The following is a 275,689-nucleotide window of genomic DNA, read 5'->3' as shown; positions in this document are numbered from 1 at the left end:
GCTTCAGTCTGTCAGTATGTAATATACTTACATGTTTCTACTTAAACTTGTGATATACCATAAAAAATTCTCCCTATATCGTACTTTTATATTGAATATTTTTTTACTTTTGAAATTTATAAACCATTTATAAACCATCAATTTTATTAAAAAATGATTTACCCCCTGCCGCTCACAGGTGGACCACTGATATCTAATTCAGTAATTTTAGCGTAGTTAATCACATCGTTACTGCAATTGCAGAATTAAACTAAAGCTCACATAAACCATATCAGGCATAATGAAAATTAAGTTATACAACTATTTTTTGGAAACAGAACGTAAAACTGACAAATAACACGCAAAACTATAAAAACGAGGCAATGTTTACAACCCTGCCTGAACATCTGTCTGAGCAGCTGCAGAAACTGCAATTATTTCTTATTGGGTATGGTTAGGAGTTAATGTAACAAACAAGGAAATCGATGCTCCAGGAAATCCTAATGTTAAGTAGCTAATAAGTACAGGTAATAGGCTATTGTTCAGTTGTTACACACTAAATATTGTATTTCATATGGTTTTAAGAATAGACACTAAAATAGACTTGAAAAAAGCCAAAAAAACGCCAAAAAGCCAAACGGAAATTCTGACGCCAAACGCGTTTGAAAAAAGCCAAAAATGGCAAATTTGGCGTTAAAAAAGTCAATATGGCAACCCTGTCTGGTAAAGCCAGCTTTTGTCAACAACTACGAAGTTATTAATTCAGTACGGTACGTAGTTGCCCATTTGCCGGAATTGCATAGTTACTTACCCCTTATGGTTCCAAATAGTTCATGCACCTCCATTTAGATTTTTTTTAATCAGTCAGGATATATACTCATTGGTGTAACATCTTATTGCGCATTCACTTTTATTTGCGTATTGAATCAAAGGGTTAACAAGTTCACCTAACATTCCACTCATACCGGTATATTGTATAATCTGATCTCTCAAGTATTTGGAGCCACGAATGCTTGTAAGTTTCTGACTAAACCCCTTTATTAGTTGGTTTATATACCAAATTCAGTAAAACATTTTTTACATAAATCATGAGATATTGGATTTAGTAGCTTTCCCATTCTAAATCATATAGACTGCTTTATTTATTCTTAACGAAAATTAATAAATCTCCTCTCTTTCTTCAAAACTTTCAACTATTCGTCTAATCTCAATTTCCTATTATTTATTCACAGGACAACTATAGCAGAAGGGGAGGTGTGATTCCAAAAAATATAATTAGAGTACTCATTAAATGTTTGCAATAGAATAACAACCTATGGAGGCATGCAAAGACATTTGACCCTCCGGTAGAGTTGTATGTATGGCCCCCACATCCTGAAGGGCTTGAGGAAAATAACTACAAATTCCAAAGCGTAAGATTGCATAAGCGATCTAATTTGTAAAAAGGCACAAAACATGCCAGACATACTTAAAACAGCTTTGGAAAATGGTTCTTTGGTTCATCAACTTTTGGTAGTACTATAGAAGATATTCAGGAAAGGTATAATCATGATTCATGATAAAATACTGTTATATATATTTTAGACAACTTCAATCTAGACAAGGGATGTCAAACTCGCGGCCCCAGAGAACTTCCACTGCGGCCCTCGAACGCTTAACAATAATTGTAATAGTATTTTGGAAGTTTTTTTTTATCTAGTGAAAGTGAAATTGATTATTTACACAGAAAACAATTTACTGAAAGTAGTTTTGGAAAATTAATTTATTTTTGTTCACATTTTGGCCCAATTAAAAATACACATTAAGCTAGCAAAAGAATACTTGAATAAAACATTTGAGTGATTAAATTAAACGCAAAGTACATGAAGAAGGTGGCATTTTCGAAGAAAATTGGAGTTTTAATTTAATAAAATTTGTCATATTTTCATCAATACAATAAAAAAACACAATAAGCTAAGCAGTCAATATGACAAATTCAAAGACCAACTTCGAACAGAAAATTTCCATGTGTTTGTATATTAATATAAATATACAACGTTTTAGTTACTAAAAATCAATATCAATAATAATTCAAGCAATCCTATGCCACGCAATGTGGCGCGAAATGTCTTGTCGAAAAAATCTGTCATTTGTTTTTTTACTGATCTATACATGAAATGATGAAAGTAACTTTTTTGCATTACTGGAATTAATTAAACATTCGCAAAGATCCAGATTGACCCATAATCACGTGACCTCGTTAGTTAGAGTTAAGTACTATAAAATCATTTCAGCCTGGCCTTAATATGCTGTGACACAAAAAAGATGCCAAACGTCAGGACAAATGCAATTAAAAAAACATTGAGTTTATACTGTAGTATTATTGTTAATTTTAGGTCCATATATTCAGATTAAGTCATTTTTAGTGTATGTATTATTCTTTTCTTATCCAAAGCTTGTTCAAAAATGATTTTGATGGTTGTACATAGAATTTTATGATTTTTTAAAATAAATACAGTAACTTGCAATAATAGTGGAATGCAAATATTAATATGTAATTGCATTTAAAATAATAAAACTTAATCCAACTGTTTAGTTGCATCACAATATATGTCACAAACTAAAACTATCTTAAAAATATCTTTCCAGTATACATTATCAAAAACTGTTTGACACCACTTATCTATTCCAGACGATTCAAGCATAGCTTTGGGAAATAATATCACTTCAATTAAATTGAAAAAAATCTCGCTGTATCAAATACAAAATCGTTGCTATCATAAAGGTAAACCAATTCAGCCACTCGAAATATATTGGCCTTCACAAAGCAATGGAGGCAAAATTGAGAGTTCATGAGCTATGAACTTTTGTTCTTTTCTTTGTCTTGAACTTTTCATACTCCACAGCCCCTATTAATTTTTTTAAATATTAATTACCATGTGATGGTCATACATATCTTTAACTTGTATTTTCTGTCATGATGTATTATCTCAATGTGTTAAACTATTAAGTAGTGTGCATATTTTGCTTCCAGATGACATAAATATATTGTCTTGTTTATTACCTCAGCTTGGAGTATTGACAAGGAAAAGGTGCCAGTAAATTACGTAAAATTTTTTTTAATTAACTCTTTGTTATAATCAGATTTCACAATTAATAGGAATTATAAACAGCCAACAATTAATGAGAATTATATGCGAAATCCCTCAGAATAAATTTGTCTTCTAAAATCGGAGGAAGGCAAAACATATATAGGTAGTTCCCATCCACACAAGTCTTTCAAGAAGACTTTCTCGAGCCAAACTAAATGAGCATCGTCAGGTGATCAGTAAGGCTGCAAGTTGAATTCAGCCTTGCAACCTCCTGCATAGAAGATAATATTAATTAGTGGGCTATGAGCTAAATTCCTAAATTTAAACAAACCTATCTACGAGGCATTAACAAAAACAATATTGTATCGTTATTAATTAAATAAAATATTTATGGCTGCCATACTGCTTGACCGGGACATCTAAGTCTACCGAGAGAGACGCCGGGACAGTTTGTCGAAACCTGAGCTAAACAGGGACGTATGGTAAGCCTGCGTGATGCACCATCATAAATCTATTTAATTTCAGTAGCTCTTGAAATCCCACCGGTCGATGTTAACTTTGCTTGGAGATGAGTCTCCCTCAATTATGAGCGAGTGACATTGTTTGATCAGATTCTCTTGAAAAACTTACCTTCGTATCTTCCGGAAAATGAATTAACTTTCTGTTTCTCGACGAAATCATTCGTGTGTCTAATAAATTCACCTACTAAAGCAAGTTCGATAGGTGCAAACTTTGTGTTATGGAATTGTATCACAGCACCGTTAAGGGAAGTAAAAACAGTTTTGCTGTTTTGTATGACACCCTCTTTAAATGAAATTTCAATGTTTAAGCGCAAACATAAAAATTACTAAATTTGAACTTTGTCATTATCTGCAAAATGTTCCACACATATCATTCCACTATCACGTTTGTAATCTTCTAATCTTGTCAATAAATTGCTCTTTACAGCTTGTCTGCCATTCCAGCTTTCCAAGTGAGAAATACTTCTTAGATATAGAGAATATTTTCTTTCGTTACAGGTGCAAAAAGGCAGGTACTACACGTAAAGAAGACGCCGAGTAGCAAAAGCAAGCGAAAAACGGTCGCGAAAGGCGACGAGAAATATGTGCATTGGAGCGTATCATGAAATACAATCTTTCGCCTGTAGTCTTATGGAGTGACGTCGGAGTTGCCTATCATGTTGGCTAATGTCATTGATATCACTGAACTGACATGTAAACACTTTAATCAACTCGTTCACGCGTGTAACCTTTTTTCCGTCGCGCTCTTCAAGCGCGTTGTCCTATAATAGTATTCATTCCTTGTTTAGTTGTCTTAAGAGTCTGTCGTTGTTCACCTTTAATATTATTTGTCACGAAGGACTTGTGTGTTGTATTCGGGGTGAAGGACTGTAGCAGAATCCAATAATATACATCCTTACTGGCGTGGTGGCAGCGATACGGAGAGAATCCATTTCCTTCGATATTCGTACTTCACCTATCCCGAAACGGGCGAAACCATAATGGCGTCAGAAAAAGTACCAAAACAATGGTGCTTGATGAAGAAAGAAACGATGAATGCTTTCAAAAGTTGGCGCCAAAACTTGTCATACACTTTGTTGCTGGACAGTAAATTTTCCTCATTCGTCAAGCCGGAATACAACTAAGAGAAGAAAGGATGCTTGCCGAAGAAAGAAACAATAAATGCTTTCGAAGGTCGACACCAAAACTCGTTCATCCCTATGAGAGATTTTGAAAACGACGGGAAATCTGTTCCAGCACAATCAAGACAACCAGCGATTCAAAATCTTAAGTCGCTGGGGCTGATGCTCAGAAAAATTGCTAATTACTGTCCTATCATTGCTCGAAACACAAATGTGATCCATTTGACTTGCCTGAAAATATTTTGGCAATCAATGTATGTAGGTACGCATGCAGTTTTTATTTCAGTTTACTGGAGCTTATTTTCTCGACCTAGCTAATAATAAACTTGAACATGATGAAATACTAGAAAATTTATTTCAACGACTGACAGCGTTTTTAATGATAATATACTAAAATGAACAGGCAATGTGTCTCATCAGTGATTGAATACTTACGACAGGATTTCCACTACAATTGAAAATGCGATTGTGTTCCAATGGCTTCGTCTAATGATCTAATCAATGATGATTTGCCACATCTTGTCAAACAGAAGTTTGGCACAGAGTTGAGATCGCGTAATCTCGCCTCTATAAAGTCGGAGATCTCTCTTGCCTTGTGTTCACTGTTAAACGAGCAGAGAAGTTGTGGAGATGAGTCCAGAGTCCTACGTTCCATTGAGTCTCGATACCCTAAGACATAGGTTCTCAAAGTGCTCCGTACGGAGCCCCAGGGCTCCGCAAGAGAAACCCAGGGGCTCCGCGAGCTATTCGATTACTTTTTAAAATACTGACTAATTTCGTAACTGTTCAAAGAAGCAATAACAGCTTTGATAATATATGACAACAGTATAGCCTCGAAATATGGCAAAGAGGCGGAATTAAAAAATGACATTGTTTACAAGCAGGAGCGCAGCAAGGATTCTTAAGAGGGAGGTGGTTCAAAATTGGAATCGGAAATTTCCGCGCAACATTTTTTGCGATTAAAAAAACGGATAACGAGATTTCTGTTGCGTAAAATATTCAATCCATGACCATGTCCACATATTCAATCGTTACTCACGTTTGATTCGAGATTACTATTAGGATTACTAAAATGAAAGCATACTATTCTAAAATAACATAAAATACGTGATAAACTGCCAACTATAAATAAATTGGAGTCGTATTTTTGCGATCTTGGAATTTGTCAAACTTGATTCGTTCTTTCGCACTTAAGATTATTTTTAAGCAAGATATCGCCGTTTAAAAAATCGCAATGTCTGGGCAAAATACGAACAATTGAAATTTATTTTATTGCATTCGGCTCCGTTGGTAGTTTCAGAATGAAAAAGGGTACATCGCGGATCGCGCGCACAATTGATTGCGTGCGGCTCCGTCGGTAGTTTCAAAATGGGAAAAAAAGGTACATCGCGCGTACAATTGACTGTGTTTCGATTTCGCAGTTACTACTACGATGAAAACCTAACATAACACCAAATTTTGTGATTTACAATGTCTATAGAAGCGTTTTCAATCTGAGGCGAGTCTGCTGAAACCAAACGTGTGATCTTCCATTTTAAGTTTTAGTTTTAATATTTTAGAATGCCGCTTTTCAATCAAGAAATGTGAGTTGCGGATTTACCTCTTTATTAATTAATATTTTTAGCATTTCATCGTCGATGACTATAATATGGTAACATATTTTTCACATTCAACTGATGATTCCCCACGAGAACAAAAAAGCAATTAACGTCGTCATTGTGTAACAATACATGTATATGCCGATCGACCCCTAATTTATTAGTATGTTTGTCAAGTGTCAAATTTACAGCTTTAGTATATATATATAATTTATGCTTAAAATTTAGTTTTATTTATGACTTGCATCAACCCTATTAAAAAAGGTTCAGCATTTAAATTGGGTAAAGTACTTTTAACTTGCTCAGGAATATTAATCTGAAAGTAACAATTTTAACATTTATTTTGGGGCTCCGTGAATAATAGTCAACCTTTTCAAGGGCTCCGCAACACCAAAAGTTTGAGAACCCCTGCCCTAAGAAGTTGAACCAATACGAAGATACTCGTGGGACGAAAAGCTGATGTCTGTTATGTCGCACCGAAGCACGCCATTTTCTAAGTAACTGTCCATTTCTACCAGAAGCTGACCGACGAAATCTAAAGAATAATAGAGAACGACCACAATGATGAAAGTTCAAATGATGAAGGTATGCCCACTTTAAATCCTTCATTAACTCGCTGCGTGTAGTGGCAAAACGGTGTCTTTATTATGATACGAACATTCGAAATTATAAAGTGAGCATTGATCCGGGTGCTCAGTTCAATTCGTCAATAGCCAAATCGCTTAAAGCCGATATATATATATGACAAAGTCGTCAAGGAGCTGTACAGACCGATGAGAAATCACCCGTTGGTGATTCGCAAACCTCAGCAGTCGCTTGTACCTGATGTTGATATGACATTGCGAAACATCGCACGCTAGAAGTACATCGTATTGATAGGTTTAACAAACACGTTTTCTCGAAAAAATGTACTGCATACTAGGAGATATTCTTTTGCGGATAACGTCTGCAAGATTGCTAACGACTTATGTTGGGAAGGAAATTCCGTTAATGAATTTTTACCAAAGTTACTCGGACGTTTGAAAAGCACTGGAAGGTTGTGGCATTTCATTATCCGCAAAAATACGCAGCATAAACTAAAATCTGGTACATGACTTTGTGAATATACAGGTAATAGCGCCATAACCACGGCCAGATCTGCCGTGAAGTGGTAAGAACTTAGCCTCCAAATGTCACTGCCCCAATGCATAAATATATATACGCCTGAACAGACGCAAGAAATCGTGAGATTTGACTATTATATTTGTCCGATTCGTATTACGAACAGTGCACCCGCAGTGACAATGGCGCAATGGGAACAATGACAGAGCCGAATCCGGGTCCGGTTTTCGCAATCTCAAACCAGGGTTTTATTTTAGGAATAGGATAGGACACACGTAGGATTGGGACCCCGGGGAATCCTGGGATTTGGACTGTTTTTTTCAATCCCGATCTCGCAATTAATTATTTCCTAAATCCCGGGATTTTAAGGCTTTGTTATCCACATATAGATATTCTCGCAAATGGTAGGTTATACCATTTTATTTAATACCTATATGAAAAAAAACACCCACGCTTACAGTTTGAGTCAGTCAGACTAAGTGGGAAATTTTCTCAAATTGTACCAAGGAAATATTATTTGACTAGTAGAATTGTCATTGTTGCCGACTTATTTAACCATAACTCAAAATAGCATTCAGGATTCACGCGATGACTTTGCATGGTTTTTATTCACTATTTAAACAACCACAATACAAAAGTAAAATCAAGAAGATCAACTATCGGCTCAGTGGCGTAGCAAGACTCTCGTGACGATTATTTCATATCCCGAACACAAAAACGGTCATCTTTTCCGGATAGTCGAATAAGCGTTTCGACGCATATAGTAAATGCTTTGATTATTGCCATCAAATTATGCTTGGCGTTGCCAGAAATTCATAACGTGAAAAGATGCGTCCAGCGGATACGTCTTTAAACCTATTTAGTGCTTTTAGCGATAATGATTATTAATTATGGATACAATGGAATACAGTTTGTTTGCCACTTTCATTTCTCTCGTAACTAAGTGCCGACAAAAACACGATTGAATGATTTTGGCGATGGGAGAAACATATTGAATTGTAACAAATATGAATTAGATCGTGAAAAAATGATAATAAGGGCGTAACGTGGAACGGGGGAGGACGAGCAAAACTGAGGCGCGTGATCGGCGGTGCGTTTGAAGACCACGTATTACCCGTGCGACCGCGCAACTTTTACAACGAGATAGCGATCAGAGACCGCCGACTTATCGATTTAGCAGCGTATATCCTTCGCTCTGATTCAATAGCGATACCCCGTGTCCCATTACTAATCAATTAATAACTCGCTAATTATACGACATAATTCATCCAAAATCGATAGACTTCTGGTCCAAGATATGATAAATGCACATGCAAAATTTCGAGCAGATTCAACCTCGCTTTCGTCAAGACCAACACCACCGACTCGGTCATGAAATATACTATTAGATATGAAAAAAACAGGGTCAAGAATTTTGGGTAAAGGCCTGGGCTTCTTTTTTTCGGAATTAGGGAACTGTAAAAGATTTGATACTACTTTGTTTTGGCTTTCGTGTCCATATATTTGCTCTCTTGTATATCGAAAAAATAATCATAATGCATTAATACTGCTAATGGGGATGGGGAAACGAATTGAAAACAATAGCAGACATTGCAAGTTACCTTTTTTATATTTCCAAAGGACTCTTTCATTGAAAAACATAAGCTGCTTGGCATTGCTGTTTACTTTGATAATATAACTGTTGTCGATGGTGACAAAAGGATCATAATGCTGAACTGAACGCTCTTCTCAAAGCTCCTAAATCGGAAAACTTTATTCAAATAAAATCTATGACAACACAGTAAGAAATTTATTTATTAGGACATCGTGTTTCACCTGGACTTAACACTGAACGACCTAAACCTTTATTAAATCTTCCCATTCCCAGAAATAACTGACTTATGGCCGGCAAGCGTTATTAGTGACGTTGCTTCTTGATCCGTCAGATAGGCCATTGATGCGAGGCCACCACCTGGGGGCAGAAAATATTCGGTGATCTTCCTGTCGGTGATGCGAAGTTGAGCGTCCGTTTGGCCGCCGACAAAGCCTAGTGTTTTGATTCCATCAAAAAATCTTTACACTTTAGCGTACGATCAATCGCCTTTTAAACCATAGGTTCTCAAAGTGCTCCGTACGGAGCCCCAGGGCTCCGCAAGAGAAACCCAGGGGCTCCGCGAGCTATTCGATTACTTTTTAAAATACTGACTAGTTTCGTAACTGTTCAAAGAAGCAATAACAGCTTTGATAATATATGACAACAGTATAGCCTCGAAATATGGCAAAGAGGCGGAATTAAAAAATGACATTATTTATAAGCAGGAGCGCAGCAAGGATTCTTAAGAGGGAGGTGGTTCAAAATTGGAATCGGAAATTTCCGCGCAACATTTTTTGCGATTAAAAAAACGGATAACGAGATTTCTGTTGCGTAAAATATTCAATCCATGTCCATGTCCACATATTCAATCGTTACTCACGTTTGATTCGAGATTACTATTAGGATTACTAAAATGAAAGCATACTATTCTAAAATAACATAAAATACGTGATAAACTGCCAACTATAAATAAATTGGAGTCGTATTTTTGCGATCTTGGAATTTGTCAAACTTGATTTGTTCTTTCGCACTTAAGATTATTTTTAAGCAAGATATCGCCGTTTAAAAAATCGCAATGTCTGGGCAAAATACGAACAATTGAAATTTATTTTATTGCATTCGGCTCCGTTGGTAGTTTCAGAATGAAAAAGGGTACATCGCGGATCGCGCGCACAATTGATTGCGTGCGGCTCCGTCGGTAGTTTCAAAATGGGAAAAAAAGGTACATCGCGCGTACAATTGACTGTGTTTCGATTTCGCAGTTACTACTACGATGAAAACATAACATAACACCAAATTTTGTGATTTACAATGTCTATAAAAGCGTTTTCAATCTGAGGCGAGTCTGCTGAAACCAAACGTGTGATCTTCCATTTTAAGTTTTAGTTTTAATATTTTAGAATGCCGCTTTTCAATCAAGAAATGTGAGTTGCGGAGATACCTCTTTATTAATTATTATTTTTAGCATTTCATCGTCAATGACTATAATATGGTAACATATTTTTCACATTCAACTGATGATTCCCCACGCGAAAGCAATTAACGTCGTCATTGTGTAACAATACATGTATATGCCGATCGACCCCTAATTTATTAGTATGTTTGTCAAGTGTCAAATTTACAGCTTTAGTATATATATATATAATTTATGCTTAAAATTTAGTTTTATTTATGACTTTCATCAACCCTATTAAAAAAGGTTCAGCATTTAAATTGGGTAAAGTACTTTTAACCTGCTCAGGAATATTAATCTGAAAGTAACAATTTTAACATTTATTTTGGGGCTCCGTGAATAATAGCCAACCTTTTCAAGGGCTCCGCAACACCAAAAGTTTGAGAACCCCTGTCTAAACAGTTGCCGTGAGGAATGGCTCGCTTGACTCCACCATTTGGAAACCAGCTGATATTATATTTGAGCACGGCCGTTTGAGCATCATTCGATTTGGCGCCAGTAGAGTAATAAGGTTATATAGAGAAATTTATAAATTAAAAATACTATTATTAAAATTTATGAATACCAAATAGGCCCTAAACTCAGTGGTTCAGCCAGTTCGCATCGGTTCTATAGAACCGTCTCAGGGAATTTTATGAGATCAGCAAACCGGTTAGGATTACTGGTTGCCCTCAATGACTTTTTGTAACAGAATCTGGTAAAAAATATGACTTTTGTGATGAAACTGGCTGACAAAAAAATTGAATCCCACCACCGCCTAAACTTCGCTGCTGTAATGAAAGCCTTCATTCGGGAGTCGAGACTAACACCACGTAAGCTAGATGAGACACATTTTGATACCAAGACAGCTGAGTACGAAGTCATCACTGTCATTTTTGGCGTTACAGATCGACAGCTACGATTTCATGCGAGTACATTTTGTTTTCACGAAAGCCTTATTTGCTTTAAAGGTAGAAGCGCTAAAAGCACCACATATATATTTGGAGGAATATTCGTAAAGAACCAAATACTCTGTCTCTATCAGTCTTTCGTCCCTCTATTCAAACATGACAATCGATTTGCCCTTACGAATTGGAGTCACGTTTTGACATTTATGCCATCGTTGATCACGTTTCGATCCCAGTACAACCAACATGACAGAGCCGAGCTGTCGGTTGCATATCAACGCATGCACGGAGCTTGCAGTCTGATTCTGGCAACAGCAGCGACGGATGTATTAGGTCATTAACAGTAGGTCTTCACATGTGATGGAATGTACTCTTACGCTGTGCGTGGGTTCCAGAAATCAGCGGCCCCATTTTTTTCCCTCCGATATGTTAGCTAATTGTCTCATGATCGAATTGGTGGAGAAGAATGAACTAACGACATTCGCCCCACGCAATGCAACAACAATACACAAGTGATGTCCATTTTAATTTAATGGAAAAGTATTAAAACATGCAACTAATGTTGTCAAATATGCAGATTTCTGCTTGAAGGTAGCTAAAATTTACATAAAATAAAAAATGAAAATATATACAACAAATTAAGTGATACAGCACGATTGTTACTTCATAATAAATTTCAGAACAAAATTAACTCTTTCGGAATTCGACTTGAGGCGTGTGGGTCATCGATCATGATAGCAAACATGGCCAGATAAATATTTTTGTATTATCCTTGTCGGAGAAAGAAAACGGAAAACAGCATATCAGAGCATATAAACACAGTTATTGCAATCTGCAAACAATAAAGTACTTCTGTAACCCTGTTTCACGCGCACTCTAGTCTCAATTAAAAAACTATAAAAACTGCAGAATCGACACATGTTCAGCGCGAGTCTATAATTCTTTGATTTTGAAACTTATACTTTTGGTTTATTATTGTACAATTTTCATTTGTATTTACAACAATAAAAATTAAAATACAGTACAAAGTGGGGATGTACAATATGGGCGAGGGTATTTTATCAAATTACGCAATATATATTTTTATTGCGTTGTAATGTGTTGACTTAGTTTTTCCGCATTACATATATCATAGTTTGAAGCACAGCTAATCTGCATTGTTGTTTTGAAATTAGAAACCGTGCGACTTAAACGATATCTAATATCTTTATGTTTTATTTTGTATCAGTGTCAATTTCATGTCAATATACAAAATTTTACTCAACATGCGCCACGAATAACACAATCATCTTTTTGATCGTACTTGAATAAATAATGTTTCATCGTGAACCTGAAGACAGTACAGTCTATCCTGCCACCCTGTATTTGATTCTATTTTCACCAGTTTCATCTGGGATTCGCATAATAAGATATAATATATCTTGCAATACATTATTCCTTAATTTCTGCAACTGTTGAATAAGATGGCGGACTTTCACACGCTGATGTTCCAGGATACATGTCGATTGAACAATGCTGATAATTCGTTTCTGAGGTATCCTTATTTGTTTTGCTGTTGGATACGTCTAGACAAAATGAAATTTAATGTAAAAGGACACAATCAGTACATTGATGCTAATCATTTAAATAAGGCTAGGAGAGGCACAAATAGCACAAAACACCCGATAACAACTTATTGTTCTATTTTTAAACAAAATTCTTGTATTGTATGAGTATTGTATATATATATAATTCAATTCGGATACATATCACTCTCACGCTTTCCAATGTTCGTTACTTTTTATGAAGACTTATCTTTTATTTCAAGTAAAAAGATTTTCTTAATAATACATCTTGGCAATTCATCAGAAATTTCTAGATTCACATTTCAATTCAAATTAATATAAATATTGCTGATTCATGTAACAGATGCGTGCTTGATGGAAAGTAATGTCAAATTTCGATTTAAATGCGAAAAATATTCTACAAGGTTTGTTGTTTTTTTGTGTTCAAATTTTATACATTTAATGTTGCACAAACATCGCCAGTGTATAAAGGTTGGCAACCATTGTTTTAGTGCACTTCTTTCATCTTCGAGTTGATTTTGTAACACACATTCGAATATATCCCATTTTGATCTATTGAATAAAATACCTACCTGATATAATTATTTCATGTTCGTGAGGTCCCACAGTCTCTTTTCTGCGCGTAATATCAAACTTATCAGCACACTTTTGTTCACTTTTCGAGCCTATTATTTTTCTTTTGAGTTTATCTTCAATTTCTGTACCAAATTTCATAGCCGATAAGGCCTGAAAATGTTCAAAATGCCAAGATTAGAATCCTTTTATATATAACTCAATAGCCCAACAATAACCCTAGAATGAATGGGGTTGCGTTTTGCATTCAAGTATGGTATTCGTGGTAAAGCTCGTGGTAAATTGTTTCAGAAGGTTTTATTTAGGTTTTAACGGAGACTTAAAATTGTTGTCTAAAAAAATCGCTAAATCTTGGGTGCACAAACCGGGGCACAACAATCCTGCATTTCACATAGCCTGGTGTTTTTGATATACAGCAATTTATATTTTTAACTGTTGGAAAACAAGAAATTGAATTAAAAAAAATAATGAAAAATCTGAATTTTAGTTTTAAGATCTTACTTGGGAATCAACGTCGGTATATTCCACGGCAGCGACCAAAGGATGTTGATTTTCCTGCGCTTTACTCATCTTCATTTCTTCGAATGTTTCAGGAAGTTCATCCAGCCTAGAAACTCCACGTTTCAGCATCAAATCTCCATTTCTTTCGAATATTTTAAGCATGTCTAGGTAGTCCTAAAATTATATTACAGTAGGTTAACACAACTACTAATAACGTTAAACAATAAAAGGAAAACTTTCTAAAATTAAAAGAATATTACATACATTTTCCGATTCACTTTGTAACAGATCACTTAATTCTTCTGCCAAGCTTGTGAAAGTAGGCCTTTCCTCTGGATTGTTAATCCAGCATGATAGCATTGTGCTGTAACTGAAAAATAAAACAGAGGCCTATTATTAACTTCTGTGTGATATAATAAATAATTACAATGTGAAATTTTATATGCCTGTATCTTATACTGTTTCAAATATGAAGTTCAAATGATCTTTTAAAACTTGGTGGGCGTTTCTTAAAGTATTAAGGAAGATTGATAGCGCTGTGTATTGAATTTTATACAAATCTAAGTATTCTAAGATATCTTGAGAGCATCCAGCATGATAGCATTGTGCTGTAACTGAAAAATAAAACAGAGGCCTATTATTAACTTCTGTGTGATATAATAAATAATTACAATGTGAAATTTTATATGCCTGTATTTTATACTGTTTCAAATATGAAGTTCAAATGATCTTTTAAAACTTGGTGGGCGTTTCTTAAAGTATTAAGGAAGATTGATAGCGCTGTGTATTGAATTTTATACAAATCTAAGTATTCTAAGATATCTTGAGAGAAAACCCTAAAGTTTTGAGGTAACCTAACAGAAAATATTCAGTTGGTCTTCTTTTGCACATCAAAAAATATTTTATTTGTGACTTACACTTGATCAGGAGAATACTCTGGTTTCTTCATTCTGACGCCGTCTTTGAGTTTGTTACAAAAATCTCCGTCCATTTGAATTCCGGGATATGGAGAACTACCCAATGAAAATATTTCCCACAACAAAACGCCGAAGGACCATCTGAAGCAACAAATATGCAACCAATTAGGTTTTGCATCCTAATTAATATTGGGGTTGACGAAAAATCTAAAATCTAAAAACCAATGTGTAAATAAAATAAAACTTAGCCAATATATTGTCAACATGACTTTCTATGTTGAGATTATATTCAATTTTAACATAGTTTCACAAAATTTATGGTGTTTGATGATGATTTAAATTGCCCATTCTAGTTCTTACATATATTTGTTCTAGTTAGTTTAGTATTCTGGGCGTCAGAATTCCTTAGCGAAGTATTTGAACCAAGATGGCGGACACCGGAACGTAGTATGTGTACCAGGTTAGGGTTAGACCCTAGTCCCCAAACTCGTAATAGAACTAAAATAAGAAAAATTGGAATAAAATTATCACCTAACCCTAACATGGTACACATACTACGTTCCGGTGTCCGCCATTCTGGTTCACATACTCCAGGAGTACCCATTTAACTGATGTTAATGGGTTTGCGCTCAATGCCTTGCACGCTTTACTTCTAGTTACAATACTTACACGTCACTTTTTGTCGAATAAATTTCATCAAATATTGATTCCAAAGCCATCCACTTCCACGGAAGTCTCGCCTCTCCACTTCGAACGTAGTCTGGGTGTTTGTAAACGTCTCTCGCAAGTCCAAAATCACAAATTTTCACGACTTGATAGTCAGTAAGAAGGACATTCCTAGCAGCCAAATCTCTATGGATGCACTACAAAATGAATAAAATGTTCTAATAACAATTGTAAAACTATTGAATGCTACAACCGGTGTGGAACAATTTAGGATAACTACTAACCCCATAAAATCCTGTTCATTCCAAGTATTTATTGAATGATATTTTCATTTCCACATATACCTAATTTAATATATCTCGCAAAATAATCGGAAATTAATTCAAATTGTTAAAGATCGGTAACTTCGCAGACAGTGTTAGCTTCAAATCAAGTGCTCACAGTTACAATTTGACTAATACATAATTTGCTATTGCGTAACACTTTCGCGATATGCTCAAAGGAACCGTGACCTTTTTGATGACAAACGGGAAGTTTGCCGCCAGTGAGACGGATTGTACAATTTTTATTGTCGACAAGTGGTTCAACGGTATTCAACGCATATTCGTTTCATGGTTGAATATTGGCTGATCCGATGTGTGCTCATAGATGAACTTTTATATTAAACAGCTCGCAAGATATTATATGCTTCATCAGCAGATGTTGTATTCTATTTTAATTTATAAGTCATGTACATTGTTTGCCTTATGTACAGTATGTACAGAACTTTCAATTGTTTTTTAATATTTTTTTTGTGATTTCAAACGTACTTTTACCTTATCTTTTTTGCAAAAGTAGTAGTAGATGTGTTGTTATACAGGTTTCAATATTTTCGCCTTCAAATTAGAAAAACACACTCACCAACTTAGAAGAGAGAAACTCCATTCCCCTGGCAACCTGCACACTGTATGACAGCAAATCAGAGAGATTTAAAGATTTCTTCTCGGTAGGATTTTCTACGTCATCATCGCGGTTGTTCTTTTTGATGCTTGACCTTCCGCTACCAACGCTATCGCTGTCATCAAAAATTTCAGTGAGTTGTGCATCAATACCTAAGGTTAATCGATTTTGCAATGACCTAGCAAGTTACCTCGAAGAAAGTCCTGTTTTCGTTCTGATTAATAGTTCATCATCATCTCTAGATAATATTGTGTCAGAAGCGCTTATAGTCGAAGTTGTGCTATTCCTATTGCTAGCTTGGTCCCATTTTAAACCGCTTCTAAGATGGAAAATAGCTAAAATTATTCAACTTTATTCGTTATTTAAAACCACTAGTACTCGATGAAAATTAAATAAATGCAGTTCATGTAAACTCTGCTCGATTCTTGTTGAAACAAATATCAGTTTATCACCTTGCTTCGCTCCCACAATCTACGAATGCACTTTCTTCAGATACGGACGCCATATCAGTAACGTCACCTTCATCTGTCAAAGATCGTTTTCTGTCAAGCAAATCAACGTCTGCGTCTAAGTGTTTAGAGATTTTCTTCTGTGAATGTTTGGTGTAGTAATCTCGCATTCTTCGCAAGTAATTTGACAAGTTGCCAAATCGACAATATTCCACAACTATCATCAAGGGGCCTAAAATTCAAACATCCAGTTAAACTATACTGAAAAAAATATTTGAATATATTTCCTATCTGTATATATATTTATATTTTTAGTGATAAACTTTATAAGACTAATTGTTGTTATCTTGAAGCAAGTTCAATCTAATTACCATCTTTAGTGGTGCATGCTCCAAACAAGTTGACGATATTCAAATGCGGTCCTATATGGATTAGTATCTTCAACTCCGACATCAATGCAGTGTATTCACCGGTGCGTGATCCAGCTGAAAAAACATTGTTGAAAATTATGATGAGAAATGTATATGTAGTTTTTTTATCATAAATTTGACAACCAAATTTTCGAAATTTTTTCGACAGCAGTAAAGGGTTAAAATGTACCGATAAACACCAAAAAACACAAGAACTTGGATTAGATATTTAATCCAGATATTCTTTTTCCACCTCGTCACTTATTTAATATTGTTTTAGCAATTAATGCCTTATATTAAAAAACATTTTCATGGTTTTAACAAAGCGACTCATATATGTGATTCATGATTTCATGAGTGAGTAATAGTTTATCGATATAACAGACAATCGATATAACAAACGAATGGCTTTGGTGGCAACGCGAAAATATGAAATTCAGTTTATCAATCTACATTTAGTTTTATATCGGTGATGATAATAAACTAATACACTCTCAAAACATGATTTCAGAATCATCATTTCTGTTTGTTAATTTTTCTTTTATTTTTCTAAATTTAAAAAGATGAAAGATGTAAAAGCAATTCCCACGACCAAGCGGCACCATTTATTCCGGTTGGTCACAATTACCTCAGTCTTCCAAGAAGACTATTTATGGAATCAATTATGGGAGCAATTTAACTACGTATTGCTTACGAAAACGAGAAATTTGAAGCACCAGACAGTAAGGGGCCAGTTGTAAAATACTTTTAATCGAATTGCCAGATTAAGGAGCCATAACGCTGTTACACGATGTACTCATTGCTAATTAATTCTGACATTTTTATATCATATCAGATGGGCAATTCGTGAGTGGATCGTTTGGCAAACTTAGCATGTGCAGATTTAAGCCAAAATAACAAAACCATTATCAATGATTGGTGAATTGTTTTTTTAAACATTTTTCGAGTAATAGAAAATTGTTATTATTTCTCTTACTTTTGAGCATTTTCACTGCAACAGTTTTACATGAAGAAGTTTTATCTACATCAAAGGCTGTAGCTTGAACCACTCGTCCGAATGCTCCCCGTCCAATTGTTTTTCCAAATTTCAATCTATCTCTTGGTATTTCCCATTTTTTGGAATCGTATGAAAGTCGCTCTGCTTGTTCTTGCATCGTCATTTCGTTGGGATCCAATATAGGCACTAAGTATTTTTGAGATAGTTCCATCCTTTTCTTAATCTAATCAAAGGTGAATTAGTTAATTTAAATAATTGAACAGAATACTTAAAATTAATAATACCGCACGTCCAAAATAAGATTTCATTCTGATTATGTTTCACTCGTATGAAATGACATACTACGGCCTCTTCAGAGGGTTTATTTCGAAAATATAGTAACCCCGTGCATAGAATAACTTAGGTGTCTTGTTCCAGTTGAAGATCCCTTGATCTTTCTATTTCCGTACACAATACTAATGATCTCATAGCGTCTCACAGTGGTCGCTTGCAATAATTATAATATACATTTTATTTTCGAATTCGGAACCTTGCTTAGAGCTGATTTCATATGCGAAATCTTTTCTTAGACTTTACGCGACTGCGTATTTTATTGTGATGGTTATATCTAATGCACGTACGAAATGATTTTGTAAAACTGTATTTTCATTTATTTACCTCTTTAAATTTTTTTATCTTCGTGAACAGTTTCACCGTCAAGCAAATTAGAAGTAATACTAATAAAGATATTCCAATTCCAAATCCCGTGGCAAATCCGATGCTCGGATCTAAAAAGTTATAGTATTTTAACATATGTGCATTACATTAAGAACTGTTTTAGCAAATAGTTTGATACGAGATAAATAATACAGACTTTTAAAGATTTTATCAAGCAGATAAAATTCATATTTTTTGAATTTCAAACATGGTCTTTTCTACGTCTTAAATGATATTTACCTTTTACTCGTACTTGGATGCTTCTGTATGATTCACCTAAGTCGTTTGTCGCCGTGCACGTGTAGTTTCCAGCGTCATCTGATGTCACACGCAATAGTGAGTATATTCCAGTGACATTTTCTGTAATCAGTGAAATTATTTTGCATATTTGGACTTATTTGTGTTGCGCATCTTACAATTTTTGAAAAGATATGAGGTTGAATTGAACAATAATTGACGACAAGCTGAAGCGTGTTTGTGTTTTACAATTATCGCTATTATTTTAGAACAGTAGTTCTCACACTTTTTGAGTCGCGTCCCCTTTCCAGAATTCGTCAAGTCTCGCGCCCCACCTCAAAAATAACTAACAATAAGCTACAAATAACGGATAGTAAGGCGAAAGTATGTTTTATTCAAAAAACACGTGGATGAAACGTAAATAATGGAATAAATGAGTTATGAAATTTAAATATCCGAAATAAGGCGGGCAAGATCTAATTCGATTCACGACCCCCAAAAAATTGTCCATACCGCCATTGTAGGGCGCGACCCACCGTTTGAGAATCACTGTTTTGGAAGATCTTTAAATCTGATATGTTTGACTCACGTATCTCGGTACTTCCATGATACCATCGAATTAATGGTTTCGGACTTCCTTTTGCTCTGCAGATCAACTTTGCGCTCTGACCTGTTTTTAACTCAATTGATTTTTTAAAAAAGTTTTCAATCGTTGGTTTTGAAGGATCTGTAACGCAAAAATGTTTACAATATTTAGTAAAAAAGATAGAATAAGATATGAAGATAGAATTAGATAAGAAAAGCTTAACTCTATGCTCATATACAAACTTTTATACAAAACAAGTGATAAATTGGTAACTTCACACCTTTAAGTCATACCGAAGAAAATTGGCATAGCTTTATTCAACCCTAGTATCTGCTGGGAACCTTGCGCGTGTAATCCACGTATAATTGTTTAGTATTCGCTGCAATGTGTGTCAAATGAACTACATTCTCCCAACTGATACTAATTTATTTCTGATACATACTTAATATCTTAAGTTTTTATTTGAATATAAATTTCTAATTCTTTTGATTGAATTTTTTGATGTGTAATTGAAACGCTTTCTGCTGTATTTTATATTTTACGCTTGATGGTTGTAATACAACAATTATAAATAAATGGAAATAAAAATGCATTGATATCTGTCTTACCTACTACTGACATATAAAATGTTACATTCTCTTTCGCGAATTCGTTCTCCAGTATGAGTTTATATTTTCCTGCGGTTTCATAGCTCGTATTATTAACTTTTAAACTAATTTTAAAAGTGGTATCGTCTGCCGATTGTGATATTTCAATTTCATTATCTTTTGCTAATATTGTTGTATCGTTGTGTAACCACTGAAATGCTGGACTCGGAAACGCAGCCACCTAGAAAATAATACAATAACAAAGTTGTCGGCTACTACGTACCATAATAATACAAACAGGAAACAGTTTTCAAATAGGTGATCAAATGTAGCGCGTTGCGTATAAGAACACGCAGCAGATTTGAACAAAAATGAAAAAAGCATTAGCATTATTGACTTATGGTAATGAATACCATTATTCTTGTATGAAATTACGTTACTTATTCTTTTAAATATACTTCATGTTGAGCAACTAAAATATAAATGCAATTCAAGAAAACCATTTGCCAAAAATAAAATTTACGGGTTAAAATGTTGTTTCAAAAATAATTAAAATGTGAATGTTGTTCCTATTTTCGTCTCTCATCACCTGCATTCAATTGACAAATTGCGACATTTAATTTGAAACAATAAAAAGTGATTGGATTTATTTTCACTTTCAAATTGAATTTTGGTATTGAAACGTAGAAAAAAAAAATTACATCTATCTTGCTTGCTATTGTATCTTTAGGCAACTTTGTTAAGAAGAACATTCAAAACAAAGAATATGACGCCATCTTTTTGCAACGCAAAATACCTTATCGATAGATTTTATTCAAGTCGTCTTCCTACTCTAAGAATTATTTCTAAACAAGTTGTTATCATACCTCGTAGGAAACTTTTGTCGAATATCCTCTTATTGCTTCAATAACGTTTTTGCTCTGATTGCTTGGCACATTCGGGATGAACTCGGGTTGACTGACTATGAACAAGTACTGTGCATCTGAAATCAATAAATCTAATGAATTGAACTGGTCAGTGGTCATATAATTTTTTAACAACTCTTTGATATCATAGACTGGGACTAGTTTGAACATGTTTTTTTGTAAAGCTCAAACATTGTATTACATGTAAGAAGATTTAGATTGCACACAAATTTCTAGAATTTAATAAAGTTTAATATTTGAAACCAAAACATAGCAATATTTGATGTATATTTTTTTAATTTCATGAATCAATTTCTAAATTATTAAATGCTCTAGTTGAAAAACTAGTCAGTTAAATGCGTTTTTACATTATTTATATTTTCATTGACGGATCAATTGTTGAATTATTGCAATTTTAATTAATTGAAAATGCATAGAGGATAACTCGATTCTGTGGGTTATTCATACATTTCTAGAATATTGTTTGATGCAATTCATAATTATTTCATATTTTCAAGAACTTACCCATCACTTGCACTTCAACGGTTTCAGTTTTATTCTTTGTTTTTGACTGAACGGAACAATAGTAAATTCCAGAATCTCGAAGTTCCGCCTTTTTTATTTCTATTTGGCTCCACCAAAAACTGTAACCGATGTTAGGTTGTGATCGATCATATTGATTGAAGAATCGTCCCTCACCCATTTTTCCGTAAGTGGGCCGTAGTTCCTGTAGATAAATTTACATTTTATGATGTATGTAACTATTTAATATATATATAAATATTTATATTCATGCTGCAGTTTATATTTACATTTCCAATTATTCCAGAATAACACAAAAAATTACCGCATTAACTCTACAACCAATGTGTACGGTACGGCAGAAAAACAGCACACAGCATGGAACTTAACCATCAAATCGGTTAAACTTTTTACCTTGGAGTACCACGAGTATTTATTCGATTGCGTTCCGAGTTTTATATTAGAAACAATCTTGTAAGCTAAAACATACTTCAAAATTCTTAAATCCTTATTTTCAGCATAATTTTATAAGAAGTCAAGATGTAATATTAATATTAATATTTTAAATTTAATATTTTTTTTCTAAAGTTGAATATATGCCAGCATTTTTCAACCAAAGTTTATCGTTCACCTAGTTTTGACAGCTAACATTAAATTCATAATATATATATTCATAGAGTTGGCGTGATAAAGAATAATTGTAATTAGGTTGTTGCTAATAAATGATAAAAAGTCATCAAGTGCAGTATTTGCATTGGTTTGTTATCATCGGAAAAATGTGCTTTCTATTCGTTTTCTTTCAAGGGTTTACTTCGTTTAACTATCAATACGATGACATTTGCATTTAGCAGTACACTAACAAACTGAGAGGACGTTACTCAGTAAGATATAAAATGGGCAGAAAATGTAACAAACTCAAACCATAGTCTACTTCTATTCATAGAATATTTTGTAACGAAACAAGTCATTTAACTATACGAAGTGTATTGGTTGCTTGTAAAATTCTGTCTATATAAATATTATGTAATTTCAAATCACGCAAGCTAAAATGCAAAACCTACTACTTTTCCTTTGGAAGGGTATGTCCATAAAAAGTTAACTCTCGCTCCAATTTCACACTCAACTTCACATTGAATCAAAACTGTCGAGTTAATCGTCACTCTCTTATTTGGTATAACGTACATTTTCACGTTTTTGAATGTGTGAAGAGCTGAAATAAAAAAATGTTGTAGTTGAATAATGAATTCTGAAAAACAAATCAGATCGAAAAGTATAAAAGTATATGGAGTCAAAAAATAAGCTGTATGAGATAACTTTCACTTTTTTTAGCAGAAAATAAAGGTAATAAAACTGCGTTGGATACAAATTCAAAAATGATATTAATATAACGTATGAATTAAAATGGCTCACTCATTTAAAATGTAATATGTAGAAACGCGTATTAAGTTAACTCAACTGGTTTCATAGCTCTGCGTATATAATGCAAGAAAAGAAGAAAATTAAGTTGAGCTTGTTTTGAATGCGTATGCGTTTCAAAATTACGATTCAACCTTAAGGGAATATGTCACATAACTTGCTCAACACCAGGAACAAATCATATACCGTCATTAATAATATGAATGAACTGCACACGACCCAATTATATATACTTACGGGGGTTACGGCGTTCTATACCGATCATCATGCTGCGTGAAGTTTCAACGGCGTTGTGTCTGGCAACGCATTTCCACATTCCAGCATCTAAATAAGTTGTGTTATACACAACGTAGCCGACTGCTGGATCGTATGTTATCTGAAAATATTTCGGTATTTTGGTTTGGTAGTTGAAGCGTCGATACAAAAAAGTTTGGTGGTTTTTGGATGGGGGATTCCAAATCAGAGTATGTATACTGATGTGTGTATATCTATATTGTTCCATATTTCAATGATCATTCCGATTTCCAGTATTTAAATGGATTTTTTTGTAGCAAAATCTTACCCCGAAAAAGCTGACGTAAATCACATTTTTGTTCAGTTTTGAAAATTAAATAAAAATAGTGATTGTAATTATCTAAATCCTGAAAGCAAATTATTCTTAAATTATTTATTTGTCCAGTAGGTTTTGTTCTTTATAATTTTTAGAAAATGTTCTGGGGCTAAAATTGGATTGAAACAAGCAAACGTGGATAACTACCAGAGCAGTGAATAAAAAATGTTAAAGACAGTTGCAAAAGTTGAAATTACAAAATTTTAATTGTTGTATGTATTCTGCTGTGGTATATATAGATAAAACAAAGCTATCTTCTTAATTTAAAAAAAAGTATATAATACATATGAGATTTATGTTTAAAATATTATGTGTGAATGCATGAATTTTAAAGTATTATATCAAGGTTAAAAAAACCCATATAATTCCTAATTAGGGTAAATTTAAGCTAACTCAATAGTAACAGTTCAACTCAGCCAGGTCTGTTGAATTTTATGCAATTATAATCAAAGTTTATACAATTCGTGAGCTGTCGTCCCACATAACCCCCACTGAAGTACAAAAAACTCACTCGGGATGGAAGATCAATAGAAGAAGGTATTCTCATCAAATGTACTTCATCTGCTGCCTTTGTCGTCATTCTACACGGAAGCGCCATATTCGAACCATTGAGCACTTTAATATAACCGGGCGTGTTTGTCAACAAATTCTTGCCATCTGATACGGATACATAGAAAGAGAAATGAATTATTGGACGATCATTTGCTATTAAAATAACTATTACGATCTAAACGCGGAGAATCGAAGCAATCGAAAATACTGTTCAACTTATTGAATGAATCTTAACACACTCTGCAATGTACAAACAATTTCTTAGTTGTTTTACAGTTTCATCGCATTTACCCTTTACATATTTTTAAGCTTTTAGTCAGTTATTACATGTATTTAACAATCATATCTTCGAGTTACGATTGCCTGCTGTCAGAGTTTTCTATTGATATACGTTATATATGTATATATAAAAATGTAGTATATATATATCACTTCCCTTAATATTAATTATATAAGTGAAGGGCAGGTTATGACTTATCATAATATAAAACTAGTATAGAATTTAATATGTTGCATACCGAACAGAAAATTCCGGTAATAAAATATAGCTTATTTAAATTGGCTCGGTGCTTTTAATATATGAATACTAGTGAGAAACTGCAGTATAAAATCGTTTAACAACTGAATATTTTTTTTTTATTATTCTGATGTTTACGTATATTTTCACTACACTCCTTCCGTCTACTCTATTATAGCAGTACAAAATTGTGACACGTATATCACCAAGACAACGTCAATCTGACGATATTATATATTTGCCCATTTGATACATTGATTAAAAATGATCAAGAAAATTTACCAAAATTTGCATAACTCACCATAAACAAAAACATATAGTTTTTTTATTATCATATCTTCCGATACGAAATAGTTTAACCAACTGACGTCATCTGTGGCAAGCGGTTCTTCGACTATTCCCGCATCATCGGATGGATATTGGCATTGATAGAGGCCACTATCGTCTATTTCTGATTCACTGATAGAAATATCATTCCGCCATTCGAATCCATTATCGGTTTTGATTTTCATTGGACCAGTCATGTTTCGTCTACTAGTATTAAAAACGTTGGATGGAAATCTCCATACAGGTCCATTTATTATAAGTTTCCCGTCCAACGTGTGAGAAGGCGAACGGCATGATACTTTGAAAGTTTTGCCCTCGTTGATTACTTTTTCTTTAAATCCAGCGCCGCCTGTTTTGAAAACATTTTCTGATGATAAATTTATCGATATGTGAATAACAATTGCGTAAAATGCATGAAAAGAGAAAGACCTACTACCACAGTATACAAAATCGGGATGCTAAAATGTGCTCAAGTATATTTTTCCAAATATTGAAGTAAAACGAATGGTATTCAATAAGTTGAAAGAGTATGTCATTTTTCAAGCTTCCTATTATTTTCATCATGGTGAATATTTGGCAGTGAATAGAAACGCTGTAAACTAAAACTAGAAACTTATAACACACTAGAAAAGGTATATACTATTACTAAAACATAAACAGGTCAATCCACTCACCATTGATTATTGCAAAAAATAATAATATCCGAGGTATAAATCGGCGTATTTCCTTGAATATTTTCATGGTATAAAATTATCCAATTTTAACTGTTGTAGCCTGAACCCAGAATCATCTACACGTCAACCACTATGAGTGACTCTTTTCGGCTGATAATATTAACACTCAGAGACTTTTATTATCAATAAAGACTATCATCAAAAATACAAAGAGAACTTGTAGAAAATAATATGAACAGGCATAAACAACTTCTTAACTAGTAATGAGGCCATACAAAATCCATAATCTGTTATCAGTTTGACATCGACTTTTCGTACTCCTAAAATAGACGGAATTATCAAAGGCTGTCACAGAATGATATATTCCATCCTCTATTCTGTTTTTACTCGGGCCAGCGGAACCATTAGTCGAAAGTGGACAAACATATCCCATTAATACGACATTCCTGCTTCCAATCAAACTAAAAGTACATATCACAACATAGCTATAGACACTTTGGTACTTGTTTTTTCCTCCTTTTTATATCATTTCTTTCATTATTAAATAAATACCATAGTTCGCTCATAACGTTTAGATTGTATAAGTAGTATAAATATAAGCACAACAAGGAGTTGCTGCCTAAATCAAAGATTCAAATAAAGTTACTATGATCACACGGAGGATAAAAATGAACAGGGATTAGGAAAGATATTATTACCGGATAAAACACAGTTCACACTGACAGGCTATTTTTGACCAATTATCAAATACATCATTCCTAATACCCGCATATTCGTTGTATCTCAGCATAAGACATCTTTACGGATTGCTATGTTAACTACATAATCCTTTACTCTATTGCGGTTGTTAGAATACTTTTCTCAATTTTGAAATGTTACTCAAGCTGCGGACCTTTTCTGACTAAAATGTCTCTGCTCATATTCAACGCGCCTTTCTCATTTGAAAGGAAGTTGTTCGCTCTGTATATGGAGCCGACTGTTTCCTTGTGATGAAATTACCATGGAAGAGATAGCGATTTTATACATCCATCTCACTACTTGTATGCGTCGCAACGCCTTTTTCAGTCCGCCGATCATCTATTGTGTGCCAGCACAATGTAATAAACAAACATACTAGATCCAAAAGCTCCGTTCACTTATATAATTCCTTTTCAGTTTGTTCTTATCGTAAACAATATGTTCAATATGTTACAAACGAGGCAAATGTTTTCAGGTAACTATTTGTACACAGTAGATATATATGGCAACAAATAGCGCTGAATATATTAACAAAAAAGTATTTAGGCTACTATTTTTTTTTTACATAGGTTAAGCTAAGCATTGCGTGCGACTATAAATCGCAATGGCAGGATTGAGGAGCCTTTGCGGCCACTAACATTGCTAAATCTAATATTTCTATCTGATTTTATCTAACATCTAATAATTCAATCTGATTTTGTTTAAGTGTATATTAAGTCCAAATTTACAACAGTGAATCCAATTTTTCTTTGCCCTAAAGACACACTGCGGTACGATAAACAAACGCGTTTTCTGTCGTGGAATACTGGCGCACCGTTTCCCATCTGAGCAATTGCATCCGCTCATATTGGTCGTTTTGGCACCGATGTTTCCGTGGGAAAATGGACCGTATTGTACTAGCAATGACGCGTACAGTTTCATTTTTTAACTTACATATAACTGATAAAATATATGAAATATGTCATAATTGATGCAATGAAACCACATAACGTCTGCTGTCTTTCTAAATTTATTTATGATATTATCATTGGCAAACAATAACAATCAATAGAAAATTTCATAATAAATCACTAAATAATTGAGAATAACATTCTGTATATACATATATAAAATTCATGTTTTAAAACAATCACATTCAACAAAAAACAATCTCAGAAAACAATGCATGGAGAATAAGTATTTCCGTCCATTTAAAAATGGACGTTGTATTCTTACCCTGTTTACAAACTCAAATGAAAAGAGTGGTCGACGGACTACATGTCCATGTCTAATTGAGAATTAGAATCGTTTTGCGCTTTATATCTCGCATACCCGCCTTTTCTCCGCATACTGCAACATTTCGCCAACAATATGAGCAACAGCATACAAACAATAGTCAATACAATAGCAAGCGCCAATTGTCCTTGACTGTAACAGTAACCATGCTCGTATACGTAAAAGTCGTCGTCTACTTCGTGATCATCTGTAAAGTAGAAATAGTGCTAACTGATATAGCTTTAACGTCGATGTTACGTTGAAAATATTGGCTCAATACAGTGTATCGAAGGAAATTTCACTTCATTATTATATTATGTCTGGCAAATGGTCAGTTATGCATAAAAGCACCCCCGGCGATGACTTTCGAGCAATATAGGGGGGACATAAGCGATATAACTTCCGGTCGACATTACGTGACGTGAATCATTTCGGGTCATTCAGGTCGAAGTAACAACATTGGAAACTAAACGGCACAAAGATCTAAATTAACAACAATATGAATTTTTCAACATTACTTTGATGATGATAAAAAAAAAATGATAAAAATGATATGATAAAAAAAATTTTTTTCGACAAAAATCTCAATTTGAGGCGCTGAGCGGACAATTAATGTAAACAATCAAAACCACGCGGGAGAGAAGTATCAATTAGGTGTATCGTAAACCATTAGTACGTGAACGACTACTTATTTTTTGTATTTTAAAGCAATAAATGAATCACACCGCATTATTTTTAATGGACACGTTCAAATTTTACAATAGATAACGGATTTCAATTTTATGCAGTCTAGCGCAGATTGGAACAAATAGAATTCATTTATTGAACGACAGTTTGATTTTTTTCCAATTTCTTGTTCACATCTGCGTCTTGCGATTTATTTAAACACTGCAAAGGCTGTCAAATATTTCCCACTTTTTTCTATGCCCCTACCATTGTAATCTTTGACTGTTGAATCACAAGTGAAGTCGATAGGTCTTAATTTATCGGATACTTTCCCATGTATTCGTAGCGGTGTCATACAAGAAAATCTGATTTCAGTCATTGGATTTGTGTCCTCCAGCTGAAAAATTGGACGAAACTTGGAATAATAATTTTTTTTTATCATTTTTAGGGGTCTAAACTTTATTGCATTATCCGTAAGTAAAGTTTTACCATGAATATACACACTGATTAACAATTTCCTCGTTGCAAATTATAACAACTACACATTAAATCACTTGGAAAATATACGAGACAACACGAAACCCAACACGAAACTCATCTCTAATAAAACCTGAGATGGTTTCTCACTACAGTTTGCTATATTATACCATACCTTATTTTCATCATGCTTAGTGTGCATTTTTATTATAACAAATATGAAATGTAATGATAACGGTAGATATCATTAAAAATAGGATAAACTACGTAATTGGCTGTGAGAAAATATAAAGAAAAATGGGTACTCCTGTAGTATGTTAACCAAGATGGCGGACACCGGAACGTAGTATTTGTACCAGGTTAGGGTTAGGCCATAATTTCAGATACAAATACTACAAGAGTCACTTGGCTAGTTCCTGAACTCGTAATAGAACTAAAATAAAAAAAATTGGAATAAAATTATGGCCTAACCCTAACCTGGTACACATACTAAGTTCCGGTGTCCGCCATTTTGGTTCGCATAGTACAGGAGTACCGAAAAATGTACGTATTCTCCATTTTTCGCTCATAGAAACATCCTTCACGGCAAGATTGAAACTTCTATAAAATTGTTAGCAACAATACATTCAACACTCACCCTCTCGATCCATTCTTTAAACCATTTCATTTTACAATCACAGTTTATTCGATTTATCCAAAGTTCAATATGAATTCTATCTTTATCTAGATCATCAAAAATTCCTTTCGGAAGGGTACGGATATTGTTTTCCGATAAATCAAGGTATCTCAACTTCTTACAATTTCTGTAGAAATAGCCATAAAACATAGAATTAGCAATATCAATTTTTGTGTTATTAGCGACATAAAACAAATGCATGCTTTCGTAAATTTTCGTTTGATAATTTGATAACGATATACCTGAAAGCGTCAGCCTCTAAGTTGCTTATGAGGTTGTTATCAAGAGTCAGTCTGAAGAGAAGATCCATATTTGCGAATGAGTTGTTTGGAATTGTAGTAATAAGGTTATCGCTCAACTCCAAGTAGGTAAGGTTCTGGAACTTTAAAATGTCGAATAGAGTATTTACAACCAAGTCTTTACATGTTTTGTTTATTCTCTTCATTAAGCAGGGTTGTATTGTAAGATTTTTGTACCATAATCTAATTTCATCCGCATTGTAGGAAAATTAAATTCAACAGCAAAATTGACTAAGTAGTTAGTGCATAAAAACTCTGTTATTCCATGTTTATAGGATTCCTAGCTGGTGTGGCGCACTTCCGATTTTGTGCAGTTTGAGTAGTTTATAATAGATGCATTAATAAGTGTTATAGTAACAATAAAGAATTATATAATATTGATAATACCACAGTAAATAGAAAGCAAAATACCATCCCAAGAAAGACAAAATTCTTTCCTGGTTGAGAAACGTTTGCTTATCCAATTTTAACTTTTAATACGTAAAAAGATTTATGAGAATAACAAATAATGATAAAATTTTATTGGCCAAGTTGATATTAAGCAAATAATTCTATGTGAAAAGTTTTATGGAATAGTTTCTACAAACATTAAAGGGTTTCCTACCTTTGAGGGAAAATCAGGTATTTTTTTAAGGCTCATGTTACGAAGGGATAAAGAGTACAAATCAAGTCCTTGAAGGCATTTTGGATCGAAATTTCTTATAGGATTCGGTCCAATATAAAGTCTGTTGATGCGTCTATAGATGGAATAAAATGAATCTTTTAGATTATAATTAGACGAACATTATTCAACCGGTGTAACAATGACACATGAGATCGAGATAGAACGAAGTGTAAAACTAGATAGCGATCGGAGACCGCCGACTTATCGATCTTCGCTCTGACTCAATAGCGACACAGCGTGTCCCATCACTAATTAATTATGAATTCGATAATTATATATATATTGTCATATCATGTTTCCTCAAGAATAAGACAGAGTATTATTTCAATTTTCTGTCAAAAAATAACGCTAGGGTATGGGGCACTTTATGGGGATGTAAGTTTTATAATCTTTTATCAAAAATAAAATCACAAAGTAGAGAATTACGAGTTTTCCAAATATTGAAAATATGAAAACCGGTATCCACTTACTTATAAATAACAGAATTTAAAAAAAAAAAATGCTAAGCATAGATTATTCAGAAATGACCATATCATCATCCTTTAGAATGTCCTGTAAGTTTAGATTAGTCAATTGAAACGTGTAGAAGCGATTTCTTATTATCGGCTATGTCAAACAAGTTTGCGCTGTCGACTAATTGGGAGGGCTTAGAATATAATTATTTTTAAAATTCCGGCTAGATCATATTTCCAGGCTAAGTCTTGTTTTCGGGGAAACAAGATATAATATGAGTCATCTTATGAGATCAGTAAAAGGCAAGTCTAAAATGGAATTTGTTTACTTACCTGTTGTTCTGAAACATTCCGGCTGGCATGGAATTTATTTTATTATTATACATTCGAAGGAGATTCAAATTTGGAAAGCAGTGTAACTGTTCTGCCCCAAACGATGTCAAATTGTTATGATGGATAGAAATAGATGTCATATTTTCGAATCGGAAACGGGGGTCTTTATCTGGAACAATCTTGTTCAAAGAACAACCTGAAACAGATGGAACAGAAATTTTGAAATATGTTTGTACATTAATATGTGTTGCACTTCAATTTTCAAAGTGGACAAAACATACCTTCTAAGTCAAGAGTTTCCAATGATTTATATTTCTTGAGATCCGCTATTTTCAATGTTCTTAATTTGTTCTCTGCCATTGTGAGAGTCTTTACATCAAGTCTGATATCTTCTGGTATTGCTGTGAGTCCCGCATTGCTGCAGTCTACATGCGGGAAAACAATCCTTCCAAGCCACCATAATCTATTCAATGAAATTATATAATGAATTTATTACAACAAATATGTATAACATGATTATCACGCAGGACTTCACGTTGGGGTCACGCAATACTATCCTTGATCTACGCCTTTGCGGAAGTGGATCCATATACATTTGAGTTAGTGTGCAGCAAGACTCTTGAATTAAATAGTGTATATAACAGCTTATAACACCGCAAAGTTTTCTGCATTATTGTGTCGCGACCCGGCTCATTTATATGTTCATATGTTATTATTCTGCTCATAATCTTGATCTCTTTTGAGATTTTATACTTTCAAGTTCCACTGGCTCAAGATTACTTTGGTTCGGAGACGTTGGTGCAAAGCCCACACCTTGTATGAAATCATTTTCGGATCGAAGTGTCGAATATTTTCTAAACTTAATAAAGAACGTTGTTAAAAATTATTCACTGTTATTAGCCCTCAATACATATTTGTCTTCCCAGATGTTAGGTTGTTGCGACTAAGAAAAGTTGGAAGATCTGAATTTTTTTATACCCCTGCAACAAGATAGCCAACTCATATTAGCTTCCCTATCAGAAGGTAATTATGAGAAGAAAACATATAAAATGAAAATATTGCGAGACAAACCTTCTTGATTTTTTGCTTTTGCTCGATGAACTACTCGGAAGTTTGGGATGGTACTGAACCCCTTTTTCATCAAAACATTTGCATTGTTTAGGACAAATAGAGTCTTTAGTTGACTTTGTTGGAACTGGTTCTGGCGTTGACACAGGTGGTTGCGGTTGTGTACATTCTTTTAAAAAATAAAAATATTGTTTTGTATAAACATGCCGATTGAAATATTAAAAACATTTTGATTTTACCCTGATTTGCATCCCAGTCTTCGTCATCAGACAGGCAGCTGAAGTCACTGGCTTTAATGTCATAAGCTTTCTTTCCGTGATTTCGTTTTGGTTGCAAACATTTGTATCTTATGTCTTGAAATGGGAGCTGGAAGTAGAAAATTTGCTGTTTTCATAAGAGAGGATCACAACCTTCTGGTGTAACGATAAAATTCAATTAAAACTAGAGCTGCGTGCAGCTTTAACAGGCTTCCCGCGTAAAAAAAAACTGAAGACGCGTTTTGCTCACTGGAGCGTGAAAGCGTGGTCAGTCATGCATAAAATTTGCAATTTATGATGGGGGTCTCATTATCTGCATGTGATGTAAATTTCAAGTCTCTAAGTAGTGTCGTTCTCGAGAAGAAGATGAAAATGTAAAATCCTATATTGCTCACTGGAGCGTATCGCCGAGGTCACTCATGCGTATCCTTGACATATCGTATCCGGAACATGTCCATTAATCATTGTTATGAATTTCAACCCAATAGCATGTATCAATTTTGAGAAATCGCAAAAAAACTAAAGACGCGTTTTTCTCACTGGAGCGTGAAAGCGTGGTCAGTCATGCATAAAATTTGCATTTTATTGCTAGCTGAGAACTTCTGCACATTTGAGGTGAATTTCAAGTTTGTAGGACCAATTTGAAAAAAAAATAATAAAAATAAATAATAACTAGAGCTGCGTGCAGCTTTAACAGGCTTCCCGCGTAAAAAAAACTGAAGACGCGTTTTGTTCACTGGAGCGTGAAAGCGTGGTCAGTCATGCATAAAATTTGCAGTTTACGATGGGGGACTTATTATCTGCATGTGATGTAAATTTCAAGTCTCTAAGTAGTGTCGTTCTCGAGAAGAAGATTAAAATGTGAAATCCTATATTGCTCACTGGAGCGTATCGCCGAGGTCACTCATGCGTATCCTTGACATGTCGTATCCGGAACATTTCCATTAATCATTGTTATGAATTTCAACCCAATAGCATGTATCAATTTTGAGAAATCGCAAAAAAACTGAAAACGCGTTTTGCTCACTGGAGCGTGAAAGCGTGGTCAGTCATGCATAAAATTTGCAATTTATGATGGGGGACTTATTATCTGCATGTGATGTAAATTTCAAGTCTCTAAGTAGTGTCGTTCTCGAGAAGAAGATGAAAATGTAAAATCCTATATTGCTCATTGGAGCGTATCGCCGAGGTCACTCATGCGTATCCTTGACTCATCGTATCCGCAACATGTCCATTAATCATTGTTATGAATTTCAACCCAATACCATGTATCAATTTCGAGAAATCGCAAAAAAACGAAATACGCGTTTTGCTCATTGGAGCGTGAAAGCGTGGTCAGTCATGCAGAAAATTTGCATTTTATTGCAAGTTGAGAACTTCTGCACATTTGAGGTGAATTTCAAGTTTGTAGGACCAATTTGAAAAAAAAATAATAATAATAATAAAAACTAGAACTGCTTGCAGCTTTAACAGGCTTCCCGCGTAAAAAAAAACTGAAGACGCGTTTTGCTCACTGTAGCGTGAAAGCGTGGTCAGTCATGCATATAATTTGCAATTTATGATGGGGGACTTATTATCTGCATGTGATGTAAATTTCAAGTCTCTAAGTAGTGTCGTTCTCGAGAAGAAGATGAAAATGTAGAATCCTATATTGCTCACTGGAGCGTATCGCCGAGGTCACTCATGCGTATCCTTGACATATCGTATCCGGAACATGTCCATTAATCATTGTTATGAATTTCAACCCAATACCATGTATCAATTTCGAGAAATCGCAAAAAAACTGAATACGCGTTTTGCTCATTGGAGCGTGAAAGCGTGGTCAGTCATGCATAAAATTTGCATTTTATTGCTAGTTGAGAACTTCTGCACATTTGAGGTGAATTTCAAGTTTGTAGGACCAATTTGAAAAAAAAATAATAATAATAACTAGAGCTGCGTGCAGCTTTAACAGGCTTCCCGCGTAAAAAAAACTGAAGACGCGTTTTGCTCACTGGAGCGTGAAAGCGTGGTCAGTCATGCATAAAATTTGCAAATTATGATGGGGGACTTATTATCTGCATGTGATGTAAATTTCAAGTCTCTAAGTAGTGTCGTTCTCGAGAAGAAGAAGAAAATGTAAAATGCTATATTGCTCACTGGAGCGTATCGCCGAGGTCACTTATGCGTATCCTTGACATATCGTATTCGGAACATGTCCATTAATCATTGTTATGAATTTCAACTCAATAGCATGTATCAATTTTGAGAAATCGCAAAAAAACTGAAGACGCGTTTTGCTCACTGGAGCGTGAAAGCGTGGTCAGTCAAGCATAAAATTTGCAAATTATGATGGGGGACTTATCGTCTGCATGTGATGTAAATTTCAAGTCTCTAAGTAGTGTCGTTCTCGAGAAGAAGTTGAAAATGTAAAATCCTATATTGCTCACTGGAGCGTATCGCCGAGGTTACTCATTCGTATCCTTGACATATTGTATCCGGAACATGTCCATTATTCATTGTTATGAATTTCAACCCAATACCATGTATCAATTTTGAGAAATCGCAAAAAAACTGAATACGCGTTTTGCTCACTGAAGCGTGAAAGCATGGTCAATCATGCATAAATGTTGTATTTTATTGCTAACTGAGAATTTCTGCACATTTGAGATGAATTTCAAGTTTGTATGACCAATTTGAAAAAATAATAATAATAATAATAATAACTAGAGCTGCGTGCAGCTTTAACAGGCTTCCCGCGTAAAAAAAGCTGAAGACGCGTTTCGCTCACTGGAGCGTGAAAGCGTGGTCAGTCATGCATAAAATTTGCAGTTTATGATGGGGGACTCATTATCTGCATGTGATGTAAATTTCAAGTCTCTAAGTAGTGTCGTTCTCGAGAAGGAGATGAAAATGTAAAATCCTATATTGCTCACTGGAGCGTATCGCCGAGGTCACTCATGCGTATCCTTGATATGTCGTATCCGGAACATTTCCATTAATCATTGTTATGAATTTCAACCCAATAGCATGTATCAATTTTGAGAAATCGCAAAAAAACTGAAAACGTGTTTTGGTCACTGGAGCGTGAAAGCGTGGTCAGTCATGCATAAAATTTGCAATTTATGACGGGGGACTTATTATCTGCCTGTGATGTAAATTTCAAGTCTCTGAGTAGTGTCGTTCTCGAGAAGAAGATGAAAATGTAAAATCCTATATTGCTCACTGGAGCGTATCGCCGAGGTCACTCATGCGTATCCTTGACATATCGTATCCGGAACATGTTCATTAATCATTGTTATGAATTTCAACCCAATAGCATGTATCAATTTTGAGAAATCGCAAAAAAACCGAAGACGCGTTTTGCTCACTGGAGCGTGAAAGCGTTGTCAGTAATGCATAAAATTTGCATTTTATTGCTAGCTGAGAACTTCTGCACATTTGAGGTGAATTTCAAGTCTGTAGGACCAATTTGAAAAAAAAATAATAAAAATAAATAATAATAATAATAAATAAATAATAATAATAATAATAATAAAACACAGGAATACAATAGGTTCCCTGCTGACAAGCAGCGGGAAGCCTAATATTAATAAATAAATAATAATAATAAAACACAGGAATACAATGGGTTCCCTGCTGACAAGCAGCGGGAAGCCTGATAATAATAAATAAATAATAATAATAAAACACGGGAATACAATAGGTTCCCTGCTGACAAGCAGCGGGAAGCCTAATAAATAAATAATAATAATAAAACACAGGAATACAATAGGTTCCCTGCTGACAAGCAGCGGGAAGCCTAATAATAATAATAATAATAAAACACAGGAATACAATAGGTTCCCTGCTGACAAGCAGCGGGAAGCCTAATAAATAAATAAATAAATAATAATAATAATAATAAATAAATAATAATAAAACACAGGAATACAATAGGTTCCCTGCTGACAAGCAGCGGGAAGCCTAAATATGTTTTAAAATATGAAAATAAAACAAGCTTTCAGTAGGAATACATTCTATTTCGAGTCGAATGCCTATATTTCATTAGCCAAATGAATATTCTATGATTTTTTGTGTATTATTTATTTCATACTTACAACAAACTTAAAACGCTTAACACGATATATGCGTCATATTTTGCCATCATATATCTAACTCTATATCAATTACCATTACCTGGGAGTAACGTTTTTCTCTACTTCAATCACTCTCGAATGTGCATTATTACTTTGAAAGTTTGATTATAAAGATTTAACGCAAATCGCAATAAGACCTATTTTTATCCAATTGTGTAAAATTTCGTTGACCATCAATTTCAAGTGCAGTTTTAAGTATTTTGTGGTGTCTGAAGCTGCCGCAAAACCATGGCGGGATTTCCAAACCACGACCGCTATGGTCAAACCTTTTTGAAGCTGCCACAAACCAATGGCGTTAGGCGGGTACCACGGCAGCAAATTGGAAACAAATGGCGGGTAAAATTTTGCTGCCGTAACCAAGGCTTTCTCGACTGTAATGACAGGGCTACCCTTGATTGTGACAAACTTTGGGTAAATTGGAACATTTCCTTATGGATACAGTTCTGATAGATTTGGGTTTTAGGTTTAAGTAGATATAATTCCGCATGATAAACTAAAATCTGGTACATGACTTTGCGAATATACCGGTAATACTGATTACTGAATAGCACCATAAAACCAGGGCAATATACGCCGCGGTTCGTTCGTGGCAGGAACTGCAATGAAGTGGTAAGAACTGCGCGTCATCAATTTTGAGTTATAAGAAGTTTTGTTTCTGTTGTAAATCGTTTCATTACAACATACTCACATTGTCTGACCATAACTTCAACCATCGTAAGCTGCAATCACATCGTATTGGATTTTCATACATTTCAACACTGACTTGTTCTTCATCATGTAGAGAGTCGAACACACCAGGAGGCAAAGTCTCCAGTAAATTATCCGACAAATCTAACAGTCGTAGCTTTTCAGCACCTACAAGTTTGCGATGGATAAAAATATTTTTTCTTCACAAAGCATATATCTTAAAATTTGTGAATGTTAAAATCTTACAAAACACATTACGGTTCTCATTGTCAACGCAGAAATTGACAACGGGCGAGATGTCGAGATGTTTTCAATCTTGTTCTATTCATTATTTATGGACAATCAATATGATCAACACCATGCTGTTTTCATTACAGCATTAAATTCGTGATGTTTTTTGTAGTTTATATTGTTTACTAATCACATGCCCTTGGTATAGGAAAATACACTGTTTTTGATCATTTTATTATTGAAGTGTTAACATGAACAGTTTATCATACCTGTGAATGCCCTTTTATCCAATCGCATAATTTTGTTTCCAGCTAACTCAAGCCAGCGAAGTCCACTCGCTCTTTTGAAGCTGTTTGCTTGAACATTTGATATTTTGTTATTCGCCAGTGACAAATACATGAGTCCTAAAATAGAATAAGCGATGAAATACTTGGAATATGCATATTATATACTGTCAGAAATATTCCAATTTCGATCATAATACTAATATTGAGAAGCAAATATATCACAGATATTTTGCGTATTTAAATAATATTCATGAAATACTATGTAAGTAAAAGTTATACCGACTAACTTGGCATGTCAGCAACGAATCCCGGAACCTCCTCCAAGCCAGCAAATTGCAGTGAAATGGCATAAATAGTTTTTGTGAGGTTTGCCCAAGCTTTAGATGATATAGATTCAAGAGGATTTGATCCCAGTGAAATTGCCTAAGATGAAAATTTATTTTTATTTTCTCTATATGGAAACATTATCATAATCAAAATGTCACTGTTATGCTTAAGCAACGACCCATGCCATAGCACTAGGGCGAATGAATGTGGATATGAATCCCCCGAATACATAGTTGTTCTGTTTATATAACCAGGAAAAATTTGGGAGATGAGATTTTTTCTCGGATATACTACTATTCGTTTACTTACTCCCTTGAAACATTGAGCACTAAACCATATATGCTATTATATGAAATATCCAATAACATTCTACGGTCATCATGGTGTTTTAAATGAAGCTTTTTTGATTTAAATATTTCTCTTTCACTACTTGTCTGGTTTAGAATAGTCTCACTAAATGAAATGCCCTGATCAGAATTATCAAGAATGTAACAGTCTGCCTATTTTAGAAATAATGAGAATGTTTTAATATCTTTTATATTTCTTTTCCCTCTACTCACGTTTATTTGTTGGGAATGTGCAAAATCTGCATCGCCAATTTTTGCAATCTTGTTTCCACCCAAATCCAATACATTAAGTTTGGGAAAGCTTCTCAATGCATCCGTCGGTATCTTTAACAAATTGTTGGCCCTCAAAAGTCAAGAATAATCGTGAAATTACTGTTTTCCGACATAAATTAGAACTATGTGAATTTTATATTAGGCGCATTCATTCGATGATAGGTAATTTGTACTTGTAGTCCGTTTTTCATAAATATCGATGAGAACTGAGAATACCTCATGAGGTATTTTCAAGGCAAGAATTGATTGGGAACACACCTTGGGTAGGTTTTATGCCAAAGCGTTCAATAAAGCACTTTACTGGTTGTAAATGGTAAACAAGTTGTAAACTGGTTGTAAAAAAAATGTAAGTAGAAGTATTGGAAGAAACATTTTTGTTTATTTTAGTTTGAGAAGACCACTCAAGTGGCTATGATAAAAGTCTTTATTTAGTGTCTTATTTTCTATACTATATATTTTTACATCAAATTTTGCTTAGCGATCGATCAACAAGACTTTATAGGTTTTTTGAAGACTTCGCAAGAACCAAATTTGGTCGCTTTCGGACTTCTCAAAAATGCAGGAATAAATATTTGCACCATCAGCATAACGGTAAGTCATTGATGATTGTTAGAAGCGAGGTAGACCAACGAATTGATTCGTGAGAAACTCAAAAAGCCCGGGAACGCTTGCCATCATCAGAACAATGTTGATTTTGCAATCAAATTACATACAAAAGTTTTTGTAAAATTCAAAGTAATTTTTTTAAATAGCAGCATCAATTCACGTCAACAATGGAAGAAAGTGAATTGTGCGAATTGAAATTCTTGCATTTCAACATACGACTGATTAATTTATTGTACAAAACTACACTGTATTACAACTAGGCTTAAACTAATGTCGTTTCATATTCTGCCTACAGCAAATACGATTGGTTCACGATATTTGACTTTCCTCATTGTAACTAAACTCACTTGTGTTGTAATGGTTCGTATTAGAGCCTTTAATGACGCCGTTGTAAAATTTGTCATCAGGTTATTCAAGTAAGTATTAAGTGGATAAAGTGTATCTTTAACACAAAACAGATTTTCAAGATTCCCAATAAATATAATTGAATTTCTGCTACTACAATTTGACGCACTTTATCTTCCTCGTAGGGATTAGTTTTGAGATCCTTTTCGTAGCAACTTATCAACTCTGTACAATTTATATTAAGAAGTACTTACGATAAATACAAGTGACGAACACTTTTCACTGACGTTGGTGGATTGACCTTTGACATTTCAATTATTTCCAATTGATTATGGCGTATATCTAACTTTACCAATTTGGTAAATCTCGCCAAATCGTCCACACTAAATGACCGTAGCTTGTTGTGAGCGAAACTCATGCTAGCAGTGTCGCTAGGAAATCTGCTCATATTGAATACTTCCCTGTTCAAATCTGAACAATTCACGAATGGAAACGGCATAGCAAAGTGGATTAGCCTGTGTAAAAAATATTATGTGGTTTAATTTACAACGTAATCTAATGTGATAATACGCAGTAACGTTGCAGCCAATTCACTAAATGACAAATATATATGTTTATTATCGGAAGCTTTGATTGTGTTGGAAGATACAAACGCAAAACAATTCAAGCATAGAATTCCTTACATTGGATCAGCCTCCGTAGAATTCATCACAATACATCCATTCGGAAGTTTTGTTGATGTAACATTATTTCCCGTTGCGCCATCAGCATACACAAGCACTGAGGCCAAGAATATCAAAATAATGAAAAGAAAATTATCCATATGTGTACAGCAAGTGAATCTAAAACAAAAGCAATGATGTAAAATAAAGACCAAATAAAAAGATTATCTTAGAGCAGGGTCATCCAACCCGTGGCCCGCGGAAGCATTTCGAGTGGCCCGCGCTAATTTTCAGAATTTTATATAAAAATTGAGTAAAAATTTTTTTTCGAGTGAAGTAGTAGGCCTATACAAAGATGTGATACAAACGATTTGTTTGTTTCCCTGAAATGCGCTCTGCCAGCCCTTCCAAACGAGCCATGAGTGCCATTTTGAATCGAAACCAACTGAGAGGAGATATCGATACATAAACATGCCATAGTCGCTTACAAACTTGGTCTTTTACTACTCTATATAATGTCATCACACAACAATCGAAGCCATTCTCAGATGGAGAATTCGTTAATAAGGAATGTATATTTGTATTGTTCGGATTGCCATTATTTTACGTCCGGAAATAAAAAAGATGTTTGCAAAAATAGCCTGTCAAGACAGACCATAAGTCGTCGTGTTGAAGAGCTTGGGAATTCTATTGCGGGAATTTTAATTGCAATAGCAGGAAATTTTTTATCTTATTTCTTGACGGCCGACGAAAGCACCGCCATCAAGTTTACTGCTCAGTTGGCGACTTGCGATCTTCCCGCGGGTAGTTAATGATGATATGAAATTACTGTGGAGCTCGCAGCCATTGTCCCTGTTAAGGGTACGACTAGAGGCATTGGTTTGTTAAAGGCTGTGATAAAAATGATCAAGCGTCTTGGCTTGTCTTTGGCAAAACTTTCGGGAAGAACCACTGATGGCGCCCCATCAATGATTGGGAAACAACAGTTTTATAATTAGGAAAGTTTGATGTGAGGTACTGTTTTTTTTTAATAAGCATTAGTCAGTGGCGCACAACTAGATCAAAACTACCATGTCAAGTGGCCCGCGCAATTATTAATGAACTACATGTGGCCCTTCGGCCAAAAAGGTTGGCCGACCCTGTCTTAGAGTATAAGTAAATGAAAAGTAACAAAGTAATTGGCATGAAATGATTATTCTATGCAAACCAGAGCAGTCAATTGCGCTGTTCATGTTGACAATAATGTAACAGAACAGATGTAGGCTACTTACTTGTGAAAGTATTTTTACAAATGAATACCGTGTAGTTTGTTAACGATAGAAAAGATGCACAAACTGAATAGTAGAAATGAAGAAATTTATATCAAATATGTTTTCAATATGTTGTAATCATTTCGTTAAATTAATGGCGGAAATATCGTCAATATGCCAAGCTATAGGTAAAATAGGTGTGCGAAAGCACTGTGTTGTATTATGGAATTATGTAATATACCCGTAGTTTGTAAACAAAAATATGTATTCGGCAAACTAAGAAATTTTATTGACTCCGAGTATTTGAGTCGCCTATAGCCGTTGTCGGTATTTAGAAAGCAATTGAATCCAATATTTCAGAAGTGCAGAAGATAATTTATGAATTTATTTCAAAAAATGTTTTTCATGCCGGGAGATGACGTAATGAATATAATATATTTTATTACGATATTTTTAAATAACATACGCACTAGAATGACTAGATCACAACGCCGTTTGATATAAATATAATGAAAAACGATCCATATGTACGCTTCGTGTTCAAAAATCTTGCTCGGAACTGACATGTCAAGGAGACCATAGTTCCAAAGACAATACAAAACCAAATTATTACGATGTACGAATAAAATAGTTCGAACAGATACACATACAGATCGGCGGATGATTCTATTAGACAAAAGAAAGAAAAACTGAACCCACTAAAAATAGTACGTTGATGCACTTCGTTGTATATGAAAATAAAAGTATGAAATCCACATATATGATCAAAAATGTTTTTGTATATTGGAAGGCAACTGAAGATCGTTCGCGATTTTACATACCCGCAAAACTTTTTATCGCTCTTGGGGTTAGAACCAACGTATAAGCGATAATTGGCAAATGTCGTCCTGCTATAGCTCTTACTCGAGGTTTGTGTACATATGACGGTTGCTAAATAAATATTGGTTATACTCCATGTCACATTATTTTCTATTCTTCACTGCTAATATTTTTAGGCCAGGGTCCGTGTTTGCAGTTCGTGAATCAGTGTAATTCGACCCGGGAATCAACACAATGACGAAGCATGTGACAATATATTCTAACTAATATTGATAACTTACTTATGCATTTAAATAATTTAGTGACTGTTATTATAGATAGAAAATTGATTCAGTTGTTAAGTGCAATTATTAAAAAATATCCAAGCCAATGATCTTACATATCCATTTGTGACCAGAAATTGCTTTGGTGAAATCAATAAGGTTGGTAACGTGATATACAAATACAGCCAAAAATATGAATAAACAGTCAAATCATATGCATATAGCGCCAATGCCATATTCATATAGATATACGGCCAATTCAATATAATATATAGTCAACTCAATATACATATAAATATACAGTAATTCAAGTGACGTGCACACGAAAATCAACGTCATATCGTGACGCTAATAACCGAATTGCGTAAGTCATTTTTAGCAGTTTTGAGAAAAACGTAAAAAACTTCCTAATGATATTGTTATGCCATTGAGAGTCAATAATTTGCCATGGTTCAATTTTTTGATCGTAGCCGGATTTAAGTTAATTTGTATGACGCAATTAAGTGACGTCATAATGGCGCACTGTGACTTAGGCAGAAATGTGTCTATGACTTGGGGACATACGCAATTTTGCAACCTTACTATATGCACCAGTCCTGAAAACCAAACATTCCAAAAACGAATGTAATTCGCAGTATCTGCAATGTCTAATCCCTAAAATAGCTAATCAGTTCCAATTACATTATTTTTTATGTTTAAAAATGTATATTTCATCAATATAACACGTTCTGCATACCCACCGAAATAAGACTAAGATTAAATATAAAGAATAAAACGGCAATGCACCCAATATAAAAGCCAACCAAGGTGAATTGGACTCGGACAGTGAATATCACAAGTGCACGTCTTCTTATACTGTAGTATAAATTCAAATTAATACGCGCTAACTAAGCTAGAATCCGAGATGCAAAAACTCGAAAATACTTCGCCGAGGTTATTTTGCCATTGTGACGTCACAATAGTCCGGCGGTAACAATGATAATTCATTATGACGAAACAATTGCACAAATCTACATGTCATACTAAATCTCCATTATTATGGGTTTCGGAGTTCTTAAAATAAAATCTGAGTTAACAGACAGGTGCGCAGCATTACATAAATACCTATTTTATAAATACCTTAAAATCGCCAAAAATGACTTACGCAATTCGGTTATTAGCGTGACGATATGTATATGTAGCCAACTCATATACATCACGACGCATAGTTTGGAAACTCTGCAAAAATGCATAAAAATCCTTGCATGTATCAGGGTTTCAACATTTCGTCCGTGAGAACGGATAACTAATGGAGATCGTAGTGACTAGTAATAATCTAATATTGAAAGTGTAATTCAGAGGTTCTTCAAAAAATTGAGCGTTTATTGCTACAAAAATACTAAACGTCGTTGCATCTATTGCGGTGATTAACTTTTCAGTACTATTCGACACAGTCATCCATATGTTTTTATCCTACCTCATACTTCCACTTCTCGATTTCTAACCTGATGCAGAGTGTAATGCATATATCAAATACGTACAAGTCTTACTCTTACACAATTCATTGATGAGAAAGGTGCTTGAACGATTCGCTAATGATTAACTACAGTGCTGACACAACCTACTTTTTGAGCGAAATTGTTTGGCAAATAAAAACTTACAGTGATTCACTAACGGTCTGTTTCACACGTAAGTGCAAATCGCATTAGTGGGGTTTAACAAAGTTATTGCCATTGTTATCCATAAATCCGTTATCCGCTGTTAATCGGCAAATTATTTGATGACAGGAAGTTTGCTTTCAGGGGTTTAAAATAGTCAAAAATACTCAATGTGATATTTGTCTTAAATATATATATTTCATTACCTTATTAGTAATAAATTTGTTGACACTTAGTTACATATTTATGTGAGACCTGTTTATCGATGCAAAACTTCATTCATCAGATGAAATAGTTTCGTTGATCTGGTTATACCAACGTGACTCACTAAAATAATTTTGGCACACCAAACTCGCATAGTAAACGAGTGAAAAGAATCCTTTTCATAAACGTTTCAATATTTTTAGCATTTCTTAAGGTCGCAACCAAATTTTCCATTTCGTTATTAAGAAACTACCTGCAGACAAAAATTCTTATTTCAAAACATTCGAAACAGAAAACAGCGCCACATATTATTATTGCTAACCACCAGTTCCAAACATCGCCTTTTCAGAACTATCAACATCTTTCTTGAAGGGACATTGGACGGATGAAAAGAGCGTGTTGATAAAGCGCTTTGACTGTTACGCAAAAATGCAATGTCTACCAATTTCGGTTGTAAACTTAGGAAATTAAAGTTCAAGTTTCAAATCACCCAATGGACGTTAATAGATAGGGATCAATAAGAGTTGGCAACCTTTCCATCAGTAAATTGCATGATATCAGTGATTTTACATCGTTTGTAATTGACTTAAATAAAGAGTCATCAAGAACATTGCGACGAATTTGGCTCCGTGTACCAGATAGGTCTCACCTGTCACATTTTTGGCATCGAATCAAGACGCAAGTTAATACAGAGCCATGCATACTTTCGGCCTTGTATGTCGTCGCAGCGATTCCTGCAGCATGGGATATATACAGGGTTGCCATACCGTGCTTATTTCTAAGATTTGTGCATGGATGACACGATCATGTCTTGCGTACAAAGCTTCCGTTGAAAGGAGGAACGATGTCTTTTTATTATAGAGGACTTGCACGGGTCACGTGACTTTGTTTACTGGACGGCAATAAATTAAAAACGTCCATTTGGCTCCTGTCAGTTGCAAGTCGGATTATACGTTTCCGCTTTGTTTGGCTGTTGAAAATGGTTATTTCGTATTGTTCCGCTGGCTGTACGTATAGTATAAACAACGAAATGGATATTCAGTTATATTCCACCGTTTTCAAAAGATCCGGAACGTCGCGCAATGTGGATATCATCTATTGGCAGGACTGCTTGGTGTCAAGTCCAGAAGCCATCTCACATGTGTTTCACTGTTTGCGGACAGCACTTCGTTGATGGTGAGTCATAATGTGCCGTTATCATTTTTTTTAAATATTCATAAGCTCCCTCATTTCAATGGAAAGCAGATGACAAACTACTGTTATTGGTAGGCTTAGGCGTAGGCCTACTTGCAGACTTGACTCGTGTAAGGTATTAATCAATAATTGCCATTAGGTATTGTTTCCCTAGTTAGCAGGTAATCTATTAGTAAGTGTGAAAAGTTGAATAGATAACTAAAGTTTAACGCCAGTGCTTAACGCCCAAAAATAACTAGAATTCAATTGAATTCTCCATCTAAGAATACGATCGCCACCGAATCTCTGATTCCCCTGGGAGTTTCACAGGTTCCAATCCCATGCGGGCGTAGTTATGTGCGAAGCGATTGCAGCTCTCCTGCCACTGAGGGTGGTTCACACGACCGCTGGTCGATTACGACATCCCCCACCATCAAGTCCATGCTTCTAAAACAAATAACTGGCTAACTATTCCCGACATAGAATGGTAATTGTACGATGTTGTCCCTTGCAATCTGTCCCCAACCACAGATAAATCCTAAAAACTACCCACATTGGTAGGCATAGTTGCGTTTTAAATTGAAAGAAATCTTCATTAATGGTCAGAAGGTGTTGTCTGATTGTTTTATTAGTTAGCAGGTGATTTATCACTGATCTGATACACGAACTTGGCACTGTCAAATGATGATTAGTGTTTAATTTATTTTCAGGAAAAAGGGAAGATAACCCATTATCAGCTGCTTATATGTCCCATCGATATTTGAATTTTCGCCATCTCCAGAGAGGAAGAGAATAGTTAGAAAAAAGGGGATTTTGAAGAAAGGCAAAAGGCAGGACCATTTCAACAAATTCTGTTAATTTGTATGCGTTGCAATATTACTTTGCAGTTGTTAGCATAAACATTCAATGTGTCTTTCGACTAGACCTACCACACTTTAAAAGAAGCCGCCTACACCCCTTTTCACTAGAACCATAATACTGTAAAATATTTGATAAAAAATTACCCCCGAGGCATCATATCTTCCCTTTAAAAGGGCTGTGGAGGCAGATACATTTTTTACTCTAAATTATGGAATGTTACTTCCAGGTTATCTTATCCTTGCTTATAGATATCTTGAGGTCAGTGACTCCAACTGACTCATGCATGCCACACTGAAAATTCTCTTGTGTACCGATAAAATTAGGCTGTTGGAGCCTTCAGACCTTGAAAACAGTCAAATCTGAGCACGATGGATTCATGTGAAACACGTAATATGCATTTATAGGCAAAAATATCCCATCCTGAGCAGCACCGATCCACAACCTCCTGCCTATGGAATCAAAACATTAGACAAATTAGTGTACTGTGCGCATTCACAAATCTTTGCGAATCAAGTGTGCCTTTTGACTAAAGAAAATTTAGCATTGAAATGGTCAATCTCAATATCAACCTAGTATCTGCAAATAAAACCAATTGTTTTTTGAAAAAACATTTTTGATGTGCTTTATTTTTCAAATATAATTTATAATTACTGTAAAGTGTGTGATACATTTGGTACCATGAATACCATTTGCAAATTAGCTTGGGTCACACCCCTCTCAAATAAAAGTTTAGACTCTTATGTCATCTCATAATATTCTTTAAACAAAGGGTTGCGGCTAGCCGGCTACCCATCAGAATTTTCTTTCAGATCACAAAGTCGCAATATTACGCCTCGCTAAGTTTCATTGGCAACTGTATTTGGTTATAGTATCGGTGTCCAACTTTAGACTGAAACCTTCACTATCAGACCCACCAAAACAAAACAAAAAATTCTTGAATGGGTCGTATTGAAGTTGCTTTCGTTCAAGCACAATAGACACTTTATCTCCACCAATCCACAGTAATCACAAGTAACTTTGTCATTACGATAAGCATCAATAAATGGATACTGAGGATGTATTATCAAGTCACGCAAGCTGAGGTCTTGTGCCACTGTGGTCTTGTTGCAACTTATACTTTGCCATCCATCTATTCCATGGTCGCACCCATATCTGTAAGATAATGGGTAAAGAGTTTTCATAAAATCTAACGATCAAGGAGTGTGAAATATATGTCCGTATCCCACCACAGCCACTAGTCGTAAATGAATTTGATTCCGGGTAGCATATCTTTTTTACCAATGACAATAAAAAGACATTTTGGATCAGTTGTACAAGCACCATTAGGATAGGATTTATATGGGGGGAGCCAGTTATTTGTTTTCAGAAGCATGGACTTGGATGGTGGGGAATTGTCGTAACCTATCGGCGGTCATGTGAACCACCCTCGGTGGGAGTAGAGCTGCAATCCCCTCGCACATAACTATCCCCGCATGGGATTGAAACCTGTGAAACTACCAGGGTGATCAGAGATGCGGTGGTGAGCGTATTTCTAGATGGCGTATTCAATTGAATTCTGGTTATTTTTTGCATGACCACTGATGTTAAATTTTAGTTATCTATTCAACCTTTCACACTTGGCAATAGATTACCTGCTAATTAGGGAAACAATAACTTATAGCAATTGATTATTAATTCCGTACTGTCTTACACAAGTCAAGTCTGCAACTGCAAGTAGGCCCACGCCTAGGCCTACTAATAACAGTAGTTTGTCATCTGCTTTCCATTGAAATGAGGGAGCTTGTGAATATTTAAAGAATTTGATAACGACACACTATCACTCACCATCAACGAAGTGCTGTCCGCAAACAGTGAAACACAAGTGAGATGGCTTCTGGACTTGAAACCAAGCAATTCTGCCAATAGGCAATACCGTAGATGATATCCACATTGCGCGACGTTCCGGATCTTTTGAAATCAGTGGAATACAACTGAAGATCCATTTCGCTGTCTATACTATACGTACAGCCAACGGAACAATACGAAATAATCATTTTCAACAGCCAAACAAAACGGAAATGTATAATCCGACTTGCAACTGACAGGAGCCAAAAGGACGTTTTTGTTTTATTGCCGTCCAGTAACAAAGTCACGTGACCCGTGCAAGTTCTCTATAAGCAACGCGTTCTCACGCTTCGCTAGGGTATTATTGTGACGTAACAATTAACTACGTTCCACTTCACGCCTCATTCAGCGGGAACTGTTTCTGTGAATGATAGGTTTTGTGGTATATCCAGACGAACTGTAACGCAGTTACAATAGGCCTTGCTTACCTTAAAAAAAGACAATGAGTAAGCGTAAGCATGAGTTTCGTTACGAATATGAGAAGGAATTTGCTAATGTCAAACAAAGCCGAAAGGGTATAAGCTATGCTCACTGCTGCTATTGCAACAGCGATATCAACCTAGAGGTCATGGGGAAAACATCAATTAGTGCCCACAATACTACAACAAAACACAAGAATTTTGCAAGAAGGATTGCAGGAAATCAAAGTATGAAAACCTTTTTTACAAGCAAAACTTTTCCGACAAAAATAGACTACGAGGTGGCGGCTTCTGAGGGTGTGCAACGGTACAACTTAACCGGAATAACGGTAGGTGCTCGCCACAAATACAGTCTAGTAATACTGTAACAATTAGTTCAGAAGATCCAATGGGCTGCAAAGACACACAAATAGGTTCGAAGTTCACGATGCAAACGAAGAGACTTTATTAAAATAGTGTAAAATCCACGCTTAAAGCAGATAAAATAAGAGCGACAAAATACGGTCCTTACCCAGCGACAGCAAGGAGGAGCGAACGCTGCGAACTGCAGCCAGTTCATATATGCAGTGGTGGTTGGAGTCGAGTAACAGGATCTAACTATAGGCCGAATTATGGATCAGACTCCACACACCAATGCATATGCAATACTAGACAAGAAATATAAATACAATATAAAACAATAAAAAATAGGACAATCCAGTCCCGCCACAATACTCCCCTTTTCATTAGAGAAAATTCAGAAAAATTTACTGTCAAAAAAAAATAAAAACATCCCCTAAGAAAGGTATTAACACAGTAGGAATACAAAACTCGTAAAAAACACAATGTGTATGTCCATCGGCGGGTATTAGCAAAATATGGAACACAGTGGAACGAAATATTAAACAGTAGAAAGCATTCCTGAAAGTATGACAAATATAAAGCATACTATTTACAAAATACACAATAAAAATACAAAAAATTCCCAACTACAAAATTAAATAAACCCTATCTAAAACACCAACTAGTCCTACCTAAATATATACATTATAGCACAATTCCCAATGTAATTCAAAACAAAATGTTACAGAGCATAAATCAAGTATGAAAATCATCCAAGTAGGCGCCTTTTCCTACCAGAACGAGTAACAACCTGATTTTCATCAGACCCCCCTACAGGCAAATCTAAATTAACTTCTGGCTCAACATCAACAGGAATAACAACATCCTGCTCATCATCATTAGAAACAGCAATATTGTCTGGGAAATCAGCATTAATAACAGGCACACTGTCGCAATCTTCAACCAAGTATAAACGAAGATGATCAACATGAGCTATTCTACAATTACCAGTGTTAACATTCTTAATACGATAAACAAAATGAGAAAAACAATCTAACACTTCAAAAAGACCTATCCAACCAGTCGAAAGTTTTCTAGTCTTAGGAGGATAGAAATACCACACAAGATCACCAACATTAAAAGATAAAGGCTTAACAGTTGCATTAAAATTACGTTTTTGTCGAACAGCAGATTTACCTAACTGTTCCCGAGCAAATTCAAAAGCTTCAGATGTAGCATTATCAAACCATTCAACAAATTCATCATAACACTTAGGGACATTATGATCAGGAGGTTTACCAAAAAGTAAATCAGTCGGCAATGAAATTTCACGCCCCAACATTAAACGATTTGGAGTAAAACCTGTACTTTCATGTACAGTAGATCTATAAGCCATTAAAAGATAAGGAATGTGTTCATCCCAGTCTGTGCGACTAGAATCCACAAATGCTTTAAGCATTTGCGGCAAGGTCTTATTTATTCTTTCACATAGACCATCCGACTTAGGATGATAAGGAGTCATACGAGTGTTATCAATTTCAAATAAGGAACACATATGCTTAAACAAATGAGATTCAAGATTACCCCTTGGTCACAATGAATAATTCTAGGAGTACAGAATCTACTAAAAAATTCCGTTACCAGTACATCGGCTGTTGTACTGGCCTTTTGTTTAGGCAACGTATAAGCCTCAACCCATTTAGTAAAATAGTCTGTGACCACTAAAAGATGTTCATTGCCCCTTTCAGTTTTAGGTAAAGGACCCACAAAATCGAGACTATTTCGGAGAAGTGGCTCAGTGCAAATCATTTTACACATTTCTGCACGTCGTTTCCCATGAGGGGTTTTGGTAGCAGTGCAAGCTTTACAATAATGACACCAAGAAGATACTTGACTGTGCATTCTAGGCCAATAAAATCGTTCCCTCAATTTTTTATAAGTTCGTTCTTTACCCAAATGTCTACCAGTCCGCAACTCATGGAATTGTCGATACATTTCGCGACGCAAAACTGAAGGCAACACAATTTGAAAAATGGATTTCCCTACAGGCGCGGATGGCAAAAACTCTCGATGAAGCACTCCATCGATGACTCTCAATAATTCCCACTGGCTGCACAGGATTCGAACTTCTCTGGAGAAAAACAAGAGTTATGCAGCTGGAGGTGGTTGATCCAACGTTTCCTTCATTGTCAGTACTTTAGAGATGTTATCGTCCTTCATCTGCATCTCACGCATATCGGTCGATGAATACGAAGCGAGCCATAGAATTACCAGTGGCGGCGCGTCAATAGGGCCAACCGGGGCAATGCCCCGGTTGTTTTTTCGGTATAATAAAAAATATTCGAAAAATACCTCAATATCGGTTGCACAGACTGTCTACACTAGCCATATTCTCCCGACATGGTTCATTTTTCGCTCGCAAAGCCTTCGCCGAACGTCGACGGGGCGACGTCGATTTTGCCCCGGTTGCTCATTGTATATCGTATTCTCTCTTTTATATTCCACTCGCCGCGTTTGTCTCGTTTGTTTTCTGTTTCTTTTACTAAATCATCGGGGCCGATCGGGGCTAGCCCCGAAATTATGACGACACAATGCCGACGTTTCTTACAACAACGTGTTGACATATTCACGCATTCCTTCTCGTTCGTTGGTTGCTTGAAGAGTTGATAGTTTCCTCGCCTTCGTTTTTGTCGCTTGTTTCGCTATTTGAATCAGTTAGAGACCTTTAGTCCATTTGCCTTCGATTTTCCACATTCCTTTTGAGCTCCTCACTTCTTTCCGGCTTCGCATTTCTTAGCCATAGACCTCATAATGAATAAGGTTGATGCACTACTTCGCACTCCGTTTTAGAGGTACAACGTCTTGGGCCTTATCAACCAAAAAATTGATCACTGGAACAATCCCATGACGGAGGAAAGCGTCGGCGTAAATTCTGCGCAGAAACTTGATATAAAAAACACGAATGGTTGTGTTACAGCGAGGACGAATGTGCACTTTTTTGTTTTTATTGCCTACTTTTTGCTACCGCCCGAGACTCACGTTGGTGTAAATTTGGTTTTAGAGATCCCAAACATCTTTCCGAGCGTGCCAGGGATCATCAATCTTCTATGGAGCATCTGGACAATGCAGTAAAATACCGAACATTCGGAAATGTTAATATTGGATGAAGGATGCGCGGTTTCTATTCGTCGGCACAACCAAAACGCCGAGAAAAACCGCCATGTTCTCGGTCGATTGATAGATGTTTTGAAGTTCATTGGTTGTCACGAGCTGTCCCTCCGTGGACACGATGAACGGGCTGGCTCTTCTAATAGAGGGGTATTTTTGGATATGGTGGAATACACCGCATCCCTAGATACAGTATTGAGAGATCATCTTGATGCCGCAACTGTTTCGAAAGGGACATCTAAGAATATCCAAAATGATTTGCTCGACTCAATGTATAAAATTTATTTACAACATTTGGCTCTGGAAATTGAGAATTGCCAGTTCCTTTCGATTCAGTCTAACGAGACAACTGACATCACGTGCGTTTCCCAACTGGCTGTGATTTTTCGGTTTGTGAAAGATGGTAAACCTACCGAGAGATTTCACAGCTTTGTACCAATCGTTGATCGCACGGCTTGCGGGATATAGGCTGTACTGAAAGAAGTGTTACAGCCTTACAACGCGAAGTCAAAATTGATAGCTCAAACTTATGACGGCGCGGCAGTCATAAGTGGGTCGAAACATGGTGTTCAAGTTTATATAAAAGAAGATTTTCCTCATGCGCATTTTTTTACATTGTTATGCACACCAATTTAATCTCGTTATTATAAATATGTGTCTTGATACCCCTCTCGTCCGTATATTTTTTGCCGCCTTCGCCAGATATGTAGCCGCCGTCTCCCAGCTTGTGCACCAACACGTTGGAACTTCCAATCACGCGTGGTGCAGGGCGTGTCCGAAATTAGGTCTGAGCTCATTGAGTGTTTCAATGGCATTCAGAGCTCTCCGGTTTGGGACGAACGCTCTGTAAGGGAGGCGGCAGGTCTAAAGCGTCTGCTAGAAGATGGTGAGTTTTCATTTTTTCTCGCTTTTTTCTCCACAATATTCTATCACGTGGATGTATTATACGGCGCATTGCAGTCAAGGCTAATGGATGGAGCGTCTGTGCAGTCGTGTATTTCAGACTTCTGCGATGCTGTATCTCGTATCCGGGAAACAATAAAATACGACGACACATGGAGTGCTTCTTTACGCCGCGGGCAAACAACGCAGAGTTTGATTTTGTCTGCAAAGGAATGCTGTGACATTCTGGTGAATTAAATAGGCGATCGTCTGCGCACTGAACACCTTGCCGCGTTCTCTTTGATGAACCCCAAAAAATTTTCAAAATTTGCACGTCAATTTCCCATCCATTTGTTGGCTATTGTCTCCAAATTTTACCCCATGATAAACGTGGGTAAATTGGAAAATGAATTGCCAAGTATGTACACCAACTTTGATACTTACAACTTTTTTGAACATCACATCAACTTGCGCGCTCTATGAGTTCCTCATAGATAACACTCTAGTAACTACCTTTGCGGCGTCTGCAAAATTTCTGGACATCATTTTGACGACGCCTATTTCTTCCGCCGACGCAGAGCGAACATTCAGCACGCTGAAGCGTATTAAAACGTATCTCAGAAACACAATGAAGCAAGATAGATTAAAATCCTTGGCTGTTTTATCCATTAACAGAGACGTTATTTCTGAGATGCATGACTTTAATCAGCGCGTTATTGAGCATTTTGCTTCCAAGAAACCGCGGCGTGTTGCATATATGTTCAAGAAGTAGAAGTCTAGCAGCATATATATCTATGAGTGAGCGACGCATGTCCTTATCTTTGCATTAGCTTTCCTTTCTTCATAGTAACGTTTTAAACCTTATTTTAGGTTTTGTCTGCTTTCCCGAAGTTTCTGTTAATATGTCATTGTATTTATCTGGGTAAATATTGCCTTTCCTTTTGAAAGAGGTTTCAAAATAAACTATGTCTATATTTATTAATCCCTTGACTTGGACCGGTTTTAAAGACACTTTCTTATCGTTAAAAATTGTCGCTTTTGCCGATTGGTTGTTACCGATGGAATGGTTTTTATACTCATAAAGTGATGGGAGAACTTACAGCGCTCATCCTGTCCCCGTAGATGGGGGTGACTTGGTCCCGCAGTAGCTTGCCCCGGTTGTCAAAATGACCACGCGCCGCCACTGAGAATTACCATGACTCGGACTCGGACTGCAACTTTGACAGTTTCCAATTCACACGGCTGATCACCATTCCCACAACTAGTGCAGGATTCACGCTCACATCGACGACGAATACGACTCAAACCATCAACATTGCCATGTTTGGAACCAGCACGATGTTCAACTGTAAAATCATAAGTGTCCAGAACTGATATCAAACGAGCTACAATGCCTTCCGGATCTTTAAAATTCAGAAGCCAACGTAATGAGGCATGGTCAGTTCTCAGTTTGAAATGTCGACCCCACAGGAAGTGACGAAAATGTTTGACCCCCCACTGCAACGCAAAAAGTTCTCGATACGTTGCACAATATCTCTTCTGTGCCTTGTTAAGGGTAACGTTGGCATATGCAATGACTTTTTCCTCGCCATTCTGAATTTGACTTAAAACTGCGCCAGCTCCAAAACCAGAACAATCAGTATCTAAAATGAATTCGTCTCCTTCTTCCTGTGGAAATGATAAAACAGGAGCACGTACTAAAAGTTCTTTCAAGCGAAGAAAAGCGACATCACACAGCTTTGTCCATGCAAATTCTACTTTCTTCTTCGTCAGATGAACAAGAGGATGTGCAATGGTAGAGAAATCTTCAACAAATTGTCTGTAATAATTACAAAATCCAAGAAATGACTGCAATTCTTTGACATTAGCAGGCTTGGGCCAATCACGAACAGCAGCAATTTTTCCATCTCTTCAGCTTACACCATATTCAGATATTACATGTCCCAAATATTCCACTTTACGACGAAAAAGTTTACACTTCTCCGGCTTGAATTTAAGTCCAGCAGCACGAATTCTTACAAAAACTTCACGTAAGCTGCTCATGGCCAGATCAAAGTTTTCTCCATAGGACAAAATATCATCCAAGAATGCAAGACAAATTTTCCATAGAATTCCAGCCAAAATTTTGTCTATTAAACGCTGGAAGCAAGATGGCGCATTGGCCAGACCGAAGGCAAGAACACGGAATTGAAAATGATTATTTCCTGGCAAGCTGAATGCTGTTTTTTCCCGATCTTCTGGGTCAAGTTCTACTTGCCACCAATACCCATTCCTCGCCAATTCCAACGATGAAAACCACTTTGCTTTACCCAATGCATCCAAAATATCATCAATTCTTGGCAAACTGTAGGCATCTTTGATGGTTACCAGATTAATTTCCCGAAAATCGATACAAAAACGACAACTTCCGTCTTTCTTGGAAACGAGAACAATAGGCGAATTATAGGGACTCTCACTCGCTTCTATTACACCTCGATCGAGCATGCTCTGCACTTGATTCTCTGCGATTTCTCTTTTCGCCCATCCCATACGTCGCGGTGGAACTTTGATTGGTTCAGATGTTGACGTTTTAATCTTATGTTTGACTACAGAAGTTCGTCCCAGTTTGCCATCAGGACCAGCAAAAACATCCTGAAATTCGACGAGCAAATCACGAAAACTTTGACGTTGTTCAACCGTTAAATCTTCTGGATCGTCGACGAGCTTCTTTAAATGTTCAGGTAGTTCCCTGGTGTCCATGACATCACCAGGCACCACTTGTTCCAGAGAAGAGACAGTCAGAGTTTCTCTTGGGCATAGTAAACCGATCAGCAAATCCGCAGGTATTTCTACCGCTTCCTTGCTAACATTGACCACCATAAGAGGGACTAGAGAGCATGAGGCGTCCACCACTCCGGGAAATAAAAATAAACCTTCTGCCACAGCTATGACGTCACTATTGGGTGACCATGGGCAATTCAAACGACCATAAATCACCATCTCACTCTCTCTGGGAACAGTCACACATTTATCTACAACAATTCTACAACTAGGAACGGACGAAACAGGCTTAGACAGGGAAACAGTTTTACCATCAACCTCCATTTGACCTACAGACATATGCAAAACACAGTCATGCTCTTGGAAATACCAAGCAAACCATAGGGGGCACCAAGATCAGCAACAATCACTCTCTGAACAGCACTCACAGAATCAATACAAATTTTCAAGTCAATCATACCACGAGCTTTCAGACAAGTACCATTAGCAGTTTGAAAACAAACATCACAAGGAGACAAATCACACTCCTTTCCACCAATAGAACAAAAAACTGCGTAATCTATAAGCGTAGCAGCACTACCAGAATCAATAAGAAAACGTACAGTAATGCATTCACATCAACCATAGCATACCAGCTAGTGGTTAATAAAGAACAAATCGAATTATCAAAATCATGGTCCATGCATACATTCGTCATCTTTCCAGTAGCAACTGAGCACCCCCGTGCTACTGATTTCTGTTTAAAGGCATATCATTATTCTTGGGAGCAGGGTGAAACTGGGGAATATTCCCACCGTCACGTGGAGTTTGGCCTTTCCACCCCAGGCAGAATTTGAGCTATTTTCTTGTGAAAAAATTCCTACCGGGCCACTGGCCGGTTGCTGGGAAGGCTGCGAATTCTGTGGAACATAATATCGATCACACTGAGAAGCTATATGACCCCTGCCATGACATCTCTGGCACTGGTTCTCAGGGCAATTCCTACGTATGTGACCCTTGGCACCACAGCCATAACAAGTAATACCCTTCTGACGGAAAAATCGGGGTTGATGACCTTTGTCAAACATGACACGGAAACAGTCAAGCATCTCCCTAATATCATTCCGCAGCTTACTAAAGTCAGATTCACACACACCATCATCACAGTCAGAATTATTCACAACAGCTACCATGGGCTTACTAGCACGATTACAACCAGGTGCACTGTGCGTAGCATCAATAGAATGACAAACATCAGCCACAGTAATTAATTCATCCAAACTCTGAGTTTGCCTGATGGTCAAAGTCTTACACATCTCATAATCAGGAAAACCTGAAATGAAACGCTGCTTAATCAGATTCTCACGAGCAATAACATCCAAAGAAGAATAAGCCTTCCTCGACAATGCACGAAAAGAAGTAGCATATTCCGTTGGCGTCTCAGTGGCCAACTTCTTTCTGTTATTAAACAGAGTAGCAAAGTATGACTCCTTACCCTCTGAATAATAACGTTTTTTCAAGTGATTCACGGCAACACTCAAACTGTGTCTATCTGGAAGGGATAATTCATTCAACAAGGACAAAAGTCAGAATTATTCACAACAGCTACCATGGGCTTACTAGCACGATTACAAACAGGTGCACTGTGCGTAGCATCAATAGAATGACAAACATCAGCCACAGTAATTTATTCATCCAAACTCTGAGTTTGCCTGATGGTCAAAGTCTTACACATCTCGAAATCAGTAAAACCTGAAATGAAACGCTGCTTAATAGATTCTCACGAGCAATAACATCCAAAGAAGAATAAGCCTTCCTCGACAATGCACGAAGAGAAGTAGCATATTCCGTTGGCGTCTCAGTGGCCAACTTCTTCCTGTTATTAAACAGAGTAGCAAAGTATGACTCCTTACCCTCTGGATAATAACGCTTTTTCAGGTGATTCACTGCAACACTCAAACTGTGTCTATCTGGATTCTGGAAGGGATAATTCATTCAACAAGGACAAAGCCTTCCCACGCATACATGCAGCAAAATGAACACCAGCAATTTTATCAGTCCATTCATTATAGGTAGTAATGGATGAAAAATGACACAAATAATCATACAAAGACATACCATCACCAATAAAAGTATCAGGCCGGATATCCACTCTCATACTAATATTCATACCAAAAGGAACTGCCTTGCAATCAGTAACGTTACCATTCACACTTGCATGCATAAGTGTAGACTGGTCAACCACACACTCATCAGCAAAATTCAATTTTTTAATAGTACCGGTACCATTCATCAAACATTCATTATCAGGGCAGTCTGGTTCACCATTCCTATCGACACTCTTAGGCGCCTCAGGGGTTTTTAAAATAGGTTTAGGAATAAATGATGGCACCTCACTCTCAGCCATGACCTCGTCAATGCTCCCCAGACTGCATATCACCCGTTCGAGTACTTCCTTCATGCCAAAATTTCTTTCTTCAAGTTGTATAACACTGGTCTTGACTACTTTCAGTTGAGACAAAGCATCCTGCAGTTGTCTAGCCAGTTCTTTATGCTCAGCTTCCAGTGATTTATTCTTATCTTCAATTTCTTTATTCGCCATTTGTATTTCTTTATTCACCATTTGTATTTCTGTATTCGTGTTTTTAATTTCTTTGTTTTCGGTTTCCATATCGACAATTTTATCCCATATTTTGTTGCGTTCAAGGTCGCAATTCTTTCTTCGGTGTGACATCATGAACTTTTAATCAAAAAATCGTTTGATTTTTCAATCCTGGCGCTTGCTCGTCAATTTGCAACGGTACGACTTAACCGGAATACCGGTAGGTGCTCGCCACTAATACAGTCTAGTAATACTGTAATAATTAGTTCAGAAGATCCAATGTGCTGCAAAGACACACAAATAGGTTCGAAGTTCACGATGCAAACGAAGAGACTTTATCAAAATAGTGTAAAATCCACGCTTAAAGCAGATAAAATAAGAGCGACAAAATACGATCCTTACCCAGCGACAGCAAAAGCAAAGAAGAGCGAACGCTGCGAACTGTAGCCAGTTCACATATATATATGCAGTGGTGGTTGGAGTCGAGTAACAGGATCTAAGTATAGGCCGAATTATGGATCAGACTCCACACGCCAATGCATATGCAATACTAGACAAGAAATATAAATAAAATATAAAACAATAAAAAATCCAGTCCCGCCACAGGTGCTTGGCCATTCCATACTGCAAAACACCAGCAATCATTTCTTTCCAACGATTGCACCACGCAACTAATCAAAACGATCTTTCCTGATTCTGAGATTTGTTAAGAAATTCTCAAGTGCTAGAACAAAGTCTACAGCCATTGTCACAGGAGTTTTTGCTCCATATGCTCATAAAAAAATGTTCTCTGAAATCGGAGATCAGCTCTTTTCAATATCCGTTGATGCTTCTAATCACAACGAAGTGAAACTTTTTCCTTTAGTAATTTGATTTTTTTAGCTCTAGAGTTGGAGTTAGGGTGCGTATTCTCGACCTGCGATCGATGCCCTGTGAGTCCTCTGAACAAATAATGAATTTTATTGTTTCTTCTCTTGAGGAAAATGGCCTTGGGTTGGAAAATGTGACATCCTTCTGTGCTGATGATGCAGTAGTAAACTTTGGGGGTTGCAAAAAACAGGGGAAAAACAACGTTTTCAATCGACTAAAACAGGGGTCACCAAACTACGGCCCGCGGGCCGGATCCGGCCCGCGGCGTCATTTTATCCGGCCCGCAATAACACGCAAAAATGGCTTAATTTTTTTCCAAGGAAGATTTCCCCGAGCATCGTCTTCCTTGTTTATTTCGTAACATTGACCAATCAGCAAGATGCAAAAAAAACGTGACGTAATAAAAAGCCTCTTCGCATCTCAGCTCTGATAACTTTTGTCATCCTGACAGATTTCCAGTCGTGGTTGTAAACAATACTTTGTTTTTGCGACTTTGAATGCTATTCGTTAGTTTTTGATTGTGTTGCAGAAATTTAAGTATGAATCAAATAAGTCAACTATCATTTGCATCCTTAGGAGTTGTAGTTTTAATAGTAGTAATAAAAAATTAGTCTAGAAATAGCTGTGAAAAAATAGGCTAAAATTCTCTACCGGTAAGCAACGTTTTCTGCGAAAGATGCACTTGTATACTAGTGGCGCGTGCTTTCGACGAAACTGTTTACGTTTCTTGTGCTAAAATAAATGTTGAATGTGCATTTTGCGCTAACAGTACTATAATCCTTCGCGTACTGCTCCAATTTCATAAGACACACTAACTTTTGTACTGCTCAAATGCGGATATTCATGTAGTATGTTACAAAAAAAAATTAAAGTTCATCCGATTTAAATAAAAACTGCGCCAGATCTGAGTGAAAATAGAAAACAGTACCAAGTTTATAAAAAACGGTCAAGAAATAACCGAGATATCGGAATTTTAGTACCGCCCGACAGGGCAATTATTTTCATAAGGATTGTATTACTTTTTTGATAAGAACTGTAATAAATATGAAAAAATAACACATGTCAATCACTAATATTGAGACTATTTCGGGATTTTATTCTGGCAACGGTCATTGACACCGCCGAAAGATCGTCGCAAATAAACGCTGGAGTTGTGCATGATAGTTTAATTTGCACTACGTATAAAAGGGGGGAGGCGGAATTTTTAAAAGCGTCGAAAGCTGAGAAATGTATGCGCTAATGAAAAAAATCAAATACCAGCTATGTTGTTTATTTTATCTAAATTATGTCCAAATTTCATGGAATTCCAAGCTACAGCAGGCATTCCGTAGTCGTTTTTAGCAGTAGCAGTATTCCAACACGGCGTAACAGTACTTAGCAGACGTGAAGCGTACATTATTTTGGCGCGAAATAGTCGATTTTGTAACATTCCTAATTCATGACAGCAACGTTTTGATAACAGCTAAACTCAGGATAGTTGTCTAGATATAGAAATCTTGTATATTTGTTTTCCTATGATGTTTTTGATCCATATTCTGCGATATAGATAGAATTAAATATTCAAGTCTTCAGAAATGTAGAATATATTCTGTTAAATAAATTGGATGAATTTCCCAACTTTTGTGAATTTATTTTATTGCATTGACAAAAATATTCATCCGGCCCGTTTCAACCCAGTTTGAGTCATACCCGGCCCGCGGTCAAAAAAGTTTGGTGACCCCTGGACTAAAAGAACGAACACTCTACAAGTCTGATCCCAATTGGCTGTCCGGCACATATTTTGCACAATGCGGCCGACAAGGCTACCGAAAGGCTCCCAGTCGATATTGAAACAATTGTACTTAAAATATGTCCTCTACTCACACGCGATGGACTACATTAGACAATGTGGTGGAAAAGATCATAGATATTTGGGAACCACTCAAACATCATTTTTTGTTATTGAAGTGTCCCCCGCGAGTTTTTGAAGAATTTTTTAAATCAGAACAATCGCTGATTTTTATGACCTTTTTTCACAGCGTTCTGCTAGTTTTCAAGAAGCCACTATTACTATTACAAAAAACAACAGCATTATTTCCTCAATTGGCTGATATAATCGATTCGTTTAGGAACGCAATTTTACAGCGTCGAAGTTCTGAGTTTTATGGGGCAACAACAGCTGAATTGTTAAAAGGGGTTAAGAGGGACCATGCTGAGATGCTTAAATCAAGGTTTCAACAGTTTTACACTATCACTATGGATTACATTGACATGTGGTATCGACAAGACGAGCATCCGGGTAACTTAGACTGGACATTGCTGAGAAATCGGAAAGTGAGATACGAAGAAGTACTAGAAATGGCGAAACAAATTGATCGCCATATAGCGATGGCAGATGAGTTGTTTGACGAGGTAACAGCTCTCAACGCCCTACTGGAAAATATTCCTGATGATGCGTTCAACAAGGATGACCCAGATAAGAAGTGGATGAAGATTTTATCTGAAACCAATTATCTACTGCTCATTTACAAGCTAGTCAGCATCGTATTTTCTATCCCTGTCAGCAATACCTTCGTGGAGCGTTTTTTTTTTTCTTGTATCAGCGCATGGGACCAATGAAAGAAACCGCCTACGCGAACAAGCTGTCAGAGCCCTGATATAAGTGAGGGTAAATTTAGAAGACTTCAGTTGCCCTGAAATGCACAACCTGATTTCCAGTGACTAGAGACTGCTGAAGTAAATTGTTGGTGGCGATAAATATAAATGATTTGATCTTTATTTAGTTCAATAAAGTTAATATTCAAAATTATGTGTTTATGTTATTTAATAATTAAGTTGTTACCCACATTTTGGGTTAGATGGCTGCGCATCTCATCGAATATGCGCAGACACCCTTTGGGTTGTTGTTTCCTGTGCAAGATGTCGAACGCTGGATGTTTATTGTGTGTACCTGCCTACCTTTCTGTAGCTTCTTACCTTTTGGAGGTTGCGTGTGGCTATTATTTCGCGGTTTTCCAAGGCCTTGCGCGATTTCACGGCTGCATGCAACCTTGTTCGAAGCGACTTCTAATAATAAAAATTTGGAGTGCGGGAGAGACTTGTGTATGCTTCCTATATCATTTTCATTCTGCGTTTCTGCCGTTGTCAAGTACCCCCCCCCCTCCCAATAAACTTTAGACAGGCTTATTTTTGGCTCTAGGTCGATGGTAACCCTGGATATATAGCTTACGATGAAAAGTTTTAATGCCGCTTCGAATATTAACATGAGGATAATTTACCTTTTAGCCTCATATACACTCGCGTTCAAAGTGATAACAGTTATACTAAAACGCGCGCAAAAGTCGAACGGCTAGCAGGCTACTCAGTGCGGATTAGGATTGCAGTTTCGTTAGGAACTAGGCTAGACTAGGAAGGAACGGGATTCAGTGTGGATTGACTTTTAAAACATTATAATCATAACAATATAAAAATCAATCACGCGATGTATTTAAATGCTGGATACACGAATACGTCTTCAGAAACTTGTTTTTATCTCTCCAAGAACAGATACAATGCATTAAAATAAGGTATAACGATTCCAAGCAGCGTTTTAATCATATTTATTCAAAGAAAAATTTGTAAATTGCAAATAATTTATAGATATTTCATGCCATTTATGTGTCTGGACAGGCACGATAATGTTGCGAATCCTAGGATAATTCAAAATGCTGAAAATAACTTTTGTATTCGAAATTTTTGACAATCAGGTGCTAAAACACGGCTTTGTACGCATATAAATTACCGACAAGCTTTATGATGCAACGGCATTATTTTATTGGTTCAAAAGAGTTTGGACGAGAATTTTACTATCACAGGATTATGTTTTCTATCACAGCATTAAAGCATTATCATCTTTTTCCGTTGTTCTTTCAGATTTCTGGGTCGTTATTTTCATTCTATGTCTATAAAATTATGTTGCCCAAACGGCATAATAATGACGGAAAAATAATAAACTGGAAAAAAAGCATGTAGGTCTATACCCCAAAATCATTCTGCGGCCCCTTTGGTTCAGGCCTCAACAAAATGAAACCATGTAACAAGACGTTATGGTGAATGGGCAGACCAATTGTATTGATATGTCATGAACGACGTAACAGCAGTCCAGTATACAGGGATACATACAAGTCGTCCAAGATTGGAGGCTATGAAAATTATCATACGATTTGGGAATTTCCTTGCAGCGCATTTAAAACAATCACAACACTCGTTAGCAAAGCTGCCTTGTCAGCTAATTTTGATATTGTCGATGCGAAAAATATACATTCAACGGCTGGCAAGACCGTCATGCTATAATATTTGCATTCAACGCAAACGACCGAATACGTTAGGTTAACTCATAATGCTTTTCTCCCAACCACAATCCAAATGAATACAATTCCTTCTAAAAGTAGAGTGGAAAATTACAATGGTTAGATTTCAATTTATCATGATATGAAATAAATTCTATAGTGGAAGTAAGTTTCAATTTTTATGATTCACAGTACCTGGAATATTAAAAAATATAACAATAAGACAACATTTTTCATCCGCCGTTGAGTTCCTCGACCAAATTTATAATGTTTTTCCTTTTTATTTTTAGTGTGCATGATATCGTTTCACCCTATTCGTGTCAAAATTGATAATTATATTTGCCCCCATCTGACGATGAGGTCGTTTTTTTCATTTTACATGGTGTTTTTCAAACCTACCTAAAATCTATTCTTGTTACTCTATGTCGCTCGCTTACGGCTTGGTTGGAAAGCATAACCCCCAAGCGCTTTTAATCGGCGTGTTTTTGATCATCGTCGGATCTGTCATCAAAAACTTTCAGTAATCTTTATAAAAATTTTCTATTTTTGGACCATGAAAACACAACGTTCATACAGAGTGTGATCATGGAAAATCTTCTTACTTGAACCTAAAACATAGTTTGTTAAAGGGCCTTGTCATCTCAAAAACGTATAAATGAATCTTATTTAGCCCACCAATCCATGAAATCGGACAAATTTAAAAGAGATGATTTTAGAAAAGCTGAAAATCGTCCCCAAAATACACTGAAATTACATAAAAAATTTCATAACCTAAATGAGTGGCGAGATAACGCGCAAAACGAAAGCCATCTTTGTGTGACGTAAATATTTATCATACAGAAACCAGACACCACATTTCCACACACGTGACCGAACAGCTGTTTAGCCACAACTGTTGGATGTCGTTGGTGGGTTACCCAATCCAATGGCCGAATGGAGGTGGGGAAAATATGCTAGGGTACCCTGCCAATGGCACTGTAAGGGTTCAACATGAATTTCAACATTTCATTTGTCGTCGTAGTGAAAATCCTCATCCAGGAGTAATTGACGGCGATATGATTCGGTTCGTTGCAGATTATATCCTCTTAGCCTCATGGCCGATGTTAGCGTTTAGCGATTTTTTTCTCACTGTACGAACAATTCTGCGAGAAATAATACTAATTCTCTTGTCAGATAGGGAGAACTTTTGCCCCTGAAAGTACACTATAGTCGTTCACTTACTGATAGATTAAATCAAATCATGTTTTATTATCAAATTTTCATCCCTGACTTGTTAGTCTGTGTTTTGATCGATTTCAAAGATTGTGTTCCCCACTTCAACAGACTTAATAACATTTACTCCCACCCGTAACCACCACGACGTTGCGCAGGCGAAAGCATTTTGTTTTCACGGGTTTATTAGTCACGTGCATAATTGAATATGGATGGATACTGATATCAAGGTTGGCTGACTAATCAGCATTGACACAGCTTAGCAAAGCTCATTCAACAGTGTCAGGTTCAGTACATAAATCATTATTCTTAGGGTGGTTAAGACAGCAGTATCGTGATGAGATTTAAATCAATAAATGAAAAAGGAAGATGGCGATTACCCTCTATTGAAGAGTAGTCGACTATTGAATTTATCCCATTTTTTCAATTTCAATATATTGGCAAGTTTCAACAATTTTTCATTTGTTATATATCACGTAGTTTCAACCCTAGTTCAATTACGAAACTTGTATACCGATAACCACAATGTATACTTCACGCAACAACCAATCGTTTTGAACAAGAATCTCGAATAAAGTCATAATAGCTAATGTTAATATGATTACAAAACGTTATTGTGTTTACATACTCGATGTTCATTTTTCCTGTGTATTTATATACCTGGCATTTGTAAGATAAAAAATAGGGTCAGCTTAAAAGTTGCTTTTCATCAATGACTTTTATCAAGGTTGAAATGTACGCAATATGTTCTTTTCAGGTAGATGCATTTTACATACAAATATTTTACCTCCAACGAATATGTCAAATTTATTCCAGTTCTAATAGTTTATATTATACTCTAGTTCGTATTATGTAGGCTATATATGTGTTTGTGATAGAGTCTTTCTTGTATTTATTGTTGTCAGGCAAGATTTATAGACGTACTTTACTTACGTATAACGTATTCCCCGTGCTTGTTTACGCGTCTTTGCACTAAATGTTTTATTACGTTTGTTCCGTCTTTAGTAAATAAGTGGTTTTCATTCTCAGGAAAGAGTAGTTAGTATACAATAATATAGAATTAGAAGTAGCAACAAGTATTGGTACGACCAAAGCAGTTTGAAAAATGCCGAATGATTGCGAAAGTGGTATATGACGGGAAAGTAATAGCTGTAAGAATCTGAGCCTCTTGTAGGAAGAAAATGGTAACTTCCGCTTTGTCATCGTTTTTATGCTGGGATTTATACAGCCCTAGTAAACCTAATCTTTCAGAAATATCGCCAATATAAGAGAACTCTTTTTCAAGGATATTTAAATACATTTGATTAGGTTGGGTAAGGTAAGCAACAAATTCATAATTTTACAGATACAAATCCATGCGGTGCAGAGGGGTTTTCAAATGGAAGAAGGTTCCTTTTTGATATCACGTTTTGTGTGCAGTACTATTATGAATGCGTTCACGGTGAGAATGAATTGTTTAGAACAACTTAGTTGGAAAAACGACTTGAATTAAAAATATGTAAGTGTTTTATTCTACTACGATTCTTATTCAGATAACTACATGCAACGTCCATGCGCAGCCGGGAAAAAATTTGACGTGAAATCAACCACGTGCATTTGGGAAAGAAATATCGCCGCACGTCAAGGTAGGATTCATTATTCAATTCAATTAAATTCGTTTATTACTCCAGACCGCTGTGGTCCATATAAAAACAACACAACAAATAAACATAAGCAAAACAAAAATAACGCTATAAATACATAAAATACGTGATATGACAATCAGATTCACAGTAAGTCTCAAAAAGAGTTATAATATAGCAATTTAGGAGACCAAAAGTGAGGTATAGAATCTAAGATAGCCCGTAACGAACAGTATCTGGGAATCAAATAATGATTGTAATAGAATGTTATTGGAGTTCCTGCATCTTGTCATGAACAACCACAGATTTTTTCTATGGAGTGCTTCGAAAGAGGGAATGTTCCCAGATACCATTTTGTGACGGACACTCTCAGATCTAGAGACACAGTGAATTACGCGATAAGCATTATTATATGAAATTTTGACTTTTTTATAATTATAATTATTGAAAAACAACCAGAGCTGGCAGTCATAAATGCTACAACAATACGTCCTAAATAAAAGATTTTTCACAGTAGTGGAACAATTGACAAATTTTTTCAAAATTGTATGGGCTATAAAATAAATTGATTTATACTGACGTTTCAAGTCAAGGTCATCTCTAAGATCACTGGATGAGAAAACACCAAGATATTTAGTGGACGAAACATAAGTCAATACAGAATTACAAAGTTTGATATCAGGCAAATTATTCAGCCTAAACTTTTTATTCTGGATACACATACAAACAGATTTTTTCGAGTTGTACAAGATGTCATGTTCAATAGAGTATTTATCGCATATTCGATAAACGTTGAAGACCTTTGGCTGAAGGTGAAATGCAACACATGTCATCAGCATAAAAAATATGATTGATAATATTGGTATTTGCTACACATCCAATGGTCTCTTGATTCAACTTAACAGAAAGGTCATCCATGAAAACAGCATATAAATATGGACTTAATATACTTAATATACTATAAATATATACTACTTAATATACTATAATATACTTGCTTGGTACCATTATGGACAGAGAAAGGATCTGACACACTGCTACGGTGCTACCCCATCTAACAAACATGGATTGATTACGATACATGTGTACAATCAGCGACAAAAATATTTTGGGGATCCTTCTGTTGATTAATTTACGAAATAGAGTCCAGTGAATAACTTTATCAGAAGCTTTAGTGGCATCCAAAAAAGCTATGAAAACTGGTGATGATTTTTTGGAATAATAAGTAGCTAGCTGCTTTATTGTAAAAATGCACATGTCAGTCCCGTGACCAGGCTTGAAACTAAACTGGTTGTGAGATGTAGTTAAGTAAGACCCAATGTTATTTAAAATGTGTTTTTCAAAAATCTTAGATAAGACAGAGGCCACTGCAATAGGCCTGTAGTTACTTGCACTACAAATGTCACCATTTTTGTTCTTAATTATAGGCTGAATAGAACTTGAAATGGAGGATGCAGGAATATAACTATGGTTCATACATGTGTTAATATACAAACATAAAAGCACTGATAGAATTGGATGAGAATATGCCAAATGTTCCTTGGTTATCCCATCAGGACCAGGTGAACAACCAGATTTAAGTGAAGAAGCAATACTTGTAAGTGCATCGACAGTGATCAAGTAATTACTGAAACCGTTATCAACATCAGAATTCAAAAATCCTAACACAAAATTTTTATCATTTTCATTGGGAACACTATTAAAAATTTATTCAAAATGATTTTTCCACATATTAGTAATTTCATTCTGCCCAGTGGCACCCCCAACACTAGCTGGAAGTGGGCCGTTATTGTCCTCTGAAATGATCCGCTTAGCGCGAGACCAGAATTGCTTGGGATGGTTACACGATAATGATTTGGCAATAGCATCACATTGATTCCTTGTTCGCTCTCTTTTACAAGCTCGAAACAATCGTTTGAAATGCAATTTTGTTCTAACATATGCAACAAAGATACAACCATGGCGAGGATTGTTATGATAAACCCTCTCAAGATATGCTTGTCGAGCAGCAACATAAGAGTCTCGGACCTCACTGTTCCATCCAGGAATAGGCTTAATGTGCTTATGTAACAATCTAACATGCACCATGTGAGACTGTGGACTAGTAAGGGCAGAACAAATATCATGGTTAAATTGATCAATGCTTTCACGGTGAGATTGGCAATTGATATTATGACATCGAATAGCCCCAAAAGGAATTTTTATAGAACTTAGGTTTTCAAAAGTTGAGTCAGAATATTGGTTCAGCTGCGATGATGAAGCTGAGCTCCAGGAAACAAATTGCTTGACTGCATGGTCACTTTTTGTATCATACATGATAGGGATATGTGAAACATTGATGGACACAGATAAAGGTCTGTGATCTGAAATTATAATGTCTTGAATAACATCTATAGATTCAATAGAATTATGCATATTCACACTTGTAATACAATGATCTAACCAACTAGTTGTTGCATGTGCATCACTAATGTAGGTAAAGGAACCAGGCTGTAGAAGTTCCATATCAGATAAAATGAGACCATTTTCTGAACAAAATCTTTCAATAAATGAACAAAAGTATTTGAGTTGCTGGCATTAAAATCACCAATGATAACAATATTAGATATAGAAGAGTTTTCAATGATAGATTGCATTTTACAAAGTAAGGAGACAAACAAGTCTTCGTTTTCACTGCTGCAACATGGCATATAAACATTTAGAAATAAAATAGAGATTTCCTTATTTTAAAAAGAAATTCCCATCAGTCGATCATCTTTTATAGAATCAATTACAGAAATGAATGGATGCAGTGATTCAATGATTCGCATTTTGCTGTTTCAGCTTCATTAGGAAACTGTTCTTTAACAAATTTGAGCAAATCTTCCTGGTTTGTGTCTGCTTTGAAGCGAGAGAGAAAGATGTTGACTGGTCTCAAAACAGGAGTGAATCTTGTATTTATTAATTTTCCCACAGGTGCCGGTTTCTTCTTTTTGCGGAAAGAAGCTGTTTTCCATTGATTATTCATCATTTCCTTCTGGGTTGAAGGCTGAAATGCTCCATGCTGTGGGGGTTGGTGGTCCCTAAATTTGTCAAGCTCCTCAGCTAATTTCCTGGTTGGGGTTTTTGAGGGTGTGGGATCCTCAGAATTTGGTGAATCGCTGTGAAAATCAGCCATCACTATTTCGGCATAAGATGGTGCATTTTTCTTGGACAACATTCCCTCATTCTGCACAGTGGGTGAAAAGCTTGGAGATTGAATCTTATTTGCATCGTGCAAAGAACGCAACTGAAGAACTTCTTCTGATAAGTTTTTAACTTGTTGTTGAAGGGAGCTTAAAATATCATTTAAACTTTCTTTATTTTTTATAAAATCATCCACATCATTTCGGACATTTTTAATTTCCTGGGCTATGACCAAAGAATCAGCATGGTGCAGGTCAACAGGGGCGCCTATGGCAGACGCGACTTTAACAACCGAAGAATCATTTACAACCTCCACTCCAACAGGTAAATTGAATGGAATATGAACTGTCTCGGGGTTGTAAGCGAGCTGCCCATTTTGGGCGCGATCCGATCCAACACTCAAATTTATATAAAACCGAATCCTAGTCCAATATTTTTCATGGCAAGTTCCAAAATAGACTTAAATACCCAAATTAAATGTTAGGTGTTGATATTTTCCGAAGACTTGGAGTTATGTGTTCTGCGGCATACCTAAAATTATTACCATTTTAAAAACTTATCAAACTTTCAGAAGAAATCCCGTTTGAAATTTGGTTGCATGTGTTAAACAGAGGTATAAGAAAGAGGCGTAGAAAAGAAGTATTTAAAATTCAGATTATGTAATTAAAAGAACTTTCATAAATATCGTCAAACTATATTTCTCTTACAAAATCAGAAATTTCAAATATTCAATGTTAGTTGTATGTTCTTTTATCTTCAAGATAGAACATTAAACTTAAGTCATTACTAACCGAGGATTGGCATAGTTACGCAATTTTTAAATGGTTCACGTCACATTTGTTATCGTATTACGTTTGAATCGTAAAGTATGCGTGAGGGGTCTTACGCACATGCGTACATGTCCACAAATGTCATTCATTCTTTGTAACATAAACAACGCGTAACAAATCGAGCAAAGATTATTTCTAAATATTTCCTGAGTAACATTTTATTTTTAATTGAACTTACTCGAATTATCTATGGCCTCAATTGGTGCACCGATATTTCATTTTGAAACTTGATCTCTGAGTAAGCGGTTCAGGTAAATACAGTTGTTTTTCGTGTACCCCGTATAAGTGATTATAGAGGCGGTGCCCTTAGCATAACGGATACTTCACAATGGTTTTGCCACAATTTGTTAATTGTACGTGTCCATGCATTATCAATTAATAACTTTATCAAAGGATAGAGAACCACGAACAAATTACAATGTTTTCAATTGTTGCACTCAGGATTAATCAGAATTAATTTTTCTTCATCTATCTATAAGGTTTCGCGTTTTCAATCGATAAGAAACCTATGATGTTCATTTATTAGGACAGCAAAACAATTTTATTTCATCACTGCTATAGTTTAACTTCTTTACAGTTCAATTAATAAACATTTTTTACAGCTTCAAATCCATGCGGTGCAGGAGGATTCCCGAATGGAAGACGGTTCCTTTTTGATGTCACGTCATGTGTGCAATACTACTTTGAATGTGTTCATGGTAAGTAGGCTGTGAGTTTCTAGAAACAAAATAGATGAAACCTATGTTGAGGCACAATTCTGCTGCATACGTGAGTGAAAGTGTTTTATTTCAATATGAAACAATTATTATTCAGTTATCTACATTCAACGTCAATGCGCAGCCGGGACAAAATTCGACGTGAAATCAACCACGTGCAATTGGGAAAGAAATATCGCCGCGTGTCAAGGTTTTAACTATTGAATCCACGGTAAAATGGCTGACTTAAATTCAAAAGTTCTATAAATCAAACATTACATATAAATTTGTTCCAAAATGTTATTTTTTTTATATATCAAACGATCATATATTACGTTCATCCAACTGCGTTACCGGCATTGCAACTATTCTGGACTGTTCATTCTTGCGTATCCGTTTATTGTATTGCGTCATTAAAATTGCATATGCTACCGACGTATACCGGTACGTTCGGTTGTTCAATCTTTGTACCGCCTCGTGTACCGTTACGTTCGCACTAGTTTTATTTACAAATTAAATGTCCCTTAACAAGTTTATTACGTGGTTAAATTTTCATCGAGATTGTTTAATTTTAAAAAATTCTCCATACTATTTGGGCCGCACTTGAAAAACTTTGCCAACCACTGCTCTAACACGTCCTGATAACTTCTGACCTAATAACTTGAACGTTTCTCGAATTTTTCTTGATTCAAGTCACAAAGTATGGATGATGACTAAAATAGATTTTGATTTAAAAAGAAAACAAACTGACTTTCACTGATTTGACTAAAATTAACTACATTTTATTTGAGAATCGATTTGGACACAAGGATTGATGACTTGGAGATCGCAATGAATGCGGCTGCAACTGAATCATACTGTTTTCCCAATAAGCAACTCAACTGGTTCGAGACACGTCTGGCAGCCTGTGTGAATGATCTGACAATAAAATTCTCTTCTTTTTAGTATTTTATACTTTTATTTTAGATGAGGAACCTACAGTATCTTCTTCAAGTACAACTACCGCAACATCAGATTCAACATCTATCCCAACAAGTAAATTATTTGAAATTCAATCTTTATTAGAGTTGTGAGCAAGCTTATTTTAAGCGCGATCCGATCCGAACCTAAAATTATACCCGAATCCTAACCCAAAACCTTTTATGCCACGTGTGGCGCATCGTGCTAAGCGTTAGGAATACGCCTGCCACCGCATCTCTGATTACCCTTCTTGGGATCGCAGGTTCGAATCCCATGCGGGGATGATCATGTGCGAGAGAATGGCTGGACACCTCGCCGCCGTAGGGTGGTTCACGTAACCGCTGGTCGTTTACGGCTTGCTCCACTATCAAGTCCACGTAACCGCTGGTCGTTTACGGCTTGCTCCACTATCAAGTCCATGCTTCCGAAAAAACAATTAACTGGCTAACTAATCCCATACCCAACCCGGACTGGTAACCGGACGAGAGGCCGTGGTTCGCCATATGATTAAACCGTATTTATCGGCTTTCCTCTCCCCCGGGATAGATATGTAAATCCTATCCTATCCCAAGTTCCAAAGCAAACCTAAATACCCAAATAACATGAATGGTGTTTATCTTTAGCGAAGCTTTGGAATTATTTGTTCTGCAAAAGTGATGAATATCTGAGACAGTATTAAACAAAGTCATTACTAGCCAAAGATTGACATAATCACGCAATTTTTAAATGGTTCACTTCCCATTTGGAATATAATTACTTTTTCATCGTGAAGTATGCTTGAAAACGTAGGCTATATGCGTACATATTCACAATTGTCCACAATCGTGTAATCAAATACGTTTTTAGTAAAAAAAACTGTGCCGACTCATGTTAAATGAGTGGTTACATTTGACTAAAGCACCGGTTCCCAACCAGTGCGCCATGGCCCGCAGAAACATTTCCAGATTGGCCACAAACTTATTGAAAATTGCTAGAGTTGTCAATAAATTTAGTTGAATTAGATGATAGTATCAATAATTGATGCTGCTGTTTTTTACAACAGGGTGGCAATTTTCATTTTAAATATTAAAGTGAAATTGTCTGTTTTTACAGAAATAATAATATGCTTTCTTGTAGTTTTTCCTTTATAGGAAAAAGTTAATGGCCCACATAATTTTTGAAACGAAAATGGGCCAAACAAAAGTGTTTTGGCCATCGTATCTCATTTTGATATAACCACCAAATTATTTATCAAATTAATCTGATTGTATTTTTTTTTTATTAAAATGTACTTCGAATGTTTCAATCGGGTCATATTGCATTGCATTCCTTTTTTTGCGGTACGATATCAATTCAAAAAGTTCAAATCTGCACAGTAATCAAACAAAATTGTTCCTAAATTTCTATTTTTCATTTTGGCATTAAACTCCCTCGCATAATTCATGGCTCTCATTTGGCGCAAATTTTATTTTGAGACTTGATCTCGAAGCAAGTAGTTCAGGTAAAAGCAGATTTTTGTGCACCCGAAAAGGGAATTATCGAGGAAGGTAAAAGCAGCTTTTTTGTGTACCCGGATAAGGATTTATCGAGGTGACGTTCTTAGCATAACAGAGATACATGACATTAGTTTTGTCATACTTTGTTAGGGCCGGGTGACCATTATCAATGGCTGACTTTAACAAATGATCGAAAAACGTGGAAAATTTCCAATTTCTACGAAAGCATTGCACTTTAGCGCAATTTGAAATAATTTCCTCCACCTATCTAATTGATTTCATGTTTCCCATCGGGGAAAGACATGCAATGTACAAAATACATTAAGTCAACAGATTAACTTTATATCATGATCATAGCAGACCAATTTTAGTTCAAAGTTTTTGAATGCAGTTTCACAGTTGAATTATTTGCCATATTTTTACAGCTGCAAATCCATGTGGTGCAGGAGGATCCCCAAATGGAAAAAGATTTCTTTTTGATGACACATCATGTGTGCAGTACTATTATGAATGTGTTCATGGTGAGTCTTTCTAAACAACGTATCTGAAACGCACGTTGACTAAAAATGTTAATGGGATTTGTCGTAAATGTTTCATTCTACTGAAACGATTGATATTCAGATAACTACATGAAACGTCCATGCGCACTCGGGACAAAATTCGACGTTGAATCAACCACGTGCACTTGGGAAAGGGATATCACCGCATGTCAAGGTAGGTCAACTTTTTTTCTTTTTCATATTTTGAGCCCTTTATTTTGCAAATTCATATGACTTTGCGGGATTATTGCAGAGAGGGGTAAATGTATATTTTATTCAGCGACTAAGAAATTCCTTTGCGACACACATCTTACCACCAAAATGCTTTGAAAAACGTTTGTCAAGTGTCCCACTGTACCCCACTTGTGGGGCACATTCGGACAGACCCTGGGGCACAATGGGTCATTCTGTTAAAATTCAAGGAAATATGCCCTTAAAAATAAGCAATCAATCAGCATAATCGTCTAAAGAACAGGGAGACCTCAAATTTGAAGATTTAAGATTTTTAAAATCAATGTTCAACCGAAATATTTCAGATATTCCACCAAAAAATTCGCTTACAAATTAAATTATTTTCTAATCCGAATCTAAATCTGGAAATATTTTTGATTCTCGAATATATTTCATATTGGACCATGGGTCGAAAGATACCATAATGTTACATAAAAATATAACGCATCTATAGGTCTCTAAGCACTTGTTGTATCAAACACTGTCGAATTGTGCAATGTAGGGCATGTCCCACTGAACCCCGGTCCATTGTTCCCCATAATCAACAAATATCTTCAGATCATCTCACGGCGAAATTCGGAAGGCACATCCACTCGCCAACGTTATAAATATTTCACAGTGGACTATAGCTGAAAGATATCAGACGGTGGTTTGTCACGTTGAAAAGGCTAAGTTAGAAAAAAGAAAAAACTGGAACGGTGAAATTTTAGTTTCAACCCCCCAAAACCAATTTCACCTCATAGATTGCGTCGCTCTACCCGTCCGTTATCCGTTTGCGGGGACGTTGTAACTCACCGATGGACGGATTGAAACATCGAACCGCGAACCGGATTCCGAATATAGTATTAGTGTGAGAGCTGATTTTCCACTGTGCACCATGTCCCAACGTGCCCCACCTTCCCCTACTTCAGACTTTGATTTCGCTGTCAGTCAGATTACCATTAATTTCACATTCCTATTCTAGATAAGCAAATTACAGTAACTGTAGCAGATCCACATTCAAGTACAACTACTGCAACATCAGCCCCAACTACAAGTACTACCGTAACAACAAAAGAACCAACATCTCCTCCACCAGGTGAATCTACTGGTATACTAAATAAATCATTTACGAAAAAGATCTCTTTAGGCCGATCGGAGCCCGAAAAACTAGCTTTGATTTCCGACTTGGGCAGCTGATAAACTGCTCCAACATACAACCAAAGCGTTGACATTTCACCCGCGTGGTCGTTTGAGGGCACTTGACACGTGCTTACATGATTTGTTACTAGTATGTTACTGCCACCAAAATAGATTTGGTATTAAAGGTTTTGTTTTGCTTGTATGCAGTAAATTTATGGTTTATTCATACCTCATTTTACAGATTTAGAATCTTGCACTGAAGCTCAACGCCAATACGTCACTATGTTCAGGTGGGTTCTACTGCGTACAATCTTCAGAGAAAATACAGATATTCATGATGATACGATTCATATGTTTCATGAATTTCATAATCTCAATTTTTTTAAATATCAAAAAATTAAACGAGAATTTAATGAAGTTTATTTTTTATCAGTATGAGGAAATTTATTTATTTAATTCATTTTTGACAGAGAATGGCAGCAAGCAATGGATGACTGGTCTACATTAATGGATGAATACGATCCTTGTCCATAATAAATATGTTAATTGTTTTCGTAATTTTAAAAGATTTTTAGAATTTCAAGGCACAAAAATAGGAGCTAATGAATATGATTCAAAAATATCACTAAATATTTGTACAATTTTACTGGAAAGATGAAAAACAAAAAACAACTCAACTTCCCTGAGTGGCCAACGTACGAATATATTTTCTTGTATCACTCACTATATAATAGCATTATTTCTGACAAGACAATCAGTTTAATAGTTGGGCGAAAATCTATTATGGAAGGAAAGACTTGAAAAAAAATTCCGGTCAGTAGGGATCAATAAAATGCTTCCAGATTTTTTTTAAACATGGTTAGAAAAAGGGGATTTACGAAACATTTTAAAGATGTCATTTATGTATCCATGAATCTATTTAACGTTTAAAAATTAACCAAATGCGAGTGTGAAATTATGAGAAATATCAAGATTGAACTTACACTTTAGACCGAATAAAATGTTTCTGAATATTTTATGAGCCACATTTTGTTTGTGCTCTAAAATCTCCCATATAGTAAGGTCTTCGCCTCGTATAAGGTTACAGCGTAACATTTCTTGCATCACACATGTCATGTACAGATTCTGCGAATGCTTTAATTCCGTCCAGAGAAAAATATTCATTTATTGAGTTTTAATTAAGGAACCTTTTGCATCTAAAGCTAATGACATCGTCAGGTTGGCACTATAGAAGGGACTTTTGCAGGACCCAGTCCCAAGACGATGTAATCCAATAAGCACCGGTCACAAATTGATTTTATTAAAGGATACTTAACACGTTTGTGATATATGTAGAGAAATGGGAAGCAGTAGAAATACAGCACGGTAGTGAGAAATTTAGAAATGGGAAGCAGTAAAAAACGTCACGGTAGTCGAAAATTTTCATTCTTTTACAAGCTCAAAGATATGACTTCTTTCATCATATTGATATGACAAAAATAGATCAATCAAATCAATTACTTCAAAATTAAATTTTCAGTTGTTAAAGAGCCAATTTTCACAAGTTTTATAATATTCTAAAAGAACGTATATAACATTCATATATATATATATACTTTTTTGTCTTCTCATTACTTGGCATATACACGATAATTATTTACCGTATTTTCCGGCGAATAAGTCTACCCGGTCAATTTGACGAAGCCCGTTTTCAAGCCTGAAAAAATGGGTTTTTGCATATAACCTGCCAATAATTCGGGGTAGTGAAATCGCATCAACATCGGAATCTCTAATTACCATACAATGTCTTTTGAGCGGTCGCCGCGTTTGCGCATTGGTTAAAATATCCTATATATAATGACGTTTTCCTGTAGGGTAATATTCAATCCATAATAACTACGGTAATTCAAACTGTCTTCAAATTTTAATCTACTTGTGTTCAACTCGCGATTGCGTCAAACATCAAAGAACATTACCTAATACATAATAAAACGACACCAAAAAAATGAAAAATATCATACTCGCTTAATAAGGCGACCTCCCAAAAATCAGGCCAAAAATTTGGGTCTAGAAAAGCGACTTATTCGCCGGGAAATACGGTATATAATGCCAACAAATAGGCCTAGATTGACCATTGGGCAAATTAGGCACGTGTTTGGGGCACCAGGAAAAGAGGTCACCATAGAAAATTTCAAAGCCGAATAATCCGTGGTGTCTCAGTATTTGAGAAAACAATACGAGTGTGCCAGGCGACTCAGTCCTCGAATGTTCGCTTTTTTCTTTATCATCTATCTATGACCTATCATCTTGATCCTCTTTATAGATGTTGGTAGGTTCAAGACTAAGATGTTAGATGAATTATTTGCAAGTGAGATCGTTTTTAGGATAGGATCGGATTAACATATTTATTGCGGAAGAAAGAAATGCCGATAAGACGGCCAATAATCATATGGCGAACCACGGCGTCCTGTCCGGTTACCAGCCCGTGTCGCGTACGCGATTAGTCAGCCAGGTATTTGTTTTCAGATGCATGGACTCGATGACGGAGTAAGTCGTAACCGACCAGCGGCGAGGAGTCCAGCAATCCACTCGCACATATTTAACCCCGCAGTGGATTCGAACCCGCGAACCCACGCAAGGTAATTAGAGGTTTGATGGCGAGCGTATTCCTAACGCTCAGCACGATGTGCCACACCACCGAGTCTATTTGTTATATATTTGCGTATATATATTATTCATACCTAATTTAACGTTTGCTTTTCAGATTTGAGCTACTGCACTGAAGTTCAACGCCAATACGACATCATGTTCAGGTGGGTTCTACTGCGTATTAATCTTTAGACCAAATAACAGATATTCAACATAATACGGTTCACATGCGTCAAAAATTTGATAAACTTTAATTATTTTGAAATATCAGTAAACCATCCAACATATTTTAAATTTTAAGTTATGATTGTATTATTTTACCTGCTTATTTTGTGCTTTTTCTGCTCTTTTATATTTATAAAATTTCAGTGTTACTTATTTTTCTGAATATTCAATTTTTTGATGATAATTCGTTCGAGATAGCTTCATGTTACCACGCTGTTTTATTTTATTTGGAGTATTTGACAGTTAATTTAATTAATTAATTTTTGACAGAGAATGGCGAAAAGCAATGGATGACTGGTCTAGTGGGAAACGTGGTACAAGTGGGATACAAATATATTCATCTGCAGAACTCATTGATACTAATACATTTAACAATTTAATACGTGGGCCAAAATCAAGCGTAAATTTTTCTCTACAACTTTTTTTTTCGGTTAGTTCGGTTATATTCTTTTTGAAATATACTTAAAAAAGGAGATTTTACAAAGAATGTTCATGCTATACATGCGCAGGGCAGAAAAATTTGTGCAAGCTGAACAACAGTTACTCAACAATATTTACAACAGAATATTTAATTGTGTCGACAACATGTTAATCAATTTAACATTCATAAATGAGCAAGATGCGTGTGTAAAATAGAACAAATGTTAGGCTGAAGCTTACACATTCAACCAAACAAAAATCGTTCTGAATCTTTTTGAGCAATTTTTTGCTTTTTTTTGCGATAAATACTTTCAAATATTAATAGGTCAAATATAAATTTTAAAGCAAATGGCCGGTGAAGGGAATCTTGTAAGAAATATTACGCCTGAGTAACTCGTGAAGTGAAAACTGCTTGCAGTTTTACTGCTTATAATATTAATCTTAAACATAAGTAACATCTGGTGACGCAAGTATAATTGAACATGGCCCAAGCAAACCAATTTGTGTCGAATAGTGCAAGGTCCATATCCCTCTCAGTCATTTTGTTCTGCGTGACCGTTGTCGTTAGAGTCATCAACTAAATTATTAAGTAGGCCGGGAATGTCAAAGAAACCATGGATAAGGCCAATGATAAATGCTGCTGAAAAAAGTGACTGGAAGCATCTTTGTACCAATAAACTTTGTAAACATTCAATTCTATTTCATAAAGTGCAATGCATTTCAATCGCGTGTCTCAAACGCTGCCCAATATATGCTGCATGTATATATAAATTGTTATGATATTTACGGCGAAGGTTTCAGGGATTTCAACTGTCGTAATTATTTTATAGAATGTATGCCAGACTTCTATTTGAGATAACCATTCATTCAAATAATGGAAAAAAGCGTCTAATCAAAAATATTTGTTAATGATACAAATTTATCAAAATATTGTCAAAAAGAAGATAATTTATCACATTTATTGCAAAACTATCGATGACTTTACAAACTAGTATACATGAAATAAGAAAAATTACAAGAAAGTATATATGTGTATTATTAGATTAATTAAATTATAAAAAAAAGCTCCTACATTTCACAATATCTCACATGATGTGACAGCCCCTGATTTTTGGATGGCTTCGAAGAGACAACAGATTCTTAAGTAACCCCATAAAAGTACCACCATACAGTACGGGCAACCCTAAAATGCGGGAAACGGGAACGACGGGAACTACGGGAAATGCACTAAAATGCGGGAACTGAGGGAACGACGGGAAATTGCAAAAACTAAAATGCGGGAACTACGGGAATGACGGGAACTACGGGAAATTTCACTAAAAAGCGGGAAATTTCACAAAAAGCGGGAATGACGGGAAATCGCTTTAAGGTACGGGAAATATTCATTTTGGGGTATGTTTAGGGGAAATTGTTCTAGAAAACGAAAGCAATGGTTAATATACGCTTGGGGGTGTAGGTACGTGAAAATTTATCTAAAATGCGGGAACGACAGCAAATCGCGTTAAAGTACGGGAAATACTCATTTCAGAGTATGTTTAGAAGAAATTGCACTAGAAAATGGAAGCAACGGGAAATATACGCTTGAGTTGTTTGGATACGGAAATTTCACTAAAAGATTCTAATAATATTCGGATTCGGATAATATGTATTCGGATAATATGTATGTTAGTACAATTACCCCGTACATGCACACTCAAGTATAAACGGCACTCCGGAAGTATGTGCAACAAGATGATGCACAACCTGAACTCTAACCTGGTACGGGCAACCCTAAAATGCGGGAAACGGGAACGACGGGAACTACGGGAAATGCACTAAAATGCGGGAACTGAGGGAACGACGGGAAATTGCAAAAACTAAAATGCGGGAACTACGGGAATGACGGGAACTACGGGAAATTTCACTAAAAAGCGGGAAATTTCACAAAAAGCGGGAATGACGGGAAATCGCTTTAAGGTACGGGAAATATTCATTTTGGGGTATGTTTAGGGGAAATTGTTCTAGAAAACGAAAGCAATGGTTAATATACGCTTGGGGGTGTAGGTACGTGAAAATTTATCTAAAATGCGGGAACGACAGCAAATCGCGTTAAAGTACGGGAAATACTCATTTCAGAGTATGTTTAGAAGAAATTGCACTAGAAAATGGAAGCAACGGGAAATATACGCTTGAGTTGTTTGGATACGGAAATTTCACTAAAAGATTCTAATAATATTCGGATTCGGATAATATGTATTCGGATAATATGTATGTTAGTACAATTACCCCGTACATGCACACTCAAGTATAAACGGCACTCCGGAAGTATGTGCAACAAGATGATGCACAACCTGAACTCTAACCTGGTATACATACTATGTTCAGGTTGTGCGTCATCTTGTTGCACATACTTCGGGAGCGCGTATAAACTTGCCGTTGCTTTTGCTATTCAATGCAAAATTACCCCACACATACTCTAAAATACATATTTCCCATACCCTAAAGCAAATTCCCGTCATTCCCGTCTTTTGTGAAATTTCCCGTAGTTCCCGCAATTTCAAATTGACAAATTCCCGTCGTTCCCGCAGTTCCCGTTTTTTAGTGCATTTCCCGTCGTTCCCGTTTCCCGCATTTTAGGGCCCTAATGACGGGAAAATTTACTAATAAGCGGGAGAATGTTACGAAATGCGGGAAAGTGGGGAAATTGCTCTCAGATAGGGAAAATATGCATTTTAGAGTGTATGTAGGGGAAATTTCACTAAATAGCGGGGAATTTCCCACAAAGTGGGAATGACGGGAAATAGCTCTAAGATTGGGGAAATGGGCATTTTATTGTGTATGTACGGGAAATTGTACTAGAAGGCGAGAGCAACGGGAAACATACACTTGAATGTGTAGGTACAAGAAATTGTATTGAAAAGCGGAAATTACGGAAAATATTACTCATGAGTAGGAACTATGTGATATTTTGGGAAATTTTACTGAAAATCAAGTGGGTATAAGGGAAATTCTCTAAATAAGCGGCGATGACGGGAACAACGGTAATTGATGGCGATGACGGCAATGAAAAGCGAACGTATTGACAAATGACGGGGAGAGTCGGAAGAGTAAGAGCATCGCGTAAAAAATAAATAATATGTATTTAGCTGTTTTATATAGAAAATTACAACAAAATATGTAAGTATTGAAAATGGCGGGAAGAGCGGAAAATTGCGGAAAAGGCGGGAAGAGTAAGAATATCTCGGGAATGCGGAAAATAGGTATTTAGGTGTTTTATATAGAAAATTGCAACAAAATACGTAAGTCTTGAAAATGGTGGGAAGAGCGGAAAATTGCGGAAAATACGGGAAGAGTGAGAATATGGCGGGAATGCGGAAAATAAGTATTCAGGTGTTTTATATAGAAAAGAGCGAAAAATACGTAAGTATTGAAAATAGCGGGAAGAGCGGAAAAATGCGGGGAGAATAAGAATATCGCGGGAATGCGGAAAATAAGTATTTAGGTGTTTTATATAGAAAATTGAAACAAAATACGTAAGTATTGAAAATGGCGGAAAAGGCGGGAAGACTAAGAATATCTGGGGAATGCGGAAAATAAGTATTTAGGTGTTTTATATAGAAAATTGCAACAAAATACGTAAGTATTGAAAATGGTGGGAAGAACGGAAAAGGCGGGAAGATTGAGAAAATCGCTGTAAAACAGGAAGTTTATATTTAGGTGTTTTTATACAGGACATTACAATGAAATGCGAGATTCGGGAAGAACAAGAAATCTATGTACAGCATAAGATTCCTGCGGAAGTCGTTTTTATTTCCACAACAGCAAGAAAAGCATCTTATAAAGTTAATTCATATGTAGCCTGCTAAGACATGGCAGGCTGCGCTTTCGAAATTGTCCAAGCTATGTAGCGCGCGTTTCATCTATCACGATTAATAAGTATAAGTTTATTTCGAGTCCATAAATAAATAAAAACCGATTATGATATCAGGAGAGCAAACAAAATCTTAGATAAGGTTGAAAACGCACAGAATATAAGATGGAGGGTTTTGCCAAGAAGAAGTGGTACGTGTTCACTCACCTAAAATATTTCACACACGCTCACACACACAACCATACAGAAGTTATAAAGTAAGAAGAACATGATAAATTACATACTGGTAGTTAAAAAATATATATGAATAAATGAAAAATCACTGGCCACACCATATTAATAAATTTATATTGTTTTCCACGGCCGAATTGATCGATTCTATAAATAGGAGTGAACAGCAAAGATGAATTTTTATGAGAAATATATCGCCAAGCTGATTATTGTACACTTTTGTGGACATAACGATCGTTTCAATATTATATTATTATTTTTCTTTTGCTTGGTCATGATAAAATCGCTTTTCTCTTCGAATACTTGACTAATTGTTTTGAAATTTTCAGTGGTTAAAGATTAATTTTATCGCCAGAAGGCTATCACTTTTACTTATTTCAAAAATTTCTGTGGACTTCAAGAGATTCGTTTTTTATGTGTCAGAATAAAAAATAGCGACACCTTGTGACGTGTCCATATATTTGAGCACAGCTCTCTTGTTATATTTAATTTAGGGTAGGGCGATAGAGTAAAGGAATATATTGGTTACCGAGGTAAGGTTTTTTTAATTTTTAGATATTGACTTCTGCAAGGATAACGGAATTAGGATTGTTACTTAACAGGATCATTTCTTCATTAAGTTATTATGACGCAATTGATGTCAATTCAAATTTATCGTGGATGAGACATCAGCGAATTTTGTTGATGTAGACACCATTTATATTCAATAAGCTAGCCAATGAATTGATCATCACGAAACGACCTGAAAAACGGAAAATAAATCTGCGAGTAATAGAATATTCAAGGGTTACATATTAGGAAACAACACTACCCTACCTACCTACACTTTTGATGAGAAGAAATTATTATTTTGAGTAGATATTGATCATTAGTTATTTATCTTTAAAACGCTAGTTGAAAGACATGAGTTGAATTCTGGTTGGGATACAGGGTAAATTTCTCGCAAACCATGCAAAAACTCTCAAACCACACTAACCATTTGCATGTTTCGTGAACTTTAACCACTTCTAATAGTCATATTTTACTGTGAACTTATCAGCGTAAACTTGGAGGGAGCTGACTCCGATGACTGCATGATCGTATCACTCCTTCCAGTCTATACCGAAAAAAGTGTATTTTTTCTTTAGCCATTATTTATTGTAATAAATGTTTTTTCTGGTGCGCGAAATAAAATCTCTCTCTCTCTGTTGGCCTTCACGTTCATTTCACAGCAGAACCTTAACCTAGAATAAAATTTTGTATACACACAAGACAAATCATAGAATACCACAACAAATTAAAACCAAGGGGATAATCCAATATATCTCTACTGGTCGCCTAATTACAATAGGAGGTACAGGAGCTAAACTATACCGTCTACAACCCTCATAAGGTATTACACCGCCCAAATAGAAACAAAGACCATGCATGTGTGATGTTAAAAGTTGGTTCATCGGTTGATTCGTTTGAAAAAGGGATTATTGATAGCAAGCCGGGGAACGTCCGGTTTTCAGTAAATCGTTCAAGAATATAGCACATTGACGTTGACAAAGTCGTAAGAATTTATGTCTCACTGCAAATGTCGCCAAATTGCATTTCAAAAAATGTTGAAAGTTTTGGGAAGGGCCCATGGAATTTAGTTTCATCACATATAGTTGCATCATTGATTTAAGTGTATTTCACTATCTGTTGTTCGGAACAATTCAATTCGATCGTACAACTTTACACTATATGAAAATTTTGCATTACAATCCATTGCGTTCCTATTTGATCTCTGTGGGTATTCGGTTAATTCCACTAAAATACCTTTAAAGAGAATCAGAAGCAAGATTCAGATTATAGGGAGCATTAAACCTATACTTGCATAAGACAATATTGGGCAACACCCTTCACACAAATAAAACAGCACTGTAATGATGCTAAGTTAACAGGAAATATCAATTCACTGAATAACAAAAATATACAAGTAACACTCGTAATAAATTACGTAAAACAATGGAAGACGGTTTAGATCGCCAGCTAAAAAACAGCTAAATACATATTATTTATTTTTTACGCGATGCTCTTACTCTTCCGACTCTCCCCGTCATTTGTCAATACGTTCGCTTTTCATTGCCGTCATCGCCATCAATTACCGTTGTTCCCGTCATCGCCGCTTATTTAGAGAATTTCCCTTATACCCACTTGATTTTCAGTAAAATTTCCCAAAATATCACATAGTTCCTACTCATGAGTAATATTTTCCGTAATTTCCGCTTTTTAATACAATTTCTTGTACCTACACATTCAAGTGTATATTTCCCGTTGATCTCGCCTTCTAGTACAATTTACCGTACATACACAATAAAATGCCCATTTCCCCCATCTTAGAGCAATTTCCCGTCATTCCCACTTTGTGTGAAATTCCCCGCTATTAAGTGAAATTTCCCCTACCGACACTCTAAAATGCATATTTTCCCTATCTGAGAGCAATTTTCCCTCTTTCCCGCATTTCGTAACATTCTCCCGCTTATTAGTAAATTTCCCCGTTTCCCGCATTTTAGGGCCCTGAATGTATAGGCCCTAATATGTATTTTAGAGTATGTGTGGGCTAAATTTTCACTCAAGGACGAAAGCAACGGCAAGTTTATACAGTGCTCCCAAGTATGTTCATCAAGATGGCGCACAACCTGAACCAAGTATGTGTACCAGGTTAAAGCTCAGGTTGTGCGCCATTTTGTTGCAAATACTTCCGAAGTGCCGTTTATTCTTAAGTGTGCATGTACGTAGTAATCGTACTATAATACATATTTCCTTTATCTTCGAGCGATTTTCCGTCATTCCCGCTTTTTGTAACATACTTTTCCCGTCATTCCCGCTTCCCGCATTTTAGGGCCCTAAAATGCGGGAACTGCGGGAACGACGGGAAATGCACTAAAAAGCGGGAACTGCGGGAACGACGGGAATTTGTCAATTTGAAATTGCGGGAACTACGGGAAATTTCACAAAAGACGGGAATGACGGGAATTTGCTTTAGGGTATGGGAAATGTGTATTTTAGAGTATGTGTGGGGTAAATATGCATTGAATAGCAAAAGCAAAGGCAAGTTTATAGGGCGCTCCCAAAGTATGTGCAACAAGATGACGCACAACCTGAACATTGTATGTATACCAGGTTAGAGTTCAAGTTGTGCGTCATCTTGTTGCACATACTTCCGGAGTGCCGTTTATACTTGAGTGTGCATGTACGGGGTAATTGTACTAACATACATATTATCCAAATACATATTATCCGAATCCGAATATTATTAGAATCTTTTAGTGAAATTTCCGTATCCACACAACCCTTCCATTTTCCATTTTCTAGTGCAATTTCTTCAAAACATACTCTGAAATGAGTATTTCCCGTACTTTAACGCGATTTGCCGTCGTTCCCGCATTTTAGATAAATTTTCACGTACATACACCCCCAAGCGTATATACACCATTGCTTTCGCTTTCTAGAACAATTTCCCCTAAACATACTCCAAAATAAATATTTCCCGTACCTTAAAGCGATTTCCCGTCATTCCCGCTTTTTGTGAAATTTCCCGCTTTTTAGTGAAATTTCCCGTAGTTCCCGTCATTCCCGTAGTTCCCGCATTTTAGTTTTTGCAATTTCCCGTCGTTCCCGCAGTTCCCGCATTTTAGTGCATTTCCCGTAGTTCCCGTCTTTCCCGTTTCCCGCATTTTAGGGTTGCCCATACAGTACGCTACATCGTAAAAGAATAATACAGTATTCGAGATCTATTATACTAATATACAGATTGGACATTTGCATAGTTCTCCCAACAAATATTCAGCGATCATACCATGATATGTTCACTGTATCACGGTGAATCAGAGAATGGCATACCAATGAAGTAATCATATATTTGTCGCTTTATGGTACTCGAGCGGGAAATTCCAAGCAAATTTAAATTAAGAAAAATAAACTGAAGTAACAAGTCTGGCTTCTATCATTAGTTTTGATGCTGACATATTGTTATATGTACATGGCCTTATCTCACAAAAACAGCCATCGAAAAAAGTCACATAAAAAAGAAAAACTACAATGACAAGATAGCTACGATATATACAGTATAAGTGGTGATAAAGACCAGACTGGTATGTTAATTCAATTTATTCTATTATTTTTAATTTACTTTAAATTTCCTCTCTGAGTTTGAACGGTAACTTTTCCTGTACGCACAACGCCAAAGAGATAATTATGTCACCAGCCTGTCATCTACTGAATATTCGACTTCGACATATCCCATTACGCCCTCTGAAGATTTGTTGAGAGAATTTGCCTGCTGAATCTTGCTTGGGATAATAGTATTGAAATAAAGTCATTTCGAGAAATACCAACATTCGGCATAATCTACAATATATATATATAAATATTTCTGCTACAATAACGCAAATAATCTTCGCTCGACTACAGAAATCGTAGCGAATTTGATATTGACTTGCGCACATTACATTATGAAATTTTGATTTTGTTTGAAGGATTGTATTGTGTTAAATTGCCTACAACTGTTTAGAGTGAGAAAAGTTCAGATTGAAATTTGCCGTACTGAATGACATTTGGACAGTTGGATAAATTTTTTTCCATATTTTTCGTCATTTATTTTTGGTGAAAGAAGTCCTTATATCTTCGAAAGTATAAAAAAATAAAACTTTGCCGTGTCAAATTTTTGTTTTTACTGCTTTGCATTTTCTTCTGTTTATATCACAAACGTGTTAAATAACCTTTGATTGAATCATTTTATGATATATAGTTGCTTTTTGGATTACATAGTCTTCAAGATGTTGGTTGTGAGATTTTTATTTTGTACTTGTCTGTTTGTTTGATACCGCTTGATTGTGTATTATTGTTCTCAGTGCTTTGATCTAGCCCACTTATATAAGTTGTTGCTTAGTTTTAACTATCTGTTGATAATGACATGTTGTGCAGCTACAAAAAGTCGAACTTGCTTTTAGATTTTGTATGCATACCAGTGTCTGAGACATTGTTATTAACCAGACATTGCAACAGTATCAAGCGAGCGACCTGCAAATGTCCCTTTTAGATGCGTCTGATGATGTCAGTAGCTTTAGAGGTGTCATGGATTTTATTATCTGTGTGGTTTAGTTTGTTTTTATATTTGCCTATTTGTTTCGAGGACCCTTAATTTGGATGTACTTCATCCGGGTCCGGTTACTGTGAGACTCCGACCACCATCGACTCCTCAGAAAAAAGAGCTTCCCGCCTCTTCTCCGGTCGCCGCGCTGTGGCCGGACGTGTTTTTCCTGTTTTATGCTGTTTTAACTGTGAAGTTGGCTCATAATAAACCACAAATCTGGAATCTGAGTCTTCTGATTCTTTCAACACACAGAATAAAAACCTATCTGTGACAATGGCGAGCACGCCAGGATTTCAATAAAAAACATTATCTGTGACAATGGCGAGCACGGCGACGGATTTGGAGGAAATCAATGACGTCAACTCCGAAGGTTCTGACAATCAGGAGAATGAAACAAATTCCAGCTCGGACGAAGCGTTTACCGGAACGATTATCAATCCAGCGACTTCGGGAACGGTGTCTCAGACAAAACATACCAACATTTTTGGTTGGGCTGAGTGAGCCTTGGTGTAATGATGGAGGTCCCGGCATGAGTGCGGTGGTTAAAGCTGGCTGGACTGTTATGACCGATTTTCAGAAGTGGGATTGTGTGTTACCTTCAGTGGTGGAGCCCTGGGGTGTTTGAATCCCAATTTGTGTGATCAACGTGAGCCAGGAACCGGTGCATGTCAAGGTGGGTACCTCAGTGGGAATAGGCCTAGTTCACCCAAGACTGCAAGAGGGGAGGTTTACCAAATTGCTGATATGTCTAACTCCGATCCTGAAGTGGGGGAAAGTTTTCCTGATCACCTCGAACCGTTATTATTCGAAGTGGAACATTTAAATGAAGTTGAGAAAAACCAACTTCGGTCACTGCTAAGCAATTACGAAGACATCTTTGCCAAGCCTGTCAAGCGGAATCCATATCAAATTGGATTTGAAGAGCCATTTCATTTATGACTATTTTTATTGTATCATCTTGTTTAAACCATCTGGCTATGTGAGAGATATTTTGAAGAGGGGAGGGGGTACATAATCTTAAAAAAAATTGGTTGTTTTGTGTTTTCTTTAATTTGATTTTGAGGATGAAACTTGTGGAGTTTCATCCTAAACAAGGGAGGGATTCTGTCACGGATTTTATTATCCGTGTGGTTTAGTTTGTTTTTTATATTTCCCTATTTGTTTTCGAGGGCCCTCAATTTGGATGTACTTCATCCGGGTCCGGTTACTGTGAGACTCCGGTCACTATCGAGTCGTCAGAAAAAAGAGCTTCCCGCCTCTTCTCCGGTCGCCGCGCTTTGGCCGGACGTGTTTTTCCAGCTTTATGCTGTTTTAAGTGTTTTAACTGTGAAGTTGCCTCATAATAAACCATAAATCCAGAATCTGAGTCTTCTGATTCTTTCAACACACAGAATAAAAACCTATCTGTGACAAGAGGCAATACTGCATGATTGCCACCAGGTAAACTCATGTTGATAATAAATGAAGCACAACCGGTGTCAGCAAAACGATGTAATTTGCCGACGTTTCGAATTTCTATACAGAAAAACTTCATCAGGGCATGATATGGAAAGCCTGCTCTATATATATCCACTTGTGTCCTTTCCATATATATCATGCCCTGATGAAGTTTTTCTGTATAGAAATTCGAAACGTCGGCAAATTACATCGTTTTGCTAACACCGGTTGTGCTTCATTTATTATCAACAAGAGGCAATACGTTCCCTAAAACGCCAGAAATGCCAGTTTGATCGAACGATTTTCTTGGGATAGAAAAACAGCTGCGAAACCAGTCACACAGGCCCAAAATACATGAATCTTGAAAAAAGTAATTCCAGTATATGCGATGACCGGTATCTGTAATTATAGGTTTGAATAGTTGTAAGTAGCCTAAATGTCGTTAAAAACAGCTCTGTCTGTGTCTATCCCGCCAAAATTTAAAATAAACAATGATTCACCTACAAGCTATGAACTAGGTAAGACAGTCGAAATATTTTCCGCAAGTCTAGCGAGTTATCTTTAAATTAGTGATAAATACTCCACTGCCTGACATCGTATCTCCAAGCAATTAGATCAATAACAAAAAGAAACATTTTTTTGTGCATGCATTCACTATAAAAGTTATTTTAAATAAAGGTGACCCTCCTGTTTTAAAGGTAGCACACCGCTGTATTACGCTATCACAAAACTCCCGATTTGCGCGAAGCATGAGTTAAGCAAATTCAAAACGGGAACAGCTTGACCTAGATCGTCACTCTCAGAGGAATGAAAACCGTGTTCGCAAGAATAAAATTTTGATGAAATAACACATCTCATGGGATTCATATAGGAAATTCAGCAACAAATAAAAATAAAAGCCTTCTACAATAACAATTTCTAACGATTAAAAAATTCAACTCAATTAATCGAGTAGTTGAATAGAAGAATACTAACAACAATAACAACAATAGAATAACAAAACAATTTAAAGGCCTATTTCGTGCCCACTTTGGACATGAACATATGGATTGTTATGTTATTATGTTTTGTTTTTTTTTTCATTTTAATTTGGAGATATCCCATTATGTAAGTAGAGGAAGTCTGCACATTTCTCTGCAGTACAATATTAATTATGATCTTTTTATATTTACATACAAAGGTCGCAAGGTTTCCTGCTTGTCTGTTGGTGGTAGTGTATTCATATCGTCTCATTCTGTCATGATCCGATAGTACTCGAACCTTCTGTAAGGTGCTTTTGGTAGTCTTCTTCGTAGTCTCCTTCAACCTGTTGTTGTTATGATAAAATCTTCCTATTCATCCCAATTGCTTTGATGCGGGGGTATTGTGTAGCGACATAGCAGTGACATAATTTTTGGAGGACGTAGTCAGGTGGACTAGGAATGACATACGCGATATTTTTTACACGCCCACTAGAAGTATTCTTGGTACTAAAATACATTATACCAACATGTACGGTAGCCGTTTCATTATTCCGGCTTGTCAGCTTTCGTGCCCATATATTTCAGTTTTGGTCTCTTGTTTGTATTCTGAGTAAATTTTTATCAATAATGTTTCATTTATCAGCAATTGGACCATGCCCCAAAGCCACCCCAGAACTGGATCTCGCTGATCGCTACCCCATCGTTTGCGACTATAAACGGGTATTATGACTTCGCTTCATCTGGTGTCATGACGTTTTAAAACTAATAAACACATGAAACAGTAAATATTTACGATGAAACTACTGAACGACGTTGTTCCTGTTCATTGTCTCATTCTTGATAAAAGCAAGCTCGGAGGGTTAGGATTGGTATGGCGTGGCTGATTAATAATAGTGATCGTAAATTTTATGGACAACCATTGTTTTGACAATGTTTTGAGGACAACCATTGGTAACGTTATAAGCGCTTGTGTGACGTCACACCCGCCATTTTGGGTCCAAAACGCAGATAGGCTTGCTAACCGTCCTTTATTTTAAAGGACAATCCTTCGATTAAGCTTTTCGGTCCTTGTCCTTTTTAGCTAATTGTCCTTTATTCTTTCCGACGTCGTTTGGCCCGATAGTTAAAGCGTAAATATATACTACTACGGTTATAGTACTGTGTTCGATATTGTTCCGTTCTTAAAAAATTGCCTCCATTTATGTATTTGCAAGCTTTTAATTATTCTTTTTAATTTCGCTTTGGTCCGGCTCAAATAGCCAAAGAAATAACAATTTTATTAACATTGTTTGGGTAAGTGTTGAATAAACATTAAATGAAAAACACGTGGAGATTGTTTTATTATACCTTTTTAGCTTGTATATAATTTTTATTTCATTGTTTTATATTGTTCTTTCCTGCAAGTTACAAATAAATGATGACGGTAATCTATGTCCTTTATTGAAACTTTTCATCGTTGGCAACCCTAGGCGTAGGATCAAACTTGCCTAGCACTTCTGATAATTCCCCTACGCGTGTTACATTCCGTGATTATGTGCAGGAAAATTACTGAACCTTACAACGGTTCAGGATGGTTTTCACAACCACTGGTCGTTTACGACTTCCTTCACCATCAAGTCCATGCGCCTAGAAATTATGACCGATCAACAAATCAAAAACAGGATAGGGGAACTAACCAAATAAATTTTCAAATTCATCGAATTTATTTTTGTGATTGGAAGTTTGGTATATGGGATGAATTAAATCAAATAATAAAAACAAAAAGAGAGGATTTTAGGTTGATACATTTCGCAAGTGTATAAATATTATACACATAACAGTATTAAAAAATATTTCCTTATTTTTAATTTGACCGGATAGAGTTAAACATTAATTTGATAGTTAGTGCACAGAACAAGCATTGAAATGAGAATTTAGCAGCACGTCAAGCACAACAATATAAAATTGATCTTACAGCAGTACTAATTATATATGAATCAATATTACAGATAAACTATCTAATAAATTTTGTCAGGATTCTATAATAAACTACAATTATTAAACATCTTTATCTCTTCGTTCAATGTGTGGCGCGTAAGGTTTGGTAAAAAAATTGTCAAATTAGTTTATCTATTTTATAATTGCACAGTGAAATATAATTTGAAATATATTTATATTTATCCCACATTTTACAGTACCACATGAAAATATATATATATATATGTGAATAAAATATGAAGTTCTTGCATGTGTGCTCAGAACAAGTACGTAGATGGCAATTCAAATATCACAGTGAATTAAAAATATATGTGAATGAATTATGGAGTTACAGCATGTGTGCTCACAACAAGTAAATAGATGGCAATTCCGTTATCACCGTGAATTGAATGATTGACTACACAGTATTACAAGAAAATAGTATTACAATTACCTCTCCAATTACACGTATTTAATCATATGTTATTACCTATCTCTATCTTTTGCGCGACGATCACACTATCATTGCGTGGCATGACTCTGGAGTACCCGCGATATATATTCATATATCACTAGAGTGCGAATTTCTATCGTTTTGCGGGATCATCTGGAGATTCCATTTTGACGTCGGTGAATAATCAAAATCGATGAACGATTAGAGCCAAGCTTTCGTAACGACGCAAAGTACAATTAGGCATTGACGTTGCACTTTGGTTGCAACGTAATTGCAAAACGTCGCTGCGTAACGAAGTGATTAAAGGAACGTCGCTGTTCAACTGAAGTTGGCGCAGCGGACATATGAAGAATTGGAGAACATTAAATAAAATAGCTTATACAATTTTACTGGTGCACGATAAATTCGATCTAATGATACCACTCGAAAGCAATCTTTAACCTCTACAAATGTGTCGATATCATATTAGGTTAAAACAAGAAAAAATCGAAGTTTTTGTTATTTAATTGAAAAGCTTTTCAAAAAAATTTCACGCTTTTCAATTTTACCGATTTTTTGTACGTGATCGCGACATTTTATCTCCATTTCATGATTATTCTCCTAGATCGTCTCTCAAACAATATAAAACTTGTCTAAATATTATGTAAGGTCCACTTGGTTTATAGTCACTTTAGTAACAGTGACCGTAGTGAGGGGACAACACTAAAAGGCTGAAGGAAGAAACGGATGAAGTGGAGGAAAAACGGAAGTTGAAGTGTTCCCAATGGTGAAAAATTGAAAACACTAAAAGTCTGAACACTAAAAGGAAGAAGTGGATGAAATTTATTCCCACGAATAATGAGGTGGTTGAAGTCACTAAAAAGATGAACACTAAAAGGAAGAAGTGGATGAAATTTATTTCCACGAATAAGGAGGTATTTGAAGTCACTAAAAAGCTGAACACTAAAAGGAAGAAATGGTTGAAATTTCTTCCGACGAATAATGAGGTGGTTGAAGTCACTAAAAAGATGAACACTGAAAGGAAGAAGTGGATGAAATTTCTTCCGACGAATAATGAGGTGGTTGAAGTCACTAAAAAGCTGAACACTAAAAGGAAGAAATGGTTGAAATTTCTTCCGACGAATAATGAGGTGGTTGAAGTCACTAAAAAGATGAACACTGAAAGGAAGAAGTGGATGAAATTTCTTCCGACGAATAATGAGGTGGTTGAAGTCACTAAAAAGATGAACACTAAAAGGAAGAAGTGGATGAAATTTCTTCCGACGAATAATGAGGTGGTTGAAGTCACTAAAAAGATGAACACTAAAATGAAGGAGTGGATGAAATTTCTTCCGACGAATAATGAGGTGGTTGAAGTCACTAAAAAGATGAACACTAAAAGGAAGAAGTGGATGAAATTTTATCCGACGAATAATGAGGTGGTTGAAGTCACTAAAAAGATGAACACTAAAAGGAAGAAGTGGATGAAATTTCTTCCAACGAATAATGAGGTGGTTGAAGTCACTAAAAAGCTGAACACTAAAAGGAAGAAATTTCTTCCGACGAATAATGAGGTGGTTGAAGTCACTAAAAAGATGAACACTGAAAGGAAGAAGTGGATGAAATTTCTTCCGACGAATAATGAGGTGGTTGAAGTCACTAAAAAGCTGAACACTAAAAGGAAGAAGTGGATGAAATTTATTCCCACGAATAATGAGGTATTTGAAGTCACTAAAAAGCTGAACACTAAAAGGAAGCAATGGTTGAAATTTCTTCCGACGAATAATGAGGTAGTTGAAGTCACTAAAAAGATGAACACTGAAAGGAAGAAGTGGATGAAATTTTATCCGACGAATAATGAGGTATTTGAAGTCACTAAAAAGCTGAACACTAAAAGGAAGAAATGGTTGAAATTTCTTCCGACGAATAATGAGGTGGTTGAAGTCACTAAAAAGATGAACACTGAAAGGAAGAAGTGGATGAAATTTCTTCCGACGAATAATGAGGTGGTTGAAGTCACTAAAAAGATGAACACTAAAAGGAAGAAGTGGATGAAATTTCTTCCGACGAATAATGAGGTGGTTGAAGTCACTAAAAAGATGAACACTAAAAGGAAGGAGTGGATGAAATTTCTTCCGACGAATAATGAGGTGGTTGAAGTCACTAAAAAGATGAACACTAAAAGGAAGAAGTGGATGAAATTTTATCCGACGAATAATGAGGTGGTTGAAGTCACTAAAAAGATGAACACTAAAAGGAAGAAGTGGATGAAATTTCTTCCAACGAATAATGAGGTGGTTGAAGTCACTAAAAAGCTGAACACTAAAAGGAAGAAATTTCTTCCGACGAATAATGAGGTGGTTGAAGTCACTAAAAAGATGAACACTGAAAGGAAGAAGTGGATGAAATTTCTTCCGACGAATAATGAGGTGGTTGAAGTCACTAAAAAGATGAACACTAAAAGGAAGAAGTGGATGAAATTTTATCCGACGAATAATGAGGTGGTTGAAGTCACTAAAAAGATGAACACTAAAAGGAAGAAGTGGATAAAATTTCTTCCGACGAATAATGAGGTGGTTGAAGTCACTAAAAAGCTGAACACTAAAAGGAAGGAGTGGATGAAATTTCTTCCGACGAATAATGAGGTGGTTGAAGTCACTAAAAAGATGAACACTAAAAGGAAGAAGTGGATGAAATTTTATCCGACGAATAATGAGGTGGTTGAAGTCACTAAAAAGATGAACACTAAAAGGAAGAAGTGGATAAAATTTCTTCCGACGAATAATGAGGTGGTTGAAGTCACTAAAAAGCTGAACACTAAAAGGAAGAAATTTCTTCCGACGAATAATGAGGTGGCGTAGGTCACTGAAAAGCTGAACACTAACAGAAAGAAGTGGATGGAATTCCTTCCGACGGGTGGTGAGGTGGCTGAGGTCACTAAAAAGCTAAACACTATAAGGAAGAAGTACGTTAGGGTTAGATGATATTTTGTCCTATCGATTTTGAGGCGGTTAAAATCACTAAAATACCGAACATTAGAAGAGTTAAATAGCCAAAACATATCCCGACGGAAGTGAGATTGGATGAAGACCCTGAAAGCGGACTGATGAGTAGGCATGCCACTTTTAGATTTATGAATTGAATCGATTCAAATCGCAATTTTTTTCGAATCTGATTTACGCGATTCGAAAGAAAGAGAGCCGTTTAGCGAAGAAAAACAAACGCTCCAAATAACACCAATTGCCAGACGCGAATGTAAATAAATTTTTCGTTATTTACTTTTATTGATCTGTCTTCATTCATTTTCATGTTCCGCGCAACACACCCGGATCATCACTCGAGATGCTGACGTGCTGTGTGGGTAATTAATTTCCTTCAATCTGTCAGTTGAGTATTCCACTGAATGATCTAAGTTTCTATCACACGCAAATTTAAATGGATCGTATACCCGAAAGTTCGTTGCAATTTTGTTAATAATATGCAACAGCACATCTTCTCTGCGACTAAGTAATGATACGCGTTGACATGAATTGATAAACGATCAGATACCTACTTCTAGAAAACATTTAATTTTGATTGAAATTCAATTTGATTGAAATTCAACTCCGTTGAAATTGAAATATTGGTACTACTCTGAAGTACGCGCACCAAGATGTCGCACAACCTGATCCCTAACCTCGTACACCAGTGATTTTCAACCTTTTTTGTATCGCGGAACACTTTTTTTATTCTAAAATTGTGACGGAACAACAAATGAGATTTTTGGAAATAAACTATATTATGCAATTAACTGACATCGATCATTTCGAAATAAAATAAATTAACGAAATTAATAATAGCTTGTCAACTTCAGCTGGAAAAGACGTTACACATATTTTCGAATCAAATAATTCGAATATTCTTAACAAATACCGAATAGTCCAATACCGAATATTTTTTATACGCAGCAGGTCCAGAACGTCGCCGCCATGGATCGCCGTTGTATTTTGTAAATACGAAAATAGGAATCAAAAATTAATAATAATCGCGCAGTTGACCACACATCTCTGTACATAGATTGCCGTGGTATTGTGCCCGAATATAATTAATTTTTGATTCCGTTTTTCATTCCTTGAACTTAATATCTGTTTTTATAAATTTTGCAAACAGTTCACGCACGAAGACTTTGAATAATGATGTATTAGTCAAATCGAAGTCCTGTTTGACCACTGGTTTTCAACCAATGGGCCATGGGCCACTGGTAAGCCTCAGAGGCATTTTGAGGTGGGCCACAAACATATTATAAATTACAAGGTTTGTTGATTGGAAAAATTGATTTGATAACAAAATCAGCTTCACGCGTGATGAAAAACAAGATATCTATTTGCAAAACATGCCTCGCCGTAACCCACCCATTGTGGCGCAACATACCCATTATACGGCAGGAACAGCTAGATATGAATATATATATAGTAATTTGTTTGCACATTACATCAAAATTAAAAAGAATATAACGAGAATGTCATGGCCTTCAATATTCGCCAGGCTCGAACTGAGCATAACATATACAAAGTAAACAAAAAACGAATCCACGAGGACATTGTCTCATAAATACGAACAGAACAAACATTAAATTATCCAATTCCTAATATATTAAATTTTCAAGTATTCCTCACTATCCGTCGGAAGAAATTTCATCCACTTCTTCCTTTTACTGTTCAGCTTTTTAGTGACTTCAAACACCTCATTATTCGTCGGGAGAAATTTCATCCACTTCTTCCTTTTAGTATAGCCTACAGTTTTTCGTGACTTCAAACACCTCATTATTCGTCGGAAATTTTTTTATCCACTTCTCCCTTTTAGTGTTCAGCTTTCAAGTGACTTCAACCACCTCATTATTCGTCGGAAGAAATTTCATCTACTTCCTTTTAGTGTTCATCTTTTCAGCGACTTCAACCACCTCATTATTCGTCGGAAAAAATTTCATCCCCTTCTTCCTTTCAGTGTTCATCTTTTCAGTGACTTCAACCACCTCATTATTCGTCGGAATAAATTTCATCCACTTCTTCCTTTTAGTGTTCAGCTTTTTCGTGACTTCGACCACCTCATTATTCGTCGGAAAAAATTTCATCCACTTCTTCCTTTTAGTGTTCAGCTTTTTAGTGACTTCAACTACCTCATTATTCGTCGGAAAAAATTTCATCCACTTCTTCCTTTTAGTGTTCAGCTTTTTAGTGACTTCAACCACCTCATTATTCGCCGGAAGAAATTTCATCCACTTCTTCCTTTTAGTGTTCAGCTTTTTAGTGACTTCAACTACCTCAGCTGTTATGATAGCGACTTAAGTGCGTGTGGGCGTAAGCCTGGGATTTAATGAAGAAAGTGATGTCGCTGTTGTGGCATTCGCTGTTTTGAATGAATTGCTGTCGTGTAGTCGCTCTATTCAGAACATCGACAGTCGCTCGCTCACTTGATTACGTCGCTATTATGAAGTCGCCATTATGACAGTCGCTGTTTTGACAGTAGTTATTTGGAACCCGAGCCAGTGATTTTCTACCTTTGTTGGTCCGCGGAATACTTTTTATATCAGGAATTTCTTGCCGAATATCAAACGAAAATTTTCTTATTCTGCTTTTCAGAGACTATTCCCGCCAAACTATTCTTGCTGCGACACATTTGCAATGGTGTTTCAATGCTTCGACGATCTTCTATTCTGAAGGGAATTAATGAAGGACACACAGACCGTTGGTTCAGGCGTTTTCGCCTTTTAACTCAAATACCTATTTGCAATGATAAGGGTGATCAACTCATAGCATAGCATTTAGATTTTGGCAGAGATGAGTAACAATTACATAAAGTACCGCAAAATGTAACAATTCGGATAGCGTGAATGAGGCTACATGAGCGTAAAAAACGACTGCAAGACATACTGCACATTAGTAGCAAATATTGAAATTTATTTCATAAAAAATGAAACTCAGAACATGGAAAAGTCACTACATAGAACACAAAAATACAAAACGAAGTAATAGTGAAGTTTAGTTCAAGAAAATCAACATAAATCAGATGAAAATTTACCCCAATAAACTAAACATGTAAATCATTAAAACCAGAAAGTCCATACATTCCGTTCATCAACTATTTCGCGAGATTCCAAAATGATTCTTCCTGCAATAACTATCAATAAATATTTTCAAAATTTAATTAAAGTTATAATCAAAATCTTCTATTTCAAATTCAGGAATTGCCAGTATAACGCGGTCGTCAAGATTATTCTTAAGTCTTGGTTTCAATATGAACTTTTGCCCGGGATGTTGTATAAAAGCGTCATCATCCAGAGGAAAGTGTGTGATAGATTGAACGTGCTCTTCGAATTTCGGGACCTCGATAACGTTTGCATCTTCTTCACGAGGCTCTGAAATTATTTAAAAAACTTTAAAATACTAAAAATGATGTTTTTTTACAACATGAGTCAAATCCGCTTGCATTGTTTTTATTAAAACTGGCATCGCCTTTGATAAATAAATGAAGCTTGACCATGACGTAAGGTTCTGTTGAGTATTTGGTTTGTAAAAGCGCAGTTTTTTAGTATTTTGTGGCGTCCGAAGCTGCCGCAAAACCATGGCGGGATTTCCAAACCACGGCCGCTTTGGTCAAACCATGCGGGCTGACTTCTTAGCTGCCACGAACCAATAGCGCGAGGCGGGCATCACAGCAGCAAATTGAAAACCAATGGCAGAATGGTAGAATTTTGCTGCCACAAACCAAGGCATGTTGGCTGTAATGACAGGGCTGTCTGATGGTGACAATCTTTGGGTAAGTTGGAACATTTACCTTATGTATACAGTTTTGATAGATTTGGGGTTAAGTTTCAGGTTAAGTAGATATAATTCCGCATGATAAACTAAAATCTGGTACATGACTTTGTGAATATAGCGATAATAGCGCCATAAAACCATGGAAAGAGACGCGCGTTTCGTTCGTGGCAGGAGCTACCATGAAATGGTGATAACTGCACCCCGTTTGCTGTAAGGCACGGTATAATTTTGGTGTCACATTAGAAAAACATCATATCATCATTGAAAATATGAAGGTAAGTCTTACTCATAACTAGTTGCCGAGTTGGTAATGTTATGATAGTCATTTTAAACAAGCCACAAATTGAAAAAATAATTAGCCACAAGGTCATTTGAAGCCCTGTTCGACAAGGCATCTTAACGATATATGTTGGGCAGTTTGGATAGGAAAATAATATTATTTAATGAAAAGAAATGGTGTCATGTAGAGTGCCATGAAAGTTCAGAGATTCACAAACCGCCCTTCGTTAGCGATAAGTCTATTATATTGTCGTATTCCACCGGGCTTGAAACCACTGAACGTAACAGCTGCGAAATATATATAATCGTGTGTCTAATTATTGTCTTATCAATTATTTCAACGGACTTTCCCCTCTTGCACCTATAACTACTACAAAAAGTATTAGAAGAAACGTTACAATTTCAAAAGTTTGTCAATACATTATAAAAAAAAAAGCTGCAACTGTAAGACCCCATAAAATTTTAAAAATGATTCAGTTACTGTATAATTTTTTTAATATTCAGTTTTGTTAAGATATACAGTTAATATATAAATTCACTCACAGCTAGAAATCTTAACCAAAAATGTAAAAGAGCACTGATAAAAGTTTATTTAACGTATTTTAATCAGATCGGTGTGGCGCATCGTGCCAGGGGTTAGTAATACGCCCGGCAACCATTATCATTCGTGGGTTCGCAGGTTCGAATCCCGCGAAGAATAATCATGTGCAAGTAGACTGCTGCACTTCTCACCCCACCGTAAGGTGGTTTATCCACCAGCAAGTCCATGCATCTAAAACAAAATAACTGACTAACTAATCTCATACCCGGCATGGACTGGTAACCGGACGAAATGCCGTGGTTCGTCATATGAATGAGCAAGGCGTCATATTGGATCTCCCCCGGAATAAATATACAGTTCGAATCCTATTTATGTACTCACGAGCATACAGCAGTAGCAGATCGGAAAGTTGCCAGGAACAGAAAGAAAAGAAATAGAAGCGTCTTCATCTTCGCGTTCCTGTTGTGAAAATAATTTCGTTGATGGAGTAATAAGCTCTCAGTTAAAAATTATTTTTGTTGGTTGATAATTTAGGAACGTTATTTCGGAGGTAGAGCAAAATTAGATTATGTAAAATTTTGAGGTTTTAGGAAAATGTATTTTGTAATTTTCAGATCTAAAGATCAAACCTAAAAGTAGACACAAGGCATCCCCTAAAATCAAAACTGAAACAGACACAGCATTGAAACACAAAGCTAAAGATGTCCCCTGATCCAACATTAATAACGAAAGATCAGAGAAGTTCTTCTCTAAAAAGCTATTTTGGTTTTACTGTGCCGATTTGTAAGCATTTACAATAACTAGACTTACCTTATTATATAAAGAGGTCGGCAGCAACAGTTTCTGTGGTAGCGAGGAAGATTTCCAAGACAATGGCATAATATAGTTGAAACATCGCTTTCAAATAATGTTTTGGTAGTTTACAATCGGAAAAGGAAAGATTTCGTTTCAAATGTTTTTTCCAATGTTTGAACGCCAAACGCGTCGATTATGAGACCCTTTTAAAAATAATCAATATTTTAACATGCATAACTTGGTAATTGATTTTTATTTTCAACATGGGCCAATTATTCGTATGAATTGCATCGCGCAAAGCATTTCATAAATGCCCTCAATAATGAAAATGGATTATGAGTTACACTAATATATCACTTATTTTGTGGAATATTTTAGTAGTGTTATTCGCTGTTGTAAAAACGAATAAATAATTATCCATTACGTTACTATCCGGACTCTGTATATTTATTCTATAGGAAAGAATCTTTCGCGTTTGAAACTTGATGTATATTTTGGCGCGGAATTCGATGCCGTAACGGACAATTTCAAATTTGAAATAATATCAAGTTACTATATCAACAATGTAGTCGTTGAGTATTTTATATTACGGGTTCTCAAACTTTTAGCATTTTGGGGCTCGTGAAGCTGTTGACTATTATTTACAGAGCTCAACAATAAATTTGACACACAGATTTAACAATTTCACAAACATATCAATGAATAAGTGTCAAAATCTGGTAGCAAGGCGGTAATTAAAAAAATGGCATTATTTATTACAGCGTTTAGATAAATTCATATTAGAATTCACGTTACCGTTGTAAAATTTCATTAATACTGTTACTGCTCCTTTGGACAGTTATTAACCAAGTCAGTGTTTTAATAAGTAAACGAATAGCTCGCGGAGGCACGTGGCTTCTTGCACGGAACTCTGGGGCTCCGTATGTAGCACTTTGAAAACCCATGCTTCAGATCAGTTTTCTCAACCCCCTTTATTATTTTGCGGACATTTTTTGATGTTGCCAAATTAGTCATAAACCCCTTCATAGCACTAGTAGCGCGAAAATAAAACACGTAATGCTCCTATAGATGCCTTCGGGTCCAATTCAGCATACTTTTCCAAATACGTGAAAGTAATATTTGTGTATTTTACAAGAAGCTGTGTCGATACTTGTGTCGAAGAGCTAATCGCATCTCTAATTTGAGATTAGGTCATACTTTGAAATTATTTCCTTCTATTTGTGGGTTGTTAAACGTTATGTACAGCGAGAAGATTTCCATATTAGGAGTCTCCCATCATATTCTCATAAATTTCAGCCGTGTTGTCTCATGCGATTCACCTTTTATGAACTATCTAAATTCAGTTTTGTCTACTGAACAACTATATCGACATAATGTACCATATCGTCAGTGTCTACCACCGTCAACACGAATACGTCATTTTCCTTGTACGAGCAATTTTGGGCTGAGCAAAAAATCCGTACGGTGGCAATTTTTTTTTTTAAAATAGGAAACGTTGGGTAAAACAACTGGTTTTGAGAGTCCAGTGAAAATGTATAGAGATACAATAGTAATTAGTCTTCATTCAAAATTCATAGTAAACTTTGATTTATTGGATTTCTGTTTAAAACGGGATAATCAAAGTTGCTGACTTTTAGCACTCTAAAGATGTATCAAACAGTTAATAAGGAGATAGGAAAAACAAATACAAAAAATGTACACACATTGGTCTCTTTCGCGTCAAATAAATCACAGATTGTACTGATATTAAAAATATTATCGACTTGAATGTGCTATGTTACGGTAATGCATCGGGTGTCAAAGTTACTGTTTGCTTATGTATCGCACAGAAAAAGGTTTGAAGTATTTCCTGTAATTTTGTGGGTATTCAAAAATACAAACAATTTACCATGCATTTCGATGTAATAGTAACTCGCGATTTGGTAATAGCAATGGAAAGTGAACAAGGTGAGGAAAGATACACTTATATTGCAATCCGTCCCAAGCTTGGTAATGCCTCAAATATCATCACAAATATTTCCATTACGCATAAAAGGTTAATTTTTGCTCAATATCTGCCGTATTGCTTTGTGATCAAGTATGCACTAGATTTCAATACCTTATTTGTAAGAGGGACTTTGTAGAAGCGGTATTTTGAAAATACACCTAGTGCAAAGATGAGAGCCAGTCTTATATTCAAGATCACGTTATGCGCACTTGCAATCAGTCTATCATGTGGACTCGGCAATCAGCAACAAGTGTGCCAGCGAATATGTGCATTGTTTCTGACGCCAGATAGTCCTGTGACGTCACATGGGAACCAAACTACACAAGGCAGACCCGGTAAACGCGGCGCCCAAGGGTTCAAAGGTGATAAGGGGGATATTGGACCAAAAGGAACCGTTGATTACGAGAGGGTTGATGACATTATTGAAGCAAATATTTCAGCAGGTAACTACGATTAAAATAGTTTTTTTGTTTTTTTGTTTACGATAAAACCGCTTATATGTTGCCTACGCCTTATCCCGTTCCCTTGTCTAACATCCGTTCCACATACATATTATAATTCGTGAAGACAGAGCTGAGAGTCAAAAATTTAAAACCCGGTTCTCTTTTGTATGGAACTCACTAAAATGTGCTCTTATTTCAGAAAAACATTACGATGTAGGTCCCTACGTACGCTACATTGATACCCTTCACATATAAATCTAATTTATAGGCCAACGCCAAATATAGCCCTAGTCGTCAGCTCAGAACGGAATCGCCCATATCACGATATTTCAAAACTTCATAACCTCTAGGAAGATTCTTCAATTCTTTTCGGCCGGAAAATTTCAATCATACAATATGTGATCACTACCGTGTCTTACACTAACAGCGAGAAATTAGCCATTTAATTTGGTCATTCATTAACGTCCCATATTTGGATAACAAACGTATACTATATAACATGACCTTTTTCGGATAATATATTTCTTTATGCTCGATCAAGACTAGTTTTTCTTCGAGATATGTTCGATCAAGTTTCGTTCGAGTGTAGGGCTATGGTAGAGTGACTCACTCTACGTTGAAACCTCTACCGATGGAAACTAAAAACCCATATATGAATCTCTGCTGACTCTATAACCAAAAGAGTGTGATAATACTTTCTGTTATTTTTTAAGCTACCGAATCTATGAATACCAGAATTGACAAAATGTCGGAAATGATGGATCAAATGAACAGAACTATCAGCATGTTGGTGAAACGAAATTCAGGTTATTTTGAAACAAGCATGTAATGTATCACACACAAAGTGCTTTGGCTGAACTCTGTATTAGCAGTCACTCGAAAGCTATTTAACTGCTATTTGGAAACATGCGTGACCCTAAGCAGGAGATAACATATTTAATCGTCGATGTCCATATCAGAAAATCTTAGCTAATAGTTAGTTTATCAAATCGAAAATATGATTGGGTCCGAAAATATGAGTTACACGCAATTGTATGTCATTTATAAATCCTCGGTATGTATTTATGTGCATAAATTTTATATATACAACAAAAGTATTCTGGAATTCTAAATAATTGTCATGAAAAACTCAGGTCCAAACTAAACAATTTGAATTTGAAGTCAAATCTTGTGATGGCAAGAAAATAAAACAAGTTAGAACCTTGAAAAGTATAAAAAAAAACTTTCGACTTTGATTAACGGTATGCGCTCCCCATCAAAACTGATGTCAGTTCTGTTCAATATTCCGATTACATTTGCAACTTTGTATACACATTCAGAAGTCTGTGCTGCACTTTTTTACAACGGCAAATGCTTTCAAGCCATCTTATACGACGAAAAAGGCGTAACCTTTTTAGATGCTACCAATATGTGCGAGTCAAATGGTTGGGAACTCGCTAATATTTACTCTGAAAACCACTACAATCTTGTGATTGAATATCTTCGCCAAAAATCACGAGATATTTTCATTTGGCTTGGGATGTCGCACGATCCAAATGTAAGTATTATAATACCTGTAAATGGGCAGTAAATGTTGGGCAGACTTGACTCATTGACTCGGTACGAGTCAAGTTTTCCAATGACTCGAGCTATCTGAGAGAAATGATTCGGATTGAATTCGACTAACCATCAACATGACATGTACTGAGACTCGAACAGAAATTTTGACGAATCTTGGAAATGGAGAAAAAATGGATTTACCCTTCCAATTAGTTGCAATTACATTGAAAATATAAAAAAAATTTACAACCTCAATGGATCAATATTTTGTCTTCTAAACAAATTTAAAATCATGTACGGTTTAAGACTGGTCACAAATAGTTACATGCGGTCTGCTGAATTGCACTTGATTCTTAAAAATGTTCCAAAGCTATCACCGCCAAAATTGTGTGCCTATGTTTGCGCATTTCTATTTTGTTAACATTTACATTTTTTGCAGACAGGAAACACCTTTCTTTCGAATGGGAACCCTGCACCCTATACGATGTGGCACCGCGGTTATCCGATAAATCTTAATGGTCAAGATTTGATTGGTTTAGTTGTAAACAGGAACCCTAAAACAGACGAACAAGGGTTGCACACTGCAGATCATGGATGGCACCGCTTAGGGGCCCTTTGTGAATATTAAGTGTTGCAAGAACGGGATTGTTTAATCATCAATAATAAGTTCATTTCTAATCTATCGAGTCATTGACAAACTTGCTATGAATTGGTCTCTAATACAAGACTCACTTTACGAAGCATTTGAATCGAGATTAGCCTCCATCTTGACTCTGACCAACAGTAATGTTGTAAGACGGTATACGTTCATTAGACTTTTTCTTTGACAAAAGTATTCCACAACAGCAATCATTTGCGGCTATATTCACTGCATTCTGCTTTTGGTATTATTTCTCTAGCTGTAACTATGTAATAAAAACTTATCATGCTTGTAATGTTAATCGTTTTACGGGTGGTAGACCATGGGTTTAGCGGTTCCTGACCTTCTTCTGAAACGACCCAATTTGAAAAAAAATTGTGAAATTATAAACGGCAAATGGTGCTTTTTTCATCCAAATAAAATTGCTAACATAAAAAGGTAACTCTATCCAATTAAAGATTTCTGCTGCGCTATCGCCTCAATGAGTTAAAACTGAGACACATGGAACTAGAGATTCGGATTCGTTGAAAATTTACGAAATTGCGACGCCAGATCCAAAAAATCAAAAATTTCGGCGTATCCAAGCCTCCCTCAAAAGACTATTAAAGAAAGCTTATTAAACTTGATGCTTTTTGATTTTCTGTAACAAATTTTGACTCCTATCATCACCAATGAAAAGTTTGCAATTCCAACTTTGACGAATAGAGTATTTTAACTCCGACTTCGGCGGTATGACACCAGCTCCACGAAAACATGCCAAACAGTCACAGTCCTGTACGAAACAACTCAACCTTCCTTCTACGTCTACGGTGTCGATCAGTACTCTGCTGCTGCTGAGACCGGTAAACTTTACATGCCCGTTTCAAAATGCGTAAGAGAAAACGTATGCTCGACGTATTGTTAGTTTCGAGTGTCATTAGCACAGGTGGGATTCAGCGGGTTCGCGTAACTCTTATTAGTTTTAGATGTTAGACTACCAAATCAAATGAGTAACATGCACCGCAGCTGATGACGAACGTTTTATTTGGCGCTTTGAAAGGGCGCTCCGGAAGTATTCGTACCAAGATTCGTACCAACCTGAACCCTAACCTGGTACACATGATAAGTTCAGATTGTGCGCCACCTTGGTACACATTCTTCGGGAGCACCTTTGAAAGTTATATATATTATATTTATGTAAAGGTATGTCAATATGGCCTAAGTTGTTGCATAATTGCATTTTCTGAGTGAGGGAACATGCTGTCAGTGTGTTCGATACAAAAATGATCCGTTCTTACAATTTTAAATTCCACCAGCGGTCTCAACAATACTTTGACAATATGAAAAGACAAGTGCATTATTTCGTTTGTATTACGTATTTCAATTACGATAGGAACAGGTTAACACAGTTAGACAGTATAGAGCGGACAGGCCAAGAGAGAACTAAACATCTTTCATATGTCAGTGACAGTGGTTATCAACAAGGGTTCCGAAACATTTTTGTGTTCCGTCGATGCATCCCAGAAGTTCCACATTCAAATCTAAGAGTCGTTATTATTATGTGTATATTGTTTGATTATAAACAAACACCTTTTGATAAAATTCTGTTCAACAACTTTTAAGTTTGCTTTATATATTTATATTAGACAATCCAGAATATAAAAGATAATTAAATGCCTCAAGTCTGAGGAATGTTTCATTAGACCACCGCGCCACCAAATAAGTTTGAAAATCACTAATCGCTAGACTCGTGCTATGATCGGCACAAACATAAATACGTCACAGGTACGTAGAATTACATAACTACCAATCCAAACTTGACACATCATAATTTGTTGCAGCAACAAATTGTAATTAAAAAGTTTAAGAAAACGATTAGTAAACAGAGTTCGGAAAATAAAGTTAAAAATATTAAATTTCCGAATTTGTTAAAAGTAAATTCGCCATATTATAGAGCGGAAAAATTATTAGATTCAGCTTTATTATCAAAAGCGGTATTTTCGTGTAGAGTATTATTTCGTTTTTCGGCAGTCACACCATTTCTTTGTGCACCACGCCCATAACACACCCACAAAACAATTAGTAATATTAAAATCACGCCAAGAATAAGACAAACAAACGTTATTTCGGAGGTAGAGCAAAATTAGATTATGTAAAATTTTGAGGTTTTAGGAAAATGTATTTTGTAATTTTCAGATCTAAAGATCAAACCTAAAAGTAGACACAAGGCATCTCCTAAAATCAAAACTGAAACAGACACAGCATTGAAACACAAAGCTAAAGATGTCCCCTGATCCAACATTAATAACGAAAGATCAGAGAAGTTCTTCTCTAAAAAGCTATTTTGGTTTTACTGTGCCGATTTGTAAGCATTTACAATAACTAGACTTACCTTATTATATAAAGAGGTCGGCAGCAACAGTTTCTGTGGTAGCGAGGAAGATTTCCAAGACAATGGCATAATATAGTTGAAACATCGCTTTCAAATAATGTTTTGGTAGTTTACAATCGGAAAAGGAAAGATTTCGTTTCAAATGTTTTTCCAATGTTTGAACGCCAAACGCGTCGATTATGAGACCCTTTTAAAAATAATCAATATTTTAACATGCATAACTTGGTAATTGATTTTTATTTTCAACATGGGCCAATCATTCGTATGAATTGCATCGCGCAAAGCATTTCATAAATGCCCTCAATAATGAAAATGGATTATGAGTTACACTAATATATCACTTATTTTGTGGAATATTTTAGTAGTGTTATTCGCTGTTGTAAAAACGAATAAATAATTATCTATTACGTTACTATCCGGACTCTGTATATTTATTCTATAGGAAAGAATCTTTCGCGTTTGAAACTTGATGTATATTTTGGCGCGGAATTCGATGCCGTAACGGACAATTTCAAATTTGAAATAAAATCAAGTTACTATATCAACAATGTAGTCGTTGAGTATTTTATATTACGGGTTCTCAAACTTTTAGCATTTTGGGGCTCGTGAAGGTGTTGACTATTATTTACAGAGCTCAACAATAAATTTGACACACAGATTTAACAATTTCACAAACATATCAATGAATAAGTGTCAAAATCTGGTAGCAAGGCGGTAATTAAAAAAATGGCATTATTTATTACAGCGTTTAGATAAATTCATATTAGAATTCACGTTACCGTTGTAAAATTTCATTAATACTGTTACTGCTCCTTTGGACAGTTATTAACCAAGTCAGTGTTTTAATAAGTAAACGAATAGCTCGCGGAGGCACGTGGCTTCTTGCACGGAACTCTGGGGCTCCGTATGTAGCACTTTGAAAACCCATGCTTTAGATCAGTTTTCTCAACCCCCTTTATTATTTTGCGGACATTTTTTGATGTTGCCAAATTAGTCATAAACCCCTTCATAGCACTAGTAGCGCGAAAATAAAACACGTAATGCTCCTATAGATGCCTTCGGGTCCAATTCAGCATACTTTTCCAAATACGTGAAAGTAATATTCGTGTATTTTACAAGAAGCTGTGTCGATACTTGTGTCGAAGAGCTAATCGCATCTCTAATTTGAGATTAGGTCATACTTTGAAATTATTTCCTTCTATTTGTGGGTTGTTAAACGTTATGTACAGCGAGAAGATTTCCATATTAGGAGTCTCCCATCATATTCTCATAAATTTCAGCCGTGTTGTCTCATGCGATTCACCTTTTATAAACTATCTAAATTCAGTTTTGTCTACTGAACAACTATATCGACATAATGTACCATATCGTCAGTGTCTACCACCGTCAACACGAATACGTCATTTTCCTTGTACGAGCAATTTTGGGCTGAGCAAAAAATCCGTACGGTGGCAATTTTTTTTTTTAAAATAGGAAACGTTGGGTAAAACAACTGGTTTTGAGAGTCCAGTGAAAATGTATAGAGATACAATAGTAATTAGTCTTCATTCAAAATTCATAGTAAACTTTGATTTATTGGATTTCTGTTTAAAACGGGATAATCAAAGTTGCTGACTTTTAGCACTCTAAAGATGTATCAAACAGTTAATAAGGAGATAGGAAAAACAAATACAAAAAATGTACACACATTGGTCTCTTTCGCGTCAAATAAATCACAGATTGTACTGATATTAAAAATATTATCGACTTGAATGTGCTATGTTACGGTAATGCATCGGGTGTCAAAGTTACTGTTTGCTTATGTATCGCACAGAAAAAGGTTTGAAGTATTTCCTGTAATTTTGTGGGTATTCAAAAATACAAACAATTTACCATGCATTTCGATGTAATAGTAACTCGCGATTTGGTAATAGCAATGGAAAGTGAACAAGGTAAGGAAAGATACACTTATATTGCAATCCGTCCCAAGCTTGGTAATGCCTCAAATATCATCACAAATATTTCCATTACGCATAAAAGGTTAATTTTTGCTCAATATCTGCCGTATTGCTTTGTGATCAAGTATGCACTAGATTTCAATACCTTATTTGTAAGAGGGACTTTGTAGAAGCGGTATTTTGAAAATACACCTAGTGCAAAGATGAGAGCCAGTCTTATATTCAAGATCACGTTATGCGCACTTGCAATCAGTCTATCATGTGGACTCGGCAATCAGCAACAAGTGTGCCAGCGAATATGTGCATTGTTTCTGACGCCAGATAGTCCTGTGACGTCACATGGGAACCAAACTACACAAGGCAGACCCGGTAAACGCGGCGCCCAAGGGTTCAAAGGTGATAAGGGGGATATTGGACCAAAAGGAACCGTTGATTACGAGAGGGTTGATGACATTATTGAAGCAAATATTTCAGCAGGTAACTACGATTAAAATAGTTTTTTTGTTTTTTTGTTTACGATAAAACCGCTTATATGTTGCCTACGCCTTATCCCGTTCCCTTGTCTAACATCCGTTCCACATACATATTATAATTCGTGAAGACAGAGCTGAGAGTCAAAAATTTAAAACCCGGTTCTCTTTTGTATGGAACTCACTAAAATGTGCTCTTATTTCAGAAAAACATTACGATGTAGGTCCCTACGTACGCTACATTGATACCCTTCACATATAAATCTAATTTATAGGCCAACGCCAAATATAGCCCTAGTCGTCAGCTCAGAACGGAATCGCCCATATCACGATATTTCAAAACTTCATAACCTCTAGGAAGATTCTTCAATTCTTTTCGGCCGGAACATTTCAATCATACAATATGTGATCACTACCGTGTCTTACACTAACAGCGAGAAATTAGCCATTTAATTTGGTCATTCATTAACGTGCCATATTTGGATAACAAACGTATACTATATAACATGACCTTTTTCGGATAATATATTTCTTTATGCTCGATCAAGACTAGTTTTTCTTCGAGATATGTTCGATCAAGTTTCGTTCGAGTGTAGGGCTATGGTAGAGTGACTCACTCTACGTTGAAACCTCTACCGATGGAAACTAAAAACCCATATATGAATCTCTGCTGACTCTATAACCAAAAGAGTGTGATAATACTTTCTGTTATTTTTTAAGCTACCGAATCTATGAATACCAGAATTGACAAAATGTCGGAAATGATGGATCAAATGAACAGAACTATCAGCATGTTGGTGAAACGAAATTCAGGTTATTTTGAAACAAGCATGTAATGTATCACACACAAAGTGCTTTGGCTGAACTCTGTATTAGCAGTCATTCGAAAGCTATTTAACTGCTATTTGGAAACATGCGTGACCCTAAGCAGGAGATAACATATTTAATCGTCGATGTCCATATCAGAAAATCTTAGCTAATAGTTAGTTTATCAAATCGAAAATATGATTGGGTCCGAAAATATGAGTTACACGCAATTGTATGTCATTTATAAATCCTCGGTATGTATTTATGTGCATAAATTTTATATATACAACAAAAGTATTCTGGAATTCTAAATAATTGTCATGAAAAACTCAGGTCCAAACTAAACAATTTGAATTTGAAGTCAAATCTTGTGATGGCAAGAAAATAAAACAAGTTAGAACCTTGAAAAGTATAAAAAAAAACTTTCGACTTTGATTAACGGTATGCGCTCCCCATCAAAACTGATGTCAGTTCTGTTCAATATTCCGATTACATTTGCAACTTTGTATACACATTCAGAAGGCTGTGCTGCACTTTTTTACAACGGCAAATGCTTTCAAGCCATCTTATACGACGAAAAAGGCGTAACCTTTTTAGATGCTACCAATATGTGCGAGTCAAATGGTTGGGAACTCGCTAATATTTACTCTGAAAACCACTACAATCTTGTGATTGAATATCTTCGCCAAAAATCACGAGATATTTTCATTTGGCTTGGGATGTCGCACGATCCAAATGTAAGTATTATAATACCTGTAAATGGGCAGTAAATGTTGGGCAGACTTGACTCATTGACTCGGTACGAGTCAAGTTTTTCAATGACTCGAGCTATCTGAGAGAAATGATTCGGATTGAATTCGACTAACCATCAACATGACATGTACTGAGACTCGAACAGAAATTTTGACGAATCTTGGAAATGGAGAAAAAATGGATTTACCCTTCCAATTAGTTGCAATTACATTGAAAATATAAAAAAAATTTACAACCTCAATGGATCAATAATTTGTCTTCTAAACAAATTTAAAATCATGTACGGTTTAAGACTGGTCACAAATAGTTACATGCGGTCTGCTGAATTGCACTTGATTCTTAAAAATGTTCCAAAGCTATCACCGCCAAAATTGTGTGCCTATGTTTGCGCATTTCTATTTTGTTAACATTTACATTTTTTGCAGACAGGAAACACCTTTCTTTCGAATGGGAACCCTGCACCCTATACGATGTGGCACCGCGGTTATCCGATAAATCTTAATGGTCAAGATTTGATTGGTTTAGTTGTAAACAGGAACCCTAAAACAGACGAACAAGGGTTGCACACTGCAGATCATGGATGGCACCGCTTAGGGGCCCTTTGTGAATATTAAGTGTTGCAAGAACGGGATTGTTTAATCATCAATAATAAGTTCATTTCTAATCTATCGAGTCATTGACAAACTTGCTATGAATTGATCTCTAATACAAGACTCACTTTACGAAGCATTTGAATCGAGATTAGCCTCGGTATACGTTCATTAGACTTTTTCTTTGACAAAAGTATTCCACAACAGCAATTATTTGCGGCTATATTCACTGCATTCTGCTTTTGGTATTATTTCTCTAGCTGTAACTATGTAATAAAAACTTATCATGCTTGTAATGTTAATCGTTTTACGGGTGGTAGACCATGGGTTTAGCGGTTCCTGACCTTCTTCTGAAACGACCCAATTTGAAAAAAAATTGTGAAATTATAAACGGCAAATGGTGCTTTTTTTCATCCAAATAAAATTGCTAACATAAAAAGGTAACTCTATCCAATTAAAGATTTCTGCTGCGCTATCGCCTCAATGAGTTAAAACTGAGACACGTGGAACTAGAGATTCGGATTCGTTGAAAATTTACGAAATTGCGACGCCAGATCCAAAAAATCAAAAATTTCGGCGTATCCAAGCCTCCCTCAAAAGACTATTAAAGAAAGCTTATTAAACTTGATGCTTTTTGATTTTCTGTAACAAATTTTGACTCCTATCATCACCAATGAAAAGTTTGCAATTCCAACTTTGACGAATAGAGTATTTTAACTCCGACTTCGGCGGTATGACACCAGCTCCACGAAAACATGCCAAACAGTCACAGTCCTGTACGAAACAACTCAACCTTCCTTCTACGTCTACGGTGTCGATCAGTACTCTGCTGCTGCTGAGACCGGTAAACTTTACATGCCCGTTTCAAAATGCGTAAGAGAAAACGTATGCTCGACGTATTGTTAGTTTCGAGTGTCATTAGCACAGGTGGGATTCAGCGGGTTCGCGTAACTCTTATTAGTTTTAGATGTTAGACTACCAAATCAAATGAGTAACATGCACCGCAGCTGATGACGAACGTTTTATTTGGCGCTTTGAAAGGGCGCTCCGGAAGTATTCGTACCAAGATTCGTACCAACCTGAACCCTAACCTGGTACACATGATAAGTTCAGATTGTGCGCCACCTTGGTACACATTCTTCGGGAGCACCTTTGAAAGTTATATATATTATATTTATGTAAAGGTATGTCAATATGGCCTAAGTTGTTGCATAATTGCATTTTCTGAGTGAGGGAACATGCTGTCAGTGTGTTCGATACAAAAATGATCCGTTCTTACAATTTTAAATTCCACCAGCGGTCTCAACAATACTTTGACAATATGAAAAGACAAGTGCATTATTTCGTTTGTATTACGTATTTCAATTACGATAGGAACAGGTTAACACAGTTAGACAGTATAGAGCGGACAGGCCAAGAGAGAACTAAACATCTTTCATATGTCAGTGACAGTGGTTATCAACAAGGGTTCCGAAACATTTTTGTGTTCCGTCGATGCAGCCCAGAAGTTCCACATTCAAATCTAAGAGTCGTTATTATTATGTGTATATTGTTTGATTATAAACAAACACCTTTTGATAAAATTCTGTTCAACAACTTTTAAGTTTGCTTTATATATTTATATTAGACAATCCAGAATATAAAAGATAATTAAATGCCTCAAGTCTGAGAAATGTTTCATTAGACCACCGCGCCACCAAATAAGTTTGAAAATCACTAATCGCTAGACTCGTGCTATGATCGGCACAAACATAAATACGTCACAGGTACGTAGAATTACATAACTACCAATCCAAACTTGACACATCATAATTTGTTGCAGCAACAAATTGTAAATAAAAAGTTTAAGAAAACGATTAGTAAACAGAGTTCGGAAAATAAAGTTAAAAATATTAAATTTCCGAATTTGTTAAAAGTAAATTCGCCATATTATAGAGCGGAAAAATTATTAGATTCAGCTTTATTATCAAAAGCGGTATTTTCGTGTAGAGTATTATTTCGTTTTTCGGCAGTCACACCATTTCTTTGTGCACCACGCCCATATCACACCCACAAAACAATTAGTAATATTAAAATCACGCCAAGAATAAGACAAACAAACGTTATTTCGGAGGTAGAGCAAAATTAGATTATGTAAAATTTTGAGGTTTTAGGAAAATGTATTTTGTAATTTTCAGATCTAAAGATCAAACCTAAAAGTAGACACAAGGCATCCCCTAAAATCAAAACTGAAACAGACACAGCATTGAAACACAAAGCTAAAGATGTCCCCTGATCCAACATTAATAACGAAAGATCAGAGAAGTTCTTCTCTAAAAAGCTATTTTGGTTTTACTGTGCCGATTTGTAAGCATTTACAATAACTAGACTTACCTTATTATATAAAGAGGTCGGCAGCAACAGTTTCTGTGGTAGCGAGGAAGATTTCCAAGACAATGGCATAATATAGTTGAAACATCGCTTTCAAATAATGTTTTGGTAGTTTACAATCGGAAAAGGAAAGATTTCGTTTCAAATGTTTTTCCAATGTTTGAACGCCAAACGCGTCGATTATGAGACCCTTTTAAAAATAATCAATATTTTAACATGCATAACTTGGTAATTGATTTTTATTTTCAACATGGGCCAATCATTCGTATGAATTGCATTGCGCAAAGCATTTCATAAATGCCCTCAATAATGAAAATGGATTATGAGTTACACTAATATATCACTTATTTTGTGGAATATTTTAGTAGTGTTATTCGCTGTTGTAAAAACGAATAAATAATTATCTATTACGTTACTATCCGGACTCTGTATATTTATTCTATAGGAAAGAATCTTTCGCGTTTGAAACTTGATGTATATTTTGGCGCGGAATTCGATGCCGTAACGGACAATTTCAAATTTGAAATAATATCAAGTTACTATATCAACAATGTAGTCGTTGGGTATTTTATATTACGGGTTCTCAAACTTTTAGCATTTTGGGGCTCGTGAAGGTGTTGACTATTATTTACAGAGCTCAACAATAAATTTGACACACAGATTTAACAATTTCACAAACATATCAATGAATAAGTGTCAAAATCTGGTAGCAAGGCGGTAATTAAAAAAATGGCATTATTTATTACAGCGTTTAGATAAATTCATATTAGAATTCACGTTACCGTTGTAAAATTTCATTAATACTGTTACTGCTCCTTTGGACAGTTATTAACCAAGTCAGTGTTTTAATAAGTAAACGAATAGCTCGCGGAGGCACGTGGCTTCTTGCACGGAACTCTGGGGCTCCGTATGTAGCACTTTGAAAACCCATGCTTTAGATCAGTTTTCTCAACCCCCTTTATTATTTTGCGGACATTTTTTGATGTTGCCAAATTAGTCATAAACCCCTTCATAGCACTAGTAGCGCGAAAATAAAACACGTAATGCTCCTATAGATGCCTTCGGGTCCAATTCAGCATACTTTTCCAAATACGTGAAAGTAATATTCGTGTATTTTAGAAGAAGCTGTGTCGATACTTGTGTCGAAGAGCTAATCGCATCTCTAATTTGAGATTAGGTCATACTTTGAAATTATTTCCTTCTATTTGTGGGTTGTTAAACGTTATGTACAGCGAGAAGATTTCCATATTAGGAGTCTCCCATCATATTCTCATAAATTTCAGCCGTGTTGTCTCATGCGATTCACCTTTTATGAACTATCTAAATTCAGTTTTGTCTACTGAACAACTATATCGACATAATGTACCATATCGTCAGTGTCTACCACCGTCAACACGAATACGTCATTTTCCTTGTACGAGCAATTTTGGGCTGAGCAAAAAATCCGTACGGTGGCAATTTTTTTTTTTTAAATAGGAAACGTTGGGTAAAACAACTGGTTTTGAGAGTCCAGTGAAAATGTAAAGAGATACAATAGTAATTAGTCTTCATTCAAAATTCATAGTAAACTTTGATTTATTGGATTTCTGTTTAAAACGGGATAATCAAAGTTGCTGACTTTTAGCACTCTAAAGATGTATCAAACAGTTAATAAGGAGATAGGAAAAACAAATACAAAAAATGTACACACATTGGTCTCTTTCGCGTCAAATAAATCACAGATTGTACTGATATTAAAAATATTATCGACTTGAATGTGCTATGTTACGGTAATGCATCGGGTGTCAAAGTTACTGTTTGCTTATGTATCGCACAGAAAAAGGTTTGAAGTATTTCCTGTAATTTTGTGGGTATTCAAAAATACAAACAATTTACCATGCATTTCGATGTAATAGTAACTCGCGATTTGGTAATAGCAATGGAAAGTGAACAAGGTAAGGAAAGATACACTTATATTGCAATCCGTCCCAAGCTTGGTAATGCCTCAAATATCATCACAAATATTTCCATTACGCATAAAAGGTTAATTTTTGCTCAATATCTGCCGTATTGCTTTGTGATCAAGTATGCACTAGATTTCAATACCTTATTTGTAAGAGGGACTTTGTAGAAGCGGTATTTTGAAAATACACCTAGTGCAAAGATGAGAGCCAGTCTTATATTCAAGATCACGTTATGCGCACTTGCAATCAGTCTATCATGTGGACTCGGCAATCAGCAACAAGTGTGCCAGCGAATATGTGCATTGTTTCTGACGCCAGATAGTCCTGTGACGTCACATGGGAACCAAACTACACAAGGCAGACCCGGTAAACGCGGCACCCAAGGGTTCAAAGGTGATAAGGGGGATATTGGACCAAAAGGAACCGTTGATTACGAGAGGGTTGATGACATTATTGAAGCAAAAATTTCAGCAGGTAACTACGATTAAAATAGTTTTTTTGTTTACGATAAAACCGCTTATATGTTGCCTACGCCTTATCCCGTTCCCTTGTCTAACATCCGTTCCACATACATATTATAATTCGTGAAGACAGAGCTGAGAGTCAAAAATTTAAAACCCGGTTCTCTTTTGTATGGAACTCACTAAAATGTGCTCTTATTTCAGAAAAACATTACGATGTAGGTCCCTACGTACGCTACATTGATACCCTTCACATATAAATCTAATTTATAGGCCAACGCCAAATATAGCCCTAGTCGTCAGCTCAGAACGGAATCGCCCATATCACGATATTTCAAAACTTCATAACCTCTAGGAAGATTCTTCAATTCTTTTCGGCCGGAAAATTTCAATCATACAATATGTGATCACTACCGTGTCTTACACTAACAGCGAGAAATTAGCCATTTAATTTGGTCATTCATTAACGTCCCATATTTGGATAACAAACGTATACTATATAACATGACCTTTTTCGGATAATATATTTCTTTATGCTCGATCAAGACTAGTTTTTCTTCGAGATATGTTCGATCAAGTTTCGTTCGAGTGTAGGGCTATGGTAGAGTGACTCACTCTACGTTGAAACCTCTACCGATGGAAACTAAAAACCCATATATGAATCTCTGCTGACTCTATAACCAAAAGAGTGTGATAATACTTTCTGTTATTTTTTAAGCTACCGAATCTATGAATACCAGAATTGACAAAATGTCGGAAATGATGGATCAAATGAACAGAACTATCAGCATGTTGGTGAAACGAAATTCAGGTTATTTTGAAACAAGCATGTAATGTATCACACACAAAGTGCTTTGGCTGAACTCTGTATTAGCAGTCACTCGAAAGCTATTTAACTGCTATTTGGAAACATGCGTGACCCTAAGCAGGAGATAACATATTTAATCGTCGATGTCCATATCAGAAAATCTTAGCTAATAGTTAGTTTATCAAATCGAAAATATGATTGGGTCCGAAAATATGAGTTACACGCAATTGTATGTCATTTATAAATCCTCGGTATGTATTTATGTGCATAAATTTTATATATACAACAAAAGTATTCTGGAATTCTAAATAATTGTCATGAAAAACTCAGGTCCAAACTAAACAATTTGAATTTGAAGTCAAATCTTGTGATGGCAAGAAAATAAAACAAGTTAGAACCTTGAAAAGTATAAAAAAAAACTTTCGACTTTGATTAACGGTATGCGCTCCCCATCAAAACTGATGTCAGTTCTGTTCAATATTCCGATTACATTTGCAACTTTGTATACACATTCAGAAGTCTGTGCTGCACTTTTTTACAACGGCAAATGCTTTCAAGCCATCTTATACGACGAAAAAGGCGTAACCTTTTTAGATGCTACCAATATGTGCGAGTCAAATGGTTGGGAACTCGCTAATATTTACTCTGAAAACCACTACAATCTTGTGATTGAATATCTTCGCCAAAAATCACGAGATATTTTCATTTGGCTTGGGATGTCGCACGATCCAAATGTAAGTATTATAATACCTGTAAATGGGCAGTAAATGTTGGGCAGACTTGACTCATTGACTCGGTACGAGTCAAGTTTTTCAATGACTCGAGCTATCTGAGAGAAATGATTCGGATTGAATTCGACTAACCATCAACATGACATGTACTGAGACTCGAACAGAAATTTTGACGAATCTTGGAAATGGAGAAAAAATGGATTTACCCTTCCAATTAGTTGCAATTACATTGAAAATATAAAAAAAATTTACAACCTCAATGGATCAATAATTTGTCTAAACAAATTTAAAATCATGTACGGTTTAAGACTGGTCACAAATAGTTACATGCGGTCTGCTGAATTGCACTTGATTCTTAAAAATGTTCCAAAGCTATCACCGCCAAAATTGTGTGCCTATGTTTGCGCATTTCTATTTTGTTAACATTTACATTTTTTGCAGACAGGAAACACCTTTCTTTCGAATGGGAACCCTGCACCCTATACGATGTGGCACCGCGGTTATCCGATAAATCTTAATGGTCAAGATTTGATTGGTTTAGTTGTAAACAGGAACCCTAAAACAGACGAACAAGGGTTGCACACTGCAGATCATGGATGGCACCGCTTAGGGGCCCTTTGTGAATATTAAGTGTTGCAAGAACGGGATTGTTTAATCATCAATAATAAGTTCATTTCTAATCTATCGAGTCATTGACAAACTTGCTATGAATTGGTCTCTAATACAAGACTCACTTTACGAAGCATTTGAATCGAGATTAGCCTCCATCTTGACTCTGACCAACAGTAATGTTGTAAGACGGTATACGTTCCTTAGACTTTTTCTTTGACAAAAGTATTCCACAACAGCAATCATTTGCGGCTATATTCACTGCATTCTGCTTTTGGTATTATTTCTCTAGCTGTAACTATGTAATAAAAACTTATCATGCTTGTAATGTTAATCGTTTTACGGGTGGTAGACTATGGGTTTAGCGGTTCCTGACCTTCTTCTGAAACGACCCAATTTGAAAAAAAATTGTGAAATTATAAACGGCAAATGGTGCTTTTTTCATCCAAATAAAATTGCTAACATAAAAAGGTAACTCTATCCAATTAAAGATTTCTGCTGCGCTATCGCCTCAATGAGTTAAAACTGAGACACATGGAACTAGAGATTCGGATTCGTTGAAAATTTACGAAATTGCGACGCCAGATCCAAAAAATCAAAAATTTCGGCGTATCCAAGCCTCCCTCAAAAGACTATTAAAGAAAGCCTATTAAACTTGATGCTTTTTGATTTTCTGTAACAAATTTTGACTCCTATCATCACCAATAAAAAGTTTGCAATTCCAACTTTGACGAATAGAGTATTTTAACTCCGACTTCGGCGGTATGACACCAGCTCCACGAAAACATGCCAAACAGTCACAGTCCTGTACGAAACAACTCAACCTTCCTTCTACGTCTACGGTGTCGATCAGTACTCTGCTGCTGCTGAGACCGGTAAACTTTACATGCCCGTTTCAAAATGCGTAAGAGAAAACGTATGCTCGACGTATTGTTAGTTTCGAGTGTCATTAGCACAGGTGGGATTCAGCGGGTTCGCGTAACTCTTATTAGTTTTAGATGTTAGACTACCAAATCAAATGAGTAACATGCACCGCAGCTGATGACGAACGTTTTATTTGGCGCTTTGAAAGGGCGCTCCGGAAGTATTCGTACCAAGATTCGTACCAACCTGAACCCTAACCTGGTACACATGATAAGTTCAGATTGTGCGCCACCTTGGTACACATTCTTCGGGAGCACCTTTGAAAGTTATATATATTATATTTATGTAAAGGTATGTCAATATGGCCTAAGTTGTTGCATAATTGCATTTTCTGAGTGAGGGAACATGCTGTCAGTGTGTTCGATACAAAAATGATCCGTTCTTACAATTTTAAATTCCACCAGCGGTCTCAGCAATACTTTGACAATATGAAAAGACAAGTGCATTATTTCGTTTGTATTACGTATTTCAATTACGATAGGAACAGGTTAACACAGTTAGACAGTATAGAGCGGACAGGCCAAGAGAGAACTAAACATCTTTCATATGTCAGTGACAGTGGTTATCAACAAGGGTTCCGAAACATTTTTGTGTTCCGTCGATGCATCCCAGAAGTTCCACATTCAAATCTAAGAGTCGTTATTATTATGTGTATATTGTTTGATTATAAACAAACACCTTTTGATAAAATTCTGTTCAACAACTTTTAAGTTTGCTTTATATATTTATATTAGACAATCCAGAATATAAAAGATAATTAAATGCCTCAAGTCTGAGGAATGTTTCATTAGACCACCGCGCCACCAAATAAGTTTGAAAATCACTAATCGCTAGACTCGTGCTATGATCGGCACAAACATAAATACGTCACAGGTACGTAGAATTACATAACTACCAATCCAAACTTGACACATCATAATTTGTTGCAGCAACAAATTGTAATTAAAAAATTTAAGAAAACGATTAGTAAACAGAGTTCGGAAAATAAAGTTAAAAATATTAAATTTCCGAATTTGTTAAAAGTAAATTCGCCATATTATAGAGCGGAAAAATTATTAGATTCAGCTTTATTATCAAAAGCGGTATTTTCGTGTAGAGTATTATTTCGTTTTTCGGCAGTCACACCATTTCTTTGTGCACCACGCCCATAACACACCCACAAAACAATTAGTAATATTAAAATCACGCCAAGAATAAGACAAACAAGCGTTATTTCGGAGGTAGAGCAAAATTAGATTATGTAAAATTTTGAGGTTTTAGGAAAATGTATTTTGTAATTTTCAGATCTAAAGATCAAACCTAAAAGTAGACACAAGGCATCCCCTAAAATCAAAACTGAAACAGACACAGCATTGAAACACAAAGCTAAAGATGTCCCCTGATCCAACATTAATAACGAAAGATCAGAGAAGTTCTTCTCTAAAAAGCTATTTTGGTTTTACTGTGCCGATTTGTAAGCATTTACAATAACTAGACTTACCTTATTATATAAAGAGGTCGGCAGCAACAGTTTCTGTGGTAGCGAGGAAGATTTCCAAGACAATGGCATAATATAGTTGAAACATCGCTTTCAAATAATGTTTTGGTATTTTACAATCGGAAAAGGAAAGATTTCGTTTCAAATGTTTTTCCAATGTTTGAACGCCAAACGCGTCGATTATGAGACCCTTTTAAAAATAATCAATATTTTAACATGCATAACTTGGTAATTGATTTTTATTTTCAACATGGGCCAATCATTCGTATGAATTGCATCGCGCAAAGCATTTCATAAATGCCCTCAATAATGAAAATGGATTATGAGTTACACTAATATATCACTTATTTTGTGGAATATTTTAGTAGTGTTATTCGCTGTTGTAAAAACGAATAAATAATTATCTATTACGTTACTATCCGGACTCTGTATATTTATTCTATAGGAAAGAATCTTTCGCGTTTGAAACTTGATGTATATTTTGGCGCGGAATTCGATGCCGTAACGGACAATTTCAAATTTGAAATAATATCAAGTTACTATATCAACAATGTAGTCGTTGAGTATTTTATATTACGGGTTCTCAAACTTTTAGCATTTTGGGGCTCGTGAAGGTGTTGACTATTATTTACAGAGCTCAACAATAAATTTGACACACAGATTTAACAATTTCACAAACATATCAATGAATAAGTGTCAAAATCTGGTAGCAAGGCGGTAATTAAAAAAATGGCATTATTTATTACAGCGTTTAGATAAATTCATATTAGAATTCACGTTACCGTTGTAAAATTTCATTAATACTGTTACTGCTCCTTTGGACAGTTATTAACCAAGTCAGTGTTTTAATAAGTAAACGAATAGCTCGCGGAGGCACGTGGCTTCTTGCACGGAACTCTGGGGCTCCGTATGTAGCACTTTGAAAACCCATGCTTTAGATCAGTTTTCTCAACCCCCTTTATTATTTTGCGGACATTTTTTGATGTTGCCAAATTAGTCATAAACCCCTTCATAGCACTAGTAGCGCGAAAATAAAACACGTAATGCTCCTATAGATGCCTTCGGGTCCAATTCAGCATACTTTTCCAAATACGTGAAAGTAATATTCGTGTATTTTACAAGAAGCTGTGTCGATACTTGTGTCGAAGAGCTAATCGCATCTCTAATTTGAGATTAGGTCATACTTTGAAATTATTTCCTTCTATTTGTGGGTTGTTAAACGTTATGTACAGCGAGAAGATTTCCATATTAGGAGTCTCCCATCATATTCTCATAAATTTCAGCCGTGTTGTCTCATGCGATTCACCTTTTATGAACTATCTAAATTCAGTTTTGTCTACTGAACAACTATATCGACATAATGTACCATATCGTCAGTGTCTACCACCGTCAACACGAATACGTCATTTTCCTTGTACGAGCAATTTTGGGCTGAGCAAAAAATCCGTACGGTGGCAATTTTTTTTTTAAAATAGGAAACGTTGGGTAAAACAACTGGTTTTGAGAGTCCAGTGAAAATGTATAGAGATACAATAGTAATTAGTCTTCATTCAAAATTCATAGTAAACTTTGATTTATTGGATTTCTGTTTGAAACGGGATAATCAAAGTTGCTGACTTTTAGCACTCTAAAGATGTATCAAACAGTTAATAAGGAGATAGGAAAAACAAATACAAAAAATGTACACACATTGGTCTCTTTCGCGTCAAATAAATCACAGATTGTACTGATATTAAAAATATTATCGACTTGAATGTGCTATGTTACGGTAATGCATCGGGTGTCAAAGTTACTGTTTGCTTATGTATCGCACAGAAAAAGGTTTGAAGTATTTCCTGTAATTTTGTGGGTATTCAAAAATACAAACAATTTACCATGCATTTCGATGTAATAGTAACTCGCGATTTGGTAATAGCAATGGAAAGTGAACAAGGTAAGGAAAGATACACTTATATTGCAATCCGTCCCAAGCTTGGTAATGCCTCAAATATCATCACAAATATTTCCATTACGCATAAAAGGTTAATTTTTGCTCAATATCTGCCGTATTGCTTTGTGATCAAGTATGCACTAGATTTCAATACCTTATTTGTAAGAGGGACTTTGTAGAAGCGGTATTTTGAAAATACACCTAGTGCAAAGATGAGAGCCAGTCTTATATTCAAGATCACGTTATGCGCACTTGCAATCAGTCTATCATGTGGACTCGGCAATCAGCAACAAGTGTGCCAGCGAATATGTGCATTGTTTCTGACGCCAGATAGTCCTGTGACGTCACATGGGAACCAAACTACACAAGGCAGACCCGGTAAACGCGGCGCCCAAGGGTTCAAAGGTGATAAGGGGGATATTGGACCAAAAGGAACCGTTGATTACGAGAGGGTTGATGACATTATTGAAGCAAAAATTTCAGCAGGTAACTACGATTAAAATAGTTTTTTTGTTTTTTTGTTTACGATAAAACCGCTTATATGTTGCCTACGCCTTATCCCGTTCCCTTGTCTAACATCCGTTCCACATACATATTATAATTCGTGAAGACAGAGCTGAGAGTCAAAAATTTAAAACCCGGTTCTCTTTTGTATGGAACTCACTAAAATGTGCTCTTATTTCAGAAAAACATTACGATGTAGGTCCCTACGTACGCTACATTGATACCCTTCACATATAAATCTAATTTATAGGCCAACGCCAAATATAGCCCTAGTCGTCAGCTCAGAACGGAATCGCCCATATCACGATATTTCAAAACTTCATAACCTCTAGGAAGATTCTTCAATTCTTTTCGGCCGGAAAATTTCAATCATACAATATGTGATCACTACCGTGTCTTACACTAACAGCGAGAAATTAGCCATTTAATTTGGTCATTCATTAACGTCCCATATTTGGATAACAAACGTATACTATATAACATGACCTTTTTCGGATAATATATTTCTTTATGCTCGATCAAGACTAGTTTTTCTTCGAGATATGTTCGATCAAGTTTCGTTCGAGTGTAGGGCTATGGTAGAGTGACTCACTCTACGTTGAAACCTCTACCGATGGAAACTAAAAACCCATATATGAATCTCTGCTGACTCTATAACCAAAAGAGTGTGATAATACTTTCTGTTATTTTTTAAGCTACCGAATCTATGAATACCAGAATTGACAAAATGTCGGAAATGATGGATCAAATGAACAGAACTATCAGCATGTTGGTGAAACGAAATTCAGGTTATTTTGAAACAAGCATGTAATGTATCACACACAAAGTGCTTTGGCTGAACTCTGTATTAGCAGTCACTCGAAAGCTATTTAACTGCTATTTGGAAACATGCGTGACCCTAAGCAGGAGATAACATATTTAATCGTCGATGTCCATATCAGAAAATCTTAGCTAATAGTTAGTTTATCAAATCGAAAATATGATTGGGTCCGAAAATATGAGTTACACGCAATTGTATGTCATTTATAAATCCTCGGTATGTATTTATGTGCATAAATTTTATATATACAACAAAAGTATTCTGGAATTCTAAATAATTGTCATGAAAAACTCAGGTCCAAACTAAACAATTTGAATTTGAAGTCAAATCTTGTGATGGCAAGAAAATAAAACAAGTTAGAACCTTGAAAAGTATAAAAAAAAACTTTCGACTTTGATTAACGGTATGCGCTCCCCATCAAAACTGATGTCAGTTCTGTTCAATATTCCGATTACATTTGCAACTTTGTATACACATTCAGTAGTCTGTGCTGCACTTTTTTACAACGGCAAATGCTTTCAAGCCATCTTATACGACGAAAAAGGCGTAACCTTTTTAGATGCTACCAATATGTGCGAGTCAAATGGTTGGGAACTCGCTAATATTTACTCTGAAAACCACTACAATCTTGTGATTGAATATCTTCGCCAAAAATCACGAGATATTTTCATTTGGCTTGGGATGTCGCACGATCCAAATGTAAGTATTATAATACCTGTAAATGGGCAGTAAATGTTGGGCAGACTTGACTCATTGACTCGGTACGAGTCAAGTTTTTCAATGACTCGAGCTATCTGAGAGAAATGATTCGGATTGAATTCGACTAACCATCAACATGACATGTACTGAGACTCGAACAGAAATTTTGACGAATCTTGGAAATGGAGAAAAAATGGATTTACCCTTCCAATTAGTTGCAATTACATTGAAAATATAAAAAAATTCACAACCTCAATGGATCAATAATTTGTCTTCTAAACAAATTTAAAATCATGTACGGTTTAAGACTGGTCACAAATAGTTACATGCGGTCTGCTGAATTGCACTTGATTCTTAAAAATGTTCCAAAGCTATCACCGCCAAAATTGTGTGCCTATGTTTGCGCATTTCTATTTTGTTAACATTTACATTTTTTGCAGACAGGAAACACCTTTCTTTCGAATGGGAACCCTGCACCCTATACGATGTGGCACCGCGGTTATCCGATAAATCTTAATGGTCAAGATTTGATTGGTTTAGTTGTAAACATGAACCCTAAAACAGACGAACAAGGGTTGCACACTGCAGATCATGGATGGCACCGCTTAGGGGCCCTTTGTGAATATTAAGTGTTGCAAGAACGGGATTGTTTAATCATCAATAATAAGTTCATTTCTAATCTATCGAGTCATTGACAAACTTGCTATGAATTGGTCTCTAATACAAGACTCACTTTACGAAGCATTTGAATCGAGATTAGCCTCCATCTTGACTCTGACCAACAGTAATGTTGTAAGACGGTATACGTTCATTAGACTTTTTCTTTGACAAAAGTATTCCACAACAGCAATCATTTGCGGCTATATTCACTGCATTCTGCTTTTGGTATTATTTCTCTAGCTGTAACTATGTAATAAAAACTTATCATGCTTGTAATGTTAATCGTTTTACGGGTGGTAGACCATGGGTTTAGCGGTTCCTGACCTTCTTCTGAAACGACCCAATTTGAAAAAAAATTGTGAAATTATAAACGGCAAATGGTGCTTTTTTCATCCAAATAAAATTGCTAACATAAAAAGGTAACTCTATCCAATTAAAGATTTCTGCTGCGCTATCGCCTCAATGAGTTAAAACTGAGACACATAGAACTAGAGATTCGGATTCGTTGAAAATTTACGAAATTGCGACGCCAGATCCAAAAAATCAAAAATTTCGGCGTATCCAAGCCTCCCTCAAAAGACTATTAAAGAAGGCTTATTAAACTTGATGCTTTTTGATTTTCTGTAACAAATTTTGACTCCTATCATCACCAATGAAAAGTTTGCAATTCCAACTTTGACGAATAGAGTATTTTAACTCCGACTTCGGCGGTATGACACCAGCTCCACGAAAACATGCCAAACAGTCACAGTCCTGTACGAAACAACTCAACCTTCCTTCTACGTCTACGGTGTCGATCAGTACTCTGCTGCTGCTGAGACCGGTAAACTTTACATGCCCGTTTCAAAATGCGTAAGAGAAAACGTATGCTCGACGTATTGTTAGTTTCGAGTGTCATTAGCACAGGTGGGATTCAGCGGGTTCGCGTAACTCTTATTAGTTTTAGATGTTAGACTACCAAATCAAATGAGTAACATGCACCGCAGCTGATGACGAACGTTTTATTTGGCGCTTTGAAAGGGCGCTCCGGAAGTATTCGTACCAAGATTCGTACCAACCTGAACCCTAACCTGGTACACATGATAAGTTCAGATTGTGCGCCACCTTGGTACACATTCTTCGGGAGCACCTTTGAAAGTTATATATATTATATTTATGTAAAGGTATGTCAATATGGCCTAAGTTGTTGCATAATTGCATTTTCTGAGTGAGGGAACATGCTGTCAGTGTGTTCGATACAAAAATGATCCGTTCTTACAATTTTAAATTCCACCAGCGGTCTCAACAATACTTTGACAATATGAAAAGACAAGTGCATTATTTCGTTTGTATTACGTATTTCAATTACGATAGGAACAGGTTAACACAGTTAGACAGTATAGAGCGGACAGGCCAAGAGAGAACTAAACATCTTTCATATGTCAGTGACAGTGGTTATCAACAAGGGTTCCGAAACATTTTTGTGTTCCGTCGATGCATCCCAGAAGTTCCACATTCAAATCTAAGAGTCGTTATTATTATGTGTATATTGTTTGATTATAAACAAACACCTTTTGATAAAATTCTGTTCAACAACTTGTAAGTTTGCTTTATATATTTATATTAGACAATCCAGAATATAAAAGATAATTAAATGCCTCAAGTCTGAGGAATGTTTCATTAGACCACCGCGCCACCAAATAAGTTTGAAAATCACTAATCGCTAGACTCGTGCTATGATCGGCACAAACATAAATACGTCACAGGTACGTAGAATTACATAACTACCAATCCAAACTTGACACATCATAATTTGTTGCAGCAACAAATTGTAATTAAAAAGTTTAAGAAAACGATTAGTAAACAGAGTTCGGAAAATAAAGTTAAAAATATTAAATTTCCGAATTTGTTAAAAGTAAATTCGCCATATTATAGAGCGGAAAAATTATTAGATTCAGCTTTATTATCAAAAGCGGTATTTTCGTGTAGAGTATTATTTCGTTTTTCGGCAGTCACACCATTTCTTTGTGCACCACGCCCATAACACACCCACAAAACAATTAGTAATATTAAAATCACGCCAAGAATAAGACAAACAAACGTTATTTCGGAGGTAGAGCAAAATTAGATTATGTAAAATTTTGAGGTTTTAGGAAAATGTATTTTGTAATTTTCAGATCTAAAGATCAAACCTAAAAGTAGACACAAGGCATCTCCTAAAATCAAAACTGAAACAGACACAGCATTGAAACACAAAGCTAAAGATGTCCCCTGATCCAACATTAATAACGAAAGATCAGAGAAGTTCTTCTCTAAAAAGCTATTTTGGTTTTACTGTGCCGATTTGTGAGCATTTACAATAACTAGACTTACCTTATTATATAAAGAGGTCGGCAGCAACAGTTTCTGTGGTAGCGAGGAAGATTTCCAAGACAATGGCATAATATAGTTGAAACATCGCTTTCAAATAATGTTTTGGTAGTTTACAATCGGAAAAGGAAAGATTTCGTTTCAAATGTTTTTCCAATGTTTGAACGCCAAACGCGTCGATTATGAGACCCTTTTAAAAATAATCAATATTTTAACATGCATAACTTGGTAATTGATTTTTATTTTCAACATGGGCCAATCATTCGTATGAATTGCATCGCGCAAAGCATTTCATAAATGCCCTCAATAATGAAAATGGATTATGAGTTACACTAATATATCACTTATTTTGTGGAATATTTTAGTAGTGTTATTCGCTGTTGTAAAAACGAATAAATAATTATCTATTACGTTACTATCCGGACTCTGTATATTTATTCTATAGGAAAGAATCTTTCGCGTTTGAAACTTGATGTATATTTTGGCGCGGAATTCGATGCCGTAACGGACAATTTCAAATTTGAAATAATATCAAGTTACTATATCAACAATGTAGTCGTTGAGTATTTTATATTACGGGTTCTCAAACTTTTAGCATTTTGGGGCTCGTGAAGCTGTTGACTATTATTTACAGAGCTCAACAATAAATTTGACACACAGATTTAACAATTTCACAAACATATCAATGAATAAGTGTCAAAATCTGGTAGCAAGGCGGTAATTAAAAAAATGGCATTATTTATTACAGCGTTTAGATAAATTCATATTAGAATTCACGTTACCGTTGTAAAATTTCATTAATACTGTTACTGCTCCTTTGGACAGTTATTAACCAAGTCAGTGTTTTAATAAGTAAACGAATAGCTCGCGGAGGCACGTGGCTTCTTGCACGGAACTCTGGGGCTCCGTATGTAGCACTTTGAAAACCCATGCTTTAGATCAGTTTTCTCAACCCCCTTTATTATTTTGCGGACATTTTTTGATGTTGCCAAATTAGTCATAAACCCCTTCATAGCACTAGTAGCGCGAAAATAAAACACGTAATGCTCCTATAGATGCCTTCGGGTCCAATTCAGCATACTTTTCCAAATACGTGAAAGTAATATTCGTGTATTTTACAAGAAGCTGTGTCGATACTTGTGTCGAAGAGCTAATCGCATCTCTAATTTGAGATTAGGTCATACTTTGAAATTATTTCCTTCTATTTGTGGGTTGTTAAACGTTATGTACAGCGAGAAGATTTCCATATTAGGAGTCTCCCATCATATTCTCATAAATTTCAGCCGTGTTGTCTCATGCGATTCACCTTTTATGAACTATCTAAATTCAGTTTTGTCTACTGAAGAACTATATCGACATAATGTACCATATCGTCAGTGTCTACCACCGTCAACACGAATACGTCATTTTCCTTGTACGAGCAATTTTGGGCTGAGCAAAAAATCCGTACGGTGGCAATTTTTTTTTTTAAAATAGGAAACGTTGGGTAAAACAACTGGTTTTGAGAGTCCAGTGAAAATGTATAGAGATACAATAGTAATTAGTCTTCATTCAAAATTCATAGTAAACTTTGATTTATTGGATTTCTGTTTAAAACGGGATAATCAAAGTTGCTGACTTTTAGCACTCTAAAGATGTATCAAACAGTTAATAAGGAGATAGGAAAAACAAATACAAAAAATGTACACACATTGGTCTCTTTCGCGTCAAATAAATCACAGATTGTACTGATATTAAAAATATTATCGACTTGAATGTGCTATGTTACGGTAATGCATCGGGTGTCAAAGTTACTGTTTGCTTATGTATCGCACAGAAAAAGGTTTGAAGTATTTCCTGTAATTTTGTGGGTATTCAAAAATACAAACAATTTACCATGCATTTCGATGTAATAGTAACTCGCGATTTGGTAATAGCAATGGAAAGTGAACAAGGTAAGGAAAGATACACTTATATTGCAATCCGTCCCAAGCTTGGTAATGCCTCAAATATCATCACAAATATTTCCATTACGCATAAAAGGTTAATTTTTGCTCAATATCTGCCGTATTGCTTTGTGATCAAGTATGCACTAGATTTCAATACCTTATTTGTAAGAGGGACTTTGTAGAAGCGGTATTTTGAAAATACACCTAGTGCAAAGATGAGAGCCAGTCTTATATTCAAGATCACGTTATGCGCACTTGCAATCAGTCTATCATGTGGACTCGGCAATCAGCAACAAGTGTGCCAGCGAATATGTGCATTGTTTCTGACGCCAGATAGTCCTGTGACGTCACATGGGAACCAAACTACACAAGGCAGACCCGGTAAACGCGGCGCCCAAGGGTTCAAAGGTGATAAGGGGGATATTGGACCAAAAGGAACCGTTGATTACGAGAGGGTTGATGACATTATTGAAGCAAAAATTTCAGCAGGTAACTACGGTTAAAATAGTTTTTTTGTTTTTTTTGTTTACGATAAAACCGCTTATATGTTGCCTACGCCTTATCCCGTTCCCTTGTCTAACATCCGTTCCACATACATATTATAATTCGTGAAGACAGAGCTGAGAGTCAAAAATTTAAAACCCGGTTCTCTTTTGTATGGAACTCACTAAAATGTGCTCTTATTTCAGAAAAACATTACGATGTAGGTCCCTACGTACGCTACATTGATACCCTTCACATATAAATCTAATTTATAGGCCAACGCCAAATATAGCCCTAGTCGTCAGCTCAGAACGGAATCGCCCATATCACGATATTTCAAAACTTCATAACCTCTAGGAAGATTCTTCAATTCTTTTCGGCCGGAAAATTTCAATCATACAATATGTGATCACTACCGTGTCTTACACTAACAGCGAGAAATTAGCCATTTAATTTGGTCATTCATTAACGTCCCATATTTGGATAACAAACGTATACTATATAACATGACCTTTTTCGGATAATATATTTCTTTATGCTCGATCAAGACTAGTTTTTCTTCGAGATATGTTCGATCAAGTTTCGTTCGAGTGTAGGGCTATGGTAGAGTGACTCACTCTACGTTGAAACCTCTACCGATGGAAACTAAAAACCCATATATGAATCTCTGCTGACTCTATAACCAAAAGAGTGTGATAATACTTTCTGTTATTTTTTAAGCTACCGAATCTATGAATACCAGAATTGACAAAATGTCGGAAATGATGGATCAAATGAACAGAACTATCAGCATGTTGGTGAAACGAAATTCAGGTTATTTTGAAACAAGCATGTAATGTATCACACACAAAGTGCTTTGGCTGAACTCTGTATTAGCAGTCACTCGAAAGCTATTTAACTGCTATTTGGAAACATGCGTGACCCTAAGCAGGAGATAACATATTTAATCGTCGATGTCCATATCAGAAAATCTTAGCTAATAGTTAGTTTATCAAATCGAAAATATGATTGGGTCCGAAAATATGAGTTACACGCAATTGTATGTCATTTATAAATCCTCGGTATGTATTTATGTGCATAAATTTTATATATACAACAAAAGTATTCTGGAATTCTAAATAATTGTCATGAAAAACTCAGGTCCAAACTAAACAATTTGAATTTGAAGTTAAATCTTGTGATGGCAAGAAAATAAAACAAGTTAGAACCTTGAAAAGTATAAAAAAAAACTTTCGACTTTGATTAACGGTATGCGCTCCCCATCAAAACTGATGTCAGTTCTGTTCAATATTCCGATTACATTTGCAACTTTGTATACACATTCAGAAGTCTGTGCTGCACTTTTTTACAACGGCAAATGCTTTCAAGCCATCTTATACGACGAAAAAGGCGTAACCTTTTTAGATGCTACCAATATGTGCGAGTCAAATGGTTGGGAACTCGCTAATATTTACTCTGAAAACCACTACAATCTTGTGATTGAATATCTTCGCCAAAAATCACGAGATATTTTCATTTGGCTTGGGATGTCGCACGATCCAAATGTAAGTATTATAATACCTGTAAATGGGCAGTAAATGTTGGGCAGACTTGACTCATTGACTCGGTACGAGTCAAGTTTTTCAATGACTCGAGCTATCTGAGAGAAATGATTCGGATTGAATTCGACTAACCATCAACATGACATGTACTGAGACTCGAACAGAAATTTTGACGAATCTTGGAAATGGAGAAAAAATGGATTTACCCTTCCAATTAGTTGCAATTACATTGAAAATATAAAAAAAATTTACAACCTCAATGGATCAATAATTTGTCTTCTAAACAAATTTAAAATCATGTACGGTTTAAGACTGGTCACAAATAGTTACATGCGGTCTGCTGAATTGCACTTGATTCTTAAAAATGTTCCAAAGCTATCACCGCCAAAATTGTGTGCCTATGTTTGCGCATTTCTATTTTGTTAACATTTACATTTTTTGCAGACAGGAAACACCTTTCTTTCGAATGGGAACCCTGCACCCTATACGATGTGGCACCGCGGTTATCCGATAAATCTTAATGGTCAAGATTTGATTGGTTTAGTTGTAAACAGGAACCCTAAAACAGACGAACAAGGGTTGCACACTGCAGATCATGGATGGCACCGCTTAGGGGCCCTTTGTGAATATTAAGTGTTGCAAGAACGGGATTGTTTAATCATCAATAATAAGTTCATTTCTAATCTATCGAGTCATTGACAAACTTGCTATGAATTGGTCTCTAATACAAGACTCACTTTACGAAGCATTTGAATCGAGATTAGCCTCCATCTTGACTCTGACCAACAGTAATGTTGTAAGACGGTATACGTTCATTAGACTTTTTCTTTGACAAAAGTATTCCACAACAGCAATCATTTGCGGCTATATTCACTGCATTCTGCTTTTGGTATTATTTCTCTAGCTGTAACTATGTAATAAAAACTTATCATGCTTGTAATGTTAATCGTTTTACGGGTGGTAGACCATGGGTTTAGCGGTTCCTGACCTTCTTCTGAAACGACCCAATTTGAAAAAAAATTGTGAAATTATAAACGGCAAATGGTGCTTTTTTTCATCCAAATAAAATTGCTAACATAAAAAGGTAACTCTATCCAATTAAAGATTTCTGCTGCGCTATCGCCTCAATGAGTTAAAACTGAGACACGTGGAACTAGAGATTCGGATTCGTTGAAAATTTACGAAATTGCGACGCCAGATCCAAAAAATCAAAAATTTCGGCGTATCCAAGCCTCCCTCAAAAGACTATTAAAGAAAGCTTATTAAACTTGTTGCTTTTCGATTTTCTGTAACAAATTTTGACTCCTATCATCACCAATGAAAAGTTTGCAATTCCAACTTTGACGAATAGAGTATTTTAACTCCGACTTCGGCGGTATGACACCAGCTCCACGAAAACATGCCAAACAGTCACAGTCCTGTACGAAACAACTCAACCTTCCTTCTACGTCTACGGTGTCGATCAGTACTCTGCTGCTGCTGAGACCGGTAAACTTTACATGCCCGTTTCAAAATGCGTAAGAGAAAACGTATGCTCGACGTATTGTTAGTTTCGAGTGTCATTAGCACAGGTGGGATTCAGCGGGTTCGCGTAACTCTTATTAGTTTTAGATGTTAGACTACCAAATCAAATGAGTAACATGCACCGCAGCTGATGACGAACGTTTTATTTGGCGCTTTGAAAGGGCGCTCCGGAAGTATTCGTACCAAGATTCGTACCAACCTGAACCCTAACCTGGTACACATGATAAGTTCAGATTGTGCGCCACCTTGGTACACATTCTTCGGGAGCACCTTTGAAAGTTATATATATTATATTTATGTAAAGGTATGTCAATATGGCCTAAGTTGTTGCATAATTGCATTTTCTGAGTGAGGGAACATGCTGTCAGTGTGTTCGATACAAAAATGATCCGTTCTTACAATTTTAAATTCCACCAGCGGTCTCAACAATACTTTGACAATATGAAAAGACAAGTGCATTATTTCGTTTGTATTACGTATTTCAATTACGATAGGAACAGGTTAACACAGTTAGACAGTATAGAGCGGACAGGCCAAGAGAGAACTAAACATCTTTCATATGTCAGTGACAGTGGTTATCAACAAGGGTTCCGAAACATTTTTGTGTTCCGTCGATGCAGCCCAGAAGTTCCACATTCAAATCTAAGAGTCGTTATTATTATGTGTATATTGTTTGATTATAAACAAACACCTTTTGATAAAATTCTGTTCAACAACTTTTAAGTTTGCTTTATATATTTATATTAGACAATCCAGAATATAAAAGATAATTAAATGCCCCAAGTCTGAGGAATGTTTCATTAGACCACCTCGCCACCAAATAAGTTTGAAAATCACTAATCGCTAGACTCGTGCTATGATCGGCACAAACATAAATACGTCACAGGTACGTAGAATTACATAACTACCAATCCAAACTTGACACATCATAATTTGTTGCAGCAACAAATTGTAATTAAAAAGTTTAAGAAAACGATTAGTAAACAGAGTTCGGAAAATAAAGTTAAAAATATTAAATTTCCGAATTTGTTAAAAGTAAATTCGCCATATTATAGAGCGGAAAAATTATTAGATTCAGCTTTATTATCAAAAGCGGTATTTTCGTGTAGAGTATTATTTCGTTTTTCGGCAGTCACACCATTTCTTTGTGCACCACGCCCATAACACACCCACAAAACAATTAGTAATATTAAAATCACGCCAAGAATAAGACAAACAAACGTTATTTCGGAGGTAGAGCAAAATTAGATTATGTAAAATTTTGAGGTTTTAGGAAAATGTATTTTGTAATTTTCAGATCTAAAGATCAAACCTAAAAGTAGACACAAGGCATCCCCTAAAATCAAAACTGAAACAGACACAGCATTGAAACACAAAGCTAAAGATGTCCCCTGATCCAACATTAATAACGAAAGATCAGAGAAGTTCTTCTCTAAAAAGCTATTTTGGTTTTACTGTGCCGATTTGTAAGCATTTACAATAACTAGACTTACCTTATTATATAAAGAGGTCGGCAGCAACAGTTTCTGTGGTAGCGAGGAAGATTTCCAAGACAATGGCATAATATAGTTGAAACATCGCTTTCAAATAATGTTTTGGTAGTTTACAATCGGAAAAGGAAAGATTTCGTTTCAAATGTTTTTCCAATGTTTGAACGCCAAACGCGTCGATTATGAGACCCTTTTAAAAATAATCAATATTTTAACATGCATAACTTGGTAATTGATTTTTATTTTCAACATGGGCCAATCATTCGTATGAATTGCATCGCGCAAAGCATTTCATAAATGCCCTCAATAATGAAAATGGATTATGAGTTACACTAATATATCACTTATTTTGTGGAATATTTTAGTAGTGTTATTCGCTGTTGTAAAAACGAATAAATAATGATCTATTACGTTACTATCCGGACTCTGTATATTTATTCTATAGGAAAGAATCTTTCGCGTTTGAAACTTGATGTATATTTTGGCGCGGAATTCGATGCCGTAACGGACAATTTCAAATTTGAAATAATATCAAGTTACTATATCAACAATGTAGTCGTTGAGTATTTTATATTACGGGTTCTCAAACTTTTAGCATTTTGGGGCTCGTGAAGGTGTTGACTATTATTTACAGAGCTCAACAATAAATTTGACACACAGATTTAACAATTTCACAAACATATCAATGAATAAGTGTCAAAATCTGGTAGCAAGGCGGTAATTAAAAAAATGGCATTATTTATTACAGCGTTTAGATAAATTCATATTAGAATTCACGTTACCGTTGTAAAATTTCATTAATACTGTTACTGCTCCTTTGGACAGTTATTAACCAAGTCAGTGTTTTAATAAGTAAACGAATAGCTCGCGGAGGCACGTGGCTTCTTGCACGGAACTCTGGGGCTCCGTATGTAGCACTTTGAAAACCCATGCTTTAGATCAGTTTTCTCAACCCCCTTTATTATTTTGCGGACATTTTTTGCTGTTGCCAAATTAGTCATAAACCCCTTCATAGCACTAGTAGCGCGAAAATAAAACACGTAATGCTCCTATAGATGCCTTCGGGTCCAATTCAGCATACTTTTCCAAATACGTGAAAGTAATATTCGTGTATTTTACAAGAAGCTGTGTCGATACTTGTGTCGAAGAGCTAATCGCATCTCTAATTTGAGATTAGGTCATACTTTGAAATTATTTCCTTCTATTTGTGGGTTGTTAAACGTTATGTACAGCGAGAAGATTTCCAAATTAGGAGTCTCCCATCATATTCTCATAAATTTCAGCCGTGTTGTCTCATGCGATTCACCTTTTATGAACTATCTAAATTCAGTTTTGTCTACTGAACAACTATATCGACATAATGTACCATATCGTCAGTGTCTACCACCGTCAACACGAATACGTCATTTTCCTTGTACGAGCAATTTTGGGCTGAGCAAAAAATCCGTACGGTGGCAATTTTTTTTTTTAAAATAGGAAACGTTGGGTAAAACAACTGGTTTTGAGAGTCCAGTGAAAATGTATAGAGATACAATAGTAATTAGTCTTCATTCAAAATTCATAGTAAACTTTGATTTATTGGATTTCTGTTTAAAACGGGATAATCAAAGTTGCTGACTTTTAGCACTCTAAAGATGTATCAAACAGTTAATAAGGAGATAGGAAAAACAAATACAAAAAATGTACACACATTGGTCTCTTTCGCGTCAAATAAATCACAGATTGTACTGATATTAAAAATATTATCGACTTGAATGTGCTATGTTACGGTAATGCATCGGGTGTCAAAGTTACTGTTTGCTTATGTATCGCACAGAAAAAGGTTTGAAGTATTTCCTGTAATTTTGTGGGTATTCAAAAATACAAACAATTTACCATGCATTTCGATGTAATAGTAACTCGCGATTTGGTAATAGCAATGGAAAGTGAACAAGGTAAGGAAAGATACACTTATATTGCAATCCGTCCCAAGCTTGGTAATGCCTCAAATATCATCACAAATATTTCCATTACGCATAAAAGGTTAATTTTTGCTCAATATCTGCCGTATTGCTTTGTGATCAAGTATGCACTAGATTTCAATACCTTATTTGTAAGAGGGACTTTGTAGAAGCGGTATTTTGAAAATACACCTAGTGCAAAGATGAGAGCCAGTCTTATATTCAAGATCACGTTATGCGCACTTGCAATCAGTCTATCATGTGGACTCGGCAATCAGCAACAAGTGTGCCAGCGAATATGTGCATTGTTTCTGACGCCAGATAGTCCTGTGACGTCACATGGGAACCAAACTACACAAGGCAGACCCGGTAAACGCGGCGCCCAAGGGTTCAAAGGTGATAAGGGGGATATTGGACCAAAAGGAACCGTTGATTACGAGAGGGTTGATGACATTATTGAAGCAAAAATTTCAGCAGGTAACTACGATTAAAATAGTTTTTTTGTTTTTTTGTTTACGATAAAACCGCTTATATGTTGCCTACGCCTTATCCCGTTCCCTTGTCTAACATCCGTTCCACATACATATTATAATTCGTGAAGACAGAGCTGAGAGTCAAAAATTTAAAACCCGGTTCTCTTTTGTATGGAACTCACTAAAATGTGCTCTTATTTCAGAAAAACATTACGATGTAGGTCCCTACGTACGCTACATTGATACCCTTCACATATAAATCTAATTTATAGGCCAACGCCAAATATAGCCCTAGTCGTCAGCTCAGAACGGAATCGCCCATATCACGATATTTCAAAACTTCATAACCTCTAGGAAGATTCTTCAATTCTTTTCGGCCGGAAAATTTCAATCATACAATATGTGATCACTACCGTGTCTTACACTAACAGCGAGAAATTAGCCATTTAATTTGGTCATTCATTAACGTGCCATATTTGGATAACAAACGTATACTATATAACATGACCTTTTTCGGATAATATATTTCTTTATGCTCGATCAAGACTAGTTTTTCTTCGAGATATGTTCGATCAAGTTTCGTTCGAGTGTAGGGCTATGGTAGAGTGACTCACTCTACGTTGAAACCTCTACCGATGGAAACTAAAAACCCATATATGAATCTCTGCTGACTCTATAACCAAAAGAGTGTGATAATACTTTCTGTTATTTTTTAAGCTACCGAATCTATGAATACCAGAATTGACAAAATGTCGGAAATGATGGATCAAATGAACAGAACTATCAGCATGTTGGTGAAACGAAATTCAGGTTATTTTGAAACAAGCATGTAATGTATCACACACAAAGTGCTTTGGCTGAACTCTGTATTAGCAGTCACTCGAAAGCTATTTAACTGCTATTTGGAAACATGCGTGACCCTAAGCAGGAGATAACATATTTAATCGTCGATGTCCATATCAGAAAATCTTAGCTAATAGTTAGTTTATCAAATCGAAAATATGATTGGGTCCGAAAATATGAGTTACACGCAATTGTATGTCATTTATAAATCCTCGGTATGTATTTATGTGCATAAATTTTATATATACAACAAAAGTATTCTGGAATTCTAAATAATTGTCATGAAAAACTCAGGTCCAAACTAAACAATTTGAATTTGAAGTCAAATCTTGTGATGGCAAGAAAATAAAACAAGTTAGAACCTTGAAAAGTATAAAAAAAAACTTTCGACTTTGATTAACGGTATGCGCTCCCCATCAAAACTGATGTCAGTTCTGTTCAATATTCCGATTACATTTGCAACTTTGTATACACATTCAGAAGTCTGTGCTGCACTTTTTTACAACGGCAAATGCTTTCAAGCCATCTTATACGACGAAAAAGGCGTAACCTTTTTAGATGCTACCAATATGTGCGAGTCAAATGGTTGGGAACTCGCTAATATTTACTCTGAAAACCACTACAATCTTGTGATTGAATATCTTCGCCAAAAATCACGAGATATTTTCATTTGGCTTGGGATGTCGCACGATCCAAATGTAAGTATTATAATACCTGTAAATGGGCAGTAAATGTTGGGCAGACTTGACTCATTGACTCGGTACGAGTCAAGTTTTTCAATGACTCGAGCTATCTGAGAGAAATGATTCGGATTGAATTCGACTAACCATCAACATGACATGTACTGAGACTCGAACAGAAATTTTGACGAATCTTGGAAATGGAGAAAAAATGGATTTACCCTTCCAATTAGTTGCAATTACATTGAAAATATAAAAAAAATTTACAACCTCAATGGATCAATAATTTGTCTAAACAAATTTAAAATCATGTACGGTTTAAGACTGGTCACAAATAGTTACATGCGGTCTGCTGAATTGCACTTGATTCTTAAAAATGTTCCAAAGCTATCACCGCCAAAATTGTGTGCCTATGTTTGCGCATTTCTATTTTGTTAACATTTACATTTTTTGCAGACAGGAAACACCTTTCTTTCGAATGGGAACCCTGCACCCTATACGATGTGGCACCGCGGTTATCCGATAAATCTTAATGGTCAAGATTTGATTGGTTTAGTTGTAAACAGGAACCCTAAAACAGACGAACAAGGGTTGCACACTGCAGATCATGGATGGCACCGCTTAGGGGCCCTTTGTGAATATTAAGTGTTGCAAGAACGGGATTGTTTAATCATCAATAATAAGTTCATTTCTAATCTATCGAGTCATTGACAAACTTGCTATGAATTGGTCTCTAATACAAGACTCACTTTACGAAGCATTTGAATCGAGATTAGCCTCCATCTTGACTCTGACCAACAGTAATGTTGTAAGACGGTATACGTTCCTTAGACTTTTTCTTTGACAAAAGTATTCCACAACAGCAATCATTTGCGGCTATATTCACTGCATTCTGCTTTTGGTATTATTTCTCTAGCTGTAACTATGTAATAAAAACTTATCATGCTTGTAATGTTATTCGTTTTACGGGTGGTAGACTATGGGTTTAGCGGTTCCTGACCTTCTTCTGAAACGACCCAATTTGAAAAAAAATTGTGAAATTATAAACGGCAAATGGTGCTTTTTTCATCCAAATAAAATTGCTAACATAAAAAGGTAACTCTATCCAATTAAAGATTTCTGCTGCGCTATCGCCTCAATGAGTTAAAACTGAGACACATGGAACTAGAGATTCGGATTCGTTGAAAATTTACGAAATTGCGACGCCAGATCCAAAAAATCAAAAATTTCGGCGTATCCAAGCCTCCCTCAAAAGACTATTAAAGAAAGCCTATTAAACTTGATGCTTTTTGATTTTCTGTAACAAATTTTGACTCCTATCATCACCAATGAAAAGTTTGCAATTCCAACTTTGACGAATAGAGTATTTTAACTCCGACTTCGGCGGTATGACACCAGCTCCACGAAAACATGCCAAACAGTCACAGTCCTGTACGAAACAACTCAACCTTCCTTCTACGTCTACGGTGTCGATCAGTACTCTGCTGCTGCTGAGACCGGTAAACTTTACATGCCCGTTTCAAAATGCGTAAGAGAAAACGTATGCTCGACGTATTGTTAGTTTCGAGTGTCATTAGCACAGGTGGGATTCAGCGGGTTCGCGTAACTCTTATTAGTTTTAGATGTTAGACTACCAAATCAAATGAGTAACATGCACCGCAGCTGATGACGAACGTTTTATTTGGCGCTTTGAAAGGGCGCTCCGGAAGTATTCGTACCAAGATTCGTACCAACCTGAACCCTAACCTGGTACACATGATAAGTTCAGATTGTGCGCCACCTTGGTACACATTCTTCGGGAGCACCTTTGAAAGTTATATATATTATATTTATGTAAAGGTATGTCAATATGGCCTAAGTTGTTGCATAATTGCATTTTCTGAGTGAGGGAACATGCTGTCAGTGTGTTCGATACAAAAATGATCCGTTCTTACAATTTTAAATTCCACCAGCGGTCTCAACAATACTTTGACAATATGAAAAGACAAGTGCATTATTTCGTTTGTATTACGTATTTCAATTACGATAGGAACAGGTTAACACAGTTAGACAGTATAGAGCGGACAGGCCAAGAGAGAACTAAACATCTTTCATATGTCAGTGACAGTGGTTATCAACAAGGGTTCCGAAACATTTTTGTGTTCCGTCGATGCAGCCCAGAAGTTCCACATTCAAATCTAAGAGTCGTTATTATTATGTGTATATTGTTTGATTATAAACAAACACCTTTTGATAAAATTCTGTTCAAGAACTTTTAAGTTTGCTTTATATATTTATATTAGACAATCCAGAATATAAAAGATAATTAAATGCCTCAAGTCTGAGGAATGTTTCATTAGACCACCGCGCCACCAAATAAGTTTGAAAATCACTAATCGCTAGACTCGTGCTATGATCGGCACAAACATAAATACGTCACAGGTACGTAGAATTACATAACTACCAATCCAAACTTGACACATCATAATTTGTTGCAGCAACAAATTGTAATTAAAAAGTTTAAGAAAACGATTAGTAAACAGAGTTCGGAAAATAAAGTTAAAAATATTAAATTTCCGAATTTGTTAAAAGTAAATTCGCCATATTATAGAGCGGAAAAATTATTAGATTCAGCTTTATTATCAAAAGCGGTATTTTCGTGTAGAGTATTATTTCGTTTTTCGGCAGTCACACCATTTCTTCGTGCACCACGCCCATAACACACCCACAAAACAATTAGTAATATTAAAATCACGCCAAGAATAAGACAAACAAACGTTATTTCGGAGGTAGAGCAAAATTAGATTATGTAAAATTTTGAGGTTTTAGGAAAATGTATTTTGTAATTTTCAGATCTAAAGATCAAACCTAAAAGTAGACACAAGGCATCTCCTAAAATCAAAACTGAAACAGACACAGCATTGAAACACAAAGCTAAAGATGTCCCCTGATCCAACATTAATAACGAAAGATCAGAGAAGTTCTTCTCTAAAAAGCTATTTTGGTTTTACTGTGCCGATTTGTAAGCATTTACAATAACTAGACTTACCTTATTATATAAAGAGGTCGGCAGCAACAGTTTCTGTGGTAGCGAGGAAGATTTCCAAGACAATGGCATAATATAGTTGAAACATCGCTTTCAAATAATGTTTTGGTAGTTTACAATCGGAAAAGGAAAGATTTCGTTTCAAATGTTTCTCCAATGTTTGAACGCCAAACGCGTCGATTATGAGACCCTTTTAAAATAATCAATATTTTAACATGCATAACTTGGTAATTGATTTTTATTTTCAACATGGGCCAATCATTCGTATGAATTGCATCGCGCAAAGCATTTCATAAATGCCCTCAATAATGAAAATGGATTATGAGTTACACTAATATATCACTTATTTTGTGGAATATTTTAGTAGTGTTATTCGCTGTTGTAAAAACGAATAAATAATTATCTATTGCGTTACTATCCGGACTCTGTATATTTATTCTATAGGAAAGAATCTTTCGCGTTTGAAACTTGATGTATATTTTGGCGCGGAATTCGATGCCGTAACGGACAATTTCAAATTTGAAATAATATCAAGTTACTATATCAACAATGTAGTCGTTGAGTATTTTATATTACGGGTTCTCAAACTTTTAGCATTTTGGGGCTCGTGAAGCTGTTGACTATTATTTACAGAGCTCAACAATAAATTTGACACACAGATTTAACAATTTCACAAACATATCAATGAATAAGTGTCAAAATCTGGTAGCAAGGCGGTAATTAAAAAAATGGCATTATTTATTACAGCGTTTAGATAAATTCATATTAGAATTCACGTTACCGTTGTAAAATTTCATTAATACTGTTACTGCTCCTTTGGACAGTTATTAACCAAGTCAGTGTTTTAATAAGTAAACGAATAGCTCGCGGAGGCACGTGGCTTCTTGCACGGAACTCTGGGGCTCCGTATGTAGCACTTTGAAAACCCATGCTTTAGATCAGTTTTCTCAACCCCCTTTATTATTTTGCGGACATTTTTTGATGTTGCCAAATTAGTCATAAACCCCTTCATAGCACTAGTAGCGCGAAAATAAAACACGTAATGCTCCTATAGATGCCTTCGGGTCCAATTCAGCATACCTTTCCAAATACGTGAAAGTAATATTCGTGTATTTTACAAGAAGCTGTGTCGATACTTGTGTCGAAGAGCTAATCGCATCTCTAATTTGAGATTAGGTCATACTTTGAAATTATTTCCTTCTATTTGTGGGTTGTTAAACGTTATGTACAGCGAGAAGATTTCCATATTAGGAGTCTCCCATCATATTCTCATAAATTTCAGCCGTGTTGTCTCATGCGATTCACCTTTTATGAACTATCTAAATTCAGTTTTGTCTACTGAACAACTATATCGACATAATGTACCATATCGTCAGTGTCTACCACCGTCAACACGAATACGTCATTTTCCTTGTACGAGCAATTTTGGGCTGAGCAAAAAATCCGTACGGTGGCAATTTTTTTTTTTAAAATAGGAAACGTTGGGTAAAACAACTGGTTTTGAGAGTCCAGTGAAAATGTATAGAGATACAATAGTAATTAGTCTTCATTCAAAATTCATAGTAAACTTTGATTTATTGGATTTCTGTTTAAAACGGGATAATCAAAGTTGCTGACTTTTAGCACTCTAAAGATGTATCAAACAGTTAATAAGGAGATAGGAAAAACAAATACAAAAAATGTACACACATTGGTCTCTTTCGCGTCAAATAAATCACAGATTGTACTGATATTAAAAATATTATCGACTTGAATGTGCTATGTTACGGTAATGCATCGGGTGTCAAAGTTACTGTTTGCTTATGTATCGCACAGAAAAAGGTTTGAAGTATTTCCTGTAATTTTGTGGGTATTCAAAAATACAAACAATTTACCATGCATTTCGATGTAATAGTAACTCGCGATTTGGTAATAGCAATGGAAAGTGAACAAGGTAAGGAAAGATACACTTATATTGCAATCCGTCCCAAGCTTGGTAATGCCTCAAATATCATCACAAATATTTCCATTACGCATAAAAGGTTAATTTTTGCTCAATATCTGCCGTATTGCTTTGTGATCAAGTATGCACTAGATTTCAATACCTTATTTGTAAGAGGGACTTTGTAGAAGCGGTATTTTGAAAATACACCTAGTGCAAAGATGAGAGCCAGTCTTATATTCAAGATCACGTTATGCGCACTTGCAATCAGTCTATCATGTGGACTCGGCAATCAGCAACAAGTGTGCCAGCGAATATGTGCATTGTTTCTGACGCCAGATAGTCCTGTGACGTCACATGGGAACCAAACTACACAAGGCAGACCCGGTAAACGCGGCACCCAAGGGTTCAAAGGTGATAAGGGGGATATTGGACCAAAAGGAACCGTTGATTACGAGAGGGTTGATGACATTATTGAAGCAAAAATTTCAGCAGGTAACTACGATTAAAATAGTTTTTTTGTTTTTTTGTTTACGATAAAACCGCTTATATGTTGCCTACGCCTTATCCCGTTCCCTTGTCTAACATCCGTTCCACATACATATTATAATTCGTGAAGACAGAGCTGAGAGTCAAAAATTTAAAACCCGGTTCTCTTTTGTATGGAACTCACTAAAATGTGCTCTTATTTCAGAAAAACATTACGATGTAGGTCCCTACGTACGCTACATTGATACCCTTCACATATAAATCTAATTTATAGGCCAACGCCAAATATAGCCCTAGTCGTCAGCTCAGAACGGAATCGCCCATATCACGATATTTCAAAACTTCATAACCTCTAGGAAGATTCTTCAATTCTTTTCGGCCGGAAAATTTCAATCATACAATATGTGATCACTACCGTGTCTTACACTAACAGCGAGAAATTAGCCATTTAATTTGGTCATTCATTAACGTCCCATATTTGGATAACAAACGTATACTATATAACATGACCTTTTTCGGATAATATATTTCTTTATGCTCGATCAAGACTAGTTTTTCTTCGAGATATGTTCGATCAAGTTTCGTTCGAGTGTAGGGCTATGGTAGAGTGACTCACTCTACGTTGAAACCTCTACCGATGGAAACTAAAAACCCATATATGAATCTCTGCTGACTCTATAACCAAAAGAGTGTGATAATACTTTCTGTTATTTTTTAAGCTACCGAATCTATGAATACCAGAATTGACAAAATGTCGGAAATGATGGATCAAATGAACAGAACTATCAGCATGTTGGTGAAACGAAATTCAGGTTATTTTGAAACAAGCATGTAATGTATCACACACAAAGTGCTTTGGCTGAACTCTGTATTAGCAGTCACTCGAAAGCTATTTAACTGCTATTTGGAAACATGCGTGACCCTAAGCAGGAGATAACATATTTAATCGTCGATGTCCATATCAGAAAATCTTAGCTAATAGTTAGTTTATCAAATCGAAAATATGATTGGGTCCGAAAATATGAGTTACACGCAATTGTATGTCATTTATAAATCCTCGGTATGTATTTATGTGCATAAATTTTATATATACAACAAAAGTATTCTGGAATTCTAAATAATTGTCATGAAAAACTCAGGTCCAAACTAAACAATTTGAATTTGAAGTCAAATCTTGTGATGGCAAGAAAATAAAACAAGTTAGAACCTTGAAAAGTATAAAAAAAAACTTTCGACTTTGATTAACGGTATGCGCTCCCCATCAAAACTGATGTCAGTTCTGTTCAATATTCCGATTACATTTGCAACTTTGTATACACATTCAGAAGTCTGTGCTGCACTTTTTTACAACGGCAAATGCTTTCAAGCCATCTTATACGACGAAAAAGGCGTAACCTTTTTAGATGCTACCAATATGTGCGAGTCAAATGGTTGGGAACTCGCTAATATTTACTCTGAAAACCACTACAATCTTGTGATTGAATATCTTCGCCAAAAATCACGAGATATTTTCATTTGGCTTGGGATGTCGCACGATCCAAATGTAAGTATTATAATACCTGTAAATGGGCAGTAAATGTTGGGCAGACTTGACTCATTGACTCGGTACGAGTCAAGTTTTTCAATGACTCGAGCTATCTGAGAGAAATGATTCGGATTGAATTCGACTAACCATCAACATGACATGTACTGAGACTCGAACAGAAATTTTGACGAATCTTGGAAATGGAGAAAAAATGGATTTACCCTTCCAATTAGTTGCAATTACATTGAAAATATAAAAAAAATTCACAACCTCAATGGATCAATAATTTGTCTTCTAAACAAATTTAAAATCATGTACGGTTTAAGACTGGTCACAAATAGTTACATGCGGTCTGCTGAATTGCACTTGATTCTTAAAAATGTTCCAAAGCTATCACCGCCAAAATTGTGTGCCTATGTTTGCGCATTTCTATTTTGTTAACATTTACATTTTTTGCAGACAGGAAACACCTTTCTTTCGAATGGGAACCCTGCACCCTATACGATGTGGCACCGCGGTTATCCGATAAATCTTAATGGTCAAGATTTGATTGGTTTAGTTGTAAACATGAACCCTAAAACAGACGAACAAGGGTTGCACACTGCAGATCATGGATGGCGCCGCTTAGGGGCCCTTTGTGAATATTAAGTGTTGCAAGAACGGGATTGTTTAATCATCAATAATAAGTTCATTTCTAATCTATCGAGTCATTGACAAACTTGCTATGAATTGGTCTCTAATACAAGACTCACTTTACGAAGCATTTAAATCGAGATTAGCCTCCATCTTGACTCTGACCAACAGTAATGTTGTAAGACGGTATACGTTCATTAGACTTTTTCTTTGACAAAAGTATTCCACAACAGCAATCATTTGCGGCTATATTCACTGCATTCTGCTTTTGGTATTATTTCTCTAGCTGTAACTATGTAATAAAAACTTATCATGCTTGTAATGTTAATCGTTTTACGGGTGGTAGACCATGGGTTTAGCGGTTCCTGACCTTCTTCTGAAACGACCCAATTTGAAAAAAAAATTGTGAAATTATAAACGGCAAATGGTGCTTTTTTCATCCAAATAAAATTGCTAACATAAAAAGGTAACTCTATCCAATTAAAGATTTCTGCTGCGCTATCGCCTCAATGAGTTAAAACTGAGACACATGGAACTAGAGATTCGGATTCGTTGAAAATTTACGAAATTGCGACGCCAGATCCAAAAAATCAAAAATTTCGGCGTATCCAAGCCTCCCTCAAAAGACTATTAAAGAAAGCTTATTAAACTTGATGCTTTTTGATTTTTTGTAACAAATTTTGACTCCTATCATCACCAATGAAAAGTTTGCAATTCCAACTTTGACGAATAGAGTATTTTAACTCCGACTTCGGCGGTATGACACCAGCTCCACGAAAACATGCCAAACAGTCACAGTCCTGTACGAAACAACTCAACCTTCCTTCTACGTCTACGGTGTCGATCAGTACTCTGCTGCTGCTGAGACCGGTAAACTTTACATGCCCGTTTCAAAATGCGTAAGAGAAAACGTATGCTCGACGTATTGTTAGTTTCGAGTGTCATTAGCACAGGTGGGATTCAGCGGGTTCGCGTAACTCTTATTAGTTTTAGATGTTAGACTACCAAATCAAATGAGTAACATGCACCGCAGCTGATGACGAACGTTTTATTTGGCGCTTTGAAAGGGCGCTCCGGAAGTATTCGTACCAAGATTCGTACCAACCTGAACCCTAACCTGGTACACATGATAAGTTCAGATTGTGCGCCACCTTGGTACACATTCTTCGGGAGCACCTTTGAAAGTTATATATATTATATTTATGTAAAGGTATGTCAATATGGCCTAAGTTGTTGCATAATTGCATTTTCTGAGTGAGGGAACATGCTGTCAGTGTGTTCGATACAAAAATGATCCGTTCTTACAATTTTAAATTCCACCAGCGGTCTCAACAATACTTTGACAATATGAAAAGACAAGTGCATTATTTCGTTTGTATTACGTATTTCAATTACGATAGGAACAGGTTAACACAGTTAGACAGTATAGAGCGGACAGGCCAAGAGAGAACTAAACATCTTTCATATGTCAGTGACAGTGGTTATCAACAAGGGTTCCGAAACATTTTTGTGTTCCGTCGATGCAGCCCAGAAGTTCCACATTCAAATCTAAGAGTCGTTATTATTATGTGTATATTGTTTGATTATAAACAAACACCTTTTGATAAAATTCTGTTCAACAACTTTTAAGTTTGCTTTATATATTTATATTAGACAATCCAGAATATAAAAGATAATTAAATGCCTCAAGTCTGAGGAATGTTTCATTAGACCACCGCGCCACCAAATAAGTTTGAAAATCACTAATCGCTAGACTCGTGCTATGATCGGCACAAACATAAATACGTCACAGGTACGTAGAATTACATAACTACCAATCCAAACTTGACACATCATAATTTGTTGCAGCAACAAATTGTAATTAAAAAGTTTAAGAAAACGATTAGTAAACAGAGTTCGGAAAATAAAGTTAAAAATATTAAATTTCCGAATTTGTTAAAAGTAAATTCGCCATATTATAGAGCGGAAAAATTATTAGATTCAGCTTTATTATCAAAAGCGGTATTTTCGTGTAGAGTATTATTTCGTTTTTCGGCAGTCACACCATTTCTTCGTGCACCACGCCCATAACACACCCACAAAACAATTAGTAATATTAAAATCACGCCAAGAATAAGACAAACAAACGTTATTTCGGAGGTAGAGCAAAATTAGATTATGTAAAATTTTGAGGTTTTAGGAAAATGTATTTTGTAATTTTCAGATCTAAAGATCAAACCTAAAAGTAGACACAAGGCATCTCCTAAAATCAAAACTGAAACAGACACAGCATTGAAACACAAAGCTAAAGATGTCCCCTGATCCAACATTAATAACGAAAGATCAGAGAAGTTCTTCTCTAAAAAGCTATTTTGGTTTTACTGTGCCGATTTGTAAGCATTTACAATAACTAGACTTACCTTATTATATAAAGAGGTCGGCAGCAACAGTTTCTGTGGTAGCGAGGAAGATTTCCAAGACAATGGCATAATATAGTTGAAACATCGCTTTCAAATAATGTTTTGGTAGTTTACAATCGGAAAAGGAAAGATTTCGTTTCAAATGTTTCTCCAATGTTTGAACGCCAAACGCGTCGATTATGAGACCCTTTTAAAAATAATCAATATTTTAACATGCATAACTTGGTAATTGATTTTTATTTTCAACATGGGCCAATCATTCGTATGAATTGCATCGCGCAAAGCATTTCATAAATGCCCTCAATAATGAAAATGGATTATGAGTTACACTAATATATCACTTATTTTGTGGAATATTTTAGTAGTGTTATTCGCTGTTGTAAAAACGAATAAATAATTATCTATTGCGTTACTATCCGGACTCTGTATATTTATTCTATAGGAAAGAATCTTTCGCGTTTGAAACTTGATGTATATTTTGGCGCGGAATTCGATGCCGTAACGGACAATTTCAAATTTGAAATAATATCAAGTTACTATATCAACAATGTAGTCGTTGAGTATTTTATATTACGGGTTCTCAAACTTTTAGCATTTTGGGGCTCGTGAAGCTGTTGACTATTATTTACAGAGCTCAACAATAAATTTGACACACAGATTTAACAATTTCACAAACATATCAATGAATAAGTGTCAAAATCTGGTAGCAAGGCGGTAATTAAAAAAATGGCATTATTTATTACAGCGTTTAGATAAATTCATATTAGAATTCACGTTACCGTTGTAAAATTTCATTAATACTGTTACTGCTCCTTTGGACAGTTATTAACCAAGTCAGTGTTTTAATAAGTAAACGAATAGCTCGCGGAGGCACGTGGCTTCTTGCACGGAACTCTGGGGCTCCGTATGTAGCACTTTGAAAACCCATGCTTTAGATCAGTTTTCTCAACCCCCTTTATTATTTTGCGGACATTTTTTGATGTTGCCAAATTAGTCATAAACCCCTTCATAGCACTAGTAGCGCGAAAATAAAACACGTAATGCTCCTATAGATGCCTTCGGGTCCAATTCAGCATACCTTTCCAAATACGTGAAAGTAATATTCGTGTATTTTACAAGAAGCTGTGTCGATACTTGTGTCGAAGAGCTAATCGCATCTCTAATTTGAGATTAGGTCATACTTTGAAATTATTTCCTTCTATTTGTGGGTTGTTAAACGTTATGTACAGCGAGAAGATTTCCATATTAGGAGTCTCCCATCATATTCTCATAAATTTCAGCCGTGTTGTCTCATGCGATTCACCTTTTATGAACTATCTAAATTCAGTTTTGTCTACTGAACAACTATATCGACATAATGTACCATATCGTCAGTGTCTACCACCGTCAACACGAATACGTCATTTTCCTTGTACGAGCAATTTTGGGCTGAGCAAAAAATCCGTACGGTGGCAATTTTTTTTTTTAAAATAGGAAACGTTGGGTAAAACAACTGGTTTTGAGAGTCCAGTGAAAATGTATAGAGATACAATAGTAATTAGTCTTCATTCAAAATTCATAGTAAACTTTGATTTATTGGATTTCTGTTTAAAACGGGATAATCAAAGTTGCTGACTTTTAGCACTCTAAAGATGTATCAAACAGTTAATAAGGAGATAGGAAAAACAAATACAAAAAATGTACACACATTGGTCTCTTTCGCGTCAAATAAATCACAGATTGTACTGATATTAAAAATATTATCGACTTGAATGTGCTATGTTACGGTAATGCATCGGGTGTCAAAGTTACTGTTTGCTTATGTATCGCACAGAAAAAGGTTTGAAGTATTTCCTGTAATTTTGTGGGTATTCAAAAATACAAACAATTTACCATGCATTTCGATGTAATAGTAACTCGCGATTTGGTAATAGCAATGGAAAGTGAACAAGGTAAGGAAAGATACACTTATATTGCAATCCGTCCCAAGCTTGGTAATGCCTCAAATATCATCACAAATATTTCCATTACGCATAAAAGGTTAATTTTTGCTCAATATCTGCCGTATTGCTTTGTGATCAAGTATGCACTAGATTTCAATACCTTATTTGTAAGAGGGACTTTGTAGAAGCGGTATTTTGAAAATACACCTAGTGCAAAGATGAGAGCCAGTCTTATATTCAAGATCACGTTATGCGCACTTGCAATCAGTCTATCATGTGGACTCGGCAATCAGCAACAAGTGTGCCAGCGAATATGTGCATTGTTTCTGACGCCAGATAGTCCTGTGACGTCACATGGGAACCAAACTACACAAGGCAGACCCGGTAAACGCGGCACCCAAGGGTTCAAAGGTGATAAGGGGGATATTGGACCAAAAGGAACCGTTGATTACGAGAGGGTTGATGACATTATTGAAGCAAAAATTTCAGCAGGTAACTACGATTAAAATAGTTTTTTTGTTTTTTTGTTTACGATAAAACCGCTTATATGTTGCCTACGCCTTATCCCGTTCCCTTGTCTAACATCCGTTCCACATACATATTATAATTCGTGAAGACAGAGCTGAGAGTCAAAAATTTAAAACCCGGTTCTCTTTTGTATGGAACTCACTAAAATGTGCTCTTATTTCAGAAAAACATTACGATGTAGGTCCCTACGTACGCTACATTGATACCCTTCACATATAAATCTAATTTATAGGCCAACGCCAAATATAGCCCTAGTCGTCAGCTCAGAACGGAATCGCCCATATCACGATATTTCAAAACTTCATAACCTCTAGGAAGATTCTTCAATTCTTTTCGGCCGGAAAATTTCAATCATACAATATGTGATCACTACCGTGTCTTACACTAACAGCGAGAAATTAGCCATTTAATTTGGTCATTCATTAACGTCCCATATTTGGATAACAAACGTATACTATATAACATGACCTTTTTCGGATAATATATTTCTTTATGCTCGATCAAGACTAGTTTTTCTTCGAGATATGTTCGATCAAGTTTCGTTCGAGTGTAGGGCTATGGTAGAGTGACTCACTCTACGTTGAAACCTCTACCGATGGAAACTAAAAACCCATATATGAATCTCTGCTGACTCTATAACCAAAAGAGTGTGATAATACTTTCTGTTATTTTTTAAGCTACCGAATCTATGAATACCAGAATTGACAAAATGTCGGAAATGATGGATCAAATGAACAGAACTATCAGCATGTTGGTGAAACGAAATTCAGGTTATTTTGAAACAAGCATGTAATGTATCACACACAAAGTGCTTTGGCTGAACTCTGTATTAGCAGTCACTCGAAAGCTATTTAACTGCTATTTGGAAACATGCGTGACCCTAAGCAGGAGATAACATATTTAATCGTCGATGTCCATATCAGAAAATCTTAGCTAATAGTTAGTTTATCAAATCGAAAATATGATTGGGTCCGAAAATATGAGTTACACGCAATTGTATGTCATTTATAAATCCTCGGTATGTATTTATGTGCATAAATTTTATATATACAACAAAAGTATTCTGGAATTCTAAATAATTGTCATGAAAAACTCAGGTCCAAACTAAACAATTTGAATTTGAAGTCAAATCTTGTGATGGCAAGAAAATAAAACAAGTTAGAACCTTGAAAAGTATAAAAAAAAACTTTCGACTTTGATTAACGGTATGCGCTCCCCATCAAAACTGATGTCAGTTCTGTTCAATATTCCGATTACATTTGCAACTTTGTATACACATTCAGAAGTCTGTGCTGCACTTTTTTACAACGGCAAATGCTTTCAAGCCATCTTATACGACGAAAAAGGCGTAACCTTTTTAGATGCTACCAATATGTGCGAGTCAAATGGTTGGGAACTCGCTAATATTTACTCTGAAAACCACTACAATCTTGTGATTGAATATCTTCGCCAAAAATCACGAGATATTTTCATTTGGCTTGGGATGTCGCACGATCCAAATGTAAGTATTATAATACCTGTAAATGGGCAGTAAATGTTGGGCAGACTTGACTCATTGACTCGGTACGAGTCAAGTTTTTCAATGACTCGAGCTATCTGAGAGAAATGATTCGGATTGAATTCGACTAACCATCAACATGACATGTACTGAGACTCGAACAGAAATTTTGACGAATCTTGGAAATGGAGAAAAAATGGATTTACCCTTCCAATTAGTTGCAATTACATTGAAAATATAAAAAAAATTCACAACCTCAATGGATCAATAATTTGTCTTCTAAACAAATTTAAAATCATGTACGGTTTAAGACTGGTCACAAATAGTTACATGCGGTCTGCTGAATTGCACTTGATTCTTAAAAATGTTCCAAAGCTATCACCGCCAAAATTGTGTGCCTATGTTTGCGCATTTCTATTTTGTTAACATTTACATTTTTTGCAGACAGGAAACACCTTTCTTTCGAATGGGAACCCTGCACCCTATACGATGTGGCACCGCGGTTATCCGATAAATCTTAATGGTCAAGATTTGATTGGTTTAGTTGTAAACATGAACCCTAAAACAGACGAACAAGGGTTGCACACTGCAGATCATGGATGGCGCCGCTTAGGGGCCCTTTGTGAATATTAAGTGTTGCAAGAACGGGATTGTTTAATCATCAATAATAAGTTCATTTCTAATCTATCGAGTCATTGACAAACTTGCTATGAATTGGTCTCTAATACAAGACTCACTTTACGAAGCATTTAAATCGAGATTAGCCTCCATCTTGACTCTGACCAACAGTAATGTTGTAAGACGGTATACGTTCATTAGACTTTTTCTTTGACAAAAGTATTCCACAACAGCAATCATTTGCGGCTATATTCACTGCATTCTGCTTTTGGTATTATTTCTCTAGCTGTAACTATGTAATAAAAACTTATCATGCTTGTAATGTTAATCGTTTTACGGGTGGTAGACCATGGGTTTAGCGGTTCCTGACCTTCTTCTGAAACGACCCAATTTGAAAAAAAAATTGTGAAATTATAAACGGCAAATGGTGCTTTTTTCATCCAAATAAAATTGCTAACATAAAAAGGTAACTCTATCCAATTAAAGATTTCTGCTGCGCTATCGCCTCAATGAGTTAAAACTGAGACACATGGAACTAGAGATTCGGATTCGTTGAAAATTTACGAAATTGCGACGCCAGATCCAAAAAATCAAAAATTTCGGCGTATCCAAGCCTCCCTCAAAAGACTATTAAAGAAAGCTTATTAAACTTGATGCTTTTTGATTTTTTGTAACAAATTTTGACTCCTATCATCACCAATGAAAAGTTTGCAATTCCAACTTTGACGAATAGAGTATTTTAACTCCGACTTCGGCGGTATGACACCAGCTCCACGAAAACATGCCAAACAGTCACAGTCCTGTACGAAACAACTCAACCTTCCTTCTACGTCTACGGTGTCGATCAGTACTCTGCTGCTGCTGAGACCGGTAAACTTTACATGCCCGTTTCAAAATGCGTAAGAGAAAACGTATGCTCGACGTATTGTTAGTTTCGAGTGTCATTAGCACAGGTGGGATTCAGCGGGTTCGCGTAACTCTTATTAGTTTTAGATGTTAGACTACCAAATCAAATGAGTAACATGCACCGCAGCTGATGACGAACGTTTTATTTGGCGCTTTGAAAGGGCGCTCCGGAAGTATTCGTACCAAGATTCGTACCAACCTGAACCCTAACCTGGTACACATGATAAGTTCAGATTGTGCGCCACCTTGGTACACATTCTTCGGGAGCACCTTTGAAAGTTATATATATTATATTTATGTAAAGGTATGTCAATATGGCCTAAGTTGTTGCATAATTGCATTTTCTGAGTGAGGGAACATGCTGTCAGTGTGTTCGATACAAAAATGATCCGTTCTTACAATTTTAAATTCCACCAGCGGTCTCAACAATACTTTGACAATATGAAAAGACAAGTGCATTATTTCGTTTGTATTACGTATTTCAATTACGATAGGAACAGGTTAACACAGTTAGACAGTATAGAGCGGACAGGCCAAGAGAGAACTAAACATCTTTCATATGTCAGTGACAGTGGTTATCAACAAGGGTTCCGAAACATTTTTGTGTTCCGTCGATGCAGCCCAGAAGTTCCACATTCAAATCTAAGAGTCGTTATTATTATGTGTATATTGTTTGATTATAAACAAACACCTTTTGATAAAATTCTGTTCAACAACTTTTAAGTTTGCTTTATATATTTATATTAGACAATCCAGAATATAAAAGATAATTAAATGCCTCAAATCTGAGGAATGTTTCATTAGACCACCGCGCCACCAAATAAGTTTGAAAATCACTAATCGCTAGACTCGTGCTATGATCGGCACAAACATAAATACGTCACAGGTACGTAGAATTACATAACTACCAATCCAAACTTGACACATCATAATTTGTTGCAGCAACAAATTGTAATTAAAAAGTTTAAGAAAACGATTAGTAAACAGAGTTCGGAAAATAAAGTTAAAAATATTAAATTTCCGAATTTGTTAAAAGTAAATTCGCCATATTATAGAGCGGAAAAATTATTAGATTCAGCTTTATTATCAAAAGCGGTATTTTCGTGTAGAGTATTATTTCGTTTTTCGGCAGTCACACCATTTCTTTGTGCACCACGCCCATAACACACCCACAAAACAATTAGTAATATTAAAATCACGCCAAGAATAAGACAAACACTAAACATGGCATAAATTGCGGTATCGGCCTGAGTTGGCGATAGGGAAAGTCCAAGACCTTCCCCGATAGGTGGAATCGGGTCTGGACACTGGTCAGTGGGAGAAATCGATGAAATTGTAGAAGAAATCGGTGTTGTTGTTGCAGGAACAGGAACTGAAAAAATTTGTAATGAAATTTGTAGAATTTATGTTTTTATGAAAATCCTAAATAATTGTTCTTTTTTCGAAAAACACTAAGAAATTTACATACTAAAAAATTCTTGAAACAATTCTATTGTTTATACTTATTTTTTAAGATTTAATATTATACATCAACTAATTATTTAAAAGTTACTCACTCCTCCTAGATGAATTCAAGGTATAGTGTTATGTTTACTACTTGTCTAGTATACTTGCTATTTTTGAATGTCCCCCTAAAAGTGAAACGATTCCTAGAAATTTTCCAATGGAACGTCCAGTTATATTTGTATGTCTATTGCTCGTCTAGAGCTTGTCAGATGGAGTCTAGATTACACGAAACTAATTGAGAAAGTGTGGTGAGGGAACTTGGAACGTACAAATATTCGGCGAATTCTACTTTTTTAATCAAGGCCTATTTCTTATATATGCTAGGGGAGAAATCAACTTAAAATCATAAAAGTCGAAGTAACGATAGAAAAATATGTCGGCAACAAACCTTTAGGAAACTGAGGAACAACCTGGCTCCATAAATTGTTTTTTTCGATGTTATAATCAGTTGGATTGCTCAATGGCTGAATAAGATTTGAATTCATTTCCAAATAAGATTTTCTTTCATTTGTATATTCTGTCCAAGTGTTTGATGAAAATGCGTTGTTTGGGTTTCTGAATCACAGAAAATGAAAAGTTTAATTTCATTGTTTTTCAAATTTCTCTCCTAATAAGGGTCTTGAAAAGCATTCGTTGAAAAATACTCAGCCAGGATAATTTCATTTCAACATGACATCTTGCATGAGGGGGTGGACATGGGGATACAAGTCAAAATTATTAACCTATGATGTCAAAATAGATAGAATAAATGTAATAGCATTTTAGTTTAGTTTTTAACTATTTTCACCTTATAATTTAATCACTAAAATTGGTGCTCTCATAGTATTTGTACTAAGATGGCGCACAACCTGAACATAGTATGTGTACCAAGTTAGGGAAAGCAGGTTGTGCGCCAACTTGGTACTAATACTACGGGAGCGCCCTAAAATTTTTATTGAGTAAAAATTTCGCTGAAATTGAAAAATGGAAGCCACTGAAAATGAAATTCAACCTTACCCTCCCCACGCAAAACTAGTCCAATATCCCATCATTGCCAAACTGAATTCTCTGTCACTGTCCGAAAACTTCGAAGGTTGTGTGAAGGGTAAATCAAACGTGTATATGACGTCATCACCATGACGTCCTCCAAGCCATGCAGGTAACGAAGAAGTGTCCAATAATGCAAGAGGTCGAGTAAGAACGTATTGATAGAGAGATCCGATCCTGAAATAGAAAATAGTATTTGTAAAAGTATCGGTAAACAAATCATAAAGCAGAGATTCAAAAGCAGGGTCCTGTGACCGATCCATGGAGTAGGTACCGTATTTGCTCGTTTTGTAGCCCGGGCCCATATTTTTTTAACCAAACTCACTAACCGGGCCCTTATTCAAACCGACCCTTATTCAAGCACGGGCGCTTGTTATTTTTTAAGTAAATGCTATCAATGCTATCTGTTATGTAATTGGACGCCTAAGGCGTGAGTGTTATCTACCTGGGTTAAAATTCAACAGCGATGTGACAAAAGCGCTTCTTATTAGGCTTCCCGCTGCTTGTCAGCAGGGAACCTATTGTATTCCTGTGTTTTATTATTATTATTATTTATTTATTATTATTATTATTATTATTATTTATTTTTATTATTTTTTTTTCAAATTGGTCCTACAAACTTGAAATTCACCTCAAATGTGCAGAAGTTCTCAGCTAGCAATAAAATGCAAATTTTATGCATGACTGACCACGCTTTCACGCTCCAGTGAGCAAAACGCGTTTTCAGTTTTTTTGCGATTTCTCAAAATTGATACATGTTATTGGGTTGCAATTCATAACAATGATTAATGGTTATGTTCCGGATACGACATATCAAGGATACGCGTGAGTGACCTCGGCGATACGCTCCAGTGAACAATATAGGATTTTACATTTTCATCTTCTTCTCGAGAACGACACTACTTAGAGACTTGAAATTTACATCACATGCAGATAATAAGTCCCCCATCATAAATTGCAAATTTTATGCATGACTGACCAAGCTTTCACGCTCCAGTGAACAAAACGCGTTTTCAGTTTTTTTGCGATTTCTCAAAATTGATACATGCTATTGGGTTGAAATTCATAACAATGATTAATGGACATGTTCCGGATACGACATATCAAGGATACGCATGAGTGACCTTGGCGATACGCTCCAGTGAGCAATATAGGATTTTACATTTTCATCTTCTTCTCGAGAACGACACTACTTAGAGACTTGAAATTTACATCACGTGCAGATAATAAGTCCTCCATCATAAATTGCAAATTTTATGCATGACTGACCACGCTTTCACGCTCCAGTGAGCAAAACGCGTCTTCATTTTTTTTTACGCGGGAAGCCTGTTAAAGCTGCACGCAGCTCTAGTTTCCTATTGTTCTCTACCACTGAAAAATCAGCATTTACATCGGGCGGGTATTCAAGCACCGGCCCTTATATATTTTTATGTTCTGTTCACACGGGCGGCTATTCAAACGGGCCCTTATTCGAGATCGGGCGGTAGAACGAGCATTTACGGTATGCTACGAAAAAAATAAAGTTCATCTAATTTATATAAAAACTGCGCCGCCAGTTGATAGAGCTAAGTGAAAATAAGAAAACAATACCAAGTTTGCGAAAAACGGTCAAAAAATAACGGAGATATCGGTATTTTAGTACCGCCCGAGAGGCCAATTTTTTTCATAAGGTTAGCAATACGCTGACTGGAAGATGGTAAGACCGATAAATAACAAGTTTTATCTCCGCTATTTTTGAAGATAAACGAACAAAATTTGGAATGAAAAGATATTGTGAACATAAAATCCTAATGAAACAAAAATCACAAATATTTTTAAAAAAATAAGCTGTATTCTAATTAAATTATGTAAGAAAGGTCTCTGAACTTCACATAACCTCTGGTCGGCAACGGCCTTCTCCAGTACGCTAGTTCACGCATACACGACAATCGACTGATTTAGCGCTTTTCATATCCGACCTTATTTAATGAACAATTTATTTACCATTCAATATCCCTTAAAGAATCCGGATCTGTAACGGCAGCGCGATTAATTAAGTGAACGGGTTATCGAAACTGCCAGTTCATTTAAGCGCTGCTCGTTTCGTATAAATTCTCACGTGAGGCAGTGTAGCTGACAATCCCTAAGGCTTCAGTTCACAGTTTATGGTGTATCAAGATGAAAGACGACTTGTTAGAAAGAGTACTATTTTGTACATTCTCTAAGGTCGGTGCGGCTCCTTGTATACAATGTGGAAATTCTAAATATGTTAACTCGTAAGAAATTAACCGCGTCTAGTGAAACACAAAACGAGAGAAATTGTTGCGAGGGAAAATGTTGGCGTTCAATCGATAATCTATGCGCCATGACAGACTCGGGCTAAGATCATATTACCAGTGCCTTGAATTATTTTGTACAGTTTCTTGAAACGTCTGGAAATTATCTTTTTTTAATAAAAATTTTATCGAATATTAGAAAAAAAAACACATATTATTTACTAATCTCTCGACATGTGTCGAATCTATGGAATATCGGGACTATTTCAGAATTTTATTCTGGCAACTGTCATCGAGGTCGTCGGAAGATCGTCGCAAAGCAGTGCTGCAGTTGTGCATATTAGTTTGACAGTGGTTCGTTGCAGGTAATAATTAACGATGTTCTGATTAAACAAACTTCATAAAAATTGGCAAGTATGAAGTTAATAAAGAAATACACGTGTCCATATAAATTTTATTAGTGTCCATAGACAATATCATTAACCTGCAGCACGTATAAGTGAGCGTAATTTTTAGAAGCTCCGAATGTTGGGAAATTTATGCGCTAATGAAATAATTCAAATACCAGGACATAGTCGTGTATATTATCTACGTAGTGTCAAAATTTCATGAAATTCCGAGCTACTGTAGGCAATCCGTAGTCGTTTTTATCAGCGGTATTCCGACACGGAGTAACGGTACCTAGCAGACGTGATGCGTACATTTTTGGCGCGAAAAAGCGCGTTTTGTAACATTTCTACATAGAGCAGTTGGAGTGGGTCCACAATGCTACGCGAAAACTGATTTTACTTTTACAAGAAAATTCCCCGTTCTTCCTAGTTCCATTACTTTATAAGGTTATTGCTCGCGAGGTTTTGGCTTTGTTGAGCGTGAATTGTTTGAACATAAATTGTTTGAGTTTTTGACAATATGATTTCCCCCTAATCCCATTTGACCAATTCACCATAAATTCTTCAACGAATATTTCCATGCCGGTGAACAAGTGGTCGTTCAACATATGATTGAGCCAACTTTATTTCGACTTCTATATCCCCTATGATAAATATGAAAACTCTAATCTGTCCATGCGAAATTTGAGCGCACTATTGTCTTCTGACATATCTATCGAAACATAATAAATTCATCTTACCCTGACTCTAATTTTGCTTCCAAACTTCTTGATGAATCAACAGCAAACATGAAATCAGTAAAATATTTGACGGAAGATTCAAATTCAACATTTTCTGTTTCATCCCAGTTTGTATATTCGTGTGTAAGTGTGTTGTATAACTCAGGAGACCATTGGTCAATTTCTCCACCAATCAGAAATCGATATGTGTCTTTTATAGCGGTTTGAAGGAAAATGCTCTCTGATTGTGATCTGCCCACTGAATCCGGATATGCAGCCTGAATAACAACAATATTAACTCAAGTTGAAAATCTTCGTTATTTAATTATACAGTTTGGTTAATAAATGAGCGCAAAAAATGAAAATTTGTCAAAGTTGGGTCATAATTAAATCTATCATTTGAATAGTTTTGTGGTGTAATCTAGTTCACCCATAGACCACATCTATACCAACACCGCAAATACAGAGCCATGTACACTTTCGGCCTTGTATGTCGTCGCAGCGAGTCTTGCAGCATGGCATATATAGCTTATGATGAAAAGTTTTAATGCCGCTTCGAATATTAACAGGAGGATAATTTACTTTTTAGCCTCATATACACTCGCGTTCAAACTGAGAACAGTTATACTAAAACGCGCGGATCTATTCAAAATCTGTAGTCCACGGCTGGTAAATTTAGTGGTTTTGAGATGCGCCGGATAAGATTCAAATTAAGTTAATATCATTTATATGGCTGACAAAAGTCTAGACATTTTTCGCATACTTTTAAGTTACAATACTGTATTTGTTCAATGCTGCTGAATTTTATAAGTCTTGTGCCGGACGGATTCGGATTCTAAATTTGAATGTTTCGACTCCATCCAAACGCGGCGTACTACCACGCCAGAAAGTCGAACGGCTGGCAGGCTACTCAGTGCGGATTAGGATTGCAGTTTCGTTAGGAACTAGGCTTGAGTGTGGGTTGACTTTTAAAACATTATAAATAGCTTGAAAAAGTTACCGGTAATCTTTTGATTTTGCACTGTATCATCTAAAGTTTAAAGATCGTAGGCTACGTTGCTGTGCGCAAATTTCTGCACGTCGTCATTTATTCTGCTCAGTGATCTCATTCTCACCGACCACTTTCCCGTAATGCGCAAAATATTTGTGCTGACTAGGTTGAGTCAATGTGTAACATTTGTACTAGTATTATATTACGTGAAGAAAACTTCAATAGCTCGTTCGATCTTTTTCTTAGCCACTTCAAGTGTTTGATCAATCAAAAGCTCCATTGGGGCGAAAGACGAGTTTTTGCGTGTAGAGAAAATAAATTCTACTCCAAACCTTGGATTACTAAAGGAGGAACTAAAGGAGTGTCTGAGCGGATGCGAAAAGGGAGCATTGTTAGGTCACTTTTGCATCTTGCTTATTGGCCAATGTCACGAAGTAAACAAGGAAGTGAATGTTCGGGGAAAGGTCCATCCACATATATATGTCACTTTCAAAATAAAATATATGGAAGTCATGTGCTAACACCTTGAAGATATGCGACTTATCATTAAAATCATATATAATTTAAATGAAAGATCCCGTGTTTTTGATTTGAAATTGTTCGCAAGTGACTGAATATTGAATTCTTTCTAGATCAGACTCTTGTCTAATCATTTGCTGTGAATATATACAGAGCAATATACAGAAAAGCAATAAAATAAAATAGTATGAAAGTTGTAACTCTGAAAATGTTTTGAAATATATTTTGAGCAACGCTGGGAATAACTTGCTTGAGTTAACTTTGTGATATTTTTGTTTATACATCGAGGAAATGCTGATTATTTTAGGTAGAGAATGGGAGAAACGATTATGGTTCTCTAAAATGAAAATTAGTTTGTTTGCTGACCTACTAAACTAATTTATCCCAATAATCGAACAGCACATTTGAATAGTTTAAAGACTAGCAGTAGTAACTTGGTGTAGCAGTTAAAATTGCTTGGTTGATACGGCCACCTCACCATTTTGGGCATCACGCAGACTTTTGTGTAAATGTAAAACTCGCAGGTAGCCATGTTTATATACAAATTGTATCACATTAGCCGAAATAGATGCTATTTAGTATATTTTTCAAAATTGTCGTATGGTTATCGAACAGTCGTATAAACACACAAGAGCAGGCCCCCGGACACAAAATTATATTGACTGACCGAAATACCAGTGACCTATGCAATGAGGACTGGAATTTGTCTCAAAAGCTTCAAATTAAAATACCAAATCCAGTCCACTGTGGTAGCATTTCACATTGTTGTTGGTAAGACATTAACTGAGCAGTGAGCACCAAATGTTATCAAAAGGATGCCGGACTGGTTTGACGTAATGACCGTGTATGATGGACTTGATGGTGCAATATTCGTAAAAATATTACAAAAGGAACCGGGTTCTTGCGGTTGATCCCCACGTCTCGAGTAGTCAAACGCGCCAGATGTTGAATGAATTTAATAACATACCCCTGAAAATTGACTTGAACCAGTTTCATGCAGCGCCTGTTTTGTGTTTTTAAACGGGAAGAATACAGTATTCTAGACTATATGCACATATAGTATTTGAATTTGGGCAAGCCACATGAAGCATATCATTACGTAACAAACGATTCCATTAATTAAGAATGCGCACACAGAGCCGAGCTTATTGACCGCGCTGGAATTTTTTGTATGTGTGAGTGAAGTTCTCTATATAATCAGCACTCATTCGTTTTTTGTATGGCATTACTACCTATTAGTCGGTCGCGAGCTACTTTATAAAGATTTTAGTCGATCGCGGTCGAAAGCAGGCATGCCACTCCTGATATAAATAAACACGATTCATACATACACATTTCGTCCAATGATAAGAATCGAAACAACAAAATATTTCACTTCCTGTATTTAATTTCCGAGTATATAATTCTCTGTGTAACCAATCAATCTCACAATAGCTGACAAATATTGTAATGATGATAATGTCTTCGAGACAATGACGCTGTCTGAAAGTAGCATCAATACACTGCAAGTTTATATGAAAATATTGTTGTAATATAAGTATAAATTCGGCAGGCTTTTTCTTCCAAGGACGGATAGAATAATGTATATATAAATCTTACACAGCACATTTCATCTGAAAGCGCTAATTTAATTTTGCTATCTGGGTAAAAATATTAGCTAATGCAGTATGCTGAATATGTTGCGTTGTGTAGCTAGATTTCGAATATAGAATTAGAAATCAATTGTTACCCACTGCAAGCAAATAAAGTAAGGTAACTGTTTATAAGAGGCGCATTTTGCTGTAAATCGTGGTATGTAACTTGCAATTCAAATGTTGAATGAAATTGAATTTTATTGTGGGATGTAAAGTACTTGTATGTTGGTATTCGCTTTTCGGAATAATTTGCGGAAAGATGATAATAGGCTGATAAAGTAATTGAAAGTATTAGTCTTCTTTAACAAGAGAGCAGAGCTCAAATATATATTGACACGCAAAACAATTCTCCAAAAACCATATGCGGTGACTTACCAGTACTTGTATCGGGGTACCGTGACGGTACTGGGACTGTCATAGATTTTTAGGTCCTGTGACAATGATCCATTTTTCTTGATTATATTGAAACATCAATTAAAATTTCTCGTGATATGAGTCAAATATGTATTACCGTATCAGGTAGTTGTCTCACTTTGCCGATGTTTTTTCTAACCTTTTCTACTGTTCTGGATATATATATATATTGTGGAAAAATTCCAAAAGTAAGCCGATGAAGGGGTAAATATTACTCTGACAGATGTTTGGAGTATTCATACAAAGTGAGATTTGTATACTTCAGACAACTAAGCAAGATACGGAAAGTGTGGGAACATTTGGAACAAATGAAACAGATGTGGGGCAAGTGAGACACATGAGAAACACCAAATAAAATATTGTATTATCATATTTGATAAATTACAAAATTAAACACACTGTATTGGCAGCTATACCTAAATTAGTATCATACATTTAAAAATTACTAGTTCAAAATCCTTGCTTCATACTTTTTAAAATCTACTTCAACAATGTTTTGACTGGCCCATGCATTTAACCAGTTAATCGATTTATTTTTAGCGATATCACAATCAATGCTGCACTTGTGATCAACTCAATTTCCTTTATATTTATAGTATTTTTGTGCTCAATGAAATGACAAATAAAAAGATCTATTTTATGTAGAGCGTTATAGAAGTCACTAATATGTACGGATATGTTCAAACTCTTGCTCTGAACAAGGCAGTGGCAATGATAAGTAGGAATTTACTATTCCACATTTTTGCTCCGAAAACGACTCGAGACAAGAATATATATATAATATGTGTATAAACATGTATATATGTATGTGTATATTTCTAATAATATGTTTGAAATTACAATTAAATAAATACCTGCAATCTCAAGTTATGACAAAGGGAGAGTTTCAAGAAAAATTAATTTTGGAAAATTATAAAGGTAAAGCCGTTTATTGCTTGTTTTCCAATCAAAAATTTAAGCCATGTTAACCAAGTATTTAAATAAAAAGTTGGAGATGTTCAAAAATAAAAAATATTTATTTTCCGTTTTTTCTTGAATGAATTTTTATATGTTTCGCTCTCTGAGCTTGGAGCCAACAAGATCACATATTAAATTCCATTATCCTTCGTTTACAAAACCATTATAATAGCATAATTCACAATAAAACTCCTCAAACTTATTTAGGACTAAAGAAATAAAGAAGAAGATAGAATTTAGATGGAAAAGATCATAAAATGGAACTATATTTTTGGATTTAAAAAGAAGGCATAAAAGTTTAATCATCACGCATAAGTTAGTATCGACAACCATATACCCAACTGCCTAGAAATTTGAAACTCTGCAGAAATCGCTTTAAAGTATCAAGAAATAACGTTGAAATTATTAAAACTTAGACATAGTCTTCTGAGATCATTATAAGTTGGGTGATAAAGTTTTACTGGGTAAGAGCTGATTGACGCAGATAGATCGAACTGACAATACGATAGCAGGTGATATATTGAAGTTTGTTGAACGTTTAATAAACATGAAACGTTTCGAGCCTTCTATTATTTGGTGATATACATATGATTACAGCACAGATGCAAGTTTATTAGACGTTGTAAGTTTCGTACGCTGATTCCACTTGTGTTTGAGTTATTGCTTTGGGTAAAGGTTGTAAGTACCCATCAGCTTCCTGCAGCTCATTCGAATATTGTGGTCGAAAAGCTGAGTTGTTGGAGGCAGTTGGATTCGCTGATTATTTAAAAAAGCTTAATTAATAACTTTAGAAGTTATATGGTGTAGATTTAAAATCGTGGTATTGGTGGAAAATCAGCCTAATAAAACTTGTGATATGGAATGCGTGAAAAAGATGAGTGTTTCCCATTTCCTAATATTCTAATTTATTCCATGCTCATGAATCATGTTTATGCAAAATAGCTTATTCATGCATAAAATACAATACCAAGCTATTACAAAATCTAGTGATTGAAAGTGAAATCTCATGACTTTTCTAATTTCTCTATTTTAGTCTACTAATATTTAAACGTTAAAATGTTTTTTCTTGTGATATTTAAATTCTACGGTTGAATCTAATCAATATTTTGGAAGTTAACAATTTTGATAGTGAACTTTCTCCGGTATTTAATTACTACAACTGAATGGAAAAATAAAAAAAAAGCTTACGGTTCTGTGATTTTGCATACGATTGTAGTAACTTGGTTGACAATAATAATCATTTCAATTATATAGTAAGGGTTCTTAGTACCTCTTTCTTGAATAGTTTCGTAATTATGCTCCTTTGCTTCTGCAGTTTTTATTGTTTTGTTCATTCTGCATATGATCACGAGACATATTACCAGGAAGATCGTAGGAATAAGAAAGCCAATCAGAAAACTGACGATGTTGAATTCGAACAATTTTTTTTCTAAAATTATAATTTAACTTCATAAATTAAGTATTGCAAACGTTTTGAATATCATTAACGAATTTCAGGTTTATAAGCAAAAAAAATGGTGTTGACTTTATGATAATGATGACATTGGCAAAATTACTGTAGCTAGTCGCATGGTCATTCCCTTAACAGCAAAGGTTTGAAAAAACGTTTTCAAATATTGAATAAACTATGAATCCATAAGCAATTGTCATTATTTTTTGTCTATAAGTTCACAATGATCTGCAGCGTAGCGTCTAAAACGGGGTTGAAGTTTCCCGTCACTTCAATAGGTTCATAAATAAGGTTTTGATTTGAATATTATACAGTTTTAAGGACAAAAATGTATAATTTTTCTTACTCTTGAATTAATTTCTGAATAATCCAATACTGCTTTAGGTCAATTTGGGGACGAAATCGTTATTTCAATGACATATTTAAAACATATTATTATATCTATATTACATAAAAATATATGTGTATGCCTTTTATAGGTTTTTTGATCAAAAGTTAGAAATAAACTAAGGGTTTTGTCGCAGATTATCTTAAGCAGTTTAGTATATGCTGCATGAGAAATGAAACAACTTGTCCAACTTGCAATCCTATTTCATTCAGATCAGGCATCAACGACTCGTTGTAAATTGTAATTTAGTAAAAAAAAAAGTTAAACTTTAAACAACAACTTTTTCTGAATTGACACTTTTATTTATTATTCCAGACCAGCTATGACAAGAGCAAGCAAAGTAAACAACAATGTGTAATTAAAGAATATATATACTAAACAACAAGTAATTACCTAAATAATATTAGCTATTTTGAATTTTATCATTGTCTTCAAATATATATTTACCTGCCGCGTTTGCATCGTTCTCTACTTCTTTTGCCCATTTTAATGTAATTTCTGGGCTCCGTTTATAGTATATTTGATTAACAGATGGTGTTGAAGTCACAACATAAGCTCTGTGAAAAAATTGACATCTTTATTCGAAACGATAAACTTGATGATACTTTACTATGAGTACTAGGAGAGTATTTTTTGGAAATTGAGTTGTAAGTCATATTTAATCAAGGTATAAAATATCATGAAATTACATTTATTTTATCTGTAAACATTTGCAGGAACATTGGTTTCAAAATTTTGACATTATTCGCTTTTTCCCAACATAATATAAATAAAAGATGTATATATATATCTAGTCTGTTTTGACAATCATATATTAAATTTTAATTGTATTTTTTCGGATACTTGACGTTCTATATTATTGGAGATTCCTATATTTAATCCATATAAAATCTTTTTAATTAACCATGAGAAATTAATACGGAATTGCCAATTTCTAGCTGGTGAGAAATTTTTTGTCGATATACAGGATCCCGTCTTGTCAACAAAAATTCTGTGCTAACTGTTTATTTCCGATAACGTCCTGACAAGAAATGTAAAGTTTTCCTTGTCCCAAGCTTTATTGGCAGAGATAACTTGCGTTATTTCAACCGATATATTTTAATATTTTCGCTAATATATAAAGCTCTTCGCGCGTAAGTGGACATTTGTGACTTCTATCAATAATCCTTTTACATTTAGTTAAGATTTTAAAAACCTGTTTACACCTTATTTACACGACCTTGGTCTAAACAAAGTTCCATAAACATATATAAATACTTATAATCTTCTTTGTATAATTGTTTGTTTTGTCCCACAAAAATATATCCGCCATGTGTGGATCGTTTTCTCCTCTTCACTGAGCTTTTTTTACCAGTATCATATACGTCACAGGATGACGTAGATTTATCTCCTAGTATGATTTGCAATCCTTTCTCGTTCATGCTATGAGATTCAATGGAGTTATATCATACTTAGCCTATGTTTGCCTAAACAAAAAACGACCAACAAATCACAAAGGGTTTTGTGGATAGGTATTTTCAGTATATATTCAAACTTATACGTATATTTTTTACAATTTAGCAGCTGTTATAAAGTCGAAGCTGCAAACGGTACCTGATGATTCAATAACCATAGTACAGTAAACATGTTTACCGGTCTAAAAGCGAATTGTGTATTTAATGCAGTAATTGTGATGATTTGGAATTAATTGATGCAAATAATAAGGCTAACTCATTCGCCTCAAAATATTGCTAATTGAACAAAATGGGTCCCACGAATTAGCCACATGTTTCGTTCTAAATTGAAAAATAAAGGACTTATACGTGAGCTCTTGTCTAAAGCCTCTTTGAAGTTAAAATAAAACAACACAAACAAAGTAAAAAAGTAAAACAAGCATTTCATTACCAACCTTGAGACTGGTATGGCCATTGCAATATATCCTCCGCATTCTGAAGATTCGTTTCCTTTTTTCAAATCGCTCAATGAAACTTGATCATCAACTACCGATCGATTTTTTACAACGAGCACTAACATGCAACTGTTCGTAATTTAATTTCGCATTAAAAAAAAACTTTGACAAGAACAATCCAATATTTAGTGATGTTACTGGCGATTCGATAGCCAAGAAGAGCGGGACCCAGTGGCCTCAAAATAGAGCCATAGAGCGGTTGCCTCCAGAAGGATGCCATAAAACGTTGGAAATCACTGGATAAGAACATTGGACACCTTATCATATAAATTTTATTTAAAAATCTTTTTTATGCTATCTACGTTGGCTGCACCTTACAAGTCCGTTAGTTTCATCTGGTCGCGGTAAAAACATTTCTTTCGTTCCATCTTTATTAACGTCATTTCCGATCAATCGAAGTGGAGAAACTGTTGCAGGTGCTGTTAAATTAATATATTTCTGAATTATATTTTATTCTCAAATGTGGGAGATGAAGGAAAATATCGTAAATAAAAATTGCACAAAGACACAAAATGACAGTGCTGACCACTCTAGTGCTGAAAATGCTTTTGTCGTAGACCCGTTTTTGTTTTGGGAGCATAATAATATTTAAGTTTGAAATCTCATTAGGTAATATTGTATACTGCATTGCAAATGTTAATATTTCCACCTCCCGAATTTCCAATGCAAGACCCGTTTGCAGTGTGAGGTTGACTCGCTCCAGCACAATAAAATATTTTTAACGAAGCAGAATAAATGTGATTTGGTTCGGGTTCAAATGAATACAACAACGACGATGTTACATTGAACAGTCTTTTGTTTGGTTGGTTGCTTGAACCTCGAAATGTTGCTAATTCCGAGATTAGGCTGATCTCCTGTGACAAATAGAAATACACTCTTACAAAATATAATATAACATACCTCTGATAATTTACATATAAGCTGCTATCAATTTGTTTAACTTTTGTTAAGTATATAAAGTCTTAAAATTTTGTAGACTATCTACAAACATTTAGCTTTAATATGACAACGTTCTGATTTCTCGCTATATAGCTACGTATTTTTGAATTTTGAATCGTTTTAGTCTGAAGTATGAAAGATATTGCCAATATGAAAATGTAGAAATACTTCCCTCTTTTTTTAAATATACACAATATATTTTTCTTAATTTGAGTAAATGTGTGATATATACTAACCATAGCTTCCGATTTACCAATTGTCACATTGTTTGGAAATGACCAGACAATAACACAAGTTTGATTTTTCTTGTACTGTGTAATAGACGACGTTTTAATTGTTAAAGATGCTCCCTCTGTTGTTGCGCTTCGAATGATAGGATATTTCGATGAGCAATTTTTTTTTGTTACACACGCGGTAATCTGGCAAAAAAAGAATTATGTCAGAATTGAACTAAATCAACATATATATGAAGTTGGCTTTGCCCGATTGGGTGATGCTGAGAAAATTATTTTTGATGAATATATCTTCTACCTTCTGATACAATAAGAACATACAATGAAGAGCGTTTGTTTCATGGTTACCTGAAATAATTAGATTTCAATTTCAAAACAGAAAAATGAGAACATTTTAGATTGGACCATTTTTGCTTACTTTGATTTGATAGGTTGTGGTAGGAGACAAACCGGTCAGTGTGAATAATTGCTTCCCATCTTTCGGTGAATCCACCCATATTGTTGATCCATTTTTGGATGGACTCACTTTAATTCTTTAAAACAGTAGTGATTTGAAATGAAACATGAGAGCCGTGCTCAACTATATCGGGACGAAGATTGCACGTCGGTAACGGTATGATAAGGTTTGACTAATAATGGCGTGAAGACGGAATAAATTAATTAAAATGAAAATACAAGATTTTGGATCAAATAAGCGTAACATATAAATTCATTTGTTCTATTTGTTACAAAGAGTATAAATTACGTCAATTACAATCATAACGATAAAAAAGTAATAGAACAATGCTTAAACATATGGACACAAAATTCAAAACGAAGTTGTACCGTGTTCGTCCTGACTTCCACGGATCACCAAATACTATGATTGCGAACGCGCATACGAAACCGACATACTATGAGCAATTTGTGATTCTGATGACTTCAGCACAATAAAGTGACAAACAAATTCCATAGAGCCCACAGAAATTTTTGAAATATATGAAAGATACAAACTTCTATCGACAACAATATTCTTTACACACCAAACAGTTCAAAACAATTGGTTTAGAGGTTAAATAGAGAAGCGTTTGTTTATCACAACAACAACAAGATAAAGAAGAACAATAATAGTAATAACAAATCGATCTATAGGCCTACTTTTTGTCTAACAAATATTTTGCAAAATAATTCAAAGTTCCACTTCGTGTTCAATTAATAGAAGAATTGGTAATATGATGTTCATCATTATATATGTTCTTAACTAATGCCCACTGTCTCTTGGATGAAATTATTATAGTAATGTATGGATTCTCGTATAATTAGCATTGAAATAACAAGTATTGTTTGTAGCAAACTCAAACATAGGTGTAACAAAATCGACGACATGTAGCTTATTAAGTATAGATGACTTGTTCAGTCTTGAAATATAAATATTTTTGAAAATTGTCAGAAATTAATCATATATATAAACTCACGTGTGAGGAAATGCAACTGCATTTTTATGTGGTTGCCATAAAATGTTTAAGTTAGAGTTGCAGACGTTATTCAATATTTGATGGATTGTGGGTTTTCCAGGCACTGAAATGTAAATAACAAATAATTTAAGAACAAAGAATATAGAATGATATCGTTAGTGGACACGAAGAATAACCTAACCATGGATCGTTTTGCTATATTCTTGATGTATTTAGAGTGATTGTTATTGAATCAAACACTTTCTTCGTAACTAAGAAATCGATCTATTTTTATTTTTCTGTACTCAAGGAAGATATATCTGCTACAAAACTATTTTTTTTATTTTTCTCAAATTCAAACAGAGTCCTAGTTGGTTCGATATTTCAGCCAAAATTAATTTTACCAATATTGCGCCACTATATGGCATTTTGTCAGACAAGTACGCCATCTTTTTCAACAAAGCCATATTCACTGCCCAGCCTTGGCAGGCGTGTGATTTTCAATTTTGAATGAAGCATCTTAATGACGAGGGTATAACGGATGTCAGTGTCAGTCACATAGGATACGGTGCTGCGGTTAGTCATTATGCCGGTGTGTTCATATACTAGATCACTGCTATTTTGTTTTAGTTTAATTCATCGTACCTTCCAATGTATCTGTTTCAATTTTCCACGTTTGACCAATAAGAAAACGACAACTATATGATCCCGCATCGGAAATATTTGCATTTTGAAAATTCAATGTTGCTAATCCATTTTGTATAGTTTGATAGACTGTACTTGTTGTTGCCATTGATACTTTGTTAGATGCTTTATACCATTCAACTTGTGTTGCAGTGCTGCAGTCAGTCAAAGAACACTTTTTCTGGTTCACATTGGTTTGTATTTCAACATCAGAACCTTGAAATTCTGTTTAAAATTTGATATCCATGAATGCCACAAAAACGTTCATGAAAGATGATGATTTTAGATTTCATAGATGATTTTATGAATGTAAGCAAAATGCTGTATATTTATAAAACAATCGATTGCTAACGAATAACTCTGTGTATCGAGAGTTTTGTTATTGGATTCTAAATAATATTGTAGAAAAATAATATTTTTTTTTTTTTTTGTGAAAATGGGATTTCCAAAAAATCGGGTTCTTGTGAGAACATCATATAACAGTTCCATTTGGTCAGCTGTATTTTTCAATGTTTTTAGAATGATGAAATATGGGTAACAAGTATTTTTGTTAAACAAAGAAATTGACGATTTTCCTTTAATAAGCGCTCATTTGAACAAATAAAAATATAAAGCTATGAATGGGCCTAATTTGAAAACACACTTCAACATGATGAGTGCATTTGTCATGCAATAAATAAACACTTACTTCAGTGAATAAAATTTATAAGAGTGACTTTGAAATATGTTTTTCTCATTACCTACGTATTGGTTTCAAATTTTTTTTATCTCGGTTGTACGATTTTTCGTATAAATGCATCTACCCCATCTACGTCGTTTTAATACGCCTGAATTCAATTATAGGTTTTGGACCTTTTTTTGAGTAAGCTTTCATCGTGAAAACATTCGCATAATATTATATTAAATTACCTTTACGAGGAATGTTAGTTTCACATAAAACAAAAGGATTATGAGGTCGAATTATACGATTCGATGTTCAAATTATTGCCAATAAATGCATATTTTCATTGAGTAATTAAACAAATAAAAGAATTCATATTTACTTTTTTGGCAAATGTAAAAATAGTATCGACCACAAGTTGTCGAAGTCCACTGATACGTTTTTCCGCCAACTATCACACAGTCGTTTTTATAAATCACGCTGCTTGGTTGATTTAACTCCCTAAAAACTCACATGAATTACAATTAATTGTCTTGGTTTAATATTTAGTTCATTGCATAATCAAATATAAAAATAATGCCAGTTTTAAACTAGTTTGAACAATATCTCGATTAATTTCTGCGCAGCTATGTTCTAGTCTATGAAAATTCACTGATTATATGAAGCCTAAATAATTTCTAGGTTGGCATACTATCTTTTAATTGCATATAACTACGACCTTATCGAGGTAATAAACATAGACTGCAAAGTTTCACCTTAGGATCTGAAGGTTATCTGAATTTCTGATCATATTTCACATGAAATTGGATATATTCTTATTATACAAACAAAACATTCAACAAATTAAATCAGATAAAACAGTAAACTCAATTATCTAAATTCTCGAAGTAATCTTTATACATATGATATTATTGATAAAACTAAATAAAAATTGAAACCTTAATTATTAACCGAGAAATTGAGTTTCATTTTAGAAAGAGACTCATATTTCATAAATGAAATTGAAATTCAAAGAAAAGGTATTACCTAGAATTTAGACAGTAGGTCTATGTTAATAATAATTTTTAATGGTCAAAGAAAGAATTTTGTTTAATCGATTACTTTTAGTGATATAGCCATACAACATTACTTCATATTTGGTAGTCATAGGTTTGTCATTGCTTTTTGGTACCGTAACGAAAACTGTCAATCCCAGTTGAGTTACTCCAGTGTTTAGGAAAAGTCCGGTGAGTCACGAGTCACCAAGCCAATCAATCCAAGCATGAATTCGAGTCAATCTCTAAAGTATGTCTAATTCGTGGTTAGTTGAGTTCGAGATTTTGCATTTAGAATAGTCGTATCATTTCAGTCTTTGATCAATCGTGACTTGGATTCAAGTCGGATCCATGACTCGAGCTTCTTCAACACTGATATTGCGTTAAAGTAAAGGATCCCATAAGAAATAAAAACGCTGTTTTCAGTTTTTTATAACTGCAAGATAAATTAAACCGATTAACAAACCAGTTTTGATATCCCGTTTCTCCTCTCATATTTACATCCGTACCATCCTGCCATTTCCAATCTTCTACATTAGCTCTGTCGGTTCCACCGATAAAAAACCCCATTTCTGTCTCACTTATGCTAAAAATATATAAATCTTAAGTTTTGACAAAATAAATTCCAAATTGTAATAGAGGAATATATCAATAAAAAAAAACAGAAAACACTTTTGAAACAGATGACGGCTGAGTGCCAACCGATTAAAGCTGGAAATTGTTGTTAAAAAAAGAAAACCGATATAAACACAAATAGTTATCAAATATATATGTGCATGTAAATTGAAATTCAAAAAAATACTTTCACTTTAATATGCGAGGTTGACGAGTCATGAGTTATATCTACAGCATATACTATACGCAAACACAAGAATTTGAAAACATGGGTGGTTTGATTAAGTTTTTGATTTTACTAATGACAGAAGATAAACTTTATATAAATTCACAAAATTTATATTTTCTTTTTAACTCACTCGATTAATGATTTAATAGCTGCAGTTATTCTTTCATTATCAACTTTAGCCAAGTAACCTTCCAATTCTTCACATGATTTTTTTGCCGCTTCGTAATGTTTACGTTCTTTAAAGAAAAGCAGTTCAAACCCATCCACGCATTTTTTCTTCCAAGGGTCTGCAAATTCAAAACAGCTTATCCTTCAATATAAACAGCTATCAAAATAGTTTTACATATTTATTGTAAAATTCCATCGGCTAAAATTTAGCATAGCGGTGCAAAAACTAGATTGAAAGTGTGGTTAAATTGCTACATATCTTGAATTGGAAATTTCATAAATGTTTCCGAGATTAATAGGGATTACTTGAAAGAAATGACCGCATTTAATGTAAATGATCAATTTGTAATTAATCGTTCACGACGATTCATTTGTGTTTATATTGGCGAGCAAAATCCTGTACAGTGTACAACATCCAAGTGTTTGAACGAAATAAAAACAATAGTTACTAATCGGAATGAACAAATTACCTTGAGCAGAACTATTGGTAATATTAAACAACAAAAATACTGCAAAAAATGTATACTTCATTTTTATTTTTTGGACAACGAAATACTGCAAATTTCCGTTTAAGTCTTTATGAGATTCAGTCATATAAACTGCAATGAAAACATGCATATATTAAATGTAATACCTGTGCAATGAATACAAAATATAAAACAATCTTTCACAGCCATTGGCAAACCAAAACATAAATTACAATTGAATACTAATCCAAGTATTGTGACCTGATAGTTGTCACAATTTTGTCCTGTATTTTGGTTTCAATATATGTTGCAGACAAAAATCAAAGTCAATCGATAAATAAACGCAGGTTCATTTACTAACACGTTCATTAGCGTTCCGATACGGTACAGCTGCGAACCATATCTATCTATTATATAACACCATTCTTATGGAAAGGTTGCTTACGCCATTTAAACTGACAACAGGCAATGTGCTAATTACAATCTTCGAATATCTAAACTCGTAATTCACAATAAATCAGCAAAATATTTACGGCTATTGAATTTTCTTTGGTCAGGCACTTGACTAATCGCATGTTATCTTAATCAAGTAGTTACGTGAATCAGGTTAATGGATATTTCCTGACTTCCTGTCATTCTCTGTATCTCAAGTAACCTACTACTATTACCTAGTCCTAGACCAGGGATGGCGAACTTTTTCAATGAATGGGTCAAAAATTATATTTTTATCGTGGAACAGAAGAGAGTGGGTCACAGATATTTAATCCATGTCTGTATCTGTATCAGAAACTTCTGAAACAAATCTCATAAGTTGGTGTGGTTTTGGCTTTACTTTACTTTTTATATCACTCGATTTTATGAAATTAGAGTACGAAAACACGCATATGAATTACCAAAATGTTTAGGATGATACGGCAAATTATTTTACGGTTCCAAAGAGTTTGGATGAAATCCCAATCTGATTTAGTTATATTGTTCGATCAGCTTTCAACCACATTAAAGCACTTTTACACTGCTCCATTGTTATTTCAGATTTCTAGGTTTTTATTTCAAGTCTGAAAGATTTTGTTTTCCCAACGGCATTGTAGGCGAGAAACAATAAATTCAGAGTAGCATCTAGTTTTCGTATAACCCCTAAAACAGTCTGCAGATGCACTTCCGAAGGAGACAAGGCGTTACGAGAAATGAACAGACCAATTGCATTGTTATGTCATAAACGATGTCAGGGCCAATAGCTGAATAACGGTACACAGCGGTGCAGACATGCGTTCAAGATTGGGGGTTTTGAAAATTACCACACCGGCCCGGAAATTAACAATTTTTATTACTGATATCACATTTTATTTTATTCGTGCCTTGGCGGGTCACGAATAAAACGCGTCACTTTGTGACCCGCGGGTCAGTGGTTCGTCATCCCTGTGACCTAGACTATTACCTTAGAGAAAAAAGTGTTGATAGCACAGAAAAAAACAAACCAAGATCCGGTAGAATAAGCTCCAAAAATGTTTGCGCAAATATGGGTTTGTTAATTACGTATATAACATAATATATCATTCTCGTATGTTTTTTACTTCTAGCGAACAAAAATGAATTTGAATAAATTAGTTTACATTATTGCAAATTGATTGTTAAGAAAACAACCCTCAAAGCTTCTATGATAAAGATTTGATTGAAAAAATGTTTTTATTCAATTAATGAGCTTTAAATAACATCGAAAACCTTTAGCGTTTAATGGAAAAAGTTTCACAAGGGCACGTTACCTTAGTGAACGTCGCCTAACTTTTAAACCCTCTTGAGGAAACGATATTTCCTGAACACATTGGTCGAAAATAAAATTCATTTTCCTTCGTTTGTATTATTTAATTCACACTAGTACTAATACGCACATTGATTGGACCTGGGTCATATTTTCCATTCAGATGAGATCTATTGAAACAAATTTTGCTCTAAAGGACACGATAAGTGGGGAAAGGACATGGGAGTGCCAAAAAGCTGATTGATAAATTTCTTACATAAGCGAAACAAATTATCATTCAGACAAATTCTATAATATCGAAGAACTAATTCCTTTTATTTAGATTTGTCCAAATATTTGGTCGATACACAACGACACGCAATAGTTTATAAATCCGATAGAATTCCATCTATAGATTTATAGACCGCGACGGAAATTTCATTAAATATAATCACGTCTTTCCTTTCTCTGTCCGTGTTTGACAATGCTTGGAAAACAACCAGCTAGTTATTGGACATTGTTTTTCTTGTTGTTATGCTAAAATCGCATTTATTTTCAACAAGTCGATCAATTTTTTTAAAATTTTCAGTATTGAAATATTTTTTTAAGCTAGGAGGCTATTATTTTGATTTATATCAAAAATTTCTGTTGGCTGTATTTAATTCATTATTTTATTGCGATTTCAAATTGAAAATCAAAATTAAAAATAGCATCTTGTTTCTTTTCCACGTTCACGTTATCGATGGTGGTCAAGCAAAGTCGCAAAGACTGCGGTTCCCGTGGTCCACAATAACAGACTACATACCCGTATTATTTTTTTGGCCTCTCCTTCCGCGCCGCTCTCCTTCTCTGTTTATGTTTCTGTATTGTATAGTACAAAAGCAACAGTCTGGCCCGGTGAAACCTCACCTTTATTTGGCAAGACAACGCCAAATGTATCACACAAGCGTCACAGGTATGAAGTATATTTTGAAAGTCGACACAATTGAACATTAACTATTGCATTTTATTCATTTCTCAATATATAGCAACAAATAAAAATATTGTATACTAGATTTCATACTTTTGGCTATTGTATGCATCGCCAAACTGTGGGCTTTATTACAACATTTGTTTTACTCAAATCTTTCCAATTATCCCAATTAAAAAAATCGGAGTAAAACGGTTAATTGGTTTAGGTTAGAGTGGAAAAGCAATGAGAGCTTAATTCTTAACAAATTCTAAGCTTTCGCGTTATATGTGCCTCCTAGTCTCACGTTGAAATACAAACGTCCGACTGAGGGCAAAAGCATATATATATACGTCATACGGTTTATTGAGTCAAAGATTTCCAAAAAAGCGTTATAAAGCACGAACATGGTCCGAAAGTCGAGACAAATCTGAATGCCTGAACCTAAATCCCATCTCAAAGCCCCATCGGAGTTACACCTCTATTATTCATTCATTGTAACCAATGCAATATTTATATTATAACACAAATCATGACAGGAAAGAGGTAATAACTTTAATTTCAAAACTTAGAGCCCTGCTTAAATTAAAACTATATTTGCAAATACTCAATGCAACAATGTGTTTTTCTTTGTATTTTATTGCATTATATTCACAAAATCATCGAAAAAAAACAAGGAAATACTATTATTCAAACGTCTTCTCTATGAAAATATTGGAAAAATTTTATCAGCTTTTATAGTAGATGTAATATATTTCGTTTGGGATGAAATTTGCTAACACATAACATAAATATATTTAATTTACCTAATCTTTTTTATATTTTAAGGGCATATGTGTCCTTGCGAGACAAAAAACATTTCATTGCCATCGTCCATTTTAACGAGAATAGGGTTGCAGCTAGGATGCATAAGTCAAATTTTAAGTTACAAAAAAGAAATACAGTAATATAAATACGTAGATAATAAAGATGAAGTTATGACAATATAAAGAACTCTATAGAAATCCTATAATATCATTAAAATCACCCATAATCGATTAAATCATATTTCTGATATGAAAGAGATAAATTTTAGTGAGAGTCTTGTAACTATTCGATGTATTGTTACTGTTGTTTTTATGACATATCGAAGAATATTAAAAGTAAACTTTTGAAAGTTAAGGTACTTACTTATATAAAACAAGTTATAAAGACATGAGTTTAGCTCTCAAGTAAGAGTCAGCATTATAACCCAATTTTTGAAATGCCCTAGACGAGAGTTAATAGTTGACTGGTCCATTGAACTAATTTAGTTTAGGGTGTTCACATAGAGACCCATGAATCCTATTATTTATGGCATAATTTAACGGCCCTTGTTCAATTATGGATATTTGACAGAACGTAACCACTATTTTCGTATTTTCTCACTTTTTTACAGGCTGACCTCCCACCTATAAATGGGTGAGATTACGACTGGTGCTTCCGAAGTTAAACTTTATTTGTTCATTCTGTAATTAAAAATATTTTGTCCTCAATTTTTTTGTTTTCAAATATTTTGGTGGAGTGTTGTAACATTGTGCACGCTCAACGTAACAAAAATTTTCATTATTCTATGTGGGATTTACTGAGCTCATTGTCTGTTCAGGGTCGTGCGCCTAACCAGGTTATGGTTAGTCCCAGCATCAAGACCATGTATATGGGCATAATATGTTTGATGTTTCCAGGGATGGAGTGGTCGTTACAAAGTTTTTAGTTGTTATAGGGAAAGTCATAACGCCGAAGGTTGTTTTGTTGTGGGCTTTAGTTGAAGGTTTAGTAGAGTGAGTATTTGCAGTGGATTGACGGATTCGTTTGGTTGTCGCTCTAAATGAAGCTTTTGTTGAAACGTTTGGTGATGCTATGACCGATGTCTTGGTCGCATGTCAATTTTTCAATGTAGCTTGGACGTTGACTTCACTTTGTAACTAGTTTGGATACTTATTCAAAAGTGACGTTATATATAAATGTTATAAATATATAATATAGATTTTGATTTAATTATTCAAGCCTAAACAAAAACGATTATTCGTATTCGTCAATATGATGTTTTTCAATCCTCAACTCCGAACAAAGTTTGCGACAAACAGCATCTGATATGCATTTTTACTCTTTCTGGCTAAAAAAATACGGCTTAAATATGTCGTTTATAGCGTGATGTCCCAATACTGTACTGACAAAGTAGAACCCAATGCACAACTGACTTTTTATCACACCATCAGAACTATTGAGTGACAAGATTCGTTAGAGTGTTCGTTGAAATAAATGCCTATGTGTGTGTTTTCATTTGTTCCACGTTAAATCCAATCTTTTATCGCTCGTGGCCTCCCTCCCGGAGGATTACAGAACCCGTGGCCTCCTCATTCAATATTCCAGAAATACCCGCAATGCAACCATTGGGTTGTGTGATATGTAAAATTTATTTACTTTGGTAAAGCTTAAAATGGAGCTCTGCTTATGCAGGGGTGGCCAACACGTCGATCGCGTCTGATGTTGCGTAAATTTAATATAATACCTCAAAAAATTGCCTTGAACCAGTTCCATATAGCGCCTGTTGCGTGTTTCAAAACAGGCATAATACAGTACTGTGCATGCGCAAAACACGATATACACATATAGTATTTGAGTCTTGACAAGACCAATAGAGCATATTATTACGTAACAAATGCAAGTTTAGCCGCTGCCAAGGTTTAGAAATGAATATCGTGCGTCCTGACTGACTAGCTAATCCAACTTTATAACAAGCTATAATGACTTCGGCTGTTTACGAAAGTTATTGTCTCGCTCCAAGAGTGGTGTGATATATTTTATTCGCAACGATAGCAGTGGCATCTGAGTTCCGAATTTTATGTAATTCCAAGCGAGCGAAGAATCGGACTCAAAGGAACGTGAATGATGAAATATTTACTTCGGGTACAATTACATAATCAAATTAACAATTTTTTGTTTATGTGTGTGCAGTTATCTATGCATATTACAGTACTCATTTGTTTTTGTATACAACCTTATTGCCGATCAGTCGATCGCGAGCCATTTTGACGATTTTAGTCGATCGCGGTCGAAAGCAGGTGGCCACCCCTGATATATAGTGACTATTTGATCTTCATGAAACACCAGTTTAGAACTGTCTGGTCGAACCAAGACTGCAACACCAACTCCCGCTACTGTTCGTGTCGTCGCTGAAAAAATGTGTTATATTTCATGGATGGAAACTCGATTTAAAACATGTACTATGTAACATGTGAGGCAATTGGGCTCTTTCGAAAATCTATTCCCTAATACAGTGGTTCTCAACTTTTTTCTGACCGTGTACCACTTTGCTGTTTTTTTTACTCTGGCTGCGTACCACCGGAAAAGCCCCTTTTGGCGTGGGGAACAATGGTCCAAAACACGCGCTATGGGAGTATTTTATAATGTGGCACTACATTCTTTGTGACCTAATTCGCAAGATGGACGAAAACATGCCCATCTCGATTTGTTCGTAGACAATAGCAGGTGAGGGTAATCTCTAAAGACTGGACTAGTCCATATAGGCCTTTTCTCCGACTCTTGACCCCAGAACAATTATTCCTATACTTAAATACTGCAAAAAAATTATACCTATTTTGAGTGTTGAGATGTGTTGGCGCTTATAAGCTCATTTACGTGTTTGAAACCCTCATTTTTATTGAAATTAATCAACCATGTGCCACTAACATGCACTGATAGCATAGTTTAGATCAGTCTATCGCAGCATTTGCGAGACTTAATTTTAATTACAGCAACTACATTAATGCTCATTTGAAGACATTATGGCAATTATTAAGATATTTGATTCACAACTGCTTTAAACCTACCGAAAACTAAGAACATGAGATTCTGGGCTGATCCACACCTAATCGCTGCGAATAGTTATTCTACTAGGTAACTAGACTATTCCTGGCAGCAGCGCCAAAGCTAATTTTTCGTATTTCGTGATTTGAGAGCTTTTTTGCACTCCCTCTGTTCATAAATTGACACCGTAAGTTTTAACGCACACAGCCTAATGCTGTTTATCGTTGGACAAATGAAAATAATTCAAAATAACATTAATAAATAGAATATAAATAAGTCCATTTATCAAAAGTTTTTCCAAGCTGTTTTCACACCTTCGTATTTTGTTGAAAGTTTCAATAAAGGGTTCACTTTACTCTCGGAATAAATTTAGTAAAATCATAACCAAGAACCACAAAATTACCCTTATACAAATTAAATTTATCGTTCTCAGGTTATTATACCACAGATAGAAATGTAATTAATATACGTTCCATTCAGTACGATTTACCTAAATGTTTATTATTAATTGTAGTAAGTATCGTTCGAAATCTATTATCATATCAATAATGGTGTTTCTATATTTTAATTTATTATGGTAGGGGTAATCTATCAACTGTGGCAAAAAATCTTGTAAATGCAATTTAGTGTTGTAGCGGTGGTTCCTTTGGATATTTGAAGATATAGAATTGAAACACTCAAATATCCACTCTAGTCAATTAAAGGCAGATTTTAACGAGGAATGATTGCAATTAAAGCTTTTCCCAAACGTTTCAGCAGGACACGGAGTATCCTACATTTTCCGTGCCTTGAAATGTCCTTCTTAGCCTTGGTTTTACTTCGTGAGTTTGTGTAGACTGTTCCTGGTTTGAACTGAGATCATTGCTCATGGAATACGGGTTTTCCTGCAAATCTTCGTCTCGCCTTAGATTGTAAGATAGAATAGTATATTATTATACATATGTATCCCGGGGAGGGAGAACAGATAAGCGGATTAATCATGTGGAGAACACCGGCCTTTCGTCTGATTACCATTCAGTGTCGGGTATGGGATTAGGTAGCCAGTTATTTATTTCGAATGCATGGACTTCGTGGTGGAGGAAACCGTAAGCGGCCAGCTGTCACATGAACCCTACGCCGATGAGTCCACCAATTGGGATTCAAACCTGCGAACCAACGAAGAGGTAATCATGGGTACGGTGGCAAGCGTATTCCAAACGCTTAGCGCGATGCGCCACATCGCCGGGTACATATAACATAAAGAATGTTGGTTATTTAACTTTGTTAATAAGTAAAAGTAAAATAATTCAGATTATAAGTCAGCAGGAATAATGCATATGCCATAGCCCAACATATCTACAAAATCATATTAACTACTGTTGGAATTCGGAATCCAAGTTTCTGTTCACCTACCTTGTTCTATCAGTGGAAAGCTTTGTTTTGTCGGAAAATATTGGTTGTGAAAGTCTATAAAATTCTGAGGCAATTGTTTTCCTTATGTCTTTACTCCTCACAATGTAAAGACAGAAAAGAAATGTACCTTGAACAAAAAAATCACACGTCAATTAAAATTATTAACATCAAGTGTTTAGTGTATATATATCAAGTATTACATACCTTGCAGAGAATTCAAGATAGTGAAAATATAGGCAAATACGATAACGGCGGTGTCACTAAAACTTAGAGCTGATACAAAGAAACCAAATACCCAAGTTAACCCTAGGGTAATGGCAAGACAGGCGTTGACAATGATATTTTTCTTTTGTGACTTTCTTAATATTTTCCAATTGGGACCCTAAATGAAAAAGTATTGTATAAATAGCTGAAATAAAGTGATTTAATCACAACCTAGAAGATAAAGATTCATACCCATGTTCTTGTGTGATTTCTGCACATTTTGAATGTCAAAATGATATAGACAATCACGTTGAAGGAAATCAAAATAGACAACGGTATTACGGTCAGATATAGGACCATATCTGTCTTTATCCAGCACCTTTTCAACATAAGTAAAAGTTTTAAACAGTAAATTGTACAGAGATAAAATTATATTTTGGTTATAGTTTTCACAAAACATTGAATTGAATGTAATATATGTTTCTTGTACAGAGCAAGTATCACATTCACCACCCGAGTGACAGTCTATTTAAAAAAACGATAGGATACCCTGCAATGTCCAGTCTAAAGTCTGAATAAAATTAATTGATGACATCGCGTGACTTGTTGGTGTTGATTTTTGTGACGCAATGTGATTACTAAAATGATGAGCAGCCGACCAAATCTTAATTGTTGCGGCCAGCTCATCTATCCGTCTGTCTCAGCAGTCGTTGCATAGCTGCGCTAACTTGTAGACGTTTGTTATAATCACTGTTTTAGTTTGCCGCTGTTCTCCATAAACGGAGTTCAGTTGTAAGCGAGTTTTATTCTGAGCAAATAGCAATCAAGCAACGAAACATGTTGCTGTTGAAGTTGATATTGAGATTTTATGATAAATGGTACTTTTATCTCTTATTATAGTTGCTCAAATTTGTACTGGCGTCGAGAATTGTTCTGTTGGTATGGCGCTAAACTGCATTAGGATGTGAAGCTACGTAACTCACCAGAATACCTGTACGAACTCAGCGCATGGGAAAGTGAAAAGTGACTTTACTTATTACATGCAAAGAATCATTTTGAATTTCATCATACTTAGCGCGTAATTGTACTGGAAATAGAGGCACTTATAATAAGATCTCGGATGTTTGTTTAGGAGATTTCCTTGTCGATACATGCGATAGATACAAATTTTAAGGTAGATTATCATAACATTCTTCAGGACTGTTTCTCATTATTTAATATTACTTTTTACATCATAGTTTTTGGTACTTACGTTACTTCTTTCCCTTCCTCATATGGTCGATTATATACAGACTTATCAACAGCTAATACAATTCCAACAAAAAGTATAGGGAACATCCAAGCATATAAAGTCGCAAACAAAGCGGCTTTTTTGTATTTCATTCGACTTCTTGCGTAAATGGGCTGAAATATAAAACGATGGTGCACGATTGATTAAATCAGTTCATTCGCCTGAGCTATTATTTGTCAGATATAAGAAACAATAAGAGATCAAAAATGGTGTTTAAAGCAGCCTGAGCTACATTATTATCATAATTGGAAGATCACAATTTATTTACCTTTACTATATTTATCCAAAGCATTACAGCCTCACAGTTCATCCAACAGCACGATCCCAGTAAAAACAAATGCAAAAAAACTGCTATCGCCGTGCATGAAGAGGCATTTTCTGGCGATGAAACAAATGACATCTCGCTCACAAGCAAGGTTATGTTCAATCCCAACAACGCGAGAGACAGGCTTAACAATAAATAGGCTGGCAAGAATTTCCTCCCCGTTCTGGTTTTACTAGAAAATATGAAACAAAGACTGCTTTTAATAAATAAACATAATGATTGTGAACTATTCGAAGTCAGGTTTTATCTTACACGTTAATAAAATAAATACTTCTCCAATAATTATGTGCAAGACGATTGGTTGCTTGACGCTTCGCCGTCGTAATGTGGTTCACGTAACCGCTAGTCGGTTGCGGTTTCCTCCGCTATCAAGTCCATGCATCTGAAACAAATACCTGGCTAACCAATCCCATAACCGACATGGATTGGCAACCGGACAAGAGGCCGTGGTTCGCCATATGAATCAGTCGTGCTATTGGCTTTTCTCTCCCCCGGTCTAAATATCGTCACGCTAAGAAAAACGTAAAACACTTCCTAATGATATTGTTATGCCATTGAGAGTCAATAATTTGCCATGGTTCAATTTTTTGATCGTAGCCGGATTTAAGTTAATTTGTATGACGCAGTTTAGTGACGTCATAATGGCGCACCGTGACTTAGGCAGAAATGTGTCTATGACTTGGGGACATACGCAATTTTGCAACTTTACTATATGCACCAGTCCTGAAAACTTAATTAAAATATAAAGAATAAAACAGCAATGCACCCAATATAAAAGCCAACCAAGGTGAATTGGACTCGGACAATGAATATCACAAGTGCACGCCTTCCTATACTGTAGTATAAATTCAAATTAATACGCGCTAAGCTAGAATCCGAGATGATAAAACTCGAAAATACGTAGCTGAGGTTATTTTGCCGTTGTGACGTCACAATAGTCCTGCGGTAACGATGATAATTCATTATGACGAAACAGTTGCACAAATGTACATGTCATACTGAATCTCCATTTTTATGGGTTTCGAAATTCTTAAAATAAAATCTGAGTTGACAGACAGGTGCGCAGCATTACATAAATACCTATTTTATAAAAAACTCAAAATCGCCTAAAATGACTTACGCAATTTGGTTATTAGCGTGACGATATGTAATAAGATAAGAATATTTTTTCAAAACTGCGATTGAACTCAATAATGTACCAAAAATATTTATGAACTTACGGTATGAAAACAAAAGTTAGTATTAGAAGAATCAAAGCAACTGATGATAAAGAGCACCCTACGATAGTGACAATATCTAGTCCGTATTGTGTTACAGTCGTGCCCGTGATATCCTGAAAATTAATAAAATATTACGTGAAAGCAAGAATTTAGATAGCACAATTATAAATTGGGAAAATGGGCATCAACTATGGGCAGTATAATATAATAACAACAAAATTTCCCGTCTACACTGATACATAAAGCTTTTTATAGTTTTCTGAATGTTTGCTGATTTCAAACGCTCCAACGCTGATTGAAGCGGGTTAAATCAATATTCTGTGTAATTCCAATGGCTCATAAAAGAGAAAAGTGTGCAAGACCAATATTTTAGGGCCATTCCGTTCTATGATAATTATCGTTAAAAAGAAGTTGTGGGAGATTGATCAATTTCAAATTCGACGGATGGGTCGCTGACTATACGCATATTTGCAGAACATGCTACGAAAGCTTCTGTGACTTTTTCAAAGTCTTGAAAAGACCTTCGTCTTCACAAATCCATCTCGTGTAAAAAAGAGTAAATCGTGGCGCAAAACATCTAACATTAGGTTGTATTGCAAATGCGGTTAAATTTCCTTTTTTTGTAGAACGTTCAGATTGCATTCTCTCTGTCGAGCCACATGGCAAAGTTAAATATTTTGTTAATAAATGTCTAGGTTTTTCTTGACAAGGTGATATGAGATATCATACAATTGATGAAAAGTAGAAAAAAACTTACAAATAAGGTTGCAAAATTGGTCAAATGATCGCATTCACAGGCTATGGATACGTCCGTCGATTTACTATGGTTGACGGTACATCCATCAGTAAACCAATCTTCTAGGGTTTCATCCCAGTAAGCACAAAATGGAGTTCCATTTATTGCCTCGATATCTGACGGAGTCTGAAATCAAACGCATAATATTTTACAAAAATAACCATGTAGCCAATCGCAGGAATATACAAGCTTACCGAAAACGTGAGTTGATTATCTTTGGGTAAATTTGAAACGTTGACACCGTCAATAGTAGCTGACAAAACAATGCTATTAACTATTGCATTTGGTGGTGCTGATTCTCGACTTGTCCTTCTTTCCTGGTCAGTCTTGGCTTGCACCGTATTTCGCGGAAACAAGTTGTTATTTCCAAAAACATAAATAGCAACTCTCGAATCTACCAAAAGACATTTAAGAGTTGTTCCGCAGTGTACTTAAAATGGTATACAGACAATGAAAAAAAAAGATTACAACATTATCCTTATATTCATTTCATCAATCGATATACCGTTTAATAATCAATCACATACTTTTGAAGGCAGCGTGTGGAACATATATTGTAGCTTCGATCGCATTATTGTCTATTATGCCACCGGCGGTCAAAGATTCATATATGGTGACCATTTGATCTGCACGAAACCCCAGTTTAGAACTGTCTGGTCGAACCAAGACTGCAACTCCAACTCCTGTCACAGCTCGCGTATTCACTGGAAAAAGTATATTTCATGAACGAAAGCTGGATTTAAGACATTCGCGTTTGGAATTTTTATTGAGATGTATGAATGGACTTCATTCAGGTGTAAATAAATACACTCGAGTTTAATAGTTATATTTCGGAATGGTAAATTGGGACCGGTAGGCACCATAGTTGGTACATTTGTAGGTACTTTGCAAAATAAGAAAAGAGGGGTTGATGGGTATACTCAATTTATTGACACTTGGGAAAGCCTAAGCAACAAAACGTAAGCTTTAATGATGAAAATACATGTAAATGATGCACGTTTATTCTTATTGTTCATAGTTGAAGCAAATGCTTTAAAATAGAAAAAGAATGATTTAATTTTTCGAAAAAAATGACGTATTTAGTTAGCTGGAAATTGTCCATCTTATTCTTATCGAAACCTAAATCAAGCAATTATAACTACAAGATGTTCTGCGTTAATGCAATTGTGTGATTTGAGCTGGCTAAGTTTTGTCTCTTCGACACTATTATATTCATCTGGAACGTGGCTATCGGTATACCGTGCTCCCTCACTAAATGAAAGGGCGCAACACGTTTAGTTAATAACACCTTCATAAACCAGCATAGACACATTATTGCTTATTGCCGTAAAAACTTCTGTTTCTTCATCTAGTATCACTTTTGACGCAATGTCGTCAAGCTGCATGAGTAATCTAGTAAAAAAAATTAAAATATGTTTTACGTATCTGAAAATTAGTTGGTACTCCCGATGTATGTGAACCAAGATGGCGGACACCGGAACGTAGTATGTGTACTTAGGGTTAGGCCATAATTTCAGGTACAAATACTACCAGAGTCACTTGGCTAATCCCCGAACTCGTAATAGAACTAAAATAAGGAAAATTGGAATAAAATGATGGCCTAACCCTAACCTGGTACACATAATACGTTCTGATGTCCGCAATCTTGGTTCGGGGCTCCCGAAGTATGCGAACCAAGATGGCGGCCATCGGAATGTAATATGTGTACTAGGTTAGGGTTAGGCCATAATTTTAGGTATAAATACTACGGGAGGCTCTTGGTTAGTCTTCGAACTGATAATAGGACTAAAATAAGGAAAATTGGAAAAAAATTATCGCCTAACCCTAACCTGTTACCCATGTTACGTTCCGATGTCCGCCATCTTGGTTCGCATACTTCGGGAGCACCCTTGGTTCACATACTTCGGGAGTACCAATTAGTTATTGAAAATAAATATCATTTAAATGTCATAGTAATAGTCAAGTTTATTTTTCCCTTCAGTAAAAAATAACATACGAAATTGAGAAATGTAAAATTCAACACACATTTTTACAGGGTAAGGGAGGCCCCGGGAAACGAAACTAGTTATCGAGCAGCGACATCCAAGGTTCAATATTTAATTAAATTACTAGATCGGAAATTTAGTTTTTGGAACACTGTTATCTTTGGCGAGTACAGCTTCAGAAATGCTGAGCTGTGTCAATTCATGTAAATAGCCTAGTTGCTAACTTTGCCATTCAATTAGACTCAGTGCTGCATGATTGTTATTTTTGAAGCAATATTATTGAAGCATACTCATCTGTTTGCTGACTTTCTTCTAAGCTTGGAGATTCCATAACATTGCTGATAGTCGAAACGACAGACGTAGCTACCTAAAAAAAATTGTAAATGACAACTTAAGTGAAAAAACACGAGTATAAATATGAAAACAGTTCTATGGCACAAGACATATCAATAACTTGTTCAGAAATTGGATATATGTTTGGTGAAGAGGCCAACCAACTAAATTCGCGGTCTATGCACAAGTTCCATGCGCCATTTTACGCATATATATGTCAACTTGAAAATTGTATGAACGACATTTTTATGACGGCGTCTGAAAATTTCATACCTAACCTTATGAGTTGTTAATTTTGTTTGATTATTCATTTACCCGATTCATCAGACACTGACATCAGACATTGCACTCAACTATGTAGATAAAATTTTATAATATCTTACTGAACTTGGTATACTCTCCGTGTTTGTGACGTTATCAATTATTTCAGTGGTGGTAGCAATATCAGCGGAATCCAGTTCTTCTGGTGATGAAGTTAAAACTTCGAGGTCGTCAGAAGTTTGTATTCGGTCTTCTTCAGTTTCAATTGGTTTGGAACCCAAATTCTAAATATTAAAAATATTGTTTACATAAGTCAAATTTTCTAACAGCAAGCAAAATCATTTATTTACCTCAATTCCCAAGTTACATGACGATAACCAAATTGGCGTCTCCCAACTTCCTTCAATTGAACATAATCTGGTTCCATATGGTTTACCTTCTGTGAATATTATTTAGCCACTTGTTTTTATTAATGGCAGGCAGCCATATGACATAATATATTGTTATGAAAATAAGAAATTTGATTGATATGTATATTATACAGCTGGTTTGCAAGCAAACAATTGCAACTTTACACATTGGCATTTACATCCATTGACTTTGTATTTGTAATCTTTAAAAGATTAATCAATGTAGATGCGTCAAAAGAGAAGGCGTCAGCAATATATATATATCGGTACAATAAATTTTGGTTGAGATAATGCTTTAGTTTAAACACTTCAAATATCCACTACTGGAATATTTATAGAAAATAGAATTTCACAAGGTGCATCTTTTTTTTTGGTGAAGAATACTTTCATTCTGGAAATACTCAGGATGATTATGTCTAAATCCGTCTTAAATTAGTAGTTTAACAACTTCATGATTTGATGTTAATATAATTGCTTTGTATGAGTATGTACGCGTCTAAATGTATAAGGATTCGAGGATCTAAAGTCATGTGAAAAAAAACAGACCATTCTCAGTATCAGAAGGGCATGAGTTGTCGCTTATATTTGAATATCCAAACAATGTAGACGGGAAAGTGATTATTTCTTCGCCAGAACTTAAGCACAAGTCCGACGGGGCAGATGAACAGGAAACTGTGTCTTCAGGGCATCGTTCTAAATGAATTATAAAAACAATGTGAAGTAATTCACTTTTTTGTGCGCAAAGTAATTCCTGTAACAAAAGTGACAAAATAATCACCTGGTACACATTTGTCCCTTTCAGTTTCGCTATAACGATAGCCATCTATACAGTAGCACATATACGACCCTGGAGTATTTTTACATAAAAGTGTCGGATCCGAACATGCCCAGTCGTATTTACATTCGTCAACATCGTCTGAAATAGTAGTAAATGTTTAATTTGAATATTCATATTTTGAATCATAAGTCAACCAAAAATAATGTGATATGTACAGTGTACTCATATTATACAGTGAACGACTGATATATTTATAAATATATAATAACAACAGTCAATGTACATCCAACTTGAAATGGGATACAGGCAGATGAATGCTTGTTTTTGAGATACAAATTCTTCGGCTCTACATATAAATTGGGACACTCTGCTAGTCCAAAATACATATGACAATACAGAAGAGCTCGACGAAATTGTCAAATATTACTTTATTATGGTGTTGTATCAGCCTGTATGAAGATAACTAGTTTCCAGTGTCCAATGCTATAGCCCACGGTATGCACAACTGGGCAGACATTTTCATAATATTTGTTGTGCCGCACTCATTTTGTATAAATATTTAAAATTGAAAGAAAGTCAAAAATATTATAATCTAATGAAATCAAATATTTTCATTTTTCGAGTTGCCCAACGTTTTCTATTTCATTTGATATGCTCAACCCTCTAGTAAGAACGCACCGCGCTTCCAACGAAGAAAAATTTGGCCTCGTTATACTTTGCGATAGCTATAGCATGTTAAATATGATTGATAAATACCAATTTCACATCGAAATCGAGAATTTTATTACGAATCCCTCTGATTTGGCCTCACCAAAAACTCGAATTCGAATTTACGATGTTTAGTGAATGTTGAAGTGAAAGAATGTTGATGCTTTAAATCAGTGGTTCTCAAACTTTTTTAGTCCCAGAGCCGCATTTCAAACCTCAAAGGTATGAAGAGCCGCACACAAACAACGCAAGGTAAAATAGCAACAAACCTTAATCGCGTAATTAAAATACCAAGTCATCATAACAACAACACGTAACAACTAGGGCTGGGCCAAATATTCGAATAATAAAATATTCGAATGGCATTTTGCTATTTGAATATCTGGTATTACGTGACCTGCGCCTCTCTGCTTGGACACCGAACTCGAGCGTCTCCAACTCAATCGTGAATTGTGCGAGATTTCCCAATGGCGATCGCTATGAGAAAAATAAGAAAAATTTGAAAAGTTGTCTTTGCGTTATGGTGTTATATGCCTATTTTTGCACTTATGGTATCCTTTCAATTCATCGTTTTGCAAAAAAAACGTACCGACCGTTCCGTAAATTTAGAAACGTCAAACCAGATTAGGTATTTAAAATAAATTTCTCAGATTTAAACTCGGCATGCTTGGTGACATGTCAATAGCCATTTCCTGCATTACCGAACATAAAGTTGTTAAATGTTAAAATGACATTTCGGCGTTTCATTGTGAAAAATACGATTTTAGGTCGTTAAAACACTCTAGTTATGTAAATAGCATGGATTTAAAAAATGACCAAAAGTTTTTCCAAAAGCTGGTATGAGTTACTTGTATGGGAAAATTCATTAAGTTGTAACCAGATAAGAAATGTCATGTCCTACTCCCTTTAAAGCACTTTGTATTAGCTCTTTAGTGATCCCTTCCATCTTTTGCCAAGTAATTTTTCGAATATGTAAACATTTTACTCGACCATGCATGGCCGTCGAGCCAAGTTGAGCCCAGAGTAGAACGCAAAATCAATCGTGAATTTCGTTGTAACAATGCACACTGACTCGTTCACAAATTGTTGCGTCTATTATCATCGAAAATGATTACAATTGTTAAATTTTGAAGCATTTGGTCAATAATAATTAAGCCATAAGGCATGATATAATCAAAATCATCAAGTGATGTGCTGAATTTGCAAATTCCGTAAAGAAAATTGAGCATTACTGAGTAAGTATTTTAGCTATAATAACCATCGGGGAGTTGTTTTGTTGAAAAAAAAACGTTAAAACTTGAAATAATCAGGTACAATTAGAGTCTGACACTCTATTAGGCACAAAGGCCTAAAAATGCCTTTATTGACAATTTATTTAATCGCTATTTTAAATCAACTTTCAGGATTCACGCATTCGTAAATTTGCTAGGTTTATCTATCTAATACTAAAATAACACCATAGAAAAGCATGAGAAACTCAATTATCATTATAATAAATATCTGCATCTCGGTTACCGTTAACTTAAAACAGGCGCGGTTAATTTACAAGCGGTGATAAGGAAGATCAAATCCAAGGCAGAGGATAAAACTCAGAATAGAATTAATTTGGTTTTGAAATCAGTCCTTAAATGTATTCAACAGCTGTCGCTGATGAGAACGCAAGGGTATACTAGAAATATGGAATTTCGATATTCGGCGACCGCTTATTCTTGCAAAAACGAGAAAGGGCGGAAATATAGAATACCAACTTTAGGATATCGCCGCCAAAACGATCGCGGTGACAAAGACGATCAGCCATTATGATAAAATTAACCATTAAAAAACGCTTTATTGCCGACTTTTCAATGTTTCTATTAATTTCCAAATGGACTTTCGGCCTCCGACGTTCTGGATCCCTGTTATGTATAAAAAAAATATTCAAATTATTCAATTCGAAAATTTTTTCGATTTTTTTATTTGATTTAATTAGGCTTTGATTTCTAATAAGTTTGTCAGAACGGGTCGTAATCGTGGAGGATGCAAGGTGCAGTAGCTGCTTGAGATGATCGCCAGATTTTTCGGGACTATTTTCGATTTCTGGAACAAAATTAAAATGCTCTAGAAATTAAAATAATCATTGAGTTATTTGATTTATACATAAGATCTGGAAATGCGACACAAACTGAAAATCCACAAAAGCCAATGATTACAGCCATGTCTGAAATCTTTCCAAGCGAAAAGTGTCCGAGTGTCCGCGAAAACGCTCACTGTTGCGTCACTATTGTATCTTGTAGGTTAGTCAACGCTACGCAAATAAACACGGGGGAATCCATTCGACTAACTAATAGACTTCAGCATTTTAATTTCGAGTCAATGATTAGTTTTCAATGAAAAATTTTCTTTAAAAATAATAAATTTTTAAAATATTAACGGGAGCCGCAGGGAAGGTTGTTGAGAGCCGCATGCGGCTCTCAAACCCTAGTTTGAGAATCACTGCTTTAAATAGTTTCCATGAAAAAGAAGTCAAAGTCAGTTAATACAAAATAGTTTTTCTATGAGTACATAAAATATTCATAAATTTTATTTAGTTTAACGATTTGAGGTAAATACTTGATTCATATTATATTCGTGGAATAGTGATGGAACCGTCGAATTAAACACATACTTGGACAACTCTTTTCATCAATCTCGCCATATGTCCAACCTGGAGCACATTCGCATCCTTTACTGGGGTCTTTGCATTCAGAATGTTCTCCACAGTCTTTTGGGCATTCCTCTGGTTCTGTTTAAAACAATATTCTTATTCATTGTCACAATTTCATCATATTGAATCATGGCTGATGATTGAAATCTTTTACGCATTATATTCGTATGTTGGACTATGAATAGTGCGCATTACCGTCTGTATAAGTTTTTAAACATTTTATTTCTTTACATTACTTCGTGATGTACATTTTCAAATCCTTGAAATATCTAATACATTTTAACGTTTGAGCATTTTGTGCCAGTATAATTCTTTCGCGTTCTTCAGTATAGTTCTTAGACGAAATAAAATATCTGAATCTGAATCGCGTTAAGTAGATAACAGTGTGTAACAAGGAATTCTTTTCTTCGTTTCCAGTTTATTACTTAGATTTCTTTACCATCAAAACATTCAGGTCTGTTTAGTCATTTTCGCCTGTTGTACTGTGAAGCTGGGTTTCTCTACCATCCCAATGACAAAAACGAGAATATCGGTCAGAGACCGAAGACTTATCGATCGAAAGTTAGGGGATCCCCCAAAACAGAAACTGCGGTTTCGATTCGAAAAATTCTGCAAACCCGAACTGGATTGTTTTGATTAGTTTTCAGCCAATATCAGAAATGTAGGAAACAATAGCCAACTCCCCATGTCGTCGAAATACTACTCGAGGAAATACTTTTATGAAGAATTCTGCAAATCCGAACTGGATTGTTTCGATTAGTTTCCAGCCAATAGCCTATTTCTGTATTTACCAATCCTATAGTTTGTGTCAAATACAACGGCGCTAACCCAGGTTGCGACGGCTATTCAAACACAGCCTAGCGATATTTTGGTGAGGAATTCTGCAACCCCGAACCTGATTTAGGGATATGGACATTGCTTAAACTTTAAGGAGTAATTATAAGTAACGAGATACGATCTCGCGGCGTGTATCCTTCGCTCTGACTCAATAGTGTGGAAAATTTCTCGAAGGAAACTTGCGCATCGCGACGACGTCAAAGTTACAAGAGAGATATGGACAAGGCTCAAAGATTAATCACGAGATACGATCTAGCGGTGTGTATCCTTCGCTCTGACTCCCTAGCGTGGAAACTTGCGCATCTGATACGCACACACACATTCAGCGCGTCTCGAAAATCTCTCGATTTGTGAAAATCCAGATCTCTTCATCACTAATTAATTAATAACTCGCTAATTATACGACATAATTCATCCGAAATCAATAGGCTTCTGGTCCGAGATATGATGAATGCACATGCAAAATTTGGAGCAGATTCAACCACGCCTTCGTGAGATATCGCGTGCATCTAACAGACACACAGACAGACATACATACAGACATACAGACAAATACCTATCAATATACTTACCGATCTTAAGATCGATAAGTAACAACATATTTTGTAGCCAATTTGTAGACATCATGGAGTATGATTTTGTTTGAGACATGAACCACGTCAGAGTCACCAAAATATGTATGCCCGATGTCTGTTTTACTAGAGGTATTACTAGATATTGTATTTTTGTGTTTCAAAATTCCGATATGTTTTTTTATTGATAGCCTTAAACTCAGCTGTGGTGAAAATGTACGCGTCATTAAAGAACGAACCGGTTTTAAAGAAGGTAGTGTGACAATGTATACGAGTATGTATTCCATTTCAATTTTAATCTTAACACATGTTATGATCGCCTGTCCCTCAAAAAATAGCTCATTCCACATATCAGCAGTCATAACAATGATCCGTGAATCGGTCCTTCGTGAAGCGGTGTTATGCAAATCTATACAGCTTTAAATAAAATATAAACACATGCTAATTTTCATATACATATTCATCATTCCTTTACAACTTTACTTTTGCAATTTTATATTTGGACTTGTTTGTTGCACCATAAGTTTCTACTTTTGAACTGGCTCAAAAGCGCTGTAATTCTGTTTTAAAATTGAACGGCTGGTGTAAATAAAAAGTTCACATAACATGATATAATTCTATCCATGCGACCGTGCGATATTTATATGGAAAGCCGTTGGCGGAAAAACATACTTTTACACATTTTCATTTCAAATATTTGGAAAGGCAATTTTTAGCAAAGTCGCATCACCTTTCAGTTGGTTTTTAATAAATAAAAAAGAGTGCTGAGATACTAGACTTATAACATGGTACATTTTAAATTTTTCCATCCAGAACAAAATCTTTTTCAAGAAATCTAGACATATATTTTTTAATAACCGATTCGTGGCAAGTGCGGGAGCTCTGAAATATAATAATGATAACTAATGCTACTTTAGATCAAGTAGTATATATAAATTTTCAGTATATTAAACTATAACTCGCTTAGTTATAGTAATCAGTAATTTAACTTACGAGGTAAGCAACTGTCTTCATACAAGTAATAGCCTGCTTTACAGGAACAAGAAAAAGATCCTGGATAATTTGTGCAATTTTGAGATGTAATATCGTTGCAGTTAGTTTTACATTCGTCAATATCTGTAATAAAAAATAACCAGTTTTATATTTTCCATTTTTGCGTCCAATATGTAATTTAGTTAATGTAGCAATACCTTATTAGCGAATTTAATTGAAAACGTCCTATATAATCACCACAATTGTAAATGGGTTCAATTCTTTGGGCCCGTCTCACATATCAAAAAAAACTTTCTTATTTGTAAAAATAAGTAATAGCGTTACCTACAGATGATTATTCTATTTATTTGATAAAATGACGGTTAGGAATTTGAGCAACGAAAAATTACACTTGAAAGCTCAACTATGACAAACATAAATTGCAATGCTATAAGCTATAAAAATAATTCTACCAATGCATCCAGAGTCATCATCGTAGTTCGTAAATCCGCTATCACACTGGCATCCATTCTCGGCGTTTTTACATGAGGAGTGTTTAGGGCACGTGTCAGGACACACTGCAAATAACACTCAAATTAGTAACATTAAGCATTAGTAACATCAAATAAGAACATTATATGTAAATGATATTCTACGCCGAGTTGACTAAAAATCTAGCATTACCTTTGGTGCAATATTTATTTACACTTTCATATCCATCGCTGCATACGCACTTATCGTCAATGCATTCTTGGTTACCTCCGTTGCATTTTAATTCACAACTCAGTGCTGGAAAATTAGTTAGGTTATTGCATTTAATTATACTTTTACATAAAAACGTGGCTAAATTTCTTTTATTTCATTGCAAAACAGTATTCAATATGATGTTAAATTCTCTGCCAGGGGTTCTGCAACTTTTGTTACAATTTTAAAGGAATTACTGCTGTTCAACAGTTCAACGAAATAAATGATTTTTGCAAAATATATATGTGTCTCTCAATGTTGCAAATTAATCATGATGAATATATACAGAAAATGTTTCAAAATGTAGAAAACATCAGTTTTGGATACTGACTTGTTGTAATGTGTTCAGTAGAGGTCGTGATTTCATGTAAAGTAACCGCGCCTGATAAAAGTAAATGTTAATCTTCAATGTTGTTGAACTTTAATTTTTTAATGTTGTTAACTTATTTTTTAAACTCCAATATTGTTAGTATTACTTACTATGCAATGCTATATGCAATGCTTTACAATTTTCAAATCAAGTATTTCTCGTATAACTACTGGTGATATGAAATGCATCGAATAATTGAGTGAATTTGGTATATTTGACTTTTTGTTTCAGTGAATAGTAAAAAGGCAGTATTCTTTGTTACAGCTCAACTTTACAGTATATATTACAGAGGCGGGTGGAATTTGACTTGTGTATTATCATGTTAGCCTATTATTGCAACACCGGTTGTGCATCAATAAATTTTGCTTTCTGCGTTGATTGATTCCGATACAACTGATAAAATGGGTTTTCTTGTTTGAACACGAATCATAGTGTTTTCGACACTCAGTATCGTTCCAGGGTCTTAGTGAATTAAAATCGATATGTTTATATATCGATATTATAATTGGATACATATTTCCAAGACTGTTCAATAAGTGCTCAAAATTCTGTAAAAAAAATAAGGAACCTTTACGTATGATATAAAAATTACTTGCCTGTCGTTTGCTGAGATGTCGTCATCGTAATTTCATGGAATTCTGTTGTGCCTGATAAAATTGCAAGTTTCATACATACTAACTATATTTATTTCATTAGTGTTACTTTTCATATGTGTATTGTTCAAAGACGGTTGCCAATGCAATATTTATTGATATACAGTGCGAATGATGTGAATACAATAAACATATCGTCACGCTAATAACCGAATTGCGTAAGTCATTTTTAGCAGTTTTGAGAAAAACGTAAAAAACTTTCTAATGATATTGCTAAGCTATTGAGAGTCAATAATTTGCCAGAGTTCAATTTTTTGATCGTAGCCGGATTTAAGTTAATTTGTATGACGCAGTCATGTGACGTCATAATGGCGCACTGTGAATTAGGCAGAAATGTGTCTATGACTAGGGGACATACGCAATTTTGCAACTTGACTATATGTACCAGTCCTGAAAACCAAACAATCCAAAAACGAATGTAATTCTTAGTATATACGATGTATAATCCCCAAAATAGCTAATCTGTTTCAATTACATTATTTTTTATGTTTCAAAATATATATTTCATTAATATTCCACGCTCTGCACATCCACCGAAATAAGACTAAAGTTAAATATAGAGAATAAAACAGCTATGTACCCTTATATAAAAGCCAACCAAAGTGAATTAGACTCAGACAGTGAATATCACAAGTGCACGCCTTCCTATACTGTAGTATAAATTGAAATTTATAAGCGCCAAGCTAGAATCTGAGATGCAAAAACTCAAAAATCCATCGCGAGGTTATTTTGCCCTTGTGACGTCACAATAATCCTACGTTTACAAAGATAATTCATTATGACGAAACTATTGAACAAATTTGCATATTATACAAAATCTCTATTTTTATGGGTTTCGGAATTTTTAAAATAAAATCTGAGTTAACAGACAGGTGCGCAGCATTACATAGATACCTATTTTATGTAAAACTTAAAACTTGGGGGGGGGGATTCAAAATCGAAAATTTCCATTCCCTTGTGGAACAGTCGCCATGATTACGCGCTCGTAAAAAAAGTCGAAATTTTTAGTATATACCGACTTTTCTGTCGCGTGAATAATTCAATTCATGACAGCTACGAGAATTTATAAAATTTGCGTCTTCTTGCGTCAAAATATAAACATTACTAGTCTAAAATACGGCTCAATCTTTTGACGTAAAAATATGAGATAAACATGACTAATTGGGTGCTCCCGAAGTATGCGAACCAAGATGGCGGACATCGGAACGTAACATGGGTAACAGGTTAGGGTTAGGCGATAATTTTTTTCCAATTTTCCTTATTTTAGTCCTATTATCAGTTCGAAAACTAGCCAAGAGCCTCCCGTAGTATTTATACCTAAAATTATGGCCTAACCCTAACCTAGTACACATATTACATTCCTATGTCCGCCATCTTGGTTCGCATACTTCGGGAGCCCCACTAATTGTATTTAGTTTCAATACTTTTTTGTGATCTTGAGAATTTGTTATCGCCATTAGAAAAATTTTAAGATTTGTAATAAAAATCCGAAAAATAAATATTAAATTAAATACATGTACAATAAATCAAAAATACATATTTATCGCCTCGAAATTCCCGCGGAACGAATTATTCGAAGGATAATAATGATTTTTCTGGTGTGCAAAGTAATCGATCCATAACCGATACGGGCATGTTTAAAATGTCATGCTTTATTATAATTCACTTGTCCTCAATCTGCGGTTGCGTCGACAAAATAAATGCTTCCCTCCCCTAAAATACCACGGCAATCCGCGCCGCGCGGACATAAAAATGTGTGATAAACTTCCCGGTCATATCTAGTTTTGAGCCGTGTTTTTGCCATTTTACTCATTCGACAAATCTGAGCTGTACTTGCAACAATGACTCCGCTCTATCGCCATATGCCACTCAGATTATTTTAAAGATGAAACCGTTAGAAAAATTACCAAGTATACTATAAAATCTCAGGGAGTAAAATTTATTATAGTACAATAAAAATTGAGTGAGTACGACTCGGGTAAACCTCGCGTTATAATATCAACACGAAAATTTTCGACGGCAATTTAAAGTAAAGAATAAAAAGGCAAAATCCGTGCACAATTAACTGTGTTGATTCTATTGACGTTATGATTCTCAACGCCGTCCAAACTTACGTGTGCTCTAGGCACACGAAATTCACAATCCCTGGAGAAACGCTTTTAATATGTCGCGGGTCTCCTACAGAACAAATTGTTTACGGTTTTATTTTTAGTATTTTAAATGGCTGCTTTTTAATCAAAAATTTCGCGTCGCCGATTTACTTTATTTGACTTTAGCATCTCCCCGCGGATGATTGCATAATAACTCTCAGCGAATTATTAATTCTGGGCGTAAGAAAGTAATAATTATCATTGCCGTGAAAGGATTTTTTGTGATTCAGGGAGATAAACACCATTAAAAAGTTTTTACAGCCTAAATAACACGTCACATTGAAATAAACAATCTGCGATTTTAGCAAAAAGCTGTAGGAATTGCCCAAAAGTATGAACTGATAAAATATTATTCAATATTTCACGATTTTTGAAGGACAAAAAGTAACCCAACAGTAGCACAAAAAGTCGCAGGTAGTTAAACGAGTAGTTTTAGGTAGCGAAGCGTTTCCGAAAGTAGCCAAAGTTGGCAACGCTGTACCGCACATGCTTATCCACACTGATTTCCCGTACAGATTTTGGCCTCTGACCCATTGCTTTTCGCAGAGTAGTGAAATCACTTGGCGTGCCATAATTGGCACGCGTGCCAGGGGTTGCCGACCTCTGGTCAATTGTGTCCCAATTTGAAATATTTATTTATCTAATTTACGACTGTACATAAATCTTGAAACGATTCTGTTAAACATTGTTCGTTCATGTCAGGATTACACCCTATTGCATTTGTGTTCATAGTTATGTAAACTTATGTTATCAGTTTTCAGTCAACTTTTATAAGCTAACATCGATTAGTAAAAACATGTGAAAAACATTTTAAAAATGCTTCAAAATATATATGTTATTTTTGGTCATACTACCAAGACTGAATAACGAGGTATACAAAAAGATCTGTAAACCCATAAGCTTTACTTATAGAATATAAATTACTTACGACTACGAGTCGTTTGCTGAGATGTCATTGTAATGTTATGAAGTTCTGCTGTGCCTGATAAAATTGTGATGAAGATTTTATACATAGTAAATTAATTTTTACATTGAGACTTACTCTGGCGTGATGAAGCAACTAAGACTATGTAGCAGTACGCCCGAAATCAAGAGTCTTATATTTCCAATGTGTAATATTTACCGACAGGGGATGATAATGCGATATTTATATGCGACCAAAATGTGAATACGCAGCTAATGAAAAATACAGGTTTGCTGCTCTTTAGCATTCGTCGGCATCTTTCATGCGAGCGGATTCTATATATTTGCACGTGCTGTCTGGCTCGCAATAGCGGACGAATTGTACAGAGATATCATGTGATTCTACTTTCAGAGAATGCTCATGAAATGAAAAATAAATCGTATTATGTAAAAATACGTTTTAAATGAAGAATATGATTTAACCAGGGTGGTCCAAGGTTGCGAAGTTGACGGCCGCAAAATTTACTCGCGACTTTCTCCGACTCGCGGGGCCGCAGTCGGAGAAAACCCTAAAGTGATCAAAACACCGCGAGTTTACTCACATTAAATATATTTAAGAATGAGAGTTCAACGTTCTAATTAGTTTTTCAAGGATACTATATAAATCCTTTAGTTATTTCGTGACAGATATTACTTGAAAACACACAAGACACTGTGGCTTAACGTTGTTGTGGGTTAGGCAATGCGTTTGCTCACCCACGTTTGATCACCTTTTTTTCTATACTCACTGTATGATGAATTTATTACTTGTAGCATGAGCAGGGCTAGTGTTACCGGGAAAAAAATCTGTCCAAGTTGGGACCTCGGACCTAAATTTAAAAAAAGACTGGATCGCGCGGCGCTAAGTCAGCTCTGCGGTTCGCCACTGGTGTCAGACCAACGTTTGAAATAGAGGAGTGTTTTGACTAAAATTTTAACAAACCCCAATCCCGACATCGGGAGTAGGGAAAGGACTAATCCCAATTGAAGTAGTTTAAATAAAGCAAAAATATTCTGATGATAAATACAAATATCGGCCAATGGTTTAGTAGTGTACGCTAATATTGTTCTGCAGGCCGCACGCCGCCCGCGGGCCGCAGTTTTGACCACCCTGATTTAAACGAATACACAGAAATTTGTTTAGTTTTTGAGCACGAATTGTCTGTTTTGTCTTATTTGAAATCGTTATTTATCTGCTTTACGACTGTAAATATATCTTGTTCAAGTTTTTACAAGTTGTTGGTTGTTGATTCGAATAATTATATCTTCTACTTCTCTTCGTTATTTTTCTATTAAAAGAACTCTGAATACTAGCATTTTCATAAGACCACAACATATTATTTTCTTACTTGTCAATAATTCACCAGTTGTATTCCCCAGTGGATAGGTAGTATCCTCTGAAAAATGTAAATTAAATTCGTGACCAATGCAAATATGGGTAAATGGTTAGGATTTTACAAAATAGTATTCGAAATTAAAAACAAATAATTTGCGATTATTACAATGTGAGTAACCTGTGATTCAAGTAGATTTATATTCTTCTTTGCAACCGCAGTCTGAACAATTGGTGTCGTTAAAGTTTATTCAGTCAGGTTTGGATGTAATAGGTTCCAAGCCCATTTACTACCCCAATAAACTCAAGACCAAGGAAAAAGAGGTAGATTCAAATATTTCTGTCAAACAGTGTTTGTGCTTGGTCGGATTACATCCGATTGCATTTGTGTTCTTAGTTATGTAAACTTATGTTTTCAGTTTCCAGTTGACTTTCATAAGCTAACATTGGATAGTGAAAGCATGTGAAAAAAACATTTTAAAATTGCCTCAAAATATTTTACAAATACTATTTTGGGCCATACTGTCAAGTCTGTTTAACAATGTACAACTAAATATGTGTAAACCCATGAGATTCACTCATAATATATAAATTACTTACGTGTCGTTTGGTAAGCTGTAGTCATTGTAATGTTATGAGGTTTTGCTGTGCCTGATAAAGTTGTGATGCAGGTTTTAAACATACTAAATATAAAACAACTCTAAACGCTAGCACTTTAATAAAACCACCACATAATATTTTCTTACTTGTATATAATTCATCAGTTGTATTCCCTAGTCGATAGGTAGTATTCTCTGAGGATTGTAAAAAAGAAGAATTTAATGTTGACGAAGAGCATCAAACATAACCAATTTTAAATTAAATTCGTGACCGATGGAACAAGGGGTAGATGTAAAGGACCTTGTCAAATAATGTTTGTCTTCCAAAAGTCATATTTTATACTTATTACAATCCGAGTAGGCTGTAATTCAAACAAAATCATATTCTCCTTTGTCACTCACAGTACGAATGTGGCAACGTCGAAGTTTAATCAGTCGGGCTTGATTGTAATAGGTCCCAAACCCTTTTAGTACTTTAAACAACTTGTGACCAAATGAGAAACAGAGGGATTGAAAGTGCTCTGCCTAATAGTGTTAATTAATGGCCTTATAGCCTATACGGATTACACCAGATTGCATTTGTGTTAGTACCAATGTAAACTTATGGTAGAAATTTTCAGTTGGCTTTTATTAGCTAACATTGGAATAAATACACGTGGAAATTATATTTCACAATTGCTTCCAAATATTGACTGGGTCTCTATGGGACTAACTGCTTATCCCGCTTGCTATTCTTTTGTTCCGGCGGATCCGTATGCATCTAATGCAAGGATAGCAAGAATAGTCTCAATTATCCTAAGTGATTTAAGGGTTTTGTTGCACGACAACACAAATATCTTTTTGCAACGTTTCGTCAGACTTAGTAGTTACTAAGTACCGGTAGTGGTAGTTGAGTGATGTTTGTCTGAGGTAGAAACGTTTCAGAAATATAAATTTGTGTCAGTGTGCAGCATGACTCCCGAATCACTTTGGCTTCAAAATGTATTACTAAGATTTTTTGGAACCATACTGGCCAGACTGTATAACGAGGTATTTATACTAAATGATCAGTAAACCTAAAAGCTTTACTTATAATATATAAATTACTTACGAGTCGTTTGCTGAGGTGTTGTCATTGTAATATTATGAGGTTCGACTGTGCCTGATAAAATTGTAATGAAGTTTTTATTTTTTATACATATTATATAGATTTTTACATCGAGAATTACTCTGGCGTGATCACGCAACCAAGACTACGAAGCAGGCCGCCCAACATCAAAACTATTATATTTCCAATGTGTAATATTCACCGACAGGGATGATAATGTGATATTTATATCCCACCAAAATGTGAAAACGCAGCTCACGCAAAATACAGGTTTGCTGCTTTTTCGCATTCGTCGACATTCTTCTCGCCAGAGGATTCTACATTTTTGCAAATGCTGTCTGGCTCGCAATAGCGGACGAATTGTACAGGAATATTATATGATCTTACTTTCAGAAAATGCCCATGAAATAAAAATTAATCATATCATATAAAAATACGGTTTGAATGAAGTATGTGATTTAACTTAGTATGTTAAATTTTTTTTAGTTTTTAATCTGTTTTGTCTTCATTTGAAATCGTTATTTATAAATCTTGTATAATTTTTTACGACGATTATTATATATTATTTATTGAGAGCGACGCAAGATATGAGATGAAATTGGTTTTAGGGGGTTGAAACAGAAATCCCGCCATCTCAGTCTTTTCTTTTTTTACAGGACAAACGACTGTTTGGCATATTTTAGCTTTAGTTCACTGTGAAATATTAATAAAGTTTGGCGAATGGATGTCCCTTTTAATCTTAAAATGGAGCAGTCTGAAAATATCTGACGGGTGTGGGGAACAATGAGACCGGGGTTCAATAGGACATGCTCCACTGCGCACAAGTCGATAGTGTTTTATCTATTAAGTGTTTATTAAAGGCCTAGCTACTCGTTATGTTTGGTGTTATATTAGGTTTATTTGGCCCATGGCCTAATATATTATAGATTCGAAAATATTTTTCCACAGGTTATTCAAAACAGTAAATTATTTGATTTTGGTCAAAATTGGACATTTCACTTGTTAATGTGGATATAAAAGTGGATTTTGTTGTTTTATTGAACACAGTGAACATTACAGTAATTGAAAAAAAATATATATACTTTTTGATCAAAACCCGTATTTGATGTTTTTGAACAAAGAACTGTTATTATCAAGAATGAAAGTTACAGAACTCAGTTTCAATTGAAATTAGGCATAAACCAAAAGTAAAACTTATAAGAATCTGAAATATTCAGAAGTAAGTCTATAATGACTCTTTATATACGCATGTTTCCAAAGTAGTTTTATGTTATCATTTTTTAGGGATATATTTGGAAGAATCTCTAAAATATTTCAGTTGATAATTAATTTCAAAATTGATAAATCTCCAAATTCGAAGTCCCACATTTCGTTAGATGGTCATGCTGACTCGTTGCGAATTTTTAACGGCATATTTCATTGAATTTAATAGAATGCCCCATTGTGGACTAGGGTGTGTTTGAATGTACTCCACCAACGCAGTGGAACTGAAGAGAGATTTTCAGCCAGGTCATTTTTCATTTTTTTCCAGATGAGCTGTTGTGGGGTATTATGACATCATAGATTGGCGCCTATTGCACATTTATCAAAAACTACGGGCCCCGGCAGTTTTATGTTTTATATTTTCCACAAAGCGTTAATTCGAATATTTTGTAGACAGTTCATTGCCAATAGTCAAAGAATAGTTCTATAAAAAGAAATTTTCAGCCAGCACATTTTTCGTATTATCAACTATCAGCTCATGTGGGGTATTATGACATCATAGATTGGCGCCTAGTGGACATTTATCAAGAACTACGCGCACCGGCAGTTTTATGATTTATATTTTCCACCAAGCGTAAATTTGAGTTGGCGGTATTATGCCTATTCTTGGCAGTGTATGTATGTCACGTTACCAACCCTGTTGTAGACTATCGCCAAAAATCACACCACAATTCACAACTATTAATTTTCATATGTATAATGTTTAAAGATCGAGTTTGGTAACGCGATATTATTATGCGATCAAAATGTTAATACATAGCTGATCAAAATACATGAATGTTGTCAATACAATAGGCATATATATATATATATATGTCATAGTATTACAAACATATGCTTTTGCGTGTTTCAAAAAGGTATCAAGGAAAGATGATTTTCTCAACCTTGGTTGTCGGCATCTTTCCGCAAGTGAGCTTCAACGTTTTTGCACGTGGAAGTTTTGCTGATGTGTATGTTCTACATTTTTTTTTTCAAAATTTTTCTTATGTACAACTTAGAACCTATCAACACTTAGATATTTTCATAATACTCCGAGTCTCTTGTAAATCGATATTTATTTAATCCTAGTGCACCACCATGATAACTTATGGCTTCTGTGGTTAGAGGCTACGTGACTTTGCTAAGATATGCAGCACGAATTGTCTGTTTTGTCTTAATATAAAAATTGGTAACTATATGTGTTACGACTCTAAATAAATATATTTTATATCCAATTTATTTCAAGTTGCAGCTTGTTGAAACAAACAAATCGAAACACTAGCATTTTCATGAAACCACCACATAATATTTTCTTACTTGTAAATATTTCACCAGTCGTATTCCCAAGTTGATAGGTGGTATTCTCTGAAAATTGTATAATAGAATAGAGCACGTTAGTTTAAACGAGTAAGATTGGAAATAATTAATAATATTTTAAATTCGTAATCGTGACCATTAGAACAATGTTCGTTCGTTCATGTTCGGATTACACCCGATTGCATTTGTGTTCATAGCTATGTAAACTTATGCTAGCTATCAGTTTCAGTTGACTTTCACAAGCTAACATCGGTTTGTAAAGATATGTAAAAAATATTTCAAAATTGGTTCAAAATATGTTACAATAACTATTTGGGACCATACTGCCAAGACTGCATAAGGAGGTATACTAAAAGATCTGTAAACCCATAAGCTTTACTTATATCATATATACATTACTTACGAGTCGTTTGCTGAGATGTTGTCATTGTAATGTTATGAGGTTCTGCTGTACCTGATAAAATTGTGATAAAAGTTCTCATACATACTAAATATATTTTTACATCTAGATTTACTCTGGCGTGATGACGCAACCAAAACTATGAAGCAGATTGCCCAAAATCATAACTATTATATTTTCAATGTGTAATGTTCACCGACAGGGTTGGTAACACCCAGTGGCGTGCCTAGAGGGGGGCGAAAGGGGCAACCGCCCGTAGGGGGCAGCAGAACCAAGCTGTAGAGTTTGCGTTATTACACATGTTTTTCTCGATGTGTTTTTATTTTATTCAAAGCTGACATTATGTGTTTAGTATTGTGTGACTGACTGTGGTGATGATGAGTCAACAATGTATGTTTTCCCGACCGTTGACCCCAGAAAAATTCTTCTTATATTTTACAATTGCAGCATTTATGGTGCTCATTGTAAAGGTAGTTTCGCGAGTTGACGCCTTAAACAACTTAATTCCCAATACCAAAAACTAACAAATAGCATGCAAAAAACGCGAAAATGAGGTAATGTTCACAACCATGCCAGAAAATCTGGATGCCAAATGTCCACTTTTTCCAACTTTTTGCATTGCATATTGTTTATTACTCAAAACTGAATAATCAATTGCTAGTTGCAAACGATCCTTCTCAAAGTTGAATGTCAAACTAGCGCCGTTCGAGTTGATCTCTGATTAGCATCGAAAGAAATTCCTGACGAGCGAGGTGAAGGAGGCTGTCGTTCAGACATTTGTTGACAGCAAAGTAGCGACTGGACATAGAAATAAGTAACTTCCATTTTGTTAATGAATGAGTTCGATTTTATACATGCAAGTTTGTTGCTTAGTTTGATGTTTTATTCAATAAAAAAAAGTTTCTCTCTTACTTGACCTTTAATTTATTTATTCTCGTGTATATAAATAATCTGTTTAACCCCCAAGTTGTTTTTTAAGTTAGGGATAAAGGGCGTCGTAATCAGAAACCCGCCCCGGGCAGCAGGAAATTTTGGCACGCCCCTGGTAACACCTATATTTTATGTAGATCGAAGTGTGAATACGCAGCTCATGCAAAATACACAAACGCATTCACCGACATCTTTCCGGCCAGACGATTTTACATTTTTGCACATGTAGTCTGGGTTGCAATAGCTGACCAATTGTACAGGGTAACTGTAAAGTTTGGGATAGAACAATTAGATGTTTATTGAAGTATTGTTCTAGATTTCGACCGAATACCTGTATTGAGGTTTAAGTGTATAATCTGTTTGGTTTCAATTCGATTGTGCAACTTTACAATATACGAACATTTGGAATTACAATGCATTGTATGTTAAATAACACGAGAGTGTGGATACGCAACGTTGGGTCAATTAACCCCTATATTTTGGTGATCCCGGCGTGAAATTCATTGAATTTGAATACTATCAACACGTCCTAAATAGAGCATATATATGATTATGAGTATTACGTATGAATTTATTCAGTTCTTGAGCATGAGCACAAGTTGCCGGTTGTTGATTAGGACAACTTTATATTTTCTACTTCTCTTCGTTATTTTTCTATAAAAACATTTCGAAACCCTGTCATTTTAATAACATCATCTCGTAATATTTTCTTACTTGTATACATTTTCCCAGTTGTATTCTCCAGATGAAAGGTGGTATTCTCTGAAAGTGTAAAAAAAATGTTACGTGTAGGTTTGAAAATAATTAATATTAAATTAAGTTCGTGAACAAAGAAACAAGGAGTAGAGAGGGACTGGCTTTTTCTCAATAGTGTTTGTCATTCAAAAGACATTTTTTACATTTATAACAAACCTAGTAACTACACTTTGAAGAAAGAAAATTATATTCTTTGCCACCCCAGTTTGTACATTTTGCAATCGGTAAAAGTTTAATCAGACAGGCTTGATAACAGTAAATTCCAACCTCATTACCCCAGGGAACGTATGGTCACAAATAGATTGGGAGGGATAGATTGAAATGATTCAGTCAAAAAGTGTTGTTCATGTTCGGATTACAACCGATTGCATTTGTGTTCATTGTTGTGTAAATTATGTTTTCAGTTTACAGTTACCTTTTATAAGCTAACACTAGATAGTAAAAGCCTGTGAGGACCATATTTTAAAATTGCTTCAAAATATGTCACAAAGAGTATTTGGGACCATACTGCCAAGACTGTATAACGATATATACAAAAAGATCCGTGAACCTATACGCTTTACTTATAATGTATGATTTACTTACCAGTCGTTTGTTGAGATGTAGTCATTGTAATGCTATGAGGTTGTGCTGTACCTAATAAAATTGTGATAATGTTTTCATACATACTAAATACATTTTTACATCGAGACTTACTGTGGCGTGATGACGCAGATCGCCCATAATCGAAACTAATATATTTCCAATGTGTAATATTCACCGACAGGGATGATATAGCAATATTTATATGCGACCAAAATGTGAATACGCAGCAAATATAAAATACATATATGCTGCCGTATCGCACTCGCGGCATCTTTTCCGCGAAAGGATTTTTGCTCATGCAGTCTGGGTCGCAATTGTACAGGGTTATTTATATGCTTTACGACTGTAAATAAATTTTGTCTAAATTATTACAAGTTGCCGGTTGTTCATTCGAACAGCTTTATATATTCTATTCTCTTCGTTATTTTTTTTTATAAAAACAACTCGAAATACCAGCATTTTCATGAAACCACCTCACATAATTTTCTTACTTGTAAACAATTCACCACTTGTATTCCCCAAGTGGTAGGTAGTTGTCTCTATAAAATAAATAAAGAAAAAGACTATTAAAGAGCTAACATCGGATAGTAAAGATCTTAGAAATGATATTCTAAGATTAACTTGCACTGCATGTGAAAAATACATGTTTTTCAGCTGAGTTAGATTAAGTTACAAAGAAAACAATACTGCCAAGACTGTATGACATGGCATAAAAAAATTTGGAATCATATGCTTTACTTATAAAAGATAGATTACTCACCCGTCGTTTGCTGCAATGTTGTCATTGTAATGTTATGAAGTTGTGCTGTACCTGATAAAATTGTATCAAAGGTTCGTACATACTTTAATATTTTTACATCGAGACTCACTCTGGCCTGATGACGATTAAGCATATCGACCAATAACATTTTTGTTCATATGTGTGATGTTTAAAGCCAGGGTTGGGAACGTGATATTTCTATACGGCCAAAATGTCAATACGTAGTCATACAAAATACATGCTGCTCGGTCGCACTCTTCTCCATTTTTCCCAGAGAGTAATATTTCATTCATGCACTCGGAAATTTACCTAACCTGGGTGTTCTAAATCTTCTGAAGGAAATTAAAAAAGAATGGTAAATACAATTGATCCGCAATTGCGACCCAAACTAAAGGCGATTTTCCATCAACAAAAAGTAGGTGCGAGTTCTCATTCGTTTATTTTCATCCTATCATATCGAAATTTTTATGCCAAATATATATATATACTTTCCGTAATCTTCTGTTGTGTAGAATTCAATATCACTCAGCTATTTTCATAATACTTCAAGTCGCGCGCCAACATGTATTTACTTTCTCCCTGTGAACCACCGTGGTTGCGTATGGCACCAGCGGTTGGACATAACTTTGCTCATATGTGCGTTTTCATTACTTCTAAGTGAATGCACGAATTGATTCAAGCAACTTATTTTTTTACAAAAATAATTTAGGACACTAGCATTAACTCAAAACCCCATCGCTTTATTATCTTACTTGTTAATAATTCATCAGTTGTGTTCCCCAGTTGATAGGTGGTATTCTCTGAGAATTGTAAAAAAAAATAGAAGACTTCGGTGTTATCGAGTAGGATTGAAAGTAATTAATATTAACGATGAAGGAATATAATTTTATTATCATCCCAGGCTGAACAATTTGGCATCGTTAAAGGTTCAGTCAGTCATTTTGCATGAAACTGGTTTGAAGCATTTTAGCTGTTAATATCCCAGCCCCTGGTAGCAAATTTGTGCCAACGAAGCCATCTAATGTTAGTCCATGGCCTTGTTTTTATTACACCCGGTTTTATGTGTGTTGATAACTATGTAAACTGAATGGTATCAATTTCAGTTGTCTTTTATTAGCCAACATTGGAATAAAGTGAAAAATGTATACTTTGAAAAAATACATTTTACAATTGCTTCAAAATATTGATTGGGTGTTCACGAGATTAACTACTTCTTCTATGTTTTTCTGTCGGTGGATCCGTATGGATCTAATGGTGTAGCAAGAGTCAGGCTTCCTCAGACTTAGTAGTTACCAACTACCGGCAGTAGTAGTTTAATAATGTTTGTCTGAGGGAGAAACGTTACAAAAATATATTCTTGTCAGTGTGCAGCAAGACTCTTGAATCACTTAGTCTTTTAAAATATGTTAGAAAAATTATTTGAGACCATACTGGCAAAAATGTATAACGAGCTGAACTGAAAGATTTGTAAACTCATAAGCTATACTTATAATAGGCTATATAAATTACTTACGAGTTGTCTGCCGAGGTGTTGTCATTGTAATGTTGTCATGAGGTTTTGCTGTACCTGATAAAATGGTGATAAAGTTTTCATACATTACTCTGATGTCTGGTGAAGTCACGTCTACAAAAACTACCTCAAAATCACAACTATTATTTTTCATATGTATAAAGTTCAAAGACCGGGTTTAATCAAAATTTGAACACGTATCTGATACAAAATACATGAATGCTGTCAATACAATAACATAATCATATATACGTCATAGTATTACAAACAAACAGTTGACTGTTTCAAAAAGTTATCAAGAAAAGATGATTCTCTCAACAGTGATTGTCGGCATCTTTCCGAAAGTAAACTTCAACGTTTTGCTGACGTTCATGTTCTAAACTAAATATTTTTTACTTTTTGAAATCTTTTGTTATGTAGAATTTAAAATTCATTTATAATTAGCTATTTTTATAATATCTCGAGTCTCGTGTAAATCAATATTTATTTCCCCTCGTGCACAGCCATAATTGTTTATGGCTTCGGTAGTTAAACGTGACTTTGCTCAAATATGCGATTCCATCACTATTTACTACTAAGTGAGTGTACGTGATTTTGCTTCGTGAAAATTCTCATCATAAATAAAATTATTAAATCTTATCATGCAAAAACACGTCTAAAATGAGGCATATGCTTATGAGTAGCCTACATAGAATTCATTTTAGATTCGTTTTATCATCATAGAATTCGTTTTATTGGCAGTGTGATTAATTGATCATTTCTCATGTTTTTCCTAATTTGAAAATCGCTATTCATCTGATTTTTACGGCTGTGACTAAATCTTGCTGTCCAATTTTCGAACAACTTATTTTTCTACAAAAATAATTTAGTAACACTATAGCATTTTTATAATACCGCCTTGTATTATTATCTTACTTGTGAATAATTCGCCAGTTGTATTCCCCAGTTGATGAGTGGTAGTCTCTAAAAATTGAGAAAAAGAACACTCAAATTATTACGAGTAGATTTGAAAATAATTAATATTCCGAATTAATGAATTTAATTTCATAAACAACTCAGTCTGAACATTTTGGCATCGTTAACGGTTCAGTTGATCAGGTTGCGTGAAATTGGTGCGTGGCACTGTTAATATCCCAGCTAGCAAGCGTGTGGCCATTGATCAGAGTTAATTCAATCATGTAGTGAATATCCCGCCTTCAATTTCTGATTTGTCTCACGACTAACAAAAATTGACTAACAATAATCAAATAAGCCGCAATATCATACCAAAACCGTGGCTACCTTCTGTGGTATTTTCTTCAAATCCACTGCCTGAATCTGCAAATTACAAACTTTTTTTCATCATATAAAGTAAGCATTCGAAATTAACACAAAAAATTCTATTCATAATCATATTAATCCTTTATATTTCATTTCTTGTAGATATCACAAACCCTCAACGTGCTCATCTGGTTACTTTGGAATTGCGCAACCTTCTCGCATCATATTTATATCGTAAATTTGAACAGCAGTATGTAAGATAATACATAATACTTGTGAAAAGCAAATAAAACTGATGACGAATATTGTGTTGCTTTTATCAAGCGATTATTTTCATAAAATAAACTGATTTTATGTTATGGTATATCCCAGGGGTTCCCAATCTTTTACGGTTCGTGGTCACCTTCCGACGCCTTTTTGCACTCGTGGGCCCCCCTGTTCGTCATTCCAAATAACTAAACGTGTTGAATTGTATTATGTTTTTACGACCTATTATGCATTGCAAAAGTAAACCATAGACAAGAAAGTAGAAGATTTCCAGTATACAATCTACACTACGATAGCAAGGGTTATCTCGCAGTCGAGTGAAACTGCTCTTCTGCAGGTTAGAACTATTTTGATTGGTATATTCCAAATTTCATTATAATCAAGCATGTCACGCTCAAGAAAGTAAATAACCTATTTATTCAGCTAATGAATCTCCGGTGAACGCCTGAAAGGGGAATTTTATTTTAAAAGAAAAGTATGAAGTGATGTGTCACAAATTATTAAACAGCAATTGTGATTTCAAGAGGAGAAATATACAAAATTTAGTGTCTAGTTACTCTAGTATATATAATATTTGGGGTTTAGTGAAGTATTCTATTTTACGCATCTTTCTATGTAATAGACGTTGCAACCACTTGACCCCGGCTAAGTAACATATCCACTGTGTCACATTGTAAGAATAACATCAGTAAAAATCTCACCTTCACTACAGCAGTATCGAGCAAGCATTGTTATAAAAATAAATGATATCCAGATTTTCTCATGTTTTGAGCACATGAAAACCAAAGCCATTATTCCATAAATAAAATTGTGTATTGCTTATGTAATAATTTAATATTAACCTGAATTTAGGAATAGTATTAGTTGGACTGTATCAAAGTACTATGCGTTTGGGATGCGTTTTTTTTCGGATACGTTTGTTCCGACTCTAATTTCAGCTTTTTAAATATTTATACAGTCTTGCAATACATAACTGTTTTTTTTACGATCGACATCGTGTGGGCAATTAGATTTTTAGAGTGCAATTTGTTTGTGTGACCTTGCATCAATGAAACAATAACTTTGCTCTTCAGTGCAGACTTTTTGTCCGAAAGATCATGACGATACGACGGATGCGGGCAAAATGGTTCAGTTTAACAATTTACACCTAGAACAAGCGAGGGCCCTTGTAAGTGCAAGGCCTATTGTGAAATGCAGTGTCACAAGGCTGGCCACAACGCATATTTTTCAGTGACAGGTTTCTCTGGGCTAGAAAAATTGTGTCAATCAATTCTTATATCAACTCTGATACAGATCCCATTTCGATACTCTCATATAGTATGTGTACCAGGTTAAGGTTAGAGCATAATTTTATTCTGACTTTCCTTATTTAGTTCTATTACGAGTTCCTGGACTGTTTGTGTTAGCCAAGTGAATATACACCCTGGCCATAGGCTTCCGTCTCTTCACACAACTCAATGTAGTTGGCGAACAAAATTAGTTACCTCCACATTGGTACACATACTTCTGCAGCGACGCCATTTTACTGTCGTAGAACATCTTTAGGCTAGCTTGATGATTTATTCAAATTTCGCAAATTAAAATTGGATTTCTATACTGTGCTTGCTGATATTTATCCTGTGAGTGCGTATTCCGCTTGAACAAATCACTGATATGCCCATGCGTATAGCATTGCTGTCCTATTGGGGTTGCTCCCATAACCGCATTAAGCCGCCTCCATCGAATTCAAAATGTAATATCAAATATGATTGGCGTCCGAACTGCAAACTCTATTCCATCAAGAAATATTACGTCGTGTGCTTATTTTACAGATTATATAAGGGACTGCGTTCTTCTGAACTTTCGGTAATTGTCCTTTTATTAAAAAAGTTTCAACTTGCCAAACTTGTGAGCTTTCTCCCTGTCACCGTCAGTATACCTACAAGACAAAAAAGGTTTTCAAGAACTTCAGTTATGTGAAACTCACTACCTCGCAACTGCTTTCTTGGTCGTATTGAAATGAATGAACTGCTTAAGTCTTGCGTTCATCAGTGTTTACTAACGCGCAATACTTGACCCTATCATGATTTATAGTTAGCTTATGACAATTTAATGAACGCCCGTAAGTTCGCTCAGTGGCCTTGATTTGAGCAAAATTCTTTATAAAAAAAACTTTAATCATAGTATTTGAGATCTGTCGTAAAATGGAACAAACACTAAAAACTTCCAAAGCCCACTATTGTGTTTTAATTTCCAAGTAAACATTATAATCTCTCGTTCGTATGCGACAAACGTTAGAACAAATAGAAAAGCAAAACGCATGACAACAATTTTTAATTAAGTAAATACTTTCAAGCAGTGGTGGAATTTAGCCGGTTCGCACCGGTTCTATAGAACCGTCTCACGGAATTTTATGAGATCAGCAAACTGGTTAGCAATACTGGTTACTGTCAATGACATTTAGTAACAGAACCGACTGAAAAATAAGACTTTTGGGATGGAAACGGCTGACAAAAAAATCTAAATCCCGCCACTGCTTTCAAGTAATGTGGTGAAATTTTTCGTCAATTCAATATTGCGATTTTATACTTAGAAACTACTGTTTCAAACATGAAAAACGTTTTTCTCACTACAACTTTTGTTATTAGATAATCGTTTCTCTGAAATTTTCAAGGTCACTTTAGTACAGGCGTTTACTACCTTTTCTTTAGTGCAAAATTAACGAGCGATATTTGCTATGCGGAACCATTTAAGATAGGTAAAACAATCTCTCCTCACTTTACATCTCCTTCAATGTACCCCTTCAATGAAAATTGATTGCGGTTGATGAGATATATCATACATCAGTACTTCTCACTCGAAAATCGATTTACAGAATTTACATAAGTCTGACTATTAAACATAAAAATCTTGTGATACAATTAACGACTATTTGAAATATCTTCACAAAACACTCACTCCAGCACAATGTTCACCAAAAAATCTGACAGCACTGATCAGACACAAATATTTACTCTTCGTTTAACTAAAACTTTCTGCTATCTCGAATAAACATGATACATACTAGAAATTGTCAAACATTGGGAGCACACGTGGGAGGGTGTTCCGCGAAACACTAGAGTTCCTAGATTTATTCTGACTGACATATTTATGGTTACAACTACACCAAGTTCGTATTTGGCTTAAGATTCTGGTAAAAAAGTCTGTTGTTTGATAATAAACATCCACAGCGCGAACTTGAAAATCTTTGAATATCCGCGCCGAATTGTTGTTTCTCAATTTATTTTGATTGACATATTTATCATAACAAATTCACCGAGTTCGTAGATTTGTTTAAAGTGGATCTGTTGTTTGATAAGAAGAATACACAGCGCGAACTCTGGAATTTCTAAATCTTATTTCGAGTTTTTAAGACATTATAACAGCGATTCCCAAACTTTTTGTTCGATCTGCGCCAAATTATCAGGGGGAAAAAACTCAGGGCGTACTCACACGAAAAAAATGCTGCTTTTAAATAAAACTAAATTTTGCGATCGATAATGTGTACTCTATGTCTTTTAAAGTTTGTAAACATTTAGACCTGAGAAAAAAAATCAAAATGTCAACTCTTCATTCTCATCTCTGCCTGATTTTCCTTTGAAATGCTGGAAAAATCATTCATGTTCGCTAAACTTGGTTCAGCAGATAAATAAACTGCACCCCACAAAATTGTAGTGTGTAGTAGTGTCTATCTCTATTGTTACGTAACAATAGAGACAGACAATTACGTAACAAAGTAAACGACATAAAGAAGTAAAATGAATTTATTGGTATACGTACACAGCATTTAAAATGAGAAACAATGAAAAACATTTTTATTTAGTCAAATATATAAAATATTCCACCATACTTAAAATATAATTTGGTTCTGGTAATTTTCGCGCATTCGGCAACTCTCCGCGGCGTACCCTTTGGTAACCGCTGCATTGAATCACAAATTGTATTCGGTTATTAAGATTTGCCAGTAGTTCTAGTTAGCCGACGGTATTCAAAACGGAATATCACACACTCTTAGTATGATGATAAGATATTTGAAATCATAAAATGAGTATCCGGTGAGAAGAACTAACCGTCTGTTCGTTTTTCCTCAATTCTTGCAAGGATAGAGAGCTTGTTCACATGGAAGCATGTCCAGATATCGCATTAAAATATTGGTATTTCAGGCCAAATTTGTAATCTTTTATCTGTAGGCTACCTAAGCTCAATGTACCCATGAAACTAAATTTGTTAGGGTTTTCCCAACTCGAGTCATGAGCTATAAATATGTTTGTGTTGTGCAAACAAATAGCGATTCCAGTAGGTTTTGTGTTGGAATATTTGATTATTATGAGTATTTGTAAATATTTACTTTGCATAGCGCATGATTTCCACCAGGTATATTCATGTCAAAGATAAGTGTAGCACAACCGGTGTATATATAGCAAAACGATTTAATTTGGTGACGTTTCAAATTTCTATCCAGAAAAACTTCATCAGGGCACGATATGAAGAGTACACTATCGTATTTATATATATATATATATATATAGAGCAAAAAAGAAAAGGTAAAAAACTAACGCATCGTGAAAAATTGAAAAGGGGGACAATATGATAATGGATCCGAGTGAGTTATCGCAAGTTATATCTGTAGAAATCTGTCCCTCTCGAAACATGTCCTTTCTACAGATCACAGCATTGATTGGGAAAACAGCAGGATATTATAAAATGAAATTCACTACAGGAAAAGACTATTTCTCGAATCATATCACATTAACAAAGAGAAAAATTCAATGAACGATAAAGAGACTACATTGTTCCCGCATGTGTATAAGTCAATGTTTAGACTCCAGATAGTCGCATATTTGTTTGAACTTGCGCTAATTCACTCGGATCTATTATCATATTATCCCCTTTTTCAATTTTTCACGCTGTGTTAATTTTTCATCTTTCCTTTTTTGCTCTCTATATATACAACAGTGTACTCTTAATATCATGCCCTGATGAAGTTTTAGAAATAGAATGAATAAAAATTCGAAACGTCGGCAAATTGAATCGTTTTGCTGTACATCGGTTGTGCTTTACTTATCTTCGACATTTACTTTGCATGACAGAGTTGCAACGATAGAGACGGATCTAACCGGAATATGTCAAAAATGTTATCATTTATGATATCACAAAACAGTATTACGTAACGTTTTAAGCGAATTCTCGAAAAATCTTCTAATCAAATCTCAAACATACGTTGGCTTGTGTCTGTTTTGATGTATCACGAGTTGGAATAAAGTTTCTGAATGTTGAAAGTTTGGCAATGGCATTCCTGAATAACCCCGCGAATTTTTTTATTCAACCTCGATAACTCCGGACTAAATCAATTAGATTCGAATCATTCTCACCTCAACAACCAAGTCTAATGATTTCCATCGATGCACTAAGGGGATTTTACACCTAAATTGGGATTTCGAAGCGACTGAATAATAAATTTTGGTATCGGGAGATACAGATTTTTAATTATCAATCACTAGATTTTTCGGCATTGGGAGAAAGCTGAAATATTCCAGGGTTAAACCAGTTATATAAAGTTAAATCACTTTAATGAATTATTTGGAAGATTGCCGTTCTTGCCGATTGACGTTTTTATTTTATTAAACAGTTCTATGAACAATACCTTGGAAAAGCACAAACAAAGACAACAAGCACTCTTTTAATAACATGTTGCTGCGTTCAAGGGATATTTTTATAGCAGCTCGGCCAAACAATGTAAATATTTGTGATGCGGTCCCAGATTAAGTGTACGAAACTGAGTGAGTGTGTATTACTTCTTATCATTGAGTTTCGTGTTGTACAGATTATCTATTACATTTTCTATGTACACTTCAATATCAGGAAAACAAAATCATCCCACGTTTCTGTTCTAGTTGTTCAAATATATTATCTGATTCAAACACAGGGGTGTTTGGCGCGGTACACGGTATATATTTGCATGGACCTGGCCCACCCTCCATTTTCTGAGTTGTGCAATTTGCAAGCGGGTGCGCACAATTCCAAGGTTTTCTTCCAACTAGTTATATCACTTCTACCTGTCGGTTTGAGCAACTGAATTTTTTCGATTTCACACAGCACATGTCGATCTATCGTGTGCATCTTTCCATTTTCTTTTATACAGATTCTGTGCTCCAATTTCATCTGTATCACCCTCGTTACCTTCTTTCTCAAAATTTCGCATAGATCCTAACGCACTGTTCCAAAAACCAAACCCCCTGTCTATATGATACCCCGACATTCTTCTACGGAGGAGACCATTCTAATGACTAATGGAGCCATTATTCATTATTATTCCAACTAACATGAGAGTAGGAAGATCAGTCCGCAATATTTAAAGTTAGAATTATCCATTTTTAAACCATTTAAGGAAGACGTCTCGAAGGGTGATATGACTACTGCACTATCAATTGCACTGTAAGTTTCCACTCGAAGGTGCTCTCACAAGGAAGATCAATTCAGAAGTGGAAGCTGTTAACGAAGATGAGCTTGTCAATATCACACTATTATCAAATGGTCGAAATAGACTGGTAAATGAAACAAGAGGATGTGCAGTAATTGATTCGGGACATCAACAGTTTGTGGAGAAGATTGGCTAGCGGACTACTTCGAACTATTGCCTCCAGATTTGCATGACAAAATTAAGCGAAAGGTGTGCTTCGTTACTCTTAAGTTTGGTGATGGCAATAAAGTGCGATCTATTTATGCTATACGTTTGCCAATACAGATATCGGGAATAGCATGCTACATAAATTGCAAAGTCATTCCCAAATCGCCTCCCCTACTTCTGAGTCTTTAAAGAGAGCGAAAACAATCATAAATTTTGAAAATGATAAAATTACGATGTTTGGTCGAAGTGTTGGAATAAGAACAACCGATAGTAAGCACTACTGTATAAAAATATTACCAATTAAGATTGGTAATGAAATTGAAGATAGAATTCTTTTCTTGAAAGATGGTTACACTAAAAATGAGGCGAAAATGCATTTAATAAAGTTGCATAAGCAGTTAGGACATTCTTCATATGCAAAACTCAAGAATCTTTTAGAAAAGGCGGGCCACTCTCACAATTCTATATTTGAGTTATTGAAATAAACCTGTGACAACTGCGCTATATGTAAAAAGTTTAAGAAAACTCCACCTAGACCGGCTGCCAGTTTGCCGCTTGCTAGTGTGTTTAATGAAAAAGTTGCGATAGATTTGCACAAGTTGGATTCCAATTTATGGTACATGCACAGTATTAATTTGTTCACCCGATTGAGTGCTGGGTCCATCATATCATCAAAAAGTTCCAAAGTTATTGTCAATCACTTTATTGATCATTGGATAAGTGTATATAGTACTCCAAGAAAAATCTCAACCGATAATGGGGGTGAATTTAATAACTCTGAGTTTCGTGACATGGCCGAAAATTTCGGGATAGAGATCAAAACGACAGCGGCAGAAAGTCCGTGGAGTAATGGCATTCTGGAGAGGCACAATGGGGTGCTTACTGAAATAATGTTTAAAAGTACGAAAAGAACAACCGTTCGATTGGAAGACCGCTTTAAAGTGGGTGAGTCAAATTTAACAATGAGTCAAGTTGTTGGAAATCATTTGAATGCCTTACATATGTCACGAAAAGCATTTATTGAGGCTGAAAGTAGTGAAAGAGTCAGACGGGTTCTGAGGAAACAAACTAGTTCTCATATGAATTTTGAATATGTAACTGGTGACAAAGTGTATTATAAAAGTGAAGAATCCAATGAATGGAAAGGGCCTGGTATAGTGATTGGTTCCGATGGTGCTATTGTATTCATTAGACGTGGTGGTTGTGATGTTAGATTACATAAGTGTCGGCTTCAGATATATAATGCAAATAAGCAATCAAATCATTCTCCGCCTGAAAATCTTGATAAAAACAACTATGAAATTACTGTTAAAAGTGAGCCTGAAAATTCTGACGCAAAATCTTTTTCTCGAATTCAAGGGTACTAAAGCGATGATGGACAGGAAGAAATAATTGACTCTTCCAATTCACCTGACAGAGATAGAAATTTTGAAAGAACTGAAACAGTTAGGAAGATTGTACTCAAATCTGGTCAAACAATACAATTTTTGTCCACAAGATGATGAAATTTTGCTAAAGTTCTTGGTAGAGCTGGAAAAGCCACTGGTAAATACAGTGATTGGTTCAATGTGAAATACAAGAAGCCAGAGAATTTGGCTGGTGATCAAGCTAGTATAGACATTTCAAAAGTAACAAATCTTCGAGTCATAGAGAACCTGATCATGATCAAGAAAATGTTTTGCATGTTGAAGATGTTTCATTTCTTAAAGCAAAATAAAGGGTTTAGAAAGTTGGAAATGTAATAACGTATATAAAGTTGTAAATAATGTTGGCCAAAAGACAATTTCAACAAGATGGGTTTGTACAATTAAACCTCCTTATCCCGCCACTTCCTAGTCAAATTTTTAAAATATTTTTAATTAGTATTTGTCACCTACCCAAGATGGCTTGAAAGGCCATTGAAGGCTTGTTTGAATCGTATTATTGTCTTCTATACGCAAGAGGTCGCTAATGGACCGCTCCATGTACGAAATTTTGCGTACGTGAGAAAATTCATCGACGATAGTAAACAAACATTCGAAACTCTCTCCTTTATGGCCGTTGAACCGTTACTTATGACAACAACAATCTCTCGCAAGCGTAATAGTCGTTTCGCTGTTTGTTTTCCTAACAAAATGATATAACAGGCAATGGTGTAGCGTAAACAGCTGCCAAGTAAAGTAGCGGTATATTTGTGAAGTCAACGCAGTTCTTGTTTGTTTATTATTGTGCGGGTAATTATTAGTGCGTGTTTACGCGAGGAAAATGAGCGGTCGGCCGCGCAAATTACTTTCTTTCAAGTAATAACGTATTCCTTTGTAAGTTTCTTAGCTTTCAAATATTTACAGATATAAAACTCGTAAAATTGGAAATATGCAAAAAAGGAGTGACCACAACCCGGGTGCAAAAACACTCGGACGAGCCTATATCATGCTTGAAAAAGGCGCGAAAATGTCTTATTGGTTTTGTTTTGAGTTAAGTCCATAATAAGACGTGTACATAAAGAATGTTAACTCTTACTGACCAATCATATTAGAGCCATATTTATATTGTAGTTAAGTCTCATGCCGGGGTAGCAGGGTTTTAAAGATTCTTTACTCAGAAGTAGGGGAAACGATTTGGGAATGACTTTGCAATTATGTAGCATGCTATTCCCGATATCTGTATTGGCAAACGTATAGCATAAATTGATCGCACTTTATTGCCATCATCAAACTTAAAAGTAACGGAGCTCACCTTTCGCTTAATTTTGTAGTGCAAATCTAGAGGCAATAATTCGACGTAGTCCGCTAGCCAATCTTCTCCACAAACTGTTGATGTACAACCCGAATCAATTACTGCACATCCTCTTGTTTCATCTACCAGTCTATTTCGACCATTTGATAATAGTGTGATACTGACAAGCTCATCTTCGTTAACAGCTTCCGCTTCTGAATTTATCTACCTTGTGAGGGCACCTTGTAGTATAATGTTGATTGGATTTACAAATTGCACAACTGAATTTCAATTGGTTCCGCTGCTCTTTCTGAGGGCAATCTTTGACCCAATGATAAATTGATCGACATACAGCCCAACGGCTAACAGAGCCATCTTTCCGCAGAGGATTCATTTTTTGAGGACCTTTTCTTTTATACAAATCTTTTCCAGAGATATAGAGTGGTTCATCTTTAAAATCAGCAGAAGTTGACTTAGGATTCAGGCTTTCCCCAAAAATTATTTTCCGAGAAGATTTTATGCTTTCGTACTCCAGTTTACTGGTTGCTGTTAAAACAAGTCGTTTATCGTGTTGACTCAGTTCAGCACCTTCAAGAAGTTTATACGCCAATACAGAATCTGGCAAGGTTATTTCAAACTTCTTATACAGCCTCTCGAATCTCGAAATGTAGTCTCTGACATTTTCTCTCTGTTCTCTCTCTGGTACGCATCATATGCCTGATCGACTTTATCTCTTTCATAAACTGCATCCAATTTCTCTAGCAGAGTTGACATACCGTCATCTTTGTTCAACTCTTCTGCAGCAATCTTCTTGACTGTTTCTTTGGCTTTCCCAGTCAGAGATAAAGCAACAGCAATAGCATGTTTAGGCTTTGGAAGACTTGTAACCAATGTCCACACTGACACTTCATTTTTCCACTGACTGTAAAGTTTACACTGACACTTCATTTTTCCACTGACTGTAAAGTTTGCTTTCTTCAAAAACTGGAGGATTCTTGTATCTATGCTCCATATTTAGTTTTCCTCTGCTACCATTTGTTTATTGGTGAAAATTAACGTTTTATTGAACACAAGCAATACTTAACAAAAACAGATCAGTTGTCACCGCAAATAGCAGAATATAAAGTCAGACATAAGACACATGTTGCCTCTGCTACACCACAAAGTACTGAATGACCTCTAGAGACCAGCATGACAGTATTAATACTCAGGAAGCATGTTTCAGTGGTTTTAGCCACAATGCTCTACCATCATGCTGTGCTGTCATTGGTCAGTTAAAGAGTGAGAATAGAATTAAAGTACAGTTATCTCAGGATGACAATCACCTGGATAAAATGTAAATGAGAACACACAAGTTAACAATGGTGACATGTTAACATGCAAAATGGTGAATGTGAATGGCAACATTTTCTCTTCCAAGCTCAATAGTCTTTTGTTACTAATATCAGCTAGGGATCGATCGTTGAGAACCTGGACCAATGGTTTGTAGTCAGTCGCAACTATTAGATCTCCGCATCCCAAAATGTAGTAACGTATCTGATGTAGTGCATATGCCACAGCTAGGGCCTCCCCTTCAATCGGAGCGTACCTGCTCTCAGCTGGATGTGTGAACCGGCTCCCCACCGAGCACAATTTCCAGCCGTCAGGGCAACATGCAGGTGTGCGAGCTTTGCAATAGCAATACTTCTGCATCATGAAGAACCCAATTTCATCAATTGACCAATCTGTAGCCAGGTATGTTGGCCTGCCAAGATTGAACAGTCTAACTCCATCCATTATTCCTCTGATGATAATATCTTTTGACTGACGGAAGAGGTTGTCTAGTTCCCCAGTTCACGTGAATTTCACTGGAGGCTTCAGTAAATTTATGAATGGTTTTATTTGTCTGGCAATTGCAAACGCGTAAGCTCCTTGACTTACCAATCCAGACCACGCTCGAGCCCCAGTGATATCCTTGAGAATTGGGAAGTTCCTAATTGCATCCAACAATTTTGCACTACGACGAATATTCGTCGGAGTAACTGTTAGTCCAGCGAAATCAACGGTCTCCCTGTGCAAATTGAATTTTTTTAGGGTTGAGGTAATGCCATTGCGAGCACATAGGTCGAGCCACCGACATGCCTGAAAAAATGAATCCTCTATTAAAAACGCCCACATGCATGTATCATCAACACATTTGACTTTGTTTGAGAAGTCTGATATGATTGCGTCGTACCGCTGGTTATATGCATCGCCACTCGCCAGGAAACCTTGTGGTACAACTTTATACTGGAAACGACCCCATGTCGTTATGGATGTAGTGATATGACGATCCTTTTCTCGAATTGGCACAGCGTCGGTGACCGTTTTGATAGTTCCTTGAGGTACACGGTCCGATAAGTGGAAGGGTGTGGGAACATGATGAGTCTGCCGAACGGAGGCTCGATTTTGTGGTTGGAGGTCAACTGTACGACGCGGGGATCCGTCCACCTTACCGATCACCACCATGCGTGAGCACCATGTGATAGGGGTGTTTGTGCTAACCCGTTCCAACACACCAATACGCACATCTCTCTCCAGATCTGACTTGACGTTTTCTGCCCAATGAACAGGTACCAAAGCAGGTTCGTGAACTGCCACTGGTTTCGCACTCGGGTCTATGTGTAAGTGTAATGGCTTACAATTCATCAACGGAAGAGGTTGATGTTTACATACATTAAAAGTAGTAGAACCGTAGTAGTTGATTAGCCATTCCTTCAGGGCATCAACATCCTCCCCTGTGGCTGAGAGGCTTTGTGGTCGATTCTCCGGTATAGGTGGCGGTTTGCTGGTTCTTTTTAGGCAAGAGTGGCATGCGGCTTCATCAACCTGTTCATATGTATGGCGGTATTAACACATCCGTTATGTGATCTGCAGCAGGTACTGATGGGAAGTCGCATAGGATTGCATCTATGTCTACCAATGCCTCCCTGCAAATGAAAGCTTTTTGCATTATATCACCACATAGCAAAACATTTTCGTTGATCGGGTTTGTCCTATGTTGTCCTTAATTGTCACGCCCACGATGACTGCCCCGATAACACCAAGGTTTTCCTTGATGGCTCCATGCAGTACCAGTTTGACAGGCAACAAATCACTGCGACTGAATCCCATGGCAAATGCTGAGGCTGATGGTATGATCGTGCTCTGGCATCCCGTGTCGGCTACCATAGGCATCATTGTGGCTTTCAAATTTTTAGTGCACTTGATTCCATGCCCAAATTTAGCATGTTCAGAAGGCAGTGGCGTTAATGTTGCCTGGACCATAGGATGTGGCTTCGATGGGATGTCAAGACATTGTTTTGTTTTGTGCCAAGTTTTCGACTGGCCACAGTGTCTCAAACGTTCCTGCTGTCTCATATTGATATGGGGATAGTGAGAGTTTTCCATCCGATGAACTGCTGTTTCCAAACTGCTTGTTTCTCCTGCTGCGTGAGCAATTTCTTGACGAGCGGTTCCTCTGACCCCAAGAATCACAATGAATGCACTCGCTGCACATTGCTGTGTAAAGACCCTTATTGCCACATTTAGCACATACTGAGGACCAAGTCTGTCATTTCTTGGATCTGGTACTGATGTCATTACGTGGTCCGTGAGCTGCATTTCCACATGCCCAACATTTCGCTGACTTTCTTTTGCTTGCCGCTCGACATGTTATCAGCTGACACTCCAACAGCGAACTTGGTAATTTTTCCCTGTTCCTTTTGAGCTATAAATGAGACAGTTTCGTCAAGAGTCATGTCAGTTTTGGAATCTCCCAATAAGTCCGCTAAGATCACATGGTCAGCAATTCCTCTCACCAAGTTGTCTTTGATAATCTCGTGGCTATAGCCAAATGTGTGATAACCACCAGCTTGTTTACATTTTGCTATGTAATTACATAAAGCAGCTTGTCCTCGAAGATTGGTCAGAAAAATACGAACGCTAGTTCCAGGTCATTGAGTCATCTTGCTCAATTTCATCCTGTAGACAAGCGTTCTCTCGTCCTTTACAGCAAGGCGCTTAATTGCAGATAGCAGATTGTCTTCCGACATGTGTGCCACATTCTCTTGTATGTCTCTCATGATGTCTGACCTCAGTTCTTGGACGCAACAATGAAATAATGCTGTAGGGATCATATTATATGTGATACACATCCCAATCTTGTACATATCCCATTGTCTTTTGAAAGCAGACCATTGTTCTGGGTCGCACCCCGTAGATAATATGGGGGATCAAACTTGAGCTTCGGGATAGGTGTTGCTGCCGTCGGTGGGCTGTGGGCTGTCCTGCCATGTAGTTGGAGAGCGGCGGTTAAGACATCCGCTAAAGCTGCATCAAAGTCCTGTGACATCCATTCACACCCATCAACAGGGCACTCTCAACTGGCACTACTCTTGGCTTTGTTGATTTTCAATGAATAAAATGTTGTAAGATGACGATATATTTAATCCACAAAAGCTTTCATCATAAATGATAATTCACTTTCTTAAAATACGGTATTTATTATAAGGGATGATGGTGGTACCTGCAATATACACACATAATATAAGATGGTTAGTTAGTTTGCCATTCCCATTTTGTTCCAAGTAAACTACACTAATGATCACTTAGTATTAAATCCTATACTATATATTAATCTTTCATTACAAAAATCAAAACTAGATAGCGATCGGAGACCGCCGACTTATCGATCTTTCACATGTAAACGCTCCACCTCGCAGACAGGGCATTGTTACGCACACAATCGTTTGCAGTGACGAAAGGTAGGGGATCCCCTGAAACAGAAACTGCGGTTTCGAGACTTAATGGCGACACCGCATGTCCCATCACTAACTAATTAATAACTCGCTAATTATACGGCATAATTAGTCCGAAATAAAGATGCTTCTGGACCGAGATATGATGAATGCACATTCATCATATCTCGCAGATTCAACCTCGCTTCCGTGAGATATCGCGTTACATACGAAAGTGTATAACAGACAAATCAACATACTTACCGATCGAGATCGATAAGTAAACATAATCAGAGTCATCTATACTGCTAATGTAACACAAGAAAACAGTATTAGATAGATGACGAACCGTACAAAGTCTGATCCTTTTTCATATGTCCTTCACTTTTGGTATTTTTCGATAATGACTCGGGAAGTTTCGATAATAACTCTCACTAATTTACCTACCAGAACTTTTGCCCTTTCTCGATTTAAGTGGGCACCATCTTCCTCATGAAGTGAGTCGTTGTTTTACCGGAATTTCTTTGGTAAGTGTGGTGAACCTAATACAGAAAAAAACAAAATTGTATACTAGGCTTTTATTAGCTCAAACGTCGGCCAAGAGTCTTAAAGCAGCACTAACCAAAGAATGACTTTCAAATCAAAACACCTATTAAAGGACGAACAGTATACGTCAGCAGGGTCAAATGTCGTGGCTGTTTTAGGTGTTGCTAGATTTCAAGACATAAATCACCACATTCCCTCCCGCTGATAAAAGTAAGACAATAAAAGTATAATAAGAACTCAAGTATGGAAATGTTGACCTGAAACAAAGGAATTCGAAAGTCGCCCAATTACAAGGCCCAGTCTCCATAACGACCAGGTGCTCTTTTGAAACGACTCGACCGACGAATACGCATCTCTTCCTTCTTAATTGGAGTAGAAGTTTATCTGCTATTTTAACTATGTCATCAGAAGGGTTTATGTCATCTCATCATTCTTCGAGACGGGATTCTCAAAACTGAATGACATATTCTTGGGAGTTGATTTCGATAAGGGTTTAATCTTTTCAAGTTCCAATTGCTTGTAGTCAGATTGTACAGTTTCAGGGAATCGCACCAGATCACTCGTTGAAACCGTGGATTCTCGACCATCGGGATAGCGGATTAACGAGTACTTGGTGTTGGCTTAATGAAGCTCAACTTATTGACAAATTGGGTCGCTTTTCGCCCGTACAAAATTGCGTAGAAGTACTTTACCACCATTCAATAGCCAGTCTGGTACGTAGTTTCCAAGCATAGATCGTCTTCCAAAATTGAACATGCGATTATGTGGCGTAGTACCAGTGGGGGTGCAAAGAAGTGATCTTGTCGCATGTAGAGCGTCTGGCAGAACTTCCTCCCAAGCACTACAGGGCAGATTCCTTGATAACAGCATTAATTTAATAGTTTTCTATATGGTCTGGTTTGCTCTTTCGCATTGGGAATTCCCTTTCGGGTGATAAGAAATTGCGTTGCTAGTCGCTACACCCTTTCTTGCAAGAAACTGTCTCGGTTCATTATCCAAGAAGAAAGTTCCTCTGTCGCTGTGAACATACCCCGGTAAACCAACCAATGAAAATAATGATGCGAGACATTTAGTGACAGTGATTGCAGTCATGTCCGCACATGCGTATACAAAAGGGAATCTACTATACTCGTCCAAAACCACGAGTAAATATCGCCTTTTCCCCCTGACGGGACCTTTAAAATTAATACTAATTCTCTCGCACGGCCGAGTAGCTTTGACCGAGTGATGGCTCCCATTGAATCTATGAAAGTTAGGTTTTATTGGGACACATTGTCGACAATTAGCGCATTCCCTCATAGACCGTATGAAATGAAGTAATCGACGAACACCAGAATGACCCAATTGAGTATGAACTTCTCTAAGACTCGTGGTGCAACAAGTGTTGCTAGCACAAATTCTTGACAATGCGTCTGGTGCCACATTTCCCACACCCGGGCAATGGACAATTTCGTAGTCAAATACAGAAAGTTCTAGTTTCCACAATTGTAACTTCGTATTTTTAATTTAACTTTCATGATTTTTTCCGAAAAATGTATGCCAAAGCTTTTTGATCAGTTACCAGTTTAAACTTTTTCCCATGCAAAGGATATTCCCATTTTCTCACAGCTTCAACAACCGCCGCCGCTTCTTTTTCTACGGCCGGATGCCTTAATTCCGACTTACCGAGTGTTCTAGAGTTAAAGGCGACCGGCCTCCCTTTTTGGTTCAAAATGGCGGCAATCGCAAATTTGGACGTATCAAACTCAATAACAAACGGTTCATCTTCATATATGCACCCCAAGCACGCTTTTAACATATCAGCTTTCAATTGATCTAAAGAAGATAAAGCTTTGCCTTTGAAGGGAAACGATGTGTTAGTTGATGAAAGTGGCTTTAATTTTTCAGAAAATTTAGATATCCATTTCGAATAGTAGGCAAATAATCCCAAGCAACGGTTCAAATTAATTCCATTTTTAGGGGGTTCAAGATTAATAAGAGGTTGTAAATGATCAGGATCTGGCCAAATTTTGCCATGGGATATCAGATGCTCAAGGAATTTCAGTTCAGTCACTGAAAATACAGACTTATTTTTGTTTTATGTCAAACCTTGCCGCTCCGCAGCCTTCATAAAAGCTTTTAATCGTTTATCATGTTGTTGTTGATCATCCCCAAAAATTGTGGCGGTATCTAAGTAAGCAAGGGCCAGCAGCTTCGAACTCAGTGTAAGGTCTGTCAACGTTAGAAATAGGAATTTGTAAATCAATGGTGGGCCTACTGTATATCTTTTCTTTAGCAACCTCGTTAAATATATTGTTTATGCGAGGTAAGGGATACGCGTCAAGAGCAGTGTATCTATTTATTGTTTGTGAATAGTCAATAACATGACGTTCTTTGATTTTTTTGTGACCAATATTCGAGCGCGCCACAGCGACTCTGACCGTTCTATAATGCCTTCCAGCAACAAACTAGCAATCTCATCTTTAATGAACTTTAGATCATCGGAACTGTAGTTTCTGAACCTGACAGCAATGGGCTTACAGTTATCGTCAACAGATCGAAAAATACATAAAAGTCAACTTACTTTTGCGCTAGCCAAATTTCAGAACTCTTTACCAACGTACAAGGAGTCGAGGTCTCCGTTGAATTTGAAGACAACTTTTCGATGTTTGCTCAAAAAATCTTGGCCCAGTATGATGTTCATACACAGATTTTCCACAACATAAAACTTCATTGCACCATTAACTCTCGTTCAAATCTTTAGAGGTGCGTCTACAAACCCAATCGTTTGTGCAACTGATTTGTTCGAAGCAAGTGCAACTACAGTTTTTGGACCGTAGAGGGTGAGGCCAAGACTTCTTGCCACGGATGCCTTTATGTAACTCTGTGAAGCGCCGGAGTCCAATAGAGCCATCAGAAGGTTTTCCGCAATTTTAGCAGTAATCGTCAATCGTGACAACGAAGTATGAATACCATCCATAATTGAAGTCAGGTGCGAATCGTTTACGGTAGCAACCGATTTCTTCGCTTTACGGCAAACCTTTACAAAATGTCCTCGAAAGCCACAATTAAAACACTCTGCGTTCCTAGCAGGGCACTTCAGTCGATTTAAAGCATGAATTCGTCCGCAAAAATAACCCCTTCTACGGTTAACATTTGTTCCGTAAGTACTTCTTGCAGCAGCTACGTGTTGGTCACTATCAGAGCTAAACTCAGAAAATTGGTCTTCCATGTTTACCGACAATTGATCATTCATTGAAGTAACGGCTGCTTGACGAGGCAATGATTGCCGGTACGGATGCCAGAATTTCTCGGCTCGTTCCAAAGAATCAGCAATTTGAATAGCCTTTCCCAGTGATAATTTGTCATATTCTAGCAATCTTCGTTGAATATTAGCGAAACATGGCCCTGTTACAAGCGCATCTCTTAGCGCAGGGGTCACCAACCTTTTCGAAGCCGAGGGCTACTTTCTGGGTACAGATTGAGCCGAGGGCTACCAGTTCAATGCAAACTTCCAAAAAAGTCAATTTGCTCGATCAAGCTTCAATTATTGATAATTACTGCTATTCACTCAAGTAAAAACACGGATAAACCTTAGAATTCTTCAGGAAATCAAACGATTATCACAACGTAGCAAATTAATCACTATCCATAGAACTTCCATTTTCAAACTGATCGTTATTCAAAATGATCACTATAATAATATCCTCGGAAACCACACCACAGGTAGGGATGTAAGTTTCAGAATTTCGAATCGAATCGATTCGAATCAAATCTGATTCGAATCGATTCGAAGCAATTTTCAAAAAAGAGCCGTGATTCTGATTAAAAAAAAATCAATTGAAACAATGCATTCTCCGCGTCGTAAGACTAACGTCACGTTGGCCAGCGAATAAAATCGATTAATTGTTAAAATTGCGCCTTATCGACTATTTATCTATGTCGCCGGGACAAGTTTAGACCAAAGTGACTGGTTTAGACATGTTTATTGTGGCTGCGAGCGAGCTCCGCACGTTTATTTTAGTCGCTTCGTGCATTTGTAATGCCATCGTATGTTTCAAACGTGTATTTCATAAACTGATAGATGCAAAACATCAATAAGAAGTCGAAACCCGGTATCAGAAAACAGGGTAGGCGGCCGACGTCTGTTGTGTGGAATTATTTCTGTACGCCGCTGGAGGAAAATGGCACATTTTACACCTTGTGCTCTGTTTGCAAGGAAAAATTTGTGTATCAAAACACTACCGGAAACTTGCTAAACCATTTACGGAGGAAGCATACGTTTGTGACCGCCTCAACTGGCATTTCAAGCCCTATCCGGCCTAAGGACGTGAAGGATAGGCCTACATGTGAGGACACCTTTGCTCCCCGAAACATTGTTCATGCTGGGTAAGTCAATAGCTTAGGATACGATTTACATATTTATCCTGTACACCCGTATATTTATCTTTTTGTTTTCTAATTTTCGTCCGCTTAAGCCGCTACATGCTATGAATTTCTGTTAGTTCAGTCTGTCAGTAGTTCTACCTGTCTGTAGTTTTTGGTGAAACATAGTCCTGTAGTCAGATAGTCTGGATAGTGGACTTTATTCAACAAGTCCTCTTGCAGTCTTGAGATGAGGTTAACCTGTTGTTATTTTAATTCCAGAACTTCTTCAGTTCAGCAAAGCAGCTTGACTGCCTATTTCAAGCCAATAACTAAGGGTCAGTGTGAGACAATAGATAGATTGATAACTGAAGTTATTGTTGGAGACCTCCGGCCAATAAACCTTGTTGAGGGACAGCATTTTCGTTCACTGATACATCACTTACAGCCAGGCTATGTATTACCCGGGCGTAACACTGTAACTAAACATATTGAAAGGAGGTATAAAGAATGTAAAGAAAAGCTTATTAACATAATAGGGGCCATAAAAGAAAAATCTGTCTCACTTACCACAGACATGTGGACCAGTGCAAGAATGCAAGCATATATAACTGTCACTGCCCATTTCGTAGATCCGAGCGATGGTCAATTACTCAAGTATGTATTGACAACAGAACAGATGGATGAGGCTCAAACGGCAGAAAATATAAAATCAGAAATTTTAAAATCATTGAGTGAGTTTGATATCAGCCCGACAAAGGTGCTCTCAGTGACAACAGATAATGGAGCAAATGTGGTGTCAGCTTGTCGTTCACTTTACGAAGAATATGGTTGGTACCATATTAGATGCGCTGCACATACGATTCAGCTCTGCATCAAAGATGGCTTAAAAATTGAAGAAATATCTCATGCATTAGGTGATTTTAATTTATGTTGAAAAGGTTTATTAACTAAAATTACTTGTCTTTGTAAAAACCTAATTTATGAGAGAAAAAATGCATATTTTTTAATCTGCATAGGTTATTATTTCATTGTAAGCATTTGTATTGTTAAGTGCAATAATTTCTTCGTTTTTGCAGCTGGAGCTCGTCATTTGGTGCAGTACTTTCGCCGATCAACGAAAGCTATGACAACTTTAAGACATCGACATGCTCAGGATGGCACATCTCCTTCAATAGAAATGCCAATCGACGTATCTACAAGATGGAATTCCACTTATGTTATGATAAAAAATTTGATCTCTCATCAATGGACTATTCGATCTGTATTATGTGACCCAACAATTACTCCTAGAACAGCAGCAAGTCACCTGGAATTAGGTGAAACAACATGGAATATGCTTACAGTGCTAGCAGAGATTTTAGAACCCTTCAAGGTAGTGTAAATTACTTTGCATATCTCTTGATATTTGTTAGCACATATATGTATGAAATAAAATTATTTGTTTCATATTTTGACAGGCTGCCTCTGACCATCTTGAAGGTGACTATGTAACAGTTTCCTCTTTGATTCCTCTCACAAAAGGGCTGTTGGGCCATTGTGAGGAAAAGAGAAATGAGGGTGGGACACTATCAGCTATTACGAATGAATTTTGCAACACTCTCATAAATTCTCTCAAACTTCGATTTCGTTCTATACTGGAAATACCCAGTCAAGAAGAGGTCAACTTGTTCCAAAAAGCAACATGGCTCCATCCTTGTCATAAAGGGAAATTTTTTGATCGTTCTTTCAGAGTCCAGGTAATATTCACTTAAAATCTGGTATACCATTGTATTTCTTAAATTTGTGAAGTCAGGTCAAAATTACTCTTTCAAACGCATAGGCTGTGATGTTCCTAATTTGCAACTGTGATTTTTTCTTTTACATGTGTTGGTAGTATTCTGGATTCTGTTGTTCATTGTGTGAGTTATACAAGTGGTTCAACTAACATTATCCCTTTCATATCATTTATAGACTTGTACAAACCCATATAATATTTTTTTTTTTTTGTTTCAAGGTCAGAGTTTCTCTAGAAATGGAAGCCACTGAAGCTTCAATGCCAGAAATACAAGATGAAATACACGTTGAACCTTCTGCGGTTACTGCTCCAGAGGTGGAACAAAATTCTCTCCAAGGACTCTTTTCGATAGGAATTGAACAGTCAAGCTCGTCTGAATCGGAAGGATATGCATCTAAAGTGTCGGAGGAAATTTCACAGTACTTGAAAGAGAAATTGGACAGAAATACAGAGCGGTTAAACCCATTATTGTGGTGGCATGCCCGAAAAACTGATTCTCCATCCCTACACAAAGTGGCCATTCGGTACTTGGCCATACCGTGTACGTCAGCACCAGCGGAGAGAGCCTTCTCTTCTGCTGGTTTGACAGTTTCCAGATTAAGAACCAGACTCAGTGGTACACACGTAAATGAGTTAAACTTCTTGCACTGCAACCGAAGTTTGATGCAGCAGTGAATGATTGCTAGTTTATTGTTCACCTCAATTGAACATTATTATGCGTGCATGTATTAATATGCGTGTTTACTGAAAAATAACCTTGTGTGTGTTGAATAAAGTCAAAGAAAAAGTGATGTTGTATTAATCAGAATCGATTCGGAAATATTCGATTCGAAAAAAAAATATTCGGTATTCGATTCGAAAAAAAAAATATTCGAAACTTACATCCCTAACCACAGGTTCACAATGTACCTGCGTTTTTACGAACACTCTACATAAGCCTAAGATAAAAATGAACTTAACAGTTGTACTGTTAAATGTTGAAACACATTTAACTAATTATGAATATCTTGTTTTCAACATGGAGAAAACTAAAATCAAACAAATTTGGTCTAATGCTTCTCCACCAGTGTGTTATACTCCGGCGTGTAACTTGACACTGTAACTCTGAGCGAGTCTTGCAGATTTTCATTAGCAGTGAGGCGTGTTTCGTGTTTAGTTCCTGGTGAATTTCATGTCAAAAAATGTTGATTCACAAAGATAGCTTGAACCAAACACTGGTCTGGTAAAATGTAATTTCTGTTTGATTTGAAAGGCGAGCTTTTTCTGCCCTTACTGCGCTGACCAATGAATAGTGACAAGATGTGAAATATTAATTGATGTAGCTTACTTATAAGCGCCGTTGTTATGCTTATTTTGGAACAGACATGTGGGCGACTCATGTGGTCTTTGCGGGCGACTTGGTGCCCGCGGGCAACGCGTTGGTGACCCCTGTCTTAGCGCCTCCTCTCTGTGTTGCTCGGCACTGCTCAACTGATCTCGTGTAGCCAGCGTGTGTCTTGCATATATGATATTCTTTATTTTATGATAATCTTTGCGCAAAATCACCATAGCTTCATCATACACATACACATCTTCCACAAAGGAAAACACGTCAGGTGATAAATGTCCACCTTGAAACACTTTCCGTGGACCTGTTGGATTCTACAGCTGTTAAGTAATTTGTAAGCATCCTGTCCCAATGGGAAAATACTTTTAGAGCTCCAAGACATTAAGCACTCGCACCCGAATAGGTTTTTCGTCGGAAGATGCCATTGCTTCCGGAAAACCAGTTATTCGTTTCAAGTTCAAGTTTTGAGCTAATAAAATTGTGGTGAACCTAATACAGAAAGAAACAATTAATAGGCTTTCATTAGCTCAAACGTCGACTAAGAGTCTTAAAGCAGCACAAACCAAAGACTGACTTTCAAATCAAAACACCATGCTATTAAAGGACGAACAGTATACGTCAGCAGGGTCAAATGTCGTTGCTGTTTTAGGTGTTGCTAGATTTCGAGACATAAATCACCACAGTAAGTCTATGTCAACTTAGATGTCAAGTTGTTTTGCAATCAGTTTAATGATATTATTAATTTGATAAATATCTATTTTCTTTTTTTGTTAAGCTTCTGTATGGCACAATTCCCACACAATATACGTTTATTGCGCACTTGCGTATTACTTGATGATTTTCAATTTCCTTGCCCACTTTATATGCCATTTGTATTTGACCATATACCATGAAATATTGATTATTACTAGTAGATGTTTTTTATAAATAATTTGAATTAATCTTGTACCAGTTGCTATTTTGTCTTCATTGAAGATGCTTTGGATATTCAAATAATCTCCATATGTTTGGAGCATTTCTGCGATATCCACTTGCAATAAATGATGAGGTGTTTTATTCATCTGAACTTTAGTCACATCATTCCTATATATCATTGGATAGGTTATGAAATCTTTATTTTGAAATTGGTACGGAATTCCTTCCTTTAAAATAAAATTGTAAAATGATTTTCTTTGTGTATTGTCACAATCCATACTTTTCTCCTTCGTTATAGACACTTGCTGTATTAGATTTGCCTATTTTTTGACCAAATTTGTCGACGACGTCTTTTCTAGGCACCCATTTTGCCTTTTTTTTCAAATTTAACAACGATTGTGTTTTTTGTTACAAGATTTCATCTAATTTCTGTCAATCTACTTTTATCATTTACTTCGGCATCTCTCATCTTATTTTGTATGTCTGACCTGTGTTCCCCACCCGACACCACACCACCAGACTATTGAGAGCACATGGCCACTTCACCTTCACAGCTGGTTGGTCATGATCTGTCACCTGTAACTGATGACAGCAGAAGTCATGCTCATTCAACTGGGAAAAGCTAGTTGACAGAAATATAACAAATTTAACAGATTCTTGGAGTTTAGAAATAAATGAATGTAATTGCCTTTTAGCGGAAAATACAATCTTGGTAATTGGATAAGGAGCCGCGGTTCGCCATATGATAATGTTGTCCTATCGGCTTTCCTCTCGCCCGGGATAAATAATATGAATCTCACTCTATTCAACGTTTCGCCCCTGGTCTATTCGCAGACCACACTCATAGTGAAACGTAGAATGTGAGAACTACTGAACCGCTGGGTAAAACCTTAGGATTTTGCAATTTTAAATGTTTATATTTAGACTGTAAAGTATTCAACTGCGTGAAACTCACAGCAACATCCAGATGCGCATTTCTGAATAAAATAAAAGATGAGACTTGAGTTCAGGTTTGAACTGATGGCTTCGCTGCGGAGTGCGGACACGGTAAGTATCGTTGCAGCTATGTCTTATATTATACCCACTCATGATGAAGCTCTTCTTATATCAGTGATTTCCTTGTCTCATCTTCGGGCCACGGATTTTTAAAGACGCTTTGTTTTGCATGTTCTTTAGAGTTCTACAGAAAGCTCTGTAATAAATCAATTCCTCAGAAACAGAAATTTTGTTTATACTGTCAATCAAATACCTCCAAGTGTGTCTATGTGAAACACGTCAAAGATTACAGTGAGATCAATTTAGGCGAAATCGTATAGGAAATTTTCGTTCTGTCTTCACTGCATTTGATTGTGTATTGCATGCTTGTGAAGTAGTGCTTGGTATGCCCGTGGTGAAAGTGGTGTTTCTCGGAAGATTATTTTTCACAGGCAAAACCCATCAGAATATCCAGAGTTTGCTGCGATTTATTTTAAAATATCATTTGTTAGTTTTAGTTTAATATCAAGAACAATGTTACCATCACGTAATTCATTCAATTGCATATTTTCAAGCTGCAATATGTATTATGCGAGGCGAGGAGGGACACATGGGCTACTTGCTTTATAGCAACTTTAACATAACAGGTTCGGACGGACCCAATTAAAAGGAAGGCAGTACAGAACTTTCATTGCCATTTATTGAAACGAACAGGAAGAGATAAATCAAGAAGTTAGAGTTATGGTACAAAAGACCCCAAATTGAAGTTAATGATCGACCCATCCGGACATTTCTTATCAACTATTCCTCAAGTTTAATCAAATTTTTTAATTTGATTTTTAATTTTAGTTGTAGTGGATCGATAATTTGAAATTGATTCATCACTAATAATGGGTTTCAATTGCTTAACGTTAGCTGTGTTTCTGTGTGGGTCAGTTTCTTTGGTATTTGCGGAGAAATGCGCGCTGCCCATCCCACAAGAAGAACTTGATATTTCAAAGGTATAGATTTACCAACCACTCATTTGCGAAACGAAACCCTTTACCCTATTTCTATATTTCAAATAGTTTTTCATATATTAATAATTGATCAATGACCTATTATGCAATCGAGATACGTATTATTCATAAGTAGAATGAATATTTATGGATATAAATAAATCTTTGACGCAAGATAAAAAGTCCAACTCATTTCAATTTGTACTTACAGCTAAAAGACACAGTTTGGTACCTCGGAGTTCAAACTAACGACGCCGTTTCGGCTGTTGTGACTTGTGTTCGTGTGAACAATTTTACAATAACTTCTACGGGATTCAGTTTTCATGTGGAAGAATTTGGTGTTGGGTAGGTTACTTGTATTCATTTTCGGACATATCATAACTTTCATCCTCTTCAATAGTTGACCTAACTCGTGAAACGCTCGACATTTCCTATTTCAATAATTGTTATATATATACAAGTTAATCAACCAATGGGTAGCAAGGATTGATAGCCACGTGGTGATCAACTTGACCTTTGACCGATTACGGCCCATACAACAATAAATATTGTTGATTTTGCTATACTCTCTCCGACGTTTAACATCTTTGGCATTTGTAAGCCTATTTTACTCTCAGTCGAGAATTCGAACTCCGATTTCTAAAAGTTTGAAATAGCTTGTGCAACCATGCTTTCATAAAACAAGAGAGTCATTCTCAATTATATGGACACGGAGGCCAAATAGCCGGTTCCGTACCGCAGCTAACCACCAGATATCGACTTATGCGAAATCGGGACCTCGACAAGGAGCGCAATTCTTACTTGATGACGTCGTCGCATACAAGAAACGAATCCCATAGAGGCCACAGAAACTTTTAAAATATATTAGTAATTAATAGCCTTCTAGCAGAATATATATTCTCTTCAACCATTGGATTATTAAAGCTATTGATCCAGTAATTACATTAAAAGCGATTTTTTTATAACTATGAGAAGAAGAATACCAACAATAGCAAAAACAACAACATCATGAGTCATGACAGAACGAAAGAAATATACACTTTGTATTAAATAAACTGTCCAAACTCAACCCATTCACGTCCAATGATAGCAAACAATTTGCAATGAGATGTGTCTCGAATCAAGTAATACACATATTTTAGGTCTCACAGAGCTGAATTGACCAATCACTATATACGCCATACACCAGGAGTTTACCACCGAAGTCAGGAAGATGGTATGACGTATACATTATTACTTATCGATCTCTAGATCGGTAAGTATGTTGATAGGTATTTGTCTGTTTGTCTGTTAGATGCACGCGATATCTCACGAAGGAGTGGTTGAATTTGCTCCAAATTTTGCATGTGCATTCATCATATCTCGGAAGCCTATTAATTTTGGATGAATTATAATTAGCGAGTTATTAATTAATTAGTGATGGGACACGCGGTGTCACTATAGAGTCATGAATCGAAACCGCAGTTTCGATCAATAAGTCTTCGGTCTCCGACCGATAATCTCGTTATATATTTACAACATATATCGTTCGTTATACTATAGTCTCTAATAGGTCTTTATAGCAGTCTTCCATACCTCAATCTTAGCTTGAAACATAAGACTAATTTATATTTATTTCTGGCATACAACTGACTGTATTACTACTCTTTTACAGAACCGTCTTTAAAAGACGCACACGAGTACACGTTGGACGGAAAAATTAAAGCCAAAGCGCGGAAAATAGGTATATATGTTTATGAATAGGCGTAACAAATATTTTTTCATGCAATTTTGCGGCATTTTCAGTGAGACATAAATTTTTACGTCTTTTTCAACACCTTTTTATTCTATTCTTGAACGATTTACTGAAACCGACGTTTCCTGGCTTAATATCATTAATACTGTCTTCTAATGAATCAACCGAGACAGATGAAACTGTGTACTTATGTAACTTGGAAAACTTCGACAGCGAATCCTTTAGGATATTGTTAGATATCAGTGGCTGATTTTATCTAGCCTTGTTTGGAGCAAAATGCACGAGTACGCGTCGTATTACGTCATTAAACAAACAATAAATTTGCCTCCCCCTCCCCCTCTCCAAAAATATATTTGGGGGTTGGCTACAATATTGTGTCGACATTTGACAAGCCCTATCTAGATGGAAAATACCTAATTTGGCTTAAAATTACTCATTCTGTTGTGAAAAGTGATTTTTGATAAGAGTGGAAATGAATACAATTGAAAATTTAGCGTCTACATTTACATGTGACCACCCATTTTGTAGCATACCGTCAGTCTATGTATAGATTTTTCCAGTTAGAATATCTTCTAATATGTTCTGATGTCAATCGTCTTCTCAATATTCACTTAGTTAATATTATTCAGTTAATGATATTTTCGTCTTTTTTATTAACTAACACTACAATGAAACCGATAGAACAAAAAGCGTACAATAACAAATACCAGCTATCACAATGTAAATAAAAACATATATAGATATATACAATAAAATACCTGGATTCTGAAAAAAAGCCCAAAAATCAAATACAAAATCGGGGAAACTAAAATCTGGCACATTATAGCTAACTAACTTATTATTCACAGAAAAGCTGAAAACAACTTGATATTTTAAAAGACAACAAGCGCCAAAATAACTGTAATTGCAGTAATGTCATCCTACTGTCGGACAAAATAAATAGGGCTATCAAAATGACCATAAAATCAGAATAAAATTGGTATCCTGAACACAGCTGGTATCCCTAAAGCAGCTGCATTGCTGCAACTGGTAGCCTATCTTAACTGGATACTAAAGGACAGATTGACAGTGCTACAGCGCCAGTAGTGTCTCGAGCAATAAAAAACAAAGTCTAAATAGATCTAGATCAAATAACGGTGTTACAAATACGGGTCGTCACACTTAACACGGATTTTTTTTTATTTCAGCCAACTCATATACACAAATTCAAACCTCCAGAAATTCAGTGCATATTTTTGTTGCAAAAAAGTCCATTTAAGTGATTTTAATATTGTTGGGAATTTCGTCATTCACATCAATTTATGCTGAATTCCAGCCGTAAAATAAAAATTTCACCATGAATAAACAAGCGCAAAATTTTTTTTTTCGTTCTGAATATTTTATACTTTCAACACTGTATAATGATAACCACTATATATATTTCAAAATTATAATTGCTATAATTTCAATTTTCCGGCGCTATTATATTTTAATATTGTTCTTACTTAGATGAGGAAAACTTGATCAAAAACGATTACGTATTTATAACCGATTATTCCAATTACTTTGGAATAATGCTATGTCTCGAAGAAGGTGAGTAAACTATATTTTTATTTATGAGTAACATTGATCCCTTGAGATAGAATTATATTTCAAATTCAAATGAAAAGTTATGCTATCCATTATATGAAAAAATCAGTGGTTCCTAACAGGGATTCCACGGAACACCATGCAGTCCAAGGGTTCAAGTTTTTCATTGATTTATATGAGAATAAATGTAAATACATTGTATTTTTATTCTAAAAGGATCTGAATATAGGTATTTTAATTTTATTATTCAAATGATGTTTTTTGCATAGGAAAAGTAAACCATTGCGCAGGGATTCGTCCAACCCTGGTAATGTTTCGATGGTTTTCCAATCCACCTAAATAGTTGAAAACCAAAGAACTAGACCTTTGATGCACAATGGTTCAAGATTATTTTTGTTGCGTGTCGCTTACTATAAGTTAAAATAAGTATAGATCGATATCTCCCCTGTTACATATTTGATCGATATAGGTATGCTGTGAACATCAGAGACATTATTTTATTTTTATCTTGATCTTTCTAACTCGGTACATTTTACACTAATTTATGGCTCATTTCCAGGAGAATGGCTCCTCTGGAATTTCTTCAAGCAACCAAAGCCATCTCTCAATAGTGTCATCAAATTCTACAACAAACTCCACGAACTTGGTGTCTCTGCTCGTTTTCATGCACCTCGTTGCGATGAAAAATATTTCATCGAATAGAAGATAAATAACCAAACGTGTGATACCGTCACAACCTATATATTCTCCTATTTCGTATAACCAGTTTCTATTTCCATTGAAAGTTTTCATTGGATTATTGTCAACTAAAATACCTTATCATGTCTTAATTAACAGACAAGTATTCAAATCTGTGGTAACTGTTTCATGTATTTTTATTGTTATCATTTTTGTTGAAGGTGAGCCATGTTTCATAATTGGTCATTCTTGCAAACATTTGTCACATCAATCATTCTCATAAATCATTTTTATTCAATCGTTGATTAATTCTATTCGGTTGATTGCGATAATTAGTGCTCTGTGATAACATCTCGCTCCAAATCCGGTATCAAAGAAGTAAACACTCGCTTTAAAGGATTTCAATATGCTTAAAAAAATTCCCAGTTGTTCAGTTCATGGTAAATGTTTTGTATATATATATCTTATACTACTGTATGTAGAGGTAACATAATTATGCTATTTAATGAAATTTATCCGGAAAATCGTTTTGCGTCTAAAAGTTTTTCCTGGTGCCGAATAAATCGCACAGTGACGCATAGTGTTTATATCATATTTGAAACAAGAAAGCACTGCTCAAATACATGGACACAAAAGCCAAAACGAAATATTTTACCCACAATTTCCTCAAGATCATATCCTGGACGAAACTGAACCTGTGGACCATCGTAGCTTACTAGTACCGATACCCGGGCTGCCCTATCTTTACCAGGTTCGGAAACAGAGATGGTACATGTGCTGATAATTCTTGTGCCAATGTTGATAGAAAACTAAATGATTCGACTCACAACTGTGGTAATTATTAATTTGAAGTACTTTACAGTACTTTTTTACAGTAACTTATCGTGTCGGCAATGAAAAACTTTCGATTTTCGCGTAGCTAGTTTTTGCCAAATCAAAGCACAAGACAGTCGTTACGCTTGGCGAATTAAAAATCGTGTTCCCATGAATAAAAAAAATAATACAGCGAAATGTAATAAAATATCAGATCTCATAGGATTCATGGAAAATTTAGGAATAAATGAAAGTAATAGCCCTCTTGCAAAAAATACATGTTCAACCAAATTTTAAAGCAATTGGTCCAGTGATTAAAGAGAAAGGCGCTTTTTCATAACGATAGGTAGAAAAATTAAAACATGAAGAACAAGAACAACACTCAAACTTAGAGAGCGAAAACAATCATAAATTTTGAAAATGATAAAATTACGATGTTTGGTCGAAGTATTGGAATAAGAACAACCGATAGTAAGCACTACTGTATAAAAATATTACCAATTAAGATTGATAATAAAATTGAAGATAGAATTCTTTTTTTGAAAGATGGTTACACTAAAAATGAGGCGAAAATGCATTTAATAAAGTTGCATAAGCAGTTAGGACATGCTTCATATGCAAAACTCAAGAATCTTCTAGAAAAGGCGGGCCACTCTGACAATTCTATATTTGAGTTATTGAAATAAACCTGTGACAACTGCGCTATATGTAAAAAGTTTAAGAAAACTCCACCTAGACCGGCTGCCAGTTTGCCGCTTGCTAGTGTGTTCAATTAAAAAGTTGCGATAGATTTGCACCAGTTGGATTCCAATTTATGGTACATGCACAGTATTGATTTGTTCACCCGATTGGGTGCTTGGTACATCATATAATCGAAAAGTTCCAAAGTTATTGTCAATCACTTTATTGATCATTGGATAAGTGTATATGGTACTCCAAGAAAAATCTTAACCGATAATGGGGGAGAATTTAATAACTCTGAGTTTCGTGACATAGCCGAAAATTTCGGGATAGAGATCAAAACGACAGCATGGCATTTTGGAGAGGCACAATGGGGTGCTTACTGAAATAATGTTAAAAGTACGAAAAGAACAACCACTCGATTGGAAGACCGCTTCAAAGTGGTCAATCTTTGCCAAAAACTCCTTGAAAAACTGCCATGGTTTTAGTCCCTATCAGCTGGTGTTTGGTCGTAACCCAAATTCGCCATCAGTCCTAACCGATAAACGTCCAGCGTTAGAAGGGACAACAATGAGTCAAGTTGTTGGAAATCATTTAAACGCTTACATATGTCACGAAAAGCATTTATTGAGGCTGAAAGTAGTGAAAGAGTCAGACGGGCTCTGAGGGAAACAAACTAGTTCTCATATGAGCTTGAAGGAAATGATTTCTTCTAAGCAGATAATGAGCATTGTGAATTGTGCCACTAAAATGCAATTGGCAGATTGTCTGACCAAGAAGGGCGTCACACCGTTTTTAATTTTAGACAAATTAAATTCTTGGTCTCTCTCACATTAAAAAGAAAATAGACGGAGATTGTTAACTTGTGTGTTCTCATTTACATTTTATCCAGGTGATTGTCATCCTGAGTTACTGTACTTTAATTCTATTCTCACTCTTTAACTGACCAATGACAGCACAGAATGATGGTAGAGCATTGTAGGTAAAACCACTGAAGCATGTTCCTGGGTATACTGCCGGGGTCATTCAGTACTTTGGTGAAACCACTAAAGCATGCTTCCTGAGTATAAATACTGTCATGCTGGTCTCCAAGGGTCATTCAGTACTTTGTGGTGTAGCAGAGGCAACATGTGTCTTATGTCTGACTTTATATTCTGTTATTTGCGGTGACAACTGATCTGTTTTTGTTAAGTTTTGCTTGTGTTCAATAAAACGTTAATTTTCACTAATAAACAGTCGAAAAGAGGAATTTGGGACCTGATGCTGCCTCACGACACCCTGTTGGCAAAGGTGACCTGATGACATTGTCAGGTGAACCGGAAGAAGTAAAAGAATTCTACTGTCGTAGTGAGCTCCGTCGCACAATCCTGTAAAGCCTTAGTCAACACACAGTCGATACCGACATGGCCAATGATACATCTCTCTGTTCTGCTGCTGCCACAACCATCAATTCAGTGTCGCTAGTTCTCACACGGGACAAGGTGCGAGAATAGACTGCCTCTAATAGAGTCTCCAGAATGCTGATTGAGCATATACAGATCCCCAGAGGATTGCAGAAGCGTAACAGCAGAGGTCCGCTCATTGCATGAGTTTGCAGACAGTTTGGGCGTAGTTGATGGTGTTATACTGATGGGACATAGAATCATCATTCCCGTAACACTGCGTGAACAAATTATGGAAGCCTTCCACGGCGGTCTCCAAGGAGTCAGCGCTATGCGGGCCAGAACTGTTGATTCTGTCTACTGGCCAAATATATCAATTGACATATCAAGAATCAGAGACAATTATGGACATTGTCATCGTATTGCTGAGTCCAATGCCATGCAACCTCTTACGGACATAACTCCACCCGATTGCCCATTCCAGAAAATTTGCAATGACTATTTCACATATCGGGGCAAAGATTATGTGGTCATTGTCGACAGGTACTCTAACTGGCCGATGAATTTCTCAAATCATGAGGAGTCCGACACAGGATCACGTCAGTCGCGAACCCTCATGCAAATTGCAGAGCGGAATTAGGAGTCAAAACAGTCAAGCTTGTCTGAAGAAGTCTGACCTCGGTCAGACGAAACGTTACAAAAATATATTTGTGTTCGTGTGCAGCAAGACTCTTGAATTGAATAGAATAGTCAAGCGAATGTTGTCCCATCGGGCTCGCTGGATGTTGACAGGTTCCAGCGTGCCATGCTGTTATATAGAAACTCTATTGACCCAGAGACAAGAGTATCCCCATGCCTTTATCATATTTGGCCGACCTATACGTGACTTGATCCCAATTCCCCTAGGCAGATACTCACCTCATGAGACTTGGAGGGAGCTAATGGACCATCGTGAAAAAGCTCTTACCCGTAGGCATTGCAGGGAACACAAAAGATGGAAAGCTCACACCCGGCTATTGCCACCTCTTCAAGTTGGGAATCATATCACCCAAAGAAATGGGAGCGAACTGGAACAATAGTTGAAGTACGACAATTCCACCAGTATGTTGTGAAAATAGATGGATCTGGGAGAGTAACAATCCGTAATCGACAGCATTTACGAAAATTCATCCCATCCAGGAAGTCACCCACAGGAGGAGTGGCAGTTGACCCAACTTTGGTAGCCATGCGGCCTGTTGAATTTCATACGAGGCCAGATATCGGGACACCTATACTTGTCAATAGGCCTCCTAGACAAAATTCAAAACATATGGAGAAAGTACGGATGCGACAAAATGCTAAGACACCGATGGATTATTCTGTTTCAGACGATCTTTCTGACACATCAAGGAGGATACCAAATCCCACGAGTTCAAGAACGTTGGATTTCACCTCTCAAGATTCTACAGAAAAGAATAGACCAAAAGATAAATTGCCAGATCTTGGAAAGCCAAAGATTCCACGTGCCCTTGCTAGACTACAGCTATATAATAAGTCTGGTCTCAAGGAAACTTGATGTCTCTGATCCATGATTTGCTTTTTAAGTGACAGACTTCCAACTAACTGGCTTAACTATGGTGCAATATATCACCCAACATTCAGTTTTATGTATACCCAATAAAATTGCCCCCGGGGGAGGAAGATAACTAACCATCTAATATTATGTGTGTATATTGCGGTTCCATTACATTTGAACCCACGTACATTTGAACCCATGACAATTGCCCCTGTATGCTATTGCACCTATGGAATTTTTGTGGCACCTATGGAATGTTTCACGGATAGTTGAACCCATACTAACCCTAACCCATGGGTTTTAGCACCCGCATATAGATTCAACCCGTGGATATACACATGGGTTCAAATGTACAGCAGGTACCATCATCCTTTTCCAAACCCCCAAACAGTATGGACATTTCAACTGGGGGGAGAAGAGTGTAATACTCAATTTCATTTATTACAATTTCATTCATTGTGCACATTTTAATGTTTCTTTATTGCCACTGTGCTATTGTGTATCGTTGAAATGCCATAATCTTGTTTTTATCGGCGTATTGGAAAACGATTTCATTCTTTATAATAAATACCGTATTTTAGGAAAGTGAAATATCATTTACTAACAATGATAACCTACTGTCTCTCATAACATATAATGTAAATATATATGTAATAGCCAATTGCACCTCTCCATTACAATATTAGAACTATATTGTTTCTACAAAATGTAATAACAATATTAGGACTAATTATTGCATTTGCGAAGGTACAATATGAGATTTTCGAAATTATATTTGAAGAGGGGGATCTTACCAATCAACTTTGCGAACATTGTTCAAATGCAAGCTGAAAGCTGCAATCAAATATATGGGGGAAGAAACAAAACTAAAAATAATAAGCCATTAATGTGTTACTTGATAATCTGTTATGCTCCAAATATGTGTATAGTGGTATTTAAATTTTGAAGGTATCTATTTATTGTGGATCATTGACATGGGTAGTAAATAGAAAAATCTTATACGTGGGGGAGTTTTCAAGTTTGGTGATGGTCGAAAAGACAATTCATTGTATTCCATAGAAATCTCAGGATACATTGGGGAAACCAAAGTCAATATTTCTTGTGACGTGGTTGATGAAAATATACCATTATTAATGAGTAAAGATTTCATGAGAAAAGCAAATACTGTGATTGACTTTGCGGAAAAAAGAGTGGAAATGTTTCATAAACCAGTTAGGACTCTGGAACAATGGAATTTTTCCTGAAAATGATCTTTTGAAGTTGCATGGACAATTTGATCACGCTTCCTTTGAGCGAATATCAAAACTTATCAGTAATTAAGGAAATAAGTTGTCTTCAAATATGTTGAGGGAAGTTTTGACAATTGTTAGGTTTGCAAAATTTACAAGAAACTTTCTCCGAAACCGGGTTTGGGTTACCGCGTGCAACTGATTTCAATGAAGGTATAGCCATGGACCTCTATCAGCTTGGCCCAAATTTATGGTACATGCATACTATCGACATGTTCACCAGGTTTAGTTCTGTTTTGATTATGAGTTTCAAATCCCCATTGGTGGTCATAGCAAGTGAATTTTTGTCACAATGGATATGCATCTCCAAGACAGGTATTCACAGATAATGCAGGAGAGTTCAACAATGCAGTTTTGCGTGATGTGGCTAAAAATTTCAACATAGAACTTAGGACAAGTACAGCAGAAAGTCTATAGTTTAGTCGAGAGGCATAATTTTATTCTAACTGAACATTTGCTGGAAATTAGATATTCCGTATCATTTGATTGGAAAACAGCATTTTTCTGGTGTCCATATGCAAAAAATTCATTGCATAATGTTCATGGTAACAGCCCTCATCAGCTGTAATTGTGATGGATCCAAATCTTTCTTTCTTTTTCTAACGGAAAAACCTCCTAAAGTGCAGTAGTTGTATAATATTGAGTATTTGCAACCGTCACCTGAAGAAGACACAAAATCATCAATTGATCTTGATACTGTTGAGAATCTATCTATTATGAATGATTTTGGCTACCAGCTGAAGAAATACCAATCGTTAAACAGGTGATGTTGATTAACAAAAACTTTTTTTCTTGAAGCAAAGATGAAGTAACTGGAAAATTGGAAGCAAAACGATGTCTATACAGAAGAAGAAAATAAAGGCCAGAAGTTGTGAACTACAAGATGAGTCTGTTCAATGAAAAAGAATGACGATGGACCGGAACCAAAAGCTAGACTAGTAGTTGAGGTTTTGAAGAAGATTTTCCCAATGAATTTAAGACTGATTCTCCAATATGTTCCCAAAAGTCTTGAACTTGCTGTGTACATCACCCACTGAGTCTTTTCTGAACTTGCGAATTTAGAACAGAACAGTAATGGAACAAAAGTGTTGATGAAACGCTCCTGTTATTAGATGGTCTTATCTCTTTAGTGGATTCTGCTTTATTCTATTATTTCGATCATGGTTTGATAGGGGTGATCGCATTGCACGTGACCGACTTTCTGTGGGGCGATTCGGGAGAATTCGAAAGCAGCAAATTTTTCAAGAGTTTGAACGACCAAATCAAAGTTGGAGTGGAATATACTAAAACTTTTAAATATTTAGGACTTGAATTAAAAACTGATAAAGAAAGTATCACTCATAGTCATCCCAAATACTATATTTTTACGTGTATAATACGCACCTGCTGATAATACGCACCTATGTTTTAGTACATTTTTAACAAGATTTTTTTCAAACTCCATGCATAATACGCATATCAAAATTCCGTCTTCTCTTGCCTTGTAGGTGAATTTTCCGGACGTTTCAGGCATTCTGTCTGCTTGCCTTTCGTTAACTATATATATCTGGCAATATTTAATGTATTTGCTTGTGAAACTTCTGCCAATCATGATGTGATGTTATTTGATATTAACGTATCTTGTAAAACTATTTGTCACTCCCCTTTCAAAAGCTGACAAGCCCCGATATCAGAACGTGTTTTCAGACGCCGCACTTCAAAGAGAAGCCATAGGTCACTATTATTGTAAAGTTTTGCCGATTCGGCGACACGAGAGAAACAGAGCAGACAATGACTGCAGTTAACGGATGTACAGCGTGATTTTATCAATTTTATTTCACCATTTTTTCTGCGCCTCCATCAATGGGTATGCTTCTACCGAATCAAGCATGATCTTATTCTAACAGATCATGCTTGCCTTATAAAATTAAGATTATCAAATGTGACAATTTTCAGCCACTTAATTAAAGCATAAAATGAGAAATAATATTTTCTAGACCAATGTATAATACGCACCCCCATATTTGTGAGGCTAAATTTGACCATGAAAGTGCGTATTATACACGGAGAAATATGGTACATTCAGTTACCCATCATTTTCGTAAATGCAATAAATACAGTGGTGCTACTAGCGGCTTTATAGTCTGAACTAACGACTGGACGAGTTCAACAGGAAAAAATTGGCATTGAATGTTGTACTGATAGTCAAAGCCTTTGTGATGCAATCAAATCGACAATAGCTGTATCACAGAAACGCCCCAGGATCGTTTATGGTTTAAAAGAAATGGTTTCATCCCAACAAATATCTCCTGCATAAAGAAAAACTTCCGAGTCATCAACAATTAGCAGGTTGTTTGACTAAAAAAGGAGCATCTTTAAATTAACTGTTGAATGTATTATGTTAAACTTTTATTTGAAATTGTAAACTTGGGAGATTGTTAACGTTATCTTTATTGTATTTCTGAGAAGCTGGCTGAGCATAACCTGTGATGTCATCAGTTGCAGGTGACAGGTCATGCTCAACCAGCTGTGAAGGTGAAGTAGCCATGTGCTCTCAGTAGTCTGGTGCACAGTTCAGTTGGTGTTGCTTATGGGGTAATGAACCTTTCCCTGTCCTTTGACCCCCGAAAAATTATTTCTATACTTAACCATTGCGAAATTTTCGGGGCTATTATAGGAGTGCTTCTGCGAGTTGGCACCTGTACAATGCGGTATGTATTTCAAACCATCATTTTGATTCATCGCATACAACAATCTGTTTTTTTAAAGTACCGGTAAAGAATTTTAGCCTAGTCTATCACAACTATTTCTACACTATTACTGCAATTAAATTAAAACTCCTAGGAAGACAGAGTGATCATTGAATTATCTGATTTCTATTTAAGTTTCCGAAACACAACAGAAAACTTACGAATAGAGTTCAATAACGCGAAAACGAGGTAGGCCTAATGTTTATGACCACGCTTGAAAATCTGTCAGAGTGAGAAAAGTGTCTGAGCAGATGCAAAAGAGAGACATTGTTACGTCACTTTTTGCATCTTGCTGATTAGGCAATGTCACGAAGTAAACAAGGAAGTCGATGCTCGGGGAAAGGTCCAATAGCGGTCATCGTTCTGAAAATTTGTTGAATATAACTTTATACTAAGTTAACAGAATTCTATGAGATCTGATATTTTATCCAAAATTACGCTGTATCATTATTTATTTATTCATGGTAACACAGTTTTTATTTCGACAAGCGTCACGGCTGTCTTGCTCCTGAATTTTGCAACATGAAAGTCGGAAGTTTTTTGATACCGGTACGGTAAGTTACTGTAAGTGTAAAAGGTAAAGTACTTTAAATAAATTACTACTGCAGTTGTTGTGAGTCGAATCATTCAGCTTTTCAATTCACTTTGGCACAAGACATAACATGGCATGTACCGTCATTGTCACAGAACCTCGTAAAGCTAGGGCATGCTGGGTATCAGTACTAGTAAATCACGATGATTCGCAGTTTCAGCTTCATCCAGGATACGATTTTTGGGGAAATCGTGGCTAGAATATTTCGTTTTGGCTTTGTGTCTATGTATTTGAGCAGTGCTTTCTTGTTTCAAATATGATATAAACACGTATGCGTCACTGTGCGATTTATTCGGAAAAAACATTTGGAACAAAAAACGATTTTCCGGATAAATTTTATCATTTCTATTAAAGTCTATATTCCATAATATATTTTTACGAACTATAATACCTCTAGATACAGTAATATAAGATATATATATCCCCAATATTTACCATAAACTGAACAACTAGAATGACATTTATAAATATATTATTATCTTTAAAAAGCGAATATTTACTTCTTTAATACCGAATTTGGAGCGAAATGTTATCACAGAGCACTAATTATCGCAATCATCTGAATATATTTAATCAACGATTGAATCAAAATGGTTTATGAGAATGAATGATGTGACAAATGTTTGAACGTCTACTACCATATAACATGATGAAACTCTCGGTGAAAATAGAAATTGGTCATCCGAAATAAGAGAATTTATTAAGTTGTGGCGGTATAGAAAGTTCGGTTATTTTCCTTCTACTCGGTGTAATATTTTTCGTTGCAACGAGATGCATGGAAACGAGCAGAGACACCAAGTTCATGAAGTTTGTTGTAAAATTTGATGACACTATCTAGAGATGGATTTGGTTGCCTGAAGTAATTCCAGAGAAGCCATTCTCCTGTGAATAGGCGATAATTGTGAGTAAAATATACCGAGTTAGATAGCATAGCTTACCCTATCAACATAAAATGAAGTGATATAGGATAGGATTCACATATTTATCCCGGGAAGAGGAAAGCCGATACGGCGAACCACGCCCTCTCGTCCGGTTACCAGTCCATGTAGGGTGTGGAATTAGTTAGCCAGTTGTTTGTTTTAAAATGCATGGACTTGATGGTGGAGGATGCCGTGACCGACCAGCGGTTATGTGAACCACCCTACGGCGGCGAGGAGTCCAGCAATCTCGCACATAATTTATTGATGTCTCTGATATTCACAGAAAAGCCTATCAATCAAATATGTAGCGGGAGAGATATTGAGATATTTTAAAATATAGTAAGCGACACGCAATCTTGAATCATTTTGCTCCAGCAGCCCAATCCTGTGTTTTTCAACTATTTTATTGGAGCGGAAAATCCTTGAAACATTTCTAAGGTTTGACGAATCCCTGTGCATTGTGCAATACTTTACTTGTCCTATGCGAAAAACATCATTTGATTAATAAAGATAAACTACAAACTAAATTTTTTTTAAATTTATTCTCATAAAAACCAGTGAAAAACTTGTGCCTTGCATTGCTTTAAAATTGGATCGTGTTTTGGACTGATAGAAAAATCGTACAAAATATAAATATATATAAATGCAAGCCAAATACTAAAAAAACAATAGCGACAGATATAGGTATTTGATTATATTCAACCAATATTCATATGATGATACAAACATCCCGGCTAAGAACCACTGATCTTGTTATATAATGGGCTTGCTTATTGGATATATAACTTTTCATATGAAGATGAATTACATTTCTATCTCGATAGAAGGATGATAATGATACTCATGAATAAAAAAAATATAGTTTACTCACCTTCTGCGGTACATAGCATTACTCCAATGTAATTTTAATAATCGGTTATAAATACGTAATCGTCTTTGAGCAAGTTTTCCTCATCTAAGTAGGAACAATTTCAAAATATAGTATAGCCAAGAAAATATTATGATTACATCACAATTTTAAAACATAATGATCATCACTGTATAGTACCATCATTTGAGGATATTCAGCATGGAAAAAAAAACTTTTCTTGACCGTCAATTTGCGCTATTTAAAATAGTAAAATTTTTAATTTCATGGCTCATGGCTGAAATTCGGCAAAAATTAATATGTGTCCCATTTGAAAGAATTATTAAAAGCAGGACAACGTCAGGTTTTCCGTAAAACTGTCACGAATAGAGCAAAATGATGTTGGTAACGTAGGAATTTATGTCTCACTGCAGATGATGCACATACCTATTTTACGCGCTTCGGCATTAGATTTTTCTAACGTGTCCTCGTGTGCGGCTTTTAAAGACGGTTCTGTAATATAATGGTACAACAGTTAGTTGCATGCTAGAAATAACTATAAATTAGTTTTATGTTTTAAACTAAAAGATTGAAGGCACGGAAGACTGCTGTGAAGACTCATTGTAGACTATAGTGCAACGAAATAGATTTATTGTAAAAATAAAATAATGTATACGTCATACCGTCTTCAGGACTTCGGTGGTAAACTCCTAGTCTGTGGCGTATAAAGTGACCGATAAAATCAGTTTCGTGAGACCTAAAATATAAATATCACTTGATTCGAGGACGTAAAAGTTTGTACTGCAATTATTTCAAATTGTCTGGTATCATTGGGCGTGATTGGGTTGAGTTTTGTCGGCTTATTTGATACGAAGTGTACAGTGGATCGTTTTGATATGATAATGTTGTTTCTGTTCTTGGTGGTATTCTTCTTCCTAATATTACGAAAAAAATCGGTTTTCTCGTACACTACTGGACCTTTGCGTCAAAATTGTCAGTGGTTGAGGATTGTATGTTTCACCAGAAGTCTATTACTAATATATTTTGAAAGGTCGTAAGGCCTCTATGGGATTCATTTTTCGTGTGCGATGACGTCATCAAGTGAGAATTGCGCTTCTTGTGATGGTTTCGATTTCGCGTAAGCTGAAGCTCAAATTTCAACTGAAAGTAAAATAGGCTTACAAAGACCAACGATTATAAACGTCGGAGAGAGTATCGCAAAATCAACAATCTTTATTGTTGAATAGGACATAATCGGTCCAAGGTCACGTCGATATGTCTATCAATCCTCGCTATATATTGGTTGATTAACTTGTATATAACGATTAGTGAAATTATTTAATGTATCCAGATATGAGCTTCCACGGCCACCGATGAAAGTTATGATATGTCCGAAAATGAATACAAGCAATCTACCCAGCACCACATTCTTCCGTATGAGCACTAAATCCCGTAGAAGTTATTGTAAAATTGTTCGCTCGAGCACATGTCACGGCTGCCGAAACGGCGTCGTTAGTTTGAACTCCGAGGTACCAAACTGTGTCTTCTAGCTGTAAGTAAGAATTGAAATAAGTTAGATTTTTTTATCTTGCGTCAAAGATTTATTTATATTCATAAATATTTATTCTACTTATGAATAATACGTATCTCGATTGCATAATAGGTCATTGATCAATTTTTAATTAATATATTAAAAAAAATTTGAAATATAGAAATAGGGTAAAGGGTACTCTTTCGTTTCATAAATGAGTGAATGGTAAATCTACCTTTGAAATATCAAGCTCTTCTTGTGGGATGGGCAGCGTGCATTTCTCCGTAAATACCGAGGAAACTGACCCACACAGAAACACAGCTAACATTAAGCAATTAAAACCCATTATTAGTGATTAATCAATTTCAAATTATCAATACTACTGCTAAAATTAAAAGAAAAGTTGAATAAATTAGGAAATAGAGGAATAGTTGACAAGAAATGACAATGATGGGTTTAGCTAGATTGGTACGGACTCAAGTCTTATCATTAACTTCGTGTTTGGGTCCTTATTTACCATAACTCAAACTTCTTGCATTATCCCCTCTTACTCATTCCCATAAATGATTAATAATAAAATTTCTGCACCGCCTTCATTTTAATCGGGTCCGCACTTGTTATGTAACAGTTGCTGTAAAGTAAGTAGCCTAGCCCATTTATCTCTCTTATTTTGGCAACATACATATTTGCTTAAAATTACGCAATTGCATGAAACTGACAAATTATATTTTAACTAAATCGCAGCGAAGCCTGAATATTCTGATGAGGTTTTGCATGAGAATAAAAAATCTTTCGATAACCAACACTTTCACCACGAGCATCCCATGTAGAACTTTACAAGCGTAGAATCTACAATCAAATGCAGCCAGTAAAGACAGAATAAAAAGGCCATTTCTTAGATGATCTCACTTTTGATGAATTTCACAGTGACCTGTTTTACATAAACACACTTGAAGGGATTTGATTGACAGTATAAACAAATATTTTGTTTGTGAAGAATCGATTTATTACAAAACTTTCTTTAGAACTCTAGTCTAAAGAATATGCAAAACAAAGTGTCGAAAATCCTTGGCCCGAAGAAGAGATACGAAAACCACTGATGTAGAAAGAGCTTCATCATAAGTGGGTATAATATAAGATATACCTGCAAGGATACTTATTGTGCCCGCACTCCGCAGCGAAGCCATCAGTTCAAACCTGAACTCGAGTCTCATTCTATATATATTTTATTTAGAAATGTGCATCTGGATGCGGTTGTGAATTTAATGAAGTTGTATTTAGCAGTTTAATCATAAACATTCAAAAAATATTTGTTCAATTAAGGCTCAAGCGCGAAAATGACCAGCAACGTCAGATTCAATGTTGGATAGTTTGCAGTGTTATTAAGACACCATTTGCTTTGCTGAAATTGCGAAATACTAAGGGTTTACCCAGCGTTCAGTAGTTTTACCATTCTGCGTTTCCCTATTCTGAGTTTGGTTTGCGGATAGACCAGGTGTCAATTTATTTAAACCCTCAACGGCGAAGTACGTAGAATTTTAATGCAGTCAATTTACTAAAATTTCTCTCATGAAATTGAGCAACTTCCTACTAAATAATTGATTCTGTAGCATAATTATCAGCAAAGTGTTATTGTATTTTTCTCACAGAATTTGTTCAAACGAATAAACGTGTCAGTGCGCACTGGATAAAAGGTTTTATCACTGGAGTTCTGAGAAAAAGAAAGATTTTACTTCTCTGGTGGATCTTATTAATTTGCTGATACATTGCTTTATATGAAATTGACATCTTGGTTTAAGTCATTCAGGGAAACTGCGTGATCAACATAACATATTTCGCAATGTTGTCAAAGTGAAAATTGGATGGAAGATTACTTTCCATAATTATACACTTTTTTTATTGAATTCACAGTACATGGCGGTGAAGCCCATACCAATTATGAAATAATTGTTTTACTGAATGCAAGTTCAAAAAATGCGCTCCAAGCCAGTTGCGGGTTTGAACAACTCTGAAATGTTGTTCGGCCTAAGAAACGTTAGGATAGATTACGATTCAAACAATTTATCCCGGGGGAGATGGAAGCCGATAGGACGGCGTGGATTCATATGGCGAGCCGCGACCCCTCTTCCGATTACCAGTCCATGCATGTCTGGTATGGGAATGGTTATCCAGTTATTTGTTTCCAGATGCATGAACTCGATGGCGAAGAAGCCGTAACCGACCAGCGGTTACGTGAACCACTCCGCAGTGCGGTGTCGAGCGTATTTCTAACTCTTATAGCACGATGCGCCACACAATTTGGTGCCACACGATTTGATTTTTATTCGAAGGTGTTGTTTGGCTTACAAGGTCTGTCCGAGAAACAATTAGTGTGTTTGTACTAGGTATGTATCGGCATCAGCTTAATGTAGACTGATATAATCAACTTTCTGATTTTAGAATGTTTTATGTTAGTATGCGGATTTTGAAATTATTTATTTGCGTGTAGGGCTCATGTTCGTGGTATCTGACTCAGAGCCATCTTTGTATACAGTTAAAAAGTTACAAAGCAATTCACAATGCAGTTAATTTAGTGATATAATAAAAACTCTCGTGACACTCCATGTGGATCATAAACATCAATTTCTTTTGTTCTAAAATATTTAATTTTTCTTTAAGCTGAAATATTGTGCAATGTAAACATTGCTCGCATAAACTGTCTGTTCCGTACACTCATGATGATAATTACGGTTGTTGTCCGAATACACGGCAGGCGCTGAACGCATCAGATTCGCGACGTCATCACTTATGACGTCAAAATCACCGATGCGAATTTTCTTGTTAAAGTATATCGAAAGTTTCAGAAAGATGTTGTTTAGTGGCGTCATTGCTTATTACGTCACAATCACAACGTGAATACTAGAAATATACTGGCGAGAATTAAACCCAAATTTTAAGTATGAGTGTTGTTCTTGTTCTTCATGTTTTAATTTTCTACCTATCGTTATGAGAAAGCGCCTTTTTCTTTAATTACTGGACCAATTGCTTTAAAATGTGGTCGAACATGTATTTTTCGCAAGAAATCTATTACTTTCATTTATTCCTAAATTTTCCATGAATCCTATGAGATCTGATATTTTATCAAAATTTTGCTGTATTATTTTTTTTATTCATGGGATCACGATTTTTATTTCGCCAAGCGTCACGACTGTCTTGCGATTTGATTTGGCAAAATCTAGCTACGCGAAAGTCGAAAGTTTTTCAATGCCGACACGATAAGTTACTGTAACAAAAGTACTGTAAAGTAATTCAAATTAATAATTACCACAGTCGTGAGTCGATTCATTTTGTTTTTCTATTAACATTGGCACAAGAATCATCAGCACATGAGATAGGGCAGCCCGGGTATCGGTACTAGTAAGCTACGATGGTCCACAGGTTCAGTTTCGTTCAGGATATGATCTTGGGGAAATTGTGGGTAAAATATTTCGTTTTGGCTTTTGTGCCCATGTATTTGAGCAGTGCTTTCTTTTTTCAAATATGATATAAACACTATGCGTCACTGTGCGATTTATTCGGCAACAGAAAAAAATTTTAGACGCAAAACGATTTTCCGGATAAATTTTATTAATTAGCATATGTTACATATAACATACACGAACCATAATACCTCTAGATTATACAGTAGTATAAGATATATATACAAAACATTTACCATGAACTGAACAACTAGGAATTTTTTTTAAACATATTTATATCCTTTAAAAGCGAGTATTTACTTCTTTGATACCGGATTTGGAGCGAGATGTTATCACAGAGCACTAATTATCGCAATCATCCAAATAGAACTAGAGCTGCTTGCAGCTTTAACAGGCTTCCCGCGTAATGCAGCCATGGAGCGTGAAATCGTGGTCTCATGCATAAAAGTTGCAATTTATGATGGGGCACTTATTATCTGCATGTGATGTAAATTTCAAGTCTCTAAGCAGTGTCGTTCTCGAGAAGAAGATGAAAATGTAAAATCCTATATTGCTCACTGGAGCGTATCGCCGAGGTCACTCATGCGTATCCTTGACATATTGTATCCGGAACATGTCCATTAATCATTGTTATGAATTTCAACCCAATACCCTGTATCAATTTTGAGAAATCGCAAAAAAACTGAAGACGCGTTTTGCTCACTGGAGCGTGAAAGCGTGGTCAGTCATGCATAAAATTTGCATTTTATTGCTAGCTGAGAACTTCTGCACATTTGAGGTGAATTTCAAGTTTGCAGGACCAATTTGAAAAAAATAATAATAACTAGAGCTGCGTGCAGCTTTAACAGGCTTCCCGCGTAAAAAAAACTGAAGGCGCGTTTTGCTCACTGGAGCGTGAAAGCGTGCTCAGTCATGCATAAAATTTGCAATTTATGATGGGGGACTTATTATCTGCATGTGATTTAAATTTCAAGTCTCTAAGTGGTGTCGTTCTCGGGAAGAAGATGAAAATGTAAAATCCTATATTGCTCACTGGAGCGTATCGCCGAGATCACTCATGCGTACCCTTGACATATCGTATCCGGAACATGTCCATTAATCGTTGTTATGAATTTCAACCCAATAGCATGTATCAATTTTGAGAAATCGCAAAAAAACTGAAAACGCGTTTTGCTCACTGGAGCGTGAAAGCGTGGTTAGTCATGCATAAAATTTGCAATTTATGATGGGGGACTTATTATCTGCATGTGATGTAAATTTCAAGTCTCTAAGTAGTGTCGTTCTCGAGGAGAAGATGAAAATGTAAAATCCTATATTGCTCACTGGAGCGTATCGCCGAGGTCACTCATGCGTATCCTTAACATATCGTATCCGGAACATGTCCATTAATCATTGTTATTAATTTCCACCCAATAGCATGTATCAATTTTGAGAAATCGCAAAAAAACTGAAAACGCGTTTTGCTCACTGGAGCGTGAAAGCGTGGTCATTCATGCAAAAAATTTGCAATTTATGATGGGGGACTTATTATCTGCATGCGATGTAAATTTCAAGTCTCTAAGTAGTGTCGTTCTCGAGAAGAAGATGAAAATGTAAAATCCTATATTGCTCACTGGAGCGTATCGCCGAGGTCACTCATGCGTATCCTTAACATATTGTATCCGGAACATGTCCATTAATCATTGTTATGAATTTCAACCCAATAGCATGTATCAATTTTGTGAAATCGCAAAAAAACTGAAGACGTGTTTTGCTCACTGGAGCGTGAAAGCGTGGTCAGTCATGCATAAAATTTGCAATTTATTGCTAGCTGAGAACTTCTGCACATTTGAGGTGAATTTCAAGTTTGTAGGACCAATTTGAAAAAAAAATAATAAAAATAAATAATAACTAGAGCTGCGTGCAGCTTTAACAGGCTTCCCGCGTAAAAAAAAACTGAAGACGCGTTTTGCTCACTGGAGCGTGAAAGCGTGGTCAGTCATGCATAAAATTTGCAATTTATGATGGGGGACTTATTATCTGCATGTGATGTAAATTTCAAGTCTCTAAGTAGTGTCGTTCTCAAGAAGAAGATGAAAATGTAAAATCCTATATTGCTCACTGGAGCGTATCGCCGAGGTCACTCATGCGTATCCATGACATATCGTATCCGAAACATGCCCATTAATCATTGTTATGAATTTCAACCCAATAGCATGTATAAATTTTGAGAAATCGCAAAAAAACTGAAAACGCGTTTTGCTCACTGGAGCGTGAAAGCGTGGTCAGTCATGCATAAAATTTGCAAATTATGATGGGGGACTTATTGTCTGAATGTGATGTATATTTCAAGTCTCTAAGTAGTGTCGTTCTCGAGAAGAAGATGAAAATGTAAAATCCTATATTGCTCACTGGAGCGTATCGCCGAGGTCACTCATGCGTATCCTTGACATATCGTATCCGGAACATGTCCATTAATCATTGTTATGAATTTCAACCCAATACCATGTATCAATTTTGAGAAATCGCAAAAAAACTGAATACGCGTTTTGCTCACTGGAGCGTGAAAGCGTGGTCAGTCATGCATAAAATTTGCATTTTATTGCTAGCTGAGAACTTCTGCACATTTGAGGTGAATTTCAAGTTTGTAGGACCAATTTGAAAAAAAAATAATAATAATAATAAATAATAATAATAAATAATAATAAATAATAATAATAAAACACAGGAATACAATAGGTTCCCTGCTGACAAGCAGCGGGAAGCCTAATAAATAAATAATAATGAATAAATAATAATAATAATAAATAAATAATAATAATAATAATAAAACACAGGAATACAATAGGTTCCCTGCTGACAAGCAGCGGGAAGCCTAATAATAATAAATAACTAGAGCTGCGTGCAGCTTTAACAGGCTTCCCGCGTAAAAAAAAAATAAGACGCGTTTCGCTCACTGGAGCGTGAAAGCGTGGTCAGTCATGCATAAAACTTGCAAATTATGATGGGGGACTTATTATCTGCATGTGATGTAAATTTCAAGTCTCTAAGTAGTGTCGTTCTCGAGAAGAAGATGAAAGTGTAAAATCCTATATTGCTCACTGGAGCGTTTCGCCGAGGTCACTCATGCGTATCCTTGACATATCGTATCCGGAACATGTCCATTAATCGTTGTTATGAATTTCAACCCAATAGCATGTATCAATTTTGAGAAATCGCAGAAAAACTGAAGACGCGTTTTGCTCACTGGAGCGTGAAAGCGTGGTCAGTCATGCATAAAATTTGCACTTTATAATGGGGGACTTATTATCTGGATGTGATGTAAATTTCAAGTCTCTAAGTAGTGTCGTTCTCGAGAAGAAGATGAAAATGTAAAATCCTATATTGCTCACTGGAGCGTATCGCCGAGGTCACTCATGCGTATCTTTGACATATCGTATCTGGAACATGTCCATTAATAATTGTTATGAATTTCAACCCAATAGCATGTATCAATTTTGAGAAATCGCAAAAAAACTGAAGACGAGTTTTGCTCATTGGAGCGTGAAAGCGTGGTCAGTCATGCATAAAATTTGCAATTTATGATGGGGGACTTATTATCTGCATGTGATGTAAATTTCAAGTCTCTGAGTAGTGTCGTTCTCGAGAAGAAGATGAAAATGTAAAATCCTATATTGCTCACTGGAGCGTATCGCCGAAGTCACTCATGCGTATCCTTGACATATTGTATCCGGAACATGTCCATTTATCATTGTTATGAATTTCAACCCAATAGCATGTATCAATTTTGAGAAATCGCAAAAAAACTGAAGACGCGTTTTGCTCACTGGAGCGTGAAAGCTTGGTCAGTCATGCATAAAATTTGCAATTTATGATGGGGGACATATTATCTGCATGTGATGTAAATTTCAAGTCTCTAAATAGTGTCGTTCTCGAGAATAAGATGAAAATGTAAAATCCTATATTGCTCACTGGAGCGTATCGCCGAGGTCACTCATGCGTATCCTTGACATATCGTATCCGGAACATGTCCATTAATCATTGTTATGAATTTCAACCCAATACCATGTATCAATTTTGAGAAATCGCAAAAAAACTGAAAACGCGTTTTGCTTACTGGAGCGTGAAAGCGTGGTCAGTCATGCATAAAATTTTCATTTTATTGCTAGCTGAGAACTTCTGCACATTTGAGGTGAATTTCAAGTTTGTAGGACCAATTTGAAAAAAAAATAATAAAAATAAATAATAATAAATAAATAATAATAATAATAATAATAATAAAACACAGGAATACAATAGGTTCCCTGCTGACAAGCAGCGGGAAGCCTAATAATAATAAATAAATAATAATAATAATATTAAAACACAGGAATACAATAGGTTCCCTGCTGACAAGCAGCGGGAAGCCTAACTAGAGCTGCGTGCAGCTTTAACAGGCTTTCCGCGTAAAAAAAAACTGAACACGCGTTTTGCTCACTGGAGCGTGAAGGCGTGGTCAGTCATGCATAAAATTTGCAAATTATGATGGGGGACTTATTATCTGCATGTGATGTAAATTTCAAGTCTTTAAGTAGTGTCGTTCTCGAGAAGAAGATGAAAATGTAAAATCCTATATTGCTCACTGGAGCGTATCGCCGAGGTCACTCATGCGTATCCTTGACATATCGTATCCGGAACATGTCCATTAATCCTTGTTATGAATTTCAACCCAATAGCATGTATCAATATTGAGAAATCGCAAAAAAACTGAAGACGCGTTTTGCTCACTGGAGCGTGAAAGCGTGGTCAGTCATGCATAAAATTTGCATTTTGTTGTTAGTTGAGTACCTGTACACATTTGAGGTGAATTTCAAGTTTGTAGGACCAATTTGAAAAAAAAAATAATAAAAATATTGATAAATAACGTAAAATATGAAAAAATCACTCATGCATGACTTAGTCATGTGACCGGGAGTGCTACCCCAAAAGGCTAACATAAGTTGTGGTGTATCAACCGACCTCAAATACCAAGTTTGAGTTCTTAATATTCAATAGTAATTGAGATATGCGAAAAAAACTGAAAATTATGTTATGTGCACTGGAGCGTGAAGCCGTGATCAGTCATGCATGAACTCTGCAATTTATGATGGGGGACTTATTATCTGCATGTGATGTAAATTTCAAGTCTCTAAGTAGTGTCGTTCTCGAGAAGAAGCAGAAAATGTAAAATCCTATATTGCTCACTGGAGCGTATCGCCGAGGTCACTCATGCGTATCCTTGACATATCGTATCCGGAACATGTCCATTAATCATTGTTATGAATTTCAACCCAATAGCATGTCTCAATATTGAGAAATCGCAAAAAAACTGAAGACGCGTTTTGCTCACTGGAGCGTGAAAGCGTGGTCAGTCATGCATAAAATTTGCATTTTATTGCTAGCTGAGAACTTCTGCACATTTGAGGTGAATTTCAAGTTTTTAGGACCAATTTGAAAAAAAAATAATAAAAATAAATAAATAACTAGAGCTGCGTGCAGCTTTAACAGGCTTCCCGCGTAAAAAAAACTGAAGACGCGTTTTGCTCACTGGAGCGTGAAAGCGTGGTCAGTCATGCATAAAATTTGCAATTTATGATGGGGGACTTATTATCTGCATGTGGTGTAAATTTCAAGTTTCTAAGTAGTGTCGTTCTCGAGAAGAAGATGAAAATGTAAAATCCTATATTGCTCACTGGAGCGTATCGCCGAGGTCACTCATGCGTATCCTTGACATATCGTATCCGGAACATGTCCATTAATCATTGTTATGAATTTCAACCCAATAGCATGTATCAATTTTGAGAAATCGCAAAAAAACTGAAGACGCGTTTTGCTCACTGAAGCGTGAAAACGTGATCAGTCATGCATGAACTTTGCAATTTATAATGGGGGACTTATTATCTGCATGTGATGTAAATTTCAAGTCTCTAAGTAGTGTCGTTCTCGAGAAGAAGATGAAAATGTAAAATCCTATATTGCTCACTGGAGCGTATCGCCGAGGTCACTCATGCGTATCCTTGACATATCGTATCCGGAACATGTCCATTAATCATTGTTATGAATTTCAACCCATTACCATGTATCAATTTTGAGAAATCGCAAAAAAACTGAAGACGCGTTTTGCTCACTGGAGCGTGAAAGCGTGATCAGTCATGCATAAAATTTGCATTTTATTGCTAGCTGAGACCTTCTGCACATTTGAGGTGAATTTCAAGTTTGTAGGACCAATTTGAAAAAAAAATAATAAAAATAAATAAATAATAATAATAATAATAACTAGAGCTGCGTGCAGCTTTAAGAGGCTTCCCGCGTAAAAAAAACTGAAGACGCGTTTTGCTCACTGGAGCGTGAAAGCGTAGTCAGTCATGCATAAAATTTGCAATTTATGATGGGGGACTCATTATCTGCATGTGATGTAAATTTCAAGTCTCTAAGTAGTGTCGTTCTCGAGAAGAAGATGAAAATGTTAAATCTTATATTGCTCACTGGAGCGTATCGCCGAGGTCACTCATGCGTATCCTTGACATATCGTATCCAGAACATGTCCATTAATCATTGGTATGAATTTCAACCCAATAGCATGTATCAATTTTGAGAAATCGCAAAAAAACTGAAAACGCGTTTTGCTCACTGGAGCGTGAAAGCGTGGTCAGTCATGCATAAAATTTGCAATTTATGATGGGGGACTTATTATCTGCATGTGATGTAAATTTCAAGTCTCTAAGTAGTGTCGTTCTCGAGAAGAAGATGAAAATGTTAAATCCTATATTGCTCACTGGAGCGTATCGCCGAGGTCACTCATGCGTATCCTTGACATATCGTATCCGGAACATGTCCATTAATCATTGTTATGAATTTCAACCCAATACCATGTATCAATTTTGAGAAATCGCAAAAAAACTGAAAACGCGTTTTGCTCACTGGAGCGTGAAAGCGTGGTCACTCATGCATAAAATTTGCATTTTATTGCTAGCTGAGAACTTCTGCACATTTGAGGTGAATTTCAAGTTTGTAGGACCAATTTGAAAAAAAAATAATAAAAATAAATAAATAAATAAATAAATAAATAATAATAATAAAACACAGGAATACAATAGGTTCCCTGCTGACAAGCAGCGGGAAGCCTAATAATAATAAATAAACGAGAATATCGGTTGGAAACCGAAGACTTATCGATCGATAGTTAGGGGATCCCCCAAAACAGAAACTGCAGTTTCGATTCATCCGCTCTTGTAACTTGCGCACTGCGCATCGCACACACACACTCGGCGGGTTTCAAAATTCTCTCGCTTTACAAAAATCTAGATCACTATATCAATAATTGATTGATAAGTCGCTAATTAAACGACATAATTCGCCCAAAATCAATAGGATTCTGGTCCGAGATAAGATGAATGCACATGCAAAATCTGGAGCAGATTCAATCCCGCTTTCGTGAGATATCGCGTGCATCTAACAGACACACACACACACAGACAGACAGACATACATACAAATACCTATCAATATACTTACCGATCTTAAGATCGATAAGTAATAATAATAAACTAGAGCTGCGTGCAGCTTTAACAGGCTTCCCGCGTAAAAAAAAACTGAAGACGCGTTTTGCTCACTGGAGCGTGGAAACGTGGTCAGTCATGCATAAAATTCGCAAATTATGATGGGGGACTTATTATCTGCATGTGATGTGAATTTCGAGTCTCTAAGTAGTGTCGTTCTCGAGAAGAAGATGAAAGTGTAAAATCCTATATTGCTCACTGGAGCGTATCGCCGAGGTCACTCATGCGTATCCTTGACATGTCGTATCCGGAACATGTCCATTAATCATTGTTATGAATTTCAACCCAATAGCATGTATCAATTTTGAGAAATCGCAAAAAAACTGAAGACGCGTTTTGCTCACTGGAGCGTGAAAGCGTAGTCAGTCATGCATAAAATTTGCAATTTATGATGGGGGACTCATTATCTGCATGTGATGTAAATTTCAAGTCTCTAAGTAGTGTCGTTCTCGAGAAGAAGATGAAAATGTTAAATCCTATATTGCTCACTGGAGCGTATTGCCGAGGTCACTCATGCGTATCCTTGACATATCGTATCCAGAACATGTCCATTAATCATTGGTGTGAATTTCAACCCAATAGCATGTATCAATTTTGAGAAATCGCAAAAAAACTGAAAACGCGTTTTGCTCACTGGAGCGTGAAACCGTGGTCAGTCATGCATTAAATTTGCAATTTATGATGGGGGACTTATTATCTGCATGTGATGTAAATTTCAAGTCTCTAAGTAGTGTCGTTCTCGAGAAGAAGATGAAAATGTTAAATCCTATATTGCTCACTGGAGCGTATCGCCGAGGTCACTCATGCGTATCCTTGACATGTCGTATCCGGAACATGTCCGTTAATCATTGTTATGAATTTCAACCCAATACCATGTATCAATTTTGAGAAATCGCAAAAAAACTGAAAACGCGTTTTGCTCACTGGAGCGTGAAAGCGTGGTCACTCATGCATAAAATTTGCATTTTATTGCTAGCTGAGAACTTCTGCACATTTGAGGTGAATTTCAAGTTTGTAGGACCAATTTGAAAAAAAAATAATAAAAATAAATAAATAAATAAATAAATGAATAATAATAATAATAATAAAACACAGGAATACAATAGGTTCCCTGCTGACAAGCAGCGGGAAGCCTAAAAACACAGGAATACAAAAGGTTCCCTGCTGACAAGCAGCGGGAAGCCTAATAATAATAATAACAACTAGAGCTGCGTGCAGCTTTAACAGGCTTCCCGCGTAAAAAAAACGGAAGACGCGTTTTGCCCACTGGAGCGTGAAAGCGTGGTCAGTCATGCATAAAAATTGCAATTTATCATGGGGGACTTATTATCTGCATGTGATGTAAATTTCAAGTCTCTAAGTAGTGTCGTTCTCGAGAAGAAGATGAAAATGTAAAATCCTATATTGATCACTGGATCGTATCGCCGAGGTCACTCATGCGTATCCTTGACATATCGTATCCGGAACATGTCCATTAATCATTGGTATGAATTTCAACCCAATAGCATGTATCAATTTTAAAAAATCGCAAAAAAACTGAAAACGCGTTTTGCTCACTGGAGCATGAAAGCGCGGTCAGTCATGCATAAAATTTGCAAATTATGATGGGGGACTCATTATCTGCATGTGATGTAACTTTCAAGTCTCTAAGTAGTGTCGTTCTCGAGAAGAAGATGAAAATGTGAAATCCTATATTGCTCACTGGAGCGTATCGCCGAGGTCACTCATGCGTATCCTTGACATATCGTATCCGGAACATGTCCATTAATCATTGTTATGAATTTCAACCCAATAGCATGTATTAATTTTGAGAAATCGCAAAAAAACTAAAAACGCGTTTTGTTCACTGGAGCGTGAAAGCTTGGTCAGCCATGCATAAAATTTGCATTTTATTGCTAGCTGAGAACTTCTGCACATTTGAGGTGAATTTCAAGTTTGTGGGACCAATTTGAAAAAAAAATAATAATAACTAGAGCTGCGTGCAGCTTTAACAGGCTTCCCGCGTAAAAAAAATGAAGAGCGCGTTTTGCTCACTGGAGCGTGAAAGCGTGGTCAGTCATGCATAACATTTGCAATTTATGATGGGGGACTTATTATCTGCATGTGATTTGAATTTCAAGTCTCTAAGTCGTGTCGTTCTCGAGAAGAAGATGAAAATGTAAAATCCTATATTGCTCACTGGAGCGTATCGCCGAGGTCACTCATGCGTATCCTTGACATATCGTATCCGGAACACGTCCATTAATCATTGTTATGAATTTCAACCCAATAGCATGTATCAATTTTGAGAAATTGCAAAAAAACTGAAAACGTGTTTTGCTCACTGGAGCGTGAAAGCGTGGTCAGTCATGCATAAAATTTGCAATTTATCATGGGGGACTTATTATCTGCATGTGATGTAAATTTCAAGTCTCTGAGTAGTGTCGTTCTCGAGAAGAAGATGAAAATGTAAAATCCTATATTGCTCACTGGAGCGTATCGCCGAAGTCACTCATGCGTATCCTTGACATATCGCATCCGGAACATGTCCATCAATCATTGTTATGAATTTCAACCCAATAGCATGTATCAATTATGAGAAATCGCAAAAAAACTGAAAACGCGTTTTGCTCACTGGAGCGTGAAAGCGTGGTCAGTCATGCATAAAATTTGCATTTTATTGCTAGCTGAGAACTTCTGCACATTTGAGGTGAATTTCAAGTTTGTAGGACCAATTTGAAAAAAAAATATTAAAAATAAATAATAATAAATAATAATAATAATAATAATAATAATAATAAAACACAGGAATACAATAGGTTCCCTGCTGACAAGCAGCGGGAAGCCTAATAATAATAATAGTAATAATAATAATAATAATAACCAGAGCTGCGTGCAGCTTTAACAGGATTCCCGCGTAAAAAAAACTGAAGACGCGTTTTGCTCACTGGAGCGTGAATGCGTGGTCAGTCATGCATAAAATTTGCAATTTATGATGAGGGACTTATTATCTGCATGTGATGTAAATTTCAAGTCTCTAAGTAGTGTCGTTCTCGAGAAGAAGATGAAAATGTAAAAACCTATATTGCTCACTGGAGCGTATCGCCGAGGTCACTCATGCGTATCCTTGACATATCGTATCCGGAACATGTCCATTAATCATTGTTATGAATTTCAACCCAATAGCATGTATTAATTTTGAGAAATCGCAAAAAAACTGAAGACGCGTTTTGCTCACTGGAGCGTGAAAGCGTGGTCAGTCATGCATAAAATTTGCAAATTATGATGGGGGACTTATTGTCTGCATGTGATGTAAATTTTAAGTCTCTAATTAGTGTCGTTCTCGAGAAGAAGATGAAAATGTAAAATCATATATTGCTCACTGGAGCGTATCGCCGAGGTCACTCATGCGTATCCTTGACATATTGTATCCGGAACATGTCCATAAATCATTGTTATGAATATCAACCCAATACCATGTATCAATTTTGAGAAATCGCAAAAAAACTGAATACGTTTTTGCTCACTGGAGCGTGAAAGCGTGGTCAGTCATGCATAAAATTTGCATTTTATTGCTAGCTGAGAACTTCTGCACATTTGAGGTGAATTTCAAGTTTGTAGGACCAATTTGAAAAAAAAATAATAATAATAATAAATAATAATAAAAAACTAGAGCTGCGTGCAGCTTTAACAGGCTTCCCGCGTAAAAAAAAACTGAAGACGCGTTTTGCTCACTGGAGCCTGAAAGCGTGGTCAGTCATGCATGAAATTTGCAAATTATGATGGGGGCCTTATTATCTGCATGTGATGTAAATTTCAAGTCTCTAAGAAGTGTCGTTCTCGAGAAGAAGATGAAAATGTAAAATCCTATATTGCTCACTGGAGCGTATCGCCGAGGTCACTCATGCGTATCCTTGACATATCGTATCCGGAACATGTCCATTAATCATTGTTATGAATTTCAACCCAATAGCATGTATCAATTTTGAGAAATCGCAAAAAAACTGAAAACGCGTTTTGCTCACTGGAGCGTGAAAGCGAGGTCAGTCATGCATAAAATTTGCAATTTATGATGGGGGACTTATTATCTGCATGTGATGTAAATTTCAAGTCTCTAAGTAGTGTCGTTCTCGAGAAGAAGATGAAAATGTAAAATCCTATATTGCTCACTGGAGCGTATCGCCGAGGTCACTCATGCGTATCCTTGACATATCGTATCCGGAACATGTCCATTAATCATTGTTATGAATTTCAACCCAATAGCATGTATCAATTTTGAGAAATCGCAAAAAAACTGAAAACGCGTTTTGCTCACTGGAGCGTGAAATCGTGGTCAGTCATGCATAAAATTTGCAAATTATGATGGGGGACTTATTGTCTGCATGTGATGTAAATTTCAAGTCTCTAAGTAGTGTCGTTCTCGAGAAGAAGATGAAAATGTAAAATCTTATATTGCTCACTGGAGCGTATCGCCGAGGTCACTCATGCGTATCCTTGACATATTGTATCCGGAACATGTCCATTAATCATTGTTATGAATTTCAACCCAATACCATGTATCAATTTTGAGAAATCGCAAAAAAACTGAATCCGCGTTTTGCTCACTGGAGCGTGAAAGCGTGGTCAGTCATGCATAAAATTTGCAAATTATGATGGGGGACTTATTGTCTGCATGTGATGTAAATTTCAAGTCTCTAAGTAGTGTCGTTCTCGAGAAGAAGATGAAAATGTAAAATCCTATATTGCTCACTGGAGCGTATCGCCGAGGTCACTCATGCGTATCCTTGACATATCGTATCCGGAACATGTCCATTAATCATTGTTATGAATTTCAACCCAATACCATGTATCAATTTTGAGAAATCGCAAAAAAACTGAATACGCGTTTTGCTCACTGGAGCGTGAAAGCGTGGTCAGTCATGCATAAAATTTGCATTTTATTGCTAGCTGAGAACTTCTGCACATTTGAGGTGAATTTCAAGTTTGTAGGACCAATTTGAAAAAAAAATAATAATAATAATAAATAATAACTAGAGCTGCGTGCAGCTTTAACAGGCTTCCCGCGTAAAAAAAACTGAAGACGCGTTTTGCTCACTGGAGCGTGAAAGCGTGGTCAGTCATGCATGATATTTGCAGTTTACGATGGGGGACTTATTATCTGCATGTGATGTAAATTTCAAGTCTCTAAGTAGTGTCGTTCTCGAGAAGAAGATGAAAATGTAAAATCCTATATTGCTCACTGGAGCGTATCGCCGAGGACACTCATGCGTATCCTTGATATGTCGTATCCGGAACATGTCCATTAATCATTGTTATGAATTTCAACCCAATAGCATGTATCAATTTTGAGAAATCGCAAAAAAACTGAAAACGCGTTTTGTTCACTGGAGCGTGAAAGCTTCGTCAGTCATGCATAAAATTTGGAATTTATGATGGGGGACTTATTATCTGCATGTGATTTAAATTTCAAGTCTCTAAGTAGTGTCGTTCTCGAGTAGAAGATGGAAATGTAAAATCCTATAATGCTCACTGGAGCGTATCGCCGAGGTCACTCATGCGTATCCTTGACACGTCGTATCCGGAACATGTCCATTAATCATTGTTATGAATTTCAACCCAATAGCATGTATCAATTTTGAGAAATCGCAAAAAAACTGAAAATGCCTTTTGCTCACTGGAGCGTGAAAGCTTCGTCAGTCATGCATAAAATTTGGAATTTATGATGGGGGACTTATTATCTGCATGTGATTTAAATTTCAAGTCTCTAAGTAGTGTCGTTCTCAAGAAGAAGATGAAAATGTAAAATCCTATATTGCTCACTGGAGCGTATCGCCGAGGTCACTCATGCGTATCCTTGACATATCGTATCCGGAACATGTCCATTAATCATTGTTATGAATTTCAACCCAATAGCATGTATCAATTTTGAGAAATTGCAAAAAAACTGAAGTCGCGTTTTGCTCACTGGAGCGTGAAAGCGTGGTCAGTCATGCATAAAATTTGCAAATTATGATGGGGGACTTATTGTCTGCATGTGATGTAAATTTCAAGTCTCTAAGTAGTGTCGTTCTCGAGAAGAAGATGAAAATGTAAAATCCTATATTGCTCACTGGAGCGTATCGCCGAGGTCACTCATGCGTATCCTTGACATATCGTATCCGGAACATGTCCATTAATCATTGTGATGAATTTCAACCCAATACCATGTATCAATTTTGAGAAATCGCAAAAAAACTGAATACGCGTTTTGCTCACTGGAGCGTGAAAGCGTGGTCAGTCATGCATAAAATTTGCATTTTATTGCTAGCTGAGAACTTCTGCACATTTGAGGTGAATTTCAAGTTTGTAGGACCAATTTGAAAAAAAAATAATAATAATAATAAATAATAATAAATAATAATAATAAATAATAATAAATAATAATAATAAAACACAGGAATACAATAGGTTCCCTGCTGACAAGCAGCGGGAAGCCTAATAATAAACTAGAGCTGCGTGCAGCTTTAACAGGCTTCCCGCGTAAAAAAAACTGAAGACGCGTTTTGCTCACTGGAGCGTGAAAGCGTGGTCAGTCATGCATGATATTTGCAGTTTACGATGGGGGACTTATTATCTGCATGTGATGTAAATTTCAAGTCTCTAAGTAGTGTCGTTCTCGAGAAGAAGATGAAAATGTAAAATCCTATATTGCTCACTGGAGCGTATCGCCGAGGACACTCATGCGTATCCTTGATATGTCGTATCCGGAACATGTCCATTAATCATTGTTATGAATTTCAACCCAATAGCATGTATCAATTTTGAGAAATCGCAAAAAAACTGAAAACGCGTTTTGTTCACTGGAGCGTGAAAGCTTCGTCAGTCATGCATAAAATTTGGAATTTATGATGGGGGACTTATTATCTGCATGTGATGCAAATTTCAAGTCTCTAAGTAGTGTCGTTCTCGAGTAGAAGATGGAAATGTAAAATCCTATAATGCTCACTGGAGCGTATCGCCGAGGTCACTCATGCGTATCCTTGACACGTCGTATCCGGAACATGTCCATTAATCATTGTTATGAATTTCAACCCAATAGCATGTATCAATTTTGAGAAATCGCAAAAAAACTGAAAATGCCTTTTGCTCACTGAAGCGTGAAAGCGTGGTCAGTCATGCATAAAATTTGCAATTTATCATGGGGGACTTATTATCTGCATGTGATGTAAATTTCAAGTCTCTAAGTAGTGTCGTTCTCAAGAAGAAGATGAAAATGTAAAATCCTATATTGCTCACTGGAGCGTATCGCCGAGGTCACTCATGCGTATCCTTGACATATCGTATCCGGAACATGTCCATTAATCATTGTTATGAATTTCAACCCAATAGCATGTATCAATTTTGAGAAATTGCAAAAAAACTGAAGTCGCGTTTTGCTCACTGGAGCGTGAAAGCGTGGTCAGTCATGCATAAAATTTGCAAATTATGATGGGGGACTTATTGTCTGCATGTGATGTAAATTTCAAGTCTCTAAGTAGTGTCGTTCTCGAGAAGAAGATGAAAATGTAAAATCCTATATTGCTCACTGGAGCGTATCGCCGAGGTCACTCATGCGTATCCTTGACATATCGTATCCGGAACATGTCCATTAATCATTGTTATGAATTTCAACCCAATACCATGTATCAATTTTGAGAAATCGCAAAAAAACTGAATACGCGTTTTGCTCACTGGAGCGTGAAAGCGTGGTCAGTCATGCATAAACTTTGCATTTTATTGCTAGCTGAGAACTTCTGCACATTTGAGGTGAATTTCAAGTTTGTAGGACCAATTTGAAAAAAAAATAATAATAATAATAAATAACTAGAGCTGCGTGCAGCTTTAACAGGCTTCCCGCGTAAAAAAAGCTGGAGACGCGTTTTGCGCACTGGAGCGTGAAAGCGTGGTCAGTCATGCATAAAATTTGCAGTTTATGATGGGGGACTCATTATCTGCATGTGATGTAAATTTCAAGTCTCTAAGTAGTGTCGTTCTCGAGAAGAAGATGAAAATGTAAAATCCTATATTGCTCACTGGAGCGTATCGCCGAGGTCACTCATGCGTATCCTTGATATGTCGTATCCGGAACATTTCCATTAATCATTGTTATGAATTTCAACCCAATAGCATGTATCAATTTTGAGAAATCGCAAAAAAACTGAAGTCGCGTTTTGCTCACTGGAGCGTGAAAGCGTGGTCAGTCATGCATAAAATTTGCAAATTATGATGGGGGACTTATTGTCTGCATGTGATGTAAATTTCAAGTCTCTAAGTAGTGTCGTTCTCGAGAAGAAGATGAAAATGTAAAATCCTATATTGCTCACTGGAGCGTATCGCCGAGGTCACTCATGCGTATCCTTGACATATCGTATCCGGAACATGTCCATTAATCATTGTTATGAATTTCAACCCAATACCATGTATCAATTTTGAGAAATCGCAAAAAAACTGAATACGCGTTTTGCTCACTGAAGCGTGAAAGCGTGGTCAGTCATGCATAAAATTTGCATTTTATTGCTAGCTGAGAACTTCTGCACATTTGAGGTGAATTTCAAGTTTGTAGGACCAATTTGAAAAAAAAATAATAATAATAATAAATAATAATAAATAATAAATAATAATAAATAATAATAATAAAACACAGGAATACAATAGGTTCCCTGCTGACAAGCAGCGGGAAGCCTAATAATAAATAATAATAATAAATAATAATAAATAATAATAAATAATAATAATAAAACAC

At 35.8% G+C, this 275,689-nt stretch overlaps 17 protein-coding genes and 4 long non-coding RNA genes across 37 annotated transcripts; 13 read left to right on the top strand and 8 right to left on the bottom strand.

The window, feature by feature from the left end:
• Positions 1-11,817: 11,817 nt before the first annotated feature.
• Positions 11,818-26,192, bottom strand: LOC120341244 (vascular endothelial growth factor receptor 1-like). Of its 2 annotated transcripts, none has more exons than XM_078119768.1 (22): positions 25,951-26,192; positions 25,251-25,625; positions 24,392-24,537; positions 23,508-23,646; positions 22,916-23,064; positions 21,858-22,059; positions 21,294-21,409; positions 20,449-20,668; positions 19,844-19,981; positions 19,258-19,377; positions 18,979-19,088; positions 18,301-18,544; positions 17,286-17,399; positions 16,918-17,146; positions 16,656-16,784; positions 16,427-16,580; positions 15,530-15,723; positions 14,861-15,001; positions 14,208-14,313; positions 13,944-14,117; positions 13,442-13,595; positions 11,818-12,869 (listed from the first exon to the last, which is right to left on the bottom strand). In XM_078119768.1, the coding sequence occupies exons 1-22, from the start codon at positions 26,015-26,017 to the stop codon at positions 12,736-12,738; spliced, it is 3,555 nt and encodes a 1,184-aa protein (XP_077975894.1). In that variant the 5' UTR covers positions 26,018-26,192; the 3' UTR covers positions 11,818-12,735. The 2 variants fall into 2 exon arrangements, with proteins under 2 accessions (XP_077975894.1, XP_077975895.1); XM_078119769.1 differs by having other exon boundaries at positions 23,517-23,646.
• Positions 26,193-27,679: 1,487 nt separating this feature from the next.
• Positions 27,680-43,090, bottom strand: LOC120340487 (uncharacterized). 2 transcript variants are annotated; one of them, XM_039408763.2, is made up of 17 exons: positions 42,789-43,090; positions 41,989-42,051; positions 40,739-40,897; positions 40,310-40,570; positions 39,045-39,174; positions 38,445-38,580; positions 38,140-38,274; positions 37,641-37,807; positions 32,817-32,943; positions 32,581-32,746; positions 31,791-31,972; positions 31,510-31,705; positions 30,665-30,797; positions 30,004-30,143; positions 29,723-29,888; positions 28,876-29,005; positions 27,680-28,150 (listed from the first exon to the last, which is right to left on the bottom strand). In XM_039408763.2, exons 3-17 carry the CDS (start codon positions 40,876-40,878, stop codon positions 27,942-27,944), a joined length of 2,418 nt encoding a protein of 805 aa, XP_039264697.2. In that variant the 5' UTR covers positions 40,879-40,897; positions 41,989-42,051; positions 42,789-43,090; the 3' UTR covers positions 27,680-27,941. The 2 variants fall into 2 exon arrangements, with proteins under 2 accessions (XP_039264697.2, XP_039264698.2); XM_039408764.2 differs by lacking the exon at positions 41,989-42,051.
• Positions 43,091-45,868: 2,778 nt separating this feature from the next.
• On the top strand, positions 45,869-47,031 carry LOC144431951 (uncharacterized). The gene is made up of 2 exons (XR_013480300.1): positions 45,869-46,066; positions 46,774-47,031. It is a non-coding gene; the product is annotated as an uncharacterized LOC144431951 (long non-coding RNA).
• A 19,364-nt stretch (positions 47,032-66,395) lies between these two features.
• On the top strand, positions 66,396-67,015 carry LOC120340500 (uncharacterized). Its single transcript, XR_005569324.2, has 3 exons — positions 66,396-66,512; positions 66,674-66,769; positions 66,861-67,015. It is a non-coding gene; the product is annotated as an uncharacterized LOC120340500 (long non-coding RNA).
• Positions 67,016-69,868: 2,853 nt separating this feature from the next.
• On the top strand, positions 69,869-76,914 carry LOC144432130 (uncharacterized). Its single transcript, XM_078120222.1, has 9 exons — positions 69,869-70,439; positions 71,548-71,643; positions 71,759-71,851; positions 72,607-72,675; positions 74,501-74,596; positions 74,697-74,789; positions 75,810-75,923; positions 76,209-76,257; positions 76,438-76,914. Exons 1-9 carry the CDS (start codon positions 70,343-70,345, stop codon positions 76,499-76,501), a joined length of 771 nt encoding a protein of 256 aa, XP_077976348.1. The 5' UTR covers positions 69,869-70,342; the 3' UTR covers positions 76,502-76,914.
• Positions 76,915-99,124: 22,210 nt separating this feature from the next.
• On the bottom strand, positions 99,125-122,583 carry LOC120335165 (uncharacterized). 2 transcript variants are annotated; one of them, XR_013480333.1, is made up of 6 exons: positions 122,489-122,583; positions 115,536-115,722; positions 108,606-108,792; positions 101,641-101,828; positions 101,212-101,289; positions 99,125-99,607 (listed from the first exon to the last, which is right to left on the bottom strand). It is a non-coding gene; the product is annotated as an uncharacterized LOC120335165 (long non-coding RNA). The 2 variants fall into 2 exon arrangements; XR_013480332.1 differs by lacking the exon at positions 99,125-99,607 and adding an exon at positions 100,618-100,659.
• Positions 103,673-106,529, top strand: LOC120335160 (uncharacterized). The gene is made up of 4 exons (XM_039402654.2): positions 103,673-104,055; positions 104,769-104,861; positions 105,375-105,592; positions 106,034-106,529. The coding sequence occupies exons 1-4, from the start codon at positions 103,782-103,784 to the stop codon at positions 106,220-106,222; spliced, it is 774 nt and encodes a 257-aa protein (XP_039258588.2). The 5' UTR covers positions 103,673-103,781; the 3' UTR covers positions 106,223-106,529.
• On the top strand, positions 110,507-113,427 carry LOC144432079 (uncharacterized). Of its 3 annotated transcripts, none has more exons than XM_078120126.1 (4): positions 110,507-111,019; positions 111,733-111,825; positions 112,417-112,556; positions 112,998-113,427. In XM_078120126.1, the coding sequence occupies exons 1-4, from the start codon at positions 110,746-110,748 to the stop codon at positions 113,184-113,186; spliced, it is 696 nt and encodes a 231-aa protein (XP_077976252.1). In that variant the 5' UTR covers positions 110,507-110,745; the 3' UTR covers positions 113,187-113,427. The 3 variants fall into 3 exon arrangements, with proteins under 3 accessions (XP_077976252.1, XP_077976251.1, XP_077976250.1); XM_078120125.1 differs by having other exon boundaries at positions 112,342-112,556; positions 112,998-113,426; XM_078120124.1 differs by having other exon boundaries at positions 110,508-111,019; positions 112,339-112,556; positions 112,998-113,426.
• Positions 117,535-120,406, top strand: LOC144432010 (uncharacterized). 2 transcript variants are annotated; one of them, XM_078120004.1, is made up of 4 exons: positions 117,535-117,949; positions 118,655-118,747; positions 119,339-119,478; positions 119,917-120,406. In XM_078120004.1, the coding sequence occupies exons 1-4, from the start codon at positions 117,676-117,678 to the stop codon at positions 120,103-120,105; spliced, it is 696 nt and encodes a 231-aa protein (XP_077976130.1). In that variant the 5' UTR covers positions 117,535-117,675; the 3' UTR covers positions 120,106-120,406. The 2 variants fall into 2 exon arrangements, with proteins under 2 accessions (XP_077976130.1, XP_077976129.1); XM_078120003.1 differs by having other exon boundaries at positions 117,558-117,949; positions 119,261-119,478; positions 119,917-120,399.
• A 77-nt stretch (positions 122,584-122,660) lies between the features above and the next one.
• On the bottom strand, positions 122,661-150,483 carry LOC144432082 (uncharacterized). Of its 2 annotated transcripts, none has more exons than XR_013480359.1 (5): positions 150,342-150,483; positions 143,378-143,564; positions 136,417-136,603; positions 129,451-129,637; positions 122,661-122,675 (listed from the first exon to the last, which is right to left on the bottom strand). It is a non-coding gene; the product is annotated as an uncharacterized LOC144432082 (long non-coding RNA). The 2 variants fall into 2 exon arrangements; XR_013480360.1 differs by lacking the exon at positions 122,661-122,675 and adding an exon at positions 127,897-128,599.
• Positions 124,401-127,374, top strand: LOC120335161 (uncharacterized). 3 transcript variants are annotated; one of them, XM_039402655.2, is made up of 4 exons: positions 124,401-124,901; positions 125,615-125,707; positions 126,221-126,438; positions 126,879-127,374. In XM_039402655.2, the coding sequence occupies exons 1-4, from the start codon at positions 124,628-124,630 to the stop codon at positions 127,065-127,067; spliced, it is 774 nt and encodes a 257-aa protein (XP_039258589.2). In that variant the 5' UTR covers positions 124,401-124,627; the 3' UTR covers positions 127,068-127,374. The 3 variants fall into 3 exon arrangements, with proteins under 3 accessions (XP_039258589.2, XP_077976106.1, XP_077976107.1); XM_078119980.1 differs by having other exon boundaries at positions 124,402-124,901; positions 126,224-126,438; XM_078119981.1 differs by having other exon boundaries at positions 124,403-124,901; positions 126,299-126,438.
• Positions 131,461-134,339, top strand: LOC144431996 (uncharacterized). 2 transcript variants are annotated; one of them, XM_078119967.1, is made up of 4 exons: positions 131,461-131,864; positions 132,579-132,671; positions 133,263-133,402; positions 133,844-134,339. In XM_078119967.1, exons 1-4 carry the CDS (start codon positions 131,591-131,593, stop codon positions 134,030-134,032), a joined length of 696 nt encoding a protein of 231 aa, XP_077976093.1. In that variant the 5' UTR covers positions 131,461-131,590; the 3' UTR covers positions 134,033-134,339. The 2 variants fall into 2 exon arrangements, with proteins under 2 accessions (XP_077976093.1, XP_077976092.1); XM_078119966.1 differs by having other exon boundaries at positions 131,475-131,864; positions 133,185-133,402.
• On the top strand, positions 138,426-141,293 carry LOC144432006 (uncharacterized). Of its 2 annotated transcripts, none has more exons than XM_078119994.1 (4): positions 138,426-138,830; positions 139,544-139,636; positions 140,228-140,367; positions 140,806-141,293. In XM_078119994.1, exons 1-4 carry the CDS (start codon positions 138,557-138,559, stop codon positions 140,992-140,994), a joined length of 696 nt encoding a protein of 231 aa, XP_077976120.1. In that variant the 5' UTR covers positions 138,426-138,556; the 3' UTR covers positions 140,995-141,293. The 2 variants fall into 2 exon arrangements, with proteins under 2 accessions (XP_077976120.1, XP_077976119.1); XM_078119993.1 differs by having other exon boundaries at positions 138,441-138,830; positions 140,150-140,367; positions 140,806-141,285.
• Positions 145,375-148,258, top strand: LOC144432002 (uncharacterized). Of its 2 annotated transcripts, none has more exons than XM_078119985.1 (4): positions 145,375-145,790; positions 146,504-146,596; positions 147,188-147,327; positions 147,769-148,258. In XM_078119985.1, exons 1-4 carry the CDS (start codon positions 145,517-145,519, stop codon positions 147,955-147,957), a joined length of 696 nt encoding a protein of 231 aa, XP_077976111.1. In that variant the 5' UTR covers positions 145,375-145,516; the 3' UTR covers positions 147,958-148,258. The 2 variants fall into 2 exon arrangements, with proteins under 2 accessions (XP_077976111.1, XP_077976110.1); XM_078119984.1 differs by having other exon boundaries at positions 145,397-145,790; positions 147,110-147,327.
• A 1,856-nt stretch (positions 150,484-152,339) lies between the features above and the next one.
• Positions 152,340-155,223, top strand: LOC144411665 (uncharacterized). 2 transcript variants are annotated; one of them, XM_078119987.1, is made up of 4 exons: positions 152,340-152,755; positions 153,469-153,561; positions 154,153-154,292; positions 154,734-155,223. In XM_078119987.1, the coding sequence occupies exons 1-4, from the start codon at positions 152,482-152,484 to the stop codon at positions 154,920-154,922; spliced, it is 696 nt and encodes a 231-aa protein (XP_077976113.1). In that variant the 5' UTR covers positions 152,340-152,481; the 3' UTR covers positions 154,923-155,223. The 2 variants fall into 2 exon arrangements, with proteins under 2 accessions (XP_077976113.1, XP_077976112.1); XM_078119986.1 differs by having other exon boundaries at positions 152,362-152,755; positions 154,075-154,292.
• Positions 155,224-156,613: 1,390 nt separating this feature from the next.
• On the bottom strand, positions 156,614-163,750 carry LOC144431926 (neuroligin-1-like). Its single transcript, XM_078119702.1, has 5 exons — positions 163,697-163,750; positions 161,730-161,986; positions 158,316-158,522; positions 157,708-157,874; positions 156,614-157,185 (listed from the first exon to the last, which is right to left on the bottom strand). Exons 1-5 carry the CDS (start codon positions 163,748-163,750, stop codon positions 156,863-156,865), a joined length of 1,008 nt encoding a protein of 335 aa, XP_077975828.1. The 3' UTR covers positions 156,614-156,862.
• Positions 163,751-165,399: 1,649 nt separating this feature from the next.
• On the bottom strand, positions 165,400-176,583 carry LOC120340489 (uncharacterized). The gene is made up of 15 exons (XM_039408766.2): positions 176,476-176,583; positions 175,968-176,124; positions 175,460-175,579; positions 174,342-174,460; positions 173,260-173,523; positions 172,636-172,738; positions 171,600-171,714; positions 171,185-171,367; positions 170,659-170,863; positions 170,323-170,428; positions 169,950-170,078; positions 169,319-169,483; positions 168,509-168,618; positions 167,494-167,652; positions 165,400-166,979 (listed from the first exon to the last, which is right to left on the bottom strand). Exons 1-15 carry the CDS (start codon positions 176,534-176,536, stop codon positions 166,837-166,839), a joined length of 2,139 nt encoding a protein of 712 aa, XP_039264700.2. The 5' UTR covers positions 176,537-176,583; the 3' UTR covers positions 165,400-166,836.
• Positions 176,584-183,134: 6,551 nt separating this feature from the next.
• LOC120340483 (adhesion G-protein coupled receptor G7-like) lies at positions 183,135-214,475 on the bottom strand. 2 transcript variants are annotated; one of them, XM_078120317.1, is made up of 37 exons: positions 214,396-214,475; positions 214,045-214,092; positions 213,133-213,186; positions 212,372-212,419; positions 211,620-211,670; positions 211,351-211,398; positions 210,860-210,910; positions 210,233-210,280; positions 208,592-208,642; positions 208,189-208,236; positions 205,633-205,683; positions 204,690-204,737; positions 204,544-204,594; positions 203,960-204,007; positions 202,597-202,650; positions 199,462-199,512; positions 198,827-198,877; positions 198,436-198,540; positions 198,225-198,329; positions 197,773-197,895; positions 195,332-195,448; positions 191,980-192,117; positions 191,748-191,894; positions 191,142-191,230; positions 190,914-191,075; positions 190,488-190,564; positions 189,501-189,604; positions 188,740-188,916; positions 188,407-188,606; positions 188,174-188,338; positions 187,417-187,529; positions 186,140-186,368; positions 185,833-185,984; positions 184,833-184,959; positions 184,581-184,758; positions 184,377-184,503; positions 183,135-183,887 (listed from the first exon to the last, which is right to left on the bottom strand). In XM_078120317.1, exons 3-37 carry the CDS (start codon positions 213,155-213,157, stop codon positions 183,737-183,739), a joined length of 3,510 nt encoding a protein of 1,169 aa, XP_077976443.1. In that variant the 5' UTR covers positions 213,158-213,186; positions 214,045-214,092; positions 214,396-214,475; the 3' UTR covers positions 183,135-183,736. The 2 variants fall into 2 exon arrangements, with proteins under 2 accessions (XP_077976443.1, XP_077976444.1); XM_078120318.1 differs by lacking the exon at positions 211,351-211,398 and having other exon boundaries at positions 214,396-214,474.
• An 18,506-nt stretch (positions 214,476-232,981) lies between these two features.
• On the top strand, positions 232,982-236,291 carry LOC144432161 (zinc finger BED domain-containing protein 6-like). 2 transcript variants are annotated; one of them, XM_078120286.1, is made up of 4 exons: positions 232,982-233,646; positions 234,702-234,997; positions 235,083-235,361; positions 235,619-236,291. In XM_078120286.1, exons 1-4 carry the CDS (start codon positions 233,640-233,642, stop codon positions 236,072-236,074), a joined length of 1,038 nt encoding a protein of 345 aa, XP_077976412.1. In that variant the 5' UTR covers positions 232,982-233,639; the 3' UTR covers positions 236,075-236,291. The 2 variants fall into 2 exon arrangements, with proteins under 2 accessions (XP_077976412.1, XP_077976411.1); XM_078120285.1 differs by lacking the exon at positions 232,982-233,646 and adding an exon at positions 233,668-234,539.
• A 2,267-nt stretch (positions 236,292-238,558) lies between these two features.
• Positions 238,559-244,191, top strand: LOC144432179 (uncharacterized). 2 transcript variants are annotated; one of them, XM_078120338.1, is made up of 6 exons: positions 238,559-238,688; positions 239,826-239,959; positions 240,757-240,830; positions 241,269-241,337; positions 242,838-242,921; positions 243,478-244,191. In XM_078120338.1, exons 1-6 carry the CDS (start codon positions 238,635-238,637, stop codon positions 243,618-243,620), a joined length of 558 nt encoding a protein of 185 aa, XP_077976464.1. In that variant the 5' UTR covers positions 238,559-238,634; the 3' UTR covers positions 243,621-244,191. The 2 variants fall into 2 exon arrangements, with proteins under 2 accessions (XP_077976464.1, XP_077976463.1); XM_078120337.1 differs by lacking the exon at positions 238,559-238,688 and adding an exon at positions 239,499-239,617.
• Positions 244,192-253,092: 8,901 nt separating this feature from the next.
• Positions 253,093-256,316, bottom strand: LOC120340497 (uncharacterized). The gene is made up of 6 exons (XM_039408774.2): positions 256,171-256,316; positions 255,821-255,954; positions 255,088-255,161; positions 254,852-254,917; positions 254,429-254,512; positions 253,093-253,519 (listed from the first exon to the last, which is right to left on the bottom strand). The coding sequence occupies exons 1-5, from the start codon at positions 256,279-256,281 to the stop codon at positions 254,463-254,465; spliced, it is 435 nt and encodes a 144-aa protein (XP_039264708.2). The 5' UTR covers positions 256,282-256,316; the 3' UTR covers positions 253,093-253,519; positions 254,429-254,462.
• Between the last annotated feature and the right edge of the window lie 19,373 nt (positions 256,317-275,689).

The sequence above is a fragment of the Styela clava genome, chromosome 14 (genome assembly GCF_964204865.1).
Source record: "Styela clava chromosome 14, kaStyClav1.hap1.2, whole genome shotgun sequence".
In the NCBI taxonomy this organism is placed as follows: Eukaryota; Metazoa; Chordata; class Ascidiacea; order Stolidobranchia; family Styelidae; genus Styela; species Styela clava.
The sequence above is the reverse complement of the archived record's forward strand: the minus strand, read 5'-3'. Positions and strand labels throughout refer to the sequence as shown.

Coding starts and splice junctions, on each gene's coding strand:
- LOC120335160 (XM_039402654.2), top strand. CDS start 103,782: ATGAGAGCCAGTCTTATATTCAAGATCACGTTATGCGCACTTGCAATC. Junction 104,056..104,768: donor TGAAGCAAATATTTCAGCAG/GTAACTACGATT, acceptor TTATTTTTTAAG/CTACCGAATCTATGAATACC. Junction 104,862..105,374: donor GTTGGTGAAACGAAATTCAG/GTTATTTTGAAA, acceptor ATACACATTCAG/AAGTCTGTGCTGCACTTTTT.
- LOC120341244 (XM_078119768.1), bottom strand. CDS start 26,017: ATGAAAATATTCAAGGAAATACGCCGATTTATACCTCGGATATTATTA. Junction 23,065..23,507: donor TATAGAACGCCGTAACCCCC/GTAAGTATATAT, acceptor TTTTTATTTCAG/CTCTTCACACATTCAAAAAC. Junction 13,596..13,943: donor ATACCGACGTTGATTCCCAA/GTAAGATCTTAA, acceptor GAACATTTTCAG/GCCTTATCGGCTATGAAATT.
- LOC144432010 (XM_078120003.1), top strand. CDS start 117,676: ATGAGAGCCAGTCTTATATTCAAGATCACGTTATGCGCACTTGCAATC. Junction 118,748..119,260: donor GTTGGTGAAACGAAATTCAG/GTTATTTTGAAA, acceptor ATACACATTCAG/AAGTCTGTGCTGCACTTTTT. Junction 119,479..119,916: donor GGATGTCGCACGATCCAAAT/GTAAGTATTATA, acceptor CATTTTTTGCAG/ACAGGAAACACCTTTCTTTC.
- LOC144432161 (XM_078120285.1), top strand. CDS start 233,873: ATGAGGTTAACCTGTTGTTATTTTAATTCCAGAACTTCTTCAGTTCAG. Junction 234,540..234,701: donor AGAAATATCTCATGCATTAG/GTGATTTTAATT, acceptor TCGTTTTTGCAG/CTGGAGCTCGTCATTTGGTG. Junction 235,362..235,618: donor ATCGTTCTTTCAGAGTCCAG/GTAATATTCACT, acceptor TTTTGTTTCAAG/GTCAGAGTTTCTCTAGAAAT.
- LOC144432130 (XM_078120222.1), top strand. CDS start 70,343: ATGACCAAAGAATCAGCATGGTGCAGGTCAACAGGGGCGCCTATGGCA. Junction 70,440..71,547: donor TACAACCTCCACTCCAACAG/GTAAATTGAATG, acceptor CATTTTTTACAG/CTTCAAATCCATGCGGTGCA. Junction 74,597..74,696: donor CTATTATGAATGTGTTCATG/GTGAGTCTTTCT, acceptor ATTGATATTCAG/ATAACTACATGAAACGTCCA.
- LOC144431996 (XM_078119966.1), top strand. CDS start 131,591: ATGAGAGCCAGTCTTATATTCAAGATCACGTTATGCGCACTTGCAATC. Junction 131,865..132,578: donor TGAAGCAAAAATTTCAGCAG/GTAACTACGGTT, acceptor TTATTTTTTAAG/CTACCGAATCTATGAATACC. Junction 132,672..133,184: donor GTTGGTGAAACGAAATTCAG/GTTATTTTGAAA, acceptor ATACACATTCAG/AAGTCTGTGCTGCACTTTTT.
- LOC144432002 (XM_078119984.1), top strand. CDS start 145,517: ATGAGAGCCAGTCTTATATTCAAGATCACGTTATGCGCACTTGCAATC. Junction 146,597..147,109: donor GTTGGTGAAACGAAATTCAG/GTTATTTTGAAA, acceptor ATACACATTCAG/AAGTCTGTGCTGCACTTTTT. Junction 147,328..147,768: donor GGATGTCGCACGATCCAAAT/GTAAGTATTATA, acceptor CATTTTTTGCAG/ACAGGAAACACCTTTCTTTC.
- LOC120340487 (XM_039408763.2), bottom strand. CDS start 40,878: ATGGATAATTTTCTTTTCATTATTTTGATATTCTTGGCCTCAGTGCTT. Junction 37,808..38,139: donor GGATAAAAGGGCATTCACAG/GTATGATAAACT, acceptor GCAAACTTGTAG/GTGCTGAAAAGCTACGACTG. Junction 31,706..31,790: donor GGAAACTCTTGACTTAGAAG/GTATGTTTTGTC, acceptor CATCTGTTTCAG/GTTGTTCTTTGAACAAGATT.
- LOC120340497 (XM_039408774.2), bottom strand. CDS start 256,281: ATGGGTTTTAATTGCTTAATGTTAGCTGTGTTTCTGTGTGGGTCAGTT. Junction 255,162..255,820: donor ACGGAAGAATGTGGTGCTGG/GTAGATTGCTTG, acceptor TTTATATTTTAG/GTCTCACGAAACTGATTTTA. Junction 254,513..254,851: donor TGCCGAAGCGCGTAAAATAG/GTATGTGCATCA, acceptor GTTCCTACTTAG/ATGAGGAAAACTTGCTCAAA.
- LOC144411665 (XM_078119986.1), top strand. CDS start 152,482: ATGAGAGCCAGTCTTATATTCAAGATCACGTTATGCGCACTTGCAATC. Junction 152,756..153,468: donor TGAAGCAAAAATTTCAGCAG/GTAACTACGATT, acceptor TTATTTTTTAAG/CTACCGAATCTATGAATACC. Junction 153,562..154,074: donor GTTGGTGAAACGAAATTCAG/GTTATTTTGAAA, acceptor ATACACATTCAG/AAGTCTGTGCTGCACTTTTT.
- LOC144432179 (XM_078120337.1), top strand. CDS start 239,507: ATGGGTTTCAATTGCTTAACGTTAGCTGTGTTTCTGTGTGGGTCAGTT. Junction 239,618..239,825: donor AAGAACTTGATATTTCAAAG/GTATAGATTTAC, acceptor TTGTACTTACAG/CTAAAAGACACAGTTTGGTA. Junction 242,922..243,477: donor AATGCTATGTCTCGAAGAAG/GTGAGTAAACTA, acceptor GCTCATTTCCAG/GAGAATGGCTCCTCTGGAAT.
- LOC120335161 (XM_039402655.2), top strand. CDS start 124,628: ATGAGAGCCAGTCTTATATTCAAGATCACGTTATGCGCACTTGCAATC. Junction 124,902..125,614: donor TGAAGCAAAAATTTCAGCAG/GTAACTACGATT, acceptor TTATTTTTTAAG/CTACCGAATCTATGAATACC. Junction 125,708..126,220: donor GTTGGTGAAACGAAATTCAG/GTTATTTTGAAA, acceptor ATACACATTCAG/TAGTCTGTGCTGCACTTTTT.
- LOC144432006 (XM_078119993.1), top strand. CDS start 138,557: ATGAGAGCCAGTCTTATATTCAAGATCACGTTATGCGCACTTGCAATC. Junction 138,831..139,543: donor TGAAGCAAAAATTTCAGCAG/GTAACTACGATT, acceptor TTATTTTTTAAG/CTACCGAATCTATGAATACC. Junction 139,637..140,149: donor GTTGGTGAAACGAAATTCAG/GTTATTTTGAAA, acceptor ATACACATTCAG/AAGTCTGTGCTGCACTTTTT.
- LOC120340483 (XM_078120317.1), bottom strand. CDS start 213,157: ATGACAACACCTCGGCAGACAACTC. Junction 198,541..198,826: donor TACTGAACACATTACAACAA/GTCAGTATCCAA, acceptor CTAATTTTCCAG/CACTGAGTTGTGAATTAAAA. Junction 195,449..197,772: donor TGAAGACAGTTGCTTACCTC/GTAAGTTAAATT, acceptor TGTTTTAAACAG/AACCAGAGGAATGCCCAAAA.
- LOC144432079 (XM_078120124.1), top strand. CDS start 110,746: ATGAGAGCCAGTCTTATATTCAAGATCACGTTATGCGCACTTGCAATC. Junction 111,020..111,732: donor TGAAGCAAATATTTCAGCAG/GTAACTACGATT, acceptor TTATTTTTTAAG/CTACCGAATCTATGAATACC. Junction 111,826..112,338: donor GTTGGTGAAACGAAATTCAG/GTTATTTTGAAA, acceptor ATACACATTCAG/AAGGCTGTGCTGCACTTTTT.
- LOC144431926 (XM_078119702.1), bottom strand. CDS start 163,750: ATGGCTACCTGCGAGTTTTACATTTACACAAAAGTCTGCGTGATGCCC. Junction 157,875..158,315: donor ACTAGTTTTGCGTGGGGAGG/GTAAGGTTGAAT, acceptor TCTGTGATTCAG/AAACCCAAACAACGCATTTT. Junction 157,186..157,707: donor TGTTCCTCAGTTTCCTAAAG/GTTTGTTGCCGA, acceptor AAATTTTTTCAG/TTCCTGTTCCTGCAACAACA.
- LOC120340489 (XM_039408766.2), bottom strand. CDS start 176,536: ATGAAGTATACATTTTTTGCAGTATTTTTGTTGTTTAATATTACCAAT. Junction 175,580..175,967: donor GCTATTAAATCATTAATCGA/GTGAGTTAAAAA, acceptor ATATATTTTTAG/CATAAGTGAGACAGAAATGG. Junction 172,739..173,259: donor TGAAACAGATACATTGGAAG/GTACGATGAATT, acceptor TTTACATTTCAG/TGCCTGGAAAACCCACAATC.